The following is a 275,246-nucleotide window of genomic DNA, read 5'->3' on the forward strand; positions in this document are numbered from 1 at the left end:
AAATGGGAAGGAAAAAAGAACTAGAAAGGAATAATGTAGAATGTTCAACTTCTGTTCCCAGGACTTACCAAACTTGCTTCTCCCCCAGACTTCTACAGATGAACACAGACTCTCACAAAACCATTGTTAGAACCTTGGTGATTTTGATAAGGAAAGTATAATGCCAAAGAAGTCAAGGTTTCAAGTCTCTTCAAGAAGAGTGTGAAATAGTATTCATTTGGGAAATTCTGTTGAATAAAGTATGTGTGTATGAATACAAATGGACAATAAACATGTAGATGGACTAAAACCCACATTTAGTAAATAACAAAGTAAGAGCCTGCTCAGTTTTGTCAACTCCAGAGCTCCTGCTGTGCCCCACTATGCTGCAGCACCCCCCTAACTGTATAAAATCAGCTTGCACACCTAAGAGATCATAACGAACCTCTCAGTTCCCTGGGATCCTATACAGTGACAAGAAGCCCTGCTGGAAGCCCTAGGGCAGGTTGTGACAGCATCACTTCTTTTGAAAATATTGGAGCAGAGTTCTACTTATCGGTTACCAACCAAATGAGGATTCTTATATTTTTTGTTCTTTATTCAGAAATAAGAAAGGGACATGGGGGCACTAAATCTGACATGCAGCAAGATCATCCTGCCTGCAGCCCTGAAACTGTGAGATTTAGGTAGTTTAAAGGTGACTGGCAGGAGGATCCATTGTATTCACTGCACTGACACACATATCAGAATGTTGGGTAACAGTAAAATCCTGAATGCAGGATATAGATTTCTTGTCATATATCATGTTTAATAGATGTATTTAATATTCACTATTGAATATTAAAACCAAATTCCCTTGAAGCAATAAGGCATCAAGAAAGAAAGAAAAATGACATGTTATCTTTTTTGACGTAGTGAACACTGAAAAAGACTCAGAATAAATACTAACTTAATCGTGACAGGTGTGTCTGGGGAAAGCATGTGGTAGTTACTAAACGCACAAGAGAATTACTTGAATTGTCCAACAAACTCAATTCTGTTCATGGCTGTGACAGCAAATATATAACCATGGACAACCATAAGTCACTCCCCTGAGTTTCCTTATCTGTCAAAGGAGGCTAATTTTATGTGAGAAGCAAATAAAATAATGGACAAGATCACAGCAAACTGTTATAAAAATATAAGTTCATCTAATGGTTTAATGAGATAATACATCCCTTATAGGCAAATTCCACTAATTAAACACAAAATTATTTTAATTAGCACCTACAGATCCACTGAGCCATCCATGTAAAATAAGAAAATACAAATATGGAATGTTGAGTATTTAAATAGGAGTGAGAGAAACATTGAAACAGTATTTATTGAGAGTAGCTTCAAATGCTGAATCAATTTTCATTCCAATGATGTGGAGTACCTTATTTTCATATGTGCAGTGTATAAAATTATTGGAAAATTATTGCTATTTTAAAATAAATGTCAATTTACATTAAATTCTGAGTGCCGCAATATTTTTAAAGAAAAACTAATACAAATAATAAACAAATATATATTGATTTTCTAATCTAAAAATTTAAAAGCTTAGAAACTTAAAAAGTTAGAACTGAAACAGTAAAATAGTAGGCTGTAGAATATGTGTAAGTTTGCATATTTCCAGTTCCAGAGGGGCCCAACACTTTGGAGTACCTTTCTCTAAATTTTCTAAAGCCTATTCTGGCCCCTGTAATGGCCAGGACTGGTGGTACCATCCAGACAGTGTTCTATGAGCCCAAATAGTGAACAAAAAGGGGGTCAATACCCCTTTCCCACTTTGGGAAACACCCTGACCCTCTTCCCAGAGTGTGAAGTCAACCAAATGCGCTGTGAAGTTCTAGGACTCATACTTGTGGAGTCTTCCTGCACCCCGGAGTTGGTCCCTGTCCCCAGGGGGCAACCTGATGAGTGGGTAACTCCTGATGGTCAGGCATTTCTTTTTTGAGAGGGCATCTCATATTTATTGATCAGATGGTTGTTAACAACATTAAAATTCTGTATAAGGGACTCAATGCTCAATGTACAATCATTAATCCACCCCAAGCCTAATTCTCGTCAGTCTCCAATCTTCTGAAGCATAACGAACAAGTTCTTACATGGTGAACAAGTTCTTACATAGTGAATAAGTTCTTACATGGTGAACAGTACAAGGGCATTCATTACAGAAATTTTCAGTTTTGATCACATATTATGAACTATAAACAATCAGGTCAAATATGAATATTCATTTGATTTTTATACTTGATTTATATGTGAATCCCACATTTCTCCCTTATTATTATTATTTTTTTTAATAAAATGCTGAAGTTGTAGGTAGATGCAAGATAAAGGTAGAAAACATAGTTTAGTGCTGTAAGAGAGCAAATTTAGATGATCATGTGTGTGCCTGTAGACTAAGTGTTAATCCAAGCTAGACAAGGGCAATAAAACATCCACAGATGCAGAAGATTTCTCTCAAAACAGGGGGGGTGAGGTTCTAAGCCTCACCTCTGTTGATCCCCAATTTCTCACCTGATGACCCCCCTGCTACTGTGCCTGTCTTAGGTTGTTCCTCCCTTGAGGAATCTTACCCGTCTCTGGAGGCATTTCTTTTTGCAGGATCACTTTGAATGGGATTGCCCTAAAGGCACTTAAAAGCAGCAGATGTTGGTTGACTCTGTCATCATATATAAGAAATATTCAAGGTGGGACTGCCAAGGATCCATAGCCCAAAGTGAACTTGAGCTATATGTTACGGGCTTGTGAGTGAGCTGCCACTCAACTCTCTTCTGACCATAGTGCCATCCCTGGTCTAGCATCCATGTGCTTTACGCCATGCACTGGTGGCTAGTGGCCCATAGGGCAGTCACCCATCCCTTCTGCAGGCTCCATGCCACATGTCTGTCAGCCCTCTGGATGTGGCTGAACTTATTTATCCAAGGGCTTTGGGTCAATATCCACTCTTGCCTTTGATCAATATGGTAATGCCATGCTCTTCTGAGATGATGTCCTTGCACAAATTGGACTGTTCTTTTGCTCTTCCCTATGCCCAAGCCCCTTACCTATACTCTCCACTAAGACAGTCAACATGAATGAGATCACATTCTAGGAGTGCAGTGATTGTTGCATAAAGAACTCAAGAGAAGACATGGCTAGAAGAGATGTTTTCTGTATTTGTGTTATAAAATTCTAAATAGTAACTTTAATGTGAGTGGAAAAATGAATTGTTCACATTTTCCTGCATAGTCTGCGTAGGACTTACACTTGTGCTCATTATCAAGGAAGCACTGTAACATTTGAGAGAGTCCTTTGAAGCCAGCAATCATAGGACGCACTAAGGATGATGCAGTCATGAGTATTCATGCAACCAGAATTAAATAAATGGTATTAGGGAACTGCAGAGACAGTTCAATACAAGTAGGTTCCAAAGAGCTTTGGCCTGGTGAGTAATAACAGTAGTTCTGTAACATCTTTCTATGTTGACAGTAACTACACTGGTAGGCTGAGGATTTAATAATGTAGATAACTGTTGAGTCAATATGTTATATGCTTGAAACCAATATAATATTGTATATCAACTACAGTTTAATTCTATGTGTGTGTATGTATGTATGTATATAAATAATAATGTTAATGCCTTTTTTCTCAGTGAGAGATATGAAATTAGCCAGTAAAGGTGCATCATTTGACAACAGAGAACATGAAGAGATGATTTCTGACCTGAACAGGAAGAGATAATGCCTGGATACTGTTAGGAAAGGCCATCTGCCATGGGCCCTAAGCAGTTGCTGCTCTGTGTGGTAGATTAAAAGGTTTATCCATTTCCTGATACGGATAAATTTCTGTGACTAGTCACAGAGACTAAGTTGGTTAAGGTGATGAGCAGGACTGTGGGGTGGAGAGTAAGGTTGAGTGGTCTGTTGCCCTCCTCAATGTTTCACAACTTGTTTGCAATATTCTGCCTTCTTGGGTACTTGCCTGTGATGCCATCCTGTGCATTGCAGGAGTCAGCCGGGCCCATTGCATCACCCCTTGGGAATCAGCAAAGAGAGACAAAGCAAATATGCTCACGATCATGCTGTTTTCTGTGCTGTGAACAAATAAGTCCTTTGTCTATGACCCAGGAGTCTCCGGTCTCTTGCTAGCATCCTTGAAATAGAAATGAACTGACTTGTTAGATCACAAATAGGGTAAACTCTCACAGCTCTCACAGTTCTTGGCAGATACTACAAAGAATTTTCAGTTGCTTTAATTGGACAATAAACAAATACATAAAAATCCCTTCTTTACTCATTCTAAATTTTCATCAATATATCGCTAAAACACACATGGGCCAGTGCATTTTGGAGCACATTTTAAAATAAAATTAGTCACATAGACGGGGACCTGACAAAAAATATTTTCCCTGGACTCTGTATACTCTGAAACTCTAAGGATGGCCTTAGGTAAGTAATTATTTGAATGGCTACTTATGCTGTTCAGTAGAAACTGTATCCAAGTTGGCTTTTTGTCTGTGAAACTAAGAATTCTAAAATAATATACAAGTGTTCCCTGCCTTTTGAAAGTTCAGCTTAGACTGCTTCACTTTTATGAAATATCTAGATTAGTGCCTGTTTTCACTAACAGAAAGAAATCCAAAGAGGGTTTTCACTGATACAAAAAAAGGAAAATAAAAAATTCATGGTCCGTGATTATTCTGCAGTAAGCCATTATAGGGGCAACTCACACCCAGACAGCAAGTGGCCCCACCAAACTCCTTCCCTGGCAGCTATACTCACGCTCTCAGCATCAAGCTATCTAGCTCTGAACTGTGTGAGATATGTGCTTTATCTTGATTTATTTCATGTGTCTGTCAGAAATATGTGTCCTAAGGTATCAGAAAACCCCAAGAGAGGTTATTTTTTAGTTCTGGCAATGCTCAAATAATTTTCCATATAAATTAATGGTAATTGCTGCTTTGCTTTATACCATTTTGGGTTATGTGAGTTTTCATAGGACCACTCTACTTTTGGATAGTAGGGGAAAATTGTAATCATATATATGATTAGAATTTTCAAAGCATGTGTTGTGTAAGTAACCAAGAAAGATAGTAATTAAAAACTGATAGCTAACATTTTTATTGAATTATCAAATGCAAGGCACTGATCAAATGTTTGATGTATATTATCTCATTTAATCCTAAAATCCTATTATCCTCAAGTTTTTCATCCAATCAACATGTCTGAAATTTCATCCTTAGTTAATATTTTTAAATATTCTACTTACAGAGACAGATAGAATGAAGCTTAAGGATAAAGCTAGTGTTGAAGGAGAGTGTGGGTGTTTTTAAGGACACTGGATTAGATTGGATAGGAAAACAGAGACCAGCAAATGCAAAAACCAGGGTTTTCAAGGATCAGGAACGGAAACTGGAGGTAATGAATGTCCTCCTCAGGACTCTTGGTTTTTGCCTTTTCTTTGGTTCCCCCCCTTGTCTTTTGCTTCTTCTGTCTGCTTAGAACTTTCAAGGCTGAATCACCACCTCTGGCACCTCCTAGACTCCGATCATAACATATTCATTCACCTTTTGGGATAAAAGGGCTCATCCCTCTAACTGAAATTTAAATTCCTAGGAAGTAGTCTAATTGGCCCTACATATACCATGTGCTCATTCCTGGGCTCTAGACTGTGGTCACAGTTAGTATGATCAGCAGCCCTTACTAAATGCTAGGTTTAAATCACAGGAACAGTGGTGGACAAATCAAGCAAAGAAATATCCACAACAATAGATCAGACAATTATGGATCTGTCCTTACCTTAAAAAATTATGAACTAACCTTATCAAAGCATTGGTTTAGTTATTCAAAGAAAGCAGATCAATTGTTACTCAAGTACACAATTTGAAAGATATCCAAGGAGCCAGAACCCATGTAGCTGAGAGTCTCCTACTATTTATAAGCATGACACTGAGGCTAAAAAAAAAAGAAATGATAGTTTATATAGCCAAGAGATGTATTCTATACACATTGTAGTTATCGAGGATCAACCCTTAAATATACCTATCACCAAAGCCAAACAATGGTGTTACTGTCTCTCACTTTCAACCAGTGAAATTGACCTACCCGTGAAGCGGGAAGGGATTGTGTGGTAAGGCTAATAAAGGCAGAAGAGTTTATTGTTTATATTTAATAACTATATTAGGCCCATCCAATCTCACAGAAACACTAATTGATTCAGCAGCATGTTCAAATTTACATAAGAAAGGCAAAACTGCTTGCTATCATTGCACATAAATACCACCCATATTCTAATCATGGATTTTAACATCAAAGGTACTCAGCTAAATGTGAGCTCTTTAATTATACTTCCAAAAGTATATTAATATTTCCAAAATTTTGGATTAATACTTCCAAAAATATTCATTTTCATAAAGTTGAAACTTTTGGCAAGCTCTTTAACTAGAGGGCATTTTAAAGGATTGCTTATGAAGACAGAGTACACATGATAGAACTGTATTATATTTATGACTGTTCACAACCATTTCTAGTATTGGCACCTTTTTGTTAAAGTAACATCAAGATGTGTCTGTTCAAAAAAAAGTGGCTTTTATATGCCACATGACTCACTTGGACTTAAGAAAGCTACATGCTACAGTTGCAAAGCAGGTTAATGGTATGACTAGAAGGACATTTTGCAACTGTTTGACATGTCAGTACCAACAATTACCTCTGCTGCTCCTGACAAAAAACAATAATTGTATTAGGATAGATACTGATGGCCTTAAAATAAAGACCTAGACACCCTGGTAGCCACTGTCAGCATCTGTGTCATCAGGTAGGCACAGATGGGAGATTTTTTTAGGGCTGAAGCTGCCTTCCTTAGTTTCCCTGAAATCAGAGCCAAATTACAACCCTGGGCCCTAGGCACTTTTGGCTCCATGGGCCCCTTCCTCCATTAAAAATAATTTAAAATTGTATTTTATCATTATGTTGGCATGAAGATGAATATATTACTATTTTATACTAAAACATTTCTTTGACTTAAAAGTCTATTTTAAATTCTGATTTAAAAGACATTAAAACATGTTCATAGAGCACTACAAGCATTGTGGTCAGCTCTGCCTGTCATGTCCAGTAGTTAAGGTTCCCTGACTAAAACCACACCTGTTACTTTTCAAGAATCTTTTGAAGAATATCCAGCCTTGAAAATCTACTTCTGGTAGATTCTTAGCACTTCTAGGGTGAAAACTATCATAAACCCAGAGATTCCAAAAGGCCAGCCAGTGAGTCCAAGGATCCACTAAATTAAATAAAAAGAATGACTGCAGAGTCAAACCATCCATTCTCTATTGACTTAAACACACTTTAGAGCTGAAAAATTTAGATAGAAAGTACAATGTAGAAGCAGCTGTTCCTAAGGAAGCTTCCAAATGTTCCCTTCAAATGGAATAAGTTGGCAGAACACAGTGTCTCCTTTAGAATACATTTAACATTTGTTGATTTGTCCCGCCCCACATTCTGTACTCCAAGGCACTGAAAGGTAAGCAAATACTTGTGAGTTGTTTGACAGAAATAAGCATTCAGTTCTAAATAAGATGAAGTCATTTTACATTATTCATTTAGTCATTCAATAAATATTAATTAGTGCCTACTGAATTAGTTGCTAGGGATATGAGCCCCAACCTGGAGGTGTGGAAAAACCTGGTGAGTTTAGACCAAGCCTGTGAGTAATTCTATAGGCTGAGTGTCTGTATGTGTGGTGGAGGGCGGAAGATGGTGTTGGGGATGCTAGAAAGGCAATGGTCAAATATTGAAGATGGTTGTTTCCCTTGCTTAAGGAAGTTGATTTTATCCTGAAGTTGATGATGTGCCAGTAATCGATTTTACCTGAGGAATAGTGTGATTAAATTTATAATTTAGAAAGATGTTTATAATGGTAGTACGGAATGTTGGTTTGCAACCTTGCTTTTAGGTTATAATCACCTGCACAACCTTAAACCTTGACAATGTTCAGGCCCCACCCTGCAGAGATTCCTGTTCAATTAGCCTCAGGTAAAGCTCCAAGCATAAGGGTTTTTTAAAACTGTCCAGGTGATTCTAACATGCAGCCAAAGTTGCACAACCACTGCTATAGAAGCCTGGAAGGGAACAAGCCTGCATTATGCTAAGTGAGACATAAGTAACTAAACTACTAGTACCAGAGGAAACTACATGCAGGAACATTGTATGGTTGGGTTTACCACGACTTATTCAAAACAGTGAATATAATAAAGCCGGTGTCTCTAGGATCTAGCCACAGGGCTCCACCATGTGGATAAACTGTGTTGTATCAAACCAACTGATGGCTTTTTTCCCTTCTGATACTGTTTGCTGTGAACATGAGGATATTAATAGAAATAAATATAACAGCCAAAAATAGTGCACTGATTACAAGAAAAATATTTATTGACAACTGAAAAGATTTAAAACTTACTTTATTCAAATCTGATATAATACTTTACATATATTTATACTTTTTCCTTGGCACAACATTTATGAAGAAGGTGTTTATTTGCATTTATTAAGTCTAAAATTATTAAATAGTAAAATTATCACATTTGATTTTGGGTAAAACATAAAGAGTTCTGCTTTGAGGACTTGAAATGCAAAACATTTATAATTGCTTTATATCTCTATAGGAGTCCTTGAAAGTAGCTTCATAATTATACCATTCTTATTTTTGGGATATATACTGAAATAATTCAGGTAGAAATTTTAAATTGATTAGAAAAAGAGCACAATAAATTGATTAATTTTTATGACTGTAGAAGTTTCTCATCTTATTTAACTACTCATATAATTCTCTTCAAAAGCTTGGAATGTGTTATTCTTAATGGCAAAATAAAACATATTCATAGTCTGTAAACTTTCATACATGATTGGATATTGTAACTAATCGATATCTCTTCAAGCAATATCTGAAAATGAGATTATTAAACTAGTGAAATTAACATTGCATTTCTAATTCTTCAGCCTCCAAACAATCTGCTCAATAAGCACTTTTTCAGTTCATAATTAGGTTGTACTTTTCATCTAAAAGGTTTGAAATAAGTTTAAATTTCAGTTCTATAATCTGATTTAATATATCAATCCAAAGATTTATATTTTACTTTAAAAAGTGTCTTTGTTCTGGAAGAACCATAATCCCCTTCACTGAAATGTATGAAAATCTATTAAAGAAAAAAAAGACATCATAAAAATGAGAATAGATAAGAATATTGCCTCACTTACTGTAATGATGTCCTGTTGACAGAACAGTCTTTTCTAGATATAGGACAGTAGTTAACTTGAAAAATACTTTCAGAATATCTGCCAAATGTAAGGTACTATGTGAGCATAATAGGTGACAGATGTCTAAAGACAGCCTCCCCACTTTAAGGGACTTTAAGTCTTTGTGGGGAGGTAAAGATAGTAAAACTTTAAAAATTCAAATAAGGCACCACAGGTTACACCTAGTGGCCCAAGTGAAGCAAAGTAAGTGCACTGAAGAAAAAAGAGCACAGTGAGCTGGAATATTGGGAGCAGTAACAGAGGTAATAGTATTCAAGCTAAATGGACCTCAAAGAAATCTGTATAGGCAGGAAAAGTTTAGGGCATTGCAGTCAGTAATGGTGACAAGAGCAAAAACTGAGAAATAGAGTGCAGTTTGCAGACCAGCAGCACCCCTACTTGGGAGTATGTTAGAAATGAAGGATCTTGGTCTTGGCTCACTGAATCGAGTTTTGCATTTTAACAAGAACCTTAGGAGATTTGTACTTACACTAAATATTTTAAAGCACTCTCTTAGACTCTATCAGTCAGCAACATTTTTCTCTGTAAAGGGCAGAAAATAAATTTTTTTGGCTTTACTATGCGTAGGTCTCTGTCTCAGCTCCTTAGTTCTGCTACTTGCATAAAGCAGCCACAATAGTTAAATGAAGATAACAATAGTTAAATGAATGACCATTGGCTGAGTTCCAATAAAACTTTGTTATTATGATGGCTAATTTTATTTGTCAATATGTTGAGGGCCAGGAGTACCCAAGTATTTGTTTGAACATTGTTCTAAGTGTGTCGGCACATTTCTGGATAACGCTTGAATTGGTAAACTGAATGAAGCAGATTGCCTCCCCCAGTGTGGCTGGGTCATATCCAATCTGTTGGAGGCCTGCAAGAAATAAAAGGAGGGATAAATGTGAATTCACTTTTTTTGACTCTCTCCTTTCTATTCTCTAACTAGGGCATTGATCTGCACTCAGAATGGAACTTACACCATTTCTCTTGGTTCTCCAGTTTGCCTCCATAATTGCATGAGCAAATTTCTTATAATAAGTAATAAGTTATAAGATTATATAGGTTCTGTTTCTTTGAAAACTCTTTACTAATAGTTATGGACATCAGAATTTGAATTTCATATAATTTTCATGTGTCATGAAATACTATTATTTTGATTTTTTTCAGCTATTAGCATTAAAAACTATTCTTAGCTTGCAGACTATAGAGAAACAGACATTGGCTGCATTTGGCCTCTTAGCCATAGTTTACTCACTCCTGTCTTAGGACATCAAGCAGTCAATAGAGATCCTGAAACCAGCCTTTCATTTACTTTTATCACCTAAATTCTAGATTCTACAACAATAGAATAACTAAAGAGGTTGGTAATTTTTATTACTCTATAAACAAAACTATTTAAATCTGTGGGAGAATACATTTTTCTTCATCTTTTTTAGCCAGGGAGAATAATTTTTTTCAAATGGTTATTAAATTTCACCATGGTCATGGTATATATGTACAAACATAAGGCAAACAGATGATTAAGCATCTTCCATTCTTTTCTCTCACGAAGATAACCTGGAATAGAAGTATGGTTTCCTTCAGTAAACAGAAGAGGTGAGATTCTCCATGATAAGGACACTTCATTCTCCCCATCACCAGAGATGTAAAAATTAACTGCACTGACTCAACTGGAACAGTAGTTCTCAAAGTGTGATCCAAGTCCCTAGAATCAGCTGGGAAGTAGTTAGAAGTGCTACTTCTTTGGGTTTTGGGTTGAGGAGTGGAAGGGAATTTGACCATGAATTAGTAATTGTAATACACTTCTCTCTAGACTATATGTCTGAACTTTTCCATAAAAAAATAGAATAAAATAAAATGGAGAGAAACACCGACTTTTTAGTTGAAACTAGAAATGAAAATAGGTGAAGGCACCAAGTTCCAAGTCCACAGTCTGCCTTCCACTGTAGAAATAGCACAAGATACAAACTTGTGCTCAACAGGCTGAGCAGGGAATGCCACTCAGACAGATTGACTAAGGTGGCATCCAGCCTGCTCACTTCAGTAAGAAATCATACAGGATTATTATATTAGGGCACCAGCAATAACTTTATTCTTCAGGTAGTTGATTTGGTCAGTGTTAATTTTCATAGATTAAGACTTATTAAAGGTTTAAAAAACACTAGGTATACCAGGAACACCAGGATTTTCAAATTTGTCTTCCTAAATGAACTGTGACACGCATCAGTATTTCTTCAGATCCCTGGGGAAATCATATTCTGCCATCTCCCCAAATGCCCATTTTTATTTCCCTTTACATGAAATGAAAGTTGTCAAGTGCCTTTGAAAAAAAAGAAAAGAAATTGCAAGGTATATATAATTATCATGGGTCTAAGATTTTATACATACACTCATTTATCTGAATCACTTCTTTTCCCATCTTTTGTAACTGTTCTTTTTGATTTCTTCCCCATTATACAATTTTTTGTGTAGATTGTAGGGTACTCAGAATCCACTGGCCTCTTAACTTGCTGTGTCCTTCCTTAACATCACATTTTCTCCTTCTTTCCCTTTTCTCAGCTAATTTACTAGTCTAAGTTACCAACACATGTTCAAGAAGTGTCTGGGTCACCAAAATTATAAACTATAAATGGTTTGAAAAATTCAAATAACTTCGGCAAACTCTGTCCTCAATTGCACCAACCAAAATGAAACAAAAAAAATTAGAAAAAGCTCTCCCTTTTTTACCTCCAAAAACATTTTCATAAAAAGCACAGATATCCTGCTATCTCTTTTTAGCTGTGTGACCTTTTCAAGACCCAGACTCTCTGTGCCTCATCATTTTTATCTCCTTTTTTAAATCTTTCTAACAGGAGAATATAGTATGACTAAATGAGATAAATATTAAAACCAATAAGGGCTTTGACATCAATGCAAATTCTGTTAACACAAATACAAATTTGAAAGTACTAGTAATAAAAATTGCCCTTGGGCAATAACAGAGATGGGATTCTCCAGCAAACTCACCGTACATTGTCGGCTCGGTAATGGAAATACGGAAGGAGGACCGGCTAGTTAGCAATACAGGAGAAGGGAAAAGGCACATAAAAAGAACAGACTAGGTCACGTTAGTGGCAGAACAATAAGGAACAGTTCACATTCAACCATGTTCCATCCTCTCTGAGGCCAAAATTTTTGTTAAGTGCACCAGGAACCTTCTTTAAGAGAGCCAGGAATACTTCTGCGGTAGGACCTCGACTGTTCTATCCGCCCCAGATCCCCTCACGTGACCGATGGCCTACTTCCTCAAATGCTTCAGGTGTTTGCTCAAATATCATCTCCTTGAAGACTACTCTGAACACCCTGTTTAAAAGTTGACACCCTCCCAAGTGCTTTCCCCACCTGACTACCCGCCGCGAACTGTCCATGTACTCTCAATTTACGTTCCTTTCGGACAACCCTGGCTCTTTTCCTTTAAATCTTGTCGGAAGGTGCGGGGTTACGGGCAGGGCTCGCAGAAAGGAGGAGCTTATAGTAGGCTCCGCCCGCTTGCGTAGCTGGCGGTGGTCAGACAACGCAGGAGACAGGCTACTTCGCTCAGGAAACGCGCATGCGTGCGGAACTATCACGTGTTCTGATGTCAGCGCGCCTGCGTTCGCCGGACTGATACTCTCAGCTTTCCGGGATCTTGGTGAAGTCTTAAGTGTTTTACGCCACAGATCGTGGAGTTTAGGGTCATTTTTCTTCAGGTTCCGTGGGTCTGGTTTTGGACTTCACGATGTACCACAACAGTAGCCAGAAGCGGCATTGGACGTTCTCAAGTGAGGAACAGCTGGCACGACTGCGGGCCGACGCCAACCGTAAATTCAAATGCAAAGCGGTAGCGAACGGGAAGGTGAGCGCTGCTGGCGGCCGTTCCCCGGACTCTAAGCTTGCGCAGCTGCTAGGTTCTCCGGCCCCGGATGCTTCCCGCACACCTGCCTTCCTCCCGTCGCTGCCCCCGCGGCGCGTAATGCGGGATCTATTCAATAAAAGGGCAAGCACGTTGTCTGGTGCTGAGTACAGAGGCTAACAACGCCGTACTCGCACCTTCCAGCAACATGGCGGAAAGACTTTTAAGATGCTAGGGTAGTGCGGGACGAGAGCCATTGCATTTGTCAAGAGGGGATGTTGGGGAAGACTTTCCGGTAGCGGATGCGGAGAGGATAAGGAAAGGGACAGGAGAGGCGGACAGAGCCACAGGTGCAGAGTGGGAGATTGGAAGGTGTGGGGCGGGGCCGCGGGATGCACAGCATCTTGGGTGGTGGAAGCTGGGTGAAACGTTGGGGAAGGTACACAGAAACTTGTAAGCAGAGAGTTTTACGATGATGAGATGGGGATCTTTTGAAAGATTTTGAACGGGAGATTAACATTATATTCTGTTACAGAAATGTTGAGTGGATTGTATAGGGCAGGGTGAAGGCAGGGATAGAGGAGACCTTCAGCACAAACTAATTTGACTGAAGATTGTTTTGACTATGGCCTGCCAGCCAAGTCCTTCCTGTTACAGCTCCCATTTCATCTGTTTACTCTTTTCTCAGACTCCTACCCATTCTTATCACAAGCTTCCTTCCAGCAAGTATTCCATGTCTAAGATAACTCCTGTGTTTCATAATCACTTAATTTTTGTGTGTGCTGGACAAAGTAGTACATATATTGTTTGTTTGCCAGGCACTTTTCTAAGTATTTAGCAGTGTTAGCTCATTAATCCTCATAAAATACCCCATGACGTAGATACCATTAATATACTTGCTCTACAGCTGAGGATACCGAGGTATGCAGAGATTGAATAACTTTTCAAGGATACATTGCTAATAAGGGACAGAGCTAGGGTTTGAACGCAAAGAATCTAGTCTCCGGAATTTAAACCACAATGCTATGCTGTCTCTATAAAAATAGCACCTGTATTAGTTTTCTAGGGCTGCCATAAAAAATGTACCACAAACAGGTGGATTAAAACAATAGAGTTTACCTCACAGTTCTGGAGGCTAGAAATCTGAGATTAAGGTGTTGGCTGATCTGTGCTCTGTGCAGCCTCCAGGGGAGGCCCCTTCCTTTCCTCTTCCCTTATGGTGACCCCAAGGGGTTCCTTTGCTTGTGGCAGCATAACACCCATCTTTGCATAGTGTTCTCCCTGTGTCTCTGTATCTCCCTGTGTCTCTGTGTCCCTGTGTCTCTGTATCTTCACTTGTTCTTCTTACAAGGACACTGCTCATATTGGATTAGGAGCCTACTCTACTCCAGTATTACCTCATTTTAACTAATGTCTACAGAGACCCTGTTTCCAAGTAAGTTAACATTCTGGTGTACTGGGGTTTAGGACTCTAACATAATGTTTATTGGTGGTTGTAATTAAACCAGTAACATCTAACAGATATTGCTGTAACCAGTAGTACTTATTTACCTTTAGTGTATTATGTGAAGCATTTTCAAAGATGGGTAAGATATTTTAAGGCTCAGAATTATCCTTGAGACACTTTGTGATTTTTACCACAACCTGTATAACTTACTGACTGAGAAATGGATATTGGAAGCCAACCATTGACCATGTATATCTTCTTTTTGATTTATAAATAATGACATCAAACCAGAACATACACAAACACTCCATCGTGATTGCTTAAACCTTAATGAAGCATATGTCCAACTGACATTCTGAGAAATTAAGTGATGATGTAGTTTCAGTTTATCAAATATTTTCCTAAAGCTATTTTGCATAATAATTATCAATTTGATAAAGAGAAAATGAGGTGTATATTTCTCTTTGGTTGAAGTTATAAACTAAAGTTAGTCTGCACAAAGAAAAATTATCTAAGATGACTTAATTCACTGAACTTTTATGTTAACATTTGAGCTAAAGGTTCTTCCAAATGATCCAATCTTTCTGGAGCCTCATGAAGAAATGATGCTGTGCAAATACTATGAGAAAAGACTGTTGGAATTCTGTTCGGTGTTTAAGCCAGCAATGCCAAGGTCTGTTGTGGTAAGTTGTGGTAGTGATGAGTATAATGTCCTTTAACTGACTTCTGAAATCTGACTTCTTCTAAATTTGTAACTCAGATCTCTAATCACTTGACTCAAAAATGCACCTTAGTTATATAAATATGTAATTTATACTTTTGAGTTTTTGTCATATATTTTTTAATAAATCCCTTAAATTGTGAATTCCTATATCATATCTTACGAAGTGTTTCAAGTCTCATTTCATAATCAAGAGCATTTGAGGTCTGCTAGACAGGTCCTTTCATCCTCATTTTATAGAGAAAGAAAAAATTAAATGACCCTCCGTGTTCTCTACTAATGACGTAGAACTGGGTCCAGAACACAGACTTACACTTTTTCTACTCTTATCACACACAGTGTTTGCTCTAATGCATTCATGCATCATTTCTAATCATATGCTCCAGCTGAAACTCATGCTGTAAGAAATTTTTGAACCTTGATTAGTATAAGCTGGAGATTCATCTTTGGGTAAAAAATTGTCTTGTGGTTATTTTAGGTTTATAGTTCCGAGGATGGCATTTGTGTGTGTGTTGTTTACTGAGGTGGGGCAGTGGAGAGGGTAAACAGGTAGAAATTTTTGGCTGCATGGATTTACACTGTCACTGTTCTTATTGTGTGTATTCTTGTTTATAGAAAATGAGCTGAGATTAAAAAGCTGAAAGATATAAAAAGGGGAAGGATTATAAGATTTTTTCCCCATATTACGTTTGTTGTGAAGATCAAATATGAAAGTCTGTCTTAATTGAAAGTCTGTCTTGAATTTTAAAGTTATTTAGGATAAATAACTTATAACCCAGTAGAGAATATCATCTAGGAAATGATCTCTATTTTTATAGTTGAAAAAAATTGGAGTATATTGAAAATACCAGGTCTGAAGTATTCATAGTGTTTTTTCAGTCTACAGACCTTAATCAGATAAAAAAATTGATGAAGAATTTTAGATATGCCTTATTAGTTTCTGTCTCCAGATATGGTTCTATTTTCTGATTTAAAAAAAACTATAACATGAGGTAATAGGTTTAAGTGATGAAGGTGAAGACACTGGATCATTGAACTGTTCTGTGGAATTTGTCTTCATACAGCAAGCTTATTCGTGATGGAGAGTTTTATTTCACATAAAATGACAAAACTAAACTTTTAAAATATTTAAAAGAAAATATTCTGTTTTTCTATAATAGAATATATTAATATTTATTTCACTGGTTCCAGCCAAATGAAGTTGTTAAAAGTACAGGCAAGTCTTAGTTGAATGCAGCCCCATCCCTTAATAGTTATGTGCCCTTGAACAAGACAGTTAACCTCACAGATACTCGTTTCCTCTTGTGAAGTGGAGATAATAGTACTTCACAAGCTGTTGTAAGGATTAAAATTAAATGGTAGTCTTGTGCTTGGTACAGGATATGGCACATGAGGTGCAGTCAGTGAATGATGGCTGCTGCTTCTGATGTTTAATTTGGCAGCCGTGGTTAGGGTATATCACAGATAAGGAGTAGGTTTAGAGAGAAGGCTTATTGCCCCAACTGCAGCATTCTGTCAGATGTATTTTACAACACCGACTAGCTTTGGACATGTGTATGTTTCTCTTTGAATTTTTAAAATTTGGGCCACTTTTGTTATTCTGAGTTCTAAAATACACACACACACACATGCATGCATGCACACGTGCGCGCGCACACACACACAACTTTTTAAAATTAAGCTAATGTTCATAGGAAGGATAACCCAGAGGGGGTGGGGAAGAACAGAGGGTCTTGTGGCTGTGACATTTCCATAGTAACACATCACTATTTTGATTAAAGAAGATGTGACAAGTTTTGGTGTTTTTGTATAGGTAGCTTATTCAAAAAAACCTTTAAAAAAGTTTTGTTTTTCTTTTTTTCTCAAAATCTAACATGTCATGTATGTGTGAATAGATTCTGATATATGTATTTTTAACCTTTAGGGTACAGCTTGTATGTATTTCAAGCGTTTTTATCTTAATAACTCAGTAATGGAATATCCCCCCCGGATAATAATGTGAGTATAAATCTCTCTAATGTATTGATTTTCATTCAAGGCCTTTCCACAATTTGAGCATGTGTGTGAAAAAATGATCCCCCAATACAGGGTAATTTAGACTTCCATTCTCTTCTGAACTTAAGATCCCTCCTTATACTCCTTAGGTATTTATAGTACTTCCTATAATACTGCTGACATCTGAACTTCAATTGAACTTGTTCAAATTCAGAATCTGGTTTTCTCAAACTAGTTCCATAATACCCTTTCTGTTACTGGCACCTTTTTCCTTCCAGTTGCTCCGTATGATGATTTGTGGTAACTACCTCACTTTTACACCCAGTCAGTTGACACGTCTTCCAACTCCATGTTCATTTCAGTTGGACAAAGGTCTGTTCCTTTTTTGCTCTCTGCTAAGCACTGTGCTTCTCACTAAAGATGGAATCAGTGTGACACTCATCAGAACGCTTACTGTCGTTCACACTGTCCATGTTTATTTCTCCTGTTTTTCATTTCCATTTCTACCAGGCTGGGTCAGGCGTTTATTACTTCTAATTTTGATTTTTGCGGTAATTTTATTACTAGTTTCCCACCGAAATTTATGGTAGTAGCCATGAGCATTTCATAGGTTTGTTACTGAGGTAATCCTCTGAATATACTTGGAGACTTGACCTGGTGGCTTTCCACTATATTCCTTCAACCTACCTTTCTTCCCATGCTCATATGGTACATATGTGTGTATTTTTTTCTCTTCTATTTACATTTCATGAAGTACAGAGTACTCTTATTCCTCAGTTATTTTGTTTTTCAAGATATTTAGGATGAACTGTATGAGTTTGCCCTTAGGTCAATTATGGTTGCATATTTTGGCAATATTAATGTGGTTCAACCTAATTTTATGGTCTCCTGATGGATAGAAAGTTTGAATAGGTATAAGAAACCCCCCCCTTTTTTTTTAAGTAAATATCCTGTGATTTCTAGCATAATCAATTGTGAATATTAGATAATTTTAGGATGTACTTTTAGAAATAAATTATTTAGATTATTTAGATATTTCTCAAAGTAACACTGATATTTTTTTTTTTTCTCTAGGCTCACTTGTGCATTTTTGGCCTGCAAAGTAGATGAATTCAATGTGTCTAGTCCACAGTTTGTTGGAAATCTACGGGAGAGCCCTCTTGGACAGGAGAAGGCACTTGAACAGATTTTGGAATATGAATTACTTCTTATACAGCAACTTAATTTCCACCTTATTGTCCACAATCCTTATAGGCCATTTGAGGGCTTTCTCATTGATTTAAAGGTAATCTTGTTGCTATAAAGTAAACTAGTAAAGTGTACTCTTTCATTATTATTCTTTAACCAGAAGCTCCAAAATTGTACTGTAGTCATCCTAATTGTTACAACATGGGCACAGCTAAAATGTGAGTTTGGCTTGGACCTCTGGGGTATTAGTTCTCCAGCTTTAGTGTGCGTCACAGTCACCTGGAGGGCTTGTTAACTCTTATCGTTGGGCTGCAGTTCCAGAGATGCTGATTTAGTAGATCTACAGATACTGGTCCAGGGATCATAATGAGGACCAGTGTAAGTTTAGAGTAATGCTTTTAAAGACTTGAGATCTTCTGACTCTGAAGTATACTGTCATAGATCTGATTTAAAGAACCATAACTTTTAAACTAGAGGATTGCTAAGTGCCTTCTATTTTTCATGCATTGTGATTTCAAATGAATATGTAGGCATAAAAAGTGAAAGTAAATAAACACTGGCAAAAGCAATTAAAATTTTCTTCTTTGGGCCCTGAAGGATTACTTGGATAGAGGGACTAAAGTAAAACAGAAGCCACAAACTGGTTCATTCAGCTCAAGTGAGTGGCAAAATTTGGGTACCTTCTGTATGCCAAACATTGTGCTTGAGGATGTAGCCAGAACAAGATGGAACAGCCACAACTCTCAGTGGCCTTACAATCAAGTGGGAAAGACAATCACATATTCAGTGTGCTAAGTGTTTCAGAAGGGGAAATAAAGGATGCTTAGAAGGAGATAGCAAATTGAGAGGAAGAAATGACATTAGGAGAATGTGTCATTTAAAGTACAATTCAGAGCAAGAATAGGTAAAAGAGACCTTGGTCAGAAAGACTTACTTGGTAAAAGGACCAGAGTCAGAAAACTGGTGTGCTAAATAACCTAAACAACATAGGTATAGAGGAGAAAGACTGCACAGTGTGCTGCCTGGATGGGTGGCAGTGTCTAGACTGGAGGTGGTGGTAATAAGTTTGAATAGAGCAATGGGAAGCCAATGAAAGGTTTAAGTCTGGAAGAGTGGGATAATTAGGTTTGTAGCCTTAAAAAAAATGTTGGCAAGCTCATGCATCAGTCTACAGTGATACTTATTGCACATCTATGTGTCAGGCATAATGTGGAGAATGGATTAAAATGGATGAAGGGATACCAGTTAAGATGCTGTTAGAGTGGTCTGGGAAATAGGTGATTTGACTCAGGTGGTGGCATGGGTACAGAGAGAGCTTCCTGGACTTAAGAAGTAATAAGCTGAATCAGTAGATCTTAAGAATTGATTGTATATACAGAGTGAGGACAAAGGGGAAACCCCTGGTTTCCTGACCTGAGCATATAGGTAAATGGTGGTACGCTTAACTAATAGAGGAAACAATGGCACAGGAGAGATGTGATGGTGGAGGTGTGGGAGGTGGTAAATTTGGTTTTAAACATGAATTTCCACTGCCTGCAAGACATCCAGGTAGGAAGTCATTTGTGTCCATAGTCAGAGAAAATAGCTAGGCTGGAGGCATAGATCAGGGTGTCATGGCCCCTGGAAAATCTAATGTGAACTGGCCATGAGGACCATGTAAAGGACAGTTAGAGAAATAAAAGGATCTAGAGAGGAGACAGAAGAACATCCATAGGACTAGGACTTTTTGGAGAAGTGAAGGGAAGTAGATTACTTGTAGAAGATGAGCATGGGTGACTCACCAATCCTGCTTAGAATTCAGGCAAAGTAAAAGTAGATGGAGAATACTTGCTAGATTTAGTGCCAGAAAGGTCATTTGTGATCTTGGTGAAATTAGTGTCAAGACTGGAAGAAGAAAGTAGATTGGAGCTGATTGGAGAATGAATAGAAGGTGAGAAAACAAGTATGATAACTTGGAGTAAACAGTTTGTCTTTGAAGTGGTGAAAGATGATGGGATGACTGAGAAAATGGGAAAACTACCAGAGATAGAAGAAAGGGACAGTTTAATGTTTTACTTTGTGGAAAAAAACTAATGCAGAGAACTAGTAGGGAAAGCTTAAAGAAAAAACAATGCAGCTCAAGTTTCTCTTTGGAGTAAGGTAGAAATGGCTGGCATGGAATTCAAAGCATGACAGAATTGGCCTCAGAATAATAGCTCTAGATAGAAAGAGGAAAGCACAGGTGAGGACAGAGTTATGCCTGGAGGTTGGTGATGGCAGTAAATAAAGGATGTCTGTCTTTTCAAGAGCAGAGATCATTTTCCGAGAGTGGAGTTTCTGAGAATTATCAAAGACATTGTGACAGGTCAAAATGTTTACAGCCATAAGAAGAAAACAAATCCTACCATTTGCAACAACATGGATAGAGCTAGAGGGTATTATGCTCAGTGAAATAAGCCAGGCAGAGAAAGACAAGTACCAAATGATTTCACTCATCTGTGGAGTATAAGAACAAAAGAAAAACTGAAGGAACAAAACAGCAGCAGAATCACAGAACCCAAGAATGGACTAACAGTTACCAAAGGGAAAGAGACTGGGGAGAATGGGAGGGGAGGGAGGGATAAGGGCAGGGAAGAAGAAAGGGGGTATTATGATTAGCATGTATAATGTGCAGGGTGGGGGAAAGGGGAGGGCTGTGCAACGCAGAGAAGACAAGTAGTGATTCTACAACATCTTACTGTGCTGATGGACAGTGACATAATGGGGTTTGTGGGGGGGACTTGGGGTAAGGGAGAGACTAGTAAACATAATGTTCTTCAAAAAAATAAAAAGAAAAAAAAACTGAGGAAACAAAAGCCTCCAGACTTTATATATAAAAAAATTTATAAAGTGGAAAAAAAAATGTTTAACATAGTCACTGAAAAACAGGAGAGCGTTTTCTCTGGAACATTATTATAGCTGGGCAGTGTAGAGAGCCCTGCTGAGGTCAGTGAACTTGAATTTATAGAAATATTACCAGATGACCTGGCTGTATTTTCTCTAGCAGTACCCAGAAGTCTGGGTATAGTTGCAAAGCAGGTTCTGTTGGCAGAAATGTGTTGGCAGCATGTTAGGGCAGGGAATTCAGTAGAGAAACGAGGACTAGTGGACACTGATGAGCACATAGAGGGATAAGGGACCAAAGGTTCTGAGGAAGTTGAAGAACAGCTGTGAAGTAATTGAGCAAATGTACAGGGAGACAGAGCACTGTGGTCAGAGTGGAATGCCTGAGTTCGTCATATTAGAGGTCAGGCATTTTAGGATAATGACAAGATCTACAAGTGACTGTACAGTTGACTCTGGATATTTTGTTCAGAGTATAGAAAGGATTTCTTACTGTTTGGGATTGGATTGGGCTGTGGATATCTGGAATCTGTTTAGGTTTTAGGGTTGATCTTAATGGATGAGAAGACTTGTCAGGAAATATGGGATCTTCCATATATTTTGGGCATGTCTAAAAATAATTGGGAAATCAAACCAAGATTCATTTACATTTATTTATTCTCAGAAGTAAACTATAAGTTGAAGGAATTTCAAATAAAAAACTAAGATGGTGCTTTGGTTCCTAATGTGACCTTATATCTGGATCACCTGGATTGCCTGGGAAGCATTTACCAGGGATTAAATATTTCTTAGGTTGACTTCAGACCCAGTCGAGTCTCTAAGAGCCTTCTTTCCCCTTCTTTCTCAGGTGAAAAGGGCAAAGAGAGGGATCAACAAAAATCAGAATAGTGCAAAATACTATACTGGGAACTTTACATATATTATCTTAGAGCATATATTTCTTACTATGGATTGTGTCCAGAAAAGTTTGAAAGCCACTGTGTAGAAGATTTCTAAAACATGCAGAATTTATTGATAGCACTTTGGCTACATTTTCATGCAGAGTACAAAACAGTCTACATGAATGATTATTTGTTGTTGCTGGGATGTTACTTCTATAAAAGAATCCTGTATTAGGCACTTCCTGGTTCATATAAAATACTTTTAAACTATGATTACTCCACTGACTCCTCACTCCTCAGAAGTGATAACATTTGTAAACTTTCTTTCTAGACTCGCTATCCCATGTTGGAGAATCCAGAGATTTTGAGGAAAACAGCTGATGACTTTCTTAATAGAATTGCATTGACAGATGCTTACCTTTTATATACACCTTCCCAAATAGCCTTGACTGCCATTTTATCCAGTGCATCCAGAGCAGAAATTACTATGGAAAGGTATTAATTTGTGTTTTAACCTAGATCAGACTCACTCACTCAGTTTATTCCTTCCTGGGGTCTGAGGTTTTAAGGTTCACTTTGTGACTATAGATCTCCTATGGTTGGGAGGTTGGTGAAGGCAAGTGAGGGAAACACATGAAACCATCTTTTAGGGAAATCTTTAAAAACTGAGTAAGATACCTTTGAGTGAAGAGGATCCACTTATGACTAAAGTAGAAGGAAATTGTGATTTTCAAAAGACCAGTGTAGCTGTCAGTATATTGGCAAATTGAGTTTTGTGAACTGGTAAGCACCATGAGTGCAGCAAACATCTGCCTTGTTTTATTATTGTTCTGCTGTGGAGAATGTGGGGCATATAGAATCAGTAAAGATTTGCTGAACAAATATTACTTTGGGGAATGTCCAAATGAACTGCAGTTGAGCTCTAGATAGAAATAGCTGGTCCGTAATGCACACTGAAAACCAGGCTCTGTGATAAGCACTTCACATGAATTAAACTCACTTGATTCTTACAACAGTATCTTGTACACAGATAATTGAATGCTACTTATTACCTTTTTCATTTACAGCTAAAACACATGCTAGCAGCAAATTAGGCTTTAAAATTTTTACATTTCTCTATGACTTGGAGTTTTGATTTTGTTCCTAGAAATAGCTGAGGAAGAAAGATGATAAAACTTTCTCAACTTACTGTTCTATGTGTTTATAATCCTTCATAATTTCAAAATTCACTGATATGTTGGCAGCAAGATATTAAAAACTTTTTCAGTACTACATTTGTGGTGGTGATCTGTGATCAACAATTATGACTAGCTGAAAGCTCAGATGATGGTTAGCATTTTTTAGCAATGAAATTTTTAAGGTGTTTTCCTTTTTTTAGACACAATGCCATCAATAAACTATAGTATAAACATGACTTATATGCACTGGGAAGCCAAAAATTTCATTGGAATCACTTTATTGCGGTGGTGGTCTAGAACCAGCATTGTCTTTGAGGTGTGCCTGTACTGCCCCAGCCATCACTGATGATGAAATGAACATGGAGGAAAATTATAATTTTATAATTTATGTCATATTTTCTCAAGACCCTGCATATGTTCAATAAATCAAAACTTTCCTTTCTTTACCAGTTACTTAACAGAAAGTCTGATGCTGAAAGAGAACCGAACTTGCTTGTCACAGTTACTAGAGACTATGAAAAGTAAGTAAAACAGAACACTTTATAAAATATTTTTCTATTAAAAAGCTACTTTCTAAATAAATACCATCTTGGTATAACTTGAGAAAATTTAGATTATTGATTACTTTCGTTGAATTATTATATCATGGAGGTCTGAAGGATATGTTGATGGAGAACAAATCAAAGGTACATGAGAGGAAGTAGTTTTCACACACATAAAATTTACCAAGAAAATGAAAATACCAGATTCGGAAAGGGCTGACATCAAAGCCGGGTCCCTTTGAAGTGTAGACAGATACATGATAGGAACAGGAAAGGTCTAAAGGGCAATATTTAAATTGGAGCTTCTATTTTGAAGATGAATCAGCTTTAACTAGTTAATAAGTCATGTGCTAGTCATTTTATTAGTTGATACTACAAAAGGCATGGTTATCAATGGGGTGTGATTTCTGCAGTACCTGGAGAAATTTTTGGATGCCACAAGTCTTGGGGTGGTAGTGGCTGCTACCAGCATCTCATGGTTGGGGGTAAGAAGGCCACTGAACACAAAATTCATAGTTTATCCTCTTGGTAGGCTGAAATATGGCTCCCCGAAAGATAACCATGTCCTAATCCCTGTAACCTGTCTGTGACTATTACCTTGCATGGCCAAAAAAATAAAAGTCTTTACAGATGTGATAAAGTTAAGGATCTTAAAGTGGGAACATTATCTTGAATTATCCAGGTAGGGCCTGAATGCAATCACAAGAGTACTTATTAGAGAAAGGCAGAGGGAGGTTTGGTACAGAGAAGGCAATGTGAAGACAGAGCAGAAAGAGATGTGAAGATGCTGGCCTTGAAAATTAGAGTGATAGGGCCACAAGCCAAGGAAATGCTGGCCGCCACCAGCAGCTGGAACCAGGGCAGGAATGGGTTTCCCCCAGAGCCGCCAGAGAGAATGGCCCTGCCAGCACTTTGATTTTGGCCAGGTGAGTCTGATTTCAGACTCCTGGGCTTTGGAACTGTAAGATTATCCATTTCTGTTGTTTTAGCAAAGCCTTACTAAGTGTGTGTTCGTATTTAGTAGCAGCCTCAAGAAATTTAATGCTCATTCACAACAAAGAATAATCCAGCCCAAACTGTCAACACTGGCATCTCTGAGAGACCCTGTTTTAGTGGTTGAGTAGAAATCTTCACTTAACTGATTGTATAGATTAGCCAGCCCTCACCATTCTTCACTCGTTCCTTCTTATCCATGTCACACTAAACGCTCACGACTACTAGAGTTCTTATCAGAATTAAAAGTCGATCGTGTTTTCCCTAAAAATTCTTATGCCAGTTGCCCTTGTTAGTTAAATTTGTGGTTTAAATATTGAATAGACCAATAGAATAAGAGATTGAAGATCTTGTGCTTGGATGATAGTAGTAAATAGGTATGCTTTTTATGTTTTAGTTTTAAAAGCTAACATAATTCAGGTATCATTTCTTGATTCTCTGACTGAAATGATCTTGAGGGCTTCTCTTTGAGAATGATGATTTGTGATTTATGAAATCATAGAACTGCAGGTCTAAAGTTACACCACTAGAGGGTACACTTCCAAAGCTAATTGCATTTTGGCTGTAGATATTTAAGGTGGTGGCATTTAATAGTTAGAAGGAGCCTTAAAGATAGCTGACTGCTCATATTATAGCTGACAGTTGTTACTGATTTCTTCTCAGTGCCATTACTTCACTTATTTTAATACAAAATAAAAATAGCTCTTGATACTCAGAACTTTAATGATCTTAAGGTATATTATCCATAATTACTTGGAACAAAGCTATTGTCCTAAGGGTGTTGTGGAGTCACAAGTATTAATTCAGTTGAAAACACTGCTTTATTTGCATTATATAATAAGGCTGTAGCGTAGTCACCCATTTGGAGCATGTGGCGGCTAATAAGCGATGGTTATCTCATTATTCCTGTAATAAATCTTGAGATTTATATTCTTTAGTTTATTGTAGTTTAGTAACACAAACATACCAGGTGGAGAATTTTTCTGTAATTATAAAGTCCCTGATGTAATGGTTTGCTTTTAGTCTAAAGAGGACATTTTGTTCTTGGTGATGCTTCATTGTATAGGTTCTGCATTTTGTTAAAGCAAAGGACCATTGACATATTTTTACTAAGCATCCTCCCTTTATTACCTATTATGTAATGATTTCCTTTATAAGCAAAATGTACACTCTTGGCCTGCCAGCTAGCTATAGGCTAGAATGTTGTGAATATGGTTGGTTTATAGCCTTCTAACAAGTAAAAAGTGACTATGGTAGGACTTAACTGACAGGATTGTACCAGCCTGCTTATCTTTATGCTGTACGTGTATTGGCCAAGCTGCAGACAACTCTCCCAACCTGAACTACAAGTATGGTGTTCACTGGATTTTAATGTAGAAAAATCCTATTAATAATAATCACATTCCAAGAATCTGTTATTACCGGTCGTATAATAAGATGGGAAAATATTATTCAACTCTCTTATGAGAACTTTTTATTTAGTATAAATCCTTCTTTTATTTCCACATAGGTATGAGAAACTTGGTAAAAAAATATGAACCACCAAGATCTGAAGAAGTTGCTGTTCTAAAACAGAAGTTGGAGAGATGTCACTCTGCTGAGCTTGCCCTTAACATAATCACGTAAGTAGATGTGACGGTGTTATATTCAAGGATAGATGTGTTATTGGGTCCAACTGGTCCGTAAAGTAAATCACTTAATTGGTAAATGTTTGCACACTTGGGATAACTGACATCCAACTGGGTTTTTTTGAGTGGACATTTCGGACAGGATTAAACATGAATAGTTTGGCTTTTATAGTAAAGTTTGTACCTGCGTGACTAATGTGTTTTCACTTGCAGGCTCTGTCCCGTTCTTATTTTTTGGGATCCCACAGGAGCCTTCCTAGGGAATCCCTGAACTTCTTAGCTTTTAAATCTTTGGGTTCTTTGTAGGTCTGATATTTTATCTGAGGAACAAGCAAGTATACTGTTCAAGTTAGCTAGAGTAGGGAAACTTGGCATATTTTCTTTCCGTGGTAAACTATATTGAAAACGGAACCAGAAGAAAAATACGCTGTTAGAACTCCTTTTGCAGCCATGAGGAACACCTATCATGTCTCTTACTGATTTGTAGGCTGGATGTGTAAATCACCATACTCAAGCTCTTTATGCTTTGCAAATTGAGAATCTACTTAAACAGTTGGGGATATGGGCAAGTAATAGGAATGGTAAAACTATTTGTTTTCTATTTTTCTGTGGAATGCATTCCAATTCAGAAATTCTACTTCATTTGTAAACATTAGTGGGAGTTAGCTCTGGCATCTTACTGTTAAGATGCATTTGAAATGTTTTTGATGTCTGTAATTGGTGAGTGTATGCTATTAGATAATATGTGAGAAGTCAGAACAGCACCCCAAGGCCTTCAGATCAGGTACACAGGACTCAAATTCTTCAACTATATAGTTGTAGTAGGAGACTATCCAAGGACTTATGCAGTATGTAGAACATGGGAGTTTAAAAATTAAAGCTTTAACTGCAAAGCATACCTTATATAGAACTGAAAATTGGTAGATTTCACTCCTGGGTTTCAGTGGTAACTGAGGAATGAAGGAATGGTTATAGAGAAATAAATGTTGACTTGAATAAATGAAGTATTGTCGTACTAATTATGTTTCTTCACATTGATTTGGAAATTGGCTTAGACTCAGAGTTGACAAACTGAACTGTAGGCCAAATTGGGGCCACTGCGCATTTTTAGAAAGTTTTACTAGAACACCCACTGTTTGACATATTGTCTGTGAATGTTTTCACACTACAGTTGAAGAGTTTGGTAGCTGTGACAGAAACTGTATGGCCTCAAGGTATAAAATATTTACTATCTGGCCCTTAAAAGGAAAATTTAGCAGCCTCCAGATTAGACCCTTCTAGATATGTAACTGAATGGGCCATATCCCTAATTGCCAGAGTTTATATCTTCAAGTTACTGTCATTTTTGTAGGGTGCCAAGCAAATTCTGTTTCTCTGAGTACTTGAGAGATGCTTCTCAATGTGTAAAGGACTGTTTTTTCTTAAGCTGCATTACAGACATGCTTTTGTAAAATAAAATAAACATTACGAGGAAAATGAAATAAAATAGACAAAACAGAAGTGTAAAGTTTTTAGATTCAACAGTCAAAATTAATCAGATTGCTATAAAAGTTTCTAAACAATCTCTGTACTTGGGTCTTTGCATGCTGGAAATAGTTCATAGACTAGCAGGTCCATGGACCACACTTACAAGCACTACTTTAGGATATTTGTTTTCCTTGGTCTGTAAAATTCTTCTTTCTTTTTTATCACACAATAATAAACTATATTATTGTTGTTTAAGTCAGTCAGTGCAGGTAAACCAAAATCCCTTTGATCAAAACCCAAATCCCAGTTGAGAACTTAAAATAGTTGGTATTTCTCATTGCCAACATTCCTCTGCATAAGTGTTGTGTATGAAACCAAGTTTGGTTTTTTTCATTAATGTTTTCATATATATTGTACAACACTAATAGTGTCAATCTTTAACTTTTCCCTGTCCAGGTGAGAAAATAACATCACACTGATATTTTAATTTGCATTTCTCCTATTCTGAGGCATTGATGTTTCTATGTTTAAGTGATCTGCATTTTTTCTGTATTGCTTCCTAAGAACACTTATCCAATTTTCTGACATCTTCTTGATTTGTAGTTCCTTATATTTTTTTTAGTCATCTTTGTATATGTATCAGATATCTTCTTCCATATCTTTCACTTTGTAATACATAGGAAATTTGTCTTTCCCTGTTTCTACACCTGAATACCTTTTCTTACGTCACATTAATCTGCATTTTATTTTGCCTTCTGTTCAACTGTCAAAACCACTTAAAACTGAATGATGTGAGGTAGAAGTCTCCTATTTTTCAAATAAATAACCTGTTATGCCAGCCATCTTAAAATATTTCATAAGTTTCCCTATTTTAAAAGCTCTTTCATTACAGATTAAATTCCTGTATATACATACTTGTGTTTTGCCTACCTGCTCTGATCCCTGATCTGTTTATAATTCTTTGGTAACATACCCTTTGAATTGCCATAGCTTTTATATATATAGTATGTTTGTAGTATATTATAGATGTAAATAACTGAGACAAGGTCCCTACACTTTCTTTTCAAATCTATTTTGCTATTTTTGCATAATCTTTTCCAAGCCAGAGTTGGACTTGACAAGTTCCATTAAAATGTTTATTAGGATTTTAATTGGAATTGTATTGAATTTAAAGATCGGTTTGAAAGATACTGTCTTTCTCTTCATAATTCGTCTCTTCGCATTGACGGAGGCTTTGTTCTTCGGCAGACCTGTGATATTTCAGACAGCCTTGCTAGTTTGTTTTACAGTTTCTGTGGACAGTCTTCATTGCTTATTGATGGTTGCTTAATTACAGAAAAAAGAGGAAAGGCTATGAAGATGATGATTATGTCTCAAAGAAAGCCAAACATGAGGAGGTATGTTTTCCAAAGGTAAATTTTAAGCTATTCTTGGACATACTGGTGTGACCGTCTTGTTAAGATTTTATTATTCCAGGATGCAGGTCTTTTTGAAAGCCTTCCTTTTTTGTGTTACATTGCCCTGTTTTGTACGTTGCTCATTATTACAGAGATTTTTCTCACTTCTCGCTCAGCCTATCCTGAAGCAATACAACCATTAATTGATGAAGAATCCTTCCTGTGGTCACAGAAAGCAGCAGGGGCATACATACAAGCTAGATTTCTGCTTTGTTTAACTCTCCAAGGATTCTTCTCCTACCCTTAAAAAAAAAAAAGTAGTACCTGGCAAATCACATGAATAAGAGGCAGAAGGTCACAGCTGTAACTTTTATTCCTGTCACTGGAGTAGTCTGGTGAGATCATGCCATATTACTCTAAGATTAAAACTACCACATGTTTAATTAATTTATTTACCTTCTATAATCAGCATTGCTAAAAGAACATTTTTTTCTAAAGAGAGGCAAAGAAGTAAACAATAGTGGCTATGCTTTAGTATAATGTTATCCTTACTGTATTTTCTTTCCTTCTCAGGAAGAATGGACTGATGATGACCTGGTAGATTCTCTATAACCGATGGAAACTGATTTGTCAATGCTGACTTAACCAACAGAAGGACGAAGTGTATTTGGCATTTAACTTTATTTAAAAATGAAATGCGAAAGCATCAAAATATATTATACTTTTCTATTTATGTTATTTAAAGTGTTTTCCTTTCAGAGTAGCTTTATATGAAATAAGATCTTCAAAGAAGTGGGAATAGCATCTGGCCCCCAATGACTAATATTAAATTTGTCTTTCTATAGTAGTCAGTCAAATTTAAGCTGTTACTTATTGGCCTATATTGCTTTAAACAAAATGCATTAAAAGCAAACCTATCCATTTTAGGAAAAGGCACCACAAAACTTAGTTTTTAACCTGCTAAGGAAATGTTTTTTTGTCCTGCAGAAACGTTCATAAATGTCATTCTGATGTATTTAGCTGTTAGTGTGTTACTGCTCAGCTACAGAAAACTAGACACCCATGAATAATGTTATTTTCTTCAGTTATCTGAAAACATTTCCAAATGGATTTTTAAAAAAAGAAAAATCAATATGCATTCTTGAGTAATTAGATGAGTAGGTTTTAGCAAATTATATATTGTATAATAATTAACCTATTACATTACATAAATGAATCCATATAAATAGATATGTTCAAAAAAAATTGAAATTGAGATGAACTGATATAAAAGCAGACTGTGGGACCGAATTACATGGGTATGAATCGTGGCTGCCTCTACTTCACTTTGTGATCTTGATTAAGTTACTAATGCTCTGTGCCAGTTTCCCAAGGGGGAAAATAATGCCTACTTCTCCCAGGATTAATTAGAATAGTCCCTGCTGCATATACTAAATATTCAGTAAATGTTAGCTATTACAGTATTTGTTCAATTATTTAACTGATTTTTTTCAGTCTCTAAATTGGAATCAAATTATAAATATCTGTTGAATTTTTTTTGGAAAACTGGGATGAAGGAATTCTGGAAAAGTCAACTGCACTGAATATAAGTTTTACAGATAACTCTTCTCAGTGCCAGTGCGTCCTATTAATATAAGGACCATTTTTTTAACATCTCAGTATTTGACAGCAATATTTACTGTATGCATATTCATATTCTTTATTGAGTTTTTGGTTTAGTTTCCTTCTAAAATTCCTGAAATGTGATTTTATGAAAGAGTGGGAAGCAGTTGGAAGTTGATGTCCTCCAGTGCAGTTCAGGTTAAGTAGAGTGCTGCTGGGCTCTACATAGAATTGCCAACTGTTCATAATTTATCTCATTTCTCTTTTAGGTCACTAAACTTTGGCATTAGAGCAAGGTCCACATTTCTCTGAAAAATTTCCTACCCAGCCCTTTAAAAAAAAGTTTTAGAGATTTTATTTCATCATTGACCAGCTAATAATTACTGCAAGGCCTAAAAAGGTAAATAACAAGTTTCCTATTCTACCTTAAAAGATAAACATATTGTCAAGATATAAAAAGAGGATGTCTTTACATTTGTGGGTTTTTGTTTTTGTTTTTTAATAACAAGAGTGAGGAGCATCTCAGCTTGAGAAATAGCCAGTAGGTCAGTATGGCTGAAGACGGAGGTGTGATTTATGGGAGAGCCAACTTGCCCAGCAGTGGAATTTGGATACTTTTGCATATTACTGACATGCTTTTAGAGATGTCACTAGTCCATATCCTTCTGGTCTACTAGCAGACACCAAGGAAGGCGACCAAATAGGATACTACTGTGGTAGTCCAGCTAAAAGGCAGGAGGGATGGATAAGAGAGGAAAGTAAGAGGATACAAAAGGATACAGACAAGAAGGGAAAAAACAGAAAAGAGTTGACATCAAGGAAAAGAAGGTGGTATTGAATGTTTTGTTATGATTCAACTGTGATGGCACCCATGTCGGGTGTAGCTGCCTCCACAGGAATACAGCCTTTAATTACTTAGTACTACATACTAAGTTTGGAAACCCTCCATTATTTTTGTGTTTTTTTTCGTATATTTTAAACAGCAGTGGGAGATAGTAAAGTGTTGCTCTCAGAATCTAGGCCTTGAGAAATTTTTTTCTTATGTTGGGAAAGGCTTTTCTGCCACATTTTGTATGACTTCTCTCCCCTGCACCATTATGGTTTTTAAAAAAAGACCATTAGCCAAAAATATGACTTGAAGACATCTTCTCCCTGGGCCTTGCTCTGGTTCTAAATTTGAACTGCCCTTTATAAAGGAGGGAGAAAATAATGAAATTAACTGCTTAGCTGTATTTAGACATCAGTAATTTTCAAGATATCCCTTTGTTTTATTTTAACTTAGCTCTTGTGAATACTTCACAAAAATACATATACAGAAGCAAATAAATCTATACATAACAAACAAACTAAATATCCAGCAGATACAAGTAGTCACAAGTTCAAAGATGGATAACTGTTAAGAGGCTGCTGATGAGGTTGGTTGAATAATTAAAAAAAAAAGTTCAATGTGGAATAAAAGCATTCTAGGGTTTTTTTCCCTTAAAAAAACATGTAAAAGAAATTGGTAATCTATAAAATGGATGAATGGGTAACTAACCAGTACAACGACCAATAATATTTATTGAATTCAAACTATTTACTATTGTAAACATTTAACAGAAGCATTATGAAATCTAAATACAGTCTTTGATAATTCCAACAAAATAAGTGGTATGTTTAAAAAATAAAGCTGATGAGCAATAGATCCATTCTGTATATTTTCTTTCAACAAGTTCCAGCAAGAGAGAAATAGCACAGTATTTTTAAAAAGTATACAGCAAAGATTGTTCCCGTTATAATGGCAAACTCTGGAAACTGTAAATACAAATAGTCATTGAACAGTCAATCGGTCATATTCCTAATCAGGAAGGAGTTGTTAGTTATAGAACAGTCTGCAATCCAGTTGTTTTATGCTCATTTGTCAATAGAGAATGCTTCTTCTTGTCAGTTGGGTTTAGTTTTTCCTTTCCAAGAGACAGAAAACTTTGGCAATTGAATGTACTGAAAATATATTTTCCAAGTTTAGGAGTACAGTTAGAGCATTTTGTTGTGTGAAGGTGATCTGTACACCAAGGCTCAGAGGTTGGTAAAGATTGATTCCATATCTGGAAAAAGTGCAAATATCCTGCACAGATAGCTTACAAAGTTGCTGCTGGCACACTTATTCACCAGCAGAATCTTGGATTTGTTTTTTTGCATAGCTCACACATCACTGGAATGTGGAAAGGTGTGCTATTTTTTGGCAAGAGCAAAGAAGACATCATACTGATGAGATTTACCATGTAGGTCATGCTGAATCCATGCAGAACACGTGGGTGAAGGCTGCTACCTGACGTCATTTGTTTTTGTATATTGGTTTTGTTTCTGTTGAAGCAGTTCTGTTATAGCTAGAAGCTTTTTCAGTACATGCTAGATAAGGAAAAATAGTATGAACATAATTAGTAAATAAATGAAAGCCTGGTTAGAAATTTCAAGGGTAGGAACCTGGATTTGAAAAAAGTCCTATTAACTCAAAGAAATTCATAAAATATTACCATTCTACTCAAATCATAAAAATTTGTTAGTGCACAAAAATATCTCGACCAAAATATATTAAGAACCAAGTGAAGAGAAATTCATTTGTGTTTGGTGTTCTCATAACTACTTAGGCCAGAACAATTGCTAAGACAGATCTTATGTTCTATCATTATAAATGACACATACATACACCTTATGCCTTAGAGAATCATGTAAGAAATAAAACGATATTGTGCCTAAAATTAAATCAAACAGGTCCTACATCTTTCTTGAATTTTTTTTTATTGGAGAATTTGGCCTAAATATGACAAGTAGGCCCTGTGGGATATATTCTGCCCAAGTTTCTAAACTTGGAAAAAAACCTTTTGAGGAAAACTCAGAATCACCAAACTCAGTGCTTTAGTCTCTTCTAACAAATGGCTGGCCAGTGTGGTGATAGTATTCAGGAAGAGCTTACTGCAACTAGCAGTTTACAAGATCACACTCTAGAAGATTGGGAGCTTAGAATATTTTTGTGGATCACTTGGCAGTGCACTGTGTGTGTGAGAGAAACAAAAGTCACGTAACTACTGACTTACTGGCTCCCTTACTCTCTTCACACATCCTTCTGGAATTCACATTAATTTAGACTCTAGCAAGGTTTGACAATTTGCAGAATCAAAAAGTCTGGGTATATTATTCCTATCTGCCAAGATCTTTCTGGATTATAACTCAGATTCTGAAGACTTTAATGGAACAAAGTGTTGACCATAATTCAGCTATTTACGGCCTCTCAGTCTTCTTAAGTGCTAATGAAACATTGTTCAATGAAGTCTGGCCAAAACCTACCTGCTGTGCACCACGTTCATTACTGAGTGTTCGCAGTTCATCTGAATGGGCCGCACAAATTTCATGCAATGCTGCTAAATCACGGGACAGGTCAGTTCTAGAATGTTCTATACTGTCTGGAAGTTCAGGCACATTCTTTAAGGGAATCACAAAACTGCATTTAGAAATACAATCTTTATAGTTTCCTCACTGGTTATAATAGAAGTTTTAACATACTGAAGCCTTTTAAAATCAAATTTGTAACCTCGGTGTTCACATCAAAACCAGGTTCCATTTTTAGTGTAGTAGTACTGCTCTTCTAAATAAATGGGTTTCTTAAACTTTGTCTGTGGAGAGTTTTCCTATTTTTTGATCCACAATGCATGCCAAATAAACAATTAAAAGTACTAATCTGGATTAAATGCAACCTACATTCCTCTTTAATACTGAATTTCATTACTAGGCTGCTATAGTCTGTCCAAATTGATCGGCATCTGCAAGTAGTAAGTACATTAATTACCTGTGGGCTGTGCCCAAAATACCTGATACTGTGTGGTAATTATGGTATTTTCAGACAAGTTTCATGAAGTAAATAACTTAGTCACTATAAATAAATTGGCAGTAAATAAATTGGTAGTACTTTATTAGCACTAAATATTAATGTTTTCAGCCTTGGAATAAAATTTAACATGGGCTCAGATTACTAGTAGTTTTGAGTAAATCCATTCCTTTCTCTAATGGTGACAGTTCTTGATATATAGTCCTAAAAACTGCAAAACACTTCAGTTTTCTGAGCTTTCCTAAGTTCAGCTTCAGTTTCATACGTTTCCTTATAAAACACATTTAGAATACAAATCATTCTTATTGACTCAGTTATTCATTAAATTCATTCAGTGAAAGGATTAGAGATGAAAGACATATTTAACCTTCAGACAGCTTACCATCTAGTAGAGCAACAGAGAAGTAAACTGACCACAGCAACACAGAGTGAGTTATGTATATACATCAAAGATACAGAGGACACTTAGAAAGCAGAACAAAAGAATTTAATTAATTCAGGCTTAGGGCTTAGCAAATTCCCCTGAAGGAGATGTTTTGGGTGAGTCTTGAAGGATAATTTGATTTATACAGTTAGTGAAGTAATAGAGTATGAGGAAACTGGAAGAGGATTAGAGTACTGGGATTTTAAGCAGTCTGAAAGGCGTAACTGGGAAAGTAAGAGAAAGCTGTAGATGCTTGTGATTATAGGAAATAAATAGAGTCCTAACCACGACTCTAAAAACCTACTAATATAAATATTTCTAGGCTGTACATAAAACTAATAGACTTAATACTGGACAGTTCCATACAACTCCTTAAACAAGCATAATAGTAAAATGGCTTTTTTCAATCACTGACTGTATTTTTTGGTAATTAGAAATATTGGTAACTTCAGAACTTCCCAGGAGTTCACACATAGAACATTCAGCATTTGCCCCTTTATTTCTCCATTTCAATATAAATACGGACCTACACTATGAACAATTTCCTATACACTACTTTTTATACCTGAGGATGCAAAACAAACTAGGGGCTCACAGGTAGTCCTAATTGATGTGACCACAAAAAGTGTTGTGGAGATTGTGTTTTTAACTGAATCTGAATGCATTCAGGCAGAACACAGGCCCCTCAATCTCTGCCCTAGCATTCCCTACTGCCATACACCTGCCTAAGTTCATAGATACCTGCCCCTTCTCCAATTTCTATATATATGAACTGAATTAGTTTTAATTGATTCAGTATCTGAAAATCTGTTAACAGTCAAAATTTTGCTAAAAAATCCAGGGTCTTACAAATAATTTTTAAATGTCCCCTATTCTGAAGTTTATGATCACAATTTATAAAAGCCTACATAAGGCATAGGCAATTCCACTGAATGAAGTATAATACCAAATGCATGATTTTATTCCTAGAAAAGCCGCAAGAACACTCATTCTCCAGTCCATTTACTTATTAATAACCTCATCGGAACTGTGGGTCATCCATCTCTGTTTCTGTAGTCAGCAAAATGTCTGGAACAGTTATAAGAGGATAATGAGGGGTAAGAAAAACTTAAAAATCACCCAAGTCCAAAAGCCTCAATAGTGTATGCTCTGTGTCTAAGAATAAATTACTATACCTATAATCAAATGAAAAATTTGAAATAGTTTAGGAAGGCAGCCCAAATTACACAGCTTCTTGTTTTTTTCTGATAAATTTCTAAAGGCTGTTGCTTAAATGAGCTAACTCTCAGCTCTACTAACTATAGGTCTCAGAAAATACTTGAAAAATTATATACGTACCCCAAGTTCATCTAAAAACATGATCATACGATGTTTGTTACTTTTGATGAATGGATTGACACCTTCCATATAGGGCTCCTAAAAATATAAAAATAAAAGCTTACCATCGGCCATCAAAAAGAAACACTGACCTATAACAAAAACCACACATGTAGCAAAAATTATAAATTAATTTCTGTCCATCAGCAGTATACGTTCAGAAGAGTTAATTTAATCATACAATGACAGTATTTTCCTTCTTAAATAAAAAACAGCTACACTGAGGAACTGGAGTATTTTTAATGAAAGAATAAATCCTGAATGAAAACAAAACAGCCAAGCGGACACATACAGCTTAGATGTAATTTTTAAAAATGAATTTATGAGAAACTATTATTTGACAAGCACTGAGACAAACATGGGCCCAGCGCAGAAGTTAGAATCTAGCAGACTACAGGGAATTACACATTGTGATAGGAAAAATATATTACTCATAATTTGCCCCAGGATTTAGATAAATGCCAAAGCTCAGCCATACTACAAACTATTCTTCATACTAAAATCTTAAGCTTATTTAAAAATATGTTACATTATAAAGCAAAAAAAGGTTGGTATTAACACAAGCTCCCTTTAAAATCAGTAAGATGATAAAGACCTCAATAGTCAATTCCAAAGAATGGACTTTATTCAGTCTAAGAGTAATGAAATAATGAAACACAAAATAACACCATGCCTATTGGATTGACAAATGTAAAGAAAAATAATCATTGAGTTTTGCCAAGGCTGTAGGAACCTTTTTTTTTTTTGAAGGATAACTGACATACAATGTTACATGGTTTCAGGTGTACAACATAGTGATTCAACAATTACATATAGTACAAAATATTGACCATGATTAAGTATATATTTAACCATCTGGTTACTCCAAAGTTAAATAACTGGACAAGTCTGAAAGAAGTATGTATGGATAATTGTTATAGCAGTATTTCCAACAGTGACAAATTGGAAGCCATCTAAATGTCCAATAGAGGACTACTTAGCTACATGATGGCATAGTAAATAATCTCTAATAATAATAAAATATTGTATGTTTCCAAGTACACCAAGAAGTTTGTTACATACTGACAAAAGCAGGTGACATAGTTATGAAAGCAGGTGACATAGTTATGTTCCCTACCATGATACTACTAACAGTCTCCATCCATATTTAGTGAGATCACTTATATGGGTGTTCTAAAAACCCAGATATCTGAGTTTTAATATTTATGGTGAATGTTGGTTGTGAAATAAAATGGACTGAGCTACATTTTAAAACATGCTCACTGACTTTTACATTTAAATTGAGAGACTGAGTATATTGGAGATTATAAAGTAGTTTTTATACTGGCTGCAATGGTGGTTTTTAAAATTCCCTTAACTAAAATGTAAAGTCTAAGTAAAAGATTCAAAAAATAGGAACATACCAACAAAAATATAAATTATGCAAAATACACTGTTGAAAATTGACTTAAGCTATATATTTCATGGTTTTATCATAAAGTTTCATAAATGATGTTTTAAAGTATCAAAATGTTGTTACCTTAGCTCCAAATTCCACAAGATTTGCTAAGTTCTGTACAGACTTAGCAACTAGTATCAGAGTTCTTGCAGCAATAGGAGATGGGGAATCTATAAGAGAATTAGGCATGGCTAATGACACCAACTCCAAAAGTACTTCCAGGTAAACAATTATAAATTTTGTACTTAGTATTTCTTTACTATTAAGTATACTAACATTCTTTCATTCAGAACAGTGTTTTTTGAAAAGTGTATAACCTGTGCAAATTCAAAAGCACTTGGATTAGAGAGAGAAAAATTAAGTACACGTATCAGTGCTTCTAATTTGTGAAAAGAGTACTACAACACAAAGCAATTCCCAATGGGTTAATACTTCAAAATACCTCAAAGCTTTATCTTTGTCACTAAAAATACTGTCACTGCACACATCCTTCAGGACAATTCACAAAGCTAATTTCAAGCCACTTCAGTTAGCAATTTGCAATCTAAGCAATTCCCTGCTTCCAGCCTCCATTAGCTACAAATATTTCACTTTAAAGATCAATAACATAGATAGTCTGGGACCTCTGCTTTATTTTGTGGAGGAAACATTCAAGTTAATAAATACTTTAGAGATTAGTCAGGAAACATTTCCCTATAGCATATAAATAGGATGAAAATGAAAAGCATCTATGGCCATTAAATAGAAGCCCTTAAAAGTAGGATAGTAATTTAACAGTAAAAACCTATAGGTGATCCTACCTAATTTTAGACTGTACTCTTTGTATCTTAAGCTGCTGAACTATATAGTATTGCCTAGTGTTTCAGAGGCCAACATTCATATAAATAAATCTCTCCAGAAGAATTTTAAAGACTTAGTTCTTAATAGGCCTATAGATTTAATCATTTTTGTAGCAACAGAAGATAGAGATGTGATGACTATAAAGGTAAAACTTAATATATTCTAAAATATTTTTAGTACAACTTTGAGTTTAAAATTATTAAGATAAAAATGGTTTGGGTTCCTTCTGTTAATAATGGCTCATTATTACATTAACAGTCACAACAAAATCACTCATCTTTTCTTTGAAAGAAGCCTACATGTGTTCCTTAAGGGACACATGGGTAATAAGCAAAACAACACCTTGTTTGAGTTTAAAATGCACTATTAACATTATATAACTAGTGATGGGAAATCTTTAACTGCAAAAGGGCCTTTTGCTTCATAAGGATTCATGAAGCACTGCCACAACTGTAGCTATAACTTTAATTCGATCTTAAAATCCAGCCTGCAGTGGTAGTGATAGGGTCTAGTATGTGCTTAAAAGCACAGAGGAAGCTCCTCTTCCCAACCTGAAAATGCCAAGTTGCAAAATGGGAAAAGTCATCAAAATACAAGTTTTGAGACACAGGGATGGAAAAAAAAAGTGTTGTGTGTCTAATCATGCATCTCAGGCTTCAAATATAAGAAAGAGACAAAGAGAGAGAATGGAAAAAAAAGGTAAAGTAGTCAAAGGAAGAAGAAAAGGGTGCTTGGGAATGTTTTATAGTGAGTCATAAAACTGGATAATTAAAGACAAAATCAGGTTTAAAAGAAAAAAATGAGTAACTTACTTAAATAGCCTGAAACTTTAATCTTAATTTCAAATTTATCAAAAGCTGATTACCTGAGATGATATTAAACATCCGTGGATTCAGGATGGCAGGACAGATAAGTCGAAGGAAAACAAAACCACTGAATGGAAGGAAAATTTTGTTTTTAGAAAACTACATATATGTTTATATCTATCTGTACACATGTATGTTACATAAAAATAATAAACAGAAATTTTAAATGCTCACAGAATCAGGAACTTGGAAGTAATTGTAGGGAAGCCCAAACACAGCTTGAAGGAAATAGTAAACTGAAGTATCTTACTTTAAGAATATACATAGTTGCTTCTTAAAAATATTATTCACTATTACCAAATTAGGCATTTTAAACTTATTTTGGGAAGATTTATTTCTGTGGCATTTACTGCCTTGGCTACTAATTTATTTTGTTACAGTGTAGTAGTGTATTTTATACTTTGAAGAAGTCATGCCCTTAGGAACATTAAGAATTTCTGAAATACCAGTATAAGTAAACCTTTCTATAGATACATAGTCCTTATAAGTTTCTAAAACTTCCATTCTCTCACTTCTCTTATCAAGTTGTTTACATTGATTTTGTTGATGATTCACATAAAAATAAGAATCCACTGTACTAGGGAAATAGTGGCTCTTGATAAATGAAAATGTATACAATACAATGCTGCAAAGGTTTTACGGAAATAAAAAAGACAACAGGCTTTCTGATGTTAAAAAAGTTCTTAAAGAAAGGGGAACCCTCCAATACTGCTGGTGGAAATGTCAATTAATTCAACCATTGTGGAAAGCAATATGCAGGTTCCTCAAAAAACAGAAATACCATTTGACCCGGGAATCCCACTCCTTGGAATTTACCCAAAGAATACAACTTCTGAGATTTAAAAACACATATGCACCCCTATGTTTATTGCAGCACTGCTTACAATAGCCAAAATATGGAAGCAACCTAGGTGTCCATCAGTAAATGAATGGAAAGAATATCTGGAATATACACAATGGAATATTATTAAGCCATAGGAAAGAAACAAATCCTACCATTTGCAACAACATGGATGGAACTAGAGGGTATTATGCTCAGTGAAATAAGCCAGGCAGAGAAAGACAAGTACCAAATGATTTCACTCATCTGTGGAGCATAAGAACAAAGCAAAACTGAAGGAACAAAACAGCAGCAGACTCACGGACTCCAAGAAGAGACTAGCAGTTACCAATGGGGAGGAGGTAGGGGAGAGGGAGGGAGAAAGGGATTAAGGGGTATTATTATTAGTACACATGGTATGGGGGGGCAGGTCATGGGGAAGACAGCATAGCACAGAGAAGATAAGTAGTGACTCTGTGGCATCTTACTACATTGATGGACAGTGACTGCAATGGGGTATGTGGGGGACTTGATAATATGGGTGAAGGTAGTAACCAAACTGTTTTCAGGTGAAACCTTCCTAAGAGTGATATCATACAGTTAATTTTGAAAATATGTGTTTATTTTGCCCCCAACCTAAATTTTGTAAAGAAACTTCTATTGTTTTTTACAGATAAAAGTTCTCTTGGTTAGTAATGATATGACATTAGTATTTAAGAACTGTAGATTCTATATTTTTTGGCTTTAGTAGTGATTGAGAGGAATAGTGAAGATTTATAGGCACACTATTTTAATTAATAGGCACACTGATTTTTTTAATTACAAAATAATAGCAACATCAAAAATTAGTATAAAAACACATGACTTAACAGTTGTCCTATATGATTTTACCTGTAATTTTACTGTGGGATCAATGTATAATATAAAACTACAAGTAGAGAGAAAACTTTTTTCTAATTCCCTGTTGAGAGGAATCTATAGTAATAAGTGACCTCTCACCTGCCCCATCTTGTAAAGTTAAGCATTATTCTCAAAATAGTTGACAGAATTCCTTCTAGAGATTAAAGTAACAGTTCTCACATAGAGACATATAGTCTCTGCTCTCTGTTAAGAGTGGAAAACTCAGCATTTACCTTCCACAACAGTTATTTTTGGACTGATAAATGAAACGTTACTTCTCAGCATTTACTGCAATACAACTATGTCTTCAAATTTAGATTTTAATTATAAATAATCTTGTATAAATTTTGCTTGAGAATATTTTAATACTTAAATTGGTCTTTGAATCTGAAATATAACCAGGCAACATTGTATCATAAAAGAATTTCAAGATGTAAATCCATGTCCTGTGAGATTTTAGAGATGACTTTAAGAGGAATATTAGGTACTTATATTTAAAAGCTTACTAGGGATGGAAGTCATCACCTTGGGCATCAATGTCCCTTAAACACCCTTTAATATCAAACAGTTCACATAGCAGAACTTCCTATGATGTTTGCTTAAAAATTATACTTGTTTGAAATTTATAGTTTCTAGAACAGTTATATCACACATCTAACTGGGCCAAAACATTATGTGCCTATAAATCTTCACTATTCCTCTCAATGATAACTAAAGCCAAAAAATATAGAATCTACAGTTCTTAAATACTAATGTCATATCATTACTAACCAAGAGAACTTCTATCTGTAAAAAACAACAGAAGTTTCTTTACAAAATTTAGGTTGGGGGCAAAATTAACACATATTTTCAAAATTAACTGTATGGTACTGGTGTCCTTGGTGGTTACCTAATGTACTTTACTATGGGATATAATGACTGACAGTATATTTTCTACATAACTATATTTTCTACATAACATTATATTATTTATTAGACTGCTATATTCTCTGATGTTTTGCACTAAATTTCCAATTGTCTTGAATGGGTCTGGTTCGGCTTTAAAACACCTGCAATAGTGTTAAAGATATTATATTGGGATCTTAGAAGGTTTGCCTTTAGTTCCTTTTCTTTTTTTAAAGTTTGTACCTCTTTATTCCCTTCACCTATTTTGTCAGTCCAACCACCTTCCTCTCCTATGACAACCACCAGTTTGTTCTCTGTATTTATGTCTATTTCTGTTCTGTTTTTGCTTTGTTTTTTAGATCTACATATAAGTGAAATCATATGATATTTGTCTTTCTCTGACTTAGAATTAATACTCTCTAGGTCTCTTCATATTATCACAAATGGCAAGATTTCATTCTTTATAGCTGACCAATATTCCACTGGGTATCTATCAGGTGTGTTTGTGTATCATCTGTATCCACTCATCTATTGATGGACACTTAGGTTGCTCCCATATCTTGGCTATTGTAATTAATGCTGCAATAAGTATAAGGGTGTATATATCTTTTCTTAGGATTTTTGTTTTCTTTGGTAAATACCCAGACTTGAAATTACTGGGTTGTATGATATTTCTATTTTTAATGTTTTTGAGGGACCTCCAAACTGTTTTCCATAGTGTTTTTGCCGTTACTTCTGCCTTTGCCACTAACTTGCTATATAACCTTAAGCAAACAATTTAGCCTCTACAGATCTGCTTCCTCACGAAGTCCCTACATAAGCTACAAAATTGTTACTATGTGCCAGGGCAATGAGTCCTAATTCTTATACAATGAGCACACACAAACACAGCTTCAGAACTATAAGCTCTGGATGGAGATTAGCCCAGAGTCACAGACTGTGTCACGAACCAGTTAATATCTAAATCAGTATCTAAATGGTTCGATCATTGCTCTTCCCGTCCAGCACCAGATGAGTCTTTTCTCTCTCTCTCTGTCCATGTGTATGCACATGGATGTAATGCCTATGAGTGTGTATATGTGTTTAGCTACAGATGTTGTTAGTTATATGACTGTTTCTATATACGGTAAAAAGTTAAATGAATATAAACAAATGTTCAGATTTTTCAAAAATATAAAATGTAGTTATATATCTTATAGTACCTTACCCAAAAAAACACAGTAAGTTAAAGTTTAGGAGCCATTTGAACTCAAAAAATATTCAACAGGCTCTGACATAAAAGTGAAAGGTTTTGAATTGTATCCTGTATACTGTCAGTCTTCAAATTTCCTGTTCTCCACTTGACTATCAGTGTGTGCCATGTATCACTGATGTAACAGATGAACTGATGAGGCTTACCTAACAACTCTTGTTCTCATGGTGGTATTTGTAGGCCACTTATGTTGGACAGATTTCTGTAAACACCCATAAATATATCTCAGTGTCCTGCCAAAATAATATAGTTATCTCAATATAGAAAGCAAGTGAAAATACTGATCTCATTACAACCAAAAGCTTAATTTACCACATATTCAACATTTTAATGCAACTGGCCTCTTCCTTCAAAGAGCACTTTGCTACAAAATGAGAATTTAGCCATGGCTAAGAAAACCTTTATCCAATATGTTTTGATCATCAATTCATTACCCAATTCTCTTACATTTACTTTGGAAGAGATCTTAGTCTTTTAGATTATTTCTATATTAATGAAAAGTATTAAAAAATACTGCAATGAAGATAGAGAGGAACTAATGAGTACAGGATATGGGAGACAGATTTTTGACTTAAGTTCTTAACTTCTGCTTGAATACATGAGTTCACTAACACTGGAAGCTATTAAGCAGACACTGAGTAATTATCTGGTGCACACTTTGAGTAAGATATTCAAGTATAGATTGGATAGATACATGTCTTTTATGATCTCCTCATACCTGAGACTGTAAGCCTCTATTCATTCTGCAAGTTACTATTATAAACCAGACATACTGGCCTGCATAGAAACATGGCTTGTTATTACTTAATCTAATAAGTATTTTATTCTGGTTTCTTCAAGTCACTCTTTTCCAGTAAACACAATTGATCTTGTAAAGATGAAAAACCCTGTCTTTTTCAGAGTATAACAACATCAGGACAGTGGAAAAGCTTATACATATTTTAGAAATACAAATTTTTCAAAATGCAGATATACAATTTTTTGTCAAGTTAAAATTTAACCACTTACGGTGGAAGTATTTCTGAAGCCATGAATATTTTCTCCACAAGCTCTGAGAGTATATTCAATAGGTGTGCTAAATTAGTGTTCACATCTTCATTTTTTTCTAACTTTGATGGACTTAACTAAGAGACGGAACAAACCATTATAAATGCATTTTGGTAATGATAAATACACATGAATCAAGGTAGTCAACAGCTGATTTCAAGGTTCTCTATTTTTTCCTTTTTCCTGTCTCTACTAGTCTTTGTGGTGGGATCAAAGTTTAAATGGGAACTTTTAAGTTGCTTGCTTGCTGTGTGGAAACTCCTTCAAACGGGTTCACTGAACAACCATTAATTCCCAATTACTTAACTGAAGAGCAAGCAGTGATAGTTCAACAATTTTTAGTTGTTTTGGGATTAATGCCAGTATTAAAACTCTTCATTTACCACACTTTACCATGGATTTTTATAAGCACACAAAATTGGGTAAGACTTTATTTTAAATATAGTATTCTTAAGTAGAAGATAAAAATATCCAGCTTTAGTGGCCATGTATTCATAAGTATACTAGGAGTATTTAAATGGGAAGAAAGATTACCATATATTATTTTAAAATAAATTTGAGGAAAAAAATGATTACAATAGAAGGGCTTTTCTGAATAAGACTTACTTCATGACTAATAAAATACCAAATTCCTTACGTAGAATCATAAACATTTCTTAAAACTTTCCCATTAACCAATGGAGATTTAAATATACAAGTCTAAATTCCTTAGCCTATATCCAACCAACATCCAGGAACTGCACATTTGCTGTCATTTCTATATCCTTTACAGTTAGGCTGACTGGCTTTATCCCAGGTTTTCAACACTAAATCATCAGTTTTTTCCCTTTAATTAATATAAACTGACAATTTAGTACAGAATAAACATTTGACATTCTCCAGTATACACTATCAAAAGCAGTTTCTTCTTTATTAATTTTGGTATCAGATCTAAAACATATTTAATATCTTCTTCCTTTAGTTGCCCTGCCTTCAAAATAAAATAAGAGAATAATCATATAAGTGAGATTCCTCTTTTTCCTAATGGATCACTATTGATATTTACTTTTGAGGGGATTATCTCACGCATACACTTGCCTCCTGCCCAAAAAAAAAACCCAAAAAAACCTTCAAGGACAAACCTATATGTTATGAGGTGCTTCATAGACCTTAACTAGGTTCTACAACAAAAGACTACCAGAAACTTCAAATTAGGCACACTCTCTGAAAATAGCATATACTTTTATCATTAGTACAGCAGGAGAAATGATTAAAGTACTTTCATGAATTACTGGTGCAATTTGAGGTTTTTAATCCCAAAATAAAGTACTTTTTTTTTTTAGTCTGTTTTGTATATTTTTCTAAATGTAAAAGGAGTAGTAACTTTAGAAAGCTTATGTATTTTCCTTAAAATGAAATTAGCTATAAACCATTACCTATTAAAATACACACTCTGTTGAGATATTTAAAACATTACATTCTTACCTCACAAGACTGCTTGCTTTCCATTATCTTTAAAATAGAGTCTTTCAAAGCATGATGAACAAATTGCGTAGCAGTGGCTTTCATATACTGCTCCATCAAGGTGCTTGCAAGTGTTGTGGCTCGAAATAGGGTAGTGGCTTCATCTAAATGAATATTTACATTAAGATTATTTATGAAAGATTGTATTAATGTGAAAGAAATTGGAAATTCAATGATGTCATTTTTTACTCAACCATTTCTCCTCAATTATTATAACCATTTATGTATGCTTATTTGCTTACAACACTGAAGTACTGATTTTAAGAACATCCCGTAGTTCTATGAATTTAACTGTTCAGAAGACTTTCTATATATTACTTCACTTCATTAGGTCATAAACAGGAGAAAGAATTAACACTGCCATACTCATATGAATGTTAACACAAAAGCCCTAAAATGGTCATACAACTTCTAAGATCAAAGTAAGTCACAAAACTAGGACCAGAATCCAGCTTTGCTGTCCATTGAGCCCCTGCATTAAAAATATCTGAATTAATTTCCAAAGAAATAAAAATGTAACATAATGGTTTACATGGTTAACTAGATTTATCACGGGGATCACTTCATAATGTGTGAAAATATCAAATCACTATAACATACAGCTGAAACTAATAGGTTATTTTGTATGTCAATTATACTTAAAAATAAAAATGCAGAAAATGAAAAAAAAAACACAAAATTCCACGATAAATTAACTTATTAGCCTAAAACATAGCTGTTCATGACTTTTAGTAAGATCCTAAAAAAACACAAGTATTGCCAGAAAAGAATCTTAGTGTAAAATACGTACCATCACTTTTATCTTTCCTGATAGATCTATGTATTTTTACATTTTCTATGATTACGAGGAAATATATCTAGATTGTACATATCTAGATTGCACAGTTTATTTGGGAAACTAGAAACAGGTACTGAGTCAAAGTGCTGATTGGAAATAGGTTATTCTGAAATATCTGTAAGCTCTTACAAAGCACTATGTATCCATCTGGCTATACTGCCTAGAAACTAATCTCTAGAAACTAGAATTAAAGTGTAGTTGACATCCAACTTTTATGCAATGAATTAGTGAGTACAAAATAAGAAAGAGAACATGATAAGTATATAAACTATTCTTTATAATCAGGCACTATGAGCCATTGGTCTGGACATGGAAGTTACTTTCTTATAGCTTCTTATACTTGCCGTGACAGAAATCTGTGAGAAATACTTCCCACTCCCTAATATCAGCATAAGAATCAGAACTGACATTTCAACTCTGATCTTTAATGAGGAGAAAACAATAATGTTCTCTTAGAGTCTGTATACTTAATATATAAAATCTAATTATTACCCCATTATTTTAAAGTATCATACTAACACATCCATACCATACCTTCCATGCTTATTTCTCTGTCATTTAGTGTACATAACAACAATGATTCCAGCTTTTCATGAAGAAAAATCCTCAGTAAGATGCTAGCCAGTAGTGTTCGGTCCTGTCCACATACATGTGATAAAGCATAGACTACATGAAGCTCTTTCTGCAGTATAAGCTGTAAATGACATCAAGAAAAACTGTTGAAAGTTCTCAGCATTTAAGCATTCTCAATGAGATTAGCAGGAAATATGTTCTTATACATTCTTATGTTTAGGAGTATGTTCTATTGAATAAACTTACTAAAAATAGAATGAGTTTGTAACCTATATGCTATATTTACAGTCTAAGACCAGCAACACACTATTATAAGGCTTTTTCACTTGCTCTCCTGTTAGAGTGCCACTGAGCTATGAAATTACTACATTTAACTTAATGGATCTTTTATTAAATTTTAAGTATTTCTGTTAATAATATCAAAAAAATTAGACTAGTAAATAATACCTCTTTAAATTCACTGTACTCTTCTTCTGGCATGATTTTTTCCATAGAATATCGTGCTCGAACACGCAGGGATCCTGGTTCAATACCTTTTAATGGTATATGGGAGCTGAGCAAAAACCATTCATCTGTGGCATGCCCTTTCTGTAATCGGCTCAACTGGCAGCGCATAAATACTTTGATAGAAAAACATCAAATGATTACTATCTAAAAAGATGACACTACAATTAGTCACACAAGTAAATTTTTCCTGATGTTTCATCATCTCTATAGTGTTTAATGCTTTCATTTAAAGGAATTTTCACTGATACCCCAAATTCAATACATGATGCTTGTTTTACTTCATTTACTGAATGCCTACTATGTGCCAGACTCTGTGACTGGCAGGGACATCAGGTACAGGCATGATTACGACACGGTCTCTGACTTGCATGGAGGTCACACTCCAGCCAGAAAGGTAAGAAATCATTTATACTACAGTGTGGTAGGTGCTGTAACAGTGGCTAATGCTACTGAAGTTCAGAGAAATAATCTGAAGTAATTCAGCTGTGTATGTTAGAAATCCAGTCTAAACAAGGAACCCTCAAACTGATGTGTAACAGGATCTGAGCGTGCAGCTAAGTAGACAGTGAGCATTTATATGAGGATCAGCATAGTCCAAATAAAAGGTAAGGGGGTGCTTTTAAAACCCAAGGGTAATAAGAGCTGTAAGAAAATGAGTATATATGGGGAGAAAAATGTATAAAAATACACAAAAGAGAGGAGGAGGAGATTAGGAAAGGGCCTCACTTGTGTGTCATTATTAGGGGGGTTGGATTTTATCAAGGACCCACTAAGAAAAATGTTAAGCATTTACATAGAAGTTAAAAAATGAACATTTTATACAAAAAAAAATTCTGGCTTTGATCTGTTAATACATATTCTTTCCCTAAACCTGACTTTTAAGAAGGTATTAACCTAATTCACTCTGATGCTAAATCCCACTACCACCTGTTTCAGCAACAGGCTGGGAAAAGGTGTACTGCTGAGAACAAGAACTGGAAGGTGTGACTTAGAAGTGAATAGTGTACTCTAAAGAAAAAAAATTTAAGAGTGTTTTTCACTTACATGCAAAGTATAGGAAAGTAGGAAAAATCTGAAAAGTAGAAGGGATAGATGACCACTACTGCTGTTTCCTTGTTCTTCCTATTCATTGAGGGAGAGGGGAGGGTAACAGTTCATAATTCAATCTTAAGGGTTAAAGTTTACAGTATATACAGATTAGCCATTTTGGTCTTTTTTTCTTTCTCAATAACCAATACTTTCAGAAGTATAAAGAAAAACTACCTCAAATTACACTACCTGCTCTCCTATTTTATTTTTCAATTTCCATTTATGAATTTTAAAAATATATAAAACATACTTATTCACTTAGAAAAATTTTTGTATCAACTTACAGATATCAGGATCTTTGCTTTTCTTTGTTTTATTACTAAGAGTTATTTCAAATCTGTTGATGTCAGGAGGAAGATCACTAAAGAGCAAGGAAAAAAAATCAACAAAATGTCTTGGTATCAAGCTGTCTAATCATTTTTAGTATCAAAGAAGCCCCCTATTTCTGCTACTAAACAACTTGAATGTGCTAGTTTTAAAATCAGATTCAAAACATGTTTTATTATTTGAAACACAGGAATACAGACAAATTTTACTTTCCCTAGCAGCTTTTACTTCCCTAAGTAAATCCGAGAAACTCTTGTAAACATTGTGTGTGTGTGTGTGTGTGTTAGTAAATGTTTGCAATTTGTGAGTAATGCTAACTCTTATTAATAACTAGGTGAAAAAACAGGATATGGAACTCTACCCATAAAAGTTAATACAATAGAAAAATGTATTACTGTTAAAATACCTGGAGTTGGTACCTTATTTTGAAAGTTTAGATAGAGCCAGAAAAAAAAGGAAAGAAAATGCAATGTGTTAAAAGAAAATAATTTAATGTAATGATAAGACTTACTCGAAAACAAACTCTTCCGACCATACAGGGTTTTGCCCTTCCCTTGCATGAGTTTTTGCTACCTGAACACTATTCAGGTAAATGTTACAATATGGATTGGTAAAATGTTTTACTGGGAGTTTATGGGCTTCTTCAATATGTAAAACAAGACTGCTGACCTAAAGAAAACACAAAAACTGTCACTCCAGATTTCAAAAATTATGCATAGATTTCAAAAGCAATTACTATAAAATCAAAACCCAAAATAGTGACTTATTTTTCCCTTGTACGTGACATGTAAAAGACAACACTCAAGCATTTAAAATAATTCTTAACACTTAAAAAAAAAGGCAATATTTTTTATAGGTTATTCCTCCAATTATATTCTTGCAGAAATAATGAATAATACCTTTTCTACTATAAAACTATGGTTCAGATAAAATGAAGTAGAGGATTCTTTATCATAAATAATAACTGTCACCATCCAAACCAAAATCCTGTTACATAATGCTTATCTAGAATATTTTATTTCTGTATAGCGTTCCAGAGCTAGAAAATATTTTTAAGACACAGATACTACCCTTCTCATTTTATAGAAGAGGATAGAGATCCAAAGAAGCTATTTGTCAGCCTTGATGTCAAAATTTAAACCATCTCCCTTCTAGCAGCAGGCCCTCTTTCCTTCTTGTCACCTACTCTACTCGTGGCTTTGGTTAAGTCAGCCTCTCTGAGCCTCATCTTCCTCATATAAAATTAGGATAAAGTCTACACTGGAAGTTGTTGTGAAGATTAGAAATTATGTGTGTGAAAGCACACAGCAGAGTATCAACACACAAATGTTGTATGTGTAACACATAATGTTACACATAATGTTACACATAATGGCTAAAACTTCAATCAAGATACAACTTGCAAAAATCGAATCTGATTTTCCATAGCTTACAAAATGTTAAAATGTTTTCAGAACATATAGTGATTATATGTATAATAAAATGCCTTTGGGGAAAGAGTCAGACTTTTTGTTATAGGAAATGTAACTTGTAGTCATCTAAGTATTTATTTACCTTATATCCACTTCCAATAGAACAATATGTTAAATTCATCAAGCTTATTGGAAATTTCCATAAATAAAACAATCACTTTGGTCAGAACTCCAAGAATGTTAAAATTACCTAATATTTTCCAATTATATAGATAACTAAAAGAATAAAGAAAGAAATGGAAGGTACGAAGTTGACTTTACATTCCTAGAAAAAAAGAGAAAGCCTAGCTTAACTCTCCATAAATGAACATGTAGGATACAGTAAGGTTTCAAATAAGAGAGAATACTACCTAAGAGTTATGCAACAGGTTTCAAAAGCAATTACTATGAAAAGAAAAACCCAAAAGTTCATTTGGATTAGTACTGTAAGCCAGATGATCTTTTCAGTAAGGACTTTTGATCTCTTTGTTGAAATAGGCTGAAATACTTTTTCAAAGAAAAAGATAATGAAAGTACCCAACAGAGTGGTTTTGTTGTTCGGTATTGTTATTTAAAATGGAAGAAAGAAAACCCTTAATATGTATGCAAAAGATGGCATTATGGTCTACATACTCGGTAGGTATATGAAGAACATTCTCTTTCAGAAGGAAATAACTTTCTCCTACTAAAGCCAGGTGGAAGCATGGCTTTAAAATGTCTGAAAAGATTAATCTCTTTTCAGGAACTCTAAAGTGTTTGAAATGTATAAAACAGCTCATATAGAAATAAAAATTAATAGCAAAGTGATAAAGCAAAACATGACAATCACAAATCAAAGAAAATTAAGTTTCACCTGACGCAGGCGTTTATTAGTTGTCCCTGGACTACTTTTCCGTAAATTGCAGAATGCCTGTAGACCTTTCATCCAGTCCTGCAAAAAATAACATCATTTCAAATATACAACACAGTAGTTTTTATTTAGCTTCCAATTATATATTTTTTTCAAATTTAGTAGTTCTTTCCTTCTGTAGACTGCCATTTCTATTCTCAGAGTATGCTGCACTTTAATATATTTGTGCCCCAAATGAAATAAAACAATTATAACAATAATTCTATTATAAATTGTATTTTTGTAGACTTTTAATGTTAAGTACTCCAATGAATAGCCATTAGGTTAGCCAAAAAATAAAATTTATGTATAGGAAAACTGCTACACTTGATGCTAAAGCAGAATTTAACTTGATAAATTTGTGGAGGGCTGACTGCAAAAACCAATAAGATGTCTGATTTGATGACAAGCATTCTAACCTTTACCTTAGAAAAAAATAAGGGGATCTGGGTCATTTGTAAGCCTCTCACATAGAATGAATAGTGGATTTAAAAATCTTTCGGCCTAATACTCAAATTGCAGCTATATTTTAAAATGTTTATCTAGTTCTCCAGAGATAGCAGAAAAAAGTTTAGGTTTATCAAAAATCTAAATATTTCACTTCAGCTTATATGTTTCTAGGAAGCTATATACTATTGCTTTACTCAGTTATGTCTTTAATTTGTTGACTATTTCAAATAATCTGAACTCTGTCATTGTTTAGAGAATGTCTTTATTGTAGAGCAAATTAAGACCAAATCAATTACCACAGTTTTAGGAAGGAGGGGAGTACCTAGAGATTCCCAAAGGCCACTAAAGTAATAAAAACTGGAAATGACAGTGTTATTTTTGGACTTTAGGGGGTATGTGGAAATACAGAATGTGGAAAATGTATATAAATGCAATAAGAAAATGCTTAATTTATACAGCTAAGTGAGACATGCAAAGCATACTGAAATGTCAAGGTATGTAACACATCTTTACTTAGAAAGAGGCAACATGGTAAAATAACTGAGGAGGTGGATATTGAAGTTTAAATGTTTTTCCTAACTCAGGCTCTAACATTTTTAAAACAGTCTAAGTTAAAATGCTTTTAGCCCTACTTTTTGCGTCCTACAATTAGGGTCAAAAACCACAAAACAAGATTTTATGTGTGTTATATGTTAATGGGCATTTAACTGAGATATACTACAAAGATTTGAAACATCACAATTAATTATGAGACATGGAACAAACATACTTGTTCATTCATCAGGTTTACTCTAGAGTCTAAGATATTTTATTATCTATGAGTCAAGGGTCCCGCCAGGATCCACAGTTTTAAGAGCATCTGTCTCATATCCAGGCTTGGTTGATTATCTTCTATTTACAACAAAATTGCTTTCTCTGACCTCTTATGGTTCCTTCCATTTAGTAAGAGTAGAAGAAATATCACCATATTTCTACAAAATACCACTAATGCCCAAGAAATACTGTGGCTCAAAGAAGTCAAACTATATTTTAAAAGATCTTTTAAAACAGTATTTCTTCATAGCATTACTTAAAACTTTATAAAAGTTTTAAGGGCATTGCACATGGATCAATGGCTAGTGCTAAAAATAGACATTCTACCTAGAAATAGAGAAAATAAGAAAAGTCCTAAAATATTTTTCCTTTTGATGACTGAACTTCTATTCTTAGACATGGAATTCAACCAGTGAAGAATAACAATGCTTGTTAGCAAAACTAACAGGCTTACCTTTTGATTGTACTAAGAATATCTATAACCTTTCTGCAGAGAGGATTTTAAATGAGCATTCTTCGTTGGACTCAACATCATAGAGTAAAGATCAACTTAAAAATGGAGTTTCATTCCTAATAACCCTTCACTGTGATTTTCTGCATTTCTTTCAAAAAAACTTTTTACACATGAAAGCTCTCATTCCTTAAAATAAAAAGATGATTAGTTTTCAGGCATTCTTTTTATTTATCTTAAATGTAATAGTTTTCTATTCCAGTTAAAAAGAAAACAAGCTAAATACAAGTCTAGTTGAATAAATGACTGACTTACCTCTGCTTGTTCTGGAGTTTCTCCTGCGAAGTAGAAGATGTAATGTTCTTCACTAAAGTGCTGAACTACTATCTGAAAACAATTTGGCCTTTAAAATACAAATAAATAATTAGGAAGCATAACAAAAAGTATGGTAACACACCAACTTTTACAAAAAAAAACACTATAATTAATTATATAATCTATATAATTCTTAATTTACAGAAACTCCACTGTACCAGATCATTACCAACAAGAAAATGTTAGCTGCATGTACTTTAGAAAACTTCTGTCAGCACTACTGAAATTTTATCAGTCTTTCAAATTTTAAAGTACTGTGTAAATTACTTACAAGAAATATTAGAAAAGTTACAAAGAAATTGAAGCAGAAATACTAGAACTATACATAGCTAATTTAAACACTTTTAAAGCAAATAAAATATTACTAACCTCACTGCTTCAGGGTGATACATAATATTCACTTATATGTACTAGAAAACGACTTAGGTATGTTCTCAGACCAAAATGTTCTTAACAGTACTCTCAGGAGATTGCAGGCGATTTTAATCGTCTTTATAATTTTATGTACTTTAAAAATTTTCACAATTGACGATTTTGCCTCATTTGTTAAAAAGGAAACATCATCTACTCATAAGTATTAGTTGTCCTCCTATAGTATGCACCAATGTATAATTCATATGACACATAAGTATAACATTAGATACTAGTTTATATCTTTTTTGAAGATGTGCTATCTTGCCAACTAGAAAATTTTCATGATGTGTTTAGTCAGGGCCTTCATATTTTTGAAACTATTTTTTAAGCTTAACAATTATTAAAGATTTTAAAAAATCTTTTCATGCTTTGAGAATGCCATAAAATAATGAAAAATATAAATTGAAAAATTTTTATCCATGAAAGTAGCTTGAATCAGACTGGATGAAATGCAGAGAAAACAAAACACAACTGTTTGAAGTCCCTGGAAAACTAATAAAGCGGCTAAGAATTGAGGGGCCAAGATCTTGGTGACGCAAGCCTGAGATGCTTTACAGCTTTTCCTTTCATGGCATTTACCAATTCCTAAACTGTGTAGAGCAAAAAACAGATGCTAAGCAGAAAGCAGCACAAGAAGCTAAAAAGCTAACAAGCATGTTCAGAAGTTTCACAGTGCTGGGGGAGAGAAATGACTGAAGAGCTAAACGAAGAGAAACAGACAAAGGAGAAAATCTACATGTACCTCAGAAATTGAAGTTAGATGCAACCTTCAAATAACTATAATTAAAATGTTTAAGAGCTAACAAAATAAAGAATTTTGCCAGATAACTATGTATAAAAGAATAATTAAATGGAAACTCTAAATTGAAAATTACAAGAAATAAAATTAAGATCTCAACAAACGATTCAACTCTAGAAGAGTAATTAGTGTACTGAAAGACAAATCACAACAAAATATCCACCCAGAGACAGAGAGAGGAAAAAATTATGAAAAACATGGGAAACTACATAATAGACACATGGGACATAGTAAAAGTTTAACATGAATCCCATTTATTAAGGAGAATGTAGCAGAACTGTGTAAAGAAGTACTAACAAAGAATTTTCCAAAAACTGACAAAAGAGCAGGTTTCACAATGAAGAAGCTCTATAAACACCAGACAAATTAAAAATAATTTTTTTACAGCAGGAACATTTTGGTTTAACTGCTGAAAAATCTAAGGAAAAAATCTCAGAGTATCCACAGAAAGTATGATATACAGTACATACCTCCAGGAGAAAAAAAAGATGTATTATCTCTAAAAGAGCAGCAATTAGAATGACAAAATGTTTGAAGACAAAAATAATCTACAATGCTGAAAGAAAATAATTCCCAATCTAGAATTTAATACTCAACAAAAACATCCTAAATGAAGATAAATATGGCACAGTGAAAGATTCAGCCTATGAACAGGGAAAGGGGTAAAAATTCCCACACAAATAATTCACTACAATAACTGTAACACTGAAATGGCTTTCAGCTTGTACTTTTGAAATGGTTAATATTTAAAGTAAAGCAGTACTAAACATCATAAGTTTAACACAGAGTGCTTAGAGAGCTCTTATAATACTGGAAATAATCCAGTAAAATTGTAGAACTGTGCTACTAAAGCAAGGCAGGAAATCAGCCCAAAGAGCTGTGCTGTCCAAAATGCCTTCACTACAGGCTGAGCATGCACACCAATTACCTCTACTGGAGAAGGCTGCTGTTAACTCAAACTTCATTGAAATGCAAAGGCCAGTGTATTGAATTCTGAGCTTACACAAAGCAAGAAATGTTGGATGCCTGGATATGTTTCAAAGAAAAAGACAATAGCATTCACCCATTATTTCCCCTTTTGTGCTATGCTATTTGCATTCTATGATACGTTATTTATCAACTTAATTTTCATTAATACTAGAATCTGGTACAGATGTCCTTTCACTTCCTTGAAATATATTTTGTTGATGCTGTTTTCCTTAGCATTCAGTGTTTCTCACTGTTTCCCAACTATTTCACATAGCACACAAAAATAACTGATTGTAAACTGGCATACTTTGAAAAATCAGGGTTTTTTTTAAATAAAAGATTTGTGCTTAATTCCTGTGGATTTAACTTTTTCATATCAGGTTTAGACTTTGTATCATTAAATACAATTCATGACCAAGACCTTTTAAAATGTCTTCAAATTTTTAAGTCACCTTCCACAAGAAATTGTACACAAGAAGCTATGATCGTGTAGAAAATGGTAAATGTGTATTTACTGTTTTTTTGCCCCCAAACTTCCTTGATATTAACCAAAATGACTCTCTTTAAATTATACTCCAAAGATCTGAACTTTAGCAGTTCTGTTCTTTAGTAGGCACAACTGTAATGCTGACCACTTATGAAAGTGCAAACAGGTTTTCAATCCAGTTGTACCTGTTCATATAAAGTACATCAAAACAATGGAAAGCTTTTCCCCAAACTTGGTAGATACTGTTTTACTGGTCTTAGTATTTAGATTCATATTATTCAAATAAGTATTACTAATGAATCATTTTTAACCTCACTTTTCCAAAGTTGGATTTCTGTTTTAAATACATAAACCATCACAACACATTAATATCCTTTTGTGCTGTACTTCTAAATCTGAGGAAGTTCACCCATTTTCAATAAATCTGTGAAGTGATTTAGATAGTTTTTCCTTACAGATCATAAACTTTAGCAAAAATCTAGACAGTTTACACAATTTAGTATCAAGCACTGCAGTAGTATCTGATTCTACTTCCTCTCAAACTGAAAATGACATGTAGCTGAAGTAGCTTGCATTTTACTAGAGTCTCCTTTTAAAAATATTTAATTTGGAATTCAGGCTGACAAACTTTTACCTATAAAAGCATCTTGCATTACTTAATTTTTCCAGAATATTTTTTTTTGCAAGGCACTATTATTTAATACATATATATATGATACACTTTACAATATAAAAAAATGTGAGTACAGAATAGCGTTCTTCTAAGATGTGTTTTCTCTTTTTCCATCATAGATACTCAACAGAATCTTTTACTTAACGGACATTCTTAATATAGTCAAGCATTTACACCAAAGACACTCAATAAAATTTTTTCTTGGTATCATTAATCTACAATTATATGAGGAACATTATGTTTACTAAACTCTCCCCTTCACCAAGTCCCCCCACATTCCCCGTTACAGTCACTGTCCATCAACGTAGTAAGATGCTGTAGAATCACTACTTGTCTTCTGTGTTGCACAGCCCTCCCTGTGCACCCCCCCCCAATTATACATGCTAATCGTACTGCCCCCTTTCTTTTTCCCCCTTCTCTCTTCCTTCCCATCCATCCTCCCCAGTCCTTTTCTCATGGTAACTGTTAGTCCGTTCTTGGGTTCTGTGATTCTGCTGCTGTTTTGTTCCTTCAGTTTTTCTTTGTTCTTATGCTCCACAGATGAGTGACATCATTTGGTATTTGTCTTTTTCTGCCTGGCTTATTTCACTGAGCATAATACCCTCTAGCTCCATCCATGTTGTCCATGTTGTTGCAAATGGTAGGATTTGTTTTTTTCTTATGGCTGAATAATATTCGATTGTGTATATTCCACATCTTCTTTATCCTTTCATCTACTGATGGACGCTTAGGTTGCTTCCATTTCTTGGCTATTGTAAATAGTGCTGTGATAAACATACAGCTGCATCTGTCTTTTTCAAACTGGGCTGCTGCATTCTTAGGGTAAATTCCTAGAAGTGGGATCCCTGGGTCAAATGGTATTTCTATTTTGAGCTTTTTGAGGAACTTCCATACTGCTTTCCACAATGGTTGAACTAATTTACATTCCCACCAGCAGTGTAGGAGGGTTCCCCTTTCTCCACAACCTTGCCAACATTTGTTGTTGTTTGTGTTTTGGATGGTGGCGATCCTTACTGGTGTGAGGTGATACCTCATTGCGGTTTTAATTTGCATTTTTCTGATGATTAGCGATGTTGAGCATCTTTTCATGTGTCTGTTGGCCATCTGAATTTCTTCTTTGGAGAACTGTCTGTTCAGCTCCTCTGCCCATTTTTTAATTGGATTATTTGCTTTTTGTTTGTTGAGGTGCGTGAGCTCTTTATATATTTTGGATGTCAACCCTTTATCAGATCTGTCATTTATGAATATATTCTCCTATACTGTAGGATGCCTTTTTGTTCTATTGATGGTGCCCTTTGCTGTACAGAACCTTTTCAGCTTGATATAGTCCCACCTGTTCATTTTGCTTTTGTTTCCCTTGCCTGGAGAGATATATTCATGAAGAAGTCGCTCATGTTTATGACCATGAGATTTTTGCCTATGTTTTTTTCTATGTTTTTTTCTAAGAGTTTTATGGTTTCATGGCTTACATTCAGGTCTTTGATCTATTTCGAATTTACTTTTGTGTATGGAGTTAGATAGTGATCCAGTTTCATTCCCTTACATGTAGCTGTCCAGTTTTGCCAACACCAGCTGTTGAAGAGGCTGTCATTTCCCCATTGTATGTCCATGGCTCCTTTATCCTATATTAATTGACCATATATGTTTGGGTTAATGTCTGGAGACTCTATTCTGTTCCACTGGTCTGTGGCTCTGTTCTTGTGCCAGTATCAAGTTGTCTTGATTACTGTGGCTTTGTAGTAGAGCTTGAAGTTGTGGAGCAAAATCCCCTCCACTTTATTCTTCTTCTCAGGATTGCTTTGGCTATTCAGAGTCTTTGGTGGTTCCATATGAATTTTAGAACTATCCCAGCTCGTTGAAGAATGCTGTTGGTAATTTCATAGGGATTCCATTGAATCTGTATATTGCTTTGGGCAAGATGGCCATTTTGACAATATTAATTCTTCCTAGCCAAGAGCATGGGATGAGTTTCCATCTGTTAGTGTCCTCTTTAATTTCCCTACTCAATAAATTTTAAGAAGGAATGCAGAACATCTTACATGTATTTGGAGTCACAGATATTTATAAACACTAAAATAGAAGTCAGTAAATCAACATTTTTGTAAGACTTAGAAGGAAACAAAGTAGTTCAAGCTTGTTATTCTATGAATGTGGCTATTTAGGGTTATTGAAAATAACTAACTTGCCCAAACTAGGTAATGATGGAAACAACTATTCTTGATTCTGCTGCTTCCAGAATGCATTTTTTATGTAAAACCTTTAAATGTTCCTATCATGAAGCCTGCCTTATCAATCATAAATTTAATACTTTATTTCCATAGTACTTCTTTGTTTCAAAAGATTTATTTGAATACTTTATCCTTACTAATGTCCTTTGTTATTTCTTTGAATGACCAATAATTTATTTCCAAGTATTTCTCTAATGTCTGTAGATTCATCAGTCTGTATGAGAATATAATCTCTGGTTCTGTATACAGCCTATTATCTGATTCACCAATGCATTTACTGATAAAACTGTCTGAACACAATCCAATACTCGGAAAGTGGTACCTCATCTAATTTCCTTTGCTTTTTGGCCTCAAACATAGACTTGGCAATATCCATGCACACAGGTAGAACAAGCAATTCCCCAACTCTGTGTGAATCATTTTGGTTTTAGCTTTAGCTATTAATTTAGTGATCTGCTAACAAGGAGCTTACAGTTTTTTAGTGGCATGGTACCAGCACAATGTGCTTGGCACCACTGATTTATTCAATAACTTATATGCAAATAAAATATTTAGACTGAGGAAGAGAAGATACTGAATTTGGATAGGTAAATCCAGTATGTTTCTTAAGTGGTCTTAATTAATGGGCTGAATTTTTTTAATTAAAGCTACTATTTTTATCTTGTGAATTTAGTGACTTTCCAGCTTTAATCACCAAACTGCCCTTTATAGTGGGAAAGTAAGTATCTGTACATTAAAGATGATCATAAAGAACAAGGAAAAATATCTTACTTTTTCAAGAACTCCCTTTTATATTTTACAATAATGAAAACAATTTTAACTTATGTAGTAACAGAAAACACATAAAAGACAAAATTAAACTACATTTTACAGACAAACACAAAAAACAATTTCAAAGATGATCAAGAAAAAACTGAAATAAAGTAATATTCAGAGTAACTGGGTGAATAAGAAGACAGAGGGAATGAAGTATGGCCACTACAGAGAACTTCTCTGTCTGTTAAGTATTATGCACCATTTATTTTGCCACAATAAAATGATGAATTAGAACAGTTTCTAGAAGGAGTCATATGATTTCAAGTTGCATAATTTTTTGAAATGTAAATAAGACATTTGTTTTAGTGTTTTAAAAAAACAATATTTTATGACCAATATCTCAAGGGACACCTCTTAACTTGGGAAGCTCTGCTCTATCTAAATGAATCCATAGCCATCCTCCAAGGCTCATCTTAAGAACCTATTTCATATTATCTCAATAAGCTTGTCCCCACAATCTCCTCCCTCTTGCTACTGTTAATAGCATTAAGAAGTTGTATTTGGTAGTGAATAGTGTCATCTCCCCAGCATCCATTTCATTCTCCCACAGGGTATAACAGCCTTACTATTTGTGTGGAATCTCTCTCTAGCGGCAGGGTTGGGCACCTAATGGCCTTACTTAGTGAAGGTAATCCCATTTGCTACTTCAGATAACCCAAGAGTGAAGACTGATTAAGAGGTGGCTAACTAGTGCATTTACAGGATTTTCAGGTTACTGGAGGGGAATGCTCACTCTCCTTGCTCTGGTATTGTTTACCACTTTGCTATCTTGAAGGAAGCTGATTCGAGGAAGAATGCAGCATACAGGAAGGAAGAGCAGAAAAATGAAAAGGACCTAGAGGTCTGATTTAACCATACCTGAAGGCCAAGATTCCCATACTGTTAAAGTAGAAAAAAAAATTAGGAAATCCTATTTATCCAAGCTTTTTTTTTGCTGGTTTTTATGTGCTATGGGGAAAAAGGGGACTATCAAGGTCAAAAGAATTCATGAAATATTTCACATTAAACTTCCTTCTTAGTGACTGATTCACAACACACACATGGGCTAAGACTAAAAAAGAACCCTGTTGTAAGGGAAACTTTGACTCAGCATTTATCAAACCTATTTGGCCATTTAAAAAAAAACGCTATCTATTAAAAGTACAAACAACACTGATACGATTCTAAAAACAGTTTGAAGAAAAACAACAAGGCGTATGGCTCTACAAGTACTTAAAGGTTTTCCAACGAATAGGATAAAACTAGATTTGCCTAGCAGAAATGCCATCCTACAGTAGATAAGGAAGTTGTTAAAAACATTTTTGTTTTGTTTTCTTAATCATAATAATAGATAATAAAAGTGATAAATATTATCTGAAAGGACTCTGGAATGGATTATTGATTATTCTGAGAGTTACAAAGGCCATTGTTGAGCAAAAACACAAATCAAGCTGGATTTGCCTTGTGACATTCAGGGTTTAGCTTCAGCTTATATATATACATTTTTATTTATTTTCTTTTAAAAACTTTGAAATTAAGAAGAAATGTTTTAACTTTAAAATATTTAAAAATATTTAACTGAAATATTCTCCTTCTAGTGAAATACTTTTTATGATTGTTTCTGAATGCCAGATTTCCAAGCCACATGTTTAACTGAGTGTACCTAGTACTATTAGGTGCACTGAGGTAACAGAAAATGTGATAAAATAGGGTTAAGATGATAAGACTCCAAGGCACTCACTCAAAAGACTTGTCATTGGGGAAGGGAAGAACATGCCAAGTACAGATCAAGTCTTACTACAGGAAATGTCATTCCAAAGATTTCTAATTAATAACAGTGGAATAGAATTTATGCACAGGTTAGTCTAAAATAAATAAGGAAGACAAAAATTACCTGAGAAAGTATATCTAACATTTTCAGATGATTTTAGGGCTCTCAAAATTGGTTTGCTATGCTTTGAAACAGTCTAAACATGCCCACTGTTACTATAACAATTCCAAAAAGAAAGAGGAAACCATTCTTACCTGCCAAAGAGACTATCGTGAACAACATAGACAGAACAAACGCTGAGATCTATTAATCCTTTTGGCTTTGTAGCTCGTTTTTCACTTTCAAAATAAATAAGTTGAGCATCACTGCCCTCTAAGATGAAATATAAATTTTTCCACCGTTTTCCTTTACCTGTTTAAATAAAAAGGTTTTCCCTTAGCCAAATCATGAACTTTGAAGTCATATACATTAAAGTAATAAAAACTGTAGCTGAAAATAAAAATTTAATTGTTTTTTTCCAAAGCTTAAATTACATACCAGTCCTTATAAAAGAGAAAATATCTGTAATTTATATGTAGAAAAATGACTTTTATTATATTGCTTGTTTCAGTGAATCACAGACTGTGGCAAGAGTACCTTAACTATTTTTGGAGTTCATTATGATAAAATCTTTAAAATCTTGCTTAGGAGTAATTCTTTTTTAGTCATAAGAAAAAAATTCTTCCTCTAACTACAAGTTCTTCAAACCCCTTAACCTTGATTAATGTCAAATTGAGGCAAATCTATAAAATAGAAACATCGATTCTATGAAATGTGCCAAGTGCCATTAGAAGTTTCTCTTTAAAGAAAAAAAAAAGTATGAGGTCTTTCAGAACGGACAAAGAATCAAATAACTTGCACTGGAACTGATTTCAGGATTTGAAGACTTACTTGGAAAAATATGTTTGTTTTCTAAAACTCTGCTTGGAAATGTGGACTTATTATACCTAGACTCTAGAATTTGAAGGACACTTAGATAAAAGGCTAACCAAGGGTCAATTACTAATATTTCATATCAAACAATTAAATACATAACTCTATAGTAAGTTTTATGCCCAGTATTTACAATGCTTCTATTAAATGTTATCAGTAAAATAACTGAAACTGAATTTTGTCTTAAAAGTTTCTACTTACCCTTTTTTAGGAGATAACCTTTTTTAACAATATTTTTATAAAAGGCATCCTTTGTCTTACGACGAATTGTATTATAGATTTCCTTCCCATCTACTGTATCATTGAGTACTTGTTCTTGATCCTGAATTTAAAATATTAAAATTATTTCATGAATTCTTGATGTAAATTGAAGTAAAATCTACTGAATTACCACCTAAAAACCAGATGTGTCACTGAGACATTAAAAAATCTTTTTAAATACTAAAATCTAAAATAATTTAACATATATTAAGAGATCTTTTGCTTTCAAAAAGGGTCCCTTACCATTTCTCAAGAACATGGACAATAAGCTATTTTCAAAAACAGTTTTGTTGTGTTTTGCAGCAAGTAACACTGTTTTAAAAACATGATCTGTCCCAACATAACTGATGAATTAGGAACCAGTTCAAGCACAGAGCAAATTCATGCTTACTTATGCACAAATTACATGTGCTAGAAACACGATGATTGGAGAAAACTGTACCCAGCTGAGATACGTGGGAACATACAAAACACACCTCAAATAACTAACAGCTCCCTATGTTCACTGTGCTATACGCCACAGCCATCCATCCGCATGTGGTGTTATAATGCTATCTGATTTCATATAATCGTCCTCCTACCACTTCACCATATTCACAAACCTTCCACGAGTAAGCTTCAAGACTTTTTTAAAGTAAAGTGCCATATTTACTATAGCATTTAAATATTTAACCATTTAGCATTTACAAAAACTGCTACATTTTATTAGGTTCTTACCTTTATGTGTCACTGATAAAAAGACTGTGTGCTGTACCCCTAGCCCCACTTTTCTCATAAACCCACTGGTGATTTTGTACAACACTTTTAGAAATGCATTGTCTCTTAACTGCTAAATCCACCCCCCCCAAATAACAAAAATTATTATGATGTGGGAAGACTATATAAAGAGAAGAGTGCCTTTATAATAATCTTTCCAAAATAAATTAATCTTCATTTACCATCAGGGTCCATTGGACACAATTTTAGATCATTAGTGTCTTTTGTGGACAGTTCTGCCTATTTGCAAGGATAAATATTTTATGACTTTATTTTTTTAGAGACTTCATGGGTCCACCTGATCGTTTCATAAATTTTGGGACTTTCGAGAATCTTATTTTTTGTATATCTTGAAATATTCTGCTGTTTCATCATCCTAGGAACCAGCTCATCATAATGCATACTTATTCCCATGTATGCTACAGAGCAGGAGTCGGCAAATTATGGCATATGTACCAAATCCAGCTCCTGTTTTTGGACATTATGTTTAACTGGAACACAACCATACTCATTCCTTTACATATTGTCTGTGGTTGCTTCACACTACAGAGGCAGAGTTTTCAGTAGCTGAGACCAAGACTTACTGGCTCACAAAACCTAAAATATTTTCTGACCCTTTACAGAAAAGTTTGCCAACCCTTGGCCTAGAGGATGATGCAATAGTGAAATAAATCATCTCCACTGCATCACCCTTTGAATTTTTTTTTACTGTGTTGCCAAGTATTGTAGCATCTTTCAAAAAAGTATAGAAGACCATCTTCAGCACCTTTTTAGCTTTTATTAAACAAGCTGAAAATTCAGAATTCTTAATTTTCTGCTCATAATAGCAAAACGAAAAAACTGACAAATTAAGATATTTGACAGTTGTTGATCAGAGGTTGAATGTGAGGAACAGCAGTACTCTGGGATCTACTGTGAGGATAAAATTGATTTTGATAAGCAAAATTTCAGACTATAACTCTTCAGATGATAATATCCTTGATGAATTTTCTCGAACTCAAGAATCACTGAGTGAACAATATATTTCTAGGAGAAAAAAATGAAATAGGGTGTTCTCACCTAGTTATTTTTTAATAGGAAGGACATCATCATGCAATATTTTGTGACAACAATCTAGATTATCCTGTTTTTCTAAAAAGAAATGAGGGTTCCTTAAATGTTTATGTTTGTGCACCAAGATTACTTAATATGATTTGCAAGTGGACAAAAGGTGCTCTGTATCTAAAAGTTATTGGAAGGGAACATATGATATAGAAATTCACAGTACTGATCATTCTAAATGATATTTATAAACTGACACTTAAAAATATTTTACATCTTATGGAGCAAAGAAAACTATACTCTCAAACAAAATTATGAGTCATCAAAGTTTTCAAAAGGATTGCATTTGATGCAAGTATGGAAACAACAGGAAATAATCATAAACTAGAACCCAGCAGAGCTATATATAAAATCTGGAAACACTACTGCATTCAGACAGTGGAAAATGACAAGAACCAGAGTAATTATAAGCAAGAACTTGTTAGGGATATACCTGAAATCTGCAACTAGGATCTATAGCAGGGACTTAAGAATATAAAAAATTAAAAAGGATACATCAGACCCAGATGACAAATAGTGGTAACTACCTTTCTGGTTATAGATTTATACTTAGCAGTCTTTGTTTCAATAATGATAATATTTAGTATTAGCTCTAGAATGGGGTGTATTTGTTAAGTTTGTTATTTAGGATATATTACTTCACCAATATTTGTATTTCAATATCTGATCAAGATAATCTCTTAGGTCTTTTCTGGATTATATTAAGGTAAGGGCTGATATACTGATCTACAACTCCTAAAGGATTCACGTATAAGAAGACACTACTGGCAAGGACACAACTTCATTTTCCAAATTCTAGTAAATAACTGTGATAGGAAGATAGGCTTCTCAGCCTTTTCTCTACACAGTTTTGGAGAAGGAACTCTTAAAACATTCCTCCCCATGAGAAGGAGATAATATGGTCTCACTGAGAGTCTGACAGTCATTGAAGCAACCTTTTGCATAGAAATTAGGTATGCAGTCTCCTAAAGCCAGACTTCAGTTGTAAATCCTGACCTTTTCAACTCAATGGCTAGGGAAACTCCATTTAATGAATTAATCAATAATTGTTTGTTGAGTGCCAGGTGCTATTCCAGTTCTTGAGATATATCAGTGAACAAATCAAAGATCCTATCACCAAAGAAATTACAGTCTAATGAGAAAAAGAGATAATAAACAATAAGTAAATTGTATGGTAAGTGCTTTACAGAGTAGGGCAAGGAGCAGCATTAAATAAGCTGTAAGGTTAATTCTCATTGTGAAGTTAATTTTTGAGCAAAACTTGAAAAAAGTAAGAGTGAGACACACGGATACTTTAAGGAAAATCATTTTGAGCAGAGTGAACAGCTAGAGCAAAGACCCTAATTCAGCAAAGAGCTTGGCATATTTTAAAATACAGCAGAGAAGCCATTAAGAGTGGAGACAAGTGAGAGAACGTAGAATGAGATGAGTCCAGCAATGGGATGCCACTCTAGGGTCTTGTATGCCCTCGTGAGGACTCTAGCTTCTACTCTGAGAGAAATGGAGACAACCTTCACGGGGGAGTGAAATGATCTGACTCACATTTTAAATGGATCCCTCTGACTTTTGTGCACTATAAAGTCAATGCCTGGTTTCAAAGCTTCAAAGGAGAGGCTGACTCTCTTGTTAGGGGCTAAAGAACGGGTGACTTTCAGTTGAAGCCAATGCTCATTTACCATTCTGGAAATCCTAGGTCCCTTAAGAACAATGCTTAAGGGAAGCGGGGAGGAGCCAAGATGGCGACGTGAGTAGAACAGTGGGAATCTCCTCCCAAAAAGATATATATTTTTAAAAAATACAACTATTCCTAAAAGAGAGACCAGAAGACACAGGACAACAGCCAGACTACATCCACACCTACGAGAACCCAGCGCCTGGTGAAAGGGAGTAAGATACAAGCCGCAGCCCAGGGGGACCCAGGGCCCCTCACCCCAGTTCCCGGCAGGAGGAGAGCAGACAGAGCAGGGAGGGAGAGGGAGCCCAGGACTTCTGAACACCCAGCCCTAGCCATCCGCACCAGAGCGCAGACACAGTGCATGCACGGAGTGCTGGAAACTAGGGAAGCAGGAGAGTAGGACCTGTGAGTGGGTCCCGAAGCCGGCGCCACTGTGACAAAGAAAGGCGAGTGCTTTTTGAAAGTCTTAAAGGGACAGGGACCCCAAAGCAGGACGGAAGCATCCCAGGTCACAGTCCAGCAGCTGGAAATTCCAGGGAACTAAGGATACACTAAGTCCCTGGACAACAGCTCTGAGAACCCTCACAGAGGTAAACAGCCAAACAGCCCCCCATCCATTACCCCTCCAGGGTCCCGCCATAGCAGAGCAGCTGCCTGAGGCTGGCCACACCCACAGCAAGGGAGCTTCCTCCATACCGGCCGGGCAAGATACAGAGACCCAGTCTACACGCAATTGCCCAACACAAGTCACTAGGGGTCGCAGTTGTTCCAGTAAAGAAAGGCCAGGAGCAACTGGAAAGCCTTGGCTCTCCCAGCTGACAGAAAGTCAATAGCTCACGATTGCACCTATCAACATGAAAAAGCAAAAAAATTTAATCCAGACAAGACTAACCCAGACAGCTTCGACATCTTCTACATCTTCCCCTGAGAAGGAACCTGGGGAGATAGATTTAACCAGTCTTCCTGAAAAAGAATTCAAAACAAAAGTCATAACCATGTTGATGGACTTGCAGAGAAATATGCAAGAACTAAGGAAGGAGAATACAGAAATAAAACAAGCTCTGGAAGGACTTCAAAACGAGATGCAAGAGACCATTAATGGACTAGAAAACAGAGAACAGGAATGCAGAGAAGCTGATGCAGAGAGAGATAAAGGGATCTCCAGGAATGAAAGAATTCTAAGAGAGCTGAGTGACCAATCTAAACAGAACAATATCCACATTATAGGGGCACCAGAAGAAGAAGAAAGAGAAAAAGGGATAGAAAATGTCTTTGAAGAAATAATTTCTGAAAACTTCCCTAAACTGGGGGAGGAAATAGTTGCTCAGACCACGGAAGCACACAGAACTCCCGAGAGACCGGACCCAAAGAGGACAACACCAAGACACATAATAATTAAAACGGCAAAGATCAAGGACAAGGACAGAGTATTAAAGGCAGCCAGAGAGAGAAAAAAGGTTACCTACAAAGGAAAACCCATCAGGCTATCATCAGACATCTAAACAGAAACCCTACAGGCCAGAAGAGAATGGCATGATATACTTAATGCACTGAAACAGAAGGGCCTTGAACCAAGGATACTGTATCTAGCACGATTATCATTTAAATATGAAGGAGGGATTAAACAATTCCCAGACAAGCAAAATTTGAGGGAATTTGCCTCCCACAAAACACCTCTACAGGGCATCTTACAGGGACTGCTCTAGATGGGAGCACTCCTAAAAAGAGCACAGAACAAAACACCCACCATATGAAGAAGGGAGGAGGAGGAATAAGAAGGGAGAGAAATAATGATTCATCAGACCGTGTTTATAATAGCTCAATAAGCGAGTTAAGTTAGATAGAAAGAGAGTAAAGAAGCCAACCTTGAACCTTTGGTAACCACAGACTTAGAGCCTGCAATGGCAATAAGTACATACCTTTCAATAATCACCCTAAATGCAAATGAAATGAATGCACCAATCAAAAGACACAGAGTAATAGAATGGATAAAAAAGCAAGACCCATCCGTATGCTGCTTACAAGAGACTGGCCTCAAACCCAAAGACACGCACAGACTTAAAGTGAAGGGATGGAAAACGATATTTCATGCAAACGACACGGAGAAGAAAGCAGGTGTTGCAATACGAGTATCAGACAAAATAGACTTCAAAACAAAGAAAGTAACAAGAGATAAAGAAGGACATTACATAATGACAAAGGGCTCAGTCCAACAAGTGGATATAACTATTATAAATATATCTGCAACCAACACAGGAGCACCAGCATATGTGAAATACATACCACCAGAACTAAAGGAGGAAATACAATGCAATGCATTCATTTTGGGAGACTTCAACACACCACTCACTCCAAAGGACAGATCCACCACACAGAAAATAAGTAAGGACACAGAGGCACTGAACAACACACTAGAACAGATGGACCTAATAGACATCTACAGAACTCTACATCCAAAAGCAACAGGATACACATTCTTCTCAAGTGCACATGGAACATTCTCCAGAATAGACCACATACTAGGCCACAAAAAGAGCCTCAGTAAATTCCAAAAGATTGAAATCCTACCAACCAACTTTTCAGACCACAAAGGCATAAAACTAGAAATAAACTGTACAAAGAAAGCAAAAAGGCTCACAAACACATGGAGGCTAAACAACATGCTCCTAAATAATCAATGGATCAATGACCAAATCAAAATGGAGATCCAGCAATATATGGAAACAAACAACAACAACAACACAAAGCCCCAACTACTGTGGGATACAGCAAAAGCAGTCTTAAGAGGAAAGTATATAGCAATCCAGGCATATTTAAAGAAGGAAGAACAATCCCAAATGAATGGTCTAATGTCACAATTATCGAAACTGGAAAAAGAAGAACAAATGAGGCCTAAGGTCAGCACAAGGAGGGACATAATAAAGATCAGAGAAGAAATAAATAAAATTGAGAAAAAAGAACAATAGCAAAAATCAATGAAACCAAGAGCTGGTTCTTTAAGAAAATAAACAAAATAGATAAGCCTCTAGCCAGACTTATTAAGAGGAAAAGGAGAATCAACACACATCAACAGAATCAGAAACGAGAAAGGAAAAATCACGACAGACCCCAAAGAAATACAATGCATTATTAGAGAGTACTATGAAAACCTATATGTTAACAAGCTGGGAAACCTAGGAGAAATGAACAACTTCCTAGAAAAATACAACCTTCCAAGGCTGACCCAGAAAGAAACAGAAAATCTAAACAAACCAATTACCAGCAAAGAAATTGAAGCGGTAATCAAAAAACTACCCAGGAACAAAACCCCCGGGCCAGATGGATTTACCTCAGAATTTTATCAGACATACAGAAAAGACATAATACCCATTCTCCTTAAAGTTCTCCAAAAAATAGAAGAGGAGGGAATACTCCCAAACTCATTCTATGATGCCAACATCACCCTAATACCAAAACCAGGCAAAGACCCCACCAAAAAAGAGAACTGCAGACCAATATCCCTGATGAATGTAGATACAAAAATACTCAACAAAATATTAGCAAACCGGATTCAAAAATACATCAAAAGGATCATACACCATGACCAAATGGGATTCATCCCAGGGATGCAAGGATGGTACAACATTCGAAAATCCATCAACATCATCCACCACATCAACAAAAAGAAAGGCAAAAACCACATGATCATCTCCATAGATGCTGAAAAAGCACTTGACAAAATTCAACATCCATTCATGATAAAAACTCTCAACAAAATGGGTATAGAGGGCAAGTACCTCAACATAATAAAGGCCATATATGATAAACCCACAGCCAATATCATACTGAACGGCGAGAAGCTGAAAGCTTTTCCTCTGCGAATGGGAACAAGACAGGGATGCCCACTATCCCCAGTGTTATTCAACATAGTACTGGAGGTCCTAGCCACGCAATTAGACAAAACAAAGAAATATAAGGAATCCAGATTGGTAAAGAAGAAGTTAAACTGTCACTATTTGCAGATGACATGATATTGTACATAAAAAACCCTAAAGACTCCACTCCAGAACTACTAGAGCTAATATCAGAATTCAGCAAAGTTGCAGGATACAAAATTAACACACAAAAATCTGTGGCTTTCCTATACACTAATAATGAACTAATAGAAAGAGAAATCAGGAAAACAATTCCATTCACAATAGCATCAAAAAGAATAAAATACCTAGGAAGAAACCTAACCAAGGAAGTGAAAGACCTATACCCTGAAAACTATAAGACACTCTTAAGAGAAATTAAAGAGGTCACTAACAAATGGAAACTCATCCCATGCTCCTGGCTAGGAAGAATTAATATTGTCAAAATGGCCATCCTGCCCAAAGCAATATACAGATTCGATGCAATCCCTATCAAACTACCAACAGCATTCATCAATGAACTGGAACAAATAGTTCAAAAATTCATATAGAAACACCAAAGACCCTGAATAGCTAAATCAATCCTGAGAAGGAAGAATAAAGTGGGGGGGATCTCACTCCCCAACTTCAAGCTCTACTACAAAGCCACAGTAATCAAGACAATTTGGTACTGGCACAAGAACAGAGCTGCAGACCAATGGAACAGAATAGAGACTCCAAACATTAACCCACACATACATGGTCAACTAATATTCGATAAAGGGGCCATGGACATACAATGGGGAAATGAGTGTCTTCAACAGATGGTGCTGGCAAACCTGGAGAGCTACATGTAAGAGAATGAAACTGGATCACTGTCTAAACCCATACACAAAAGTAAATTCGAAATGGATCAAAGACTTGAATGTAAGTCATGAAACCATAAAACTCTTAGAAAAAAACAGGCAAAAATCTCTTAGACATAAACATGAGTGACCTCTTCTTGAACATATCTCCCCGGGCAAGGGAAACAAACGCAAAAATGAACAAATGGGACTATCTCAAGCTGAAAAGCTTCTGTACAGCAAAGGGCACCATCAATAGAACAAAAAGGTATCCTACAGTATGGGAGAATATATTCGAAAATGACAGATCCAATAAAGGGTTGACATCCAAAATATATAAAGAGCTCACACACCTCAACAAACAAAAAGCAAATAATCCAATTAAAAAATGGGCAGAGGAGCTGAATAGACATTTCTCTAAAGAAGAAATTCAGATGGCCAACAGACACATGAAAAGATGCTCCACATTGCTTGTCATCAGAGAAATGCAAATTAAAATCACAATGAGATATCATCTCACACCAGTAAGGATGGCTACCATCCAAAAGACAAAGAACAACAAATGTTGGCGAGGTTGTGGAGAAAGGGGAACCCTCCTACACTGCTGGTGGGAATGTAAGTTAGTTCAACCATTGTGGAAAGCAGTATGGAGGTTCCTCAAAATGCTCAAAATAGAAATACCATTTGACCCAGGAATTCCACTTCTAGGAATTTACCCTAAGAATGCAGCAGTCCAGTTTGAAAAAGACAGATGCACCCCTATGTTTATCGCATAACTATTTACAATAGCCAAGATATGGAAGCAACCTAAATGTCCATCAGTAGATGAATGGATAAAGAAGATGTGGTACATATACACAATGGAATATTACTCAGCCATAAGAAAAAAACAAATCCTACCATTCGCAACAACATGGATGGAGCCAGAGGGTATAATGCTCAGTGAAATAAGCCAGGCAGAGAAAGACAAGTACCAAATGATTTCACTCATACGTGGAGTATAAGAACAAAAGAAAATTGAAGGAACAAAACAGCAGCAGAAGCACAGAACCCAAGAATGGACTAATAGTTACCAAAGGGAAAGGGACTGAGGACAGGTGGGAAGGGAGGGATAAGGGTGGGAAAAAAAGAAAGGGGGCATAACGATTAGCATGTATAGTGTGTGTGGGGGCACGGGGAGGGCTGTGCAGCACAGAGAAGACAAGTAGCGATTTTACAGCATCTTACTATGTTGATGGACAGTGACTGTGACGGGGATGTGGGGGGTACTTGGTGAAGGGGGGAGCCTAGTAAACATAATGTCCTTCATGTAATTGTAGATTAATGATACTAAAATAAAATTTAAAAAAAGAAAAATGCTTAAGGGACCCTTGTGTTTATAGCATCCTTTACTGAATATTTTAAGTCCACTGATGAGACCTACTGTTCAGAAAAGTAAGATTCCTTTCAAAACATTTCTGTTTATTGACAATGCACCTGGTCACCCAAGGACTTAGATGGAGATGGACAAATAAGATTAATGTTGTTCATGCCTGCTAACACAACATCCATTTTGTAGTCCATGGATCAGTGCATCATTTCAACTTTGAAGTCTTATTATTATTTAAGAAGTTTCATAAGGCTATAGCTGCCATAGACAGTGGCACCTGATGCATCTGGGCAAAATAAACCAAAAGCCTTCTAGAAAGGACTCATCATTCTAAATGTTATTAAGAACATTTATGATTCATGGGAAGAAGTCAAAATATCAAAATTCACAGGAGTTTGGAAGAAGCTGATTCCAACCCTCATGGACGATTTTGAGGGGTTTGAGACTTCAGAGGCGAAACTACAGATGTGGTGGAAACAGCAAGAGAACTAAGTGAAGCCTGAAGATGTGACTGAACTGCCACAATTTCATGGTAAGACTTGGATGGATGAGGAGTTTCTTCTCATGGATGAGCAAAGAAAATGGTTGCTTGCAAGAGAATTTACTCCTGTGAAGATTGTTGAAATGACACAAAGAATATACTATATTAAACATAGTTGATAAATCGCCCATCAGGATTTAAGAGGATCAACTCCAATTCTGAAGTTGTACTGTGGGAAAAATGCATCAAATAGCATCACAAGATTTACAGAGAAATAGTTTGTGAAAGGAAGTCAACTGATGTGACAAACTTCATTGCTGTCCCATTTCAAGAAATTGCCACAGCCGCCCCAACTTTCAGCAACAATCATGTTGGTCAGTCAGCTGCAATCAACACTAAGACCCTTCACCCAAAAAAAGATTAGGACTCACTGAAAGCTGAGCAATGGTTAGCAATTTTTAGCAGTAAATTATTTTTTAATTAAGGTATGAACACTGTTTTTTAAACATAATTTTACTACATACTTTAATAGGCAACAATATAAACAACTTTTATACGAACTAGGAAACCAGAAAATACACCTGACTCACTTTAGAGTGGTGGTCTGGAACCAAACCCACAATACCTCTAAGTTACGTCTGTAACCTTTTTCTAATCCCCGCTACAAACTTTTCCCACCACATTAGCAGAAGAAAGTATCAGAAACAAAGGTTAATCAATTGCCCTATGCATTAAGCAACTAATATTCAACAGGCCCTCTTGTTCAAAACCAGTCTTTCTTCTCATGTTCTGGATTTTTAGTCATCCTTGTCTTCTCTAGGACTTTGTATTATCAGGTATCTCCACTACCTTATCCTTCCCCCACGATGACTCTTGTCTTTACTACTGGTTTTACCCAGAGCATACAGGCATGCTCAAGTCTCTTGCCATAAAACAGGCAAATAAATGAACAAGTAAAAAAGCTTAAAGCACTCTTGGCCCTATATCTTCTTCTAGCTATCATTTTTTATTTATTTTCCTTACTTTCATGCTCGCTTAGATAAAAGGCTGGCTGCATTTCTCCTTGGCTCACTTTTGCCTCCAAGAAACCTTGACACAGTGTACTTGGCTTCTGCCTTCAGCGCTGCTTCTGTTCTGAGACCACCACCAAGATCTTTTACTTATCTAGAACTAACATAAATAAAAGCTTGGAGTCTCTTCCAATTCACTTTCTGAAAGCTGAAAACTCTGCAGTTTTCAATTTTATCTGGTTTTAAATGCATGAATATGTGCATAAACATACCACCAAAAATGCATTTCAAAATAAAATGCTAATTACTACAAAAGAAAAATAACACTGACCTGCATTGGTACAGGTTCCTTAAGATAATATCCTTCAACAATTTGTTCTTTTCGATAGTGGTCTATGATGTCCCCAATGCTGTTAAAATAAAAATTACTAACATTGACATGATTTGTCTCACAGAAAATACAAATTTGTACACACAAACCCTGTTAGCAAGCATTACTTGCAAGTTTTTTCCCAAAGTACATAACCTGAGTACATTAATAACATATATGATAACAGTCACATTATTTTAGAAAAACAATAATGGTTTACAGGTCAGATACCTGAGCCAGAAATTCCAATTTTCCATGTACAAAGACTGAAAAGTCACTCTAAGTGAGAAAAGGATTAAAAGGTCTACCCCTTTTTTTTTTTAAACAAGAGTATTTCTAAGAGATTGAGAAATAAGAGATGGCAGAGAAATGGCACTTATATAGCAAATAGTTCAGGTAAACTTTAAGAATATTTATTATCAAAACATTTACATATTCTGCTTTTATAGTAATCAGATGGAGCTGATCATAAAAGATATAAATAGAAGGTGAAAGCAGAAGCAAATTAATAAAAAAAAAAAAAAGGAAAACCAGGGACTAGTCTTACATGTAGTATTACTGCTATGGCAGGAAAGCTTATTGATGACTTTGATAGAAGTTGCTAAACAATATTTGGGAAATATTACAAGTCAGACAACTGACAATGACATAGAATATATTTTAATACAAATTTAACATGGTAAAATTAGTTTTTTTTTAATATAAAAGTATTTCTCCATAATAGGCTATTTTATAGTCCTAAACATTTAAATCTTAGAACTTTAAACTTTCCTTTAACACACTGAAGGAATGGCATTTTAGGGACACCTAGGAAACATTTCTCAAAACAGATCTTGTTTAACCTATCATTTGATTTTCATGTTCTTCTTACTGATATAACTAGAATATATAGTGTGTGTATATATATATCTCATTTTATTTTTTTACAGTTCTTCCTGTCCATAGAATAATTGGAATGTATATGTATATGTATATATGTGTGTGTGTGTGTGTGTGTGTGTGTGTATGGCACATACACATACATCTCTATCTCCAAAAATAAACACATACATCCACACACATATACATATATCCAAAAATATCTTCACTATAAAAAATTAATTTAAGCCAAATATAAATAATATTAAAAAGCAAAATATAGAAGACTTGAAAAGAATAATTAAAAAATAAGTATAATATTAAAAAGCAAAATATAGAAGACTTGAAAAGAATAATTAAAAAATAAGTATAAATGAATATGAACTAAAAAATACTAGATGCAGCATTTAACACAGGTAGGGGGAGGGATAAGACAAATAAAGAGGTACTTTCATAAAAAGAACAAAGCCAGTTTTAAGTCTCTAAAGAAAAAATGTATACCATACAAAAATTCAGAAATTTTAAAGGAAAAATGAAAACCAGGAAAAATACATTTGAAGACAGCTAGATACCACCAGAGATGACTGTGTCTTTGAAAGCAAAAAACATCAAATCTGTGAAAAACAATAAATATCAAAGATTTCTAGCTTGGTAACTAAAATGCAAACTGATCCTACACTGCACCTCAATGTTCAATGTAATTCTTGTTCAGAAGCTGAAAGCATAGGATACTGTTGTAGAGGAGTTCAGACTGACCAGGAGCAAATTTAACAGGGTGGCAACTAATCAGACATACTTTTACCATTGAGCTAGACTTCCAAGATTTTTAAAAAATTACTCTCTAGTTCACATCTTATCCATATGCATGAAGAAACAGTCAAGGGAGATGTAACAAACCAAAATTTCCTAGACATTCTGTAAAAGTTCTACCCATAAAAGCAAATAGATTTACATCTCAGAAAACTAAAAAACATGTTCATTATAAATTAAAAATTGAAATAAATTATGAATTTCTAGAAATACTATGTCATGTACTTTCATGTTAGTAATTTACTTAATAATAAAATCATGTCTCTCTCTTCTTGAATCCTAGGATAAATACTGTTATCTTCAAGTCTCCCAAAATCCTCCCTGTCCTCTCATCACCACCTGAACGACTTTCTTCCCACTAATCTTCCTATGCATATTTATATATCTTTGAATTTATCACAGTCAGCTCACCATATTTTCTAATAGACCTGAGCACTAATAATGTAGGAACAGTATCCTTTTCTTTAATGTATATGCACAGGATCTATACAATGCAGTTTATAAAATATATTGGTCAATAAATATTTGCTGAATTATATTTGCTGTTAAATGCCTCTCCTGCTTTTCTAAAATTTTCTGTATATAGGAACGTTAAAGGTATGTCTCAACAAAGCAGTTTCTAAATGAAACAGATATAACTGCTACCTCTCTTTACCTAAAGACTAATGAAGAGTTAATGGGGGGAAAGAACAGAAGAGTATGGCCGTTATATAGATTTATTGGGTAACCCAACTTTACACTTTCATATCTCAACAATATATAATAATCGCAAAGGTGTATCTTTTTAAGAATAGCTTCATTACTGATGTTAATGCTGAAATAAGAGTATATATTCCCATAAGAACCATAAAAACTGCCATTTTCAAAATACTGGATGCACATAATTTTGACTTCCCTTAAAAAAACTGTTTTTAATATTAAAGCTAGAAACAAAAAGATTTCTAAACCTCGTAAGATCAACATATCCCTATGGAAGATTTGGGAGAAAGATCATGGACACTAACATATTTTTTAAATTTCTTAAGTCATAATTTGCAAGTGGACTAATAATTCTGCAGGAATTTGGAAAGAAATATACTTTAAATACTTCTTTCTTCCTATTTCACTCCTGTCTTTATCAATAAAAGAGTACCTTTTTTCTTTACAAACTGCCTCTATTATGTAGGAATAATTTTCATCTTTGCAGAATGTGTATCATAAGGAAGTTTAAATCAATAAGCAAAACAAGTTCCCCTCCAAATATTATCTATATATTTTACCTTTAAAAAAAACTCTCTAGATGGACACTTCCCAATTCAGTTAAGAATGTTTTCAATTTATAGTTTTATATATTCCAAATCCCTAGAATACTAGACAATGGGAAAAGTTAATTTTTCTTCATAAAGAGCTCAAACTGCAGCTAGCTATTCAGTCGAGGATGCCTAAAGATTAGACTACTAAAAGAGGGTACAGCAGCTAGCATATGAACGTGCAAAAAAAAAAAAGGATCTAACTACTGAGGCTCACATCTTCCATTTGAATTAGACAACTGTCCACTGAACTTCTGACAAGCAATTAGAACTTGTTTTTGGTTTTTGACATAAACCAGCTGCTGGATTTCTACATAATCAAAGGTCAAGGCAGAGTTAAGAGAAATTGTAAATAGGATGGAGAATGCTTCTGTGGTACAAGGGATTAAACTAGGCCAATGCCAGCATTTTAGTTTATGCAAGCCTCCAAAAGAGAAAAATAATGCTAGAGTTCTCCAGTATGGGAAAACCTTTACATTCGGAAATAAAATGAAAGACTGCTTTCAAGTATACACAAAAAAATAGCTGACATTCTATCATTTTTTTCTCTATTATTTTTCTAAGCAAGCAACTAAAGTCCACTTTGAGTGCTGAGATAGGAAAAGCATTTACTTTGAATTTTAAAGATGAGAAGTAGGAAACAGTAATTACAAATAAATATCAATTTGAGGACTTAATTACAGGGTTACATTTGTATAAGTAGCAGGTTACTCTTCAAGAACTTTTTTCTCCTAGTAAATGTCTCACTGATAAAAGAATAGAATGTACTTTTCTTTTCTTAGATGTTTTGCTGTCTTGCAGATTATATATGGGTTAAGCAGATTTACTGCAAACAGTTTGTACATAAACAATAAAAAAAACTGACAAATTATTTTGGAAGGAATACAAATTATAAATTACTAATTTATATTCAAATCTAACACTGTCTCAATTCAGAGATATGGCTACTATTAAATTATATTAAAGTTCTTATAATTTTGAATTTTAAAAAGTCAGAAACTCATGTAATTTTGAATCTGATATACTCTAATATTGAGATTTCAACTATTTTGCCACAAAGTAAAAAATAACTAAAAATTTTTTACAACTTACCTGTTATAGTATCGGCCTCCCATCATAAACTGATTGTTTGGTGTTGGACATATTTTAAATCGCTGAATATTTTCATTGGTCCGAAAATAAAGTGAATAGTCACCAGGGGTATTATCTGAGGGCCTCACAAGAAAACTGCAGACTTGACCAACTGTAAAAATTAAGCTGTTAGTTTTATTTCCTAATTATCAAATAAAAAAGGAAAAGTGTTGAGTAGTATAATTACAAAGTATGTTCAAAGGTCATAAACATACGTATTTTCACGAGTAACTTATTTTATAATAAAAACAATTTTAAGACATTAAAAAAAAAGAAATTCCCATTTATGAGTCACAGCCACCCATGATGCTGCTTGTCTTTATTACATAAAAATACAAGGTAGATGTCCGCAGCAGTGACATCTAGTTAGTAATGCCTATACTTGCCGTAACTTGAAAATAAATAATCAACCACAGGTAGGGGATTACTGGCTAAAATGCTACTTTCTGTTTGTAAATCCCCTTAATGAGAAGGGTCTAAAAAAGTGATTTTTCCTTAGGAATACTCTATACTTAGCACTACTACTTAAATATTAAAAGGTACCAACTGTAATAAAATAGTACCAAAAGCTTACAAAGTAGATTCAAAACAACTGAAATATCTGTGTACCTTGCCCAAATCAATATACATGCACTATATTTTATTGAATAGGTATGATCCTGAAAAGTCATGTAGAAGTGAATTTTCATACATTAAATATCTTCATATTAATTTTAGAAGTCTTTTTGTTATCTTCAATTGACAGTGACTCCTAACCCTAAGATGCTTTGCCTTTTCCCTATTTAAGGAATATATTTTCCTTTTCTTAGATCTTTTGCTGTCCTGCAGATTATATATAGATTAAGCAAAATTGCTGACAGAAATCAGAACTGGATTGCTTTTAGGAAAGCACAGTGAACACTAAGTGTAATTTTTACGTAACTTACTAATAGTTCCAATCATTTAAACAAGGCACTTACTACTAAGTAATTTCATGTTAAATACAGAAATAGGAATTACTGCAAAATTGTACATTCAAGGGTTTATATGTACTTTTTAGGGGAGAAAAATTGGCAGATTCTTAAAAACCCATGATCCAAAGAAAATAAAAAATAATGTAGGGAAATTAAGTTCAGCTCCTTTTCAACTTTACATGCCTAAAATCAAAATGAGTACCTCAAGAATTTGGTGGTACAAGTTCAGAAATATAAACTTATATTCAAAATTCAGTAAATTCACTAAAATAAATATTTTGGTCCCATTTTGAAAAACTGATTAACATATTTCGGTTGAGCATTTGGTCTCTCTCACCACAGAGCACTGTAATGTTTTTCAATTTATCTTTAACCTACTTAACCTATATTCTCAAAATAAAATTGAACACTTCTATAATTGCCTCAAATCTTTCAAAAGAGCCAAGTATTAATTACATTTAAATGCAATACCTTATGGCTTTAAACAGCTAACTCAGACAACATCTCTAGTAATTAAGAATTTATTCACCATATACAGAAGCTAGAGAACTCTGGTTGTTTTTAAAGAACTAAGACTTCTTTCTAAATTGCAGATTATGGCTTAAACTTGTCTTAAATCATTATTAGGTATGATTTACTGGACAGGTTATTGATAGCTAAATTATTTCAGTCTTAAATGTTTAGTTAGGATAAATGATGACAGGATGGTTTCTGTTTTAGACAATAAGCCCACAATACAAGTCAATTTTTACTTTGCATTATCCCGATATCCACAATGTCTTGGGATATGTTGAAATTAATATATTTTAAATAAGGCCCAATATTGTAATTCCACAATACACAAAGATAATTGCATGAACATTTGCTGCAATTGAACAGCAAAAAAATGAAAACAATGTAGCATTTCCTCCATAGAGAGCAGATAGTAAGTTATGGGATTTATATAATGGAAAGCTTACAGTCATTAAAGAGAATAATGAAAATCTATATATGCAGATATGGGATGATCTCCCAAAATATATTCTAATATGAAAAAAGTGTTTTGCATGTTCCTGTGAGGGTGTGTATATAGGGGTATGTGTAGGGATGAGGAAGGGAGATACACACAGATGTAAAAAATTTCTAGAGACACAGAAAAAAAGTTTTATCTGGTGCTATCTTTGAAGAAGAGGACAGGGGCCTGAGCAGAAGGAAAACACAGTTAACTGTATTTTATACTACATATTTTATACTATTTATGAAATACCAAATACCAAAAAACAAATCACACACCAGTTTCTCTGCACTGAGCAAAAAGTTACAATATGCATTAATATAAAATGAATGCTGAAGGCAAAATACACTACACAAAAGGTTGATTTTATTCTTTTCAAACAAAGATGTTAGAAAAGGCAAATGAATATACAAGCACCTGTCATTAGTAAGTTATAAGCTTCTTGTTTGGAGATTTTCCCATGGAACCATCTTAAAAAGAGAACAAATCAAATATGAAAATCAGAAGTCTTTTTGTTATTTATACACTCAAAACTAAACAACCAACATAATGTAAGTTTAATTCAAGTTGGCACAATGAAATAAATACAATGCAATTGATCAAATTATCTTATTCCTTTTACATTTATATTATACTTTGTAAAAACACCTAATTTCAGCAATATATAGAAAAATTAGGGACTATCTACTATGAACTATAACTTCCATATTAATTACTAGTACAAAAACAGCAAGGACTTTATGCTTAAATTATAGCTACTGTTCTCTTTTTCTGGGGTGGGGGTGGGGCGAAGAGGAAGAGCCCACTACAGAACTGCCCAGAAAAAAAATCAGTGAGGTAATCTTCCTCATCTCTCTCTCAAAGTGAATTTCCCTATAATATGTGTTAAGTTCTCTCTCTTGAAATAAAATAAACATGGCTGATTCATATGTTACTGAAAGTCAGAAAACACGACTGAGGAATGAGAAAGATCAGATGCCAACATCAAGAACTGAAAGAAAAGAATGGCTTAGTATTCCTAATTCTATTAGAGGTAATGGCCTAGCAAATTACATTGCTAGAGTATTTTATATTCTGTACACTTAAAATAAGTCTTCAGAAATTATTATAAATGGCATTATAGTAAAGATCTATTGCATATAATTACTACTTAAGTTTTACCTTACAATAAATGTCTTTGATTTTGAAAATTAATTACTAATAATTCAATTACTTAAAATCTGCTCACATGAAGGACAATCTTGCTGATTGACACACGTTAATGCCCACACTGACACCTTCAGATTGCTCTCTACCACTCTGCCATATATTCTTATCTAGGCCCTACAGTTACCGTATCTAGAATCTACAATTATTTATAGTAGTGACTTAAAGAACAAACATTGGAAAGTAAAAACACTACAAGATTAAAACATATAAAAATGCTTTAAAATCCAATGTTACAGGTTTAGAGGCTGTTAATACTGTTTTAAATCATCTGTACTATTACTGGTCAAAGTATACAATATAACTGAATTTTTACCTTTTCACATTAAAGAACTGTTAAACTTTTAAATTCTCTCTTTAATTCTATTCCAGTCATTAACTCACTAATTCAGACTTCCTGGTGCTGTCAATGCAAATTATAAATAATATAAAGCAAGTATATAACAACTGGAGCAGCCCAGCCTGTCTTAAAAGGTAGTAAGCTTCCATAATTGCATTCAAGTGTAATATATACAACCATTTACTATAAATTCTAGAACCAGATTTCTATATTCTGGAACAGAGTTGATTAAATGACCTCAAAGCCAATCCTATATTCTTACAGCTGAAATAAAGGGAAAAAAGGGAATTGAAACAGGTGGGCAACAAATGAAGTTTAGAGAGCAAATTTAGAGAAAAATGAGTTTCCTCATTCACACATTTATTACCATATATAAAATGTATATAATTGAAGGACATGGCTTGTACCAATGATAGAAAGATGAGTGTCTTAGGAAGTCCCCTTCTAGTGCGAAAAAGGGACAGAAATACCATATAATTTATAACAATGTTGAAAATACAATAAAGCACAGTGATAAGTATGAACCAAAAGCACTTCTGGATTAACAGAGAAGGGCACTAATTCTGTAGAGTGTGTAAGGAGAAATTAAAGGAAGACTTCTTGGTAAGAGTGATAAATGATTTAAGTCCTTAAGTAAGATTAGGAACTAACTAAACACAATGGAGGGGAATTCTGGCCTAGGAAGAAGCTTAAACAAAGGAGAAAAACAGTATTATGCATTTGAAGATCTGTAAGATGGAAAGCCAAAGGTACAACTAGAAATGACAAGAAATAGAACTAGACACAAGAACTATTCAGAGGATTTTTTTAGGTTCTGCTAAGGTAAACATGGCAGAGAATTAGTTAAGAATTTTAAGTGAAAAAGTGATATGGTCAGATATGTGTTTTAGGTAGATTGTTCTGGCTAATGAAGGACAGAACTTGAGAAGATTAAAGCATCAAGGAAGACCAACTTGACGTTATTGCCACACCAAGTCCTGGTCAAAAAGGGACTGAACTAGAACCTGGCTGTTTAAGGCTGAGAAGAAGGTACACATTTAAGAACTATTTTGGGAGATAAAATTAACAGGACTGGACCTACATAATGAAATGAGGGAGCTGGAAAGGAACAGCTAAAATTATATCATCTATTTAGTTTCGAGGGCATTCATGGATGTCACTGAGGATGTTTCAATAGAGTTCACGGTAAGAAATTAGAGCTGACAAATTCGTAAACTAACAGTGCAAACTAAGCCTATGCTAAATATCAAATGAGTAGAAAAAAATACAGTTCAGAACATGGAACAATCACAATGGTATTAAAGAAAGAAAGATTTCCTGGTGAAAGTGTCATTTTATGCTATGAGAAACCGAGATGTAGTTTTCAATGTTTACTGGCATTTGACCTATAATTTTTCTTCTCTTTTTAAATAAATGTATGGTACTATTTTAAATAAGGGTAAAAGTATCAATTTCTAGCTTCTCTTGAAAATCAGGAGAATTTCACACTAGACTCATTCTTTTCACACATGAATTAGACAGAGAAGTCACCTTACTGCAGGCAATCAATTTCTAGTTTTTGACTTCCTACCACCTTCCCTAATACAAAGAGAGAATATTAATTGCCATTTATCAACACAGTTCAGGTGTTGCTTTCTTACAGTAGGGAAATATTTCCATGCCTTGATTTCTATCAAAGAGGGAAAATAAGTATGACAAAGATTGTTGTAATTTGGGAAAAATACAAATAGAACACATGACCCACTTCCTTTGCTTATTATCTGTATGCCTCTTCCAAGTTTTAATTAGTATTTGTGACTCCTGATATAGGCAGTGGTAAGACTTCAAACTAATAGACAGTCTCACTGATGGAGCATTTTGCAGCTTCATAGAACAATAAGGAAAATGAACTCGGAAAATATCCCATATGTTCCACTTAAGGAAGGGTGGGGAATTAAATGAAGTGACTGAAAGTGGAGTATTCAATTTAATGTTTTCATGTTTAAAGGTTAGAAAATAAAATAAGCAAACACTTGAGAGGCAAGCCTTAAATTCCATCCATAAATACTGACAGGAGGGTAAGAAAAAATGTTCCACTGAAAAGATACTAGAAGATGACAGCCTATTAAAATAACATGAGTAAAAGAGAACTGAGATAAAGAGTTAAGATATAAAGAAAATTGATATACAAATAAATGTCACAAGGGATGAAAAAGACACTAAAAAGATCTTCTAGGACAATAATAAAATCAGAGCAATGCTGAAACACCACATAGAATCATTTCCTGTAAAAGATTACTGGTTATAGCTCATAACTTCTAGACTAGAAGAGAAGAATTTGGCATAGTAGGGGTGTAGGTGTAGTAATAATTAGGTGTAAATGTAGTATACCTGGTCTTTGAATTAGCCTTTACAAGATACTCAAAATCAGCCTGAAAAGATTATGAAAAGAAAGTTCTTACAGAACCTTAACAGAGTAAAGAACCAAGATCTTGGGGAAACTCTTTGACCAAAATTATTGAACCATAAAATATATAAAAGATGTGGTGATGAAAATCAGAAATACTATGAATAAATCAAAATAAAGAGAAATGTTAGGAATCATGACATTCATAATGTTATTAATATAATGTTTGTCAAAAAGTCTTTAGTTTGTTGATTTAAGAGTTTTATATATATATATATATATATAAATATATGCGATCTTTATTATTTAAAGTAAGACTTTATCACTGGGTCCTTAAGAAAATATTACACATCACTTTCTGAGCTAAGTAAAAAATGTTTCTAGGTCAGCCCAAGTTTCAATTTTCTTTTAAAATATATTTTGGCTAAGGTTTTCCAATTAGTAGGTTTACAATAGATTTTTTTCTTTTTTATAATTAACACAAACTCACATTTTGCCTTCATGTGGATCTTCTTCTCGGCCCTAAAGGGGAAGACATTAAGACAGTATTTTCTATAGTTAACTATTAATGTTTTTATTAAAATTAATTTAAAAATTATTAAAATTAATTCAAACGTATCTCCAGTCTGTTTATTTATTCATATATACATAAGAAAAGATGTTTCCATTCAAGAAATGTTTTTCCAGGACTCTCCCTCACTATTCTTCTCCCCTTGTTGCCTGTTTCCTACCTTTTCTATTTCCTTTTTCTTCCCATTTTTCTTTCATTGTTTTATTTTTTCCTCCCTTTTCTTCAACTATCACAATAGCCCAACTAGTAAAAGTACCTCTGTGACCCACCCCCCTACCCCACCACTCCAATCTGGATTCATCAATTTCAACTGCAACTTTGCCCTGCATTAAGGAAAACTAAATCTTTTCTAAAGTGTTTTTTAAACCAAACCTCTAATGCCTCCCTACTGCCTACAAGTTCTTCAGTTTGCGACCCAAATCCACATCAAGTGACTCATTCTATATTTCCTGTTTTAAACTACCAGTCTTCTAGGTATCTGTAGCATGGTCACACATAACTACCTATTAGCTAATCTGCATCCTCCCACCCCTGTAGCTTTGTTCTTTATGACTTAAAATGTTCCTCCCACTCAGTGCTTACTACCTGTTAGTTAAAACCTAAACTATCTAGGGAGGATCTCTCAAATACTAACTCCTGTGTGAGACACTGAGTCCCTAAAATGTAAATAGGTATAAGTAACTTTTATTTTGAATACAAAAGACACCCTTCTTTTACCATCTTTTGAACTTTACCTTACTCTATTTGATACTTCTATTTTTTAAGATACACTAGTATTATAATTCCATTATAGTGCCTTTAAGTATCTTAAGCTCTCAGCCATTCTTTATTCACATCCATCACACTAGCACAATACTGGGCATAAAATTTTCACTGAATACCTGCTCAATGGTACTCCTAATACCCAGAACAGTACCTGCCACTGAGTTTTCATTGAATAATGAAGGAAAGAGCAGACAGTCTAACTATATGTGAATTTTCTTCAGTTTGGTCCTCATTCATCAAATACCTTAAATTAAAAACTCACCGAATGCCTACTATATTACCAAGCAGTATGCTGAACAAAAATTACATAAACAAAATGCATTATCATTGCCCAAAAGGAATTAGCCTCTATAGAAGAGTTTACACAATTTATTTTATACAATGTAATGTAAGGTAAAATTAACAAGATGCTATGGAAACACATGAGGAAACAATTTAGCATTCTAAGAAAGGCATAAAACCACTGTGAAAGAAGGGGTGACATCTGAGCTGAAGTGATAAGATGAATCTAGTTTTACAAGACAGTTCAGCAGGGCAGGAGGGTCAAGAAAGAGAAAAATACTGACACAGAGACATTCATTCATTCAGCATTTACTAAATGCCTGCTAATGCCAGGTCCTATTTTTGGCAATGGGGATATGTCACTGAATTAAAGACAAAAATCCTCAGAGAGCTTATATTCTAGAGTTAAGGCATAAAAGTATAAATATGCTTGGAGAACAGTCATTAGAATCTTAGAATGGGAAATCCAAACACCAACCAAATGCCTGAAATCTAGACATCTAAACGGATTTTCAACCTATAAGAAACTACATGTTCTAATGAAGATCGTTATAAAAACTTATTCTAAATATTAGAGTAAAAACTCTAATATTTAGAAGTTTATAACTAACCTGGAAATGTTCCACTGTTAATTCAAAGTATGCTTATATTCATATTTAACAGCCATATCACTGCTTAACTGACACTGAATTGTTAACTTGTTCTTTTTTTTCCCTTTAAGTCATGTCTCCTTATCTTAAATCGGGCTGTTTTTTTCTGTACTCACTGGATAACATTCACTTATTCTTATCAAAGTTTACCTTGTTAAATCTGACCTAGAATTCTAAAAGCTTGAGAAAGTTCAACTGTGCTGTAATTCCTTTAAATAATCAGAATAATGGGGGCAGGAGAATTAAAGCAGGGAGAAGAAAATCCAACATAAAAGTTTTAACCAAGAAATTCTGTAGTAAAACCAGCACAGATGGTAAAATTCTTCAGCCTGAACACTTCTTGCCTGTATGGAATAAATCTCTCTCCTGTAGAATACAGAGTTAAGATATAAAGAAAATTTATATACAAATTCCAATTTCAGCTCTTCCACTAAGTAAATATGTAACTATATGACTATACCATTTCCTCAATTCCTCCCACTTTTCCTCTACACAAGATCTGTCAGAATACACAAACAAGAGAATTAATAGCAAAGAAAAATATTCTCCACTGTTCACTGCTGTCTTTCTGGAACAGTAATTAGAGCACAAGTTTCAGCATATTACCAGGTTCATGGCATAATTTAACAACAGGAGCTCTGAAGAGTGTAAAAGGTAACAGAAAAACATTCCATCCCCACTGGACAAATGCAAAAGGGAAGGGCAAGTTCCAGAATTGTAATATAATGTTTAATATGCTTCAGTGATACTGAGTACTCTCTCTGAAATGCAAATGCTTCTCAAAGGCTGACTTGCTACCTAAAAATGCATAAACACAATTAATCATACTATGTGATAAGACTACTGATAATGTATTATTATGTGATGACAATGAAAACAAGAAATACTCAAAATGTAGAACACCATGTGGTAATACAAGTGTAATATAACTTTTTCAAAGTTACTAGAAAATTATACATATATTTGGGAAATAAGGAATTTGAAAGCAAACATGCAACTATTTGAGATTCCATGGTCAGTCTGACAAAACATCATTTATGGGAAGACCAAGAAGGCCAAAAGGGATACAAATAAGCACAAATGTTAATACATTCTAATTCTTAGAAACTCATGAAAACTTTTCAAAAATTGGTAACTACAGATTTAAACATGCTAGGATGGTTATCTCTTCATAAATAAAAAACATTTAGTAACAACAAATACATTTTAATGAAAAATTTCTTATACCTATGAATTGAGGTTTTATCATAAAAGAAATGTATTCACAGCTAATTTCCATGATTATGGGCAAGTTCCAAAATTTTACAAAATATTCGTAATTCTGAGAGTGAGAAGAAAAGCACAAAACTTACCACCTCCTCAACTAGGTCTTCAACAATAAGGCCTTGTTCATCTGTTCTTAGATTTGTAACCCACATCCATCCATCTTCTAGTTCATTGTGAACAATGAACATATCTCCTTTTAAGAAACTGAAAATAGCAATTACATTAAAATTATAAGCATGGAAATTTGAGTAATAATTTACCACCACCACAGAGACAATATATTGAAAAATGTAAGAGATTAAAATCAAATACCCTATTTTTGCCCTGTTTCTGGTATTACTACATGTAAAACACTGAAGACACTTAAAAATCTGAATCTTAATTTCCTCATGTGTAAAATAGGTTTAATAATAGTACCTGTACTATCTACATCTTTGAGATATAACTCCAAGAAAACTGAACTTAAAGACTTACATTTCATTGTTACTACTCTTCCGGATGTAAGATACAAGACCATAAACATAAAAAACTCATTATATATATATATAAGATATACTTTAGAGAAAGTTTTAAGTAAGCACAATTAGCCTTATCATAAAGATGCTTAAAATAATTAACAAAACGTTATTTCACTCAAACATCTGTGATACAAGTATAGTATTCTTTCTCTGAAAGTATTACCAAGAGATACAGTATGAGAATGCATACATATTCTTTTTAGTACCAATTTCTGGTTAGAAGGATGCATACACAACCTAGTTTCCTTTCATTGGATTCAAGGCATTTTCATTCTCCACACAATCACAGGAAGAGTTCAGTTGTTGATGTATGTCATCAATATAAAACCATCAAGAATTTCTTGAACTTTTCTTTTTAGGCTTGAATGAGCAACCTGAACACTTAGGGTTTCAAGACTGATTGGATGCTACCACTGATCCTATATCCATATGTGTCATTTCTTAAGATCAATTTCCTTTTAGTCTTAATATTCATGTTCTACTACCTCTCTTCTCAGACCTTTGCAAGTTCAACAATAGAAACCGTAGAACAGAAACAGTACACAACACTTCAGATGCACTCTATTTGAATAAGCACAGAATATTACATTCTATTCTGATTCTACAATCCTTTTTAACAGTGACTAACATACCACTAACTGAACAGCAATAGATATTACCACTTAACCAATAAATTATTCCTTTCTAGAACCAACCACCTAAATAAATATACAGAAGAAAAAAATTATGACTGAGTAAAAAAGGAGTTACAATAAAAGAGAAATGACAAGTTTCATAGTTTCATTTCTTAGTTTAAAACTGTCATAAGAGATATTTTAAAAATTCCTGATTTGTTATTGTTGCAATACTACTCCTTTTTTAGAAAGTAAAAAGCTTACTAACACTAACAACATAGTCACAGGATTCATTCTGCATTATTTTGTATTCTTCCCTAAAAGAGATTAAAATGCTTTATTAAATCTCATTAATCTTCAGATGTTTTTACCTTAAAAAAATCCTTCATAGGTATATACAAGTTAAAAAAGACTCAGAATTCCATACATGTTTACATCAAATTAAAATTTACTCATTCTAAGAAGAAATTCTTGTTTAAAATTTCACAGATTGGTTCTCAATTTTTGGGGGATCTCTCAAGACCCCTTTATACTCTTAAAAGGTGATACCCTAAAAGGCTTTTATTTATATGATTGTGTCTAGTGATACTTGACCATATTAGAATTTGAAATATAAATGTTTTTAAATACTTATTAATTCCTTTAAAAATAATAATATACCCCATTATGTGGTAACAAAGAATATGAAAAATAACTTTAACAAGTTTAGTGATAATATATCACAAAATATATTGTTTTCTATTTTTACAAATCCCAATGTCTGGTTTAACTGAAAACAGCTGGATTCTCATATCCATTTCTGTATTCAATCTGTTGCTATATGGTTTTTTGCTTAAAGTATATGAAGAAAATCAGTGTCACACAGTATGTAGTTATGAAAGGGATGAATATTTTAATGGCCTTTCCGATATTTACAGATATGCTATGATATTACACCAAAAATTCAACAAGCAGCAGCTAGTTAATCTCTCAACTCAGTGCTTTTCCTCAAGATGTTGAACTTTGGCACATGGCAAACTGCTTTATATATTTCATCACACAGAACATTAAAAAAATGGGCAGTCAAGGGTCGAGAGCTAGTTAAATAAATATTTTTACTGTCTCACCAAGAACATTCTTAAATAAAACTGGCCTTTCATGTGTAACTACAAGTGTGTGGCAGTGAAGAACACTGCCTTGATCTGCACTAAGACACCAGCAGTTTGATCACCCAATACTGCTTTACTATCATCAGTGTGTCTTAGTGAAAAAGGCGACCTTAGTATTTTTATGAAAACAGTTTTGATCTCATGACCCTCTGAAAGGGTATTCAAAGATTGCCAAGAGTACATAGATCACACCTTGGGCTCTGCTGTCCTAGATGATCCCACTGGGAATTTATAAATTATCCGTAGCTCCTGAATTTGTAGTACACTGTGCTGTTCTTCTATATAGTATACAACTCCCTTCTCTTTCTTTCATTGGGTTTTCCTGTTACATCACAAATAAAGGAGTGCCATTAAGAACTAGATGAGGAGTCATTATTTTGCTGACAATCATATAAAATGGGAACTCCTATTTAGGGATTCTAGATATCTGAAATCTTTATTTTTTTAAATACTATTTTTCCAGAACTTTTAGTACCCCAAAAAGTTAGTACTATATCTTAATTGCTGCTGTTGGTTTCAAGGAGGTATATACTCAGAGTCTGTAAAGATTTTATCTATGAGAAACAAATTTTCTATTGGAAAGTTAAATAGCTTATAGAAAGATACTAATTTTATAATCACTGAATTATCTAATACATCAAATCATATATAAAAACAAATTATAAATATAAAAATAACTAAAACATCATGTCCTACAGTTCTACACCATTAATAACACTTAAAATTATTCACCCATTATGTAAAATAAGTTTAATCATCATTTGAATAGCACTTACAGTTGAGAAACAAATGTCATGTAGTAATAAAAATTAAAATAGAGAATAGAATATAACAACTCTTCTTACTCTGCCAGAGATAGCCTAATAAGAGCTAAGTATTTCTCCTATCATCTTCACTGTGGCCGCTGATTCAAATCCACAGTTCTGAACAGATAAGTCAACAGAGAAGTACAGGAACAATGGACTCAATATTAAAGGCACTTTTACCTTGCTGTATGCTATTTCCTCAAATTCCACAACCTTAAGTCCAAGCACAATAAATTTTCAAAATCTTTTAAATGCCCATTAATGACAATATATTATACATACCTTATTTCATCAGTGTCTGGTACTTTTGTATAAGGTAGAATGGCTCGAACACGCCTTCTATCTTCTACTGGCTAGAAACCATAAAAAAAAAGTTTTATAAAGGATAAAAAACCTTTTTATGTCAATGTCAAATCATGTGTTTCCACATAAAGTCAATAAAAATCCACATTATAAACTTCATAGGATCATTCAAGCTACCTTTCACTTAGGCTATAAAAACCCAAGCCTAGAAATGTTTGCCTTGTTTTGTTGGTTTTACAGAAATTCTTTTAACAGTATAGCCAAATTTATTTTTACCAAGTAACTTAAGTTATTTAATTTTAAACAAACTACAGAGAATGTATAAATTAACTTTTTTCTAATAAGGTAGTAGGCATTTCAGAATCCTGCAGCAACTTCAGCATTAGCACTATGATATCAGCAATTACTCCTCATTCATTAAAAAATACTTGTTAGGCTATCACCATATAGTACTATAAAAAATCTAGTAACTTAAATACAAAATTACAGAAAAATTACTTTTTTTTAAGAAGCTGTCTATGTTGCTTTGACACTACAACCAGAATTAAAAATTTCATACAACAAATACTTCTTGAATTATGGTAAACATTATCATTTAACAAGAGTTAACCCCATTAGTAAAGTGAAATAACAGTTTTGAAAGATACTTTATTCAACTTTTACTTGCCTCTGGCGGTGCAACTGGATAAAGCAATTTTTCTCCTTTAAGCAAACAGGAAACATGACTATAATAACCTATTAGATCTGACAGTGAAGAAAAACGTCTTCCACCAATGTAGTAATCTCCACACATAGCAATAATCCTATTTGTACAGGAAAAATACAGTATAAGAAAAACCCTTAAAGCCAATTTGAAATATTAAGCTCTTTAGCAATTATAAATCCAGTTTTCAAACTCTTTTCCTTTAACTGAATCCTTGTATTATAATACAACTTACTGATGTCTTCACCATATGCAAATTACTTGAGGTTACTTTTTAATAAATATATTAGGCATTTTATGTGAAGCATATATCTGACCTACAAACCTCCATTACATAATTCATTAAAATATTTCCAAGTCACTATTCAGATACTTCTTCTCACTTTCCATATTGAAGACTGAATAGCAATTTTAGTAAGTTTTCTATGACTAAAAGGAATTTACAGATCTCTTGAAATAATTACAGACGATAATAACAATTTCATATTGAACATGTGATATCACAGTACTCTTACAGCTTATTTTAAAATCTAAAAGTCAAGGGTACACAAACATCTTGGTAAACTTTATAAGCACTAAATAACGTTTTTTCCAATGTCTTCCTAAATATGAAATCAAATACAATAATATATGTACATATATTCATACATACAGATTTCAATTGTCTTTACTTGAAAATCTACATGCCTCTTTAACTGCAATGAATGCAAGGAGTTTCAGAACTGTTAAGTAAAACGAATTAAAGAGCACACACCTTGGCTCTTAAATACCACTTCCTGTATTTTCTGTTATGCCATAGTCTAAAAGTATGCATTCCTTTATTTCTGCTTTCCATTCAAAGTTTCTATTTTTTACAGGTGATTATTATACTTGAGATCAAAAATACTAGTATTGGGCATTACTATGCTAAATGAAAATGTAAACATTTGATAATATCTACTCTAAATTACTGATTAAATCATTTGACTGAAAACAAATCTTTCTCCATTATTTAAATATCATGGACTTATTGAATGTTATTAAAGCAGGTATACTTATGAATACTACAGCAATATTATGTAAACTTCATAACAGGAATAAAGACTTACCTAAAATGGTTGACAACATTTGTTTGACTAAGAAAAGAAAGTACAAAGGACCCTGGCCTCCGATCACTCTCTCTTATAAGGTAACTGCCGGACTTCCCTGCCTGCCTGAGGCGTTCTTCTGCTATAGTTCTATCAAGTTTTCCATGATACCACCTAAGGGGAAAAAAGTTGAGATTAGAAAAAAAACCAACCATTTAATTACTATTAGGGGTTGAAAACATACTACTAGAGGTTTTAAACACCTATATAAAACTTAAATGTTTACATTTTACACTGAACCAGTTATTGCAGTTTTGACTCAATTGTTTTTAATTTCTCAGTCTTTCAAAAAAATTCATTTACTCAATTTTTAATTTGTTCTGTAAGTTCAGGCCTTAAGATCTCACATATGAATCTCTTCTGTTTCTGCCCAAATCTCTACCTCCAGGACTATCTGTTCAAGTTACAAACACTATTACAATCAAATGCTTACTTAGAAAAATAAGAGTAAGAGGACAAATGGAAACAAATGACTAATTTACTGCCTCTCCATATACTAGGAGCCAAGACTACACATGATAAGGTACATGGTGCCTGTGAGAAAATAATAAATTTTATTTAGTGTTTACGCCCTAAAATAGGAAAACAGAAATGACACTCTAAAAAGCCATTATTCTAATTTCCTACTTCAACATGAAGCTGATTATTCCCTTTGGTCCTAAGATGATCTACTCCCTAACCACACATCTGAACTCAACTCCTCAAACTCATTTAACAAGCATGTGGAAAATAAATAATGCCTTTGTCCCTTTAACTTTCCTGCTCTCAACTATACTCTACCTACCATACAACACACAATCTACTTATACGGCTGTAACTCTAGCTTCATCCATATATACCTGAAAAGCCTCATGGATAGATATAAATAAAGCATACTTACAAACAGACTGGAATTTTCCTATAATCATGGTAACAAATCTACAAACTGTCATTAAATATTTTTCTACTTTGAATATATTAGTCATTCAGACTTATCCTTTGGTACTTGTCTATCTTGAAACATTCAGAGGAAAACAAACATTGATATAATTAATATCTATTGTGATATAATTAATATCACATTACATTGATATAATTAATATCTAGCCATAAATCAAGTCAAAAAGTATTACTATGACTACTTTTGTAAGACTGCTGTAATGAAACTTACTATTCTTGACTCCTTATTTTGTTTTATTTTATTTTTATTAAAACTTCTCAGAATTGTTTTTAGTCTTTTAAAAATCAAGCCATTTATTTGGAAGTCTGTCCATAAGGCTAAGATAAAATAATGAAAAATTTAATCATGGAGCTTCATTATAACTTAATAGTAAATACATAATCATAGACTGTTAATATTAGAGGAAGGAAGGAAAGAACAACCAACTTTGCATTCTTCTAAAATTCTAGTCCCAGTTCAAACCATTATCTTTAAGACTCCTGAACAAGTCAGTTTAACTTTCAAGAGCTGTTTTTCTATCCAAAAAGGAAGAATTTAGACTAATGATCATTAGAAGTTCCTTGAAGAGCTAAAATTTGATGATATCTGATTAGGATAAAATTTTGAAATTTCAGGCTGTAAAAAATATATGGGACATCCTTAGAATAGTACACTCTTTACTACCTAAAGCAGTGGGGCTATCCCACAGTTCAGATTTACACACTGGCCAGACAAAATTAAGAAGAATTTTAAGTGAACCCTAACCCTAACCCTAATCTTAAGTGAAGTCCCTATTTTTGTGTACTTGGTATTTGTTAAACTTGTATTTTTATGCAAAATGTCCAGATTAAAATATTTTACCTAATCTCCTTGCTCTTGTGAATTATGAGCCAATACAGAGGTACATGAGATGTTAATTTCTAATTTTTAATAAATGCCTGACTAAAGACCTTTACTGATACATGGAAGATGTATTTGTGATTTTTAGTTTTTAAATCTAAGTGCTTTCTGTAAGATTCTGCATTAACACAGGTATTCAGTTCAAGAGAGACATTAAGTAAAACAACTTTGTTTCGTGAATATTAGTAATTCCCTTTATGCCAAAAGCTCATAAGCTCTGAACAAAAACAAAAAATGTCAATTCTTGATTATGATTAGAAACTGAAATTAAACTATCCAACAATGGGCTTGTGAGCACATATGTAGTTGAATCTAATCCTCAAAAAGTGTTATAACAGACCACTGTTAAAAGTTTCCGGCTGGCTGGTCTAGAAAAAAAAAAATTAATATCTTTATCAAAGTTCAGAATTTCTTGAATTATCTTTATTGATTTTAATTACTTTAAATTATCAAGGTAAATCATAACAACAATATTTTAAATTTATCTGCAGAGAAAACTTAAAGTTACTATTGAAGTATAAAAAGTACTCCAATTAAACATACAGTAGGTAATCCTTATCCCATTTAAAACTTAGAAATCAAAAAAATCAGTATCACACTAGATAAAAAATCGTTTTATTTAAATTGGATATAGCATGATATGCAGCTAAAGTGTTTTATAAATAAATCACAAATCCAGTGTGATATGATTTGATTCAAATACTTCCCAAATTTACAGAACCTAAGTAAAGGTTCTATACTGAGCATTAGTCCTTGGTCTATTTTAAAACAATGTCTCTCAGGTTTTTTTTAACTTACCTTTTTGATACAAACATAAAAATTTCACCTACTAGGAGATTCATAGTCTCAAAGGTAGCAATTTCTCATAGAGAATTTTTAGAGATTCTATTTAACCCCAACAGCCAAGAAAACGCAGACTATCTACCTTAACTTTCTGAAATTGGTAACTCATTTTATATAAAAAACAATGTGGAATATGCCTTTCCAAAACATACCACCACACCGAAAATACGACACTCCCCCCTAAGGAGACAATTCCCTAGTAGATATTCATTTAAAAGATTCAATTTTACAAAATGCTATACTTTCTGACTGTAAATAATTATAGTAGCATCATTACAAGGAAATGAAAGAAAACATTTAATCATCCCCACTATACTTCTAAGCCTTTACAGTCAAAGCCTTATTATCTCTTTAAGGATAGCTTTGCTGGTACTTGGTTTCAAGTAAGTTTTTTAAAATGCAGCTGGTATCTAGAATACTTCAAAGGCACACAGAATAACTGAAGTGTCATATTAGGGGTATAAATATAATCTGAGTGTAAAATGAGATTACCAAATACCTATGGGCTCCATCACCTAAGTTAAATTTTTTACTCTGCTTGCATATATTTGTGGCAATTAAAACTCACAGACTGTACCTGGCACATAGTAATATTAATTTTAAAAGTATTTGCAGAGTGAAGGAGAAGTGTTAAATCATAAAACATAATGTTGGAAAAGACTTCAGAAGTCTAGTTTGACCTCCCTATCATTGTTTAAAAAAAAAAAACCTTTTTTAATATCCCCGATAAGTAAGTTCTGACCTTTGAGGACTGCTTTGTATTCTGAAAACATAAAAACAATTTAGGTTGACAGAGTTTAAAGGATGGGTATACTGACACATTCTAAACTTAAGAGAGACTAAGCCAACTGCAGAGACTAAGACGCACAGAAACCCCATAACTATAGTCAAGTCTCTGCATTTCGTACCTCATTACCATCACTTGTAAAAAAGGGAAAATAATTTCTATCTCAAGATCAGATTAAATTATTTGCCCTAAACTTTTTCAAAGAAAAATATAAAAAATGAGAAAGTACTATATAAGCTATATGGTATAATGGTTAAGAGTAAAGACTCTGGAGTAACTGCTTATGTTTTGGCACATGCTCTGCTACCTGGCTGAACAAATGTGGGCACACTGCTTAATTTCTGTTTCCTCATCTATAAAAGGCATATAATAACAGTACCTACCTCACAGGTTGCCTTGATGTTTTATTAAGTGGACTTAAGATACATATGAATTATATATATATATAAACATATAAAAGACTATAATACTGAGTAATACAACTTCATCAATGAAAATCTCCAATTTTATGACTACTGCATAATGGATGATTAGTTTGTGGACCACCTAAGCCCCAGTTATCTTCCTATTTTCCAGTCTTGTTTACTTTCCATCTAATGTGGGGAAGAGAACAGGAGAAACCAATCCTTGTTTCTACTCAAGAATTGATCTTATTAGGAAATTTCTTTTCCCAAAACTCCTTTTATGAACATTACACATCTATAAACTGGGGCTGAAGGCACCACAGAATCCATAAACTAAAAATTCTTCCATTTCTCTAAGTAATTCTAGAAAGAAACCCTCAAATAATGTTACTCTTTCCCCAGTATGAATATATTCTTTGGAGGGATAGCAAGGACAGCATACTGTGACTTCAATTTGCCTGATATAACACTTTAATAATAAAATACCTAATGTATTACTACTTAAAAATATCCCTCTCTTTTTCTGTGTCTGTTTTAAAGAAGATGGGGAAAGAAATTTAACTAAACACATTTTTCTTCTCTGGTTTTGTAATTTTTTTTGTTGAGAAATGTTACAGGCAGATATGGAGTCCCTTGATTTCATTTTCTTAGAAACTATACAGTTTATCTAAAATATCCTAACATCCAAGATGAAACTACATAAATTGGTCAACAATAAAAGAGACAAATTGTGCAAGTTGCAGGAATCATTTTACTTTTAAATGTGGAATCCCAGAACTGCTTTTTATAAACATATGTTGTATATTGGTGAAGCACATTTGAGGGACTTTAGAGGAGTGTTTCTGCTTTTTAGTCTGTCTCTCCTGACCAGGAAGAGTAATACAGATATCTATGCAATGAGAAAACAATTCGGTGTGACTACAGATAACAGACCTTCATTCAAACTACTCAATTATTTAAAACTAACTTGACAATCCTAAATGGAAACTGTCTACAACAGTAGAAAACAATTAAAATAGTGTTACCAGCAACAGACTTCCTTATTCAAAAACAGAAACATAAATTGAAGTTCCCAGCAGATCACTTTTACTTTCTACTATGCTCTTCCTCTTAGTTTTATCTCTGACAGGCACCAAAGTGCTTAACAGAAAAACATATATGCAGAAATCCAATTGCCAAGAAATCTCTTCTGTCACCTGAATCACTTGGTACTCTGTGTGCCTGATTACAATGTAAACTCTCAACGATGCTAATCGGATTTTCTTACACAATGTTCCCCTCTCTGAAATTATATTCATTATTTCAGGCTAAGAAGACATAAACCTGCTAAGTCTACTATAAATCTCCTGGAGCCCACATTTCCTTTTAACAGGCATAGCTCCTATAGTCATACAGTCCGAACTGATGGTTAAGAAAAAGAAATTGACTTTTTAAAGCAAAGGGAAAGTAAAGTAAATATAACATATTAAGTGACTTTATTTGGTCTTTTTTCACATTAGCATGCAGAGGTTAAAATATGGTCACTAGAAAATTCACTTGAACAAACTACTAGACTAAGTAGAATAGTTATAATACCCCTTAGACCAACTACACCACTTAAACTAGGGAAAAAATCACATGTGTATATGTTAGGTATTTTGAATATATTTGTGTGTTCAGGTAAATATCAAGTATGTGTGTGTTTATATAGTTATATATCTCAAATCAAATTAGCTTAAAGCAAAAGTAGAAATTCTATTTCCTTTTGCCACAGGTAACATATTTAGAGTCCCAAAGAAGCTTTAGCTCTATGCAAGTATTTTTAAAGAACTAGCACCATCACATGTTCTACCCACCCAAAAATTCAGTTTACTGAAAATCTAATATGTGAATGTGGAAACCAACACAGTCCTCATATAGGAGAAGTTTATATTGAGAAGCACTCAACCAAGACAGTCTTGTTCTCACTACCCCTTAACTCCCATCATGTGGAAAACAGACAATGGAGTGTAGAAAAAGCCACACCTACTCCAAAAATGTTATGCAGTGATCAAACTTGTTTGAAAAGCAAACCAGATGGAAGGGGGGAAAAAAAAAAACAAGAAAATGCTTAATACCTACTAGCAGGAAGCTAACATCAGTTTGTACCAAACACCCTCATCTCTTATTACATCTGTATAATTTAATTTCTCAAAAATACCAAATCTTAATTGTCATGCCAGTAACTAAGTACATGAAAAGAGGGCAAGGAAATGACTTGTGGCCATTTGGTCCAACGCATTGCTGCACCATAGTTGCAAACTATCTCGAAGCAATCTACTAAAAAAATAAACACTGTTTTGTTTTGTTTAAAATTTCACAGTGCTCAAGCTAAAACTTTGGAGGTAATGGTAATTCAGTGGCTTTCTAATGCAACAAAACATTTCTTAACCTGTACTTCAAGATACACTTTTAAAACACAGTATGAAGGTTAAAAGCAAACTTTGACCTAATAGTGCCTTTTCTTTAGTTCATCTCCAACAAACTATGTACCAAGCATTGTGCTACATGATAGAAAAACAAGTTAACACCACAGAACAAACACCATGACAAAGAATTTTATGACCAAGTGGAGAATACAGCCAAAACAAGCAACTGCAATCTGGTGCAGGTAAGTATTCTAGACTATGGGGGCACGTTGAAAAACATCAGTGTTAGGATTTTAGTATACACTTCCTGAAAAAAAACCAATGGCTAAATGGAAATCTAAAAGATGAGTTGCAACTGATTGAGAGAAAGCAACGGACTGAAAAGGTGAGAAAGATGTCTCAGACAGAAGTTAAAGTACAGGCAAAAAAAAAAAAAAAAAGTTTTTATACAGATATAGAAAAAGAGAACACTAAACTTTCAAAATCTACAAAATCTTATCAGATAAAATAGAATTTAAGATCCTGAATTAAACTAGATTTACAACCTTACTTGTTGAACTTCTTTCAGTTCCTCAAACAAATATTTCTCTCAAAGAACATTTTTAAAGTTCAAAATATTCTCAGATCTATCCTTTCATCTGGTCCCAGCGATAACCCATTGGGGCGTGGGGGTACTAATATCATAGCACTCAAAGTTCTCCACAGTAGGCCCATTATGCTCCTATAAGTCCTCTTATCCCAACCAAATTACATTTATTTATTCAACAAATATTTTAAGCACCCACTATTTTTTAGGTACTGTTTTAAACACTGCTTTTCTCTCTCTAAGCTTTCTCAAGATGTTTTTCCTACATAATATATTTTTTTTAATGAGGGTGAAAAGATTATGCAATTTAGGCAAAGGTCATCCTAAAATTAAGCTGTTTCCTATGGGTTTTTCCCTCAGAATTTTATATTTCTCTGTTTATTCTTACTTATGAAAATATCAATACTTCTTCAGCTCAAACTCTAACTTCAATGAGGATGATTTCCAAATTCTTCTCTGTAAACCTGACTTTCCTCTTAAGCTTCAGCTATGTTAACAAGTACCTAAGAATCTTCACCTTAACATGAATATATCCAAATTTAAAATTAGTAATGACCCCTACCTACACACAGACATACAACACCCCCTTCCTCTTTATTCCTCTATACTGTTAATGGTGCTGACATCCTTCCTATACCTGTTAATATGCTGACAGGTATAATATTCAAGAAGATTTTGTTTAGGATCTCCAAAACTTATATAATCTAGGTCATATGATTGTGTTCACAATCAAAACTTCAGAACAACTTTCATTCCTTCTAGCTCTCTAGCCGTTAATACTATATGACATCTCTAACTTAATTACTGGAGTTGCAATGTACAAATTACTCTCTACTTTTCCATTCCCTCATAGATGACACTAATTCAGGCCCTCTTTTCCTCTCAAAACTGCTCCAACCCTTTCCACAACCATGGGAAGATTCATCTTCCTAACAGGCTCTTCCTAAACGATAGGCTTAATCATTTTACTCTAATAATTCAGAAGTCTACAAATGGTTATCCATTATCAAATGGTATACAAGCTACTGAACCTAACAAAGGCCACCACAAAGGGGAGAGAAGTACAGAATTTAGAGATGAGAAATATGAAAAAGAAAGAGGTTTAGGTTTTGAAGTATGTTTGTGATTGTCAAATTTAACTATTGTGTATGCTTAGCTGGAATCAGAATAAGCTATCCATTGACTTTTGAAAAGGTTCCACAACTATTTTTCATACTTCCTCAAGTATATTATGAAACCAAGAGGCCCTCAATAAGATAATCATAGTAACCATTCAAAGAAAGAATTGTTCTCCAGGTACCATAACCAGAACAATGATACCTGAAAGCATCTGCTAAAGGCAGAAGAGCCAAGGCACAAGCTAATAATTGTTCCTCATATTTGCTTTAAATTTATACCCTTCTAACTTTTCTTTTCAAATAAATAAATCTGATCTCAAGGCATTCTAGCACAAATAAAGTGAGCAATAGCTCTCTGAAGTCTGCCCATTAAAATTTAGTTTAATACTACTTTAATAGATTTGAACATCCACTGTCTTCATTTTTTTAAAATTTTCATGAGATTACAAACACACTGAATTACCCAAAAAAAAATCACAGAAGATTCTGACTAAAATTTTGAACTTTTATTAATAGAAGTCAAAGGATCACCTAACTGTTCATTTTTTAAATTAGGTTTTTTTTACCTGTAATGTACTATTGTATATCAACATTGCCTTTTAAGGAAAACAGATAACCATAATTTCTAGGAAGTACTTAATTTGCTTGATTACTAACCTAGGAAATGGAAAATAAAGCTATTATTCTCAAGCTGCCAGTTCTTGTTTAATAGTAGATAAAACATAATTATACCAACAGCAGTTATTCAACCCTCTCCCATATCAAGCATTCTAACAGAAGATATCAAACAGTAGTACTCTATACTTACTCCAGATTGAAATGTTCTCTGAAAACCCCAGAAGATAGCTTACTTCCTTAAAAACACAAAGATTGTTTAAAAGGAAGCTTTCCCTGTAGCCATAAGAGCTGCAACATAATTCTACTTATTTATGAATACAGTGAATATGAAAACCAGAATACATCCTTTTTCATATAAAATATTTTATATTTTAAATAATTTAGGAACCTCATTCTGCCTACCTCCCCAATATCTATCTTCAAAAACAGGTATAATATTCAAGAAGATTTTGTTTAGATCTCCAAAACAAAAAGGGAATCACCACTTACATAACCTAGGTCACACACCTGTCATATTTATTTATCTGGTGTCATGATGAAGAATAAATGTAAAGCATTCCTAACATGCCAGTAAACCTTAATAACATTTTATCATTATTATCAATAATAAGTCAGTCATTTTCAAATACAGTTTCTGCATCAAACTGAAAGGTTCTTGAGGATACTGAGGGCACTGTCATCTTCACAATTCTCTAGGCTCACATCTGGCACAATGCTTTGAACACAGTAGGCATTGACTGGCAGGAGGCTGAGAAAAATAAATGTGCCAAAATTCTTGCCTCCGCTGAAACTATAAAGTCATAAACCCCTTACTGGAATCCATGTATCTAGCCATTCAAACTACTTCCTCAACCTACATTGTCCTCCACTCCCATTCCAGAGGTCTTTTATCACTTCCTTCCAGGGAATACCCAGGCCTCCAGCTTAGGCCCCATTTCCACTTCCTGGAAGGAATCATCTAAAGACCACTGGGACAAAGTGATGTTTTAATTCTAAAAACCATCTAGCACATAATACCTTGTGATCACATGGATTTTCTCAGTAGAAAAACTAAAGTACATTATTCCCTCATCTAAATAACCCAGCCACCCTTATTCTGAATTCCAATAATATTTGCAATCTGTGCCACTTGCTGACACTCAAAAAAAGATGATGATCTGGGAGTTGTCTGTTCAACACCCATCCCATTCAGGGAAAACACACTCATATCCCCTTCTCTGGGAACTCTTTCTCCCCAGTTCCAACAACACAGCTGCTAAGGATGCCTTTATTTCATTTGAAGAACGTGGCCCTGTCAAAATTGATCATTCCATAGTAAGCACCTGAACTAAGCACAGTAGAAACTGCTAGTATTTTCTTCATCTGAAACTGAGGAAGAGTAGTAGTAGTCTTTCTCTGCAGGCAAAAGCTAAAGGATGCAAGGTCAAAGAAAGGGTTTTGTTTGTTTGCTAGGTTTTCTGCCACTGGAAGATCCAGTCTATAATAAGAAAGAATGAGGCTGACAGGGCCAAACAGAGAGAGAGATGGACATGGAGATTTCATAACATTCAAATCCCTGCTACAGTTATCTTTGAGAGCCCAGTTAACAAGCCTACTTGTCCCTAAATTTAGTCATCTCATTCTTTTAAAACATCAGGTTTTTTGGTTTTTAACCCCTTCCACAAATTTAAAAAATTACCTGCACCCCCGAAGAAATTTGTTTATGTGGGTTATAGCTATCAACATTAGTGGTACTAGTAATTAAATCTGAGAGTTTTAAAAATGTTTATTAATTTTTAATTAATACATAATGGAGTTATGATGGCCAATAATAAAGCATATTATGTAAGATAACTATACTTTTCCAGAAAATATTTATTGAGAAGCGTAGCATTATTTTATAATTTTATATAACTCTTTAATAGCTAACTTAGTAGAAGACAGCTGGATTTTCATATCTACTTCTGCATTCAGTTGATGCATATTGTTTTGGTTCATAGTATACAAAGACTCTTACTTAATGTAGTTACTTAAAAGTCAGATGAAATGTAGAACCTGACCATACCTGTAAACATTCTGTACTCCTCATCATTTAAACCCATTGTTCTGTCATTTACTCATAGATATTTCATAGCATCATGAAATAGTCATTTGGCAATACTCACCACTGATCTATGAAGATCTTCCAAGTGTAAATATGTTTTATTTTATAATATCAAAATGTCACATTTTTATATCACCACCTTGCAGTAAAGCAGGCCTGGGTTTTTCAAATGGCACATCTGGCCCTTGCCCAGCTCCTGGGAGAAAACCTCTAAGCCCTCAAAATACCCTGCCCAATAAGAGTATCTTTATTGAGAACACCTTGGGCCATGCCAGGTCATTTATGTTAACACTGTTATTTATGTTGGGGGCCTTGACCCACACACTATTAGTTAGAAAATCACTGAAGATGATGGTGGTATTAGGGACTTTTAACAGCAATGGTCAATATCATCAAAAAGTTTTTTGTTATTCAAGAAGTTCTAAAACTCACAAACGCAGATGCAAAGTTTCCAAAATTCTAATTTTACTTGAAACCTCAAATTTGCTTAAAAGCAACAAATATTGTTATTTTCCTTAAAGTGACACTATTCTTTTTCAAGAAAGTATCTGTCAAATACCCAAGTCTGAATAACAATAGTTTATCTGCCATTGGTTCTTTATAGTAAAAAACTGTGTGACATAAAAGAAGTGGCTAGTTCAGCTCTCAACTCAATCACACAAATGCTTTTCAAGACAGTGTACTTGGCATTTTGTGTATTTTCCATTTTGTCACACGGACTATCAGAAAGACATACCCCTCAAGGATTGCAACTTGATAAAATTAATTTTTACTGCTCCATCAAAAACATTGTTAACTAAAACCGGCTTTTTCCTTTTTTTTTCCTGCAATTGTATAGCAGTGATGAATATAATGAAATGACTACTAGTACAGTCTGGTGCCACTGCATTAATTTATACTTAGGTATCAGAAGTTTTACCTCCCATTACTTTGCAGCATCGGTGCAAATGTCAACACACTGAAAATGATAAATAATGGCTCTGTATTATGAAAACCATTTTAACATTAAAGACTTCTTGAAAGGGTCTCAAGGAACGTCAAGGTTCAAAACCAATATCCTAGTCAAAGCCGACTGGAAAAGTCTATCAATCCTAGGGAATCTATTTCAACCTCTCCTGAACAGTCTCTCAGCTAAGCCTATCAGCTTTTATATGGATGACAAGACCATCAACCAATATAACCAAAATTTTAATTCCTTCCTCCCTATTTCTTTATGCCAAGCCCACCTACCATCTGTTAGTTGTGAATTTTATTACTATTTTTAAATAAACTGTTATAAAGAACCTTATTCCCAAATGTTTATTAGATGAAACATTATATTTACTGATATGTTTCAGATGTTTTTAACTTCCTAGTTTTGACATCTTTCTTCCACTAATATTTTGATGATCAACTCCATCTCTTTAGACTACTAATTTTTCTCTAGTTGATTCATAGGCTTATGGATTCTTTAAAATTCTTTTAAAATTCCTTAGTTCCTACTCTATGGTTAGCTATCTTCCTTACTTTTAACATAATTTCAGCAATTATTTAGGAATGTCTTACTTACAGAACACTCTAAGTTATGCAAAAAGAAAGGCACTTCAAGCCAGCCAATTCAGGTCTTCAAAACTGAACTTCAAAATCAATAATCTCCTCAACATTGCTTGCCTTAACCAACAATATATGTCTTTCCTCTAGTCAAACACTACACATACTTCATTCCTTTTCTTCCCCCACTAAAGCTTTCCCTCCAAGTCATCCAAACAGCAGCACATCTTCCAACATGTTACACATCAATTCCTGAAAAGGAACCTATCACATAGAAAAAATTAATATGTAATAGGAGGTATAAAACAAAAAATATTCAATAAGTAGTCCTACAATGATTAGCTATTCTGAAAGTAATCAACTTAGATTCCCAAACAGTAACATAAATGCCAGAAAAGTACTTATTTTTAAAAATTAAACTATAAAAACTATAGGTTTATATGTAAATCCTGATATGACAATTTATGCTTAAAGGCCAAAAAAGAAAAAACTACAAAGAAGTTTGAAATTTGACAGCAAAAAAATTTTTTCAAAATAAAAGCAAGCAAAAGATTACATGCATACATGCTGACATAACACACACAAGGACTGTAACACATACTACAGCTGTTTATACAGTATAAGATTAGATAAAAATTATTTAATGACTAGAGAGCTGAGTAAGTGTATTATGCATACCCAATGGAAAACTATGTAACTGTTTAAAAAAATGAAGTAATTCAAATATACACCAATACACAGATGTAAAGACATGCAGGTAGTTGAACGACCTTCAAATTTCTGCACAAAAATCTCAATGAGTCCTATTCCAAACACCCTATTTAAAATATTGCTCCCTCCCTTTTGGCACTAGTACTAATCCTCTTTATCCCACCCAATGTTTTCTTCCTTTATTGTCAAAGCACTGATTACCTCTAGCACTTTGCACAATTTATGTATTATATTCATTGTTTTTCTCCTTCCAGCAAAATGTAATCTCCAAAGGAGCAGGTACCTTCATGTATTCATTTATCCTAAGCATCTACCTTGTATAAGACAGGTCCTAAAAAACGTATCTGTTAAATAAATATACAAAATGTGGTAAATAGGTGACCTGAGAAAGTGTAACTAGAGAACTGAAAGCCAGTAGTAGGAGGGTTTTTTTTTACTTTTTATACCTTCCTATACATATTGCATTTTTTCCCTGTGTGCAAATATATATTTCCTATTGGAAAACGTAATAACCTGAACACTCATAACAATCACATATATGTCATACATATAAAATCATGAACGAACATACACATTAAGAGCAATAGTTACTGCTAAGAACAGTGAGATTAGGGAGATATGAAGGAGAGACTCTTTCCTATACTGTTCTGTTTTTTGTTTTGTTTTATAAGAGATATTAATGTAATACTTGTAATATAACAGCACGGTAATTCTCCACCAAGAGTAACTAGAAGAGGCAAATAAAACACAAGAAAAAAGTTTGTCCATATTAAGTCATACAAGAATTGCTGAGGCAACAGAACTTGAAAAGACAAAATTCAAAGAAAGTAGAGTGCTATTCAGCATACACTTTGCCACTTTTCCCTCTGTATTTGCCAGTCATGGTTACAAAGTAAGAAACTGAGAATCCAATCAGAAGACCCAGTTTTCCTCCTGGGCCCTATTAGGGAGGAAAGGAATCCAGGAGAGTTTCTGGCAGTCTCACAAAGCCGGCTAAACACATATTAGAAAGTTGAAGGGTCAGGATTCCTGTCATGAGGGAGAGACAGAGAACTAAACCATAGGCTGAACTAGTTCCACTCGAGATACGTACTGAATTCTGAAGCTTATAGGGATAAGAAGCTCAGCACAGACTCTGCATAGCAAAATGGAAATTTTGTGATTCAAGTGATTTGACCATGTGCTATTGGTTTAGTAGAGGAAAGGGTGAATCATCCATTGTAGCAAATTACCACTCAGATCTATAAACTGTCAAAAACAATGTTTGATATTTAATAAAAAATTATGCTTATACATGCCAAGAGACAGGAACCAACAAAAGAAAAGCAAGCAATAAATAAATAAATAAGGTATAATAATATAAAACTTCAGGAAAAAAAGCGTGTTCTTGCAGAGACTAATAAAATCAACAGATTCTAGCAAGACAAATCAAAAGAAGAAAAAAGACCACAAGTTATCAATTTCAGATCCACAGGCAAATAAACTTGAAATTAAGTTACTCTGAAGATTAAAAAAATTAAAAAAAAGATAAAATAGATATAATGATGGAATTTAACCATAAAATTTGAATGATTAAAAAGTTAGCAAATTCATAAAATTAAGAACTAAATATATGAGATTGATAGCAAATTAGACATATTTTTTAAAGGTGATAAAATGGGCAAATTTCATGGAAAACATCTTTACTGAAGCACACGCAAAAAAAAGACAGAAAATACAGAAAAGAGCATAAAAGATGAATGGGGACATAAAAAAAGTGTTAAAATATACATAAAGTCTCAGAGAAGGAGAGTAAGAGAATGGAACAAAAGTAAAATTTGATGAGACAATGGCCAGAATTTTCCAGATCCAATAAAAGATATCAACCCAAAGATTCCAGAAGCTCAGTATACCCCAAAAAAGATTTTAAAAAAAAGGAAAGCAAGTAGCATTGGTCACATTAGATACATCATAATAAAGATGTGAAAAAACAAAGACAAGACTAAACTCTAAAAGTGGTCAGAACAAAGCCATTACCTTCTAAGAAATAACAATAAAAATCTTTCCTGACTTTGCAACTGAAATACTACAAACCCGAGAGAATGGAGTATCTTCACATCCTTAAAATAAAAAAGTTTTTGGATAAACAAAAAGTAAATTGTAAATTTGTTGACTGGAGATGTTTACCAAAACAAATACAAAAAATTCTATAGACAAAAAAAAAGTTCCCACAGGAAAGCATGCAAATTTGCAGTATAAAGAGAGTATACATATGGGTAAGTCTAAAAAACCATTGACTGTATAAAGCAACAATAATTCTAATATTTAAAGCATATGTACAATGGAAGTTCAGGACAATAATGTAAAAAGCAGGGGAAGTTTAAGTAGAGTTCAAGTGTTCTAAGTTCTTAACATTGTTAGGGAAGTGGTAGAAGTAAATATTGTCAATAAACTGCAATTATTCAATGATATGTGTTGTGATCTCTAAGGCAACCACTAAAAGATCATGATTATGAGACTGGATAAACGTAAAACACACCTATAAAGAACACAGAAAGGCTGAAAGTAAAAGAGTTAGCAAGTTATACCCTAATCAAACAAATCACTAATCAAACAAAAAATGATGTCAGACAAACTAGATTTTAAGACAAGTGTATTATTAAAGATAATGGGGGAATTTCATAATGACTCACAAGGAATTCAAGCTAAGCTAACAGCATATATCCAATAATGCAACATCAAAATATACACCATTGTAGGTTGGGAAACTTTAACATACTTAACAGTTGATTAAGAAATGTACAAAGAAAAAGACTCAGTAAATATAAAAAGATATGACCAAGATTCATAAACAGAATGTAGTGCCTTATATAGAAAACTGCATTGCAGTAACAATATATATTCCTTTCAATTGAACATGGAACATTTACCAAAACTGCCATATGCTAAATTAAAAGGGAAGCCTCATTTCAAAGGACTGAAATCAATTAGATGTCCTTGATGAAATTAGTGAAGCAATCCCTAAAACAAACAAAAAACAAAACCTACTTCCAGCTATTTGGAAATTAAGCAATATACTTAACTCTTAAATTGAATATATTACAATGAAAAATATAAAGTATTTAAATTAATAATAATGAAGCTAATAAAAAAGTTGTGACATGCAGCTGAAGCTATACCTTAAATGCATATATTAAAAAAGGAGACTGATGATAACTAAGTACCTCAAGAAATTAGTGAAGCAACAAACTTAAATCTGAAAAACAGAGAAAGTAAAAAAGAACACACTTAATGAAATCAAAAACAAAGGTAGAACAAATTTCAGAAAAAAAATCAAAAGGTGGTTTTGAAAAGATTAATGAAATTGATTCTAAATAGATTAATCAGAAAAGAGTAAAGTCATAAGTCATCAATTTCAATAATGAAAAGGGGGAAATTTCATAGGTCCTAGAGAGGAACAGTTAATTTTACCATCACTTATCAAGACATTGCCAAAACACAAAGGTAAACCAAAGGAAGAGAACGGACATGTAAGTAAAAGACTTACACAGACTGCTATTAATTTATGACAATGATAAACCTGAAAAAGATGGTCTTGTAGTTAATGTTGCTGGGTCAACTAGATATCCATATTTTTAAAAAGAAGAATAAGAACAATCTTGACCTCTTCCTTGTTTCCTACACAAAAATCAATTCCGTATGTATGTTACTTCTAAAAGTGAAAGGTAAAACAATAAAGCTTCTAGAAAAACATAGGCAAATATATTCAGGCCCTCAGGGCAAAGAAAGATTTCTTAACATGATAAAAAAAAAAGCACCAATCATTAAGGGAAGAACTGATATATTAAAATTAAAAACATCTGTTCATTAAAGACAGCAGTAAAGAGGTGTAAAGGCAAGATAAAAAACTGCTCTCTCTGAGGTATACATCCAACAAAGGACTCATAGCCAGGATAAAAAACAACTAGAAACCAATTGGAAAAAAGAAGACAAGCCATTGAAAATAACAAAAGACTTGAACAGCCAATTTATGGAAGAGGTTATTCAAATAGCCAAGAAAAAAGAAAAAAGATACACACCATCATTATTCAACCTATCAGGAACATACAAATTAAAACCACAAGGGCTACTGCACCACCATCCACCAAAATAGCTACAATGAAAAGGATAAACAATGCCCACTGTTGGCAAGATGTGGAATAACTGGAATTCTGACACATCGCAATTGAGAATATAACGGTACAAGCAATTGCAAAACTAACAATATCTACACCAAGCTTATCTGACCCAGCAATTTTAATCCTAGGTTTACAACTAATATAATTGCCTACATAGTTGATCAAAACAATTATTTAAAAAAATCACACTAACACTATTTATAATAGACAAAACTGGATACAACCTAAATGTCTGATCTATCAATAGTACAAAAGATAATAAGCAGCTATAGTCACAATGTAACACTCCAGGCACTGAAGTGAGTGAAATATTGCTACTTGCAACGTGGATAAATCTCATAAACACAAGAATACATACCATAGATTCAATTTACATAAAAATTTAACTCATAAAATTCAAAAAGTCAGAAATAATCCATGGTACAAAAAGTTAGGATTGTTTATCTTTGGGAGAGATGGTATGGGTATTAGACTGGGAGCAGGCACAAACCTGTCTAAGGACCATACACAAACCTTATATATATGTGCTTTCAGGATGCTGGTAATATTCTGTCCTTGATTTAAAGAGGGACTACGTAGTTATTATTAGTAAATAGTATTAATCCAGCTGTTGCCCTCCCTCTCATCTATTATATCATCTTGGATTCAATCTCCCTTAACCCAAATACTGCCCAATATTTGCATAGGTCAAGACTGTGCTAACACTTGCAAAATTTATGCAATGAATAACCTCAGACTCTATAATCAGTACCAACAGCCGAGCTAGTGGGTAACAGCAAGGCCCCAGCCCTGTCTCATTTGACGTCTTTCTATGGACTAATAACTCATGACCACTGAGGTCAGAGATGTGACAGGAATACATGCTTCTGCCTCTTTGACAAGTGTATTTTTATAACATTCAGAATTATGTCACCATTTTTTGCTTTCTCTATTAATAATGTAAAATTTATTTAATAACCACCATTAAACTTTTTCAATAATTAAAAAAGTTGAATGCTTTAGTCTGTCTTCCTATAAAAAGCTCTTCCATGCCCAATTAACAGACATTACTCTAAAACTCAGTTTTAACTTCCTTATAACAAAGTAATTAAGTGTAGATGTTATCTCAAAAATAACTGCATATGATTTTATCTAAAAATGTTCCATCATGGTTCTATCATATTTCTGTCATTAATGAGCAGAATAACCTCTCTAGTAGGGAAACTTCCTCTTATATCTGAAAATCTTAATTAGTGACACTAAAATGTATATTCTTGCTTTATTTTCATCTCATCCTAGCCACATATATTGTGCACAAAGAAAAAAATTACATAAAAACATAAGTTCTTTGCACTGTTGCCTCTACATGAAGTTAACAAGTCATTCACTTATGTACTTGATTCATCTACTGTTTCATTATTTATACAAGTTTATGATTTTTGTGACAATTTATATCATGTCACCTGCCTCCAGAAAGTAGGCATCAAATATTCACCTTCTTCTGTAAGGACCATACACAAACCTTATATATATGTGCTTTACTAAAGCTTTTTTGATAACTATAAAACATCAATATCACTATGAATTAGAAAAGGAGAAAAGTTACATTTCACAAAAGGAAAAACTAAATGAGGAATTAATTTTCCAACAGAGTGACTCACTAAAAGGAAAAAACATAAACTCAGGTTTTTCCAATGTCTAAACTATGGGTTCCTCCTCTGTACTACTTCCTTTGTAAGTCCGGGGTAGACAGAAACCTAGCTACTTGCTATTACTACATTTCTCAAAACATACTCTGCAAAGCATGTTCACTAAGCAGGTAATTAAGTTTATAAAAAGGAGAGTTAAAAGAGTTTGTTTAGTACAGTAAAGACTCTTATAATCCTGCACCAAGTACATTCTGGATTTCCAAAACATGGAACCAAATTATTCGACTGGTCAGTCACAGAATTCAAATTCCTGTAACTAAACACAGTGCACAATTTAGGAAAGACACTTAAGAAATAGTGGACATTTGTTGAATGGCTAGTAATTCCCTCTATTTGTTCAAAACTGCTTTCTTCTAATGATAAAATCTCTACCTGAATTCTCTAGGTTTTGATGAAATATATTTATACTGAAGAAATAAAGCATAACTTGCTTTTAGATATACTGAAATAAAAGTCAGAAATCTAAGCTAAATAACTGCTTAAACACTTCAATATTTACTATAAGAAATAAAAATATTCACAAATTACTTTGCTACTTTGAAAAATCTGCTTCCTTTGCTATCCTCTCCATCATTCTCTTAAAGGATTGAGCCTCCAAATTTCCACAAGCTGCTCTTTTTTAACCTTTTTAAAACTTTTAATTTAGAACTCCTTTATACCACTTCTAGTTTCCAGTCAGGTATATAAGGAACTTAGAAGTCACTACTCTGTTCTACCAATAAAGACAAAGCTGAACAAGCTTAAAAATCAACAATTTTTCTTAGCTCCATCAGAGGAGTGAGGTCACAAAGCAAACTGATGCCCCAACAACAGAGACAGACAAGTGGATGGAGAGAAATCAGGAGTGGAAACCTCCCCAGGTATCAGCACTAGGGTAGGAAAACTTCAACTGTGATTGACAACTTACTGGAAGCTTGGTGTGGACAACTCTGAGAGTTGAAAACTCCAGGGTGACCCAGTCATAGGGGGCTCCAATGCTTTTGGAGTTTTACTTTCATGAACTCTACAAGGTCCTCACAGTGAGTACCTGAAAAAAATCACCAAAAGCAGAGGGGAGGGAAAGAAACCATTTTGAAAAACACCAGAGCATTCTGGTTTAACAAGGCCTACCCCCAGGAGAAATTAATCTACCAGAGCCTAACCAGCCAGGATTTTATTTAACAGCCCATATCACCTGAGAGAAGGGAACTACACACTCCAACCTTCTATAGCCATCCAGTCCCACCCCAGGGGTTTAAAAAAACAATTGAGACACACTGAATTTCACAGTCCAAAGGCACAGGATCACTAAAAGACTAAGACCTAATTATACGACTATAGAACACTTCCTTCCCTGATACTTTAGTGCACTATTAAAGGCCTGTCTACCAGTTACTGTTACCTAGTACATGACGTCTACCTTTCAACAAAAATAAATGACCAGGCATACTAACAGGCAGACACAATTTGAAGAGACAGAGCAAATATCAGAATCAGAATCAGATATGGAAGTAATGTTGTAATTGTCAGATCAGAAATCGTTTTTAAAATACTATGATTAATATGTTAAGAGTTTTAATGGAAAAAGAAGACAACATGCAAAAAAAGTAGGATAATATAAGCAAAAAAACCCAGAAATTCCACAAAAGAATCAAAAACAAATGTTAGGTCAAAACACTGTAACAGAAATGAAGATTGCCTTAGAAGGGCTCATTAGTAGACTAGAAATAACTGAGGAAAGAATTCCTGAACTTGACCATATTACAAGAGAACTATGAAAACTGAAAAACAAAGAGAAAAAAAGACTGAAAAAAAACAACATCCAAGAACTGCGGGGCAACTACAAAAGATTTAAGATACATGCAATGGGAGTACCAGAACGAAAAGAAAATGAGGAAGAAAGAGAAGCAATATTTAAGCAACAATGACTGACAATGCCTCCAAATTAATGCCAGACACCAACCAAACCATAAATGCAGGAAATGCAAAGAGCACCAAATAAGGTAACTGCCAAAACAACTATATCTAGACATATCATAGTCAAATTTCAGAAAATCAAAGACAAAAGAAAAAATCCTGAAAGAAGCCAGAGGGGAAAAAACACCTTATACATTGAAAGGAAAGGAACGACACACAGCAGCAATTCACCGGAGAATTCCGCTTTATTAGGGAAAGGTGCTGGATTATATAGGAAGGGGCATAGGGTGATTGTGGTGTTACTTCTACGGGGCTGGTGGCTGTTGGCTAGGTGCTGGGATTGGGAGGGAGGTGAGAGGTGATTGGGCTTCAGGTGGCGCCGGCGGGAACCGAGGACCCCGAAGAGAAGCCAGAAGTTTGCCATCTTACTGGTGGGGACCTTTCATTCCCCCCTTTCTCTTCTATGGGGTTGTGGACGTTGCTTTCTCTCTGTCTGCTTCTTGCTGAACAGGGGCGGAGAAGGGAGTGAGGGCTTGAGGATTGGGAGGAAAGGGTTGATAGGATTCCCCACAGTAAGGATGAGTAGATGTGGACTTCTTCAGGTTGGAAATCAATGAAGGTTCCCTGTAATCATAGGCCGAGGACCTGTTGATTCCAATGGTGCCAAGAGGATATGGGTGTCAGGAGCCAGGCGTCTGCGGCCATTGTTTCCAGGAACAGTTTCCAGTGGAGAGAGGGGTCCATCTCAGCATGTGGTGAGGAGGTCACGTGAGGGTGAGGGATCTTCTGTGGCCAGAAGCTGGTAGTTCCTGAGTAAAAGCTGGTTGAAAGCGTGATTAGAGATTTTTCCAACTTGGGATTTGATGAACTTTATTATACAGGGTAAGAAGAGACAGACGAGAAGAATGACTATTATGGGGCCTGCAATGGCCCAGACCCAGGTAAGGAGGGGGTTTGTTAGTATTGAAGAGAATGGGTTGGAATTGGAAGCAGAGTGGAGACTGGAGGCAAGGTCAGTGAGTTTGGTGATGTCAGTTTCTAAAATGCTGGATTCGTTGATGTAATAGCAGCACTCTTCCCGGAGGAAGACGCAGGTGCCGCCCTTCACGGCTGTAAGCAGATCTAGGGCCCGCCAGTTTTGAAGGGTGACTTTAGCTAGCGAAGTGACCTGTCTTTGGAGAGAGGCTAGGGAATCGGCAGTGGATGTCAGGGCTCCCTCAAGTTTGGCGTCGAGATCTCTAACTGCCCATAGAGAGTGACCCAAGGCTCCTCCCGAAAACCCTGCCCCAATGGCTGAGGTGATCAAAGAGATACCGACCATGATGGGAAGGAAAGCAGCTCTTTTTGTGCGTGAGGGCAAGAGAGGTTGGAGCTCAAGGAATTCTGCCATGCTGTAAAGTGTAAGCTGTGGGATTAGGGTGACAAGAATGCAGGGTGTATCGGAGTTGAGAGGCAGTGAGTTGAAAAGACTGCCATTACACCAAAAGAAGTGTCCCTGTTGTGTAAAAGTCTTAGAGCCGGAGGTAGGGGTGTAGATAGAGAGGCAGTGAAGTGCGCTGGAGGGGGGTGGAGTTGGGCCTACACAGTGGTGGATGGTGAGATTATCTGCGTATTCTGGTTCCCATAGGGGTATGTCTGCCAGGGGGCAGAGGGGTTGTCTTTCTGCATGGAAGGAGTAGTTGGAAATATTAAGGGGCACAGCGGCCAGCAGTGGGCGCTGTAGTGATGCACACAAGAAACAACTGGCTGTGTTAAGGGTGTGGTTGAGAAAGATGGTGGTGTCCTGAATGAGCTGTAATGAAGAGTAGGAGAAATGGGAAGAGGGGCGGGGATAAGAAGATGAAGAGGCGCCATAAAGAGTTTGGATAATGACTTTTTCGGAATGTCTGATATCTGATGCAACTTGAGAGATCTGGGAATGAGAGGGAACATACTTTCGAGAGATATGAAGGGTACTGTGGGGGGTCGAGGACCCCCCGTAGTAAACTGAGGCTGTGACTCCAGCGGCCCATTGAGAGTACCAGGGATCTGGGATTGATAAGGAGAATGAGCCGTTGGGATATTCCATGAAATGGTTGGAGGAGTAATATTGTGGGTACTGGAAGTTACCCATGTAGTGAATGGCGCAAGACTAGTAGGGACATCTCCTGTAGGTGTCTGGCCATCACTTGCAATAGGCTTGTTTTTGGTCATAGAGGAAGCAGAGGTAGGGAGAATAAGGGTAGCTGCTAGTGAACACTTCAGTGGAGGTATAAAGGCTCGGAGCAGCTTTTCAGAGGGCAGTCTGGTGTGGCAATGAGGGCAGTAACTTTTGTTTGATGCTGTGTGTAAGTCTGTCTGACTTTGAATCGCCATACAAAGGAGGCTGGGGTGGTGGGGAAGACAATAGGAATGAGGGAAAAAAAGCGAGAGCGCAGTAAAGGAGGAAAAAGTCATGATTCGGGTATGGATGGCAAAGGGGGTGAACGGGATTTTGGAGGAAAGAGGACAGTAAGGTCAGGAGTCTGGAGGGAGGAAGAGTCTGTAAACTTTTGTAGGTTAAGAGATCTTTTAGGTAATGTGGGGACAGAATGGTAAGGGGCGCCCTGAATGTCAGTCTATGAGCTGCCTTCTGCAAGAGCTGTCTAGCGGCTAATGCTAGTAGGCAGGGGGCCCATCTCCGAACTGTGGGGTCTAATTGCTTGGAGAGATAAGCTACTGGGGCAAAGGATGGGCCATAATATTGGCCTAGGACTCCTAGAGCTTGACTGGACCTCTCATGAATGTATAATGAGAAGGGTTTTGACAAATCAGGGAGATGGAGAGCTGGAGCTTCCATAAGGGCTTGACGGAGCTTAATGAAGGAGTGTCGGGGTGAGGATGATAATGGTTCTTCAGGGGGGCCCTTGCTGAGGTCGTATAGGGGTCTTGCCAACAGGGAGAAGTTAGGGATCCACGCTCTAAAATACCCAGCCAGGCCTAGAAAGGAAAGGATTTCTGTCTTGGTTTTGGGAATGGGCAGGTCAGAGAGGAGTCGTTTTCTGTCTAAGGTAATGGACTTTCTTTGTTGAGACAGAAGGAATCCAAGGTAAGTGACAGAAGGGGAAGAGATTTGAGCTTTGACGGGGGATACCCGGTAACCTCTGGAAGCTAGAAGGTTAAGTAGAGACGCAGTGTCAAGTTGAGACTGTTCCCACGAGGGACTGCAGAGCAGAAGATCATCTACATATTGTAATAAAGTGGACTCGGGGTGATCATGATGAAACTGTTTGAGGTCTTGAGCTAGGACTTGTCCAAAAATATGGGGACTATCTCGGAAGCCTTGTGGCAAAACTGTCCAAGTAAGTTGTTCAGAATGTCTGGTGTATGGGTCCGTCCAGGTGAAGGCAAAAAAATCTTGGGAGGAGGGGTCTAGAGGAATAGAAAAAAATGCGTCCTTGAGATCTAGGACTGAGAAGTGGGATGCTGAGGCAGGGATCTGCGATAAAAGGGTGTATGGATTTGGAACTAAGGGATGGATAGGGACAATGGCCATGTTGATAAGGCGAAGGTCTTGGACGAGGCGGAAAGATCCGTTGGTTTTTTTAACAGCTAATATGGGGGTATTAAATGGGGAGTGAGTAGGTCTGAGGTAGTTTTTGTTTAAGAGATCTTGAATGATGGGTTGGAGGCCTATGAGGGCTGAAGTGGTTAGGGGGTATTGGGCCTGACAGATATACTGAGAGCGGTCACGTAATTTGATAGAGGCAGGGGGACATAGGGCCACGGAGGGGCTTGTAATGTCCCAAACTTTGGGATTTACAGGGTATATGAGGGTGGAACCGGAGCTTTCATTGGGTAGGGGTAGAGGGAGGTTGTCGGCTATGAGGGCCATCAGAAAGGGAGTACTGGGAGCTGTGGGAGTGGATATAGTTACGGAAACGTGGAGGAGGGAAAGGATGTCTCGTCCTAGTAAAGGGATGGGACACTGGGGCATAACTAGGAAGGAGTGGGAGAAAGGTATGGGCTTGTCTAGGATTGTGCATAAAAGGGGGGGGGTTTAATGGGAAAATCTGTTTACCTCCTACCCCGACTATAGGAGTAATGGCTGGCGTGGTAGGGCCCCGGTATTCTGGCAAGACTGAGAAGGTGGCTCCTGTGTCTAGGAGGAAGGAGATGGGGCGACCGTCTACTGTTAAATTAACCCTGGGCTCCTGTTTGGTGATGGAAATGGTCGGGCGAGAAGCCCCCGGGCCCCGTCAATCTTCTTCTGCCAGCCCCACTACGGCGGGCTTAGGATGGGGGTTGTTCGTCCAGCCTCCCCTTCGGGTGGTTGGGCAATCAGACCCCCAGTGGCCCTTTTTGTGGCATCTGGGGCATGGGGTGGTAGGAGATCTGGGGGAGGGGCATGCCCTTGACCAATGTCCCTCTTTTCCACACTTGAAACAAGCTCCTGGGGGGGGGCTTGTTTGTAGAGGGGCGCCCAGGTTGTGGTTTTATCAGCTGGGCCAACATCTGGAAATTGGCCTGATCAGCCTTTTGTTTACGGCGTTCTTTCTCCTCCTCCCAGTTATGGAAGACTTTAAAGGCCACTGTTAGGATCTCAGTCTGTGGGGTAGCGGGGCCCTGTTCTAACTTTTTGAGTTTAGCTTTAATGTTGGGGTAGCTTTGAGCTAGGAAGTATGTTATAAGACATGTCTTCCTTCAGGTGTTTCTGGGTCCAGGCTGGTATACTGTAATAGGGCTTGAGTGAGTCTGTCTAAGAACTCAGAGGGGGTTTCGTCTCTCTTTTGAATTATGTCTTGGAGCTTTTGAAAATTGACTACTTTACGAGCTGCCTTTTTTAGACCTGCTATTAAGCAGGAGGCAAAAATATCTCAAGAGTGGAGACCCACGGCGGTGTTATAATCCCAGTGTGGGTCTTGTTCGGGGACAGCAGTGGGGCCAGGGGGATAGGTGGGGTTAGTCCTGTGGGTTTCAGTAGCGTGCGTTTGGGCGAAGTCCCAAACTCGTCTACGCTCTTCAGGGAGGAGAGTATTGGCCAGGAGCATGAAAATGTCATGATGCATGAGGCTGTAAGACTGGAGGGTCCATTGAAACTCCCTGATGTATGTCGTGGGATCAGTGGAAAAGGAACCTAGGTGTTTCTCTAGTTAAGCTAAATCTCCTAAGGAGAAAGGGACGTGAACGTGCACAATGCCTTTGGATCCTGCTACTTCCCAGAGGGGGGCGATAATTTTGGGAGGCCCTCGGGACCGGGTCTGAGGGGGACTGAAGGTTTCTGGCTCAGTCTGTGCAGGGGAAACAGGTGATGGGGGCAAAGCCGCGATAATTTTGGGAGGCCATCGGGACCGAGTCTGAGGGGGCAAAGACAGAGGAGGCTCCTGGAACTTAGTTAGAGGGGGGCTGAAAGGCTCAGGCTTGATCTGCGGGAGGGGGGGAGGTGAGGGGGACAGAGGAGGAAGGGGTGAGGTGGGAGAGGAGATGGTGGTGGAGGGAGGGGAAGAGGGGGAAGGGAGAGGATGGGAGGCTTCTGCGGGAGTGGAGGCAGCGGCGGCGGCGGTGGTAGAGGAAGGGGGAGGGTCTGTTGTAGGAGAAGAAGGGGAAGGGAGAGGACGGGAGGCTTCCACGGGGAAAGAGGCAGCGGTGGCGGCGGTAGAGGAAGGGGGAGGGGCTGTTGTAGGAGAAGAAGGGGAAGGGAGAGGACGGGAGGCTTCCACCGCGGGGAAAGAGGCAGCGGTGACGGCGGTAGAGGAAGGGGGAGGGGCTGTTGTAGGAGAGGAAGGGGAAGGGAGAGGACGGGAGGCTTCCGCCGCGGGGAAAGAGGCAGTGGCGGTGGCGGAGGGTGGAGGGGTTGTAGGAGGGGGAGGGGCTGAAGGGGGAAGTCTGTATGGTGGAGGCTCGTCGGCCAGGTCAAAGGTCATCGAAGAGGGACTGGGAGTGTGTGGAGGGGAGGGAGACGGCTTGCAGGCTAGGAGAACTTGGGGCGGGGAGCAGGTGGTGCAGAGGCTGGGATTTTGATCTAGGAGGCGAAAAGCTTCGATATAGGGAATCTCCTTCCATTTTTTCAGGCACTGGCAGTAGTTAAAGAGATTGCGAGTTATGTTAGGATCAAGAGTTCCCCCTGTGGGCCATTGTTGTTATTGTCTAGGGGGTATGTCGGCCAATCTTGGGAGCAGTATTTACGGAGAAGTTTTGGTTTTATATCAGGCGTCAGGGAGAGGGTAGCCAGATGCTTAAGCAGGCATTCAAGAGGTGAACTATCAGGGAGGGATGAGGAGGCTCCCATGGCTAAAGGACAGAGAAGGAGACAAACAGGGGAAGACGAACAGAGATCCTCGGACTGGAAGCAGACCGCAAGGAGACAAAGGGCGTCCCCGATGATCCTTGGTGGTCTGCGGAAACTCGTACACGAGTCGGAATTTCTTAGGAAGTGTGGGTCGTCACCCAGACTTCCCTGAGAAGGCAGTTTGCCGGAGTCACGAGGTACCTAGCACTAGGAGTTTTCGGCAGACAGAACAGATTTCGGCGGACGGAACAGAAGGTGGGGGGGGGAGGGAGCGTTCTCATCTGCAAAGGAGTCACCTCGTTTATGGCTGTTGGAGGGGGGCTTGAGGGTCTGCCGCAGCCATGAAGGCCTGAGGCGGGGATTTATGGCTGTCGGAGGAGGGGCCTGAGGGCCCGCCGCAGCCATGAAGGCTTGAGGCGGGGATTTATGACTGTCGGAGGAGGGGCCTGAGGGTCCACTGCAGCTGTGAAGGCCTGAGGCAGGGAGAGTTCCCTCCTTGTCCCCGAGCGTCAGGGCCTTGCCGGACGATCACGGTCAATGGCACTGCGATAGCTCGGAGAAGAGTGGCCCACTCCAGGGAAATTTTGCTTAAAAAGTTTCGGCACTGATGGAAGGGACGGTGAGTGCGTTTATGACTATCGGGGGAGGGGCCTGAGGTTCCGCCGCAGCCATGAAGGCCTGAGGCGGGAAGAGTTCCCTCTTCATCCCCAAGCGTCAGGGCCTTGCCGGACGATCACGGTCAATGGCACTGTGATAGCTCGGAGAAGAGTGGCCCACTCCAGGGAAATTTTGCTTAAAAAGTTTAGGGCCTGAGGCAGGGGTTTATGGTTGTTGGAGGAGGGGCCTGAGGGTCCACCGCAGCCGTGAAGGCCTGAGGCGGGGAGAGTTCCCTCCTCGTCTCCGAGCATCAGGGCCTTGCCGGACGATCATGGTCAATGGCACTGTGATAGCTCGGGGAAGAGTGGCCCACTCCGGGGGAAAACTTACCTAAAGGCCAGAGAGGAGTGGTGAGTGTGATGAGCCAGCACCGGAAAAAGAGGACAAGGGCAAGCTGCTGCTGGTGTCGGGGGAAGACGAGGCCCAGTTGGGGTGTCCCGTCTCCCAGGTTTCGGCACCAACGAAAGGAAAGGAGCGATACACAGCAGCAATTCACCGGAGAATTACGCTTTATTAGGGAAAGGTGCTGGGTTATATAGGAAGGGGCATAGGGTGATTGTGGTGTTACTTCTACGGGGCTGGTGGCTGTTGGCTAGGTGCTGGGATTGGGAGGGGGGCGAGAGGTGATTGGGCTTCAGGTGGCGCTGGCGGGAACCAAGGACCCCCGAAGAGAAGCCGGAAGTTTGCCATCTTACTGGTGGGGACCCTTCATACATAAAGGAGCAAAAATAAGAATAAATCCAACTTCTCATAAACCATGCAAGCAAGAAGAAAGTGGAATGAAATATCTGAAGTGTTGAGAGAAACCACCAACCTAGAATTCTGTGCCCTTTGAAATTATCCTTCAAAGAACAGGATAAATACTTCTCAGACAAATAAAAATTGATGTAATTTGCTGACAGTAGATCTGCTCTGCAAGAAATGATAAGAGAAGTTCTTCAGAAAGAAGAAAAATGATATAGGTCAAAAACTCAAATCTATTACATAAAGAAAGAGCGAGCCTTGGAGAACAAATAAGTGAAGGCAGAATAAAAGGTTTTATTTTCCTTATTCTTAATTGATCTATGAGACAGTTTGATCAAAATAATAATAGCAACAATGTATCTGATTATGTATGTTCATGGATATTTAACATATATAAAATAATATATAAGCAAAGTGAGTGACAGCAATGCTAAAAAGAACAGGGGGAAGGAATTAGTAAGATTTTATTATTATAAAGTACCTGCACTATCTGTGGAGCAGTACAGTATTTGAAAATGGACTTTTATATAGCTGTAAATGTATACTGCAAACTATAGGGAAAGAACTGTAAAAGTAAAATGAGAAGTATAATTAACATGCTAAGAAAGAAACTAGAAACATAAAATGCTCAATTAAAAACACAAAAGGCAAAAAAATTGTGTTAGGGAAGAACACAGGAACAAAGAACAAGGGCAACAGAATACAGTAACAAATATCACACCCATTAATTCAACTATGTTAATAGTCACTTTACAGGTAAATGGTCTAATGCAACAATTAAAAGATAATCAGAGTGGATAAAAAAACAAGGCCCAACTATATGGTATCTACAAGTAACCAACTTTAACAGACACATAAATACCAAAGGTAGACATGGAGTCTCACAAGAAAAAAAATTTGTGTTTAATAAAAAAAGTAAAGAGGAAGATATGCTAATAACACCAATTTAAAAAAAGGCTGAAGTAGACAGAGTGACTTCAAAGCAAAGTTATCAGGGAAAAGCAGACATTACATAATGATACAGGGGTCAGTACTCCAAGAAGACAACAATCCTTAGTTTGCATGCACCTAAACACAGTGTCAAAATATGTGAGGTAAAAACTGACAGAACTGCAAGACGAAATACACAAATTCACAATTACAGTCAGACTTTAACAACCTTCTATCAGAAACTGGCAGATGCAGCAGGCAGAATCAGCAACAACACAGTTAAACTCAACAACATCAATCAACTAGATACAACAGAGATCTATAGGCTATTTCATCCAACAGCAGAAAATAATATATTCTCAATTCACACAGGACATTCACCAAGATAAACTACATTATAGACCATAAAAAACATTAAAAAATTTTAAATAGAGATCATACAATGCTTGGTCTTAGACAACAGAATTAAAAGAGAAATCACTAACAGAGAGTAAAGTCCCAAAATACTTGGAGATTAAAGAACACACTTATAAATAACACATGTCAAAGAGGAAGTCTGAGAAGAAATTTAAAAATATTTTGAACTGGACAAAAATACAATTCTTTAAAATTTGTGGGATAGAGCAAAACAGTTCTTAGAGAGAAATTTATAACCTGAATGCATAAATTAGAAAAGAAGATCTAAAATCAATATTCTAAGCCCCCACTTTAGGAAACTAAAAAAAAAAGGGAGCAAATTAAACCCAAAGTAAGCAGAAGAAATAATAAAAATTAGAGCAAAACAGATTTTGAAATTAAGATTTAAAACAAACACTCAACAGAGAAAAATCAATGAAATCAGGATGGTTCTTTGAAAAGCTCAATGAAATAAAAAACCCTCTATTTAGGCTAAGGAAAAAAAAAAGAGGGTACAAATTATAATATCAGAAATTAAAGAGGCAACATCATCACAGAGCCCATGGACATTAAAAGAATAAAAAAGAAAGAAACCCAATGAACAACTCTATGCCCACAAATTTGATAACACAGATAAAACCAACCAGTTTTCGAGGAACATAACTGGCAAAAACTCACTCAAGAAATGGATTACCTGATCAGTTAAAGAAATTGAACCAATAATTAATAACCTTCCTAAAGAGAAAATACCACATCCAGGTGGGTTCACTAGTGAATTCTACCAAGAATTAAAGGAAGAAATGTTATCAATTCTCTATAATCTCTTTAGCATATCTCTAGATGGAATACCTCCTAACTGACACTCTGTGGCCAAAATTATCCAAATACCAAAACCAGACAAAGAAATTACAAGAAAACTGCAGACCAATCTCTCTCATGAACATGGATGCAAAAATCCTCAACAAAGTATTAGCAAATCAAATCCAACAAATTTTAAGAACAAGTATACACCATGACCAAGTGAGATTTATCCCAGGTATGTAAGGCCTGGTCCAACATTTGAAAACCATGTAACTGATTATGTTTTTTACATAATTTCATAAATTGTTGTATATATAACTATGAAAATTAATGTAATCAATGATATCAACAAGCTAAAGAGGAAAATTACATGATCTCTGTGATATAGTGAGTTATTAGAAATACATATTTGGTCATTCATATGACCAAATACATAATTCCCAGCTATATTTGGTCTTCATCTACAGTTCCTGAAAACACTGCAGTCTTAAAGGTGAAATAGGTGTCTTGTCAAGCTAATGAGAGACTTCTGGAAACCCCACCTAAGGACGAGGGCTGGCCAATAATTTAGTCAATCATGACTATGCAATGCAGCCCTCACAAAAAGCCCTGAGAAAAGCTTATCGCTCTCTTGGATCCTGCTTCTCAGTCAGGGAGAACCTCTATGCTTGGGTATCCAGAACACCTCCACATGCCACCAAGCCAGACCCCAAACTCCACGGGAATAGAAGCTCCTTTATTTGGGACCTTGCCCTATGTATCACTTCATCTGGCCATTAACTTGTATTCTTTATAGTATCCTCTATTAAACTGGTAAACCTAAGTGTTTCCTGAGTTTGTGAGCCACTTTAACAAATTAACTGAACTAAGGGGGAAGTCACTGGAAACTCCAGTCTGTGGTGAGTAGGTCAGAAGCACAGGTAACAGCCTGGAGCTTGCAACCCAGCATCTGGTTATTGGGGGGCAGAGGGGGGTGGCTTAACCTGGGGAAATCTGGTCCTGTCCCCGGCCAGATAGCATCAAAATTGAGTTGAGTTCTTGGATATCCAGCTGGTGTTCAAGAACTGTTTGGTGTTGTGTGTGTCCTCCTACATACTTACACACACTGGAATTGGGTCTGGGGACCCAAAATTCCTTTTACTGCTATGTATAATACTATTGTTGCATATATATATATACATATATATATATATTTTTATATATATATGTATATATATATATATATATATACACACACACACACACACACACATATGTAGGAAAAGTCACCATAACAATCACATAAATTGATGCAGAAAAAACCTTTGACAAAATCTAATGCCCATTTAATGATAAGATAAACCTCCCCCAAATAAAAAGTACAAGAGAACTTGTGTGGAAAAGATCTTAGAATTTGAAGGAACTTCATAAAAAACCTAGAACTGACATCACACTTAATAGTGATAAACTTCAAGTTTTTCCATTAAGGTAGGGAAGAGAGCAAGAATGTCTTCCCTCACCATTCCTTTTCATTGCATTAGAAATCTCAACAAATTATACTAGGAAAGGAAATATAGGGTATACAATTAGGAAAGAAAAAATACAATTACTATTGTTCAAGATGACATAATTGTCTATGTAGAAATTCAAAATAAATGACAAAAAAAACCTCCTGGAACTAAAGAAATTACAGCAATGTTACAAGATACAAGGTTAATAAACAAAAACCAATACCTTTCCTATGTAGCAGCTATGAACAAGTGGAATTTTAAATCCAACACATTACCATTAGCACCCCAAAAAATGAAAATATGTACAGATTTATATGAGAAAACCTACAAAACTCTGATGAGCAAAATCAAAGAAGAACTAATAAATGGAGAGCTATTCCATGTCCATGAGTAGGAAGACTTAATATTGTCAAGAGGTCATTTCTTCCCAACTTGATATACACTACACTTAGGCAATCCCAATCAAAATCCCAGCAAGCTATCTTATGGATACAGACAAACTCATTCTAAAGTTTATATGGATAATCAAAAAACACAGAATAGCCAATTCAATATTGAAGGAAACAGGTTGGAGGACTTAAGTTACTTGACTTCAAGATTTACAACAGCAAGGATCATCACAGTAATCAAGACAGGGTAATATCAGTGAAAAAACAGGCAAATAGAACAAGGGAACAGAACAGAGAGCCCACAAATAAACCCACATATAGTCAACTCTCTTGGACAAAGTAACAAAGGCAATAAACAGAGCAAAGCCAGTCTTTTCAAAAAACAGTACTGGAACAAATGAACATTCAAATGCAAAAAAAAAAAGAATCTAGACACACATCTTTCATACTGTAGGATGTCTTTTTGTTCTACTGATGGTGTCCTTTGCCGTAAGGGGTTGACATCCAAATTATATAAAGAGTTCACATACCTTAACAAACAAAAAGCAAATAAAGCAATTAAAAAATGGGCAGAGAAGCTGAACAGACACTTCTCCAAAGAAGAAATTCAGATGGCCAACAGGCACATGAAAAGATGCTCCACATCGCTAATCATCAGAGAAATGCAAATTAAAACTGCAATGAGATATCACCTCACACCAGTTAGGATAGCCAACATCAAAAAGACAAACAACAACAAATACTGGTGAGGATGCGGAGAAAGGGGAACCCTCCTACACTGCTGGTGGGAATGTAAACTAGTTCAACCATTGTGGAAAGCAGTATGGAGGTTCCTCAAAAAACTCAAAATAGAAATACCATTTGACCCAGGAATTCCACTCCTAGGAATTTACCCTAATAATGCAGGAGCCCAGTTTGAAAAAGACATATGCACCCCTATGTTTATTGCAGCACTATTTACAATAGCCAAGAAATGGAAGCAACCTAAGTCTCCATCAGTAGATGAATGGATAAAGAAGATTTGGTACATATACACAATGGAATATTATTCGGCCATAAGAAGAAAACAAGTCTCACCACTTACAACAACATGGATGGAGCTAGAGGGTATTATGCTCAGTGAAATAAGCCAGGTGAAGAAAGACAAGTAAGTATCAAATGATTTTACTCATCTGTGGAGTATAAGAACAAAGCAAAAACTGATGGAATAAAACAGCAGCAGACTCACAGAACCCAAGAATGGACTAACAGTTACCAAAGGGAAAGGGACTGGGGAGGATGGGTGGGGAGGGAGGGATAAGGGGGAAAAGGGGGCATTACGATTAGCACACATAATGCGGCAGAGGGGGACACAGGAAAGGCAGTATACACAGAGAAGACAAGTAATGATGCTATAGCATCTTACTACGCTGATGGACACTGACTGTAATGGGGTATGTGGTGGGGACTTGATAATAGGGGGAGTCTAGTAACCATATGTTGTTCAAGTAATTGTACATTAATGATACCAAAATTGAAAAAATAAAAAAATTTAAAAATCTAGACACACATCTTAAATCCTTCACAAAAATTAACTCAGAATGGATTTACTAAATACAAAATGCAAAACTACAAAACTCTCAGAAGATAACACAGTAGAAAATCTAGATAACTGGGTATGGTGATGACTTTTTAGACACAAAAAGGCTTAATTCATAAAAAAGACACTAGATAAACTAGACTTCATTAAAATTCAAAATTTCTGCTCTGTGAAAGCCAACGTCAAGAGAATGAGAAGACTAGCCACAGAATGTGAGAAAATATTTGCAAAAGACAAATCTAACAAAAAACTGACACCTGTTAGAATGACCAAAATCCAAAACACTGAAACCAAATGCTAGTGATATGGAGCAACAGGCACTTTTCATTCATTGCTAATGGAACTGTAAAATGGTATAGCCACTTTGGAAGACAGTTTGGGGATTTCTTAAAAATTAAGAATATTCTTACCATATAATCCAGCAATCGCACTCCTTAGTATCTTCCCAAATGAACAGAAAAATTATGTCCACACAAAAACTTGCACACAAATGTTTATAGTAGCTTTATTGGTAATGCCAAAACTTGGAAGCAACCAAGATGTCCTTCAGGAAGTGAGTGGATAAATAAACTGAGGTATATATCTAGACAATGGAATAATATTCAGCACTAAAAAGAAATGAGCTATCAAGCAATGAAAAAATATATAGGAACCTTAAATACATATTACTAAGTGTAAGAAGCCAAACTGAAAAGGTTATTTACTGTATGATTCCAATCATGGGACATTCTGGAAAAGGCAAAACTATGGAGACAGTAAAAAGATTACAGGTTGCGAAAAGTTAGGGAAATGAAGGAATACATAGGTGGAGCACAGAGGATCTTTGGGGCAGTGAAACTATTCTGTATAATACTATAATGGTAGATATATGTCATTACACATTTGTTAAAACCACAGAATGTACAACACCAAGAGTACATTCTAATGTATGGATTTTGGGTGATAATGATGTGTCAATTAGGTTCATTGACTTTTAACAAATGTACCATTGTGTTGCAGGATGCTGACAGTGGAGGAGGTTGTGCACATGTGGGGACAGAGAATATATAAGAATTCTCTATATTTCTGCTCACTGTTGCCTTAAACTTAAAGTTACTCTACAAAATAAAGCTTAAAAAATTGAGTTGGAAAAAAACAGCACTCTTTTTATTCCTGTCTAGAAGCATTCACCAACATACACAAACAGGATTGCTGTTAATTATCCATCACTTTTAACCATTAAATCAAATGCCTTTTCTGATATGCATCCTCCTATCCCTTATTATTTTGAAGCGATCATTATAAAACCATGAAACAAATGGGCAAGGTGCTAAATTAACTTGCTGGCTGCCAAGAGATTCAAGAAATAGCAATAGCCAAGGTAATTTCTCCAGGGTCTGCAACTCAAATTCAAGTTAGTCAAGTTTCAAGAGGTGACTGGACTTGAGGTTGTCAATCCATTCTAACAAAGCTTACAAGTGACTAATACAGAAAACACAACAATTTTTCTATTACCAAAAAATGTCCACATTTCTCCTCCTAGCTTACTCTCCTCCTCCAAGCCTGTTAAGTGGGGAGCCAAACTGTAATCCTAAGACTGTGTAATGAAAAATGCCAACTAATAAATTTCAAGGGAATAATACATAAATCATCATTTATAGTACCCTCACAACAGAGTATTGGTAGAAGTAAAAATCTTCAATGGTACTTATTATTAACTCCATTTTTTAATGGCAGTATCTGATGGGACCCACTTTAACCAAGTTCAAATTTACATCCATCAGTAGGACTACCGACATCATGCGCCCGTGGACATGATGTACCAAGACCTCATGATCTACAGAGCACTTCTACAAAGAATGGTCAACCTGAATCTAATTATGAGAAAAATAAACAAATAGAAATCACGACAAATTCTGCAAAACAACTGCCCTGGACTCTTCAAAAATGTCAATATCATAAAAGGAAAAAAAAAGATGGGGATTATTCTAGATGAAAGGAGACTGAAGAGGCATAACAAGTAAATGCAATTCATTAAAATAAAATAAACAGATATAAAGGCCATTATAGGAATGACTGAGGATATCTGAATATGAATATTACAGTAAGATTAAATTCATTATATTTAGTTATGTAGGCTGTTGTCCTTGATTTTAGGAAAACATGAATTATTTAAAAAAGAAAAGACATGATTTCTGTAACTCAGACTGTCCAGTAAATATATAAAGACAAAGGGATAAACAAAATGTGCTTATATATAAAGGTAAAAGGATATATGGTTCCTTGGTACACTATTCTTAAAACTTTTCTGCAGATATGAAATTTTCAACATAAAAATTTGGGGGTGGGGGGTGGTTGCTTACTGAGCATGAAATCTGGACAAAAGGATATAGATAATTCGTATACTTAATGAAATCATTTATCTAATAAAAAAAATAATAACTGCACCAGAAACAAACAGGTTTCATCTGTGGGCTTAAAAAAAAAAAAGCCTACTAACTTGAATTTAATTATCACTGACAAGCCTACCCTTAATAAGGCTCTATTTTCTATGTCTATTATGACCAGGTTATTTGCTATAATCCCTATTATTTAAATATGTCAATACTACCAATTAAGTTACCATCAGATCTTTCTAACCAGGAAGGATCTTTAAGTCATCAGGTTAATTTAGCTGAGATATCACAATTTAATTCTCTGAGAAAACACTCTTTCCAAGTTTGATGAGATCACTACTGTCACTATTTGAAAAGAAACCTTTATTTTTGTCACTATATACCACCTTCAGTAATGTCTCAGTTGTATTCAGAATAAATGAGAGTTCATCACAGAATCAAGGTAGGAGAAGGGTGCCCATAACAAAAAAAAATAGTAAATGGAGAAACAAAAACAATAGATGTTTAAGAAATAAACATAAACATATAGCATACATGAATTACAAAATATTAGAGAACAGGGTAAGATGGTGTTGTATGTCATACTAAAGTAAGCTTTAATTTTTTTGTCTCAACCTGCAGATCTTAAGCCATTGGGTCAAGAAGTCAATTTAGAAGGTCACAGCAAACATTTTTGGAAATTAAGTGAACTAGAAGAGAACAGAACACTAAAGAGTATGCATCACAGGTAGTAAGGGTAAGTATGGTTCCATTAAAATTTTGTTTCTGTTACATATGTCTGTTTATATGTGTGCTTGGTCACAGAATTAAAATTTCTTTCTTTTGGTGGGTTTCAAAATTAGGTTTGAAAGCCACTACTTTCCAGACAATGGAGATTCATGGAAAGGTTTATAATACAAGTACAAGATTTGTCTTTACAAAATCATGGAGGCAGTAAGATAAAGCAGTTTTTCAAGCTTCTCAAAATCAATTTAGTTTCCACCAGTATGCTTTTTTTTAGGTAGAAAAGAGTTAAAAAGAAAATGCATCATAAATAACAATTAAAAAGGGTATTTTTCATCCAATTTTGGTTTCACTGCTTTGTACATACACACATAAAAGTTCTTTGTCACAATGTACAATGAATTTCTTAATATTTACTTGGATAAAACAAATAATTTTTGAAGGCCACTACGATAAAAGAGTTATTAATCGGAAGATAAAGATATCAGGGACAGGGAGAAAATCAGGACTACTTCAGCAGGAGGAAGAAAAAAATGAGGGTTCGAAGTCATATGAGATTACGAAAGAAAAAGAGAAATTAAGAAAGGCACACTGACAGAAATCTTAAAAAAGAAAAACTTTTGAAAATTTAAGTAGATTGTACTTTACAGATTCCACATACATACACTATAATGCACAAGCTCCTAACAGTGACATTTAAAGCATACCACAATATGTCTGCCAAATATATTTCAACTTCATTGCAGTCACTTAAAGGCCACAAGTGATAGGCAAATAATACCATTTCAATAAAAATTGATACTAATTTATTAAAAGGTATCAATTTCTCTACAGTCCCTAAGACTTTGTATAATTTCTGACACTATAGAGCTAAATGTTAATTTGTCACATTACAGAGAATAGGTCCCTAAAAAAGTGAGAAAATAAAAATGTTACATATTTCCTATCACTTTCAAAATTACTTCAAGAACAATTTCATGATCAAAACATTCTGAGGATGATATTCTCAAACTCTACTATTAACTAGAGGATGCCTCTCAATGTGAGATCTGTGTTCCTTCTGAATTTCATGAGAAACTAACTTCAGGTAATGAATAACAGGAAAGACAAAACCACATAGTAAGCTCATCCTTAACTGCCAACAATGACAAAATGCAGAAAATTTTTATAGGATTCTAAAGAACTACTGAAAACTAATTTAAATCTTAATTGTCTTTCCACCAACCATAAGGACTGCTGCATCCCTTAAGTATGTAAGTACAATTGCCATTTCACTACACATACCAGAATTAGTTGTCTTAGGTGGAACTAAAAGACAGTAAAACATTTCTAAGCCCTCATAGAGTCACTATTTAAACCAGTAATTACGAATTTCCTCTAAACATCCATGCTCAAGCAACCATCCTAAAACTCAACTGATGTGCATAAACAACCCAGCTCATTACATACATATGATGTGAACTTTATAGTGACTTAGGTGAGATAATGTGTAGAATTATTTCTATACAGTTATTGCTCAATAAAGGAGTAAGGAAGCTAATGATTCAGTTTTAAAAAGCAAAACAAAACACCATCTTAGATGGAGATAAAAACCTGTAAAGAAAAAGGCCTATCATTGCTTCACATTCAATTATAAAGAGGTATTTATCTACTTAAATATCAGTAAGTGAATGCATAAACTGAGGTATCAAAGCTCCTTTCTCTACTACCTAAAAAAATCTTCCAAATTGCATGTACACAGATAGATATATCTAAACATATTTGAATATCTGTAAGTATACATATTCAACTACTTAACACTGCAAAATGCCTGAGGAGGGCTATTAATCTCTTGATTATTCCTTCTAAAAGAAATTCATTCTCCTATTGAAACAAGTTTTCTGAAGTGGTAAAGGGAAAAGGAAAAAAAAAACAAAAGGGAGTGGTAAAAAGTATAGACCTAGGAGTAAAAACTTGGGTTTGAATCATTTGATAGTTTGTGACCTGGAAACATTACCTAAACTCTCTCTACCCCAATTTCCCCATATAGAAATGTGTTACCTATAATTATATTTGAGGGTATAGAAATATACATGTATTTTCTTTCATACACACACACACACTAGAAAAAAAGTTAATAGCTACCTTTGGTAGGAAAAGAGTGATTTTCTTCCTGTGTATTTTCCAACAGTCTCTAAGTTTTTCATAGTAAATATATAATCATACTTAGGCAGAAAGTTATTTTAAAAAACTAAAGAAGACAAAATGTCCACCATACTATCAAAAATCACCCATCACACCAAGAACCAAGAAAATCATGACCTGAATGAGAAAATGACAGTCAACAGATGGCAACACTAAGAAATAGATATTGGAATTATCTGACAAAAATTTGAAAGCAGTTATTATAAAAACTCCTCATCAATCAATTACACATCTTGAAACAGACAAAACAAATAGAAAATCCAAGCCAAGAAATAGAAATAATAAAAAAGCAACCAAATGAAAATTATAGAACTGAAAACTACAATAAATGGGGAAAAAAATTTGGATGGGCTCAATAGTAGGGATTATGGAGGACAGGATTAGTGAACTTGGAGACAGATTAATAGACTTTACCGAATCAAAACAAAAGAGGGAAAAATGACGGAAAAGAAACTAGTGAAGTCTCAAAGACATGTAAGACAATATCAGAAGATTCAACACTCTACCACCGGAGTACCATAAAGAGAAGAGGAAGAGGATGGAGTTGAAAGAGTTTTCAGAAAGTAATGGCTAAAAACTTCTAAATTTGGAGAAAGACATAAACCTACCTGCAGATTCAAGTGAGCAACTCCCAAATAGGTAAACCCACAGAAACTCCACCTTGACGTATCATTACACGTCTGAACACATAAGACAAAAAAAAGTGTCATGAAAGTAACCACAAAGAAAGGATGCATTCTTCTTTTCAAATGGAACACCAATTCAAATGGCAGCATATTGCTCATCTGAAACCACAAAGGTCAGATGAAAGTAATAAAATATTTTTTAAGTGTTGAAAGAAAAGAACTGTCAACCATGAATTCTATATCTGACAAAATTATCTTTCAGGAGAGAAGGGGAAATAAAGACATAGACAAACAACAGACTAAAATAATTTGTCACTAGCTGATGTATGCTTCAGGAATGACTACTAGAATAAATGAATTCAGCAAAGTTGCAAGATACAAAATCAATACACAGAAATCTGTTGCGTTCCTACGTAATAACGATGAACTAGTAGAAAGAGAAGTCAGGAAAACAATTCCATTCACAATTGCATCAGAAAGAATAAAATTCCAAGGAATAAACCTATCCAAGAAAGCGAAAGATCTATACCCTGAAAACTACAAGATACTCATGAGAGAAATTAAAGAAGACACTAATAAATGGAAATACACCCCATGCTCATGGATAGGAAGAATTAATATTGTCAAAATGGACATCCTGCCTAAAGCAATCTTCTGATTCAATGCAATCCCTATCAAAATATCAATGGCAACATAATAAGCAAGATGGCAGCATGAATAGAGCAGCGGAAATCTCCTCCCAAAACCATACATATTTTTGAAAATACAACAAATACAACTATTCCTAAAAGAGAGACCAGAAGACACAGGACAACAGCCAGACTACATCCACACCTGTGAGAACCCAGCGCCTCGCAAAGGGGGTAAGATACAAGCCATGGAATGGCGGGACCCGAGCACTCTTCACCGCAGCTCCTGGCGGGAAGAGAGGAGTTGGAGCGGGGAGGGAGAGGGAGCCTAGGACTGCTAAACAACCAGCCCTAGCCAACCGCACCGGAGCACAGACACACAGTGCGTGCGTGGGGTAACTAGGGAAACAGGACAGTAAGACCTGTGAGCAGGTCACCACAGCAGGCACCCCTGGGACAAAGAAAGCAAGTGCTTTTTGAAAGTCTTAAAGGGACAGGGACCTACAGCTGGACGGAAACATCCTGGGACACTTAGCCCAGCAGCTGGGAATCCTGGGGAACTAGAGGCGCCCTAACCCACTGGGCAGCAGCACAGCTCGGAAGCCCCTCACGGAGATAAACAGCCTCCCACCCATTTCCCCTCCAACCCAGCTCCACCATAATGGAGAAGCAGCCTGAGGCAGTAGGGCAGAGCTTCTTTCACAGCGGCTGGGCAAGAATTAGAAACCCCGTCTGTGCACAGCTGCCCAGCACAAGCCACTAGGGGTTGCTCTTCTCCCAGGAGAGGAAGGCCACAAACCAGCAAGAAGGGACATTCTCCCAGCCAACACACATGCCAGCTCCCCAAAAATACCTCTATCGCCACGAAAAGGCAAAAGAATTTGATACAGACCAGACTAACCCAGACATCCTCCTCTGACAAGGAATCTGGGGAGATAGACCTAACCAATCTCCCTAAAAAAGAATTAAAAATAAATGAAATAACCATGCTGACGGAGCTGGAGAGAAATATGCAAGAGCTAAGGGATGACGTCCGGAAGGAGATTACAGAATTGAAACAATCTCTGGAAGGATTTATAAGCATAATGGATAAGATGCAAGAGGCCATTGATGGAATAGAAAACAGAGAACAGGAACACATAGAAGCTGACAAAGAGAGAGATAAAAGGATCTCCAGGAATGAATCACTATTAAGAGAACTGTGTGACCAATCCAAACGAACAATATTCACATTATAAGGGTACCAGAAGAAGAAGAGGGAGAAAAAGAGATAGAAAGTGTATTTGAAGAAATAATCGCAGAAAACTTCCCCAAACTGGGGGAGGAAATAACCGTTCAGACCACGGAAGCATACAGAAGGGACCCAAGGAGGAAAACAGCAAGACACATAATAATTAAAATGACAAAGATCAAGGACAAGGACAGAGTTTTAAAGGAAGCTAGAGAGAGGAAAAAAGGTTACCTACAAAGGAAAACCCATCAGGCTAACATCAGACTTCTCGACAGAAACCCTACAGGCCAGAAGAGAATGGCATGATATATTTAATGCAATGAAACAGAAGGGCCTTGAACCAAGAATACTGTATCCAGCACGATTATCATTTAAATATGAAGGAGGGATTAAACAATTCCCAAACAAGCAAAACTTGAGGGAATGTGCCTACCACAAACCACTTCTACAGGGTATTTTAGAGGGACTCGTTTAGATGGGAGCACGCCTAAAGCTAAACAGATCTCACTAGAGAAAATAATATCACAGCAAAGAAAGCAGACCAAACAAATACTACCTAAAGGCAAAAAATAAAATCAACTACCCACAAAAGCAGTTAAAGGAAGCACAAAAGTGCACTGAATAAAACACCGAACATATAAAGAATGGAGGAGAAGGAATAAGAAGGGAGAGAAATAAAGAATCACCAGAAAGTGTTCATAATAGCTCAAAAGTAAGTTGTTAGGCAGTAAGATATTAAAGAAGCTAACCTTGAACCTTTGGTAACCACGAATCTAAAGTCTGCAATGGCAATAAGTACATATCTTTCAATAATCACCCTAAATATAAATGGACTGAATGCACCAATCAAAAGACACAGAGTAATAGAATCGATAAAAAAAAGCAAGACCCATCCATATGCTGCTTACAAGAGACTCACTTCAAACCCAAAGACATGCACAGACTAAAAGTCAAGGGATGGAAAACGATATTTCATGCAAATGACACGGAGAAGAAAGCAGGTGTTGCAGTACTAGTATCAGACAAAATAGACTTCAAAACAAAGAAAGTAACAAGAGATAAAGAAGGACATTACATAATGATAAAGGGGTCAGTCCAACAATAGGATATAACCATTATAAAAATATATGCAATCAACACAGGAGCACCAGCATATGTGAAATACATACCAACAGAACTAAAGGAAGCAATAGAATGCAATGCATTCCTTTTAGGAGACTTCAACACACCACTCACTCCAAAGGACAGATCCACCACACAGAAAATAAGTAAGGACACAGAGGCACTGAACAACACACTAGAACAGATGGACCTAATAGACATCTATACAACTCTATATCCAAAAGCAACAGGACACACATTCTTCTCAAGTGCACATGGAACATTTTCCAGAATAGACCACATACTAGGCCACAAAAAGAGGCTCAGTAAATTCAAAAATATTGAAATCCTACCAACCAACTTTTCAGACCACAAAGGTATAAAACTAGAAATAAATTGTACAAAGAAAGCAAAAAGGTTCACAAACACATGGAGGCTTAACACCATGCTCCTAAATAATCAATGGATCAACAACCAAATTAAAATGGAGATCCAGCAATATATGGAAACAAATGACAACAACAACACAAAGCCCCAACTTCTGTGGGACGCAGTGAAAGCAGTCTTAAGAGGAAAGTATATAGCAATCCAGGCATATTTAAAGAAGGAAGAACAATCTCAAATGAATAGTCTAATGACACAATTATCGAAATTGGAAAAAGAAGAACAAATGAGGCCTAAAGTCAGCAGAAGGAGGGACATAATAAAGATCAGAGAAGAAATAAATAAAATTGAGAAAAATAAAACAATAGAAAAAAATCAATGAAACCAAGAGCTGGTTCTTCGAGAAAATAAACAAAATATATAAGCCTCTAGCCAGACTTATTAAGAGAAAAAGAAAATCAACACACATCAACAGAATCAGAAACGAGAATGGAAAAATCCTGACAGACCGCATAGAAATACAAAGAATTATTAGAGAATAGTATGAAAACCTTTATGCTAACAAGCTGGAAAACCTAGGAGAAATGGACAACTTCCTAGAAAAATACAACCTTCCAAGACTGACGCAGAAAGAAACAGAAAATCTAAACAAACCAATTACCAGCAAAGAAAATTGAAGTGGTAATCAAAAAACTACCCAGGAACAAAACCCCCGGGCCAGATGGATTTACCTCAGAATTTTATCAGACATACAGAGAAGACATTATATCCATTCTCCTTAAAGTTCTCCAAAAATTAGAAGAGGAGGGAATACTCCCAAACTCATTCTATGAAGCCAACATCACCCTAATACCAAAACCAGGCAAAGGCCCCACCAAAAAGAAAATTACAGACCAATATCCCTGATGAACATAGATGCAAAAATACTCAACAAAATATTAACAAACCAAATTCAAAAATACATCAAATGGATCATACACCATGACCAAGTGGGATTCTTCCCAGGGATGCAGGATGGTACAACATTCAAAAATGCATCAACATCATCCACCACATCAACAAAAAGAAAGACAAAAGACATATGATCATCTCCATAGATGCTGAAAAAGCATTCAACAAAATTCAACATCCATTCATGATAAAAACTCTCAACAAAACGGGTATAGAGGGCAAGCACCTCAACATAATAAAGGCCATATATGATAAACCCACAGCTAACATCATACATCATACTGAACAGCGAGAGGCTGAACACTTTTCCTCTGAGATCAGAAACAAGACAGGGATGCCCACTCTCCCCACTGTAATTCAACATATTACTGGAGGTTCTAGCCACGGCAATTAGACAAAACAAAGAAATACAAGGAATCCAGATTGGTAAAGAAGAAGTCAAACTGTCACTATTTGCAGATGACATGATATTGTACATAAAAACCCTAAAGACTCCACTCCAAACTAGAACTAATACCGGAATTCAGCAAAGTTGCAGGATACAAAATTAACACACAGAAATCTGTGGCTTTCCTAAACACTAACAACAAACTAATAGAAAGAGAAATCAGGAAGACAATTCCATTCACAATAGCATCAAAAAGAATAAAATACCTAGGAATAAACCTAACCAAGGAAGTGAAAGACCTATACCCTGAAAACTATAAGACACTCTTAAGAGAAATTAAAGAGGTCACTAACAAATGGAAATTTAGCCCATGCTCCTGGCTAGGAAGAATTAATATCGTCAAAATGGCCATCCTGCCCAAAGCAATATACAGATTCGATGCAATCCCTATCAAATTACCAATAGCATTCTTTAACAAACTGGAACAAATACTTCAAAAATTCATATGGAAACACTAATGACCCTGAATAGCCAAAACAATCCTGAGAAAGAAGAATAAAGTGGGGGGGATCTTGTTCCCCAACTTCAAGCTCTAGTACAAAGCCATAGTAATCAAGACAATTTGGTACTGGCACAAGAACAGAGCTGCAGACCAGTGGAACAGAATAGAGACTCCAAACATTAACCCAAACATACATGGTCAACTAATATTCAATAAAGGGGCCATGGACATACAATGGGGAAATGAGTGTCTTCAACAGATGGTGCTGGCAAAACTGGAGAGCTACATGTAAGAGAATGAAACTGGATCACTGTCTAACCCCATACACAAAAGTAAATTCGAAATGGATCAAAGACATGAGTGTAAGTTACGAAACCATAAAATTCTTAGAAAAAAACAGAGGCAAAAATCTCTTAGACATAAACATGAGTGACCTCTTCTTGAACATATCTCCCTGGGCAAGGGAAACAAACGCAAAAATGAACAAATGGGACTATATCAAGCTGAAAAGCTTCTGTACAGCAAAGGACACCATCAATGGAACAAAAAGGTATCCTACAGTATGGAAGAATATATTCATAAATGACAGAACCGATTAAGGGTTGACATCCAAAATATATAAAGAGCTCACGCACCTCAACAAACAAAAAGCAAATAATCCAATTAAAAAATGGGCAGAGGAGCTGAATAGACAGTTCTCTAAAGAAGAAATTCAGATGGCCAACAGACACATGAAAAGATGCTCCACATCACTTGTCATCAGAGAAATGCAAATTAAAACCACAATGAGATATCATCTCACACCAGTAAGGATGGCTACCATCCAAAAGACAAACAACATCAAATGTTGGCGAGGTTGTGGAGAAAGGGGAATCCTCCTACACTGCTGGTGGGAATGTAAATTAGTTCAACCATTCTGGAAAGCAGTATGGAGGTTCCTCAAAATGCTCAAAATAGAAATACCATTTGACCCAGAAATTCCACTTCTAGGAACTTACCCTAAGAATGCAGTACTCCAGTTTGAAAAAGACAGGTGCACCCCTATGTTTATCACTGCACTCTTTACAATAGCCAAGATATGGAAGCAACCTAAATGTCCATCAGGAGATGAATGGTTAAAGAAGAAGTGGTACATATACACAATGGAATATTACTCAGCCATAAGAAAAAAACAGATCCTACGATTTGCAACAACATGGTTGGAGCTAGAGGGTATTATGCTCAGTGAAATAAGCCAGGCGGAGAAAGACATGTACCAAATGATTTCACTCATATGTGGAGTATAAGAACAAAAGAAAACTGAAGGAACAAAACAGCAGCAGAAGCACAGAACCCAAGAATGGACTAACAGTTACCAAAGGGAAAGGAACTGGGGAGGACGGGTGGGAAGGGAGGGATAAGAGCGGGAAAAAAGAAAGGGGGCATAACGATTAACATGTATAGTGTGGGGGGGGTACGGGGAGGGCTGTGCAACACAAAGAAGACAAGTAGTAATTTTACAGCATCTTACTATGTTGATGGACAGTGACTGTGAACGGGTATGTGGTGGGGACTTGGTGAAGGGGGAGCCTAGTAAACATAATGTCCTTCATGTAACTGTAGATTAATAATACCAAATTAAATTAAAAAATAAAAATAAAAAAAGAAGGGCCTCAAACCAAGAATACTCTATCCAGAAGGTTATCATTTAAATTTGAAGGAGAGCTTAAACAATTTTCAGATAAGCAAAAGCTGAGAGGATTTACCTCCCACAAACCACCTCTATGGTGCATTTTGGAGGGACTGCTATAGATAGAATTGCTTCTAAGGCTAAATAGACATCACCAGGGGAAATAAAAACCACAGCAAAGTAGAACAATTAATAACTAAGCAGATGCAAAATCAAATCAACTACCCTCAAAGTCAATCAAGGGATAGACAAAGAGTACAGACTATGATAGCTAACATAAAAGAATGGAGGAGGAACAAAAAGGACAAAAAAAAAAGAACCTTTAGGTTGTGTTTGTAATAGCATACTAAGTGAGTTAAATTAGACTGTTAGATAGTAAGGGAATAACCCTTGAGCCTTTGGTTACCATGAATCTAAAGCCTGCAGTGGCAATAAGTACATTCCTATCGATAATCACCCTAAATGTAAATGGTCTGAATGCACCAATCAAAAGACATGGAGTCACTGAATGCATAAAAAAGCAAGACCTATCTATATATTGCCTAAAAGACACTCACTTCAAACCTAAAGACACACACAGACTGCAAGTAAAGGGATGGAAAAAGATATTTCATGCAACTAATAGGGAGAACAAAACAGGTATTGCAGTACTTGTATCACACAAAATAAGACTTTGAAACAAAGAAAGTAACAAGAGACAAAGAAGGACATTACACAATGATAAAGGCATCAGTCCAACAAGAGGATATAACTATTATATATATCTATACACCCAACACAGGATCACCTATATATGTAAAACAAATACTAACAGAATTAAAGGGGAAAATAGAATGCCATGTATTCATTTTAGGAGACTTCAACACACCACTCACTCCAAAGGACAGATCAACCAGACAGAAAATTAGTAAAGAGACGGAGGCACTGAACGTTTTAGAACAGATGGACCTAACGGACATCTACAGAACACTCCATCTAAAAGCAACAGGGTACACATTCTTCTAAAGTGCACATAGAACATTTTCAACAATAGATCATATACTAGGCCACAAAAAGAGCCTCAGTAAATTCAAAAAGACTGAAATTCTACCAGCCAGCTTCTCAGATCACAAAGGTATGAAATTAGAAATAAATTAAACAAAGAAAATGAAAAAGCCCACAAACACATGGAGGCTTAATAACATGCTCCTAAATAATCAATGGATCAAGGACCAAATAAAAAGAGATCAAGCAATGTATGCTGACAAATGACAACAATAATTCAACACTGCAAAATCTGTGGGATGCAGCGAAGGCTGTGCTAAGAGGGAAGTATATTGCAATACAGGCCTACCTCAGGAAAGAAGAACAATCCCAAATGAACAGTCGAAACTCACAATTAATGAAACCTAAAAGGAGGAAAAAATGAGACCCAAAGTCAGTAGAAGGAGGGACATAATAAAGATTAGAGCAGAAATAAAATCGAGAAGAATAAAACAACAGAAAGAATCAATGAAAGCAGGAGATGGTTCTTCGAGAAAATAAACAAAATAGATAAACCCCTAAGCAGACTTATCAAGAAAAAAAGAGAGTCTACACACATAAACAGAATCAGAAATGAGAAAGGAAAAATAATTATGGACACCACAGAAATACAAAGAATTATGAGAGAATAGTATGAATAATTACACTCTAACAAACTGGATAACCTAGAAAAAATGGACAACTTTCTAGAAAAATACAACCTTACAACCTTCCAAGGCAGAACCAGAAGATATGGAAAATATGAATAGACCAATTACCACCAAGGAAATTAAACTGGTAATCAAAAAACTACCTATGAACAAAACTCCTGGACCAGATGGTTTCACTGCTGAATTTTATCAAACATTTAGTGAAGAACTAATACCCATCTGCCTTAACATTTTCCAAAAAGTAGAAGAGGAGGGAATACTCCCAAACTCATTCTATGAAGCCAACATCACCCTAATACCAAAACCAGGCAAAGACACCACAAAAAAAGAAAATTACAGACCAATATCCCTGATGAACATAGATGCAAAAATACTCAACACAAAATTAGCATACCAAATTCAGAAATACATCAAAAAGATCATCCATCATGATCAAGTGGGATTCATCCCAGGGATGCAAGGATGGTACAACATTCAAAAATCCATCAACATTATCCACTACATCAACTAAAGGGACAAAAACCACATGTCATCTCCATAGATGCTGAAAAAGCATTTGACAAAATTCAACCTCAATTCACAATAAAAACTCTCAACAAAATGAGTATAGAGAGCAAGTACCTCCACATAAGAAAGGCCACATATGACAAACCCACAGCCAACATTATACTTAACAGCAAGAAGCTGAAAGCTTCTCCTTTAAGATCGGGAACAAGACAAGGATGCCCACTCTCTCCACTTTTATTCAACATAGTTCTGGAGGTCCTAGCCATGGCCATCAGACAACACAAAGAAGTAAAAGGCCCAGATTGGCAAGGAAGAAGTTAAACTGTCACTCTTTGCAGATGACATGATATTGTACCTAAAAACCCAAAAGAATCCACTCCAAAACTACAAGATCTAATATCTGAATTCAGCAAAGTTGGGGGATACAAAATTAACACACAGAAATCTGTTGCATTGCTACGTACTAATGATGAACTAGCAGAAAGAGAAATCCGGAAAACAATTTCATTCACAATTGCATCAAAAAAGAATAAAATACCTAGGAATAAACCTAACCAAGGAAGTGAAAGACCTATACCCTGAAAACTACAAGACACTCTTCAGAGGAAGATACCAATAAATGGAAACTCATCCCATGCTCATGGATAGGAAGATTTAATATTGTCAAAATGGCCATCCTGCCTAAAGCAATCTACAGATTCAGTGCAATCCCTATCAAAATACCAATGGCATTCTTCAATGAACTAGAATAAATAGTTCTAAAATTCATATGGAACCACAAAAGACCCCAAATAGCCAAAGCAGGGGGAATTACACTCCCCGACTTCAAGCTCTACTGCAAAGCCACAGTAATCAAGACAATTTGGTACTGGCACAAGAACAGACCCATAGACCAGTGGAACAGAACAGAGAGTCCAGATATTAACCAAGCATACAATGTCAATTAATATATGATAAAGAAGCCATGGATATACAATGGGGAAATGACAGCCTCTTCAACAGCTGGTGTTGGCAAAACTGAACAGCTACATGCAACAGAATGAAACTGGATTATTGTCTAACCCCATACACAAAAGTAAACACAAAATGGATCAAAGATCTGATGTAAGTCGTGAAACCATAAAACTCTTGGAAGGAAACATAGACAAAAATCTCTTGAATATAAATATGAGCAACTTTTTCCTGAAAGCATCTCCTCAGGCAAGGGGAACAAAATCAAAAATGAACAAATGGGACTACATCATGCTAAAAAGCTTCTGTAAGCAAAGGACACTATCAGCAAAACAAAAAGGCACCGTACAGTATGGGAGAATATATTTGTAAATGACATATCTGACAAGGGGTTAACATCCAAAATATATAAAGAACTCAACCCTATTATAAAATGGGCAGAGAATATGAACAATGTTTCAAAGAAGAAATTCATATTGCCAACAGGCACATGAAAAGATGCTCCCCATCTCAAATTATCAGAGAAATTCAATTTAAATCCACAATGAGATATCACCTCACACCAGTTAGGATGACCAACAAAGAAAAGACTAGGAACAACAAATACTAGTGAGGATGCGGAGAAAGGGGAACCCTCCTACACTGCTGGTGGGAATGTAAACTAGTTCAACCATTGTGGAAAGCAGTATGGAGGTTCCTCAAAAAACTCAAAATAGACATACCACTTGACCCAGGAATTCCACTCCTAGAAATTTACCCTAAGAATACAGGAGCCCAGTTTGAAAAAGACATATGCACCCCTATGTTTATCGCAGCACTATTTACAATAGCCAAGAAATGGAAGCAACCTAAGTGTCCATCAGAGGTTGATGGATAAAGAAGATGTGGTGCATATACACAATGGAGTATTATTCAGCCATAAGAAGAAAACAAATTCTACCAGTTCCAATAATATGGATGGAGCTAGAGGATATTATGCTCAGTGAAATAAGCCAGGCAGAGAAAGACAAGTACAAAATGATTTCAGTCATCTGTGGAGCATAAGAACAAAGCAAAAACTGAAGGAACAAAATAGCAGCAGACTCACAGAACCCAAGAATGGACTGACAGTTGCCACAGGGAAAGGGACTGGCAGGAGTGGGTGGGAAGAGAGGAAGAAGGGGAATAAGGGGCATTACGATTAGCACAAATAATGGGGGGAGGGGAGGGCACGGGGAAGGCAGTATAGCACAGAGGAGACAAGTAGTGATTCTATAGCATCTTACTATGCTGATGGACAGTGACTATAATGGGGTATGTGGTGGGAACCTGATAATGGGGGGAACCTAGTAATCACAATTTGCTCATGTAATTGTATATTAAGGATACCAAAATTAAATTAAATTAAAATTTTAAAAAATGCTTTCATCTGAGCTTTCAGGGAGTAGTAATCACTAATCACAGATCACTATAACAAATAATAAAGAAAAAGGTTGAAATACTTTGAGAATTACCAAAGTGTGACATAGACATAAAGTGAGCAAATGATGCTGGAAAAATGGTACCAAAAGACTAGTCGGACATAATAAGATTGCCACAAACCTCCAATTTGTAAAAAAAAAAAAATGGTATCTTCAAAGCAAAACAAACAAGATACGCCTGCAGTTGGCTAACTAACCTCCTACTAAATCTAAAACTATCCTGGGAGACTCATTGAGAAAGGGGTGTTTTGTATTCCTTAAATTAGGCACCTTACTACATTGCTCTACTACTCAAGTATGGCAAAAATATCTGGGTACTGGTCAGCAACCACCCTGTCCATAACTAATTTTTGCAATTCTCACCCCCACCCCCTTTTTTATTAAGAAATAATGACTCCCCAATAATCATAATGCAATTAATGACAAAGTTAATGAATGCTACACATCCTAATATTAACCTTTAACAATTATTTGACTTAATTAAGAATGATTTTATTTTTGTAGAGACAGTAAGATGAATTTTGGGGGGAAAAGAAAACTATTTTATTTACATTCCTTTTTTCTTTGTCCTTTAATTTGTATGTTAGATTCTGGGTAGAATCTAGGACAGATGCCAGGCAAAAACTAAAGGCCTGAAAGAGACTACAGTAAATTGGAGTACACAGAACTCACCTAAAAGGGGCAACCACTACTCAGCTCTAGTAAACTGCTCTCAAGCAGAAACAGCAGCCAGACAGTGCCAAGTCCTGTGATTTTTCAAGTGGTGCTAGAAATCAAGACTTCTTAAATGTGAAGTCCTCCTACTTTTAAATGGTGGTCTCCTATTTTTATTTATATTCTATATAATTGAAGGTGGACTAAAGAAGCAATACTCCTTTACTATCACCCCTCATCTCTAGAGAAGAGAGAAAGAAATAATGAGGACGATGATAAGAAGCTCCATTAAATTACAAGAAGTGACCAGTGACAAACTCTTTTAATTTTTCTCTATCTTGAAAATTAAATCTGTTAGTTTTAGATCTAGAACCTTCTTAGCATAAAAATATATGAACAGAATTTTTTTATAAAAATTTGCCCTCAAAGCTTGCAAAAAAGGAAAATATTCAAATATATGTAATAATTAAAATTACACAAACTTTTCCAGTCTTATCCAAGCCATCTGTAATAGACATGAGATAGATTATTCACCATGCACACAAAAAATGTATTTACACTGGTCTATCTATCTACATATCTCTTTATTGTCACTTGATTCTCCTGTGACCAATGGTAGCAAACTAGCTGGATATAAGGTTGAATTCTGTGACCAGGGAACCCTAGCCTGACAAATCACAATGAGCTCAATCCTGTGAGTAAACCATGCTATCAATAACTAAGGTGTCCAGTCACTAGTAATCAAATACTTAGTCCAAAAACATTTCTTCAATACTTTTACAGAAGATTTGTTACTAAGTTAACAAATTAAGGCTTTTTCCTTTCATTTAAAAAATAGGAATTTATAGAAAACTCTTGAATTTCATCTCTAAACCTACTTAGCCTCCTGGAAGCCTTTATGAAGTTAAAATTAAAATGGTTAATATAATTAATCATGGTAGGCAGGCCTTTCAAGTTTAAAACATTCTCTAAAATAGCTATTAGTAAGGGAGTCCCTCTACCAATAGAATTAAGCAATTTAATGACAATAAAACTATATTATTATTGTGGAATACTATTTATTTATTGAACACTTACTATGTGCCAGGTACTGTGCTGAATATGTTCAGGGTTCTCATTAAACCTTAAAAACGACGTATGAGGGAGGTACCATTATTATCCCCATTTTACAGATGGGGAAACTGACCTTTCCAAGATCACACAGCTAGTAAGTGGCAGAGTCAGGATTCCAACCCAAATCTTGTCTAACTTCAGAATTTGCACGCTTAACCACTACACTGTATTGCCTCCAGTGACTCTGGGTTGATATCTAAGATAAAGAAAAGAGGGAAATTTGTACTTCTCAGTGGCAGATTTAAAAACATACTAGAAATGGAGGATAATTTTAGGACATGAACAATTCTCATATACATACTCATACAAATATTTTTATTCCCAAATACATATAATGATGAAAATCCCACACAACAGACTTCTCACAAGCACAATTTTTCCTTAGCACACATTCATGTTTATTAAAAAATGTAATGGAAACACTCTATATTTTCTGCTGAATGGTGCTGTGACTCTAAAACTGTTCTACTGAATAAATTCTATTTGAAAAAACCTTATAACTACAATATACTAAGTATGCCTAATTCAATTCAGTTATGAACTGGTTTAAGACTATTATTCTTTCAGCATAAAAAGTTGCACGTTATTATAACCACAGTGGTGATCATGTAGTGCGTACTTAATATTTAACTGATTTTTTCCAAAAGGCATGAAGGTGTATAAACAGTTCTGTAAATTCTAATTTTTACCACTCCCAGAATACCTTCAGAAAAGTCTGTGACACACAGACACTGCATAAACTGGAATTAAATAAAAATATTGAACAATATAAAAGGAACCCAATACCCCTATACAATGACTGACATATGAGTAGCCTTAGATTTCCACCTTAAGCATGAGAATATGTAGCCTTAAGTCAAAAATGGATTACTATTATAGAAACTCTCCCTTATTTGTTTTTTTAAGTCCTTTATAAATCCTCCAAAGAACCTTATCCAAAAAAATGTTTTTTCAATTGTTCAATGACTCTCAAAGTATGAATCAAATCTTTTTTTCCCTGATACTCACCAAACTTATCGAAATTCTAAACTGATGTGAGGGAGCTACAAACACTTTTTTTGTTTGTTTGCCAACTACTACCACTTGCCATCAAAATGTTCCTCTCCCTCAAGGTCCACCTTGGTCTATAAATACATACCTAAGTGCACTTATGAAAAGAACAAATAAGGGGAAAGTAGTAACTTTCTTTGTAAAAGTCATTTGTCTATACAGTCTGCAGGAGCTGTCAAAATTAATTTTCAAACAGAATACTGTATTGGCCACCAACGAAGAGTTAAAGGGAAGCAAGCTATTTTCTTGTACCTCAAAATTGTACTTAAAAAGTCTTAACTATAAAAGATTACACTCATGTTACACCTCTTGGAGTATGGGTCCATAATGACACCTGTAATGTACAGAACTTCTTTCCTTTCTCCCTGACCCATGTTTTCCTAAGGGATACAAACACTTCTCTGCATCACAATGCTTTCAATGGGCAAAAGCTGGGGTATGCAGACAACAAAAACTAAGCGTTCTGGCCCATGTCTGTTTCAAAAGGCATAAATACAATACCCAAATACTTGTACTCAAAGCTTCTCACTAATCATTTAGCTTCGACAAGGAACACATACAGGTTAACACAGACTATGAATGCCTCGGTAGCTGCAAGCTCAGCTGAATCGCAGGACGCCACCTCAATTTGGAAGGGGCAGAACCATATCCGGTTCTCGCTGGATGCGTATTTTCCCAAGCTTCCCATCTTAAAAACTTTACATCTTCCCAGAGGAGCAATAAATACACAAAGACGCCAGGGAGTATGCCTGTAGGGAAGATGAGTGATCAAATTAAATCCCTAAGCATGGAACCTGAAGCTTCAAAACTTTTCAGAACAAATCACGGCTGCAAAAGTGAGGTGTGTTTTCTCATTTCTTTCCAGGAACCAGCTTTCCCAGTCCCCGAACAGCGGTCTTGACTTACTGGTTAGTCGGAGGAGCGGTGAGCGGGATGGCCACCTCTTCCTCCTCGTATTCTGGTCCATCCAGAGAGTCACCTTCGTCCACTGTTCCCAGGCCAGCGCCCAAAGGGGGCAGCTGAGGCGGCGGCGGTAGAGGAGGGAATCCTCCGCCAGCTCCGAAAGTGTCAGCGGGCAAAGAGGTGGTCCCCTTGGTGAGATCCATCTCCCCGCCGGGCCCGGCGGCGACGGCACCCGCCCCGCCGGCCGCAGCACCTCCCCATGACAGTCCGGCTACCCCCGGGGCTCCCGCCACAGACCCGGCTCCTAGGCACCCCGAGCCCGGAGCGGCCCCACCACCCAGCGTCCCGGCCCCTCCGGCCTCCGCCAGCGCCGGGTAGGGGGCGGCTGCCACAGGCGGGGCCGCGGCTATTTTCACCCGACACACCGCCGGGTAGGCATTCGAGCCCGCGGCCGCGCTGCCTCCTGCTGCCCCGGCGGTCACCGGGCCGCCCTCCTCACTGCCGGCCTCCGCCGCCATCATGGTTAAGCCCGCTCTCCTCTGCCCTACCCTGCCCGCCCGGGAGCCCCGGGGGCCACCAGGCCCGGGCTCCGAGCCGCCCCACCCAGGCGCGTCCCCCCTTCAGCACCCCAGGCGGAGGAAACAACAACAAAAGGAGAGAGCCCGCCGCCGCGCCCCCTCCTCGGGCCGCAGCCCAGACTCCGAAGCTGCCCGGGTTACGGGAAGCGAACTGGGCAAAAAACCCAACGCCTGCACAAACGCCGCCCAGACCTTCACCCTACACACCCACACTCACGCACACACACATGCACAGAGGCTAGAAACTTCCTGGCTACACTAAAGAGGAAGGGAAGCCCAAGGGAAGCGGCCGGGGCGGCTGCCGCTTCTTCAGCCGCCGCCGCCGCTTCTTCACCACCCCAGTTCCGGCCGCCCCCACCGCAGCCAACGCCGGTGCCGCTGCTGAGGCTGGAGCCGCTGGACCCGCTCCATCCTCTACCGGGCTGGAGGTGGGAGGGGTGGGGTGAAAAGAGGAAGGGGGGCGGGGTGGTGGGGAAATCGACTGAACTGCTCCCAACCTGGAGCGCTCAGCGAAATCGACCGAGAGAAAGGAAGGCGGGGCAAGGTAGGAGGAGCGGAGGGGAGGAAGGGCGGTGGAAGAGAAGGCCGCCTCTGCGCAGGCGCGTTCCCCGCGCGGGGGTTGCACTGGGCCCGGAGAGGAAAAGGCAGAGTCGGGAGGAAGGGAAGCGGCGTGTGCCCGGCAGCGCGCGCTGGGCAGCTCCAGTGTGAGCGCGTGGCGGCGCGGCCGCTCTCCGGTAGGTTCTGCCGCCCGCGCGCGCCTGGGCTTTGTCCAGTGGGCGGGTGGGGCAGAGGAGAGGACCGGGAACCTGAGCACGCGGCCGCTCAGCACCGTGAGAGCAGGAGAGACGAGAAGGACGAGGGGCGGAGAGGAGGAAAAAGGGAAGGGGAAAGGGAAAGGAAGATGCCTAGAAGCCAGTTCCCTGCTTTCAGACCCATAGAAAAAGCACCCTTAGCCGGCGGCGCAGAAACCCAGAACTGGTCGAGGCCCAGGAATAAGGGAGAGGGAATGCTTCGAAAGTTGACGCGGTACTGTTAAAGTTTAATTTTCATTGCATAATATAAATCACTATATGACTTAAAAATTAAAAAGTGAAATGAAATCTAAGTGATGAAACAAAAGAAAACCAAATAAAGGAGAACAAATGGGGAGAGCTAAGAATTTTGGTAGAAATAGTGGCTGTAAAATCAGATTCCTAAGACTACACGTTTTATTTTCTGCAACAGGCTCTCTTAACTACTGACGCGCACGCATTTATCTGTGCCACACTGCAAGTCCTTTGGAAGTGTGGAGGGGAGGGGTGTCTCTGACGACACGAATCAACACACCTTTGTCCACGGCAGGGCAAGCTGCATGATCACGTGAGACCGCATAAAGCACCTGCAAGGAAAATGTCAAGAAGATCCCAAAGTGCCAGTTATGATGATGTCTTGTTTCAAAAATCATCAGTAAAATGAAATCTCGCCTTTAATATAGCCAGAGATGGGTTTTGTCTTTTATACTGGAATATATAAACCATTACATGTATTCATATAAGTGGAATAGAAAAATTATTCCCATTGTTTGAAATTACAGGATCAGATACTTTGCCCTTTTAGATTCATATATTGTTCTTACCTTTTAAATGCTCCGAAGAGGAATCCCACATTAAATACCATTAAGTCATGATCATTTAGATCAATATTTTCTCTGCTAAGGATGATCAATATAGGAGCATACTGGGGATTGGAAGGGTCTATAATAGAGGCCCCCAAAAAAAGGAAAAGACTACTGACAGAGGTGCCACGGGCGCTCAACACGTTTTGCTTTACTTTAGAAGTTTGGGTAAGTTCTGGGAATTAGAGTGATGAGTTTGCAAAATCAGTGACAAATTTAAACAAACAGTAATCCTAGGGACTACACTGTGCTTACCTTTTATGCAGTGTACCACTTGGGAGAGTGAAGATGGACAAGTCCAAGAATGGTCTCAGACCATCTTTATACTGGAAACTTGTTAGAAATGTAAATTCTTGGGGCCCACCCCACACCCTCTAAATCAGAAACTGTGCAACAACCTATGTGTCAACAAGCCCTCCAAGCTTACACTTTGACATTTAAGCACCACTGCAGTATATTATGCTAAGCAAGAAGGAGGTATGCAATATATAAAAATGGTTTTGAAAGAGCAAACATGAGGAAGTCAACCCGATGTCATCCATTAGGTAGGTGGGTAGGATATGTAGGTAAGCCTGGGGTGCTAAGCCCTCTGCTATTCTGGAAGAAGAGATCGTCCTAGTGCCTATTCCATCCACTGCCAAAAACTTTTCATGTAGACTGTACTTGAAAACCTATAGTATGTTAGCATCTCAGTCCTGCAACACTCCCACCCCAGTTACCACAATCAGTCTTTGAATGTAGGATATTGGACCCACAGGTTATCACCACTGATCTTCCCTTAAGTGTTCACACATCATGAGTATGCTGCCTGAGATTCTAGGTCAGGCTCATCGCTCTAATTCCCAGAATAACCTCCTCCTACTTTTGAAATTGTTTAGGAATTAAAAAACAATATTTACTGCAGTCTGACACCAATTATATACTGAGATCTACTGTTTTCTATGTTCTAAAAGACACATACTTTTAGGTGTATGAATCTATAAAACTATACTGCAAATACAACCTTTGATCTATTCTGTTGCCGAGCCCAGTGCTATGCATCCTGGCCAACTGCTTTGAACAGATCATCCTTTTAACAAATACTGGATTAGATCAAGTCATGTCATTGGACATCAATTGCTCAACTAGTAAGAAAGACCTGCCATGTCTATTTATATATCAACCTAATATCAGTATCCTACTTTATGTTCAGTCTTAGACTTGTACTGTCCTTTTTATCCAGAGATCACCATGTATTTTTGATGAAGTGTTTTCAAATATTTTATAGACTCCTTTTATTGGGCAGATCTAGGCTTTGATCTTTACTATTCCTGTGTACTTCTTTAACCTCAAATCAGTCTTCTACCATCAGTGAATTTTTATTTTTTCAAAAGGTTTATATGTTTCTACCTTCTTAATTTTTTTCTATTGCCCTTTTTCTTTTTCAACTCACCTTGGTCTTCTGCCCATCTCTCATTTATAGCCTCATGTTCTTTTTTCCTGCCTATTCACCCTTCAAGTTTCATGAGTCAAAACTGAAGAACAATTTTTTTAAAAACTATAAAATATCTATGTGGAGAGAGGCATTACAGGAATTCTGCAGGAATTGGTGTTAGGTGTGGTGTTATGTAACATCAGTTAACAAAGGGAAGTAAACAGTCTGTTAATTAAATTCACAGATAATATTAAACAGGAGGTTCTGAAAAACAGAACAATATACAAAAGAGGAAAATTCAAGTAACTTATACCTTTAGTAAAACATCTTTAATATCTGTGATTTCAGAAAAGTTACTTCAGATATTGAATTAAATATAGTTTTTAATGAAAAAATAATCAAAGGTTGGGCAAAGACTTGCAAATGAAAATAATCTGAACATTTTTTAAAAATTGGCTCATTCTGATTTTATTGAAAACTCAAATATGAATGTAATACATCCTAAAATATTTTGTAGTGATGCCTCAATATATGAAAAGGTAATTCTGAGGGAGTTAATACAATTTTAGAGAACCTCAAGGCGCTTAGAGCAAATATATGAGTAGATTCTGAGGGGAAGACTTACCAGGACATGATAAAGAGCTGTGTCTGAAGACTCCCACCTTGTGTTTCATGTCCTAGTTCTTACTCAGCTATATAAATAGGTTTCCAAGTTTATCTAAATGGTGTCAAAAGGTTTTCATTGACTCAAAAATTTTGAAGGGAAGCCTTTACTCCTGACCCCTAATATCTCTACTGTGATTGTTAACCTCATCTTAAAATCTTTAAGAGCACAAATTTTCTTTTTAGCGAGATGTTTTGAGAAAATAACATTGAGGTACAGGTTAAAAGGAATTATTTTAATTAAAAAGTAAATAACTCTGCAGAGATTATAGTATGTGATATAGCTGAATACCACTTATGAAAATTATAAGCACTCTGGAGAAATTAAAGACTGATCTCTGAGGCTGTAAAATAAACATCAAAGAAATTATTAGGAGCCCTCTTGAAACATGCAAACATATATGGTTAAAGGAGCTTAGAACAGTTGGATCTTAATATTACTATTCTTGAAAGAATAGAAAAACTGTATTTTTTATTATTTAATTTATCCTATTCTTCTAGATTTATTTTGCTGATTCCCCTTCATTATTCCTAAGCTTTCTTTGCCCTCTATTTTCCTTTGACTAGGAACATTGCATATTTCCTTTCTGTTCCCTGGTTACTTTATGTGATGTAGTGCCCCGTGGTAGAAGTAAAAGAAAAAAAAGGAAGAGGAATGGTTTCAGGGCAAGGGAAGTGAGGGAGTCAGAGTGAGTAGGACTCCAGTTCATATTTTCCTCATTATTACACTCTCAATCTTTGCCTATGTCAGCAACAATTTAAATACCTGAAGCTCAGTCATGGAATCCAACTAATGTTTGGCCTCTTCACCATAGGGATCCCACCGAGTCTCTAGCCCTGGCTGCATTCTCAGGTCCACCTGAGTGTCTCCTGGTAACCCCTTCATCTCTCACTTCACGTAGCACATCTAATACACAAGCCCCTTTAACAGTCTTCAAAATAACTGTACAATTAAAGGGCTAAGTGGAGCTTTGAGTTGAGATAATTATAGATATAATAAGGTCAGTTTTAAGTACATCAGGAGAAATTCTGAGTAAGATAATTTTACTAAACCAAAACTACCTTTCTAAGATATTTCTAACTATAATTATTTCTCAATTCACATGCTCTTTTGAAGAAATTTGCAACTCCACCTGTTATCTTAACACAGCTTTTTTAGTTTTTGGCTTGCTCGTCATTCTTTATCTAATTGTTAAAATAACAATAAAATATTATACATAGTGTAACAGTAATTTCCAGACTTGGGGTTTTTACAAACTACTAAATGTTCAATGTTCAACAAAATTGAAAGACTATTAAATTGTTATGAATTCACTAACTTTAAATTTTATGAAGTGAGGAGTATTTTTTGTTGTTAGTAACTATCATTTCCTACCACTGCATTTTGTAAAAGGGAAGGACATTTCAAGGCAGAGAAAGAGAGAACAAGAGGGAAAAGAAGGAAGGGAGGGAGGGAGGAAGAAAAAAGAAAAAAGAATAAGAGAAGGTAAGGAGGAGGAAGGGAGGGAGGGCAAAAAAAAAAGAAAAAGGAAGGAAATAATCCAGAAAAAAAATCTTTTGAATTACATAAATTTAGTTTCATAAACTATGCATCATATTTTATGTCCTTTTTTATTGTTCCATGGATTTATTAAAAATTGGCGTTGGTTTGCTGACCAGGTATCTTAGTTTGGGTTCCCCCAGAAGCAGACTCTGAAACTAGGACCTGCATATTAAGTGGTTTATTTGGGAGGTAACTCCAGGAAATTTTAATAAGAAAGAAGGGAAGGGAAGGAAGCCAATACAAGATGTGTTGCTAAGACCAACTAGGACTCATTTCCAGTGGGAGCTTTGAAAGAGAGCGCAGAACCCCCAAGATTTGTCACACGTGACGGACCAAGAAACTGGGTTTTACTCACCAGCTCCCATTTGTCACTGGTCAAGGGCTGCTCCTGCAATCATCTCCTCTCTAATATCTCCACACTGCCCTGCGTACAGGTGGAGTGTCTCCATGGCGAGAGACAGTCCTCCAGGTAGAGTGTGTGGATAAAGTGAAGGTTCACGTGGCTAGGATTCGCACCTGGCCCTGGTTGGCTAGCTCACTGCACACGTGTGGGCAATACCTTGTTATTGGCTTTACATAAAGAGCTCCACCCAGTGCTCTGGGTGAAATGGTGGCAAGGCTGAAGGAGAGCAGAGGCTGGAGTGGTGGCAGCACCGAGGACAGAGACTGAGACGGCTGCATGGGCAGAGAGGCCCAGAGGCAGACACTGGCTTGCTGTGTGCAGACTCGCTCTGAGTGGGCAGGACTCTAGTGATCGACCTGCCACAGTGAGAATAAAGTTGGGTATAATCCTTTCACCCCAAGAATGTTCTACTGTCATTTCTTTGGTCAAATTAAATCCATAGTGAACTTGCCCAGGGCTGAAATCCATTGGCAAGGCAAGAGTTACCAGTGTTTGCAGTGAGTGGCCACTGCCCGTACAGAGTAGGTAAGTGTCAAGGGGGTGCAGGCTTGGGATGACAGTGGCTACTACATAGGGTTTGAGAACCACTGTGATGAAGAACTTATTTCTGTTAAATATAGGTACTGTGGAATGCTACTGGTTATATTTGAGCCACTTTATGTTTAATTTAGCCTACTCCTGGACCTACTAAAAGGCTATTTAGCACAGTTGGCTAAGAAACTTATTCAGTTTTAGTCATGGTGTGATTGGGATAAGAACTCATCACATCCCAGTAATCAGTATTATACTGTGGCAATGCTGTCCACAGGCAGTGGTTTTCTAAGACAATCTATTTAGTGCTTGATTCCAAATGTAATTCCCTTTTTTTTTAACATGTACTTTGAGCTAGATAGTAAAAGCAAAAGTGATTGTGCCTTGGATATAAAATAGTTTAATGATCACTAAATTGGGAAGACTCAAGAACAACTTACGAATATTACAACTGCATTTTTGAGGAATAATTTGATAATATGTTTTATTAAAAGTTGTCCAAAATTCATGCCTTATATTTGTAGAAAAATTTTAAATTGTCAAACTGCTTTCTTGTGCACTCTCTTCCACAACTCTGAGAAAGTATGAGAAATTATTATTCTCAATTGACAGATCTGTTAGCTTTTGAGCTCCAAAGGTGTGGTCAATTCACTCAAGTGATGAAGGTTTATTGTAAGGATTCCTAGGTACGTAAGGCAGAATGAGAAAACTGCTCCACAATAAAACGTCTGGTCTCACTGGGAACTGTAATGTCTTTCATTGTTCAGGATCCAGAAGCAGTTCTGGGGAACTAACAGGCATGCTTGTGGTCATGACTGAAGAATGGGGACCATGTTATTATCTCCTTCAGTTGGTGACACTGGTCCCATGACTCAAAGGCTCTGTCACTGCTTTGTTCTGTTTCTCTGCTCCACATGGCCACTGTTTCTATAATCCTGACACAGTCCCAGTACCATCAACCCATTTCTGCACACCTCTGTCCATCATGATTCCTGCTTACTCATGGCTTCTACTACTTCTTTGCTTCTACTTACAAATATTTATTAAATGCCAGGGAAACAATGGTGAGCCAAAATAGGCATGCTTGGGGAACATACAATTTAGAGAAAGGCAGACATTTAATCAACTAGTCGTATAAATAAATGCAGCACTTAACACTAAGAAAGATTATACCCAGAAAAGAAAAATTAAACTGACTTGAAATCTGTATGGTTTTTATAGTCCCTTGACAGAGTATTTGTTGAGTGTTTGTAGAGACTTACAGTATAATAATTCAGAGGGTAAATCAGCCCCAAACCTGAGATGCTGGGACAAAGAGACTGAATTTAAAGCTGTCCTCTACAACTGCTAAGTCTGTAACTGGTCAAGTTGCTCAACCTCTCTCAAACATGTTTTATATATGGATAGCAACACCTCTTGGCTTAATTTGGGTCCTCCCAGAAGCAGACCCTGAGACTAGAATTGGATTGTAAGTTATTTGGGAGGTGATCCCAAGAAGCTCCTTTGCAGAGAGGGGAAGTGAAACAGGGAGGGAAAGGAAGCCAATAAAAGGTGTGTCATCAAACTGGTAATCATGTGGACAAGGGATGAGAGCTCAATTCCATGGGGGGAACTGTGGGAAACCATGTTTGCTATGTCTCAGAGTTATCGTGCATGAGGAGTGAGGAAGCTGAGGGGACTTATCCTCCAACTCCTGTATTAGTGAAAGCTGCTCCTAGATTCTTTAACACCCTGCACTTCTGAGATGTGCCATGCTCACAGGAGGGAAAAAGCTCCCACACAAGTAGTCTGAACTCCATGGCCATGCACTAAAATTGTGAGTCACAAGGGAATATAGTTGGGGTTCTGACAGCTTCCACATCTACCTTTGGAAGGTTTTTATGAGGATTTGAGATAAAGAGATAGTGGAACAAAGTAGGAGCTAAGTAAAAAAGGTCTTGTTGAGAGGACGATATATACACTCAGGAGATGGAAACATTATAAAACACTACAATGTAAAATTCAATGTATAATTGTTAACATGTATTAACATGTTTGATTATTTCAGTGGCAATTCAGAGGAGTCATATAGTTTGTGTCCTAAAGAAAAAGGGCAAAACTTGTCCTTGAGCTTCAGTTAACTCTATTAACTCTTTTAACAGTGGAAAGAAGAGGGACTGGTTCTCCCAGGAAAGGAGAAAAAGACAAGTGAAAGGACAAGATGAAAATTTTTCTGTGTTAGGGAAGGAAGAAGCCAAACTTATTAGTGCAGAGAATTCACAACCAGAAAATAAGTTGAAGATACAGTTGTAGGTTCTGACAAAGTTATGGGAGTTTTTAAAAACTTAAGATGCATTTGGATTTTATCATGGGGCAAACAGGCAGCTGCTGAAGATTATTGAATAAGGAAAACCATCATGGAAACAAAAATCTAAGGATGAACGCCAAGGCTCATCTTAAAAAGGACATTGGAGTCTGTCTAGTATACATTCCACCCAATACAAAAGGCCTCTCTAGAAAGTCTGTGACAGTGAAAATGTGAGCATTTTCAGTAATTTGATGTTCTTATGATGTGGCAATATCTGTCAGTGTTAGAAAGTGCTTCCCTTCATGGAGCAGAAATGTGCTCCAGGTGACTTCCTGGTTTACGTTTCTAAATTTATATGAAACACAGAGCCCTTAAAATGCTTGAAGATAGTAACAAGTCCACCAAGACATCTTAAATTCTAAATGTTGGGAGTAACCCTGGCTTTTTTCACTACCTACTGCTCTTCCTAAATAAGTTAATCTAGATCCATGATTTTAAATACCATATATACACAGATGACTCCCAAATTAGTATCTCCAAACCCAGACTCTCAATTCAACTGCACCATGACATGTCCATCGGAATATCTCATGTCCAAAACAGATGCCATGAATTAACTACACATAAACCACCCCCAAGTCTCCTCATATTGTAAATGGTATCCTAGAAGCCAAAAACCTAGATAGTATTGATTCCTCTTTTTCTCTCATATTCCACATTTACTTCATCAATGCATCCTGTCAGCTCTGTCTTCAAAATATATCTTGTATTTGATTACATTTCAGTCCTATTTGCTACCACCCCAACTAACCCACCAACATCTCTTAACTAGACTTCTATGATAGAATCTTCTAGCAGTCCCCCTGCTTCCACTTTCACTCCTCTTGCCTAGTCTACACATATTAGCCAGAATAACCTTTTTAAAATGTAAGTCAACTCCCCTCATATCCCTTTTTAAAACCTTCCCATCACACATAATAAAGGTCAGGCTTCTCTCCAATCTGTAAGGCTCTACACATGACCTCTGCCTCTCTCACAAGCCTCAGCTCCAACGCGCACCTCCACCCCTCTAACTATAATCCTGTCATACTAAATGTCTTGCAGTGTCCTGAACGTACCAAGCAGCCTGCTATCTCAGAGCTATTAGCTTATACACCTTTTGCATGACATACTCTTCAACAAAAGTTTGCCTGGCTTGCTTCCTCCCTTCCTTGAAGTCTGCTCAAACATCATATCCTCATAAAGTTCTTTACAGACCACTCTAATCACAAAACTCCCCAGTTACACTGTTTGATTTTTCTTCTTAGTGCTTTTCAGTTCTTGAAGTGATGGCATATGTTTGTTTGCTTGCTTGTTTATCCCACAAAGAGATTCTAAGCTTCACAAGTGCATGATTTCTGCCTGTATTAACTGCTATATTCCTCTTGCCTAGGATGGTGTCTGACACATAGTAAGTGCTCAATAAATTTCTTTGGAGGGAAAAAAGAATAGAAAAAAAGGAAGGAAGGAAATAAAGAAGGAATTAGAATTCTTGACAATTCACATCCTACTGTTAAAAAATATTTTTACAGCAATTACTATTTAAGTATTTTTCCTATGAATGTTCATCAAGTCACATCTCCCCACTACTGTGTGTGCAATTTATGGTATTTAATCTGACACATTATTTTTGTTTGTGTTGAATATTTCAAGCTTTCAAGAATTTTTTTTTTAAACTACACTATATAATACAATATATTGACTACTTCTACCTTTTTACTATATATGATGGTTAATTTTATGTGTCTGCTTGGCTAGGCTATGCTACCCAGTTATTTTATTAAATACTATATAGCTGTTGCTGCAAAGGTATTTTGAAGATGTGGTTATCAATTAACCACAATAAGTAAAGGAGATTATCCTCAATAATGTGGGCCTCATCTAATCAGTTGAAGGCCTTAAGAGCAAACACTGAGATTTCCTGGAGAAAAAATTCTGCCTCAGGACTATAGACTCAATTGTCCTACCAAATTTCCATCTTGCTGGCCTGCCCTACAGATTGCAAACTTGCCAGCTCCACAATTATGTATGTAAATTCCTTAAAAAACTTTCTTTCTCTTTCTCTCTCTCTGAGATACATAGAGATAAAGAAACATAGATAGAAATCTCTTTGGAGAAATAGATATAGATATTACCTATAGATAATTATAGGTTATAGATAGGTAAAGCTAGCTATATCTATCTATCTATCATCTATCTATCTATCTATCTATCTATCTATCTATCTATCTATCTATCTATCTATATCTATCATCTACCTCCTACTGTTCCTATTTCTCTAGAGAACCCTAACTGATACAGTATCCAATTATGTGAAAAGCAGATCATGCATATTATCACTCAAATTCAAATCAGTAATACAATGAACAGAACAAGTACAAAGCTAGCAACTTCTTTATGTGGACATGAATCCATTATTAAATACTATTTAGGTGTATTTGTTCAATAAGCAATAAATTCTCTCAACCTACCTTTATCTTATTTCCATGTGTATTATAAGTGATTTTTGAAAATACCTTGCTAATTTTAAAAAGAATGTCTCTGGAGCATTTTTTCTATCAATGTAATAACCTTACCAAAAAGTAAAATAAAGAAGAGCTTGGTATATTTCTTCCTGGTGAACATAACTGTTTCCCATTCTTTACTCAAAACAATTCATTAATGATGTTCTCTAGAGTTTTGTTAGTCACTGCTATATTTGCTTAGCATTTCTGGAATTTTTTTTAATAGAGGTAAGAGCTATTATTTGAAAATTTTACTCTTTGTTATGTGTCATCTGTCTTGTTTAATCCTATCAGCAACCTTATGGAATAGATATTATTCCCATTCAGTAAATAAGAAACACAAAACACTCAAATGTTGACTATTTGCTAAAGTCACACTATATCAGAGTACTCTTCTAATTAGAACATGCTTTTGATGTTTACCTTCTGGTTTGTCTTGTAATCATTACAACTCATCCAACTTATCAGGGAATCCATTATCACATCTGTACATCCTTTCAGTAGACTAAAACTAAGATGTAATTTTTTAATGGAGCTATTGTTGGAGCTGATTTGAAGCAGTCATGTTCCCATTTGGTATTCTCTAACTTATCTTAGATCACAGATCCTTCTTGGTTGATCACCAATGAAGCAATCCCCTGAGTAGATTGGAGGAATGAACTGAAGGGAGTTTATAACTGATTGGATGTGAAAAGCAAAGAAGACAGTTTTGTTTTGTTTTTAGTTATTTCAATATACTAAGCCTAAGAGGATAGGTCTGGTAGATTATATTCCTCATGAGTTGCACCCCAGTTATCTGTAAAAGGATGATACACCCTCATTCATTGCCATTTGAATTTCAGTGCATCTGTCAATGGAGAATACTTTCCTCCCCATTGCCAGGTTTAGCCATGTGATTTGCTTTGGCCAATGATATCTAAACAGAAGTGACATAAACCATAGCCTATTTCTGCCAAGTCTTGCTCTTTTCCATCACCGTAAGAACAGAGACTGTTTCTTCAGTCAGGGTCTCAGAATAAGAAGATTTGTGGAGCAAAGGCACAGCAAACCTGTCAGCCAACGTGTAATGTAAGCAAGGAATAAGCCACTATTATTTTAAGTAACAGATTTTTAGGATCATTTGTTACTGAAGCAAAGTTGACTAAAAAAAGTAATGAGTTTATAACAAATACAACTAAATATTGTGAAAAGCAATGGTGATGTAGATTATGTTAATAGATTGGAGACTGCCACAGGTTTTTATAGCCTGAAATCTGAATTACAAATAAGCTTTTGCTCCCATTTGGAAATAACCAAAAATATCTTCCATAAAATTATGAACCAAAAATACCTTCTGTAAGATTATCAAGCTAATTCTAGCTGAATTAGCTAGATAACTGTCCACAGAGTCATAGCTAGGTGAAAATGCATTAATTTTCTACAGAATTTGAGCAATTGTCAAAGATAGCATAGATTATTAAATTTTTGTTTAGGATGGGGATTCTTTGTTCTTTTGGACTGAGGTATTAGAGTTGATTTTATATGTTTGTTTTTGCCATTTCTCCATTTGCTTTGTTTATTAATAAATCCTAAAGTTGAGAAAGTTTCTGAATTTTACTTTGTTATTTGGTATAAATATTTTTTAACATCTTGGCTAATGAATAGAATATCCATTAAATTACTATACCTTTTGAGATGCTTAAATCAACTAGAAAATTATGTCAAGGTTTTTTTGTTTGGAAAAACCAAAATAAATACAGTAGGTTGAAAACTACAGTGCCACTTTATTTTCCTAGTTAGTAAAAAATTTATGATTTATGCAGATAGCCTGACTCTTTAAAACTGTGCTTTACTCAAGTAAAATAATCAGTCTTTTAAGATTTGGCATTAACCAAACCATGAGATGATTTTGGCCTGAAGTTTTTAAAATACATTATGTATTGATGATCTTATTTCCTGAGCTTTCTGACTGAGGTCATGGATAATGCACTGCTTATATAATCTTCATTCTTAGATGAGAAAAGTATGTTTAACTTCTTTAAATGTTCTACTAATCAACACAACATCACAGAAATATACCCACCTAATTAAGTAATTATTGGAAGACTACTTGGTTATACTTCTTTCCTTTAATATATATTTTACTACTATAAAGGCTTTATATCTTATGTTCCTCTGATGTGAAGAAAAGTTCTGAGATTAAAGGAATAATAATCTTTGATTCATTTTAATCTAAAACAATTTGCTTTTTAATATAGTTATTATTTTTATTTTTAAATTGATTTCTATTTTCTTTTTTGATAATAAAATAACATTTTCATTTTCTTTCACTTTATATATACTACATGTTTCCTTTAATTAAGACTATTCTGTATATTCTGTTGTTCCATGTTATAACAATGGTACTTATTGCTAAAACTATAATATTAGTCATATTCTGTCATAGCAAAAATAGTATTATTTATATTTTTCTTATATTTTTTATAAATTAACACTTATTTTTACTTATGTAATTAAGATAAAAATGTTAGGAGAAGATTAAATCAGGCAATGCTATGAAAAGATTTAAGGATTCTGCAGGGAAAGGACCCAGTGATTACGGCAGATCTTGTTTGTTGTTTATCTGTAAACCTCCTTTCACCTCTTTTCTTGCTGATTCTTGATTTTGTTCAGGATGACAATGCATCCAGCCTAAGCAATGAACCCTAATGACTCCGTGCCAATCTTTCAGTCTTATTCCCTTTTGGCAGACACAGTTAATTTCTCAGCCACCTTTGCAACTTAGTATAGTCATGTGATCCAGTTGGGTTCCTTTATGGCTTCTGGATCTTCTCTTAGTTAAAAAGATCTTCTCTAAGACCAGTTTTGGAAATTTTCCCAAGTTCTTCTCATCCCTTTATGGTTTCAGTTTTCATGTTGTTTAAATCTTTAATTCATCTAGGCTTTATTTCGGTATAAGGAGTGAAGTAGTCAACCATTTTTTTCTTTCTAAATATATCTCCTTTCACGTACTTAGGTATTGTCTCTACTTCAGCTTTTCTCCCATTACATACTTACCCTGAGTTAAAAAAATGTTTAACTCTCAGAGTGAGTTTATTTTCTATGTTTAACTCTCAGAGTGAGGTATTACTAAACGGAGGAAGTAAGCTTAGGATTTTGATATTTTAATTATCTTTGGCATTCAGGGAAAACTGCTATTATATTTAAGTTTGCATATGAGTGATTAAGAACAAACTGCTTGGAATACCTCTTCCTTCCTCCACCTTATAGAAACATCCACTTTAGTGTGAAAATGCCAACAAAGAAAAGAGAAATTTCCACAAATGTATGTGAAATATAATGATTTATCCAAAATTTTGTTGAAAATTTCTTGGGTGTCAAAAAGACTTCTGGTACCACACTTTTTGAAAGTTAAACAAAGGTCTTTTGTAGTTAAACATTGTACTTTCTTTTATTAAGGTATCATTGATATGCAATCTTTTGAAAGTTTCACATGAGCAACATTGTGATTACTACAGTTCCCCCTATTATCAAGTCCCCTACACACACCCCATTACAGTCACTGTCCATCAGTGCAGTAAGATGCTATAGAGTCATTACTTGTCTTCTCTGTGCTATACTGCCTTCCCCATGACCCCCCTACATTATGTGTGCTAATCATAATGCCCCTTAATCCCCTTCTCCCTCCCTTCCTGCCTGCCCTCGCCATCTCCTTTCCCTTTGGTAACCACTAGTCCCTTCTTGGGGTCTCTTAAACATTGTATTTTTAACAAAGGAAGGAATCGCTTTCTATAGAGGAGATATGCTTCAAATATTCCCTTTTCCTTTGAATGGATCATGATTCTTTTTATAGATAGAAATTGAATATAGCCATTTCTGGTTATAATGTAGTTTGGGAACATAGGTTTATAGGAAGATCCCCTTTGAAACAAAGAATTATGCATCCTTATTAATAGATTTGAGAAAAGGTAACTTTTTATATAGCTGGCAAAACACGAATGTTGAAGATGGGTGATGGTGATTCTTGGAGGCTTATTATCCTATTCATTGTACTTTTATGTATGTTTGAAAAGTTCCATAATGAAAAAAAAGAGTAACTTTTTAAACTTCTGTTAGTCATTTATACCTTTCTTTGTATAAAGATACTTAGAACAATATGGGAGGAATTTCTAGCAAAAGGTTGGGAGATCTCACCTCAGAGAGATGCTTTCATGTAAAACAACAATTGGAAATAAAGTTATCATTTCTCAAGCATTTGCTCAACCAAGAGGAAGGAAAAGCCTGAAGGAGGACAATACAAAATGTATATGAAGACATCTACCATTCTTGAAAACACAATGTCTTTCCATTAGACTCAAGTTGTATTACAACACTCCCCTAGTGTGGCTGACTAGTTGTTATGAGTTGATATCACACCACCCCAACTTTTAGGACATTATGTCATAGTTTTGTAGCTATTTATTATTTCTATTGTGAACAATGGGTCTTTCTCTTCCCTACAGTTTTAAGCTAAGGCAAATTTAGAATCTAAAATAAAAACAGTAGGCATTTATATTAGTAAGGACCAAAATGAATAAAATACAAACGTGTGTGTATGTATGTATGTATATATGTATATGTTTTATATATATATTATGTTTTTTATATATATATGTATATGTATAACATATATACACACAATAGAAATTCCTGAGGTTTCATTTCAATTCTAAGACGCAAATATACTTTGATTTGAAATGAACTAAGACTGAAATAGTTTGACATTCATTAAAGTCACATTTGTATTGCATTCTCACTCAAATTTTTCTAATGGTATAGCTTCATTTTTATCAGGATTCATTTCTGTAAAAATGTTAATCAAAACAACAAGAACGTGTTGGTGAATGTGGTGTGGTTTGGTCCCAAGCCAGATCCCTCCTGTGCATGATTGAGGCCAAAAGTTAAATTATGTTTATTCTCATCTCCATCTCCAAAAATAAAAAAAGAAGACAGTGCGGTGGAAGGGACCAAGAAAATTCAGAACTCAAAACTGTTTTCAAACATGTCACAAAGGTGCAAATGGGAAGAACTAAAGCAAGACTGACTTGTTTTATGTAATAAAGAAGTTGCAAAAGAAGGAAGGAATAGATAGGGAAAAAACAGTATGTAGGTGAGGAGGAGAGTTGTATTTTATTATTGTGTGTTTCATTTTGGTAGCAGAGAGAGAAGGGAATTTGAGTAAAAGAAAGACATGTAAAGCAGGTTTTTATGAAGTTTCGGAGGGTGATTGGAATGCACATAATTTGCTATTAGAATCACATCTCTATTTTGGATGTGTTTCCAAGTTAACATGGGTCTAAAGTTGAAATAAAGTTGGCCCAGTTTTATTAAATTTCAGTTATGAGCTTCACTTATGTTATCCTAAAACATGTACATTTATGCTGCTCCTTAAGGTCAATATTATAAAGATATTGATTTCATTATCAATGACTCAAATATTAGTGAATGTTAAATTAAAAGACTGGGAGGAGACACTATTTTAGAGGCCCTTGTTGCTCATTCATTTTTCCATTTTCAGAATAGAGTATAACGAAAAGATCACGGGCATTGTTTCTACCTAGAACAGCTTGTAGTTCAGATCCACCACATATTAAGTTAAATGACATGAGGCAAATCAAACTTAATGAACTTTTATTCTACATATGTAATTTCAGTGACTATATTTTTTAGTTTTAGACATTGTATTTGGTAATTTTCAAACTTGCCTTGTGCTGTTTGAGAATGTCATGTTTTTTTCCAGTTTTAAAAAAATATCTATATTGATCTTTTGAAACATGTTATAGTCAATATCTAATAATTCTACTTTATAAAGTTCTTGCGTCCAAGCATGCTGTTTATGCTGTTTGTTGACTTTAACTTGGGATGGGGTGTTTTATAATTTTGGTTTGTGAGTACATTTTAATTAGAGCTTTATTTGTGGGAATCCTGCATGGTGTATCCTTCTAGAATGGTTTGTACTTTAACATCTAGGCAAGACTGAGTAACAGAAATTATATTTACCCCTGCTTTAAATGAAAAGTATCTGGTCAAAATATATGAAACAATAATCTTTAAAGACAACAGACATTTATCAACAAAGACAATGATCCAAAAGGGTACACAGGAGAAGCCAGCAGCTGTTTTGAGGTGAGAAGATGGAACTGGGGATGTGGAAAGGCCAAGGGGGTTAGAGTTTATAAATAAGAATATCAAGGAGGAGAGAACTATATACATACATACATACATATATGTATATATATATATATATATATAGAGAGAGAGAGAGAGAGAGAGAGTCCCAGAGATCTGTAGAGGGTCTCCGTAAGTCTAAAAACCCTAATTAAAAGGCAGAGATTCACAGATTGGGTCAAAAAGCAAGATCTATCTATAAAAAACTATCTATAAAATACTCACTTTAAGTAATAAGACACTTTAAAAGGACAGAAAAAGTATAACATGCCAACACTTACTAAAAGAAAGTTGGAGTGGCTATATTAATAACAGATAAAATAGATTCCAAAGCAAAAAAATATTATCAAGAATAAAGAGAATCATTTTAAGTCTTATTTGGCATTGCTTCTACAAGTCTCCCCTTGAATATTATTAACTTTAGTATTAATGGACACATGGGAGAAGAGAGTAAGCCTTAGATAAGCAAAAGTCAGGGAGTTGGCACCAAGGCAGAGAATTTCTTGGCTTAAATGTTTCCAGGCCCTACAGAGAGTATAAATTCTAATCTCAAATCTGAATGCTGTCCTGAGGCAAATTCTGAGGAGACTTTGTTTCTGAACCAGAATGCAGAGAGATGACAAGTTTTTCTGCCTCTTGGTATCACTGAGTTAATTTTTTTCTTCTTCACCCTTTTCCTGGATGGCAATGAGTCTGTTTTTCTGCAGAACGTCTCAGTTCTAATCCCCCACCTTGCCTGGTCCAGGGCTTGTCTCCCTATATACACTTATGGTGAATAAACCACCGGTGCCCTACCCTAAGACAGCCCTACCATTAGTCTGCACTTTCAGCTCTAGTTTTTAGCTTTCAAGTTTGCCCTCTGGGGGGTTCCTTTTCTTTCTTGCAAGCTCAGCTATGCATTTGAAAGGATATTTGTTGTATTTTATCTAGAATTTCTTGTGGAGTTTTTTTTGGAGTTTTTTTCAGATAAAGGCTGCCATATTGCTGGTAATGGAAGTCTATCTTCCTCTAAGTGAAACGGGCATAGTTAGGGCTTAATACATAGAGTCATTATGGGGTAAGTGAATACGGTGTCAAAACCATGGTGCTTTGCAGATTACAAACCTCTGGAAAGGATGCACTCTGGAGAATGCAAACACAAGTTGGACTCAGAGGTCTTCCTATTTTTGCAGACTTTCTATAGGAATTTATCAGAACTTTTTTTCAAAAACATCCCATTTTTGTATGAGTGATTATAATTCTTTTCTTTAGATGAAATATTCTTTCTTATTTGTGAAGACAAATTGTATATAAGAGGAATATAAAAATTAAAAATAGAATTTAATTATCTAAGAATGACCACTGTCTAAAAAGACTATGTATGAATGGGAAATTAACTTGATTTGAAAGAAGCAAAAGTTCACCCCTATATTTGTTAAAATGAGTATCGAAGGTTCTGAGACACAAAAGGACCAGTTTTTGCTCTAAAGGAGCTGGGGATCTGTGGAAATATGAAACGCATACATACTTTCAAAAAAGCATCTGACTCTATTACCAGAAAATATGTGCTTCAAAAAATAAAACAGTTGTTACAACTAATAAATACTATGGGAAGATCAGAAGAGGGAAAGCACCTTGGGCTGAATTAGTCAGAAAATAGTTTACAGTAAATGTGTACATGGAATCAGTTGGGGGGTAAGAAGGAAGCCAGAAGAGAGGGTAAAAAAGATAAGTATGGGCCTAGAAGCAGTAAAATGAAGAACTGAGTAGACTAGCCTAAATAAAGGGGGTAATTTATAAAAAAACATGAAAAGGAGGAAAAAGTACATTGAAGAAGGACTTAAATTTTAAGCATTAAGAACAAATGAAGATTTATATGGGAGACATAGTAAAACAGAATTTATACAATAATTATACTCCCAGATATTTTTATAGGGTATATTCCTTGGCATAGGTATCTTCCTTTTCACACTAGTACACATGTGCTTCCTGAGGGTAGGGGCTTCCGCTGTCTTGTTCACTGCACTTGTTCTGAGTTGAGGCGAGACGACGAGCCTGAGTTGAGGACTCGGTTAACTTATACCTGGACTCCTGATTCATAGAAACTGTCATATAATAAATTTTTGTTCTTTTTAAGCAGCTTAATTTGTGATAATTTGTTATACAGCAATAGAAAACTAATCAGCATCTATGACTTTATTATAATCCATCATGTTTCTTTATCTTACATTAAATATTTGTATCGTATCCTATTTTTTAATTTTAAGACACTGATGACCCAAGTTTATATATTTCTTTGTCCTTAATTATTCAAATCTTAGAGTACATGGATTAGTAGCTAAATTCTTTCTGGATTGTTACTTTAATTTTTAATCTTTAAAACATTTTATTGGAAGATTATTATCAATGATGAACCATAACCTCCTCCTCAATCTTTGCCAATTATACAATTTGATAATATTTTTAGTCACATGTTAAAAATACAAATTGATAGTTGGATATTAAACACTTATAGGTAATCATATTTGATATCATAAAGGAATGAAACATGTCTGTGTATGTGTGATGTCTATATGTTATTAGCATGCTTTTTGATTTCAAATGGATATTTAGTGCTTATATAGTTTATCTGAAGTTTAGCAACAGGCTTAACAATCATTTAAGTTTAACTTTTAGTTAATCTACATTTTCAGGTACATAGAGACAGGTCAGAGAAGTGCTATTCTGTTGAGGTTTTTGGTGGCAAGGTGCATGGGACTTTGTTTTTCTTTTTATTAAGATATTACTGATATATAACATATGCACAGAAGTGTGTATACATTATAAACGTACTGCTCAGTTGTTTTTTCACCAAATGAGCACTGCAAGTATTCACCAACCAGATCAATCAATAGAACAAAAGAATCTCAGAAACCCTTCTCCAAGTCCGAGACCTCTTGCCCCAGTGGTACATGACTTCCAACACCACAGACTCATTTTGCCTGTTGTGAACTAATATCGTACATTCTCTTCAATACCTGGAGCCATCATTATGTTTGTGAGATTCGTTTATGTTGTTGCAGTTATGGTTCATTCATTCTTTCTGCGATATAGTCTTCCATAGGATGAATATACAATGATGTATCACTGTAGGTGGATATTTGGCTTGATCCCAGCTCTGGTCATTACAAGTAGTGCTACTATAAACATTTTGACCCATGTCTTTTGTTGAACATATCTACACATCCTGTTGTGTTTATGCCAAGAGGTCGAACTCCTAGAACATACGGTATGTATATATTCAATTTTCTTAATTGCTGCCAGTTTTCTAATGTGGTTGTTCCAGTTTTCAGTCTCAGCAGCATGTATGTGTTCCAGTTGTTCCACTTTTTCACCAGCACTTGATAATGTCCCTTTTTAATGTTAGCAATGTTAGTGATATAGAGGAGAATCTCTTTATGGTTTTAATGTGCCTTAGCTTGACAAGTAATTAAGTTACTGCCTTTCTTCATATTTCATTGCCTATTTGGATAGTGAAATAGCCACTTTGATCTGGACACTCATGACTTTTTTTTTTTAATCAATTAAGAGGCTATATCACCCTTGGCAAATATGCTTTGGGCAACTTTATATGTAGCTATTCGACGTCAAAGAACATGCTATGAAGGTGACAAAATGGTGCAAAGAAAAATGTTAAGAAAACACCAAGGCAGAAAAAGAATTGCTAAACAACATTCCGATAAGGTATATGGTTTACCTAGTCTTACCCACTCTGACTACCAGATTATCTTAATTGAATTATTTAACTAAAACAATAGCTTGCTGAATTCTTTAACTATAATTTTTATAAAGGAAAAAGGATTTCTTAAGGATTTGTTAAGCTATATAAAATAATCATATTTCATTAAGTAGTTTGTATGTGTGTATATAAATATGAATGAAGCAAATTGCTTATGAAGGCTACCCAATAGTTCCTCTTCAATACAAAACACTGAAAATCCATCATTAAGATAAAGGTAATTTTTCTTGTGGTCTTCTCTGAATTTCTCCTTTCATACCATAACCTTCCATTAATTCACTTTCAGTTAATTCCCTATCTTGATCTAATCTCTCATTATGTAGATATTTTACTAGCACGAGCTTGATAATTGAAGAGAAGGTGTTTTAGGTGTACCCTGAGCTGTTACTCAGTCTGCATCTACCATTATGCTCTATTTAACAATATCTGTTCTGATTGGTTGTTATCCATGCATTACTAATAGTTAAGTATATTGGCTATAGTCACTGGATATTAGTATATTCAAATAAATCTGGCCTAGAAAGGTAGGTTATGAAAATAATACAATGTGTATGAAAGTACTTTGAAAAAAGTTAAAAGCATCATGTAAAACAAGGTATTATTAGTATTGCACTTAAATATATTATGTTGCCTTATAGTACCATGAAACATACTTACCTTTCATATTGAGGGAATCTAGCCTTAAAACAGCCTAAGTTAAACAGATCCTGAAGTGAAACTAAAACACCCCTATAATAATATCAGAATAAAGTGGATATAAAGGCAAGAAGCATTCTAGAGACTAAGAGGGAAATTTTCTAAAAGTAAAATAATCAACCCCAAGGAATAGATCATAATTCTAAACCATATGCACTTAAAAATATAGTTTAAAAATATATAAAGCAAAAATTGACAAATCTCAAAGGAGGAGGATACAAAGTCACAAGCATAAGAGGACACTTTAATAAATCCCTCTCAAGTCAATAAAAATAGCAAACTATCACTCTGGGTATAGAAAATTTAAATAGTACAATTAAACTTGAACTAACTAGCATAAACAGAACAGTGCCTCTAATGACATCAGAATACAAATTCTTTTCACGTACTTGTGCAAAAAAATAAATAAAAGACACAAAGATGGGAAATAAATAACATTATCTCTTCTTGCAGATGATATGATGTTCATGTGAATATCCAAAATGCTATCTACCAAAATCAGTCCCATGTGAATTGTAGAGATAATGTGAAAGGTAAATTATAAAGCTTACAGAAGAAAACATAGAATATCTTATGTTTTTGGAGAAGACAAAGATTTCCTAAATGGGACACAAAAGGTGATAAAAGGAAGAAAAAGATATATTGGCTTACATTAAAGTTGAAAACTTCTCTTTGTTGACAGACACTAGTAAGAGGGTAAAAAGGCAAGCTATAGGGTGGGAAATATATTTGCTGTCTACATAGTTAAGAATAATTCACATCCAGAATGCATAAAAAGTGACTGGTAATACGATAAATGAAAAAAAGACTTAATAAAGCACTTCTCAAAAGTACTTTTGTTAAAGAATTCATCAAGCTATTATTTTAGTTAAATAATTCAGTTAAGATAATCTTCTGGTAGTCAGAGTGGGCAAGACTAAGCAAACCATATCCCTTATCAGAATGTTAACAATTCTTTTTCTGCCTTGGTCTTTTCTTAACATTTTTCATTGCACTATTTTGACACCTGCATAACATGCTCTTCGACTTTCAATAGCTACATATAAAGTTGTCCAAAATATATTTGCCAAGGGTGATGTAACCTCTTTCTTATTAAAAAAAATCATGAGAGTGGCCAGATCAAAGAGAACTTGTTAGATTGCTTATATTTTCCCTTTAATATTATTTTCATAGTATATATCCTTCCTTGCTTATATTTTCCCTTTAATATTATTTTTCATAGTATATCTCCTTCCTTGCTTATATTTTCCTTTTAATATTATTTTCATAGTATATCTCCTTCCTTACAACATATGTATCCAGAGCCACTTAATGCTCAATTATAGCTACTATATTAGACATTGAATGAAAAGTTTGGCTTCTCCTTATCATTTTAATTTTTTCATATATGTTTATTAAGTTTTGGTTCACAAATGACTTATCTTGTCCCCTCAAATACTTTTTGGGAAACAGTGGTATATAAATAAATATTGTTAAGACCAATAATTTATTACTAATTTTTTATAATACCATAATACTATAGAAGCCATTATGTTTAAAAAGGGCTGTGTATCATTATTAAAAATTTCCCCCTGGGATCCTATAACCTTATTCTCTATGTAGCACCAAAATAACCATACTGATTTAATTTCTTTCTAACCAACTGTGGCCAAACTTTCACTGATAGCTTTTTGAAACTTTACAGTACTAAGAACATGGATTGTATATTTACTTGAATCTTTTCCAATTTTATATGCCATATATTTGAAAAGAAGATAGAGCAAAACTCCATAAGGTCGATTACAAATTCAACCTTAAACTTAATAGTATAGTAATTCTAAATGAATGCTTTTTATGTACAAATATATATAAATTATAGCTCACATATATTCAAAATAGATTTGAGATGGATTTGGGGACCCATTTACCCTAATTTTTTTTGCATTAAAGTGTGAAATATTAATGGAGATGTACTTATTTTTACACATGCTTTTCCTTTCATCGTCATTAGTATTTTAGTTTTAGTATTTATTTTCTATTTAAATATAACATATTAATGTCACTTAAATGAATATGAATAACAAGATGTGTGGTTACTAAGAAAGATCAGGAACTTAGTTCTAAAATCACAAGAATATTATGGAGAGTATCTTGCCTCGCCTGGCTGCAGTTACAACTATAACCTCCTCAGATTCCAGTATAGTTGCTAGTTGGAGTTAGTAGTTGTCACAGTACATTGAGCTAAAGGGATAAGTGTGGCACAGAGAGGGAGGGGTATAGAGGCAGCTCGGGGAATGATGCTGTTCCATTGTCCCAGCTGGCTTCACTCATTACTTTACTTATCTATGTAGTCCCACACCTTGCCCTTTTTACAAAATTATTTGACATTTACCAGGTATCCTATCAAAATTGAATTCTTTCATTCCACAAATATTTACTGAATATCTACTGTAGGGCAATGTATTAGTTTTATATTGCTATATAATACATTATCACAATTTAGCAGCTTTAAATAACACAAATTTATGACTCACAGTTTTGTATTTCAGAAGTACAGGCACTGCACGACTGATTGTCTAGTCAGGTCTTGCTGGACTGAGGCCAAGGTGATGTTGGGGTTCAGGTTCTTATTCAAGCTCATTCAGTTTTTTGGCAGAATTCAGTTCCTTGTTGTTGTAGGACTGAAGCCCTATTTTCTTGCTGGCTCTCAGTGCTGCTTTTAGCTTCTAGAAGCTGCCCACTGCTCCCTATCACATGGCCTTATCAACCTGTCTTCGGCATTCTCCTAGGCCAGTCAGAATGTGTGTCTTTAATTTCCTTCTCTGTGATCAGCAGAGAAAACTCTCAGTTTTTAAAGACTCACAATCAAGTCAGGCATAACAGGATGGTTTCTCTATCTTAAGGTCAACTGATTTGGGATATTAATATACCTGTAAAATCCCTTCACAGCAATATATAGATTAGTGTTTGGCTGAATAAGTGGAAGGAGATTATGTGCATCAGGGGCCAGGAATCTTGGAAGGCCATCTTAGAATTCTCCCTAAGAGTCAGATATTTACTCTGTCCCATCATATGGGACACATTAGATTAAAAAAATATAAAAATACCAGTCTGTGTGGAGCATACATTCTAGAAAGTTTACAGGAAAATTTATATAAATAGTCATCAGATACATGTTTTATATTTATTATTCTCTGCTAGTATTAACTGCTAGTATTAACTCTTTAATATGGCTTTTTTTCTGTATATGCTTGTCAATGTGTCTGAGTTGAAATTTACTATTTGAGCACTCCTTTTTTACCTTAGATTCATAGAATTTGAAGGAGGGACCTTAAAGATCATACCATCTTTTGTTAGCATTCAAGGGTAAAGTAGTTGGAAGGAGAATTTTCCTGTTTATAGTTAATAAAATATCAAGGTTCTATTATATGTTTTTGAATATGTGTTCTTTGCAAATGATAACAGATGTGACCATCCTAATGAGTGCATTTCTTGAAATAGTGTAAAAACTTAAATAGCTAGAATGGGCAGGATACCAAGGAAACAGACTAATCAGGCAGATGGTGACTGTTTCCTAGGGAAAGTCTGAGTAAACCAGTAACTCTGCAGCAGTGATCTGAAAATAAAGGAACATTTGTGGGTATGGAAAACAATGTTCATACATTTTTCATTACCTTATAATAATTCATTAGATTTGCATACATATTTTTTGTTACTATTTATCATATGATGAAATTTAGTTGTTTCATTATAATTTTTTGCCTTCATATTATCAAAATTTTGTCAAACTATCACTTTTTCATAATTGAGATGCAGCAATGATTTCCTTTTCTGCAAATCCTTTTGAGCATTTCTATCAGTGTTTTAAAATTATCTAATCATTTTTTATATTAATTGATTTTTAAATTAAGTAAAATAGACTTATATGCCCAAACTCTGATTGTGTAAAAAATAAAAGTTACACTGAACTGAAACGTATTTGCTAAAGAATGAAACTTTTCATAAAAAAAACAGTAAAAAAAACATCCGAGCAGGAAACCAGGAACGGAATAAAAACACAAAAAGGTATCTCTGGCACAATGCCCTGAAAGTCAACAACTGTGGCCAAGAGCATGAGGTAATGTCAGAAGTAAGAAAACACCCAGGTCAGATCCTTGTCACTGATCCTAAGACCACTAATGATCATGTAAAAAATGTAATCTGTATGGTGATTTATAAAGTTGTCATATATAGCATCTCATTTCTATCTCATAACACCCTGGTAAGGCAAAGCAGGTCTTGTTATCCTCATTTTACAGATGAACAAATAAATATGCAGAGATACATTAACTTGTCAAAATTCCTAGTTACTAAGCAGCAGAGCAGGAACTAGAACTGAGTGTTCCAATACACTTTTGAAGAGAGGAATACTGGAGGCACAGCTGGAAGAGTGTGGGAACTTCCAAGAAGTTAGATGTGTGATCTGTATGCCTGCTATTGCAGGATGGTGGGGGCACTAAACGTTTATACTCTCAGGTAAATGTACATATTGGCTACACTCCAAAAAGGGTAGGGGGAGCCCTAGTTATAAGTAAATTTACACCCATGAGCTAATCTCATTAGAATTTAGGTATAGGATGAAAAATGTGATAGTGGCACCAGAGTGGTCTTCAGAATGCTTTTAATCTCTGGCAACAGGGGTCCATCTATGTGGGAGGATAATGGGAGTTCATTTGTTTATTCATTTCTTTTTAAAACTTTTAATTGTGAACAAATTTTAGGATTACAAAAAGTTATTAGCCATTACAAAGATGTTCTGTATTCACCTAGCTGTTGAAAATGTTAACATCTTACCATAGGACAATTACAGAGCAGGAAATTAATACTGAGAAGATACTATTAACTAATCTATAGAATTTATTCAGTGTCGGCAGTTGATCACACATTGCATTTAGTTGTCATGTCTCCTTGGTCTCCTCTAATATGAGAGTTCCTCAGTCTTTCCTTGTCTTTCATGACTGGCAATTTTGAAGAGTGCTGGTCAGTTTGTGTTTGTCTGATGTTTCCTCATGATTACATTTAACTTAGGCATTTGGCATCACAAAGAAGTGATGCACCCTTCTTAGTGCATCACAACAGGAGGTACATGATGCTATGTTTCAAAGTTAGTATTATCAGTGATAAGACATATCAACATCATGTGCCTCCTGCTGTGATATACTGAGAAGGCACAACATGCTCAGATATGCTCCTTTCCTTTTGAATGGCTACATGATGATGCTCAGAGTGACATTGGAAGTTATTAGTGGAAGACATGAATAACTCTTCTTCAACCTGGGTTCCTGAATGTCTGTATGGACAGAATCCCTTCCAGCTTCACCTACTGACCTGTAGCTGTCTTGGACTGTTTACATATGAGAAAAATACATTTTTATTCTGTTTGAGCCACTGTATACTTTGAATCCTTTCATTAGAGATATTTGCCTACTTTGTTATATTACCTACAATTAGATTCATGATCTATTAGAGAGTGATTTGTCAAAAATACTCCTGTGATTTTCTTCTCTTTATTAATAGTTACCAAATCTGTTCCTGTAGCCCATATTTTTCACAAATATTTCTGTTCAGTTCCTTCTCAAATTTAAGTACTCTGAAATAGTTGAAGCTTGATATCTCACTCCTACCTTCGATTTTAAATCCTCCTTGGATTTAAATCTACTCTATTTTAAATCCTCCTTGTTTTAAAGTACCCCCAAATTAGTCATTTTTTTACAGTGTTTAATCAGACTTACCATTTTTTAAAAACACAGACATTGCTTCTTGCATATCACATACTTTAGCTGTTCTTTTAAGGAGGGTCTGCAAGTGGTAAACTTAATCTTTTTCTGATAAATGTCTTTATTTTACAATAAATCTTGGATCGTTCCATCTTCTGAAGATATTTGTTTCCTAGCATCAAACTTGTAAAAATGAAACTGGGTTAAATTTACTTGAAAAATACTTAGATTCTCAGCTTGTATTTAAAAAACATCTCGATTTAAGATATATGTTTCTTTCAAGAATTACACCCAAAATAATCTCAAAAGTTTGAAAGTAATGGAGTGAAAGAGTAATGGGTGAAAAAATTACACAATGAATCCAACCAAAATAAACCTGATAGAGTAATACAGATGTTAGAAAAAACATTTTATAGCAATATCATTATTATGGTTAAAGAAATTGATTACTTACTAATAAAAGGACCAATTTACCATGATGACAAGAACTGCTGGAACTCATCAATATTGATTTTCTCCCCTTGTTTCTTGGCACACAACTAAAATACTTCATAGTCTTTTTATAATTTTATTGGGATCCTGTATCTGATTTTTGGCCAATGGAATATGTCCAACAGACCTTTGGCACTTCCAGGTCCGGCATGTTAACTCTTTGGACATGTGACCTTTGAGGTTCTCCTCCCATTCTGCAGTGATTTTGGAGAAATGTTAAAGATGGATATGCTCTAGGTTCTGCTACATGCTTTCTTCTTTGCATCTTACTGGTCAGAGTTTTTATTATAGTTATTCTGTCTGTGATCTATTATTTTACATTAAATGTGTGTTTGGGAGTGTGGTGAAGATAAATTGTATCTTCAGTTCACAGGACTTCATTTCAGGAGAAGTCAAATATTCACATATTGGAGAAGACTTCAAATTCCTTGAATATCTTGGACTTTGAGCTGCATTCACTGGAAAGGACTTCGGGTTGTCTTTCTTAGGGAGGAGGTAAGTTTACTCTTCATGTAGAAATGAGAATAAGATGATCACAGAACCTTGATTTTTTCCTTTTCTTCCTATAAATTAGTTCAAATACATGTCTCAATAATTTTACAGTTGGGTTGGGGTCATGTGAACAGAAGTGATCCATGATACATCTAGTCCTGATGCACAAAAATTATTTATATGTCCCATCCTTCATTTTCTGTTTCCATTCTTGGGTGACCTTGGAGATAACATGATGAAATTTTGTACCCAAAGAAGAAAGATGGCTGGATTCTTGATTAATTGCTTTGGTCAATAAACCAAAAGCTGGTTCTTCCCAAAGAGTAATAAAAAGGGCACTCCTCAGAAAGACTGATCAATAATGCAAAGAGAGGATGCTAGGAATAAAAATAATTCCAGGTGCAGTATATATTAAAATACCATAAGTCACAAGAAAATTATTTATAACATTTATATTTATGAAATTTTATAAATATAAATCTTAAAACTAACTCAATTGGAAAAATTTCTATAAAAATTTTAACTACCTAAATTAACACAGGAAGAGTAAACCTGTATCTGAGGAGACAGCCATCAGAGAAATTGAATCAGCAAGGAAAAATCTACTCAGAATAAAGGTAACACAAAACTGGACAGTTTTAAAGGCAGGTTTTACCAGTACTTCAAAGGACAGAAATGTGTCTCTTGTGTACAAAATATTACAAAAAATAGAAAAAAGAGGAGAATTTTATAGCAGCTTTTATAAGGTTAATATATTCTAGATAATCAAAGTAGAAAAACAAATTAGAGAAAGAAATGTAGGTTAACCTCCCTTATGAGTATATGTGCAAATATCTTAAAGTGTTGACAAACTGTATCAAAAAAGTGTTTTTAAAAATCCATTATGGTCAAAGATGGTTTACCCAGGAAGAATATTTGAGCATTATAAAATTCCTATTAGTATTAGGAGCAAGAAAATATTGCTTACTATCTCCACTAATAACCATCATTGCTCTGGAGGTTCTAGCCAGTGAAATAGAATAAGGAAGAAATAACAGCTGAATGAATTAGGAAGAATCAAATATTTATTAGTTGAAGATTATTTGCATAGAAAATCCAAATAAAATCTACAACCAAATAACCAAAACTAATACAAGAGTTAACTAAAGTTTCCGCATACAACAGCAAGATACCAAACTCACTAGAATATCTGTATGCCAGTCACTAATGAGGCTGACATGATACCTTAATGTTTTTCCATTCAATGCATTATCAGTGTCAGTGATATTTCCACACTAAATATTGATATTCTAAAGTTCTATTAATAAATTGTGGTGTTAATGTTTTTCCACAAAATGCATAATCAGCTCACTGATATTTCCATATTAAATACTGATATCCTAAAGTTATATTAATAAAACTGTGTTGTTTTTTCAGGAATAAATTAATAGACCAATAAAATAAAACCCAGAAACAGGAATAGACACACATATGATATGTGAGAACTTGGTGAGTGACAGGCACAGCATTACAATTCAGGGTTAAAAGACAAGATTACTCAATAAATGATGTCAGGACAATTATTAGCCATGTGGGAAAAATAAAATCTATGCATCCTCACACTATTTATAAAACATGTTTCAAATGAATAAGATTTAAATATAAAAAGAAAAACTTTAAAACTTTTGAACACTATAGGGGAGTTTATGACTTCAGGGTAGTAAAGAATTTCAAAAACCAGACACAATACAGGAAAATATTGGCAGTTTGATAAAATTAAAAACCTATGTTGCATAAAAGATATCAAAATAAAATTAAAAGACAAATCACACACTGGGAGGAAATATTTACAGTGTATATGTAACTTATAAAATTCTTCATATCTAAACAATATAAAGAGCTCTCAAACAGATGAATAGCAAAAGGGGACAAAAACAGTTTACAGAAGAGGAGACCCAGATGGCTAATAAATTTATTAAGCAAATGCTTAACTATTTTAGAATCAGAAAAATGCCAATATGAACACTTGACTTTACACATAACACAGGAAAGATACACAAAATTTGAAATGACAAGAAAAAAGCCTTAAAGTGTTAACATGTAAAACACACACAACAGATACACCTTGAAACCAAACCAAACCAAACCACAAAATCTACCAACAGGAGCATGAATTTGTACCATCACTGTAGCAGATACTCTTAGCTGCAAATGGAATAGCCATCCCTCTTTCTTCCTAAAGAATAGAAGCCCAATTTTGTCCAGGACAAAAAGAAGTGAGTTCCAATGTTGACTCATGACTAGTCTAAGGCCATCATGACAGTCTTGTCCCCATTCTCTGAGCCATCTCACCAGATAGGAAAGTTTTAGAATGAGGAGATTGAAGTAAAAGGATTCTAGTGAATATTAAATCTATTTAAATACAGAACTAAGACTAAATAATGTGGATATTATGTCAGAGGACAGAGTGTAGATATGATTCAAGTTGAAGTAAACACCAACAGGAATTGAGAGGTGATAAAAGGGAGAAAGGAGGAGGTTTCCAGACACCCTGGTTTCCTCTATTTATTACTAGGGAGTCAATTAACAGTGGCTAGAATTGAAACATGAAATTAAAAAAATACAAAATGACTTCAAGCTCAATGATTGTAATATTATTTCCTTAAGCTAGAATGATTTAAAAAATGCCCTTAATATCTTTGGAAATCAAGAAACATCTATCTGATGTTAACTCTAGTCACCGTAGTACCTTTCACCTTTGTTAAGTTCCACTAAAATTAACTTCAGTATTTTTACTTGAAATAGCTGGTGTAATCTCATTACATTTTTTCTCTGTATCAAACTGTCCTTTTATCTGTGTATTTATGTAAATAGATGCCTAGAGTGATTATTACCCTAATGTTGAAAATGATTTATGACCCTCTAGAGTATAAGCACCATTAGAGTAGGAAAATTTATTGGATTTGTTCACTGCTAGATCTTCAGTGTCTAGTGCAGTACCTGGCACAAAGTGGGTGCTCAGTGAAAATTTTTTGACAGTGAGAACTGAGATATTTTTATTTCTACTTTAATGTTTAAACTTTTTATATTGAGAATATATTACTTTGATAAAAAATAAAATTATTTAAACATTAAAAAGTGAAGGAAAAATAGAAGTGTGAAATTATTACATAAATATGTAAATACATCAATGAAACTGAATAAAAAATCCTGAAGATATTTTACTCCATACAGATGCAAAAATATTTCAGGACAAATTAGCATTAAATAAAACAAATAAATTAAATGGATGAATATATGGGAAACTATTTTCATAATCTTCATGTAGGGAAATCCTTATTAAGCCAGACTCAGAAACCAGAAACAATAATGGAAATATTGATAGATTTGATTATATAAAATTTAGAATGTCTGCAAGATAAAGATCACTGAAAAACTTGAAAGACAAAGCTTTAGGTGTAAAGAAATATTTGTACTACATTGCTATCAAATTTTAGTATCTATATTACATAAAGAGTACCCACAAATAAACAAGAAAGAGATAACTCATTAAAAATGGGCAAAGGACATGAACAAGCAATTCACAGAAGAAACAGCAATGACTACACAAAAGACTGTGAAAATATGCCAGTAATCAGGAATACGCAAAATAAAAACCACAAAACCAGAAAGGACTCACAGAGTTAATGCGTTAATTAGTTGAAGTTTCAAAGGCCAGGAGTGACTTGAAATGTCTGGATATTCCTCAGACAGAGAAAAGTCAATCATGGATTTCTCTGTCCTACCCCATGAGGTAGAGCAGGGAAATTAGACAAGGGTCCTGCCATTGTAAAATTTACTTAGTGGGAGAAAAAAGTCCAGTTTATTCTTTAACTTAATCTATATGCTCTTCTTTCTCTTCTTACAGTCCCTTAATTAAGTAACTTTGTACCAGATAGACCTCTGAAGTGTAAATAAACCTATGTGGATAAAGAATGCTGAGATTGGACTAACACAGTCATCTAAATAACCCTATTCTTAAGACAAAACTTCAAAGGAACTACAAGTCACCTGTATACATCATGCCTTATGCTGATTCCTACCTAAAAAAGCCCTATAAAACCCCAGTCCCTAAACCCTTAAGCACACCTCTTCTCTGAGGTTGCCTACACACCCCTTTCTTCGGGTGTGTCTACTCTCTGTTCTACTCCAGATAAGTAGGGAGGGGCTACTGATTTAGGCTTGCAAGTTCCCATCATTTGGGTGACCCAGACAGGACTGCATTTGTAGGATCATGCTCTTTAGTAGCCTACCTGAAAGACTCCTTTCTTTGCCTTTGGGAAGTTCTCAGAACATAATCTCACTCCATCCAGTGCTCTGTGGCTCCCCCAAATCCTGGGTGGTAGGGACTTAGTTCCCACGCTGTGCAGATTCAAGTGGACACTGGATGCCAGGTGACCCTGGCTTTAGGAATTGGTAAAGGATTTGTCCAGTGCCAAGTAGGAGTTCGATGAGCTTCCCTTTCTTGCCTTTGTTTACCTTCACTCTGGACTGCTCCTCCCTTGGAGGGTATATTCAATAAAACTTTCATTCTGCTTTGCTACTGTGTCTCTGCCTTTCAGTTCTTTGTTGTAGTGGGGACAAGACTGAGGAGAATAAACTCAACCCCATAACAGATATGACTTTATATAATCAGATCTTTTGTCAGATGTTCGCACTTTATGCATGGTATGTAAGATATGACTAAGGAAAGAATCCCACAGTGTGGAAGATTTTACACTGGCACCCACTTTGTGTAGGAACATATTATCCCATAATGCAGCTCATATATTCTTGGTTCAATAGACCAGATGACTCTATCTTCTCTATTATCTGAAATATTATATAATTAGAGGAGGTGTTACCATGAACATATTTTGTAAAATAAAAGGTTCATACCTTATCCCAGGAAAATAATATTAGCTTAGTTAAGTTCAGCGCCTGAAGGGAAAACTTATGTGTTATATCTTCATCTAGCAATGCAATCTTCTAGGCCCAGGAGTGATAGAAAATGGGAGCATGGCAGGGGATGACAGATAGTCAACACACAGGGACATTATCAAGTTCTACAATTAGTATCAAATATCACAGCCCAGTCTTGGGTGATCATCTATGAGACTATATAAGTGATGTCATCTTCCCTTCATTGTCCCTATTGTCCCTTGGGAGGAGAAATGGGGAAGTAGTAATCCTCTAGCCCCTTCTGTTAAAGGTTATGGTGGTTAATTTCATCTGTCAATTTGACTGGGCCAACGGATACCCAGTTATCTGGTCAAGCATTATTTCTGGGTGTGTCTGTGAAGTGTTTCCAGAAAAGATTAGCATTTGAATTAGACTGTTAAAGCAAACTGTCTTCCCCAATGTGTGGGCACTACTAATCAGTAGGGCCAGAAGGCAGATAAAGGTTTAATTTGCTGTTTACCTGAGCATTTGAGTTGGAACATCCATCTTCTACTACCCTTGATGCTCCCATTCTCAGGCCTTCAGACTCAAACTGAAATCACATCATTGGCTTTCCTCCATCTCCAGCTTGCAAATGGCATATTATGGGACTTCCTAGCCTCCATTGTCATGTAAGCGAGTATCTTATACTAAATCTTATTTTTTAAATTATAATATTAACATTTAATATAGTTATATATTAATATAGGTATTAATATACACATATAGTTATATGTACATATTATATATATATGAAATACATTAATTCTACTCCTCTGGAGAACCCTAATTAATACAAAGATTCATGCTGTGGGCTTTAATTCTCTCCTGCTTCTAGCTTGTGCATGTGTGACTGTGGAGCAGCCGCATGGCAGCTGATACTTCAACATCTCAAGAGACCGCAAGGCTAGAGAGGCACTGGTAGGTTGTACCCACATGAATTTGGTTGAGGTCCACAGAGCATATTGCTGGAATTGCTGCTGGAATAAGGGCACAGAGGCCCCTGAGACTGGCAAAGCCCACATGGGAAATCAATTTCCATTACAAAAAGACAAATGTTCCAAACGTACATTTTACCTAGTAGCTTTTAGAGGGGGAAATAAGCTTGTATTAATCTGTTTCTTAAAGATAAAAATAGTATTTTAGCAATTAGTGAGAAACTTGTTAGTTTCTTATGTGGTAACTTGTTTTTGAGAGAAATTTGTGTTGTGGGGGAAACATTTTGAATGTAAACCTTTACAAAATTTTCATCTTTATGTGATATCATAACTGAAAATGATTAAGTACAGCATCTATATCTCCCTTATCTGCACACTGAAAAAGAATTTTTCAACTTATTCTACATTATATCAATAAAGAATTTAAGTCAGTTTTAAATTAACTTCTTACACACTTCACTTCTTAAAATATACTTTTTGATTGATTTATGAAAGCTGATTGATAGGGTAAATGGAAATTTATTGCATAAAAGTTACTGAAAATCTTTGTATATTTCATAGATGGGATGGGAAAATGAGTTCCAGAATTTGGTAAACACAGTCAACAATATACTACTATCATTTCAATAGAAATTTTTTTGTGAGGTTTCTTTTTCAGTTAGGAGAGCATTAAAATTATGCACTGATATAAGCTAAATTTACTGCCAGATCTTGAAATCACTCAGCTACAAAGTTGAAATCAGGATTGCAAAATGTCTTTTCCATAGTAAAATGATTAATAATAATTTTCTGGTGAGAGCAAGTAGTTTTATAGTAATAATAAAATGAAATAATAGGCTTAAATGTGGTTTCATACATATTTTTATCCTTTACATTTTATTTTATAGTAATATCTTTAGAGAGGCATAATTGTAGTTTATGTTTTACTCAAAATTCTTGACTGATAGGCATGTATGTGATTTAAAAAAAGACATTTGTTTTAGAAACTGTTATTAATTAAGTAGGATATATATTTTCCTTTACAGAGCTGTGCTGCATTGTGTTTAGGACAATATCTAGCTGAACAGGCACTCTGTGGGTTCCTATCTAGTGTTACTACCAATGACCTCTTTGCAGTGGTTAACTCCTAGCTACCTTTCTAATCATTTCTCCTCATTCACTTAAGACTTGAACAACCAACTCAGTCTCCCTGTACATCTTAATTCCTGTCATCGTTCTTTAGTGACTGCAAGAATTGTATGGATGAGTACTCTACGGTTTAGCCCCTCTGTTCCTTGACTTTTCCTTCTTCACTCTCTTTCTCAACTCAACCTTGGTCACCTACTCACATGAGCACTGGAATTTGACATCACCAGTAAAGAAACCATCTCCTGTCGTTATTCAAAATATCCTACTTTATGACCATCACCTCCTCTTCCAGTTCTCATCCTGGTATCCCAGTGCTGTGGTTCTTTAACTGCCACCATAACCTCCAATCTATGGACCCCTGTGCCTGTCTGCACTCTGGTAGCTGAACATTGGTGGAAAACACCTGACTGACTGATAATACTTGAAATTCATGACCAAAACTCCATTCCCTACTGCCTAGTACTCTTGTATGTTTTTCCTAGTAAATTGGCTTTTCACTTTCTCAGATGACTGTGTCAAACTTTCTCTTCACCCTAACATCCCCGCCTTTAACTGACTGAGAAAACAGGAGGCATCAAAGGTAAACTCCCTTATCTTCCTGCTCTAAATCTAACCAAACAGAACCTGTGCCCTGTTAGTTATAGTCAAGGAAATACCCCTGCTCCTATCAAATGCAAGTCCTTCTGCTTTTCTCTGGATTTTATCCCTGCTGCTTTCTCATGGACCAAGATCTGTATCTCCTCTACTCTCAATCTTGCTACTGGATCATACCAATGGCCCATGTTAAAAAAAAAAAAAAAGAAAGTAAACACACTACTGTTGATTCCACACTCTTTTCAGATACCGCCCAATTTCTGTGCATCTTTCCGTTAAACATATCGAACATGTTTTCAGTGCTCACTATCTCCTCTTTATTTTTCCCAGTTAGTTCTTCACCCCATGCTGATCTAGCTTTCATTTCCACCTCTGCACTGAAAGTCCCTTTGTTACCGTCTCCCACAAGCTCTGCATTGCCTGACCTGACTCCTGTCCTCTCATCTGGTGCCTTAACAGCCTCTGACACAGCCACGCTCTCCTTGGAATCTTTTCTTCCCTTGGCTCTGTGACACAGCACTTCCCCATTTTCCTCTTACCTCCCTGTTGTTCTTTCTCTTTGCCAAAGCTCAGAGCTAGCCCTCTTTTCAATTCAGCCAGAACTTTCTCTGTAAGTGATCTCAGTCTCATAGATTTACGAATCTTGTACATGCTAATGGTTTTCAAAATTAAATTTCTAGCCCAATGCCCAAAACGCAGTTTCTGATTTTCTTCATAAATCTAATATTTCACTATTCTTCATCTGAGTATTTGGCACCAATATTCGCTCATTTTCATAAATAAATGTAGGTATTAGCTTTAATCCTCTCTGCCATTCCCTACATCAAATCCATCATTGTTTTTTTGTTTCTACCACCAAAGAAATCTGATTTTGCTACTTTCCACCATCTATACCTCACCATCTAAATTAAATCACCATAATCTCTTTTCTGTAGTGTTTGAAATAGCTTACCAACTGGTCTCTTGAAATGCTTTCTTTTGTTCTTATTTAAAAATAATTTTTTACATAGCAATCAGAGCTACCATTCAAAAAACATGCATCATGTTTTTAGGCCATGTCACCTGTTCCTTAGATTCATTCAGTGACTTCACACTGTCTTAGAAATAGATCCAGATTTCTAAGGCTGTCCCATAAGTCACCTCGCACGTTCTCCCTTGATCATGATATGTCAATCCCACTGGCCTTTCTTCTGTTTCTCAAATTCCCCAAGTGCTTTCAGATACTACAGACTTTGCATTTCCTGTTCTCTTCGTCTACAAAAGTTCTTACCTCAGCATTTTGCACAGCTGGCTCATTTTCATTCTGTAGGTCTCAGCTTAAATGTTACCACCCTAGAGAGTTCTTCCTTGACTGTTCAAGATGTACCTGTACCGTATGTACCCTTTTTTGCATCTCCCTTCATAGCACTTAGTACACTTAGCACTTAGCACTTAGCATCTCTGGCTTATATATTTGTTTAGTATTTCTTGGTTGTGATTCGTCACAGAGCTAAGTGTCTTATTTATTATGTATCCTTGGGATCTAATAATACAGTGTCTAGCATAAGACAAATTCTCAGTATTATGAAGAAATAAATGAAGACTTGTTTTTCCTTGGCTTCCTTGTGCTATATTATTTTGGTTTTCTTCTTACAACTCTGCTATTCACATTTCCTCATTTGCCCTCTTATGACAATCTGTATTAGTCTGCTCAGACTAATACAAATACTTTAGGTTTAAACAGAAATCTATTTTCTTATAGTTCTGGAGGCTGGAAGTCTAAGATCAAGGTTTCAGTTGATTTGGCTTCTAGTGAGAGCTCTATTCTTTGCTTGCAGATGGCTACCTTCTCACTATGTCCTCACATGGCTTTTACTTGGTGCATGCTCAGGGAGAGGGAGAGAGGAAGAGCACTCTGGTGTCTCTTATAAAAATACTAATCCTATTGGATCAGGGCCTGACCCTTAGGACCTCATTTAATCTTAATTATTTCCTTAGTGATCCTTTCTCCAACTACAGCCATACCAGGGTAACAGGGCTTCAGCACATGAATTTGGGGGTGAGGGAGGGAGGCTTGGTAGACACAGTTTGTAACACCATATGTTTCCTCAGTGATGTCATTTATTCTGTCAAAGTGTGCATGCTGGGGCCTCTATATTGAACTCCTCTGCTGCTTATTTTTGCTGTGTCTTATTTGACACTGGGCATTGTTTTCTGTTGTTATCTTTATGTAAATAAACCTTGACTACTCTTCAAGGATTTGCATTTCATTATACACTCCCTTCCCCTTCTCCAAACTGGGCCTTATGAGCAGTTGTTCCATGTGTATTTGCTGGTTGATTAATTAAATCTAAATGTAAGTTTCCATTCATGAACTTTTGCCTAATATCAAATTCTTTATCTCCAGCTGCTGATTATATTTATACTTGAATTATCCATTTTTATCTCAAATTATTTGTGTCCCAAACTTATTCACTCAACCACCAGCAAACTTCCTCTCTCATTTTCCCTCTTTGTCACTGGCATTACATTCTTCTGATCATTCTGGCCTAAAACTTTGGCATCATCTGTGACTTGTTACTTTTTCATTTACTTTATCCAATTAACCATCAAACCAGTTGTTACTTACTTCAAAATCTTGCATAAAACACTTCTCCCCCTGAAATCTCACCACCATTTAAAAAACACTATTTTAATCTTAGAATATCTTTAGTTACAGAAAAGTTGCCAAGATAGTCCAGAGAATTCCATTATACTCTATACCCAGTTTCCCCTATTATTAGCATCTTACATCAGTATGGTACATTTGGCACAAATAATGAAACAATATTGACGCATTATTATTATTAACTGACGTCTATACTTTATTCAGACTTCCTTAGTTTTCTGTTTACCTAATGTCTTTTCTGTTTCAGAATCCCATCTGTGGGGAAAATGGAAATTCCATGGCCAGGATCCTCACCTGATCCTAAACTACAAATGATGTAACTGGCCTACTGCTAGGCCACTGCTTCCACACCCACAGGGAATGAGCTGTTATTGACTGAGTCACTATATAAACAGCTCCACCCAGTGGGCGGAGGCAGAGACAGAAGTGGATTACAGACCTGCAGACTGCTGGATGTAGACATGATTCTAGAGCTTGACCTACCACCATGAGAATAAAGCCAGGTATAAACCCACTACCCCAGGGACATTCTGCTGTCATTTCTTGGTCTCACCGAATCCATAGTGAACTTGCTTGGGGCTGAAACCCTCAAGCAAGACACCATCCAAAAAACCACATTACATTTAGTTCTGTTTCCTTAGGTTCCTTTGGCGGTGACAGTTTCTCCTTTTCCTTGTTGAGCACCCTGACAGTTTTGAGGAATACTATCAGATATTTTGTAGAATTCCCCTCAGTTGGGGTTTGTCTAAAGTTTTTCTCTTGATTAGACTGTCGACAACAAGTCTTGCTGACAGCCTCTACTCTTTTTTTTTATTAAGATATTATTGATATACACTCTTATGAAGGTTTCACATGAAAAAACAATGTGGTTACTACATTTACCCATATTATCAAGTCCCCACCCATACCCCAATGCAGTCACTGTCCATCAGTGTAGTAAGATGCCACAGATTCACTATTTGCCTTCTTTGTGCTACACTGTTTTCCCCATGATCCCCCACACCATGTGTACTAAACATAATACCCCTCAATCCCCTTCTCCCTCCCTCCCTACTCGCCCTTCCACACCCCTCCCCTTTGGTAACCACTAGTTCCTTCTTGGAGTCTCTGAGTCTGCTGCTATTTTTTGTTCCTTAGTTTTGCTTTATTGTTATACTCCACAAATGAGGGAAATCATTTGGCACTTGTCTTTCTCCGCCTGGCTTATTTCACTGAGCATAATGTCCTCCAGCTCCATCCATGTTGTTGCAAATGGTAGGATTTGTTTCTTTCTTATGGCTAAATAGTATTCCATTGTGTATATGTACCACATCTTCTTTCTCCATTCATCTACTGATGGACACTTAGGTTGCTTCCATATCTTGGCTATTGTAAAAAGTGCTGCAATAAACATAGGGAGGGGTGCATATGTCTTTTTGAATCTGAGAAGTTGTATTCTTTGGGTAAATTCCATGGAGTGGGATTCCTGGGTCAAATGGTATTTCTATTTTGAGCATTTTGAGGAACCTCCATATTGCTTTCCACAATGGTTGAACTAGCTTACATTCCCACCAACAATGTAGGAGGGTTCCCCTTTCTCTGCATCCTCTCCAGCATTTGTTGTTCTTAGTCTTTTTGCTGCTGGCCATCCTTATTGGTGTGAAGTGATATCTCATTGTGGTTTTAATTTGCGTTTCCCTGATGATTAGTGATGTGGAGCATCTTTTCATGTGTCTGTTGGCCATCTGAATTTCTTGTTTGGAGAACTGTGTCTTCATATCCTCTGCCCATTTTTTAATCGGGTTATTTGCTTTTTGGGTGTTGAGGCATGTAAATTCTTTATATATTTTGGATGTTAACCTCTTGTTGGATATGTTATTTACAAATATATTCTCCCATACTGTAGGATGCCTTTTTGTTGACAGCATCCTCTTGATAGGATGTAATGAGAATGGTACTTACCTCTGTAGTCTTCCTCCCAAAAACTCATTGCTGTAGTCTAATCATATCAAGAGTAGAGGCTGTCAACAAGACTTACCACTGTTAATATCTACCTTAATCACCTGGGTAAGGTTGTGTTTGTCAGATTTCTCCACAATAAAGTTACTCTTTTCCCCCTTTCCATACTATATTCTTTGAGAGAAAGAATACATGTACAGCCTACACTTAAGAAGGGGGTAGTCATGCTCCCCCTCCTCGAGGATAGAGACCTTACAGAAATCTGGAATTCTGCATAGAGATTTGAACAATTTTTACCATTTATTTATTTATTTAATCTATTTATACCAGCATGTCTCTTGGATACTATTTATTTATTTTGTTGTTCAAACTGTTCCATCTTTAGCCATTGGTAGATCTCTCACTTAGTTCTTATGTCCATTTGACATATACTTCCTTGGGGAGTGTGTGTGTGTGTGTGTGCATGCTGCACGTTTTAAACACTTCCTTACTTTCTGGCACTATAAGATGCCCTAGGGTCATCATGTATATTTTCAGCCTACATTAGTTTCCCATTACTACTGTAAAAACTTACCACAAATTTAATGACTTAAAATAATATACATTTGTCATATTGTAACTTTGGAGGTCAGAATTCCAAGATGGGTCTCATTGAACTAAAATTGAGGAATGGCAGGACTGTATTCCTTCCAGAGGCTCTAGGAGAGGTTTTTTTTTTTTCCTTTTGCATCTTCTGGACTCTGCTGGCATCCTTGACTCACAGCCTATATCTTGAAAGCCAGCAATGTCAGCTTAGTTTCTTCTCATGCTGCCATTTCTCTGGTTCTCTTTTGCCTCCCTCTTCTACATTTAAGGACCCTTGTGACTACATTGGGCCTGCTTGGAAAATTCATGATGATCTCCCTATAGTAGGGTTAGTTGATTAGGAACTTTAAACCCATCTGCTACCTTAATTCCTCTTTGCCATTTAAAATAACATAGTCACAGGTTCTGGGAATTTTGATGTAGACATCTTTTGGGGGGGCATTATTCTTCCTGTCACATATTATAGATTATAGATTTTTCCTGTCATCGTTATAGACCCAACCATTTCTCCAAGGATTTCTAGTCCTGTTTATTGGAAAATAGTATTAGAGATCAAGATTTGGGCACAAGGTGTGCCTATTGCTGCTTTTAGGCCCTCTCAAACTGACAGAGCAAGGAAATATATGTATGTATATATTCATGTATATATACATACCTATAAACATTTCCATACATATCCATCTGTATCTATATTAAACTAAACATGAGTTCATACATCTCCAACTCTAATCTAGTGTCTGCCATTTTTTAAAATTCAGACTTAGGCATTATAAACCCTCCTGAGTGGTTGCCTGGCTCTTTCCCATATTTATTGTATATATCATTAGTAGACCAATTTTCCTTAAAGAATACTTTTATCAGGTAATGACTGCTTAGAAATACCCAATAGTATTTCATTCAATAACATTTATCTACAGTTTAGGCAGAAATCTTTAGCTTATAAAGCTTTCTATAATCAGCATCCACAGCAACCACCTGACTTTATTTCCCAGAATTCCCTACTATACTTTTTCTTCACAGCAATTCCTGCACCCCCACCACAGATTAATCAAGTTAGTTTCATGATCCCTCAAAATGTTCGACTGTAGTTCTTAATATTATATCTTTGCTTTTCTAGGTACTCTCATCCCTAACATTTTATACATGTTCAATTCCATTTATCATTGAATATCCATTTAATCCTTCCCATCTATTCCAACCAAGACTTGACCAGAGAAACCATAATGTCTATCCTTAAAAAAAAAGTTTAATAATCCTTTGAGGAATGTTTAGTATATATCACTGTACTGGTTGATTAACTTGTCATTTCTTAACTTCTCTGACTTTGTACGTCTTTCAAACAAAAGTCTGATGATTCTTTTCCTTCTTTATTGCCTGTTAGACTCAGGTGGGAATCAACCTTTCTTTTAGATGTCTTCAATTTTTAAAAAAGGAACTTGAGACTTATGCTTGAACTCAAAACTAGTGGTGGGTTTTCAAATGTTAGAGTTCAAAGGAATCACCTAGGAGACTGATAAACAAATTCCTGAACCTCATACTGAGATTTTGATTTAGTAGGTACATTATTTTCCTATTACTGTTGTAATAAATTACTACAAATGTAGTGGCTTAAACAACACAAAGTTATCCTACAGTTCTGTAGGTTAGAAGTTCAACACAGATCTTAACTGGGTTAAAAAATCAAGGTGTTTAGTAGGGTTATATTCCGCTCTAGAGGAGATTCTGCTTCCTTGCCCTTTCTGGTTTCTGGAGGTTGCCCACATTCTTGGGTTCAGGGCCCCATCCTCTGTCTTTGAAGCCAACAACACTGCATTTCTCTGTGCCTGTCTTCTGTAGTCATATTTTCCTCAGACTGATTCTCCTCTCCTGTCTGCCATTCTACTTTTTTAAGGGCCCTTTTGATTACACTGGGCCTGCCTGGATGATCCAGGGCGATCTGCATATTGTAAGGTCAGTTCACAAGCAACTTTAATTCCTTCCACAACTTTAATTCTCCCTTGCCAGGTTACATAACACAGTACTGGGATTAGGATGTGGACATCTTTAGGGGACCATTATTCTGCCTCACACAGTAAAACTGAGGTGGTGGAGTCCAGGAGACTGCTTTTTAACAATCACTCAGATTATTCTAAGAAAAACAGCCAAAACACAATTTGAGAAACACTCTAGAAACTTAAGCGTTATTTAAATATACTTTTAACAAGTATATTTGTTCAACTTTGGAATTCAAACAAAACAATAGAGTTGATTTAAACACAAGAGCTGATGCAAAGAGAAAATTAAAATTAGAGTCTAATAAGCAGTTATTCAAAAAGAGATGTTTACACAGAAAAAAAGGAGTATTAGTAGATTTCTTGATTTTTTGTAAGGGTTTTATTCCAAGGTGCTGCAGGATAGAAGTATATTTTTACACTTAATTTTAAGAAGTATTTTAAAGCCTAAGTATTAAATATCAGAAAAGACAATGGAACATAAAAAGAAAATCTGTTCTCAGTTATAACACTATACTAGGCTTAATGTTCTTCTTTGATTGGTCCATATTATTTCCATGTATACATATTTTTACACACACACCTCCAAATATATATGCCATTCCCAGGATGTTCTGAAGTATTCTTTCTTATCTCCCAAAACCTGTAACTGTGCTACAAATAGTCTCTAGTCCCTTAATTTAATATTATTGAAATGACTGAGTTTGCTGAGAGTTTTATTATTTATAAGGATGAATTCAGCTCTTTCATTATATAGTTTATTAATAGTATTTTAAAACATTATCTACTTTTTTATTGTCTGTCTGTTGGCCTATTGCTCACAAGTTGTATTCTATCAAAGCTCAAGAAAATTATTTTAAACAATTCTGTTTGAAGAAGTGGAGTAAGAGCCTAGGATGTGGGCATATTTCTGTTCTAGACATGGCCTGGTAAATAGCCATGACCCCACTAGGATAGGGCCCCTGGACCAAGTGCCTCTATGCTAGGTGCCTTGAGGGCCATAAATCAGTTCTAAAGATATTGATCATCCCAACAAGCCAGACAGCTATGATTCCTAAATCCTTCACAGGTGGTAATTAAGAAACTTTTAAGTTAGTTCCAGATCATTCAAATTAGGTAATTGTTTTTTTTGGAACTGAAATTCAATCAAAATTATCCTATGGAATTTCAGTATTATATAATTCAGTTTATCAATCCAAAATATAACTAAGCAGTATTTACTGGAGGTATGGGACATCTATCACTGATAATATCCAGGAGATATTAAGAAGTATCAGACATGACATAAGGTTCATGGATATAGCATTTATTAGCATCGAATCACATAAAAACTATGTTATTTTCTCTGCAAATATCTTACAGTTCTTGTCAATATGTCAAGGAGAAAGTCATAGTTTGGTGTAAATCTGTGTCTAAATTTCTCAAATCCTCCATTTTAACAAGGCAGAGCAAGGCCTCTGACAAAGAGTTTTCAAGTTAGACACTGGATAAAATATATTACCATGCATTGTTATTTTGAACCTATTGTATTAGTATTTACTGTTACTTTCTATTTGTGGCAAATGATTCTGGTTTTCTATTTGTGGTAGTCATATAAAATTTCATTTTATATAAATGTGTTAAGTGAAAAACAATGAATTTCATAAAAGAAATGTGGTAGTCTTGGTGATACCAAGGTGAGGCAAAAAGTGAAGAAGAAACAGAAATGCCTAAAGATGGGCAAACACTGGCATAGAGTGACAGGAAGAAAGCTGGCCTAGTTGTCTGGAGGGGATTCTACCACTAAGGAGGCTAGTAACTGTGGGCATACTGTTTAACATTTTTGGGTCCCAGTCTCCAAACCCTCTATTTGAACAATTTGGGCTAGATAATCTCTAAGGTTTTTTGTAGCAACAAAACCTGGAATATAATTACAATATTAGGAAAGCTAAGGGTGAGTTAAGATACATTTTGTTGGCAGGAATTGTGTTTTCAGGCCTGTTAGATTATGTGCATATGTATTTTAATCCCTGATTTTAGAGTGAGTCCTGTTGATCAAGTCTACCTTCTGCCTTCCTTTTCTTTCTGATCAGAGTTTACTTGTACCTTACCACCACTTGGATTCCCTCCCAGAGAGCTGCTACTATGAAATGCAGTCTGATGTATACATCATCAATGAAAGGTCATGCTGCATAACAGCTTATTGGGTTATCCTCCTCTGGAATATTAGTGTGTTTTAACTGTGTATCCTTATGAATGACAATCCAATGAACCAAGGGATGACTGTAATAATGGAATATCAGGCCTTGAGAGAAATTTTGAGTGGCTTTTCTAATACTCATCATTTAGGCAACTATCCATGTCATTTACATTTAACAAAATTGAATTCATCTAATTACAGGACAAGGAGAAAACCAATATAGTTATAAAGACCTTGAGTTCTAAATAGAAGAAAGATTTTGGGTTCAAAATAGAACATATACCCTCTCTTCTTTAAGGCAATGCCTTTTTTTCCCTTTGTTTTATTAACCACTATATTCTCATGGTTTTAGACTTTATACAAAGGTATTTTCATGCTTTCTAGATGTTCAAGTTCTTTGAAAGCTTACTGAAAGATTGTCAAGGTCCATATGTATTTATCAGAAAGTGGAAATGAAAGTATCATTTCTCTTCCTGACTTCATTTTAATATAGAATTTCCAGTACTGGCCCTACTTCTGCCTCAAACCTATTTATTTATTTATTTTAAAGAACCCTCTCTGCCCCAAGGCTAATCCCAAGGCAGCCCGATCACATAGGTATACCAGCCTTTGGGTATGAATGGCAAAATATTTGCCCTTGTTGCTTGTGGCATTCAGCCAGACCTCTGAAGGACTCTCTAAACAATTTAAAGAAAGGCCAATTTTCTTTTCTTTCCAGATACATGTTTTACTTTCCTCCACACCCTTAGTCAAAGGCTGGTTTGGGGACTGAGTATTTGCACAAATTTCAACTGAGATCAGCATGGTCTCCCTTGATTCTGTTTTCACTTGGCTCTGCTATATGTGATTTGTTTCTGCTACACTTGACAGTTGTTATTTCTTCTTGGTTGGCTAGCTTCCCAGGAGCTCCTGATATTGAAAAACAGGTTAGATTCGTTTAGTCCATGTCTGTCAAGGTCAGGTTCTTTGGGTGGAGGAAAGGATTTAAATGAATTTCACCCATTTTGAAACAGCTCCATCAAAGGCTTCTTGCAAAATAAGGCAGATGGATTTTGAAACTGCTGTCTTGAATGTATACCATGGTAAAGTCTACTGCCAAATTTTTCATTGTCTATTTGTCAGTCTAAATTCAGCCTGTTTCTCACCGCTTAATTGCTAAAATTTAGAATATGAGACTTCAGTGAGGACTTATGCATACTCCATTATTTTTATGAACATTTTCATGTAAGCATTTCTTATGAGCATTTTCAGGCATAGTTAAGAAAAACATTGCAAGTATAAATCACCTAAAATAAACATTTATATTAGAATAATCTCCAAAGGGCACTGGCAATAAATGGAAAGAGTAGCCTCCCTCCCTTTTATGTATCCTATCATGCCAAACTTTCACTTCATTGTGGGTAAATGACTCACATATACAGCTGGACTAGGGTAGCAAGTATGATGCTGCAAGGCAGGGTATAAGTGGGATTTGGGAAACTTGTTACACTCACTTACTCAGCTATACTCAGTTGTAGTTTAAGATACTGCAAGTATGGCTTACGGATATTATTTTTTTATTTTTATTTCTGTCCATTGGTCACAGTATAGGATTTTTCTGGAATTGTTTAGCTAACTCAGAGAACTTGACAGACATTCATAATAAATAATGAATCCAAGTACATTCATAACAAAATAACAATGACTTAGTAGTGATTGTTTGTGCTTTTAGTTTCATTCCTTTTTTGGATGAATGTGAAGAAACTATAAAGCTAAGGAAACAGCTAGGCTTTATCTACATGTCTCGGACTGTAGCATACTTAAAATTAAAAATTAATTATTTGCATTGCTCTAGTTCACTGAATTATATACTGTACTACAGACTTTATACTTTGACCTCTAGGCCTGCCTTAGTGAGCCTAGTAGACTAAATAAGTACCAGTGAGGTCAGTACTTTTGGGGGCAAATGATACAGTGCATCCTGAGTGCTATCTTTGCCTTGCAGTCTGTCAGGAGACTTCCCCTCCCTCATCTCAGTTCCCTCATCAGTAATTGTAGGGAGCCTTACTGTGAAGATTAAAGATCACGTATATGAAATGCACAGTGCATGAAATGCTGGTGTTCAAAAAATGTTATTAACTATAATGATTCATTTTAAGTATGAGTAAGCTCCAAGTTTAGTCTGTATTATTTCTAGATGTTGGTAGCATAATTATCATTGTACAAATCAAAGCCAATTTCCAGTTCTTAGCCCTATGGCTGGATATTTTTTCCTGGCACTGTAATAGTGTTGCAGCCATAAACTTTCCTTCTAATTACATGTTATGCAAGTTGGACAATTAGTAATGGTTTTATAAAGATTACAAATCTATTTGTAAAATAAATCAACCACATGGGAATACATTTGATAGACCCATTTTCTTATGCTGGTACCTGATTCTTTTACTTTTAAAGTTCATAATGTAATTTTGTTACTATAAAACCAAGTAACACTTCTAATAATGCAAGTCTCATAGTTGTCAATCGGCATTACCATGTAGAGTTAATAAAAAATAGGATAGAAAGCTTTCCATCTTTAGGACTTATAAGTCTCCTTGACTGATTTTATGAACAATCTGGTTAGTGTGGGATATGGTCTGATTTTAAGATGGGGTAATCAAAGTTCTAAGAGTTTATGATAAAGAGAATAAGGAAAATGCAAGATTGATTCTCTGTATTGCATAATAGTGCCATCTATGCTCCATGAAGGCAGGGATCTCTTTGTTAACTGCTGCGTTCTCAGGGCTCACAAATCCTGGAAGAGAATATGCATTGAATACATATTGTTGAATAACCGAGCTTAGACTTATTACATATTAATAAGAAGTTATTTTACTTTCTGTTTAAGTTTTGTGTCTTAAAGTCACACCAATATAATATGTAGTATTATCACTTAAAATTCATTGAATAAAAACTACCTTTGTGATAAAAAAGTGAGCATTTCTTAAATTAAGATTTATCTATCTGAAATAAATTATAACAGCATATATTTTCTCCAGAAAGGTAATAAAATATAATTTCATGCTGTTCAATTTAAATTTATTTTGGCATATGCTGCATTTCTCTCTCTACACACACACACATATGTTGTGTGTATGTGTCTGTGTGTAGAGTGTAAGGAAATACAAATTAATACATATGGAATTTTCTCTGTATACACACATATATACTAAATACTTAAGTGTAATGCTGATTTGATGATACGAAGTTACCCTCTGGATCAATATTTAGTTGAAGAGATCTGTCACTGTGCCTGACTCATGGTAGATGCTCAGTGAGTATTTTTGACTAAATGCACCTGACTTAATAAGTTGTCTTATACATGCCTGTTTCTAATACCTAGAATTTGGGGGAAATACAGAGTAAATAAAATAATATTGCAAGTATAACTGAAGCAGAATATTCTGGACCAAAGAACACATTAGACTAGCCAAATTATTTAAATCATGGGATTTTTAGCCTATAGGATCTATAATGTAGACTTATAAGTTTATTTTTAAGAATGAAATTTTTAAGAATGTCACTATAACTTCTCAATAGTGTTAATTTTAAAAGGCAGTAAGAATTTCTTCATTCTAAACTACTAAATATAACTGAGAGCAGGATTTAATTGTTGATATATTTTGTTTTCAGTCATATTTTCCCCTTATGAGACATGCTTTTACCTCAGCTTTAGGGAAAAATTTAGATATTTTTCATGTAAATTGTTGTTGTTGGTTGTAGCAAGAACATTGCAGGACCCTTGAAAGCTTAGGTAGAACAAGGGGGGGCATTCAGGATGTTCTTAATTTACCTTGTTGGATTGAAGCAAATGACTACATTAATCATTGCTTTTTGTTTGTGTGTTTTGTTTGCTTCTGCAGTTCTAAACCTTATGTGTTTTAGATATGAATCAAACTACTGCTTCTGATGTTCTTGGTAACTAGGTCCAGGAAATTATTCCCTAAGCATGGCATCGTTAGAATATAAGCTGTTGGAGCAAAAGAGTTGCACAGCTTCCTTAAACCCACAGTGATAGCAAAATATTATGCAAGAGAGGAGAAAATTATAACCAGTTCTCATTGCCTCTCGCTCTGCCTCTCATGATGAAAGCTGCAGCTCCTCAGGAGAAAAAAGTTCTTTTTCCATTTTGGCAACATGTGTGTGTGTGTATACTATGCATGTACATACATATATGTGTGTCTAAGAAATTGGTGGATATGTTTCCCCACCCACCCAAACCCATAGATACTAATTTCTATAGGCCTTGGACAATGTATCTCAGATTTTTATGTTAGAAAATGGTGGGAGTGTTCTAATTTATAAACTACTTTCTTGAAATCTGAATTTTGCCGTAGACTGTAATAATTAACTCTTTCAGGACAGGAAATCAGCTTCTTAAACTATGAAGCAGTGTCATCAGCTGACTCACTATTATCCTGAGTGAAAAAATTTCTGTCTGATGAAATTAATATCCTCAGTTCCCAATTTAACTACAGGTTACTGTCCAGAAGTTTGTTTGTGACTTTGCTATGTGAATGTGAAGCAAACATATATTCTGAGAGAAGCAATTTTCTAATATTAAGACCAATAGTAGATGTGTTATAACACTGGAAATCTTTAGTGACAGATAGTTAAAGTATTCAGGATAAGATAATTAAATATAGGGCTTTCTGTAGTATAGACAGCAGTGTGGTTGTAAAACCTGGGCAAAGATGGCATTGTTGAATTCACAGTCAGAGTTCCAGCAAGGTCAAGTCCTACAAAGAGTTTCCTTCCAGAAAGAACAGAAAGTAACTGACTGTCTATAGGAGTAGAATTTCATTGCTACTTAAAGTGTTTTGTTCATAAATCCACTTGTGGTCTCTATGTGTTCCACCTTACTATTCGGCTTTACCTTTAGTAGTATCACAAATGATATATTTCACTAGGGTCCAAGTTCATTCCATTTAAATATTCTTCTTTGAAATTTTTTTTTTCTTACAGTAACAGGGACATTTATGGATTTATAAGCTCTTGGTTCTTCAGAGAAAGTAATAAAAAATCTATTGAAAACTATCAACAATGCATGTTTCTAGCGAACTGCATGCTTTGATACAGATTATTTCCCAGTTTTTGTGTCATCCCCTTTTGATGATGACTAGAAGAGGCTAGGAGTAACTGTCTTACATTGCAAACTTTATTTGCCAATACTGTGTTCTCTGTACACTTTTAGGGAGCATGGGGCTTCCAGAAGAATACAGTTGGCCTCATGACAAACATTAGGAATGCTTTGCGAATGTGTGGTTTGATTTTGAACAGTACACTTTGTCAGAGGAATCCTTCTGACAGAGCATGTTCTCTGTGTCCTCCAGTGTGCACAAGAATTGAAAAGCATATATTTCTCTGCATATATTCTGAAACTACATTTCCTCTATTCCCTTGTCCTCCTGGAAAAATCTGTCTCAACATGCTTTGGATGACATTTAGAGAAGTTTCTTCCTTCACATTTGTAAAGAGTAGGAGAGTAGATTAGATTCTACCTATGACTTTTCTCAGGGGATCATAATTGACCAAATTGGTATACTTATAGGACACCATAGAAGCATTTGATTAATAAGTGTATGTGTAAGATAATATGCAATGCTGCCACCTAAGAAATCCTCATGATTTCAGTGTGAAGAAGGTAGCACAAGCATATTCTTCAAAAAACCTGAGATGGCAGAACCTTTTTGAGAATCTATAGAATAGTCACAGAAATTGTCACGTACCAGTCCCAAGATGAAACTTCAACACTCTGCAAATATTAACATCAGACTGATTATGCTCTCTGAAAGTGTGGGGTAGTTAGAAATCAGCAACAAATGAATAACTTTAAAAATTCTACGTTTGTAAGATAAGCAGAAATAGTCTTTCTAGTCTGCTGATTCTGTTCAAGGAATTTAAGTCTCCAAAAAAATGACAGGTAATAAGTGTGTCTTATAATACTACAACAAGTTTATCCAAAATCTAACATTGGTGAGGCAATGTTTAGTGGATAATCTCGGTAAGGGAAATGCTTGGGCGCTGTAGTTGGGATGATTCCATGTTATTTTCCTGTCCAAGTATTTGGTGGAACCAATAAATTGTTTTCTTTTCTTTTTTCTTGTGTATTTTATAATTTCTTTAATTAGCATGGATTACTCTTTAAAATGATAAAGGTAAAATCTCAAGGAAAATAAAGAGTATATTTCTAACAAGAAGCAGTTTCCGAACTTACTCTTGGAGAGTAGCCTGTATCAAGAACAGTCTAATTTATTCATGAAAGTAAATGTTTTTTGTAATTCAGTAATTCATGGAACATCAAATCTGATATACATTTTGTTGGTAAGGAAATTATGCTTAAAAAATGCTCTTAGTTTCCATAGAAAGAGTAAAGTCAGTTCTTTCTCAGCATTTACAGTTCTTTGTGGTAGCAGAGAGACTTATTTAAATGCAACAGTTTCCGTGAACTCAGTAGTGACCATTTACGGCCTGTAGTTGATGCTCTCCTTGCTTGGCCCACACGCCCCGGGCCCGTCCTGACGGTCATCTGCAGCCTTGGTGGCTGGATTGCAGGACCTGCCAATAGCTTCCTGCCTGGAGCACCCACATCTGTGCCTCAGGGACTTCTCTGGCTTCTTGCAGGAATACTTGGCCTAAGAATAGGGCCAGCTGGAGTTAACCCTCCAGGAGCAATCCCCAAACAAGGAGGGTGGAACCAAGGGATCTGCACCCCAATGTCCTCATCTCAGGATAATCTGAGGTGTGTTCTACATGGTCTTCTCAACAGGACTGGGCCCCACTGTCACACCTGCTCATTATTTTTTTTCCATTTTTATTAAGGTATAATTGACATATAAAATTGTGTGTATTTAAAATGTTAATGTGATGATTTGGTACACATATACACTGTGAAATGATTACCACAACCAAGCTAATCAATACATCCATTACTTCTCATAGTCACCTTTTTTTTGGGATATGTGTTTATGGCAAGGATGCTTAAGATTACTCTCTTAGCAAATTTCAAGTGTACAATATAGTGCTATTAACTATAGTTACCATATTAGATCCCCAGAACTTATTCATCTTATAACTGAAGTTTATAGCCTTTGACACCACTCCATTTTCTACACCACTCAGGCTACTCTGTCTCCATGGGAATCTGCTCATCATCAATGGGCCCCCTTTTGGCTATCTTTCCTTTACTATCTCAATTCCTCATTCCTTACCTCTCAAACTACAGTTGGCCCCTAAACAATGTGGGAATTGTTTCCTGTGCAGTGGAAAATCCATGTATAACTCCTGACTCCCCCAAATATAACTAATAACTTACTGCTGCTGAGAAGCCCACCAAAAATATAAACAGTTGTTTAATATATATTTTATATGTTATATGTGTTAATATTTTGTATGTTACATATGTTATATGTGTTTAATATATATTTTATATGTTATATGTGTTATATAACAATTTTTCAAATTGTGTATCTCCAAAAATAATTCCAATATATTTACTGAAAAAAATCCACATATAAGTGGACCTGTGCAATTCAAACTCGTGTTGTACAAATGTCAACTGGACTTGCATCCAAATCCTTGAGTCAAGGTCTTCTTTCTGACAGGAGAATATAACCAGCTATATTTGCACACTAGATTTTAGATAGTTTCTTGAAGCCAAGGGCTTTTTTTGTGTTTAGTCTGGAATCCCTGATACTTAACATGTCCCCGGCATATGTAAAAATAAAAATGAGGTATTTTCCTAGGTCTCAGTAGATTTTAATTTAACAGGGAAGACAGCCATGTACTCTACAGAATGAGGCAGATTGAATTAATTTCTCTAAGAAGTACTCTCTCTAAAAGTGCTATGGGAAGTAGTCACTAATGATTAATTTACAGATTGGCAGAAGCTTCAAGGAGGAGGTGATATTAAGTCTGCTACTGAAGGATGCCCAAGGAGAAGGTGGGAAATACATTTCAGGCAAATGAAAGAGTAATAGCAAAGTTATGAAAGTGTTAAGGTACATGGACTACTGCAAAAAATAAGAGTGTCTTGAGCCAAATCTTGGGGTACATGAAGCAGGAGGGAAGAAAGCAAAATAAATCTAAATTAGTCCATGGCAGCTTGGACATTCAAGGAAGCCCTGAAGAGTAGAGGAAGAATGTTTCAGAACTGTACACATAGAGCTATTTTTTTTCATGTGACTTCTAAAAAAAATCCCTCCCACGCATTGACAGTCACTTCCTTTGCTAACATTATTTTGAGAGTCTGACTCACTAATAGAGCATTTTTCCTGAAACTCAAGACATTTCGAATTTTTTCTTTTCTTTTTGTTTCTTAAAGAGAACAAGAAAAAAGAGACAGGGGGCCATCTTCTTGCTTGAAATTTTGTGTTGTCTATTTTATTAGAATTCATTTCTTTAAGCCTTCCACTTTAAAGCTATCACGCAGCCCCCCTTCCTTTTGCAGGGGACTATGATGTGAGTAGCTCATTCCCCTTATCTTATAAACACCTTTGTGGATAGGAAGATGCAGAGAGGCCAATGCAGCAAGCATGGAGTTATAGTTAGGTGAGACAAGCACTGGTTTGGACACCAGGAAATTGGGGCTTTAGCTCTGGATTTGTTTCTCCCTGGCTTTTTGACCTTGGGCAAGTCATTAAAATGTTCACTGTAAAACGAGGTGTTGAACTAGAAGATCTCGCTTCTTGCCTTAATCCCCCATCCTTAAGTGAAGGATAAAATGAGGTCTCTTATACATGTCTTTCTCATACATAAGTTATTTGAAAGTTGATGACATAAATTTGAAAAAATATATGCAAACATATGATCACTAGTTCCTTAAAAAGATCTATTTCCTGATAATTTAATGCAAGCCCCATCAATTAAAATAGCATTACATCCCTCATATAGAATAGTAATTTTCTAGAATGCATTTGATGGCACCAGGACTTGGGTATATAGTCCATTAGTTGCTGGAGGGTAATAGAATTTCATTAAGAAATGAATGATAAGAAAATAACTAGATTCTGAACATAATGTATTCCACACTGTAGACCTTATTAATAGATGATAGTCTGTTTGGAGTGTTCTTTAAGATTTTGTTGTGGCACAAGAGGTTAAAAATAAGAGGTATCCTTATATTCTGTATAAGGTAGTGTCACTATTTCACTGCTACCTTCTTTTATCACACACTTTCTCAATCAAGTTGTTGGGTTTTTAAATACATATATGAAAATACATATTTAAATAAACATATATATATATGTATGTGTATGAAAATACTTGTGATTATTCTGTGAGCGATTTTTCTGCCATGTGATAATGATGGAAAGGCTTTAAGTTGCAGAGAAATAACTATGGGAGCAATAACTGGAGGCAGTGAGCTCAGGGGCAGGAGAGAGCGTGAAGGAGGAAATCCTTTTGCCCAAGGGTAGCTCTTGTTTGAGAGGACTGAGCAGAGCAGCATTCTAATCTTAACATTCCTCATTGGGAACTGTGAGGTAGGGCACCCATATTATCAGGGGATCCTGGGGAGAAAAACTGCTGTACTCAATAAATATATATATATTTAAGTCATACAGGATTTTAGCAGCCTTTGGCCTGATTGTTTACTTTTCAGACATCAAACAGTTCAGGGGAATACAAGGCACACTATACTTTGAACCTAATAGGACAATGACAAAATAACTGTTTTCCTTCTAAAAATATTTGGAAATACATCCAATGTACTTCTTAGGACAAAACTCAAGTTCTACAAACATAAAAGTGACAAAAAGGGCTTTGGTGAGAAACTGTGAGGAGACCGGGCAGGAAAGAACTGCGTTCACAACGTGCTCCCTCTGTGCCTAGTGGCCGCCTTACATTTTATATGTGTTAATTTATATAATCCTCACAAACAGCTCTGTGAGGTAGGTATTATCTTTATTTTACAGTTAATAGAACTAACATTCATTAAAGTTAATTAACATGCCCAAGATACTATAGTTGTTAATGTCAGACATCTCACTGGATTTCAAGAACTGAGCTCTTTCTAACACCATGCAGTTTTTTGCATCAGATTATACACCTCTGCTGGAATTAAAAATACATACTGTACATTTATATTCTAAGAATCAAATCACCATCATTTGACTTTACACAAGCGTGGTAAGGGTCCTAGAACATAAGCACCACATCGTTAACCTACTACGTATTTGAATATTACAGGGTACATTTGCCAGGCTGGTGGGACCCCACGTTAGTTTAGTCTGACTAAGGGTTTGATGCACTTGAGAGAGAGATTGATACTGCACTACTGGGGGCCGGTGACTGGCAACCAGGAACTACTTGGAATCTGAGGTCTAAGCCTGTTACTTATTGGTAGGGCTAGACTTGGGTGAAGCAAATGAGGTATTTGCCTCAGGAGTAAAAAAAAAGGGCACCCCAGTTAATCAAAATAAATAGTAATTTAAAGCAATTTCTTTAAAACTCAAACCAGCAAATTACAGCCGTGGGCCTGCCACTTGTTTTTGTAATTAATACAGGCACTCTGAGCTCCAAACTCTTTGAAACAGTGGACTTCCTTTATCTCTCAGGAGTCTAAGGAAGAAGATACAGCTCTAAGTGAAATCAGATCTGAGGATTACCTGCTACGGCCAGCCACCCTGTTTTGGTGGCACCGGGACAATATTTTCTCTGGTCCTACCCCGCAGGAATCTCCTGCCTTCTTGGGATAGGAACTAAACTTAAGGTGACCAAGTGTCCTGATTTGCCCAAACTGTGCAGGTTAGAGCAGTGAATGGACTGCATCCCTGAAAAGCCCTAAGTCCTGGGCAAACCGATGGTTGGTCATCTTAACACAGGGGATGAACTTAGAGTTGTACTGGTAGAAAAAGAGAATATATAGATACTCTGCTCAGGGCTGACTCTTAGAGTTTAACAGAGGTGGGAGAATAATATCTTAGTCTAAATTTAACTATTAAAATTAGAATCATGCTGTCCTGAATGAGGTCTCCTACTTCTTGAAACTGTTTCAGCACTTAGCAAACTAATAAGCATGTAGTATTCCCTTCAGGTATTTGGTATTTTTCCTGAATTATTTCAATAAGGCCAATATTAATGAACACATATGCATTCCAAATACATGCATGAATGTGTGCATGTTTAAAGGACATACACATTTCAATTTCTTAGAGCACAACACTTGGTTTTCTTATGACTTTACCATCTTTACATATAACTTTTTAATGTGCACCTCTGGCTTTAACTTTAAATATAGAAGGGACAATTTCTAGACAATCAATAGAACAGCTGCTAGGGGAGAAAACAGCAATGAGATGGCTAAATGATTGAAGGTTAGTACTTAAAAGCAGTGAACAGCTGTGTATTCCAGAAATAAAATATATGACAAATACATGATACAAAGAGCAAAAATTGCCATCTAATATTGAGATTCCATAGCTAGAGGGCTGAGAACTACTGAAAAACAATAACAAGAGTTCAGTATTGACCTTAATTTTCTAAGCAGGTTATAGTCATATGATAAAAAACAGAGAAAATAATATATCCTCTTACAAAGTCGAAATTTTATGGCATTTAAAGCACAAATGAACACTGTGAAATATACTTTAGACATCATTTTAAGCTTTTAAAATATGTTTTGAATATTGAACAAAAATGTGGAATATTGTAAACATCACTGTTCTCCTTCAGCTCGAACAGTCTGTCTCTGTCCTGTCCTCTTACCGTGGTCTATGACAGCCAGCAAACTCATACACTCTCCCATACACAGTCTCTCTCTCAGCCTCTCCCACCCCTCACCCATGAAGAGAGAGCTGGTGGAATTAGAAAGCCTGAGGACCCTGCTGTGAAGTCACATTTGCTAAATGTGACACACTGGGTAAGTTTTGGCCTATCCGAGCTGTAGCTTTCTTATATATTATAAATAGGGATTAAAGCAAGCAAACATAACACAGACTTACAAGAAAAAATTCAGAAGCACCATCCAAATGCAAGATATTATTAATCTTGGGAAATACAGTGAAATAGTAGCAGTTTTTAGGCAGTGTTTCTCCCAGGAAACAAAAAAAAACCTCTAGTCTCTGGCTTCCAGTTTGTTTCTGTACCTCCCAAATTCAGCAAAAGCAGATGTATATTGAAATCTATTGTTTCTTAGCTGTTACATACTCCCCAGTTCATGTGGATCACATAATGATTTTTAAAAATTTGAACTATATTATCTTTATGGCAAGTTTTTGATTAGTTATTATTTTCTAACACCATCTGTAATACATCATTTTTTGCTGTTTTACAGCTCTTTAGGGAAATAGATTTTTTTTTTATTCATTTTATCCAAATCCTGACATCATATAGATCTGGCACTAAATTATTTTGTTTAGGATCCCACTTTTAAGTAGCTGAATGTCAAAATAACTTAAAAGAATGTTTTAAGAAGAATGCACAAAGAGAAAACAACCTTCCTCCTTGGCAGGTTTCTATGGATGCAATCCTACACATAATAGAAGGTCATGTCACTGCGGAATCTAGTATAAGGGAGGCCTTTGAGATCTTGCATTCTTTGCTAAGTAGTGGCCATTAATTGGTGCAGTTTAAGGATAGAACCCTGAAACTTCATGGTTTTGTATATTTTTACCTAGTCTCTACCACCAGTTTGCGTCATTTTGTTCACGCAATCACTCCTTCCCCATACACAACTTCCTTTATGGGAAATGCTATATTCTCTAATGGCAATGGATAGAATTGTCGTTACTTTATAAACCTCTAAGCAATAGACAGACTTCTTTTCCTGATGCCTTTTCCTCAGAGGAGATCAAGCTGAATATTTCTTCTTTGTCTGGAAAACCCAGGACTTTAAACTGTGTGTGCGCCACCCTTTGGGATCCCTTGAGATGAGTGAAATGGATCAGGCAAACGCAAACACGATTTTTTTCTGCCACTTTTCAGGAAAATTATAGTTCTTCTTTGATCAAAATTATCACATTAAACAGTTAATAAATTATAAAGGATAGAGGAAAATAAAAAGTGCAGTACCTTGAAAGCCACCAGAAAAAAATATCATGAAAACTATTAACAGATTTGACTATATAAGGAATCTGCCTTTATAAAAATAAGTCACTTCCATATGTTAAAAAAATTATAAATACAGATAATGTATTTTTGGAAAGAAATACAAGAAACATGTTTCAGTGGTTGTCTCCACTGAAGGGAACTGAGAGTAATTTTAAAGAGGACAGTCTACTACCCTGCTGGTATTATAGCAAAATGGACATTCTCATAAATTGCTAGCAAAAGTCTAAATTCAGCATCCTGTCAAGAAAGCAGTTTGCATTATCTATGAAGGGCCTTAAAATTTTTTGTCTTTTATCATAGCAATTCTATTTTTAGGGATTTATTCTGTGGAAATAAACTAAAATGCAGAGGAGGGTTGTTAAGTAAAATGTTACCGAAGTATTTTTTATGGAAGTGGAGATGTAGTAAAACTTAAAAGCTCCACATTAGGTCATTAGGTCATCCTTTTCCTATTTCCTGATTATTTTGTACATATATTTATTATAATGGCCATCATGGTTTCTCTTTATTTGCGTGGATGTCTCCTAAAGAAACTGAACGCTCCGAGTGGGACACAGAATTTTCATCTCTTCCGTCCCACACCCTACTACAGTAACAGGGGTCCATTAGGTTCTCAGTTAACACTGATAAAATTAATGAAACTTTCTTTATCTGTATCAGTCATGCAATCTGTAATGATCACTGAGATCATTATTTCTCCCTACCTCCCACTGCCTACACACCCATAAACATGAGAATAATTCAATCCATTTTGCAGTCTAGCTAAATTAGACTGTTTAAAACAAATGGAATTTAGATATGTCTGTACATACAGAGAGAGCTATTGGCACAGTCATAAATAAACTGAATAATATCTCAGAATTTTACCATGATTTGTATTGATATAAAGATAATCATTAAGACAAAATAAAATATTTCAAGTTAGATTTAAGATTTTATATGTAATTTTCAGTTTGGAAAACCAACAAATTCTATGTCAGATGGATCCCAGGAGACATGTGAGACTGACACAATGGAATAAAAATTACAGAGTTTAAAAATCAATGTCATATATACATGTGTATATACCACGCTTCAGGCCATTTTCTGTATCTTAAAAATAACTTTAAGCTTTTTTAAAAAGCAGCCTATTGAGTTTGAGCTTCTTAGCTCAGCTCAATTACATCTCAGAGCAATGAGAAAAATTACAGGTGAGTTCATAGAACACTGTTGGAAAACTATTCAGACTGTTATTTGGAAGTTGTCTTGTACACAGAAGTGTGACAGCTGCTCTTCACTTCAATCCAATTCTAATCTTTGCAATTTACTCTAAGATGTGCCAATCCTCAGTAAATTATATGAGAAAGGAACAATGAAATCATTATTTACCCAAACTGTAATGCATTCCCATCTTACTCCAGGATTAAAATTAAATAAATCAATATGGGGAGGGGGATCATGTGTAGACAATTGAGGTGCCCACACACACAATTTGTTCAGGGTTTGGGGTTGGGAGTGTGTAGAAAATGATTTCAGGGTTAAAGAATTAGAATACTAATGGATTTTGTAAAAAGCATGATGAATTAAATCCACTTAATTCCTGAGTATCTCTTAATGTCATGTAACTCTAGATAATATACAAGAAAATCATACATGAAAAAATAAACAGCAAGAGAGAGAAAACTCATCTTAAATAACTGCAGAAATTCCTCTAGGAAGGAAAGGAAGGAAGGCAGACAGACAGACAGAGAGAGTAGGAAGGAGGGATCTTCGAGCTTGTACAGCACTAAGCCATGCTCTTATAGGGTGTTGGATACCTCCTGGCCAGGTGGGCAGCAGATGACTCTTGGCAACTCTGAAGACAGAGGCAACATGGCATGCCAGGAGCCCATCCTTTACAGTCAAAAGACCCAGAATTTTGAAACCGAGTTTTACTATTATCAGCTGAGACAATCTGATCAAAATAATTTATTTAAGTCCCCATTTCTACATATGAAAACAACTTTATCATATCATCATACCTTACAGGGTAAAATAATAAATTTTCTGTTCAATAAATGTTTTTCTAAGTGCTTCTCAGTAAATAATACCTTTCCTTTTTCTCAGCACTACAGGAAAAAAAAATGGTACGTACCAATCAAAGCTATCTCCAGTTGCAAACTTTATTTTCTGAAATCTTCAAAGATTGATGTTGGCACTTGTTAGATGAAAGGAATGTTTGAAGCTCTAGGAATCCTGCAAGTGAAACTGAGTCTTAATTAAGGATTCATATGAGTCCAAAACTCAATGTAGAGAGTACAGCTGAGTTTTATACCTTTAAGAAAACTGTTTGTATATATTGCTTTGCATTCAGGCATTCAGATAAAGTTTGTTAATTGTGGCTTTAAATATTTTAATAAAGGTAGATAATTAAATATGACTTAGGAAAAATTACAAAACCCATAACCCATATTTTCCAGGTCATATTGGCCTAAGGGAATGATGAAAACATTGTGTCAGAGTAAGAGTAAAGACAACATCGAACAGCAAAATGGATGGAACCCTTCCCTACTGGTCATTCCTTCACTTGTTTATTCATTTAACAAATATTTATTGAGTATCATGTATGAACCAGACATTCTACTAGGCACTGGAGATATGATGGTGAGCAAAAGTAGACATAGTCTTTCATGTAGTTTATAATCTTGGGAAAAAAATTGAGCAAATAATAAATCTTGCCCTTGATTTAGGAAAGGGAAAGCATTGAAGCCTGACAGGTATCTCTTAGGAAGGAATGCTTGAGCAGAGTTATGATGAATCAACTGGAGTTAAGTAAGTAAGTGGGGAGAGAGGCTTAGAGGGACCATTGAGGACAGAAGGAAGACTGCAATGATCCTGTTGTCTGAACTGGAGACACCTAGGAATGGCAGAAAATCTAAATGGCTGGGTTAGGAATGGAGGAGGAGAACAGTTGAACAGGAAAGGGTAGATTGGTAAAGGTCAGGCTTGATTTTCATCTTAAATGCTATAAGAAATCATTGAAAAGTTTTAAGCTAGAGGGGTGTGGTATGGAGAGAAGAGACTAATATGATCACATTTTTCTTTTGAAAAATCCACTCTTCCTAAGGTATGGAGAACCCATGGTTGGGAGGGAAGGGCAAAGCATAGGTGAATTTAGAGGTTATTACAGTAAATGGTGCCCATCTAAGTTCATTGTAAAGATTTTTAGCCACTCTTCCTGGGAGGCTAGAAAAAATACTTTACTTCCCAGAGAAAACTGGCCCTTTGTAGTGGAGGCATAAGGAAGTGGATTAATTGAATATTTAGAAGATAAAATTAACAAGACTTAGTAATGAATTGGATATGGTTATAAGGCACAAGAGGTAGTCAAGGGTTTGTACAACTGGACAGATGAGAATGCCATTCATTTGGGGAATACTGGAAACTTATTTTAAATGAAATGGGTAAAATTTATTAAGCACATACTATGCAACAATCATTTTTCTAAATGCCTTACACATTTTATAAAATTTGTTCTTTAAAACTCTGTGATATAGGGACTACTACTGTTTTCTCCATCTGATAGATGAGGAACAGAGGCAAAAAATAAGCAACATGTCCAATTACACATAGACACAAACGGATCTAGGTATTCTGAGTCTGGAACCATGCTTTTAACTACTTTACTATCCTCTCCCCACGTTCAGGAATGTCTCCTACTGCCCCAGCTCAGATATGTTCCTTTGCATTGCTCAAACCAAATGACCTTACCCCCTCATGGCTTCCATTCTCTTCCTGTGGTCACTTCCAATGCCCACAACAACAGTTTCCTAATAGCTAAGTCATTGTCAATCCTCCAGGCCAAAATATATTTCTGTCTGTGTTGATATAACTTTTCTGGGTCATAAGTCATCACTATAATTTGGGGTTGAATGAGGCAAAGAAGAAGATTTCAGTTTGTGTTCCTAATGTCAAATATAGGTTTATGGACAGAATGGGTTGTCTTAGTCTGCTCAGACTGCCTTAACAAAATATCACAGACTGTCAGACTTAACCAATAAAAATATATATTCCCTCACAGTTCTGGAGGTTCAACAAAGGTTAGGTTCTGGAGAGAGCCGTCTTCTCGAGCTGGAGATGCCTGCCTTCTCACTGTGTCCCATGTGGCTTTTCTTGGTTTGTGTGCATGGACAGAGAGAGAGAAAGTGTACTTCCTCTGCTTATGAGGCCACCCATCTTACTGGACTAGGATCCCAGCCACATAAACTTGTTTAACCTTAGTTACCTCCTAAAAACCCTATCTCCAAATCCAGTCATATTAGAGGCTAAGGCTTCAACACATGAATTTGGGATTGGGGGTGGTACACAATTCAGTCCACAGCATGGTTGGACCCAGGGGTCTTCTTTACAAAAATAATACAGAATTAGTACAGAGCCTTTCAAATGTCCCTGAAACTATACTTTCTCCAGCTTCATAGTAATTTTCCTCTATTTAGGAGGCCACTAGATTTTCATTCAGATCTAACTTGGAATGTGGGGATAAGAGTGTAGGGAACTCATTAAAAAAAAGAAAGACTTGGAAAGCAAATTTTATTTCAGTGAACACGACTGAAAGCAGGGGGCCACACCGGCAGGAAGTGCTGACAATGGGCTGCTTCTGGCTGTTTCAGAAATCCCAAACCCTCAACTGAAGAAATGCTCACCAATGTGTACGTCAAACATAAGAGGGCCTGCTCCATAACACAGGTGCAATACCTCCTGGGTATTGCAGGAATAAGTAGAACAGGTTTTGAAGTGATTTGGAGAGCCAAATATAGCATGTGGGAATATCCTCCAGAGAAATCACCAAAACTGTGATTCTCCATACAGTGGTGCAGGCTGGTATAGCTGGTTATGGTCCCACAGCCAGTAAGTTGCAGAGATGAGACTGGAATTGAGTTTTGTCTTGATTTAAAAAGAATACATTATATTTTTCTTTTATTTCCTTTTTCCTGAAATATTTCAGACATGCACAAACTATGCAGAGTAAATAAACCTGTACACCCATCACCTGACTTCTTGGCCATAAGCTAGTGGTGAGGCCTGTGGATAAGGTGGATAAGGAACATATAAATTCAGCCTTGGTATAAACACAGTCATCAATAACAACTATATTGTCCTTGGAATGATTCAAGAGAGCCCAAAGTATCAAAATGATCATATCACAGTACATTTATTCTCCCTCTACTTATTTGATCCAGGCTCAAAATAGATTATCTGCCTGATTTGATTCACACATTTGTCTTCCTCATGAAATTGTTAAGTATTCCAGGTCAGGGACCATGACTTATTCAAGTTTATTAGTCACTATTTGTTGAAGGAAAGAAAGAATTACTCTGGCCAAAGAAGGAAATTCACTTGGATTCATATGTCCCAGCCTTAAATAAGCCAGGTTACTTGCCTATTTACAAATGTAGAGTTAATGCTCACTTCACAAGCTTACAGATTGGAGGTTGGCCACCATGGAATTTCATAGTGACAGGAAAATCAGTATCATGGAATAGTCTCGCAACAACAGCAAAGACCCCTATTCTTCCTTTTGCTCATCTGGATTGTGTTATTGACTAGGTGGAGGTTGAAGGCTAGAAGAAGCCTCCCATGGTATATCTGAAAAATTCTTTAAAGTTTCTCTGGTCTGACTTATTTCCACTCTTCTTATGCTTTTAAACTTGCAAATCCTATATTTTTAATACTAAGAAAGGCTCTAGTTAAGTATAGAATAAAAATATAAAGGCATCTGTCTACAAACTGATAATTGGTTGATACAGGTTTCCTACCTCACCGTTTCCTACGGTTCCCTTTTCAAGTGCATATGAGGGCAGATAGAAAAGGGCTCCCTAGGAATGGAGAGTTTCCTTCCTAAAAACTCCAAACTCTTTAGATCCATTTAGGGGCTTAATATAATTAAATTCCTAATGGTGAAGAAGTGATCAACAGGACAGTTCTAAGTGTGGTGAAGCTCTGGGGAGCAGTGGGTGAGCATAAAAATACTGGATGTTTTAGTAATGAAGACAAATACATAGGCATGTTTTCTTCCAATTTCCTGCTCTTTGGAAGCTACAGATATTCTGTTTTTTTTTCTTTTAAAAAATTAATTCTGGAAGGGGGCATTACGATTAGCATGTACAGTGTGGGAGGGGGGCACGGGGAGGGCTGTGCAACACAGAGAAGACAAGTAGTGATTTTACAGCATCTTACTATGTTGATGGACAGTGACCTTGAATGGGGATGTGGGGGGGACTTGGTGAAGGGGGGAGCCTAGTAAACATAATATCCTTCATGTAATTGTAGATTAATGATACCAAATAAAATTTAAAAAAAATAAATAAAATAAATAAAAAATTAATTCTGGGATTTAGGGACAGATGATTTTATACAAATTTCAATCCATAAAATTTCTCATAGGTATAAACAATTTCTGCATTTGACCAAAAGGCACATGCCATAAAATCAAAAGAGTATTTTCTTTAGAATTCTACAAATAGAAATCAATTCTAATAACATACAGAAATCTTGGCAGACACTGTTACATCATATATGTTTCGATAAGTAACACAATCCAAAGCTTTTGTGTTTTATTCATCTAAGTTTTTAACAAGAAATAATCTGAAGAGCCTTGTAATAGATCTTCTAGGAGAAAAGAGAATATATGCCCAATTTTCAACTATAGAGTGAGAGTGACCATCCTTAAAAACATCAACCGTGAAAGAGGACAAACAAAGCCTTGGGCAATTAAAATGATACCAGTTACAGTACAAAAGGGATAAGAAGTATGCTTTTCTCTTTTCAGTCAGTTGCTTTTTAATTATTAGGAAAACAGAACATTCCACTGAACATCTGTCAGTACTATTTTGAGCAGCTCTTTAGAATATTTTTATGTTTAATTAAGGCTTTGTTTTCATATTACCCTGAACACTATTCTTTCGAGTAAAAACACAGAAAGGGGACTAAACATATTAATCGATATGCAGAAAAATAGAACATATAAATTGAGGCTACTTATGGCATAAACTAACTGGAAAACCAGCAAGTTCTGGAATGTATCTATATAGAAAACAAACACAAAATGTAGTCTTTCAGTAAAAACTAAGGTTTGCCATAGCAGATGCAATAAAATGAGCATAGAAATATAAAAATATATAAGCCAGGGATTAATTATTCACATCATAAGAAGAGTTTTATTTTAGGAAAGTATTTTTACGGAAGGTATTTCACTTACATATTTAATACACAACTTGATTTATAAATATTTTACATATTACTTCCTTTAAAGGATGCTTGCAGTTGCTCAATATGAGATATTCTTGCATTGAGCCAGGAGACAGACTTACAAAAAATTCTTGAATGACACTCAGAAATATTTTAATGTTACATGTATTTCTTTCTTTATTTTCAGTGTAGGTGATGATCCAAAATATTAAAAAGTCTGTCAAAACTACTTTTTTTCCAGTTATGCCACATAAATAATTAATGTGTGCTGCTTTTGTGATGGAAGACAGCAGTTCAATTTTAAGTATGAGACTATGTCACATGGCCAAGCATTAAGTGATAATGGACATTCACTTTCACTACCATTCTTTTTTGTTTAAAATTCCTTTTCTGTTCTTGCTTCCCTTACCCCTCCTTTTTTTGTGTCCACTATAGCTGTTTCTTTGTCCTCTGCTTTATTTCTTTCTTTATCTTTCATTCCTTCCTGTCTATACCTTATGTCCACACTGATAACCAGTGACATTTCCAACAGAGCCTGATTCTCTGTTAGAATATTTAATATATTTGGGTATTATTAAATTAGTATATTTATTAGAGTATAGCAATACGGCCTGTGCAACTGCCAGGCTATCCAACTTGGTGGGTACATCAAAAGGCTCATTGGGAAGACTTTATGAAAGAAGCAGCCACATCCATATTTTAACTTCCTTGTATTATTTGCCCGAAGAGAAATTTCTCAGAGCTTGAATTTATATTTTCAGAGGATCAATCTGAAAACCAACTTCCAGCTTTGAAAAATAAGTGCTTCCAATATTTCTTAGCAAGACAGATAATTAGTAATAAATCAGATAAGGTGGATAAAGTACTTCACATGACTTCTACTTATGTTGTTCTACAACACACCTGAGAATTGGCTCTGGTAAATACACAAACTAAAACACTGTGAAGATGTATTTAAAGTAAAATAAGATTGCAAAATAAAAGAAAAATGCAATGTTCTAAAGTAAATGGGCCTTCAAATAGTGTTAATGTTTTTCCCCTCAAAAATAAGCTGTGCACCACTTAGCAGGCATAGCCAGTCTTCATTTTTTCCCTTGTCAGCTGTACTACTATCCATGTGATTTGAGTCAATGAATGAGGCATGTATGAAAAATTGGTGAGTGGGAGTAGTAAAATAGTATGTCATAGACTTACAGATTCAGGCTTCCAGGTTCTAATGGGGTCTGCCACTTGTGATATCACCGCAAAAATAGCATCATATTTTTCTATTGGGGCCATTTCTCCCAAAGATCTTGAAAGGGTAGCTAATGCTGTAATCCCCCAACTAATCAGGTGTTTGCATAGCTATTTACTTATTTATTGAAATTAGATTTTTTGAAAAGTAGATGCAGAATACTAATGAAATTGATATCATTCATTTATAAATCAATAGAAGTAAATATGGAGGTAAAACAATAAGTGAGGTTCATTTTTAAAAATCTGAGTGAACACATAAAAATATTGTATAGTTATATCTTCTATCACTTTAACCAATTTCTTAAATAAATCAATGTTTTTTACTCTTCTCATGGCTTTCTTGATGCCCATTAGCTCAGATCTCAAAGTGTCGGTTTGTTGCTCACTCTGATTTCTTTCTCCTTGGTTAATTTTATACTATCCTAACTGAGTTACAGATATCTATATGAAAGGAATGTGGATAACCTTATACATACGCTGCCTACTATTGCTGTAATTTTCCTTTCTGTTTTCTATTTACTTACTAATCCAGAATCTTGGGGAGACAGAGTATGTACCTGTGATTGACTTCTATTTTGAGAAAATATAATTTTTTGTGGTGGCTTCTAACTTAAATCACAGTACCCTCTGTGTGTTAGCAAAGGAGCTGCATCTTCTATACTAGAACTCCAAAGTTATTTCCCTTTGTAGAGCCCCAGAGAAGGAAACTCAGTCCAATTATTCCTACTTACTCATGAGTAATCTGACAGTTTAAGTGATCAAAGTCACACAACTTGTTAGAGATCCAAATAAAACCAAAGCCCCAAGATTCTAGTTCCAGCTTAGTGTCTTGCCCCTTCTTCCAACTGTAACCTATTTGCTCCAAGATACGTGCTATTTCCTGCACTTAAGAGTATAGAAGTATATGCTACTGGGAGTTTTGAAAAGCAATCAAATGCATACCCAATTGTTTTTTGGTTTCATAAGTAGGAATAACAGTTGAGTTTATTATAGATGAAGGGGTACTTCACAATATTCTCTTATAACTTTTTTTTTTTGGTAGTAGGGAAAGATTCTAGTAGATGATTTCTTTTGTTCCTTCTAGTTTTAGTATTCTTTGAATCCATGAATCACCCCAGTACATGTTGGTATGCAGCAAATGTCAAGAGAGATGCCTTTGCAAATTTAAAACATTGTTATAAATTCCTTTAGAGTGCACATTTATTGTTGAAAACATGGAATAAGAATAACCATCACAATTGAAATGAGTATTTATTCTGCCTTTAATGTAGCTATATCTCATGCTTTCCTGCCTCCACTATTTTCCCATCTCATTCCCTATCAATCTTTGTAATGCACTCTGTCCACAAATACAGTGTGGCGGAATCAAAAGAGTATGGGCTTTGACATAAGATAGAAACAGTATTTGAATCCAAGCTTTGTGACTTTGAACCACATAATCTTTCTCTAAGTCTCAGTATCTTCCACTTAATAGAGGGATGCTAATATAAACCTGTGGAGGCGGTTATGAAGATTAGTTAGTGATCGTAAATGGAATATACTCAGTACAGTGTTTGATGATAATAATGAAAATGATCAGGCTCAATATCATTATAAGATAAGAATTCTGCAAACTTGATGGCGAGGGTGAGGCTGGTGGGAGGCAGAGGACCTAGCATGTTCCCTTCAAACATTTTATTGTAAAAATCACTTTTTTTCTTTGCTCCTACAATGTTTTCTGTTCTGCCCAAGTGTAAGGGGCAAATACAGTTCACACTTAAAAAGTACTTTAAGGCATGGGTCTACTTTGGTGGCCTCATATGATACTGCTGACATGTCCCATTACAATGGAGTCTGCCTGAATAATTGAATATCTTAAGGTATTTTTTTAAATCTTCTTTATGTTGTTTATAGCTTATATTACAAATGAGTTCTCATTGGTTTCATGTGAAACTATGGGGCAAAATATTGGATTTACTTAATAATGTATAATTATAGTTAGTTAAAATGAAGGCCTAATATTGAAATGTATCAATAGGAAAAAGGAAAGATTGAATAGGAAGTAAATTATGAAAGAAAAGTAAATCTAAGCCAATGAACAGTATGCCTGATATTCCTGAGTTGAAAGTAGGTAGACTAAAGGAAAGGAATACTAGAATGCTGAAATATTTGGGGATAAAAATGTATCCTAGAAAAAATACATTAATTTATCTTTCATGGATCTTGTTTTCCAAGATTAAGATGACTACACTGAACTAAATTTTTTTAAAAATGTATTTTACTGACAATAAAGGTAATTTCCATTCATTGTAAAAATAAGTAGGGAAGCAAAGGGGAGAAAAATAAACACTGCCCCCAATATAGTCTTTTAACTTCCAGTTACCTTTTCATCTGTTATTTTTCTGTACATAATGTATATATGATCTTATTTCTTATAAAATTTGGATTCTTATAAAACTTAGAAATTTTTTTACTATGGAATTTTTTCTTTGATATATATTAAAAAGTAGAAAAATTATAGTGAATCCCTTGTGTCTTCAACAGTTAAAATGGTGTGGTCATCCTGTTTTATCTATATCTTTTCTATCCCTCCAGTCTTAAATTATTTTAAAGTAAATCCAGATGACCTATCATTTCATCCATAACCACTTCAAAATTTACCTCTAAAGGATAAGAACTCTTTTACAGAACAAACCACAATATCAATACCAATATTAACAAATTAACAATCATGCCTTTATGTCATTAAAAAGCCACATTATGTTTTTTCTATTTTTTAAAAAATAGAAAAAATCATGTTCTGTTTGAAAATATCATGGTCATCTGTTGTTTGCAGTGTAAGAGCCTATTGCATAGAAAAGCTGAAACAATTTTATAGACAGAAAAGTATAAGAGTGCCAATTTTTCTACATTTCATCCCAAATTGGATTTTATCATTCTTTTAATCAGTGTCAATTTGTTAAATCAAAAACAAACTTTTTCATGTATTTATTTTCCACTTATACTTCAATGAATTGCTTATTCATGCCTTTTACTTAGTTACTGTCAAAATGTGTGCTTTTTCTTATTGATAAGTAAGAGTTCTTCACAAGTATTCTGTTCTCAAATTGTTCACATTCTGGCTAATTTTGTTATAATTTTACCTTATGTTTTCTATTCATTTACTAAGCATTACTATTGGAGAGAAACACTGTAGATTTATTCGTACTGTGTGGAAATGCCATTTTTTCCAATGCTCTCCAAGCCTGGTCACAGTGTCCTCTTCTCTGTTTCACAATGGATAGTAACCCTTTGTCATATATTGCAAATATTTTTCTCATTGTCATTTATTTTTCACCTTTGTTTACAATAATTTTTTTCTCTGTCAAATTTTTCCCCTATCTCACAATGAACATATATAGTACTAATTTTCTTAAGTTTTTGTCATTTCATTTTCCATTTAAAAATGGTAACTTAAACTGAAATTATAGTAATATGAGGTATGAATTAAGATTTAAAACTTAACTTCATCCCAACTTGCTAGCTAATTGCTCCACTACATTTGAGTGAACAGTTTTTTCCCAGTGATTCAAAGTGCTTTATCACCTAAACTATTTTATACACTGAATAATTTCAAAACACACTATATGTTAAAGAATATGTATGTGTGTGTATTTATGTACATATGTGTGTATGTGTGTGTGTGTGTTCATATATAGCAAAATCAGGTACTTAAGTTATTTTAACTGAGAATAGAAAGCAGTCTATATAGGGTTGGTGGAGTGCTTCACTGGCATGTAATAAATAATAAAAGAAAACCCCAAATATTTTTAGGGAAGAACAATGAAGAATTGTGCAAATGAAGGAGTAAATGTCACCTTTGAACTGCAAATTTTTTCCCATCTTACAAGTTTTCTGAAGACTTATCAGAGAGTGGCTTATCGCTGTGTACAGTCCATATATCCTTTATCATTCAACATTTACTTAGCCCCACTTTGTGCCAAGCATTTTGCTAGGCACTGATTATACAAAAAAAGTATACTAGTTAGTTCATGTCCTTAAGGAGTTCATACTTGCATTGACTCACATTTTTATATTGTGGTGTTGTCTGTTTCTGAGCCTAAATCCCTTCCCCGACTATGTACTTCTGTGGAAAATTGTCCATCATTTATTCATATTCTAACCCCTAGTATTTTAGAATAATTCCTAACACATTGTAGCTGCTGATCAATGAATATTTGCTGAATTCCCTAGGAGAAGGAACCTATTATTTCCAGGGTCATTCAAATCCACATTCATCTGCCAAGAAGAGATAAGACAAGCATTCATGACTGTGAATGAGTGATTTTCTCTCACCTGCTCAGGCCTTTTCCAATGTTGCCAGAGAACTTTCTTTTTCTCCTACAAATCCACTCTCTGTCCTTTTCCACCCTTCCTCCACCCCATCCCCACCACCGTGTTCATGCCTGACCTGTTTCCATATATCAGTGGTCTCCAGCACCCTATACTTCTTCCTGTAAGGTCTTCTCATTCTGGCTAGGTTCCTACACAGAATGTCATCAGTCCCCTCAAGGCAGCCTGCTGTGACACACTTGCTTCTCCTTTTGGCTTCCAAAAACCTCTTTTTCCCTTCATTCCTCCAAGTCTAAGGTGGTAGCCGACTGGCAGCTAATGACCCTGGGTTCTTGATAATCTTTTGTGGGTCTAATATATGCCCCACCCACTCTTCTTGAATAATACCTTTGTAAATAATCTCTATTTGTTTGCTTTCAATATTACTATTATTATTATTATACTATTGCTTTTACTGGAGAGTATGTGCGTGATGGGGTAGTCAGAGAAGATAGCTAAGGATGGAAGTATGGCTGTGTGTGTGCAGGAAAGCAGTTTCATAAATAAGGTATCCAATAGTTTGAAAAGTAGTTCCAAAGACTGAAGTGTACTTTGGCAGAAGGATCACAGAAAATAAGAGAGGTAAAACTTGAATACCACTAAAAGTAAATGTACTCAGATGGTACAGTAATCAGTTGGTGAGTCACTGAGTCATGTTATTTATTTTTTATTTATTTTACCTTAACATTAACTATGCCTGTCCTGGACTCTCAATGTTTTTGTTTCTTGACAGGTTGCCAAGAAAACCTATTTGCCATTATTATCTAAAATGATATTATCCATCCCAATGAAAGAATTCTATATTACACTTATTAGTTGAGCTACAAAAACAGTTAAGCTTCTTGGGAATGAAGCCTAAAACTTTCAGGAATAATTATTAAAGGGCTCCAAGAGATATAATTCACTGATCTTTTATTTTCCTTGAGTCTTATGATATATTGGGTAGTATTCAATGTATTAAAATCCAAGGGAATAAAATAAATTACACCTTGTGGCTTTTGGTTACTTGATACAATTCTGATGGATCATTCATTGGATACTGGCTACTATGCTTATCTTACATTATAAATAAAGAAAAATGTAGATAAAAATATACTAGACATTTGTAGTTATTTCACTTATTCTTCTATTCAATAAGCTTTTATGAGAACTAATTAAATAATAGATGTTATGATAGTGATCGAGGGATCATAAATAAGACATATTTTTCGCAAGATACTTAAGTGGAGATTGATGGTCTATGAAAATGAATTTCCTTCAAGACAAAGTCCCTTTCCCTTTCTGTTACAAAGGTATAGGGAGAACTACTTTACCTTCATTGTGAGCTTTTCAAAGTAGCAGTTAAGGGATTAGTTTCAAGGGCACCACAGAGACTGGATCCAAACCTGTGTGTGGTTATTAGTGGTTTTAGTGGTGAGGGGTATGCCTGAATTAACCTCCTCTACATTCTGAGACTTCTCTTTCAGTATTAATATTTTAATAATGTTATGACAATTGCAAAACTCATAGCTAGAGTAGCAAGTTCAGACAAGATAAACTGCAGGTTTGATTTTGTTTTGGTGTAAGGAAGATATACATCATAGAAAGCCCTTATGTGTGTGGAGCCGAGGAAAGAATCAGACATTTTTGGTGTACAGGCTGCTAAAATAATTGCAATAGGTACTTCATGTCACTCACCCTAATATCTTGATATTGAAGTAATTTTTCTATATATCGAATGTATTTCTTTGAAGCAATAGTACTATTTCATCGTTCCCCACTGAATAAGCTTTAGTAAGGAAGTGTGTCATGTGCTGGGGAACTAGGAACTCTTGCTTTTAAATCACTATTTAATTCATGACTTTGCTCTTACTCTGGTCTTCTTACATTTCCTCATGGCACTCCATTTCATTAATAATAGAAAGGTCTCCAGTCTTAACACACTTCATTTTTATGCACTAAAGTTCTTTTGGCTAGCATTTGCTGATACTCCTCCCCAGCTGTTTCTATTTATGATGATACCATTGTGCTAAGAAAAGATACATTTTTAAGAAGCGATAAAAGAGCATTTTAATAAATTCTGTATTATGAGGGATATGTAGTTTTTATGCAGTTTTTGAAGACCCAATAGTAGATTTTAAGTAATAATTCCTTTTTCCAGAAGTGCGTCTGGGTCTCTTTTTTTTCCCCTCTAGATAGAAGTGTTGGCACTCTTGGGGAGCTATCTCCCCTGTGTCCTGTAGCTTAAAGTTCTGACAAGGCCCTGCAATGTCCTACAAACAAATAATAAATATTAATAAGGAGCAGCCCTGGACTGTAATTGTGAATAAAAGTAAGAAAGTATGCTGATTCTCAAGAGAAAGTGTATGAGATCTTAAATATTTAAAATTCAAAAGAACAGTTATTTCTCCATTTAATGGGAAGCAAAAGTGTCTCCTTTTGCCCTTTCACGTAAGAGTCCTATTTTTCACATGTTGAGAACTTGTACTATTTAGAGAATGACTAGAAGCACATTGAGAAGATGCAATGGCTTTTATGAAGTCTGTATTATGTTTTCTGTGAAGAACAAGGATGTGTATCAGAAAATCAGATTAATTATTCTACTGAAATTAAGTTTTGTTATTTTATTGTATATACCACTCAATCATTCTCTTGCTTAGAATAGTTAAGAAGGTCCTGAATATACGATATGCCCATGAGGGAGCTACATTAAAGAGCAATGGCCTGAGTGCCAAATGAATGCCTTTACCCTTCAAGACTTCACAGGAGGGGATATGCTTCCCTTGCCCTAGAGTATGTGGAAACTGATACTTGGTCATGTAATAATTCAAGCAGAAGAGAGGAACACATGCTTACTGAAATCAGTCTAGCTAGGTTTACTATTTCAGCAATGTTAGAAGTGAGTAAGTAAAATGTCAAGCATTTATTAAAAACCTATTTTTAAATGTAGGTATTTTAAATAAATATTCAATAGTATCAGTTAAAACCTAAGCTTATTCAAAAGCACCAAATATATTGTCTTTTAGGACAGTGAGATGAAGCTTATTTTTTCTCAGTCTGGTTCTTATATTAACTTGGTTCCCCAAATCGGCCTGTTTTAAGCTGTCATAAATAATTAACCAAAAAACGATGCTCTGCATTTTTTGAAGTATACATTTTTTTCCAAACATTGAGGCTTTAATTTCAGGAGAGTAGTCTTTAAAAAGAGAAGCCAAATACGTCTTTAAAAAGCCGACAATATGATTTCCTGTCTTTCATTAATATGTTCTTAGCATTGAAAAAAGCATCTTATTTCAGATAACTTCTTACTAATAGCCTCCACAGAACTCCTGACCATCTACATTCCTTCCACATGTCCATGTCAGTGGTTGTCTTACAAGTGGTTGCTGTTTAAAATTCGCCTTGTAAGTTATAATTGTTTAAAATTAGAAATTATTTTTAAGTGAAAAATGTTTATCTTTGAGAATTTGTATTTTGGATTATACTCTTAATTTTTCTTATAGGATTGCATTCATTTTACATTTTAAGGGAAAAGTCCTTCATAAATTAGAAAATATTATTTAATGATAAATTGAGTAGTCCCTGCAATCCAATGTACCAGATTTTAGCAGCTAACTACTATAAAATAAGATCATGCTTTCTTATTATCCCCTAATTATTATAGCTTGAACATATACTAGCCTGATCACTGGATATGAGACTTCCTTACATCTGAGTTTTCCCAGGTCCTCCCTCACGTCTTCCCCGGGGGCAGGAGGCCTCCTGATCACACTGCTGCTTCTGCCTCTGGCCCTGCTTAGGGGGCTGCTCAGCACATGGGCTCAGCAATCCCGTCCTCCAAGAACGACGGGCGACAAGCTCACACAAACCTGAGGCTTGTTCTTGTCCCTTGAAGTATGGGATACACCCCTCTCTAACTCCCCACACATAATTGAGACCAGGATAAAATGGTAACTAGGCTTTATTAAAGGCTTGGGTTTCATGGAAGAAAAGTGTAACCCAGACTGTAGCTTATTCTTGCCTTAATAATGGCTACTCTTAGAATAAATAGGATTTCAGATACCTTATTAGCCCAGCTTTAGGCTCTGATATCATACCAGGAATGTCCCTGTGTAGCCATGTCTTAAGGCCCCATTCATATCCTAGGCCCAAAGCAAAGATGCCATTCACCCCAGTTCAAGGCCCTAAATTCTCATTCTTGCCTCAGAGCTCATCCAGGATGACTGACAATGAGAAGAAAAAATTCTGTTCAAGGAAAACTCCACACCTACCCACAGAGCTGTGATCTGGCCTTAAAAACCATCAAAAAAACCTGTCACACTATAACCCAAAGGGTTTTTCTGCCTTAAGGAATGTGTCACTTGCCTGCAGTCATCCAGGTGAGCATGAGCTGGCCTAAGCCTGTCCAGCTTCTTTTCAGTAGTATGAAGTGGAGGAGGAACTGGGCCTGTAAGAGCGTCTTACCATGCTCGCTATCCTTGCTCTGCATTTCAGATCCTATGATGGGCTGGACAACTCTGCAAATATGCAGCTGTGGACACTCAGAGTATGGCTCTAGCCCAGTTTGTGAGCAGAAACATTTTCTAAAAACACATAGGTGAAAGCTCTTCTAAAAATGTCCCCAGTTTGTTATTAAACCTTAACTCTCCATTCTGCAGCATTTGAGGTTTTCATTGAAGCTCGGTTTTTCTTCTAAGCAATGAGTTGGTACTTTTCTGTTTTTTTTTTTTCCCTAGGAACGAAGTAGCAGGCCCTCTCAAGGACTCCACCCAAGAATGTAGGACTTTCCCATAACTTTGAAAGTAGCACCTTAGGGGTCTCATAGGGAATGTCAACCATAAAGACAACAGTGTGAAAAGGAGGCCACGTGAGGTTCAGAATCAAGAGCATCCTGTAAGAAACTGCTCTAAAATTCAAGCTGCCTTAGAACAACAATCCTTTTATTCCTACAAGTCTCAGCTGGGTGAGGCTAGATGCTCGAGTCTGGGCACTGAGCAGTAGGCTGCATGTGGGGTTCAGACTTGCTACATGTTTCTCAGTCTGTGGCCAATGCTGGAGTGACTACTAGGCATGTTCCTCTCATGGCAGATCCCCAGAGCTCAAAGCACCACCTTCAGTGCAAAAGCACATTTTGAGCTTATGCTTAAGTCATTCCCATTAACAACCCATCTGTCAAGGGGTGGGGAAGTTTACGCAGCCCTCCCTTCCACAAAGCTGTGGCAAAGGTGTGGATGTAAAAATTCTATTACAGAAGAGCAGTAATTATGACCAATAATTCCACCTCCCTTCCTGGACCACTGCAGACTTCACCTAGTTCTCAAAGTATTTGTGTTAGCCTAGCTCCATATCCTCATCATTTACAGCTGATTTGGTCATTCCCTTGCTTAAATCAATACTTCTATTGTAGGAGAGAATTTAAACTTTTTAGTAAGATCAACGCATTCATCCTGGTTAGTTTCACAACATGTTTTATTTCTATTATTTGCTTTCTCTCTCTCTTTCCCCTCACTGTCTAAAGCTATGCTTCTATCTACCTCTTACTTAAGATGTTCTCTTAACATCTGAGCTTTTTTAAGGGTTGTGGTTTTGTGCATGCCACTTCTTCACACAGAAATTGTAAGTCAGGTAATATACGTATCTTTACAGACAAAAATCCAAAGCTTAGGTAACTGAAAAAATTCTGTCTGAGTTTTTCTATACAGCTTTGCCATGCTCAGGGTGGGAACACAAGTGCTGCCAAAGTCAGCATTCTTAAGCAGTTCACGACTCTGCCTCTCTATGGTGAAGCCACAAAGACCAGCTGCCTGGGCAACCTCACCCGTGTAAAAGTTTCTTGTTTCTCCTGCAGGACACAGAGGCGGTTGGAGGCCCCTGTGCCCAAGTCCTACACACAGGACAAACAATGAACAATAACCAGAGGGCAAGTTTTCTATCCTTCTTTCCTCCTCCATTCCAATAATCAGATAAAAGAATGGGAAGAAAGAACTAAGAATTATTGAGATCAAACTGTCTACAATCCTGGAAGGTGGGGGCTTGTTATAAAAAATCAGTAAGCATAATTACAGAAAATCACAAATATATTTTTGGTGCACATAAATTTATAAGGTGAGATTTCTACTCATTGCATAGATTATCTCTATTCTCACCTTATCACTTTGCATTCTAATTAGAGCATTTCCTATAGATTATGTACAACTAGACATTAGTAAATTTCTGTTATTTGACTTTATTACACACAGCAGAGTGCCAGGCATATGTTGGTTGAATGGATCATTGAAATACCCTTAATAAAATTTTTCTTTTACTCTATTTTTTCCCCGGTCAATTCTGTTTACTTAAAATGATGATGTCTTTATTGTAAATGTAAATTAACACAAATAGCTTATACCTCAAATGACTTTGATCTTAGAAGTGTGTTTCTTTTTTTTCTTCTTCTTTCTTCTTATTGTTAAGATAAAATTTTGAGAATACATCAGAGAATGTAACATGAAAACATTTTAGACAAATTGTTCATTAACCACACTATGTAATTTCCAAGGGCAAAGGGTACTTACACACTGTAACGACAATAGCTGCAGAATTTATCAAGAAAACAATGTTGATGAATAGGAAGAGGGAATACATTCTCCACTGAGGAATGATGCCAGAGAACAGCAACAATGACTCAGCAGGAGGTCTTACCACTGTCAAGGGCCAGAGAGCCCAGCACCTTCACCTCAGAGGAAAATCAGCTCAGCAATCAAGTCCTCTCCTCCTACTGAAGCAACTTAATATAAATCAGAGCTATTGTTGGTGTCTGTGATGATAACAGCTAACCAGTTAGTATGCTGCCCTCGTAGTCACTTTCCTCCGATTCCTCTCTCTCTGTGGTTCCTGAGCTTGGTCCCATGAATGTACCAATTCTATAGTCCCACTAACATGAAGTAGAATTTTTTTTCTGTTAGGTAAATATTAACATTTACAGCTTTTAGATGAAATCATGGAGAATGGTTATGTCAGACACACCAAAGGACAGTTATGAACTTACAAGTCTGAATTAAAACCATGAGACATCTGAGGAAAAACATAGGCTCTTATGTTCATTCCTTTGTTCACTCATAGACCATCCTGCCTATTGTTTATTCTTGTTGGGCTCTGCTCGAGGTGCTGGAATTCAAAGATTTGTTGGGGAGGTAGAGATGTGAATAAATTCTATGTGTAATAGAATGGGAGCTTGACTAGAGCCATTCTGCAGTTCTAAGAGAGCACAGAAGGGGAAAGGCAGTATAGAACAAAGAGGATTTCTAGAGATGAGCTGGATTTTGAAGAATATTAAGGAGCTTGCCAACTGACTCAGAGAGGAAAAGGCACCAAGGGAGAAAGAATGGCATTTTCAAAAACCTAGAATCATGAAAGAACATGGTGTATTTGTGGACTGGAAAGTAATTCTACATGAAACGGTGGTGGTGAGCGGGAGATGAAGTAGGGAAGAAAGAAAGGCTGTGACTGGCTTTGTATGCTGTACTTAACAATTGAGAGATTGTTACAGATATTACTGATAGAGTTTGTTTATGATGGCAGCTAGTTATTCTATTGACCGGTTAGGGACTGATGTGAATATACTATTTCTTTCCACTGATGGCAAAATGATGCTAGCACTAGGGTGGGGACATCTGGACCCATTAGGGATAAAACCAAAGAGGTTGCAGAGCTGGTTCTGGTTTCTGCTACATAGATCTGCAAATGAAGAGCTCCCATGAATGTTCTTGACTTACTGGGGTTTGGTATGTGTATGTTATGATGATACTTGGCTCTGTAATTGGTATAAAGAAATGTGGGCTGGGGTGGAGTATAAATCTCGGAGCTCACTCAGGTACTAGAAATTCTTAATTACGCCTCTGCTCTCCATTACACAGACAGAGTCGCCCTTCAGGTTCCTGTGAGACATGAGTAATAGGTAGAATATGTGAATGTTTCTCTGACCCACCCCTCCCTCAGTAAATGGGGGAGTATTTTAGTTCAAGGCAAAAAGGGAAGCATTAGAGGAACTGGTGTGAGATAAAATCCTTGAGAAAAAGTCCTTCTTAGTTTTCCTCAAAGGTTTAATCATTTTTTTCTCAGAAGTCAACACGGGCAGAGTGGTTCAGAGCAAGCTTTGGAGGTAGAGCTTTCTAAGCTCTTACCCTGACTCTATCGACTAACAGCTGTGGGACCTGTGGCAAGTCAGGTAACATCTCTTCACCCAATTTCTCATCTGTAAACTGGGCAAAGCAACACTTATGTCGAGAGTAGTAAGAATCAAATGAGGTAGTGTGTGGAAAGGACTTAGCACAATGCCTGCCACGTAATAATCATAAACTAAATTAGTCTTTGTCAGAGATTTCCTATGGAGGCTCTCTTGGATCTGAAAGACATTGGTCACAGCCTTCTCTTTTTAAGCAAATTTTTTCTCACCTATTTTCTTGCCCATCCCATAGGCAATACATCCTGTTCATTTCCTAGGTCATGTCATGAACCTCTGATCCTCCTCTGCCTTCTGATACTTGTCAGGAGCCAGGAGGCCCTATTCCCTTTTCTGTGCAACACCTCCTGCCCCCCTTCTTGTCTCCATTTTGACACCTTGGTGTCTTCAAAACTCATATCTATGCAGTACTTTTTGACCTGTGAAAAGGCACCTTAACAATCAATATGCCTCTATATTTTGTTTGCTCTTAAGAACTTGCTAAGCATTTAGGAAATTCTGAGATCTTCTAAAAAACTAAAAAACTGGAAGTCACTAGATACAGATAGCAACTAGACTTAATGCTTAGTCATTACACAGCCAAGTATTACTTTTTACAGTAGAAAAAATAATATTAAAATGCCAATGTTGGAAATAGTTGGCTTGTTATATCTCAAAATATGTATATATATTTTTGTATTCAAACTTGCAATCAGAAATTACCCTTAATTCTGTAGGCTTTTATCCAAATAACCAAGAAAGCCCATTCTTCCAACTAAAATGTAATTAACAAATCTTTAGTGTTCTTTCTTCACAGGGAAGTAGTAAGGCTAAATAAAATTTGTATATGAAAACATTGTGCTCTTTGGAGGAAAGCTACTGTGTAAATTCGAGGTATTATTTTTGGAAATGGCAAGAGCTCTGAAGCAGGAAAGCGCATACATATCATGAGCTCCTACCCTGACCTTCTTTGAGGGCTCTTACACATCTCACTGTCATAGTCAATAAGCTGACATGAGGGCTCCCAGTTACACGATGGAGGTGGAAAAGGTAGTTATTGTTTAGAGACAGCATGGACAATGCCATGTGTAACATGCCATAGATGAAGACCCAGAAAACCGTTTTAGGTTCTTGTTGCCATCCTTCAGGGTCTTAGTGTTATTCATAACAGAACTACCAGAGTATAGAATCTGAGGCATTTTCTACCTCAATTAAAAATAGAAAATTTAGTGCAAGATGTGTATGTGGGCAGAATAGTAAGAACTGGAAGGGCCGGTTCCACCTTTCCTTCCTTTGTAATCTGATCTAAACTATCTTTTCTATTGTTTTCCAGCATTTGTATCTAATAGTGTCTTAATATTCTGGACTTCGGGTGCCTTTAGAGAGGTGATATCGGTTTTGTTTTTCTCATGACTCAGTTCCGTAAATATCCCAACTAGTGTAAATATCTTTAGCTTTGTGTCGAAATCTTTGTTTTGCTTTGCAAACCCAGTATTATCTTGTAGCAGGTGCAGATTTTGTTTTCTGAGTTCTTTAGGAACATAAATCCCTTGTGGAGATATTTTTCATTCCTTGCATGCCATTGCTCTGATAATGATGCTTATAAAACACAGAGAGATCCTTTTCTACATTCCATGGCTAAGCATATATTTCAAGAAAGGCCAGTGTTCATCAAAAATGTGGAACTGTCTATGGGTTTTTGTAGATACATATGTATGTCTTTGATTAAGTTTGCTAGAGATAAAAGCCACTTTGTTTATTGCAACCCTCTGCTTCAGTGCAGTTCATAGAAAGTGTGTCACACTATGCAATTGTTTTATGCCCCTTTCTTGGCTACTGGAGTCATTTAGTTTTTAAAACATAATTTAAAATGATAATTGCTTGAAAATGGCATGATCAGCAAAGTGTTCCAGGGTAGCTTTGCAAATAAATACAGAACATTTCTAAGCATGCTTTCTAACACCTGTTTCCCAGATTCTACTTAAGAGGTAGAATCTTAAGAGGCTGTGGCAGGGGAAATTAACCCGCTATTTTTTACCTATCACCTAGTCTGCTTCATAATTTTCCATAAGCAACGATCTGTAAGCAAAAACAGAACCGTGCCTGATGTCCCTCTCTCTACTGATGGAAGTAATGAAGAGGGTGTGGAATCTCTGAGGCCAATGGTTGTATTAATAATGTTACCTTTAGTACACCTTGCAAACTGCTAGACACTGTGACAGATCCTGTCTTTACAATGTCTCTTGAAGATTTAGAAAGTAGCATAGCCATCCTAAAATAAATGTAAGTGTAATAAGCTCCTACCAATTATTCATGAGAAGCCTGTTGGAACTGTCAGATTCACAGCGGCTGACCTCTGCAAGAGTCGATGGATGTTTCCGATCTCCGTCTTTATTCTGATCTTGCTCCAGAGCTGGTATCTCACATTTCTGACTGCTGCTTGACATTTTCTTGTGAATGCCTCTTTGTGGCCTTAAACTCCACATGGCTAAAGCCAAACTCTAAACTTGGTGCATGCGTTTAGTCTTTAGTTCACTCAGTCAATTGAAAATATCTATCAATGTTTTTTCCCTCCCTCTCTTCCTTTCTCCCTTCCTTCCTCCTTCCCTCCCTCTCTTCCTCCCTTCTTTCCTTCTTTCCATCCATTTGTGCATTTATCCGAGCAGTGTATATTAACTGTGTCTTCTATGCGGATCTCTAGGCCTACAGACATCAACAAGGTTGCCACAGGTTCTCTGTCTTCCTTCTTAACTGATAGAACTATTTAAGGGTCTCCAAAAAATTATATTAGTTTTCAGACTCCCTTACCTTTTTCTCCCGCTTCCCACCAACCTCCCATCCACCTACACAGTTACCAAATCAGTTGTTTGAAAAGCTTTCCTTTGAATACATCACTCTTTAGTTAAAAAAAAAAACAAAAAAAACCTTAATTGGTTTTTATTTTCCATAGGAAAATAAAAGCGGTTTGGGGATGAGGGTGGGCAGAAGGATTTCTTTCCTCCTCATGCTCCTCAAGACACAAGTCCTTTCCACTCATGTCCTCCTAGCCTCAGTAAGCTCTCCCCCAGCTGCACTGATGTGTTCATTACCTTCTGAATTAGCCATGTGTCTTCCCAGCGCTATGCTTTGATCATTCTTTTCTTGAAAAGTACCCCCGCCCTGGGCCTCCCCACCATTCGACCTATACAAATTCTACCTTATCCTTCATGATTTGATTTAAAATACAGGTCTATCATGCAGTTTCTCTTGATCCTCTATGCCCAAGTTTCCATATTTTTTTCCATGTAGGGCCAGACATTAGAGTTTTCAGGATTTTTGGGTGTGGGGTAAATCACAGAATTTTCCAGAATCTCCTGCCTGGCCTTAGTAAACACATATCAATAGATGTTTACCGCTGCAGCCTCCTGTCAAGGGCTGGAGAGAGGATAGCTGCTCTCTCCTCCCCTCCATCGTGGTGCATAATTGGTCTGGCGCCTGCCAGTTGCCAGGGACTGCCCGCAGGATTCCTTCCGGAAGGGGTGGGCAGGGGAAGTGAGTGCACACTGTGGCTGCAGACACACCCAGCGCCAAGCGGGCTTTGCTAGCACACACGGGCAAGAAAGGAGAGAGTGCACTGTGGCCAGAGGGGCAGACAGAGCCGGGCCTCATTGTAAGCAAATAAAAAGGGTTTCTCCCAATCTTCTCTTCCCCTTGACTTACTTCGGTTTCACCACTTTCACTAGGGATTTGCCCCTGGCCAGGGACACCCTATCCCTGGAACTACACTGGGCCATACAGGCTCTGTAGTAGCCATTCAACTCTGCAGTTATATCATGAAAGCAAACAGACATTGTGAACACTGAAATTTACTTTCAAACAATTTTCAAGTGTCATAAGATATTCTTTTGAATTTAGTTCAACCACTTAAAAATATAAAAAGTTATCCTAGCTCATGGGCCGTATCAAAAAAGGCAGCAGGTGCGGATTAGCACATAGTCTACAGGCACACACATGATCATCTACAATTGCTCTCTTACAACACTAAACTGTGTTTTCTACCTTTATCTTGCATCTACCTACCACTTCAGCATCTTATTAAAAATAAAAAAAATAATAATGATAATAAAGGGAGAAATGTGGGATCCACATATAAATCAAGTATAAAAATCAAACAAATATTCATATTTGACCTGATTGTTTATAGTTCATAATGTGTGATCAAAAGTGAAAGTTTCTGTGATGACTGCCCTTGCGCTGTTCACCATGTAAGAACTTATTCACTATGTAAGAATTCGTTCACCATGTAAGAACTTGTTCGTTATGCTTCAGAAGATTGGAGACTGATGAGAATTAGGCTTGAGATGGATTAATGATTGTGCATTGAGCATTGACCCTCCTATACAGAATTTTATTGTTGTTAACAACCATTTGATCAATAAATATGAGAGATGCCCTCTCAAAAAAAAAAAAAAAAAGAAAGGCAGCATGTGGATTTGGCCTGTGGGTTGGAGTTTGCAGTCTCTTGCTCTGGGCAGAAGATTCTCCCTCATATAATTCCTAATGGGGAAATTGTTTGAACCATGAACTTGGTGTGCAAGACACTTTTTATATACTGACCTGTACTGTATCTTAAGTGTGTGTTTAATAACTTTACTCAGACTAAAATCCATGGAAGTAGGGTTATAATTTCATAGATCTTTCAATTTCCTCAGCATCTATGATGATATTATTCATACAATAAGTGATCCATGAAAAATATAATGATGTGAGTGATTCAAGCAAGCTCTGTTAGATGAGTCTTTCTGCCTCTACATTTAGGTTAAAGTAAATAATAGCATTTCTTACAATTTGTGGTGTAATTATTGTCTCTTTTCATGAGCTCATGTGTGAATTTAAAATACAGCTTATTGTAAATCAGAGGGATAAATATGACATAAATTTATTTTTCTTTATAATCAGTATAGCATTAATATGGAAATACTTACTTTCTCGGAAAATAAAAAAAGTTAGGAAAACAACATGACAAAATTAAGATAGCAGTGATGGGAGCTTCTGAAACATGTTTTTAGAACCAGGACAGTGAAAGTGTCCCCCTTTAGGACCTGCTTAGGTGGTCTGAAATCAGCATCCTTCAGTTCTCTCATGGACCCAAACTCTGAATTTATGGGTGATACTGACACATCCCAGCGTCTGTGGTCTGCGTGGGCTCGTTGGCAGCAGAGCTGAGGCCACTGAATAAGTCATGGCTATCATGGTCTTTGTAAATAGTACCAGCCTTAAATTTAAGAAATAGTTGAATGAAAAGTTACACATTGGGTAAACTAGAAAGGTAGGTGTTTCCAGGTGTAAAAATGTGCCACAAAAGAAGAAAAATCCAGCCATTTCCTCCTTCCATTTGCTTTATAACCTTCAGTGTCAAAAAAGTGCTACATATACCCTTCCAAGTAAATGAGGGGATAGGATGAGTTCTGCAGTTTTTTGATTTTATGTTTGTTGCTAGTTTTTCAGGCCAGCTGGCTAAGCAGGGACTATTTCTAGCCTAAAGGAAGCTCTAAGGAAGACCTTGTGATTTAGTTGCTAAGTAAGTGTTTCTGCAGATGCTGTTATCTTTAGGTAATGATGCCCTACTTTACAAATGAAACCATGCATTTATTTTGGAGAAACAGTTGGATTTTTGAAATCTTGACTTTTCTAATCTGGGATTCTTCTGTTAACTGTTGGTGTGTTTAAAGACATTGACCCTCATTTGTAAAGTATTAGTCTGGATGGTGTACAAATTTCTCTCTGGCTTTATGACTCCCTGCTTTTGCCCACCAGGACTGAAAATACCCTGGTATCCAGCCAGGATGAAGAGTAGACTTCTTGGTCTAGCTTGTGTAGGGTAGAAGTCCCTGTGTGCATGAGGTGCAGATATAGGGCTCTTCACACACAGCATAAAGCTGTACGTGGTAACTTGGGTATCTTCATCCCTTTTCACATGTATGTCCTGCTTCTGAGAATTCCTTGCTTGTGAAAGGATTAATCAACTGTTTATCACCGGTGGTTATAATACCTTGAATAACTTAGACTACTTTGGGTTAAGTGGGATTGAAAAATATTATTTTTCTTGCCTGTGGGAGCAAATTATGAAAGATTTATTCTTAATAGCTCACTTGCCCTCTTTGCTGAAACTTAGTTTTGTGTCCTTGTTCTCCTTCCTTTCTTATGAAATTCTATTTTCCACCTCATATTAAAGTGAAGCGTTTTGTAGATTGAGTTGTTTGATCCTGTCACGTATGAATTCCTTGGCTCTCTTCATTGCTCTGACAATGTTTGTGCAGCAGAACTGACCATGCCGACCTTCTGGGGGTACATGTGGGCACGTGAGAAAGATTTGGGAGTCCTTTATTTTAAAACACTCATTTTCTTGTTCCCTGGCCATAGTAAATCTGGAAAATCATTTAACCTCCCAGAGCGCTAGTTTCCTAATCTTGTCAAAAACTAAGCTAAAAGAGCATACAAATAATCTCACATACTTTTTAACTCAGAGTAGAAATATAATAAATACTACTTTCTAGCCCCATATCTCTTTGTTATTGTTTGTTGTTCTTATCATAGTCTAGCAACTGGGTAATGGTTGATTTTTGAGACTGTAATAATATTTTAGAATGAGATACATTTCTAACAATCTCAGATTTCTTATTGGATGCTATAATCCCTCCATCCCCTTCCCATGCTAGCAAAATATGAAACAAATGGCTCCTCTTAGCACAATTTTCTTACAAAGGAAGAGCTAGAACTACACAATAATTAAATATGAGGCTGTAGAGAGGAAATGAAAGAATGGGAGTAGGAGCAGAAGTTGTTGCTTTCCACAGTGCTATGATAAGCATGGTTACATCACATTCTCTCCTGGAATGTCTTATCACCTATTTTGTGTAAGTATCCAGAGAACTGGGTCGATATTTTGTTTTGTTTAGAAAAAAAAAATCACAAAATTTTTAGGCTGCTCTAATTTTTTATGGCACAGTATGTTGTGCTCCAACATACAGATTTAGAAAAACAAATAGTTCAATAACCATGTCCCCAAATCTATTACAACATAGCACCTAAGACTAGTCCTTCTCAATCTTAAATTCCAAAGTAAAGTTTCACTTAAAGTCAGTGAGTATCAGCTGCTTTGGTATGCTATAGACATACTATCTCACTAGTGATCATTTTTAGTCTCCATAAATCTTGATTTTTAAAGCTTATTTCTTTGAAATTTGGATGCAAGCCCATCTGAAAAAGTTCCAAAACTTTTCCAGTTGGCTTCCTATTGCTGAACAGTTAATATTGCAATTTCTCTGACAAGTTAAATGTAAAGTTTATAATGAACTTGACCGGTGTTTTGATTAACATTGTTGAAATGTAATAAAATATCTTCACAATTACTTTCTTTTCCTTTACTACTGGAGTTTTCTTGTAAACAAACCATATTAGTTAGTATCGAGAACTTTCTCATTCATTAACTGGGAGTGGTAAATTGGATTTAGGTGCTTTATTTTACAAAATTGTTTTGTTAAAATTTTCTTAATTTATGTAACCTTCTTAATATGACAGTCATTCTTAATTTTTTAGTTTAATGATATAGAAATAAAAATACTTTTTGAGACCATTACCCCAGTTAGGTCCCCTGTGTCCCAGTTAGGTCTCACTTGTGTCCCCTGAAATTCATATGTTGAAATCTTAACCCTCAGCACCTCAGAATGTGATTGTATTTGGAGACAAGGTCTATAAGATGTAATAAAGATAAAATGAGGCCATTAGAGTGAGACCAAATACAATGTAACTGGTATCCTTAAAAGTACAGATTAGGACAGAAACACACACATATAAGAGACCATCTGAAGAAACAGGGAGAAAACAGCTATCTACAAGTTAGAGAGGCCTCAGAGGAAAACAACTCTGCTGACATCTTTATCTTGAACTTTCAGCCTGCAAAATTGTGAGAAAATAAATTTCTGTTGCTTAAATCTCCCAGTCTGTGGTGTTTGTTATGGCAGCTCTAGCAAACTGACACAGTGTCTTAAATTTGGTAATATAATTGTCTGATAGAGCAAGGATTTCTTATGTCTTTCCTTCTGCCAAATTCCCCTCTAATTCTTTTTAAAAATACCACCAATGTGTGACTGGCAAATTTTTAGTGTATAAGTATATCAAGCTTTTTTTTATGGAAAAATATTCTATAATTAAGACTTCAGACAAATCAAAGTACCTTTTCCCTCAATTGCAATGATTTAATGAGATCTTACTGAGTAACCCATTACAGAGATAGTTTTCAAAAAATTGTAGGACATCATCTTCCAAATTCCATCAATCTTTAAGTCTTATTGCTTTACCACTTTTCACATAAAATACAACATTTTACTACCTTAGTTTCCTTTCCAGCTTTCACTACTCTAATGTAGATACTAACGTCCCTTCTGGGCTCATATAACAATGTCCCAAATGTCCTTACTTTAGACTCCATCTACCTCCAAAATATTCATTACATAGGCACCAGACTTACAACTATGACACATATTTTTCATGGCAAATTTCTTCAATAGTTTCTCATTATCTACAGAATAAAATTCAAACTCCTTTTACAATACAATAGCATATGCTCTAGTATGTAGATTTTGCATACTTGTACTGCTTTGTATCAATCTCCAACCTCCCAAGCACAACCCTTGTTTCACTCACTAATACTAACTAGACCTCCTAGAATGTATTGGGCTTTTAAAAAAATACCTATATGACTTTGCATATATTGTTCTCACTGCCTTTAATATTTCCCCACTATTCTCTAACCAACTTCTGATCTTCCAAGTCTTAGATCAAATAATACTTCCTCTCTTGGTTAATTCAAATGTTCCTTCTGTGCTCCCATGACATACTGTTCATAGCTCTTTATCTATAGCCACACTAGATCCATATTTGTCTACTTAGTCTCTAGTATCATGACTTCATGGTAAAGGGACTCTAAAACTATTTATTAAATTAATACAAGAATCAAGTGGGTATGGCATCATAAAATTGCTTTAAAGTGTTCAAGAAGGCCTTACATACACCACAAAGTATTTATGGAAATGACCATAAAGGAGGGTCATTCTAACAGGGTCAATGTCCACCATAGGAATAATGTAATTGGGAGTTGTATTACAGAAGAATAATAAGGTATCACATTAATCATAGTTTCAGCCAAATGGGCAAAGTAAAGATATGACAATTATAAACTGATATAATTAATGAAGATTATGATCTAAGTTCTATAGGATATATATACATGTTTAGACATATTTGTAGTTTAATGTTTTATAGAGTAAATGTACCTATTGAATAATAAATTTGACATTAATTTTGCTGAATCTTTTAAAATGGATTTAAGGCTTTTTGAAAACACATGTAACGGTGGTATCATTGAAGTTTCTATAATTATATGCTTGAAGTAAACTTGAAAGCAATATTAAGCATTAACAAAACATTTACTGTTAAATGTCATTTTTATTTCCTTATAATAACTTATTTTAGAATTAATGTGAAGTGGGCCTATAACTCTTTGAAAGTATCTGAATTCACATGCACAGCTGGTGGGTATGTAAATTAGAAAACATATATGAAAGCTATCTTTAGATTCTTCAAATTGTTTGCAGTGTTTGACCTAGTATTTGCAATTCTGGAAACTGATATTAAAAAACAAATCAGACATTTAAAAAACCTTCATGACTAAATATGTTTACTGCAGCACTATCTGAACAAAAACATTTAAAAATCAATAAAGGGTTGGTTAAGAAAATATGGTACGTATGTTTACAGGACTATCTACAGCTATTAAAATTTTACAATAATATGATTAAAGTGCTATGATAATGAAAAGCAGGATACATGTTTACAAGATCACAATTATGATATTAAAGCACACTGAAGAACAAATGAAGACCAAAATTAGGAGAAAGAGGGAAATAACAAAGATCAGGCAGAAAAGAAAATAGAGACTAAAAATAGAAAAGATCAATGAAACTAAGAGCTGGTTTTTTGAAAATATAAAATTGACAAACCTTGAGCTAGATGTACCAAGAAAAAAGAAGACTCAAATAAATGAAATCAGAAATGAAAAGGAAATGTTACAACTGATACCAAAGAAAAAAAAAGGATCATAGGTGGCTACTATGCACAAGTATATGCCAGCAAATTGGACAACCTAGAAGAAATGGATTAAATTCCTAAAAATGTACAAACTAGTGAGACTGAATTGTTAGCAGAAAATTTGAACAGTAACCAAAAGATTACTAGTAACCAAAAGTCTCCCAACAAAATTCCATAACTAGATGACTTCACTGATGAATTCTATCAAACATTCAAAGAAGAATGAACACCGATCCTCCTAAAACTCTTCCAAAAAAGAGAAGAGAATAGAGATCACTTTCAAACTCATTTTGAGGCCAGAACTACTCTGATACCAGAAACAGAAAACAAAGTCATGAGAAAATTGTAGACCAATATCTCTGAGACACTAGATGAAAAAATCATCAACATTATTAGCAAACTGTATTCATTAATACATTAAAAGGATTATATAACCATGAAGTGGGATTTACTTAGAGGCAAGGATGGTTCAACATTTGCAAATCAATCGATGTGATACACTACATTAATAAAATAAATATTAAAAATCATATGATCATCTCAACAGATGGAAAAAATCATTTGACAAAATTCAACATCCATTTATGATAAAAACTCAATAAACTGCAGATAGCAGGAATGTACCTCAACATAATAAAGGCATATGACAAGCCCACAGCTAATATCACACTCAGTTGTGAAAAGCTCAAAGCTTTTCCTCTAAGATGAGGAAAAAGGCAAAGATGCCCATTCTCACCACTTTTATTTAACATAGTATTGGAAATCCTATCCAGAGCAATTAAGCAAGAAAACAAGATAAAAGACAACCATATTGGGAAGGAAGGAGTAAAATTGTCACTATTTGCAGATGACATATATAGAAAACCCCAAAGAGTCTACCAAAAAAATGTTAGATTTTATTTAAAAAATTCAATTAGGTTGCAGGATACAAAGTCAATATACAAAAATTTGTTGCATTTCTGTACACTAATAATGAACTATCAGGAAGAGAAATTAAGAAAACAGTCCCACTTAAAACTGCATCAAAAAGAATAAAACACGTAGCAATACATTTAACCAAGCAGATGAAAGGTCTGTACACTGAAAAATGTACAACATTGTTGAAAGGAGATCAACATTGTTGAAAAGACACAACTAAATGGAAATACATTTTATGCTTTTGGATTGGAAGAATTAATATTGTTGAAACATACATACTGCCCAAAGCAATCTACATATTCAATTCAATGCAATTCTATCAAAATTCCAAAGGCATTTTTCACAGAAATAGATCAAACAATCCTAAAACTTATGTGGAATCACAAAAGACCCCAAATAGCTAAAGCAATCTTGAAAAAGAACAAAAAGCTGGTGGCTTCACATTTCCTAATTTCAAAATATATTACAAAGCTGTAAGTAATCAAAACAATATGGTACTGGCATAAAAATGTACATACAGACTGATGGAACAGAAAAGAGAGCCCAGGAATCTACACATATACAGTCAAGTAATTAATAGCAAAGGAGCTAAGAATATACAGTAGGGAAGAGCAGTCTCTTCAAAACTGGACAGCCAAACACAAAAGAATGAAACTGGACCACTATTTTATGCCATAAACAAAACAACTAAAAATGAACTAAAGACTTGAATGTAAGACCTGAAACCATAAAACTACTAGAAGAACACATAGATGATTGGTCTTGGTGATGTTTTTTGGATTTGACACCAAAAGCAAAGGCAACAAAAGCAAAAATAACCAAGTGGGATTACATCAAACTAAAAGCTTCTGCACAGCAAAGGAAACCATCAACAAAATGAAATGGCAACCTGAGGTATGGGAGAGAAATTTTGCAAATCATGTATCTGATAAGGAGTTATATCCAAAATATACAAAGAACTCATATAACCCAATAGCAAAAAGCCAAACAATTGATTAAAAATGGGCAGAGGATGTAAATAGACTTTTTTCCAAAGAAGACATACAGATGGCCAGCAGGTACATGAAAAGGTGCTCAACATCACTGCTTGTGACAAATCAAAGCCAAGATGAGACATTATCTCACACCTGATAGAATGGCTATTATCAAAAAGATAAGAAATAACAAATGTTGGAAAGATGTGGGAAAAAGGGAACTCTTGCAAATTGTTGGTGGGAATGTAAATTGATGCCATTACTATAGAAAATAGGATGGAGGTCCCTTAGAAAATTAAAAATAGTACTACCATATGATCCAGTAGTTCTACTTCTGTGTGTTTATCCAAAGAAAATTAAAACACTAACTCAAAAAAATATATGCACCCATGTTCACTGCACCATTATTTACAATAGCCAAGACATGGAAGCAACCTATGTGTCCACCAATGGATAAAGACAACGTAGTATATATATACACACACAGGCACACATACACACACCACACACACACAATGGACTATTATTTAGCCCCAATAAAGAAGGAAATCTTGCCACTTATGACAACATGGATGGCCCTTGAGGGCATTACTGTGAGTGAATTAAGTTTGACAGAAAAAGACAAATATGATCCAACTTATATATATATAGAAAAACAAACAAAAAATAAAACACAAAACCAAACTCATAGATAGATACAGAAAACAGATTGGTGATCCTCAGACATAGGAGTTAGGGGTGGGCAAAATGGCTGAAGATGGCCTAAAGTATAAAATTTCAGTTATAAAATAAATCCTGAGAATATAATGTACAGCATGGTGACAAAAGTTAATACTGTATTATATATTTGAAAGTTGCTAAGAGAACAGATCTTAAAAGTTCTCATCTCAGGGAAAAAAAATTTGCTAACTATGTGTGGTGATGGATGTTACCTAGACTTAATGTAGTTGGTCCTTTAACAATATATACCAATATCAAATCATTATGCACTTAAAGCTAACAATGTTATGTGTCAATTACATCTCAATTTTTGAGAATTCCCCCCAAAATGCTGAAGAAAACTTGAAGAAAACACTTTAAAATATTAATGGTGACAATTGCAAAGTTGTAAATTTTTAAAAGCTTTTGTTTAACTTTTCCAATTTATATATATTACTTTTAGAATTGAAAATTTATTAACTTTCAAAGTTATTGCATTGATTTTGACATTTTCTCAGAGTTCCCAAAGCTTCTCAGAGTTTTGGAGCCATAAGGAGTAGTTATTATTGCTGATACACATGTTTCTCTCACTGAAAAATGATTATTAAAAATAAAGTCTCATTATCTACCCATTTCTTCAGTTTATTCAAAGTTGTAATAGCATTTACTTATGTTGATAGCTCTTGGTTTTGCAGAGGGTACTCTTCTTCATCAAAACACTGGCCTATTATCTTAAATAACACTAAGCCATTGAGCAAAACCTTTAAGAAGCATCTTTAAAACATCAGAGTGACTTGCTAAAATGGTACTTGAAAAAAGGAAAATTGGAGATGGGCTATAGTTTCTACAGCAATAACAGCAATAGAGCAGAGAGCAGTAACAGAAAGTCTTCCTTGAAGAGTAGGTTGGTGACAGTATATTCCAGCTCTCTGTTCTTTCCCATTCCTCATATTTACTCTACTGTTTGCTCCTGATCTTCCTCTGGGTGGTTTTTATTTGTAAGACAAAAGCATGTCCTCTTATTTTAACTCCTTGCTCTTGTTTTCATATTTAGTTTCAAATGGGATAGTTCTTATTTCAATCCAGAATATCTATCTCTACCTTCTGAGAATAAGTGGATATTTGCTCTTCCAGCAGTCCCCACTAAAGTGTTGTGAGTAAATGACTTATTAAAAATATCCCATTCTTTTCTGAATCATTTTGACTGATCATTTCTAAAGGAAGCATCTTCCTTTAGTCTGGAACCACTGATTCCCAGAAACACAGGAGTCTGTTTTCTCTGTTTCCAGTCATTCCAGACAAATCTAGGGAGCAAATAAACCAAATTCTTTATTATCTGAAGACCTTTTGGATTTACATAAACAAAATGATGAAAAGAAATACTTTAATGCTTGTTCCTTCCATTGTCCTCCTAAGTTTCAACTTTGGCTATTTGCTTTTCCAAACCTATTGCAATGGCTTCATGCTACTGACACTAAATAAAACACTGGCACCACTGGCTTTGTTATTGGTGATTTGAATTGGAATATTTTCAAATTATCGTTTTGGCATCATGTCTACTACTTACAGAGAGAAGAGTTGGAACTGACACAATATGTCAATTAACATGCCCTCCTTGGATTGTGCCAGGTGTCCCACACCTGACAGGCTTGGCACATTCCCATAATGGTTTTTTCTTTTGTTGTCACTGGCCTGACAGTGGGTAACATCTATACAAATAGAAAAAGTAAAATACATACTGTTTTAAGGTTCTCCAAAAATAAACAACCTGCAAGAGTACAGTGTAAAGCAAAGTGTTTTACTCAGAGAGATCACTGCGTAAGCATTTCCCTGGGTACTAGTGTGACATGTGAACTGACTGATGGAGGAGGTGGCCTTGCCAGGATGTCAAGAATGCAAACTTTTTTTTTTTTTAAAGGCAATTCTAGTGGCAGAAACAGAGATATTAACTGGCATTCGAGCCACTGGAAGATTTCCTAGGTAAAAGTATTTCATTTAGAAAAAAGTTTGTTTGTAAGAAATATTTCCTTAATTTAGGCAAGACACATCTCTAATGAGTCTGAGTCACAAGGAATATAGCTCATCAGTAATGATATCATTTGAAGATATTTTTAAAAACTGGTCAATGAGAATCAAATATAAGCATGTGAATCTTGAAATAACAGGAGAATCATTTGTGTATGTTGACCATTTCACAGGTTCTCATCAATGAGTAAGAACAGCCTACAAAAAATGAGTTTTAAATTTTTTGTATATATGCTCATGGGGTGAATGCAATCAAATATGTGGAAATATCACAGTTTTAGAGGCAGAAATCCTCACTTTTCTAAACTACGAAACAGAGATAATGCTATTTTGGGACATTTGTGGATTCAATGTAATAATTGTATTTTGTGATGGAAATGATACACTGGAACTGGGAAGAGACATTTAAAGATGATAGAATATTGGGAAATTGCTTTCACCTTGGGGGATGTGCCCAGATAAATGACATTTGAGGAGGTTTTGGAAATGAGAACAGGGGCACAGTCATATTCGTTATGGTGATGTGATATATCGCTTTGTCATGAAAAACAGCCAAGAGAGTGTTGCAGAGGTAGGAGAGAAAATAAGAATTAAGATGGTCAAATTGAATGAGTGGGTGGAAGTGTTAAAGGTTCTGAGAGAGATAAGAAAACCAAGCACGACTTGATAAAGAAGAAAATTGCCTGAAACACCAGGTAATCACTATCTGATCTTGACTGAAGAAAAGGATGAACAATAATACCCAGAGCTAATTATGAAAGTTGATGGAGGATGTGATCCCTTTCACGACATGAATTTGAGGCAGTGCGTAACACAGTACCCTGCTTGAAAATATTCACTTGCCCTCAGGATACATATTTGATTCTCATTATCTGTCACATTTCTTAGCTCCTCAAATACACTAAATAAATGTTGTTGGGTAGAGAATGAATGAGTGTCACAGGCTGGGTCTTCCCCTCCCCCAGAAACAGACCCTAAACAAGATTCAAATATAAGTACTTTATTTGGAAGATAATCCCAGGAAGCCCCAGTAGTAGAGTAGGGAAGTGAGACAAAAAGAGGGGAAAAGAATCCAAAAACGGGTATGCTAAAGAGCAGTTACCATTGTGAGCCGCTGGGGCTCATTTCTCCTGGGAACTCTGAGTAATGGGTAGAATTACCATTCTTTACTAGTTGAGGGCTGCTGCTAAAGGCATCAGCTCCCTGTTACCTTCCCCAGAGCATGCTACTGAAGCAGAGAAGGCCCTCAGACAGAGACTCCAAGGTGTTTGTTGCAAGGACTGTAAGAATGGCGATTACTGAGGCACTGCCAAGCAGGGCACTGAGAGCGTCTGCCATAGTCAGTGAGTGAGTGAGTGAATGAATGAATTACATCTTCCTTCCTTGGGATCTGTAGGATACTTCGGTTATCAAATGACCAACAGTGAGATGCCAATGCCTAAGGGACCCTCGAGCCAAATTAACAAACATTTTGTTTATCATCTTAGTGAACTTCTGGTAGGAAACATATTTTAAAGGAAAAGAGAAATGGGCAGGGGAAAAGTCACTGATGTAGTGTACATAGAATGAGTGGTCCTCAAAGTAAAGTTGTGACAGCAATGTTGCCTAGGGCAGGCCCTTTTTATGAAGGTTCTGATAATAGTTGTCCTATATGGTAGGATAAATATAATTGTATCCTGGGAACTGTGAGGCACATAGACTTTCTCCCTCCATCCCAGCTGCTCTCCTTCCCTCCCTTTCTTCTTTTTTTCCAAAATAGATATATAGTATTAAATAGTTTCCTTCATCTTCCTGTAGGATTTTTTTTAAGAATCCAGGTGATGAGTGATCACGGGAAGACGGCAGCATGAGTAGTTCAGAGGAAATCTCCTCCCCAAAACATATGTATTTATAAAAATACAATAAATACAAGTATTCCTAAAAGAGACACCAGTGGATGCAGTACAACAGCCAGGATGCATCTACATCTGTGAGAACTCAACATCACACGAAGGGGGCAAGATACAAGCCACGGCCAGGTGGGACCCAAACACATGCCCACCCCAGAACCCGGCGGGAAGAAAGGAGTCAGAACTGGGAGGGAGTGAAAGCCCAGGACTGCTAAGCAACCAGCTCTAGAAATCTGCACCCGGAATGCAGACACAAGGTGCACAGGGTGCTGGATATTAGAGAAATGGATAAGCAAAACCTGTGGGCAGGTCCCCACAACTGGCGCCCCTGAGACAAAAGAAAAGCGAGTGTTTTCTGCAAGTCTTAAAGAGACAGGGACCCCATAGCTGGACGAAGTCGTCCCAGCATACTTAGCCAGCAGCTGGGAATCCCGGGGAACCTTAGGTGCCCTAAATCCTGGGGAGCCAGCACAGCTCTGAAGCCCCTCATGGCACTAAGCAGCCTGCCAGTTGTTCCTCCAACCGGCACAGACCCCGACACACCAGCTCAGTAGTGGGAGAGTGGTAGCGCATGCTGGGGGCAGTGGCGCCAGAAGAGACTGAGAGGAGATTGCGTGTGCCAATGGCGCCAGAGGGTACAAGGAGAGGCTTGTGCAAGCACGCAGTGGCAATGACCAAACAGCCTGGTCACGGCTCATGACCACCAGCGGCAGTGGAGTCAGAGGAGCCCGGTAGAGGCCCACGCAGAAGAGCCCCACGCGGGCACCTGCAGCAGAGCCAGAGGGAGCAGGCGCGGTCCCAGCAGCTAACCGGAATCCCAGCCCAATGCACAGCCACCCAGGCCAGAACCAAAGTCCACTGCTGGCACACAGCTGCCCGGCAGAGGCGCTGCTATCATGGAGAGGCGCACCAGGTGTGCCAGCCACTCCCCACAGGACTCCACCCACAGCAGCTTAGGGGATTAACCCAGTGGCTGCTCCAGGAGTGCAGGTAACCGACACAGGCAGCGGAGAAGGGTAAGGCATCCAGCAAGCAGGAAAGGACTTTCTTCTCCCAGCTGGCACACCCGCAACCTGCCTACAGCCACCGCTATCACCATGAAAAAGCAAAGAAATTTAGTCCAGTCCAAGATAGTTCAGACAACACCTGAGAGAGGAGCTGCAGAAACAGACCTAACCAGTCTCCCTGAAAAAGAATTCAAAATAAAAATCATAAATATGCTGACAGAGCTGCAGAGAAATATGAAAGAGCTAAGGGATGAAGTCTGGAGGGAGATTACAGAAGTAAAAAAAAACAAACTCTGGAAGGATTTATAAGCAGAATGGATAAGACGCAAGAGGCTATTGATAGGATAGAAAACAGAGAACAGGGACGCATAGAAGCTGACAAAGAGATAGATAAAAGGATCTCCAGGAATGAAACAATATTAAGAGAACTGCGTGACCAATCCAAAAGGAACAATATCCGCATTATAGGGGTACCAGAAGAAGAAGAGAGAGAAAAAGGGATAGAAAGTGTCTTTGAAGAAATAATTGCTGAGAACTTCCCCAAACTGGGGGAGGAAATAGTTGCTCAGACTACGGAGGCACACAGAACTCCCAAGAGACGGGAAGCAAAGAGGACAACACCAAGACACATAATAATTAAAATGGCAAAATCAAGGACAAGGACAGAATATTAAAGGCAGCCAGAGAGAAAAAAAAGGTGACCTACAAAGGAAAACCCATCAGGCTATCATCAGACTTCTCAACAGAAACATTAAAGGCCAGAAGAGAATGGCATGATATACTTAATGCACTGAAACAGAAGGGCCTCGAACCAAGACTACTGTATCCAGCACGATTATCATTTAAATATGAATGAGGGATTAAACAGTTCCCAGACAAGCAAAAGTTGAGGGAATTTGCCTCCCACAAAACACCTCTACAGGGTATCTTAGAGGGACTGCTCTAGATGGGAGCACTCCTAAAAAGAGCACAGAACAAAACACCCAACATATGAAGAATGGAGGAAGAGGAATAAGAAGGGAGAGAAATAATCATCAGACTGTGTTTATAATAGCTCAATAAGTGAGTTAAGTTAGACAGTAAGGTGGTAAACAAGCCAACCTTGAACCTTTGGTAACCACGAATCTAAAGCCTGCAATGGCAATAAGTACATATCTTTCAATAATCACCCTAAATGTAAATGAACTGAATGCACCAATCAAAAGACACAGAGTAATAGAATGGATAAAAAAGCAGGACCCATCTATATGCTGCTTACAAGAGACTCACCTCAAACCCAAAGACATGTACAGACTAAAAGTCAAGGGATGGAAAACGATATTTCATGGAAATGACACGGAAAAGAAAGTAGGTGTTGCAGTACTAGTATCAGACAAAAATGCAATACTAGTGTCTGTCGCGCGCCCCGTCCTCGCCGGCAAGAACAGCACGCAACAACAGCAGGATTCTTCTGCAGAAAGCTTTATTCTTCAGCTCTTTGTGAAACAAATGAGTTGGGCAGGACCCAGAGGGGAAGGAGAGGCTTGCTTATATAGTTCTCATGCTCTGACCTGGTTGGTGCGGCTCCATATGCCTTATTAGCATAACCATTTGGTGGGTCTCATTGGTCCTTATGCCAAGGCGCAATTAGCATGTAGTTTAGTGGTGTGGGATGATTTGTCATTAGGAAGTTCGGGGCCTTCCGGCTGCCCTGCATGGGGCGCTATTTTCTGAGCACGGCTGCCAACATCTCCCCCTTTTTTGTCTAACAGAAGCTCAAGGCGGAACTTGCCAGCAGAGGCGGAGACAGAGGCCTGACCTCCATCATACTTCCTGATGCCCCCTTTTTGGAGAGGGGTTCTGGGCATCTACCCCTATGCAGTCAGGCATGCCTCTCAGAGGGGTCCAAGACCTCTTGCAGTGCTTTGCCTCGCATCCTCTGGCTGGCGTTGGGACCGCTTGGTACAAAGGGTTTGGACCCTTTTTCTCAACCCTCTTGCACCATGAGCTTCTTAAAGAAAGCTGTGATTAAGCATTGAGGTACTCGGGCCTGGTGCAGTGCCACATGGGCTCAGGGTGCAAGAGCTACCTCAAGCTAAAGCTGAGCTTCCTTCTTAAGCATATTGAGCCACACTTGGGGAGAGGCGCCAATGTCTATCGCCATTAGGGCTTGAGCAAGGATCACCTTGTCCTTATGTTGATTGCGGAGTCTGCATAACAACCAGAGTAGGAGCATGAGACCTCCAAGCATGAACACGCCCATCCCAGCCATGCCCGCCCACTCCTTGACGTGGGAGAGCTCTGAGGAACCAGGAAGAGAGTCCTTCTGCTACGGAGATATCTAGACGGGTGGAGTTGATGTGGATTATTTCTCGCCGCAGTTCTTCTAGTGCTCCATCAAAGTCCTGGGACCAGTTTCCTGAAAGATACTGGGACAGGCCTCGTGACAGATTAGTGAAAGCATTTAATACTTCTGTTAGTGATCCTGGCTTGTTTGTGGCTCTGTAATATGGCTGCGGCTAGGCCCGCGTTGGTGAGTGGCCCTCCTATTTCTCTACAGGCTTTCAACCAAGCGTGTATCCCTTTCTGTTTCCAGGGTGTTATCGCCTGTCTGCATTCCTTGGTACATTGTTCAAATACTAATTGCTCTACCAGGGGCATCGCTTGTTCCTGATCTCCAAATATTCTGCCTGCGGCCTCCATCATACGAGCGACAAAGTCAGAAAATGGCTCGCTCAGCCCCTGAATAATTTTTGTCAAATTGCCTGATACTTCTCCTTTGTTGGTGAGGGCTTTCCATGCCTTGGCGGCGCACGTGTTTATTTGTGCATATACCTGTAAGGGGAAGGCGGTCTGGTCGGCTACCCACTGTCCTTGGCCCGTCAGCATATCATATGACCATGCAGGCTGTCCTTCGGCCGCGTTTGCGCGTGCCTGGGTCATGCTGATATCATGCCACAATGCCTTCCATTCTATGTATTGCCCCATACTAGAAAGGCATGCCTTAGTTACATATTGCCAGTCTGCGGGTGTCATGGCTGTCTCTGTTAATCTCTCAACTTGTGCTATGGTGTAGTTGGCACTGACTTCATAAGCCCGAACGGATTCTGCTAACTCCTTAACTTGTTTATGGCTCAGGGGCTGGTGAGAGCGTACGCCATTATCCTCAAATACAGGAAACATTTGTCTAATTGCCTGAAGAGTATCTGGGTGGCAAAAGGAGAGTGCGCCACTCACGTAAGGTGGCGGGGCAAAGGGCGTCGGGGGACACCCTGCTTTCATTTTTTCCTTGGTCCGCTTTTCAACTTTGCTGGTTCCCTTACTTCTACACTCTGCCATTTTATTTTCTTCCCCTTCCTCTGCGGACGTTAATTCCTCCTCAGATTCCCTATTGGAGAGTTGGAGGTCCCTCAACTCTTTCCAGGGGTATTTACTATTTTCTCCGAGGCGATTGTCACTCGCTTCTCGGGGCTCTTTCGCTTTTGCCCTAGGCGGGCTTTCTCCCTCACTCTGAGGTTTCTTTACCTTCGTTTTTGTGGCCTTTTTTCGGCCGCGCGCGCTCTCTGTTTCCCGTTCCGTTTCTGACATGCTCTCTTGGATATCTGTCAATGCTCTCTGACCTTCTTTTATTACCTTTTCACATCTCTCATCTTGCAGACAAGCTCTAATCAGTTTCCAGAGGGGCCTGGTGCCTCCCCTCAGGCTACCCTCCTCCTCCTCTCTATCAAGATCTTTCCCCAGTTTGTCCCAGCTCGGGATTGAGAGGGACCCTGAACAAATGAACCAGGGGGCCACACGGTCTATCTCCTTCACAAAAGATCCTAAGACTTTGCTGGAGACCTTCAAGTTTCACTCTTTGAGAGCTGTCTGCAGCGCCGTGACTAATGACGGTGCATTCCCCATGGTGCCTCCTTATTTACAGAGAACCATCAACCATTATCCTAAAAAGCAGGGGCCTCTCGGAACTTACCCCTCCTGGCTTTCTTCTGACCTGCAGTTCTGAATCCTCTCCAGATGTCTGAAGGGTCCTCCCTGTGCCGGTGATGTTCTGGTTCCCGGGATTCGGCACCACTTGTCGCGCGCCCCGTCCTCGCCGGCAAGAACAGCACGCAACAACAGCAGGATTCTTCTGCAGAAAGCTTTATTCTTCAGCTCTTTGTGAAACAAATGAGTTGGGCAGGACCCAGAGGGGAAGGAGAGGCTTGCTTATATAGTTCTCATGCTCTGACCTGGTTGGTGCGGCTCCATATGCCTTATTAGCATAACCATTTGGTGGGTCTCATTGGTCCTTATGCCAAGGCGCAATTAGCATGTAGTTTAGTGGTGTGGGATGATTTGTCATTAGGAAGTTCGGGGCCTTCCGGCTGCCCTGCATGGGGCGCTATTTTCTGAGCACGGCTGCCAACAAGTGTCAGACAAAATAGACTTCAAAATAAAGAAAGTAACAAGAGATAAAGAAGGACATTACATAATGATAAAGGGCTCAGTCCAACAAGAGGATATAACCATTATAAACATATATGCACCCAATACAGGAGCACCAATATGTGTGAAACAAATACTAACAGAATTAAAGGAGGAAATAGAATGCAATGCATTCATTTTGGGAGACTTCAACACACCACTCACTCCAAAGGACAGATCTACAAGACAGAAAATAAGTAAGGACACAGAGGCACTGAACAACACAATAGAACAGATGGACCTAACAGACATCTATAGAACTCTACATCCAAAATCAACAGGATACACATTCTTCTCAAGTGCACATGGAACATTCTCCAGAATAGACCACATACTAGGCCACAAAAAGAGCCTCAGTAAATTCCAAAAGATTGAAATCCTACCAACCAACTTTTCAGACCACAAAGGTATAAAACTAGAATTAAATTGTACAAAGAAAGCAAAAAGGTTAACAAACACATGGAGGCTTAACAACATGCTCCTAAATAATCAATGGATAACCGAACAAATTAAAATGGAGATCCAGCAATATATGGAAACAAATGAAACAACAACACAAAGCCCCAACTTCTGTGGGACGCAGCAAAAACAGTCTTAAGAGGAAAGTATACAGCAATCCAGGCATATTTAAAGAAGGAAGAACAATCCCAAATGAAAAATATAATGTCATAATTATCGAAATTGGAAAAAGAAGAACAAATAAGGCCTAAGGTTAGCAGAAGGAGGGACATAATAAAGATCAGAGAAGAAATAAATAAAATTGAGAAGAATAAAACAATAGCAAAACTCAATGAAACTAAGAGCTGGTTCTTCGAGAAAATAAACAAAATAGAAAAGCCTCTAGCCAGACTTATTAAGAGAAAAAGAGAGTCAACACACATCAACAGATTCAGAAACGAGAAAGGAAAAATCATGACAGATCCCACAGAAATACAAAGAATTATTAGAGAATACTATGAAAACCTATATGCTATCAAGCTGGACAACCTAGGAGAAATGGACAACTTCCTAGAAAAATACAACCTTCCAAGACTGACCCAGAAAGAAACAGAAAATCTAAACAGACCAATTACCAGCAATGAAATTGAATCAGTAATCAAAAAACTACCCAAGAATAAAACCCCCAGGCCAGATGGATTTACCTCAGAATTTTATCAGACATACAGAGAAGATATAATACCCATTCTCCTTAAAGTTTTCCAAAAAATAGAAGAGGAGGGAATATTTCCAAACTCATTCTATGAAGCCAACATCACCCTAATACCAAAACCAGGCAAAGACCCCATCAAAAAAGAAAACTACAGACCAATATCCCTGATGAACGTAGATGCAAAAATACTCAACAAAATATTAGCAAACCGAATTCAAAAATACATCAAGAGGATCATATGCCATGACCAAGTGGGATTCATCCCAGGGATGCAAGGATGGCACAACTTTCGAAAATCCATCAACATCATCCACCACATCAACAAAAAGAAGGACAAAAACCACATGATCATCTCCATAGATGTGGAAAAACATTTGACAAAATTCCACATCCATTCATGATAAAAACTCTCAACAAAATGGGCAGAGAGGGCAAGTACCTCAAACATAATAAAGGTCTTATATGATAAACCCACAGCTAACATCATACTGAACAGCGAGAGGCTGAAAGCTTTTCATCTGAGATCGGGAACAAGACAGGGATGCCCACTCTCCCCACTGTTATTCAACATAGTACTGGAGGTCCTAGCCACGGCAATCAGACAAAACAAAGAAATACAAAGAATCCAGATTGGTTAAGAAGAAGTCAAACTGTCACTATTTGCAGATGACATGATATTGCACATAACATACCCTAAAGACTCCACTGCTAAACTACTAGAACTAATATTGGAATTCAGCAAAGTTGCAGGATACAAAATTAACACACAGAAATCTGTGGCTTTCCTATACACTAACAATGAACCAATAGAAAGATAAATCAGGAAAAGAATTCCATTCACAATAGCATCAAAAAGAATAAAATACCTAGGAAGAAACCTAACCAAGGAAGTGGAAGACTTATACCCTGAAAACTACAAGACACTCTTAAGAGAAATTAAAGAGGTCACTAACAAATGGAAACTCATCCCATGCTCCTGGCTAGGAAGAATTAATATCATCAAAATGGCCATCCTTCCCAAAGCAATATACAGATTTGATGCAATCCCTATCAAATTACCAACAGCATTCTTTAATGAACTGGAACAAACAGTTCAAAAATTCATATGAAACCGCCAAAGACCCCAAATAGCCAAAGCAATCCTGAGAAGGAAGAATAAAGTGGGGGGGATCTCGCTCCCCAACTTCAAGCTCTCCTACAAAGCCACAGTAATCAAGACAATTTGTTACTGGCACAAGAACAGAGCCACAGACCAGTGAGAAAGAACAGACTCCAGACATTAACCCAAACATATATGGCCAATTAATATTCGATAAAGGGGCCATGGACATACAGTGGGGAAATGAGAGTCTCTTCAACAGATGGTGCTGGCAAAACTGGAGAGCTACATGTAGGAGAATGAAACTGGATCACTGTCTAACCCCATACACAAAAATAAATTTGAAATGGATCAAAGACCTGAATGTCAGTCAGGAAACCATAAAACTCTTAGAAAAAAACATGGGCAAAAATCTCATGGATATAAACATGAGTGACTTCTTCATGAACATATCTCCCCGGGCAAGGGAAACAAAGGCAAAAATGAACAAGTGGCACTATATCAAGCTAAAAAGCTTCTGTACAGCAAAGGACACCATCAATAGAACAAAAAGGTATCCTACAGTATGGGAGAATATATTCATAAATGACAGATCCAATAAAGGATTGACATCCAAAATATATGAAGAGCTCACACACCTCAACAACAAAAAAAAGCAAATAATCCAATTAAAAAATGGGTAGAGGAGCTGAATAGACAGTTCTCTAAAGAAGAAATCCAGATGGTCAACAGACACATGAAAAGATGCTCCACATCGCTAATCATCAGAGAAATGCAAATTAAAACCGCAATGAGATATCACCTCACACCAGTAAGGATCACCATCATCGAAAAGACAAAGAACAACAAATGTTGGTGAGGTTTTGGAGAAAGGGGAACCCTGCTACATTGCTGGTGGAAACATAAACTAGTTCAACCATTTTGGAAAGCAGTATGGAGGTTCCTCAGAATGCTCAAAATAGAAATACCATTTGACCCAGGAATTCCACTTCTAGGAATTTACCTTAAGAATGCAGCACTCCAGTTTGAAAAAGACAGGTGCACCCCTATGTTTATCACTGCACTATTTACAATAGCCAAGATATGTAAGCAACCTAAATGTCCATCAGTAGATGAATGGATAAAGAAGAGGTGGTACATATACACAATGGAATATTATTCAGCCATAAGAAAAAAACAGATCCTACCATTCGCACAACATGGATGGAGCTAGAGGGTATTATGCTCAGTGAAATATGCCAGGCGGAGAAAGACAAGTACCAAATGATTTCACTCATATGTGGAGTATAAGAACAAAGGAAAACTGAAGGAACAAAACAGCAGCAGAATCACAGAACCCAAGAATGGACTAAGAGTTACCAAAGGGAAAGGGACTGGGGAGGATGTGTGGGAAGGGAGGGATAAGGGTGGGGTAAAAGAAAGAGGGCATTACAATTTAGCATGTATAGTGCGTGGGGTGCATGGGGAGGCTGAACAACACAGAGAAGACAAGTAGTGATTTTATAGCATCTTACTATGTAGATGGAGAGTGACTGTGAAGGGTAAGTGGTGAGGACTTGGTGAAGGGGGGAGCCTAGTAAACATAATGTTCTTCATGTAATTGTAGATTAATGACACACACACACAAAAAGAATCCAGGTGATAGTGATACAAAATAGAATCTTCTAATTTAGAGAGAATTTATGTTTAGTCTTTTTCTAATTACGGTAACTAGAACTACGGTTCTAGGGTTTTGAACATTCAACCCAATTCTTTACCTGTCTGACCTTAATAGGAGCCTGAGGAAGTACAAAAATCAGTTTGGCCCAGTATTCTCACCCACAGGGATTGTCAAGTATATTTCATTTACTAGATTGTGAATTTTAGTGTCCACATTTACTCTCTTCCACAAAAATTCTAGGGTAGTTATATTGAAACAGGACTGTGCCCTCACAAGAGGTGCTAATTTGTGTTATTAGCCATTTCAAACTTTGAAGAATTAACAGATTGGAACTAACACATTTTATTGCTGCCTGCTTTCTCTGTCTCTGGTATTGTAAGATATAGAATATATCCTGTTATCAAGCTCAAATACCTAACATTTTATTCACTGGCTACTAAAAATAAAGTAGGATTTGAAAAATACCTGACTCATATGGATAATTTTTTGAATACATTTTAATTAGCTAGAGCCTTAGGAAAAGTTATTAAAAATATTCATACATATTCTCAGAAGTCAGGTACCAAGGGTGATTCAAATTTTATATTCTTCCCTTTAGCTTTTCTTTAATTTTGATGCTTAGAAATAAACATAGTATTTATTATTTGTCAAAATATCATTAAGATAAAATATTTCTCAATGATTTTTCCTTTTAGCCACCTGATTCACTGAACTCTGAGTAAATATGTATTTGCTAGATTTTCTGTAGATACTTTTCCACCTAAATATCAAAATATTTTTCCATTTAATTCCATTAAATATTTTATATTTAGATATTTAAATTTAAATTTCTCACATTAAAAAATTAAATGGCCATAATTTCTGAAATTGAACCTTAAATTGGTGAAAGTCTATTGCTTTCAATCTTTTTTGTAGGTTTATTATAAGTACTATTTTTTATTAGCATATAAACCTTTGTAGTATTAGTGTTGAAAGGAGACAATACTCTACTAACAATAGATGTCATTATGGTATACGTTTATACAGAGCATCTGGAAAAAGCTACTGTGGCTGTATTATTAGAAATCAGAGCTCAGCAATAATAACATGAAGAAATGTTCAATATATAACAGTAGTTACTAATATTTCTCTGGATTATTTTGTACTTCTTTAACTTACAACTTTTAAGCATTAAAAATAATATTTAAGTGTTTGAAAATTATTGCTACTGAACAAAGAAACTTATAAGACATGGAAACTACCAAAGAGGTTTTTGGTGGAGGATGTGGTTAGAAAGTGTAAGAAAAAAATCAATTAATGTTAAGACATTGTCAACCATTGCCTTGCCTCAACATTTGTTTTTTTTTCTAATTGAAATAAATCCCATGAGAACCTAACATCTGTACATAAAAAAACTCAACAAACATTGTGCTCATATAGAGACATTGTTTAGGGAGATGTTTTATGATAACTACCTTTTTTTAAAGCTCAGTAAATTTTAAGGAGTCATTAAATAACTTTCCATTCTTTAATGCAAAGTTGTCTCATTACTCAGTTTGGAATATTTTGAAATTGGAGTCCTAATTGAATAAGGAAAATGTAGGTAATAATATTAAAAAAAATTTCCATCCTTATATTTGCAAGTACTTTTTGATAAACAAATTCATATGCCTGATCAAAAATTTTAATTATTCAAAAAAAATTATACAATGAAATTAACTTTTCTCCCTTGACTCTTTGCCCCATGGCGTTCTCCTCAGAGGCAACAGATACTAATTTCATATTTGTCTTCTAGATATATCTATACATTCACAATAATAAAGCAAGAATGTATGGTCTGTTATATACAAACAACCATTTGTCTTTGTATATTCTTGGATTAGCATATTATACACGCAGTTTGACTTATTCATGTAATATTTCTTAGGCATTATTTCATTACAAAAAATAGAATTCTAATTCACTGTTCAAAATAACTGTATAGTATTTACATTGTTTACATATTATGCATATAATATATATTATAAATATATATAAATTCATATATGTTTATAATATATATTATAAATATATATATTTATGTTACATATAATATTATATAGCTATAATTAACTGTATATTCAATACCCTATTGTCAGACATTTGTTTTGATGCTTTTCAGCAATACACATGTAAAGAAATCAGCATTTTTTTACATGTCTTTATAACCAGATAGATGTATTTTAAGAGAATAATTTCCTAAAGGCAGAGTTGATATTTTTAATTTTTTACATTAATTTTGATAACTATCAACCAAATTCCCTTCATATAGTTTTTCATTAAATAATATTTTAAATTCAAAAAGTAACTTAAAGCTTATGATATTTGCTCTCATAAAACTTAGTGTCCATACCAGCCATTTGTCACCTAGCCTAGGTGACTTTACATTTACTTATTTATTTTTCCATAATAGATTTAAAAGTCCTTGAGGGCTGCTATAGTGTCTTCCATATTTTGGCAATTCTAACACTAAGTAATAAGGCACATCTTGGGGCAAGTCCCATTTAAAACCCCTTTAACTGATAACTTGAAATATTTCACACTGGTTCTTCATTATCAAAATACATCAATAATCTTGTTTTACTGTCCATTTGCTTCCCATATTGTAAATTATTACAAAACTCATCATATGAACAAAACTGGAAAATGAATAAATAATACAAAAAGTTATGTTTTAGATGATGTCAGATGCAATGTTGCTTTTATATTATTACTTTATTAACTATTTTTGAAGACTCTGTGCATCAGATCACAAGGAATAAAGCGAGCTTTTCCTTTATCGGTCTCTTGGGCACAGCAGGTCCTGAGTACCTTGCTCTAGAATGTTGCATCAGGCATTCTGAACCTCAAAATAAAAAATATTAAGAGGAAATCTGTATGCTATTGACTCAGGGGCTGGTTAACTCTTTTGCTGAAAGGAATACTAAATTACTGCAAAAAAAACTGCCTGTGTTAGACAATTGCAAGTGTAGCAGTGAAGACAGTACTGGACTCTGTGGAGAGAAGTTTTTCACATTTGAACTGGATACTGAGTGGGCAAGTCAGTTTAAGTTCCATAATACCCTTGGATGACTTAAAAAAAGAAAGAAAGAAAGAAGTATTAAGTTTCATATATTGTTCTCCAACATACTTTCTTAGTTTTAGATTGTCAGCTCTTTTATTGAGTGGCAAGTCTTGAATTGAAAGCATTCAAGAATAATGTTGCATTTCCTCATGTCTCAGGAAATACTTCTATGGTAACTGATTGTGTGTGAACAAAACCCTCTTTGTAGACCATTGATAAAGTCTTTTCTTTGTGTGATATTTTATACAAGAACATGTCAGATGTGTATTAGATTTTACTAATTGCAACAAATCTATTAGATTTGTATCAACTAGTTACATGTTGTATTCATAGTTAGTCTTTTGTGAGTTGTCACCTTTTTTGTTTAAAAAGATGGTCTATTTTGAGTCTTTGTGAGGGTACATTCCTGCAACCAAAATCAAAACAAAACAAATGTAATGACTATCAGAAATATATTTGGTTTTAATGTATCGTTTTAGTGTGAGTCACCATTACTGTATTTGTTTAATGTAAGGTCGAAATTTAGCATTCAATGCAGTTTTAAATAAAAAGTAATAAAGATTTATGTTAAAACAACAAAAAATTGAGGACTGTTATTTAAATAGCTTTGGTTTTTGTTTTTCTTTTATTTATTGTTTGGTTATTTGTACTTCTTAGAGGTATAAATTAATTTTTCTTCTCTGAGATTTATTTGCCTTTTCTTGTTGTGTTATTACCATTCTCTCCAACATAGAAATTAAAAAATATATATCCTATGTGAATTGTGTTGTAATTTGAGTTCAAGTAGAAGGACAGATGGGCAAATGATGGATGCGGTGAAATAAACCTAAAAATATAAACGCAGCTTTTTTTGCAATGACAACTAATGCAACTAATTTAAATATGAAGGTTAGGTTAGTGCAATAAGCACAAACCCCATTTAAAATGATTTTAAAGAAAATCAAATCTTTCCTTGTGTTGATTCAGGCCATATTCTTAGACTAAAGATCAGGCTTAGGGGCTCATAATATTTAGTGATGACTGGGATAGTGTGTCATTTTGTGACACTCGAGCAAGCAGCTTCAGGGCATCATGATATGACATGCTGGCTCAGTAAAGTGGCATCACTCTAAATGACACCTCTGAACCACTCTGGAAAGTTAACCTACTAATAAAAACTTAGCTACTGAAGAAGCACTTGGCTAAGTAGCAACAGATCTCTCTGCCATTAAAGAGTAATTTCTTTTCTTGATGCCAGCATTTAAAATGCAACTGCTTACATTTAGGAAATTCTCAACATAAGCAAAGTGAGGGGGCAAAGCAGAGGACCAGTGGGAGATGTGTGGTTAAAAGAATCATTTAGCTAAGACTGGCAGAGAAAGACAAAATACCAAATGATTTCACTTATTTATGGAGTATAAAAACAAAGCAAAACAGAGGAACAAAGTAGCAGTAGACTCATAGATACTGAGAAGGGACTAGTGGTTACCAAGAGAGAGGGACTGGGGTAGGTGGGGAAGATAGTGAGGGGAATAAAGGGGCACAATAATTTGCAGTCACAAAATAAGTAGGTCAGGGGGATGGTAGTACAGCATGGAGAATACAGTTAATGATTCTGTAACATCTTAACTATGCTGACAAATAGTGACCACACTAGAAGGGGTGAGGATTTAATAATATGGGTAACTGTTGAATCATGGTGTTATATAATTGAAACCAACATGAAATTGTGTATCAATGATACTTTAATAAAAAAATAGTTTATAATGTCCATGCTGAATGTGGGTAATATTTAGCAAAAAAAATTGAATGCTAGACACACACAATTGAGGAAATTAATTTTTGAAAAAGATGTGTCAGACTTGGCTTTGTGATACACTGGCAATGTAAAGTGATTCCTGAAGAGAGAGCTATCAGATTCTGCTCTAAAATCAATATAAAAGGACTGTCAATCACAGTTTCCATCCTGCTTGCAAAGACCATATAAAATAATAACCAATGATCACTCAACAAAAGTACCAAAAACAAGCACAAGAGACTTTCAGAAAACATTCATTCATTCAATAAACATTTTTTGAAGTCCAGGAGATATGATGAAGGAGACTAATAAGATTCCTACTTTTATCAAAAGTATATCTTAGTCAGGAGGCATATAATAATCAAGTAAGCACATATATTCATAACGTAATTTCACATAGTGTTAAGTTCCACAGAGAAAATAAAACAACAGGGCAAAGAGACAGAATATACCTGGTGTGCGGGTACTGTGGGAAGGGTGAACATTAGTGAGTGAAGACATCCTAGATAAAGGGACATTTGTGTTAAAGCCTGAATGATGAGATGGAATCAGCCACATGAACATTTCAAGGAAGAGCATCCCATACAGAGAACCAGCAACTGCAAAGTCCTTGCAATAGGAATGTTCACACAGAAGAAAGCAAGCCAGCATAGTGATAGCAGAGGGGGCAGCGTGGTAGAAGAGGAGGCCAAACACGTAGTGTGGAAACCTGACTACACATGGCAGGGAAGTAATGGCAGATTAGGCTTCTGCTCTAAGTACAACAGGAAGCCAGTGAAAGATAAGCAGAGGAGTCAAATCATATTCATGATGAAAACGTTCACAGTTTCTGAAACTCAGACATTACCTGGTACAGAACTGGATGAAGATTAAATTGCATAAGGATAAACCTGGAAGTGGAAAGTTCAATTAGAGGTTATTGTGGTAGTCAGATGTTTGACAATGGTGGTAGGATTAGGGTGGTCATAGTGGAGATGGTGAAGTGACTAGATTCAGAATACCTTTTGCGAGCAAAGTTGACTTGCTGAGGGTTTGGATAAGAGGAAGTGAGGGGAAGAGAGGAATTAAATATTACTTCTAGGACTTTTCCCTGAGGTCTTGGCTAGATGAAAGAACATTTACTGAGAGAAGTTGGGGTAAACCAATTTTTTGGTTTTGGGGAAGAAATTAGAAGTTCTATTTTAGACACATTGAGTTCAGATGCCTATTAGGTGTCTAAGTGGATCCTGACTACAGGCCTCTCTACAGTCACAGCAGACACAGAGCTCTGTGGGTAATCAGCATTGCTCTGTGAAGAACAGAAAACAGATTGAGGGAACAGTGGACAACAATTCACTTATTCATTCAACAAATATTTATTAAACATCTATGCCATGAATTGTTCATGCCAGGTTCTGTTCTAGAGGATGTGGACAGGGCAATAAATAAGATGGGGCTGTGTTTTGTATTAAACTTTTTCCCTTTCAGGTTTAGTTTCAAGAATGTGGGTGCATAAGGATGACTCATTTCCGTTCTTTACTAGCTAGTACGAGGCTGGCAGCCGGTCTGTCTCGATTGCGTCACGTTCCTCTGGCATTCAGAAGAAATGTTCAGAAGCAGACTTAGTAGCCTGAATGCACAATGTCACCTGCCAAAGCCCATTAGTAATGAACACAAAATGAGTGGTGTTATTTCATATATATATATTAAATATGTATATATATATATTTCCTCCCATTATTCATCCAATCTTTTCATTTTTCTGTAATTTTTTATTTTGTAGAGGAGTACTAGAACAAAACAAATGTCTCTGAGCTTATGATGATTAACAGAAATAGTTGGATGTAGAAATAATCCAGTTTAAGTCTGCCAAAGAATTTCCCAAATATTTCTGAGTAATTGGCTATTGCAGGCTTCTTGGAATTTTGTTAGTGGCAACTGAGGTTTCTGATACTGAGAAATTACCTGGTGCTTTTCAAAACTAATGTGATAGATTTTGGTGCCACTTGCTTAATGAAGGGATGAGTTTCTGTTTTTCTTATATAGAATTCTAAACCAGAGAGAGAAGCAGAGGTAAAAATAACTTATGATTTGTGCTTTGAACTAATTCTGGTCCTAATTACACAGTCAGGCGAACCAAATCTGAGTCCATAAACTAGTCAGTCTGATCGCTCAGGCTCACTTAATATTCTGCAGCCCCTCACCCTTCCTTAAAACTGGTTCCTCCGGTTTCCATCTGAATGAGGCTGTCATCAGACTGAGTTGTGCCAAACTGAGATTACTGTGTGCGATAGTCATAGTCTGCTCGCCTGTCTAGGGAGGGAGTGCTTCGTGGTGGTTAGGAGCATACTGGCTTTAGTCAATTAAACTAGGATTTGAATTCTGGCACTGCCATTCACTGGATGACCTCGGGCAAGAGTCTTACTCTCTCTGAACCCCAATTTCCTCATCCGTGTTTATGTGTGAGACTTAAAGCAGCTGATGTTGGTAAAGTACCAAGCACGGGGCCTGTCACAAGGTAGGCATTTGTTCATATATCCCCAAAATATCTGAGTGCCAGTCACTCTTCTAGGCTCTGGGAGAAAGCAGAGAAAAGTTAGACAAAGTCTGGGCCTCATGGATCTCACATCTGGGCACTCCCTAACCTCCCTTTCTTATCATTTTCTTTCTTTCCAGGATGACTTTGGGCAAAATAGTAATATAGGGGGAAAAAAGACGTTTTGTCATACTCTTCCCTTTGCGTGTGTTGTGGCCAGAATCTGTGTGGCCTGCTTCAAGCCCCTTCAAGCACCACCAAGGCTGTCCTCCCAGGCAGAACCTCCCTCGGGCCTTCCCTGCACCGCCGCTTCCCCCTCGCCTGCTTATCGGCCACTCACCTGCTCACTCTGGGTCTTATTCCCTCCCTTGACAGTCACACAGAGCAATTTATAAAGACTAACTCATAAATGACATGGAACTAATATAATACCCTCTTGAGGGCTTTGCTGACTTCCTCAACAATGAATCTCCAGAAGTAGGTTGTAATTCGTGGAATATATGAGACCGGAGAAAGCTCTGGAGAAGCTGCTGTGTCTGACTTCTTACAAAGCACCATGTTTTGTCTATTGAACCTAGGCTATAAAAAGACTTTTTCCTTCTCTTCCCCCACCTTCTCTATGCTTTTCCACTTTTGTCCCTCTCTCTTATGTTCATATCGCTCACGTTACACAAAATATATCCTGAAGCCAACTTGAATGCCATGTCCCCCTCTGACCTTGCCAGTTGAAGGGACTCTCCCTTCTTTGTACCTCTCTGGCCAGTGTTCCTAGTACTGTGTGATTATTTCTTCTTCCTCACTTCTCTGCATCTACAGACTTCATTAGGATATGTGTGGATGTGTGGAGGATAAAGTCCAAGCGGGCAGCTGAGCGGTGGAGCCGGGTCAGGGCTTTTCAGAGGTCCAGCAAGGCCCCTCCCTCCCTCCTTCTTTCCCTGCCTTCTTTCTGTCGTTTTCTTAAAATGTATTTTTAAAAAGCTAGAACAAGTTTTAAATATTATCATGTAAGAAATAATAGTTTTAATACATGAATTATAATTAATAATTTTGTTATTTATAAAAATTTGGGGGATTGTATTAAAAATAGGTATCAAAGGTATCTAGTAATGGGCTTTTAAAGTTTTTTGATGAACAAGATCCTGTGTACCAGAGGCTACATGTATAAAATAATACAGAGAGATTATTAAAAGTTTATTCTGAAGCCTTCCTGAGTGTACCCCGGGGTGAGTGACTCCCCATCCACCCCAGTACATCCTACATGTGGGCAGTGGTATCAGGTATAGATAAAATCAGTAACCAAAATACTAGTTAGATGGAAAATGAGGGAGATCGCAGGAGAATGAGAAGATACAGGAGTAGAATTCTAGGGAAGGCTTCAGATAGTTCTGGGTAATGGTTCTTGTATTAACTCAGGGCCTGGGAACAGAGATTGACTGCTTTGAGGTTTCACAGAATCAAGGAGGCAAAGAACCAAGAGACCTAAAAAGAAAGCCTCCCAGTTTTCATAGTGGTGGAGGAAGGGTATAAAGAAAGAGTCCTGGTAAGGAGAAAAATGCTAGATTTAATAATTTAACATCTTTGGTGGACATGCTTTGGAGCCTTCCTGCCCTCAGTCCTTTTCTTTGAGACCCAGTTCCCTGCACAGCCTTGGTAATGGACAGACCCAAGGACCCAGTGACCCCATACCAGAACACCTGTTTGCAAAGAGAAGAAAGAGGACAGAGAAACTATGCAAAGAGAAGCAGTAACTAGTAGCCATGTGAATCTGGAGACATGAAATGAAATGCATTTTCTCAATTCCTTGATGACTCCTATTCCCATGAATGCTGTTGGACTTTCCCATGGATTAAAGTTTGTGTATCTATTGCATTTTCTGAAGCTCCCATACTTTATATCCTACAAGTTAATCAATGTTTTTTTGTGATTATGGGTCCCAGTTAGAATAATGTCTGATATTTTGCTGAAAATTGATAGTCTCTTACCGTCCCAGGACCATAATTTCTTTGACCTAGATAAAGGGAGAATAATTTCTGTTTCTTTACACCAGTTAATATAGTTGGAGCTAGTTTTCCGTTTTCAGTAGGAGGGCATGTTTGGGCACTCTTCATATATTTGTGTTAGAGCTAAAGTAGGGCAGAAGAAAAAGTTTTTAATGAGGCTTGAGTATATATTGATGGGTGTAATGTTTAGGGCACAGGCTAAGCTTCAGAAACAAAGGGACCCTTCAAGTAAAATAGCTTAGGTAAGGTTAAAGCTTATCTCTTTGTTTTTTACAGTCATAATACCAGGAGAATTCTCCTACGTCAGGTTGGTTGTGTCAATTGTCCTTATTTACATGGTGGACAGATCCACGATCATGTTCCAACCTTGTAGAATGGAGGAAGAGCACCAAAGGTGTAAGGCCAGGAGCTGCATTTCTCACACACTGCTTAGAGCCAGATCCCACTGGCCAAAACTTGGTTATTTGGCCATATCTAGCTGCAAGGGAGGCTGGCTAATGTAGTCTTTAGCTCTGTGGTCACACACCCAGCTAAATAACTTTTGGTATTCTATCATTAAAAGGAAGGAGGAGGAGCAATTACCCTGTGGTTTCAGGGGCCCATTCTGGGAATTGTAGTGAGCAGGAACCGAGCTGGAGCACCACCTCCTGACAGACTAGCATGGTTTGTGTTCTCTATTCCCTCTGGTATTGCCTGAGTTTGGGGTTTTATTCATGTAGTTTGTTTACAGTTTTAATTCACTCACTAATTTTGTTATGTGGGTTATTTGTTGTTGTTAAACATTTTGTATTTCTAATTCACTAAAAGGCAATCAAAAATTCAAATTAAATGTCATGTTAGTTTTATATGACCATTAATAGTTTTATTGGGTATTAGAAGGATTCAAAAGCTTGTTAAAAGAAAAGGTCCAGGTATTGCTGGTTTAGCCCTCTGGATATACTCCCAAGAAAAGTGTGTTTCACTCTGATAAGCCTCTGCAGATCAGAAATTGCTATTTCAAAGCAGAAAGAAATGCCTGCTAGTAGCAGCAGATGGGGAATAAGGGTAGAATATGTGAAACATACTTTTATCATTTATTTAATTCTTCAAAAATGGTTGTGTCATAACTTTGCAGGGGATCACAGTAGGGCAGGCATCTCACATACAATAAAGGCAATCATACACAGCAAAGTACAGGAAGGACACAAGAACCCAGAGTTAAAAAGAAAAACTAGAGATAGTCATTCTTTTATAAACTGTGTGTCAAATAACACCTTAATGGTACACTAAAAGTAACCTGACTTTAAATATGTACAAAAACCCACACTTTTTTTCCACATTTATTTTTTCTAGATTGGGTGTGGGAATAAGGTAGAAAAACCAGAGTACCCGGCTATGATCTGCTCCCACTTTGAGGAGATTCCTGCGTCATAATGGGTATGTCAAGATCATGGGATCTTCGATGTCCTCAAATCAGATATGGCTTGCGTTAAGTTGGATTCAGATGAAAAAGATTCCACATGAGGTCATATGGCCAAAATTCGTGGGAGATACTGGTAAGAGTGGGGCTTCTGGGGGAAAAGAATAGGGAACTACTTTAGATACACAGTATCATTTGTCCTTCACACTACCCTGAAAACTGGCCTCTTGGAATCTCTCTGAAAGATCCGTTATTTACTCAAATATTCAGTACCTTCTTGCCCTTCTGGCCTTGTCTACTATGTAGCTCTAAACCACCACTTTGATAGCCTTGACCTTAGCTCTTGGTTCAGGTATTTAGAAAATGTTCCCTCAGTGGAATCTTCACTAGTTCCAGACTCCACCTTGTGCTTACCTGTATCTGAATCTCCACCAGGGCTGCCCCACTCACGTGCCTAACCTTCAGTGTCTGCCCCAGCCTTGCCTCATCTTTCCTGAGCCTGATTTTCTTCCTCTTTTTATAAACTGTTGTGCTTCAAATTTATCTAACAGAACAAGTAGTCAGACGCTCATTTCAATAGTGCAGAATAGACCTGAAAATGGTATAGAAAGCTGGAATAGGAAAATAATTAGGAATTCAAAGTAAGAATCAGGGTGGAAATGAGCACTGAGCAAAGCCTTAAAGGAGGAGGTGTGTCCACAGAGGAATGACACCTTTGTGATGCTATAGAGTGAAAGCAGCTGAAAGCTCTGGTGACCTGCAGAGAACAGTGCTGGGTGAGGTGGAAGTGTTTGGCAGAACGTGTTGAACTGCCCTAGGTCTGAACCCTCATGCTTGTCTCCAGATACCTGTGTGTATTTCCTGCTTCCAATTGTGGACACCTCCCAGGATGACAGCTTTTGAACTTCCTTGTTGACAGGCTTTCAAGGTATTGAGAATGATTAACAGCTTTTAATATACACGTCTATTCTTCAGATCATAGCCTGCATCCATCTTGTGTTCATAAAATATTTGGCACTGACCCTGTGCTCTTTGGGGCTTTATTTTTGTTCTGTCTTACATAGGAGTTAGATGGGTAAAAGGGGTAGGGAAGACCACCTTTTCAGTAGAGAATTGTTGGAATAAATAACACTTGTTGGATAAAGTAAAACACTGAGAAAATGAAATCTAAAATGTGTAAGACAAAAAAATGCAAGTTGTGAAACAAGAATTGCAGCAGAGCATTCAGTTTTGTCATGTCCTACCTCTCCCTTTTTAATACTGTGATTTAATTATTACCCCAACTCTGTCCTTTAGTAATGTACCACATTAAATATTTTAGAGTGCAATATCTATCCATGGTTAGCCACAGAAGAGCATTAATATGGCATTTTCTAGAAGATAAATCTTTCCAAATGCTCAACACATGGATCCTGAGAGCCAGTTGCATATTTATTTTTCATGCTACACTTTGCTGATGGAAGTTATATCTGGAGTTAAAAAATATTTGGCAGATTCAGAGGGATCCTTTTTAGACTAAAATTTGACAATGTCCTTTTAGCATATAATGTCATGCTTACTATGTATGGAGATGTGGGAATGGAAAATGTCTTTCCAGGGAAAACACTGACACCTGGAAGGCTTCTGTCAACTTCCAGAAAAAGCACTGGGGCAAAACTATAGATCAGATGCTATGCAAATGTGTTTCTATTAGCATTTGCCATCAAGTACAGTGTATTCTGTTATTCTGATACACATTGGAAAATGTTACTATCCATTTTAGGATATTTTCTATGTGAACCCTTCTTATTAATGAAATTTCTCTGATAACCTTTTATAGTTATGGTTTATTAAAATGGCAGAGACTCAGCTCTGAGCACACCTGATCATACTGCTATCCTACTTTCAATCCTTGGTACAGTTTATCTATGCCTCACTGATGTTGCTTGTCATTTTCAGCTCTTTGCTTTTTTGCTTCCTCTGTCCTATTTGACTGTGAGCTCCTAGAAGACAGGTTCCATGTTAATTTCACCCATTTCCTGTATAATGTCTTGCTTAAAATTGGTGCTCAAGGAAACAAAATGTGTTGTGACACTATAGTTTTTCATTTTGTACTGTAAGCTCCTTGACGTCTGAAGAGAGTATTTCATTCACAATCCCCAGCACCTATTACATTTCTTAGCTGCAGAAGAACTCAATAAATAATTGTCCCATCACTCATTAGGAATTGTAGGCAAATGCTACACTTTATCTTATATACCTAGGTGTCTTCATGCTCTCAAGAGAGGAGCTGTGTTCAGACGAACCACAGAATCACGTGGAATGGTCCCATTGGTTCTCTAATTCCAACAGAAGTAGCTGTGTAATGTTGGTAACAGATCATAAACCTCCAAAGAAAGCTGAGGCAGGTGTAAAACTTACATGGAGACACAGGGGTAGATTCTGAAGAATAATTATCCTTTTTTATTTTCACATTCATGTTTGGGAGACAAAAATATGTTATAAACAAGTTCATTAACACTCAACTACAATTATCAAAATTAATTTGAAGCCTCTTCACCATTGGTATCCAAGGCAGATGGAAGAGAGTTATTTAAAGGCAATCTTTTTGTGATATTAGGGAACTATTTTCATGTGGGTTTGACATTGCCAACTGCCACAGAGTTGAATCTACAGATGAATGTCAAAATTATGCCAATGAGTTATTACTAATGGCCTTCTATAAATTACAGTTCAAATAGGCATATATGGTGGGAAATAGCAGAAAAGGTTGCAAAACGAAGTACAAAAGTAAAAACTAACAACAAATTTTGGTAACATAGAAGAGGCTGTTTGAAATAAATAAGGCAATGCAATGTTTTGTTTTGTGATTTAATCAAAACCCCTGTAAGGATTTTGCCACCTTACTATGTACTTTGCAGAAAGCTGTCCTGATTTGTAGGTGATTGACTTTTTTGGGTGCATGTTAGAAGTAAAACTTGTAGCCATGTAACAGACTTTCTAGTCACCTATGTTGATGTTAGAAAGATAAACCACATGGTCCTATTTTGCATACATCCAGAGTCTAAAGTTTCAAAAACAACGAGGCAGCTTCTAGAAAATAAATAACAGAAGCAAGACCTTAAAATAAAAGTAAACTAAGTTGGGTATAAAAAGAAAGAGAGTTTTTAGAAACACAGATGCATGACAAGAAGACAGCATAATCTATCATCCCAAAGAGAGTGTAATAAATTTAAAGCATAAATTTCAAAAGGAAATTATTTTACTTCATGGTTTTGAAATTGGCCAAATTTATTTCAGACTTTTTCAGGGTGGGTGGGTGAAAGTTCAAGGTCAGTTGTAGAATAGTTTTTTTAACTAGCCTAGGTGATTGTGTAGATCATTACCCTATGAAGAAATTTTTAAAAAAATTTCATTTGAATTTTGTGACATCTATATTCTTGAGCAGTTTTAACATTAAATGGCAAAGGGGGGTAAGTAATGTTTTAAAAATGGGTGTGGCACCATGCTACCGGTGCTGATGTGGTGGTACCCAAGCACATAATCCACGAGTTGCATACCTGTGTGTAGTGAACGGATCAAGGTGCCAGGTGGCTTTGTGTAGGAGCCACAGTAAAGTAACGGTGAAGAGAGAGGGGGAAAGGAATTTCAATTCCATTTCGCATATCTGAATTATCATTTCATAATATTGAAATTCAAATTTGGAGTTATTTTGTGATGAGTTTCTCTCCCTTTATTTTGTTATTTTCTTTTTCCAATTCTTATAAAATATATGTCGAAAAGTGTGAGTAGTATTTTTGTCTCTGTTTCTTAATAATGATGAATTACCAATTCAGTTAATTCTGTGTGTTATTCCAACTTCCCAGTTTCCCAGAAAACCAGGCAACATTGAGGCTTGGGCCCTATTTTTGGAGTGTCTCATTGGGTCAGAAATGGGTAGGTCTGTGAAATCCATTTTTTTGACAATCTTCTCAGGTCAACCTGACAGCCAACCAGGGTTTTAAATCCTACAATTTGTCCTCTTTTCCCCCTTCCTGACTCATTCCGGGAGCGCAGTAATCTTTCCTTTGAGATTAATCTCAATAATGACATTATTAACACAACATCACTTCTTCTACTTTGTATCTGCAGTTAAGGTAGCCCTCAACTTGTTAAAATAGAGTGTCAGTTCTCTTTTGAGATCCCACCCCTTCTGGAATTATCTAAGAATCCAAGTAGGGTGGTTTACTCACAGTTGGGCTACTCCCTGGAGGCCAGCTGGAGGGCGTGCCAAGAGGCTCATCGCTGCCCTACAGCTGTGCTTCCAGCACGCACAGCCCTGGACCGGTCTTGCAGTTATGCCCGTGTGACCAGGTCCTGGCCGGGGCCTGAGCTCCTCAGTCAGGCTTTCTGGGTAGGCCCCCTTTATTTCACGCTGTGTGTTTGCCAAAACAGCACCGGTCCTGAAGCCTTCTAGATTTATCTCTTTCTGGGTGTGTGTGCATCAGAATCAGCCTTCTTAAAAATCTTTAGATCCCATTGATAAGATTGTCCCTTCAGCCCAGATTACCCTTCCTTATGGTGAGGTGGTGACCTCTGGCTAGCACAGTAGCTCTCAACACTTAACTTACATTAAAATCACCTGGAAGATATATTAAAACACAGATGGCTGGGCCCTACCCTCTAGGTTTCTGACTTCAATCTCTCCAAAATTCATGTGTTGTAGCCCTAACTCTGTACCTTACTTACACAGTGACTGCACTGGGAAATAGGGCCTTTCAAAGAGGTAATTAAGGTTAAATGAGGTCATAAGGGTAAGGCCCTAACCCAACATGACTGATTTTCCTTATAGAAGACGAAGAGACTCCGGGGATGCTCATGCACAGAGGGAAGGCCCTGGAAGGGACCCGCAGGAAGGTGGCCATCTGTAAGACAGAGAGCCCTCAGGAGAAACCAAGTGTAGGAACACCTCTATCTCAGACTGCCAGCCTCCAGAGCTGTGACACAATACATTTCTGTTGTTCAAGCCCCATGGTCTGGGGCATTTTGTTATGGCAGGAGTGGCAGACTGTTACAGTGGGTTTGGGGTGGGCTCAAGAATTTGCCTTTCTAACAAGTTCCCAGATAACACTGGTCTGGAGACCACACTTTGTGAACCACTGGGCTGACACATCTTTGGCTTATCTTTAAAAACTATAATAAATGAACTAATATGAATATGGTGCTTTCCATCCTGAGTCAAATTAACTCTCTGTGCTCCCCTCATTTCTGAGCTGCTCAGTTTCTCCCCAAAACCCCAACTCTGAATTGAGAATAAAAGAGAAACTTAACAGTTTAAATAGAGTGCAGAAGAAAAACAGGATGAGTTGTTGATTTAGGGCAATGCAAGGGTACAGTAGGGGGTGTAAGAAGACTGTTAGATTGGGGGCTGGGAGAATTATGGGTCTGAAATTTGGAGTTGTGTCTTGATTCTGCCCCTGGCTATTTTAGGACTGAGATTAATTTAAGAACTAAGGTTCCTATTTACATAAAGGTGGTGTTAGACTAGATAGTCTTTAAGGTTCCGTGTAGTTCCAGTGTTTTTTAATTCATCTAACAGATGTTAAACTCCTGAGGCATGGTGATGGAAAGTATTTAATATTTGTGCCCTTTCTCCTTTCCCAAGTCAGTAAATGAGCAATGATAGTAGTAATAAAGATAGTAAATATTGGGGCCTCCAAAGGAGCACATAGTAAATAGCCCTCACCTTCCCCATCAGGCTTCTAAACTTGTTGGGAAATAAGATAAATGAGAGAGACAGAAGGGTAAGCATCACCTTGACTATCAATGTGACCATGTTGGAAGATGTAGCTCTAAGCCTTACCCACCAAGCATGACAGTGCCAAACAGGGCAGGCCTCCCAAGGGAAGATTGAAGGCATGGAAAAGCAGAACAAACCTTCATTCTCTGTGATTATTGTGGCCATGCTTACTACTTGGAGCTGAGTGTAAACAATTATTCTTTCTAAATTTACTAATCAGAGAAATTTTTCCCTAGAGGCAAAGCAGAGTAAGTAGAACACAGACACCAACGCTGGTCTCTGGACCTGGAAAATTCCCCTAGTAGTAGGGAGACAAGCTTTAACAGTGGTCACCAGTCGATGAAGCTAATGAGGTTTGCAAAAGTGAATCGCTTACCCAGAGCCACACAGCTGGGAAGGGGTAGGGCTCGGCCTGGAGACCATTCTGATCTCCTCTGGGATCAGCATTCCTAATTATTCTGTCAAAAGCTTAAGCTGTAGAGATGGAACGGGTGGTGTGTGTGCAATTACACAGGGAAGCTAAGCCCAGTTTAAAAGCCTGGACTTCTGTGGTCATCAAGCATCATAGTGGCCATTTTCTTTGGATATATGTTCACTTAATTTTAAGGGAAGAGATATATCCTCTGCTTTTTTGATTCTTGAGCACATTCCAGTCTGATAGGCCTGCAGGTGCTTCAGATTTACTTGGTATATTCCTGCTACCAAAGAGCTGGTAGTCTTTGGTTTTTCACAAATACAAGGCTATTATGTTACTTAATTAAAATCCAGGGTTACTGGGCTAAACAAGCACAGAGCACATTCTTTCTCATCATTCAGTTATTTTCCTTTCTAAGTAAAATACATTCCATATTCTGTAGAGTTTGGGGAGGTCCACTTCCCTTTAAATCTCTCCAGAACTTTTGAAGTTGGAAATTAGATGGAAAAAGCAGCTTATAAAAGTAGAATTCATATTTAATTCATATTCACACACACACAAAGATGCTAGTAACAACAGATGCCTCTGCTTGCAGGAACAGATTTATCCTAAATCTGGATACAATGAACTCCTTTAATTTCCTTAGAAAAGCATATCTTGGACCAGATTTGGCAGAATATTTCTCTTTTGTGAGTAAAATTATTCCAGCCTATATTTCAATTATGAAGTGATAGAAGTTGATAGAAATGAATTCTGAAATGATAGAAATTGGCTTCTTCATCATTTTTTTCTTTAGATATTATTTCTATGTAATATTCTCTAGTATCTAGTGCAAGGCTGACATAATTCCATCCATTTGGCTATTCATTCATTGATCCTGGCTTGGTTCTTTAAAAAATATATAATGTTTAATGTTTGTATCACCAAACATTTAGAGAATTTCAGGCTTCAAGACATTCAGAGATTATTATGGCAAGCATTACTGTACAGGTTAATTAGCTTACTGATAATAGTAGAAAATCATAAGAGACTTTACCTCTGACCACATACCTGTCAATATATGATGCTAGACAATTTTACAGATATGAAAGAACGTAAGAATGGGGCAAATGAGGAAAAATTGTATCATTATATATCAAACACTTGATCTTTGACATATTTACATGTCTATGTGTTCCTATTAGTGAACTTGGGTATAATTTTCCAAAGAAATGTTGGGAATAATTACATTATCCTTTCTGTTTTATGTGCTATGGTAATTGGTTTCTACATTAAATCACACAATTTAAAAGGGCAATATTTTATATGAGCGTTTTAGCAAGTACTAGATTAATGGACTGCCAATTGTACTATTTTCCTCTGGTCATTGCTAATCCTTCCTTCTTAGAAAAGTCATGTTAGGCTTTTATTCTTTTCTTTTCAAAAAATTTACTCAAAGTCTCAACTTTAAATGTTTCCATCTCCTTTTCTCAGTAATACACCCTTTTACACATATCATTTTGGTTCTTAACTTTAACAATTATACTTTAAGTGACTGAAGTCAGTTTTCTGTTTAAACCTGCTCAGTTGGAATTCTAACATGTACTTTTCTGTCTACTGGAAGTTAGCTATTAAAGAAATTAGTTCATTTTGATAAAATTAATGCATGAAATGCAATCATTTGTCCATTCGTTTGACTTTTAGTTATATAGCACCTACTATGTAGAAAGACATTGTTGTAGATGCACAGGAAATACTATGAGGTGGTATTAATCATAAATCTCTAGGAGGTCAAGGACCACATCTACATCCATATCCCATTTGTATCCTCAATTTCTACACTGCCTATTTCCAAATGGAAAAATTAATAGGTGTTTTAATTTGTTTTAGAGGAGGGTGAGAAACAGTATCTAAAAATTTGGTTCTGTGAGATTCAGAGTTTTAAGCTGGATCAAGAGTTTTTAAAATCCAAATGGATTATTCCCATAATAATAATGTGGTGTCCCCATTCTTAACAAAATGGTCTTTTTATAGGGTTTTGTATGTACTTTTGAATCATAATCCTAATAAGGGCCAGCTGTTGGACTGATTTAACAATGCTGTGACTCCTTTTAGTTTGCCTGGCATCAAGAAAACACAGGGAATGTTTTACTCTACAGACAAAATGACATATAACTTCTTGTCCTACACAATGTCCTAATGAATAGCAGATAAATTTTATTCTCTTGGTGGCATAATTTTTAAAGATTCTACTATTGAAGACACTTTCAGTCTGCTGTAGACAATGCTGCTTTGGGACACTTGCATAAGCTTTTGTGGAATATTCAGGACCTAAATATATTAAAACTATAATTTACTGTTTGGTTGACAGCCATAGAAAAATAAGCCCTAACATGCCATGTTTATTTATTTGTTTATTTATGAATCTATCTACTCACTTATCTATTCATTCATTAGTATACATCATTAGTAAACATTCTGCCCCGTTCTCCAATTCAAAAAACAATTTTAAAGTTACTTACAGCGGCACATATCATATATAGGATAAAGAGAATGAATGAATAGTTGTGACAATTAGAAGTAAATAATGAATAGTAAGGGAAATTGGATATAAATTTAGTATACAAAAGCATGCCATAAGATTCTTAATAGTTCCTAGAAGTAGGCCAATAGTTGGTTCTGAGGTTTTGAGCAACCAAAACAAAGAATCTGATGATTTATAGGTTCATAGTATCTAGGGCTAACATGTGAAAAATTACTCAGGAGAAGCTAAGCCTTTTCAGGTACTGAAATCTGAAAGGGTTTTTCAGTGGATTCCCATAAAGGGGACACCATATGTCCTTACAGAGGAGATAGACAAACATTGCCTGGCCAAGAAAGCACAGGGAAATGTGAGGTATGATTCCAAATATGGTGGGATGTCAGAGTGGATAGGTGGAGCCTGTCATTGTGCCAGCACAGGTGGGCTGAGGGCGTGTCTCAGACAGAAAGCCTGAAAGTTTTGTTATATACCACCTAGTGAAGTCCTCTGATTTACTAGTCAAGGCATCTGGATTCAGAATGGATACTTAGCTTTCCAAAAGACTTGCAGTTCGTATGAAATGCAAGAATTTGGATTCTAATCAGTGTCACTGAGTCCATAGTCAGTGTTTTTCCAACAAACCAGGCAAAAAAAATGTAACGATTTTATTTCCCTAGTTCCATAAATAATTGATAGAGGAAGGCAGAATATAGGTACTGCCCAGGCTGTAAGTCAGAAAACTGATAGGAAATAAAGAACTTAGATGTGCAGGAATTAAAAAGCAGCAGTTTTAAGTGTTAGTCTGGAACTGCAGGAAAGAAAACAGATATTGAATGAGGCAGACCTGTATAAATTCTATCTCTGTGATCTATCAGTAGTATGACCTAGACAAGTTATTTATCATTTTAGAGATTATATTTCCTTATCTATAAAACTGGAATAATAAATAAAATCCTTTAAAGGATTATTTCAAAAATGCAATAATGGGTGTACAGCAATTGGCAGATAACAAGTACACTGTAACATTAGCCTTTACTGTAATTATGATTATTATCAGGTCAAAGAAGTAATTAGGAAAGCAAACAGTTCAATGCATATATAGAATTTGAAGCTCAGGACACACAAGAAGTAAAATATCAAATTGGAAACAAAAAGTCACAAATTTTGAAGGACAAATCCAAACTAAAGATTGAGAAGCTATGGGTATAGAAGGCAGCAGAGCCAGGCAGACAGGGTTAACACATTCTAATTACCCAGAATGAGAAAGGCTTCATTTCATGCAGTTATGTTTGATTTGGAAGTTGTTCATATGCTTCTTCCTGGCA

The 275,246-nt window shown here is 36.1% G+C and overlaps 2 protein-coding genes and 2 long non-coding RNA genes across 14 annotated transcripts; 2 read left to right on the forward strand and 2 right to left on the reverse strand.

Moving 5' to 3' along the window:
* Positions 1–8,385: 8,385 nt before the first annotated feature.
* LOC140848942 (uncharacterized) lies at positions 8,386–12,654 on the reverse strand. The gene is made up of 2 exons (XR_012130276.1): positions 12,288–12,654; positions 8,386–10,155 (listed from the first exon to the last, which is right to left on the reverse strand). It is a non-coding gene; the product is annotated as an uncharacterized lncRNA (long non-coding RNA).
* A 222-nt stretch (positions 12,655–12,876) lies between these two features.
* CCNH (cyclin H) lies at positions 12,877–33,563 on the forward strand. 9 transcript variants are annotated; one of them, XR_001852455.3, is made up of 11 exons: positions 12,877–13,155; positions 15,154–15,282; positions 17,245–17,318; positions 18,390–18,600; positions 22,578–22,741; positions 23,875–23,945; positions 26,470–26,581; positions 29,391–29,466; positions 30,025–30,114; positions 31,323–31,453; positions 33,234–33,563. XR_001852455.3 is itself a non-coding variant. In XM_037012178.2 (10 exons), exons 3-10 carry the CDS (start codon positions 15,202–15,204, stop codon positions 30,061–30,063), a joined length of 828 nt encoding a protein of 275 aa, XP_036868073.1. In that variant the 5' UTR covers positions 12,885–13,155; positions 14,504–14,587; positions 15,154–15,201; the 3' UTR covers positions 30,064–30,189. The 9 variants fall into 9 exon arrangements, 6 of the variants coding, with proteins under 6 accessions (XP_017511578.1, XP_017511581.1, XP_017511580.1 ...); XR_001852454.3 differs by lacking the exon at positions 33,234–33,563 and having other exon boundaries at positions 31,323–32,735; XR_005059652.2 differs by lacking the exon at positions 33,234–33,563 and having other exon boundaries at positions 29,391–29,451; positions 31,323–32,735.
* RASA1 (RAS p21 protein activator 1) lies at positions 32,298–149,327 on the reverse strand. Of its 2 annotated transcripts, none has more exons than XM_017656088.3 (25): positions 148,536–149,327; positions 93,560–93,712; positions 92,436–92,571; positions 91,748–91,818; positions 88,466–88,583; positions 85,336–85,367; positions 81,331–81,383; positions 78,928–79,078; positions 74,840–74,918; positions 63,340–63,460; positions 62,421–62,577; positions 53,971–54,058; positions 51,906–51,983; positions 50,113–50,270; positions 49,559–49,635; positions 48,126–48,298; positions 47,640–47,799; positions 46,229–46,371; positions 44,726–44,841; positions 43,864–43,950; positions 39,860–39,927; positions 38,236–38,324; positions 36,678–36,755; positions 34,378–34,512; positions 32,298–33,441 (listed from the first exon to the last, which is right to left on the reverse strand). In XM_017656088.3, the coding sequence occupies exons 1-25, from the start codon at positions 149,051–149,053 to the stop codon at positions 33,358–33,360; spliced, it is 3,123 nt and encodes a 1,040-aa protein (XP_017511577.2). In that variant the 5' UTR covers positions 149,054–149,327; the 3' UTR covers positions 32,298–33,357. The 2 variants fall into 2 exon arrangements, with proteins under 2 accessions (XP_017511577.2, XP_073090478.1); XM_073234377.1 differs by having other exon boundaries at positions 91,748–91,814; positions 92,432–92,571.
* Positions 149,328–149,399: 72 nt separating this feature from the next.
* On the forward strand, positions 149,400–150,587 carry LOC140848941 (uncharacterized). Of its 2 annotated transcripts, none has more exons than XR_012130275.1 (2): positions 149,400–149,538; positions 150,335–150,587. It is a non-coding gene; the product is annotated as an uncharacterized lncRNA (long non-coding RNA). The 2 variants fall into 2 exon arrangements; XR_012130274.1 differs by lacking the exon at positions 149,400–149,538 and adding an exon at positions 149,662–149,844.
* The last annotated feature ends 124,659 nt before the right edge of the window (positions 150,588–275,246 follow it).

Source organism: Manis javanica, chromosome 1 (genome assembly GCF_040802235.1).
Source record: "Manis javanica isolate MJ-LG chromosome 1, MJ_LKY, whole genome shotgun sequence".
NCBI classification, from domain to species: domain Eukaryota; kingdom Metazoa; phylum Chordata; class Mammalia; order Pholidota; family Manidae; genus Manis; species Manis javanica.

Bases quoted from the DNA above. Each gene is read 5' to 3' on its own strand.
- CCNH (XM_017656089.3), top strand. From the start codon at position 13,039: ATGTACCACAACAGTAGCCAGAAGCGGCATTGGACGTTCTCAAGTGAG. The intron at 17,319-18,389 runs GTGAGTATAAAT...TTTTTTCTCTAG, and splicing joins TATCCCCCCCGGATAATAAT to GCTCACTTGTGCATTTTTGG. The intron at 22,742-23,874 runs GTATTAATTTGT...TTTCTTTACCAG, and splicing joins GCAGAAATTACTATGGAAAG to TTACTTAACAGAAAGTCTGA.
- RASA1 (XM_017656088.3), bottom strand. From the start codon at position 149,053: ATGATGGCGGCGGAGGCCGGCAGTGAGGAGGGCGGCCCGGTGACCGCC. The intron at 63,461-74,839 runs GTCAGTGTTATT...TTTTAAATTCAG, and splicing joins AGGAACCTGTACCAATGCAG to GATCAAGAACAAGTACTCAA. The intron at 49,636-50,112 runs GTAAGTCTTATC...CTTGCTCTTTAG, and splicing joins TCGGAAGAGTTTGTTTTCGA to TGATCTTCCTCCTGACATCA.